Consider the following 288,358-nt stretch of genomic DNA (forward strand, 5'->3'; position numbering starts at 1 on the left):
GGCCCCACCCATTCCCAACCAGTCAGATACTCCAGTGTTGGAACAGAAACTCCATTTTGAGAATGTTCTTGAGGAGAGTCTGATGGGTAAGGCTGGTTAAAAACAGCTTGTGGGAGTTAATTTTGTGTGTCAATTAACTGAGCCACAGGGTGCCCAGACATTTAGTCAAACATTATTTTGGATATTTTCATGAGAGTGTTTTGGGATGAGATGAACATTTAAATCAGTAATCTGAGTCAAGCAGACTGCTCTCTAATGTAGGTGAGCCTCATCCGATCAGCCGAAGGCCTGCACAGAAGAAAGAAGCTGACCCTTCTCCCATGGAAGAGACAATCCCTCTTGCCTGGCTGCCTTCAAACTGGGACTTCAGTTTTTTCCCAACTTTGGACTCAAACAGAAACATTGGCTCTTCTGTGTTTCTGAACCTGGTCTTTGGACTGGAACTATACCATCAGCTGTCCTGGGACTCTGGCTTGCTCACTTGCTCTGTAGATCTTGGAGCTTGGCAGCCTCCATAATCATGGGAGTCAGTTCCTTATTTTACACACGCGTGCGTGCATGCACACACATCCACACACATGCACACATGCACCCTACTGGTTCTATTTCTTTGGGGGCCCTGACTAACACACAGCCCTTCTACTGATCTTGTGGCTCTCAACATTAGTTCATTAGACTCACCTGGAGAGATTTTTAAGATCCAGTAGCTTGTGGGCTCAGTCTAGTCTACAAATATTTGTTTGATCAAAATGGCTTTTAAATTTTTTTTTTTTTTTCAAATTTAGGGTAGACCTGTGTTCTCTAGGTGTTTACCACCGGCCCGGATTTATTCCCTGTTGTCTTACCCCTCCCTGCTTCCTACAAGCACTTACGACCCTTTTCCAAAGTAGCCTTGGCGACCAGCACTCTTTTCAGCCAACATTACTATCTCACAATGGCAAGGGCTGAAGGGAATAGAAAAGAAAACAAGGTAGATTGGAGGGGAAGCTTAGAGAGGGAGGACCAGGGCAGGGAAACAGTGCGGGCTGAGGTGTCCAGTAATGAAGTTGGTACCACAGTGGAGAGGCAGTTTGGAAGGAAAAAGCAAGGAGACCCTCAGTCAGCCTCCATAACGGTGGTACACCCCTCCCCTCCAGCCATGGAGGCTTCTTTCATTTCTCTCTTTGCCACCAGTCTCTTTGCTAAAACATAACAAGATTCACCTTTGCTCCAGTTCCCAACAAGTTCCTCATCTCCACCTGAGACCACTTCAGGCTGGACCTTATTGTCCGTATAGCTATCAGCATTTCACGCAAAGCCATTCAACAAGTGTCTAGGAAGTTCCACAATTTCCCACATTTTCCTTTCTTCTTCTGAGCCCTCCAAACTGTTTCAAACTCTGCCTGTTACCCAGTTTCAAAGTCACTTCCACATTTTCAGGTATCTTCTCAGCAGCGCCCCACTCTGCTGGTACAATTAACTGTATTAGTTTGTTTTCACACTGCTGGTAAAGACATAACCAAGACTGGGACGAAAAAGAGGTTTAATTGGACTTACAGTTCCAGAGGGCTGGGGAGGCCTCAGAATCATGGCGGGAGGGAAAACGTCCTTCTTGCATGGCAGCGGCAAGAGAAAATGTGGAAGAGGCAAAAGCGGAAACTCCTGTTAAACCCATCAGATCTCGTGAGATTTATTCACTATCAGGAGAACAGTGTGGGGAAGCCGCCCCCATGATTCAATTATCTCCCACTGGGTCCGCCCACAACACGTGGGAATTATGGGCGTTCAAATCAAATTGAGGTTTGGGTCAGGACACAGCCAAACCCTATCAGGGCTCATATTCAGAATACATAAAGTTGACAAATGCATTTTAAAAGGGCAGAAAACATAATGGAAAAATATGTGAAGGTCTTCATCAGACATGCCTTAAGAGAGGAAATCCAAGTGACCAGTAAATAAAAGAGGCATTCAAATTCACTTGTAATCAGAAAAATGCAAATTAAGACCACAACAAAAACCTGTCCCCGCCATTATGTGGCTTGGGGTGGGAGTGAGAATTGTCAGCCACGTATTATTCTAATGCAAAATCTTAAATCTAACTTGTTAATCTGTTTAGTATTAGATTTTAGATTACATTTTAAAATGAGATTTTAATTAAATCTAATACCAAATATTATAGCTAAGTATTTAAATGCTATCCATCAAGCTAAAAAAACTGATTTAAAAGTTTTATCCTCTTGCTTTAACAAATATACTTTCATAATGACAACATTGCAAACATAAAGCTACAGTTTTTATATGACAAAGTCATTAAAATATCAAAGAAGACTGAACTAAATTAATATTTGCACATCTGTGTATTCTGTTAATGGGCCTATGGTATTTGGGTGAATAGTACATAAATAATAATCCGTAAGTGATATGTACTTATTCCATAAGTTATTCGTCTTGCCTCATTTTAGCAAAATCGCTATGTTGTAATCAATACTTTCACATAATTTAAATTTAATTAATAATAATCCAAAGGATTAAGATATATCTCCAAGGTATATGCAATTTTATTAAATTTTTTATCAAAAATTTAAATGAAAACAAATGTAAAAATAAAAAATTAAAATAACTTTTTGGTATGTTTTCAAAAATTTATTTCTCTTAAAAGGTTTAAAAGTATTAAAATTAAAGGTCAAGCTAAAAATTACAAGTCTTGACTATCAAAATTCTAAATCAGAATTAAAGCCAAGAAATTTTAAAATTTTTAAATAATTAAATATTATTAAAAGTTTTTATACATTAAATATCTACTATTTCAGCATTCAATGTCCACCTAGTTGTTTCTGGAAGGATCAGTATCCCAGACCATGTTTTTTTTATGTCTAGATAGGTCAGTCTCAACCGGGGGCACGTTTGCCCCACAAGAAACATTTGGAAACGTTCGGAGACATTTTTGATTGTCACACTGAGGATGGTGGGCCTCTTGACATCTAAGTGCACAGAGGCCAGGGATTCTACTAAGCATTCTACAATATACAGGACAGACACGTGCAAGACTTATCTGGCCCAAAATGTCAATAATGTCAAGATTGGAAAGCCCTGGTCATATATGCAAATTTAAAAAGGTCATTGGTTGGCTAACATGACAAATGTTCCTCAGCTGTGATGTGCAGAATGCACTGATTCGTGCCTACCTTCAGAACTATGAATTAGAACATGAAGTAAAGCAAGTGCTTGGTTTGATTGGGAAATGGAACTCCAATATGCAAGACTCTATTGCATCCATGCCACAGGAGAGAGTGGATCTAACAAGTTAATTAATCTGTGTTTTCCCTTGCTAAGTGCTTCCTCCACGCTAACCCTTGTCAGCTCTCAGAGCAGTGCCAGCCTCTGATGTTGGCTGTGGCATAACCCACACAACCTTCATGATAACTGGCCAGAATTATATCTTGTGGAAGACAGAGGGCCAGAAATACAGAGAAGAGGTTCCCGGAGGCCTTGACAGTGTTAGGAAGGAATGTGAGACTCTCTGGAGTGTGAGGCACAAGGCAGGAGCCCCTCTCGCCCAGGTGTGCTTGGTGCGGCAATGTGACACCATGCGTCCACCAGAATGAAAATGAAATAAAAAACACTGATAATACCAAGTGCTGACAAGGGTGTGGAACAATAGCCATCCATATACCCTGCTGGTGAGAGTAAAAGTTTTGTGTTAAACTTCTAACAAAAAATATTAAGAAAAATATGCCATATTTGCTGTGTATTTCTTTGGAAACTAACAGTATCTGCTGAAGCTTAATATACACACACCCAGTAATTCCAGTTCTAGGTATACGCTCGACAACCTGGATGAGGCTCACAGATCCAATGCCTTTTCCTGTTAACAAATGCAGTATGTACTCTCTGTAGAAAATATAGAAATTTAAATGAAAAGGAAAATAAAAGTGGCAATTATTTCTAATTCCCAGAGATAAGCATTGTTAACATTTTCATACATTTTCTTTCATATTTGTTTGATTTTTAAAAACTCTACATGTATATGTATAAAATGTAAAAAAATAGTATAGTCTCTTGCTTTAAAAGCATTATAAATATTTTTGCATCTCATGCAATAATTTGCTATGATCTATTTTAACAGCTGTATAATATTCTAGTGCATGAAGTAATTAATCTCTTATTGAGAGATACTGAAGCTGTTTCCAGTTTTCTGCTACACATACACCTTTGCATATCTCTGCTTATTTCCTGGAATGCATTTTAATGTGGGATGGCTATATCAAAGAATTTGAAACATTTGCAAGGTTCTTGATACCTATTGTAAGTTGCTTTTCCAAAACACAGTGTTAACTCACATTCCCTTCAGGAGTATATTGCACTTTCCTTCCATAGCACTTGCTCTAACTCTGAGCATTTTTTTTTTAACAATTTGTTTATTTCATAGATGAAAATGGTATTTTGTTTTTACTTACCTCTCCTTGATTAGTAGTGATACTAAATATATTTTTCTGATATTTTGTTATTCTATAGAAAATTTGGAAGTCACTATTCTGAAAGAGCAGAGTTGGAAAGACTGAAGTTTACACTAAACATGCAAAAATATTAGTAACAGGAAATATGTACACTACTGCATATTCCACTGTATACAGTGCTACCAAGCACTCTACAATAATTTCTGCCACAGCAGAGAAGCATAGAATATGAATACCTGTAACTGATACTGTGAACACATTGGTATATAGGCTACAATACAAATACAACTTTATCTTATTTCTCCTCATCTCTTTAAACTGTATTCACTGTGGGAGAAGCTTTAACCCTGCTTGGGATGAAAACTCTGGTATGACTTTTCTGCTCATACTTAGGTGCTAGACAGTCTTATTTATACAAACAGGCTTAATTTGCTAGTTAGGTTGCCTAGAATTATGGAATATTCAAAACTCTAAACTTTATTTATTTTGAGACAAAGTCTCACTCTGTCACCCAGGCTGGAGTGCCGGGGTGCAATCACAGCTCACTTAATCTTGAACTCCTGGGTTCAAGTGATCCTCCCACCTCAGCCTTCACAGTAGCTAGGACTACAGGGGCATGCCACCATGCCTGACTAATTTTTAAATTTATTTTAGAGGTAAGGTCTCACTATGTTGCCCAGGTTGATTTTGAACTAGCCACAAGTGATCCACCTCAGCCTCCCAAAGTGCTGCGATTATAAGTGTGAGCCACTACATTCAGCCAAATTCCAAACTTCAGAATTTAGATTTAGAATTAAATCTCTCTCTCTCAGACCCAGGTGGAGCAGCACAGCTCCAGGTGAACTTGGGAGGGGACGTGATCACCACTCCTTCCTCATCTTCCCTCCTAACTCGCTAAGGAAGTGGCTCTGGCCTTTTCTGATAGGGATACAGGACAAGGGATACACAAAGTTCTTGACTGGGCACAGTGGCTCATGCCTGTAATTCCAGCTCTTTGGGAGGCCCAGGCAAGACGATCACTTGAGCCCAGGAGTTGGAGACCAGTCTGGGCAACATGGCAAAACCCTGTCTCTACAAAAGATACAAAAACTCACTGGGCATGGTGGCTCATGCCTGTGGTCCCAGCTACTTAGAAAAAAGCCTCTTACTGGTTTAATACTGTCATAAGATGGTTTTTCATACTTTGGTAGTCTGGCAAGCCTTTAGAGATAACTCTTTCATGAGCAAATTCGTGGATTTACAGAGCTCTTCCCGATAGTTCGGATCCGAACTATCGCTCCAGAGGGGAAGAGAAATCCTCCAAATCCCACTCCCTTTCCCACTCCTGGCTCTTCAGTGGATCCTTCGGCACAGACTTCTAGGTGGAGTCCATGTGCCGCTCCTGGCTGTCCTCTCTCTCAAGTGGCCCACTTCTAGCTCATGAAAACCATATGCCTGGTGGCAGTGCTGCTGTTTCTCAAACTCAGCCTTTGATCCTCTGCCTCTCTCTGCTCTCTGACTCAGTTTGGAAGCTGTAGTCTCTCACCTTAAATTTCCTCATCACACATAAGAAATTCAATCTAATCACCCCCATAATTGCACCATTTCAAATTCCCTGAAGACTCTTGTAAAATTGGCCACAATTTTCCTTTTTTCCTGTAGCCACACCCCTTTTCAATGTGTCTTTGATGATCTTCCCATTGAAGGTGGAGAGAAATCTTTCTTGAATCTGGGCTGATTTAGCGACTTGTTTTGGCCAATAGAATGCAGTGGAAATAATGATGTACCTTTTCCAGCTTAGACCGGAAGAGTCCTTGTATGCTTCTGCCCACTTCCTTGGACCTCTGCCACGGTGTGAACAAATCCAGGCTAGCCTGCTGGGGGATGAGAGACAACATGGAGCAAAACTGGGTCAGTGGATTCATCTCAGACACATGAGCAAGCCCAGACAAGATCAGCAGAACTGATTTGCCGGTCTCGTAATCAATTTCACATGCATAAGTGAGATCGTCTGTGACCAGCTAACCTCCAGCCAGTCTGCAGACTTGTGAGCTACATAAACTCTTGTTATGTAAAGTCTCTGGTTTTTGGAGTGATTTGATGCAGCAGTAGCTAACTGGTACATCTCTGCTCCCTTGGCTTGAGGCTTTGAATCTCACCTGCTTGGGAGGAAGTGAGCAGCAGTAGCTCTCCCCAGAAATATTTCTTCATAAATCCTCTCTCCCTTTTAACTCTTTCAATCATTTTAGATCTTTTCAGTGAGTTTTTGAGAAGTCTAATTGGTGCTGTGTCACCTAATTTGAACTTTCTCATTTTGGAAATTCAGTTATTATACATATTAAACTTTAAACTTAGCATGCTGTTACATATCTAGAAATGTGATTGCTGGTTAAACTTTATCTTTCACTTAATGCAGGTGACTAATGAATAATTTAACTTATGGCTGCTAATGCCTGGTGTTTCTTCTTATTACTGTCATTTTAATTTGTGAATCTGGTGTCACGGGTGGTCTTCAGTCACTGGGCAAAGTCATTCATCTATTGTGATGCCAAGAGTCAGCCTAAGAAGCAAGTTCTGTCCTTAAAGTAGTCACAGCTAATATCTCAGGTATGGGTCAGACACTTTCTGATGTATGTAAGGCAGTTGTGAATCCCCTCATTTAACAGAAGAGAATCAGATGAACAGATGAATGGGCTTGGCTAATGTCAAAGTGCAGGGCCAGAGCCCAGGGTTCCTGACTCCTAGCTGACATGTTTCTTGTTCCCTCTCATTTCACCCCTGTGTCCATCTCAATCATATGGATCAAGGACTTTGTGGCCTTGTAGTCTCTTAATAAAGAGAAAACAATCAAAGATATAGACAGGTGCTTGGCTTGGGGCTTTTCTTAAAAAATCTGGACTAACTCTGCATTTAAAATCCCTCGAAGGCAAGAACCAGACATTCTCTTCAATAAACAGTAAACAAGCTGACTATAAAAGGAAAATTACAGTCGCATGGGGTTATACAGCCTATGTATTTGAATTTCAGTTATTGTTAAGAGAATTTATAGTACATTTATCATCATGAAAAGCGTTTATCTTTGGGCAACTGAAGCAGTAAGAAAAGCATAGTATTTAATTTTACCCACAACATTTCCTTTAATCCAATCTGACACCACAAAAAAAGAATCAGTTAGAATTTACTGGCTCAGGATAATTCCTAATTCTCAGATGGCAGCTGCCAGAAAAGCTAATTAATTCAGATTGACTGCTGGGCTTCATTTTTATTTGGATTTTTAAAAAATGAATGAGGGTAGCAGATCAATAACATATGTGCAGTCTGGCCTCAAATTCTAAAATGCTATCTGCCAGCTGGGTTTTGCATCCTTCTTTCATCCTACAGAGAGAAGTTTCTGGGAGGACAGTGTCCTTCAAATATTAGTAAGAGTCAAGGCCGTCTTGGCTGAGTTTGAGAGCTGGGCACGTGGGAAAGTCTGAGCACTGGATTCAGACAGGTCTGATCTTGCTGTCACTTACTAACTGTGACTGTGAGCAAGCGGATTTGCCATTTGGGGCTTCAGTTTCCTCATCTGTAAAATGGGCATGATGTCCCCCACTGCACAGGCTGCTAAACAGAATCAAATTGCAGAGTAGGTGATTACTGGATGATGGCAAGAACACCACAGGGCCGGGTGCTGTACCTCACACCTGTAATCCCAGCACTTTGGGAGGCCGAGGCAGGCAGACCATCTGAGGTCAGGAGTTCGAGACCAGCCTGGCCAACATGGTGAGCCCTTGTCTCTACTAAAAATATAAAAATTAGCCAGGCATGGTGGCACATACCTGTAATCCCAGCTACTGGGAAGGCTGAGGCATGAGAATTGCTTGAACCCACGAGACAGAGGCTGCAGTGAGCCAAGATTACATCACTGCAGTCTAGCCTGGGCAACAGAATGAGACTCTGTCTCAAAAAAAAAAAAAAGAATATCACAGACGACAGACAATGTACCCTGTCACATGTCACACACACTAGGTCCTCAATGTAAGTGTTGTCTTTCAGAAAAGGTTCATCCCTTCATTCGTTTAACAAACAGTATTTACTGAGCACTTAAAAAGGGTCATAGCATGGGTGCTGTGGGTGTCTACCAGTGAACAAGATCAACTGGAGCCTGGTCAGGGTGGTGTTTACATTCTCACTAAGGAATGTAGAGACAGTCGGTATACAAGTAAACAAATAATCTTTGGAAAAAATGGGGCAGGTCCATGAGCTAGAGAGTGAGGAGTGAAAGCACGTGGCCAGGGAGACCTCAGGCCTTAGGGCTGAGACTGGATTGATGAGAAGGAGCCGGCCTTGTGAGATGAAGGAGAAAGACCGAGTGCACAGCCCTCAGGAGCCTGAGCGTGGAATGTGGCTGGAAGGGTGGGCAGGGGCCAGATTGCATGGGACCTTCTAATCAGGGATTGCAAATGTTTTCCGTAAAGGTTGTAGGCATTATGGTCCTTTATGGGTCTCAGCCACAACCACTCAATTCTGCCCTTGTAGCTGAAAGCAGCCATAGACAATATGCAAGGATTGGGCATGGCTGTGTTCCAACAAAACTTTATTGACAAAACTGATGACCAGCAGAATTTGGCCCATAGGTTGCAGTTTTCCAGCCCTTGTTTTAAGCCACGGCAGAGAATTTCAAATTGATTCCAGGTACAATGCATCGTCACTTTAAGCGGGGATATGACCTTATTAGATTGATATTTGTGACTCTGATCTGGGGCTTTGCATCAATAATAAGCTGAATGATAGCAGGGTCCCCAGGTATTCTGAACAGATTCCAGGTGTGTCCACATGCTGTGCAGGGCTGGCCAGGAAGAGAATTAAAAGAAGAGGAAAGAGAAAGAGCAGCAAGAGGAGGAACAGAAGAACAAAAGGAAGAATGAGGAGACGGAGAAGGAGAAAGAGATGGGAAGAAGAAAAAAGACAAGGAAAGGAAGGAGGAGGAGAAAAAGAGTAGGAGAAGAAGAAGAAAAAGAAGAAGGAAAAGAAGGAGGAGGAGGAGAAAGAGGAGGGAAAAGAGGAGAAGGAGAAAGGGGAGAAGAAGTAGGAGGAGGTGAAGGAGGAAGAGGAGGAGGTGGAGGAGGAAGAGGAGGAGGTGGAGGAGGAGGAGACGTATTTCTTGTATTGAATAAAAGGAGTCTCTTTGGTCGGGCTTCTTTCTCTAACATTATATCTGCAAGGTACCTCTTTTGTGAGTCATGGTATTAGGTTTGTCATCATTGTTCTAAGGTAGGCCACTGTGTGAACACATCACAACTCGTTTATGCATTCTTCTGTTAGTTACATCCCAAGGGGTACATGGGTACCTAGGAGGCCTCAAAGGCTCCATTCAGATGTTGGGATACAGACTTGGTCCCACAGCTAGGCAGGCCCGAGGTCAACATCTGCTGCTGGGATTCTGGGGGAGCTGGAGCCCCACAGTGGTTTCTGTGGGTCCTGATAGACAAGAAGGAACAGTGTGTGAGTGTGGGTCCCCGATAAGCCCTGACCCAGCCCTCTACTCTTCCCTGCTTCTGGTTTATTTCAGATAAAGAGCATCAGCAGCCCAAATCTGAACCTGGTAGGTGTACAGTGGAGGTGGGGATGGGGTGGCAGGAGGGGAACTTTCTACTCTTGGTTTGGTTCATTCATCCCCACCGGGCTGAAGATAAGCAGACACATACTGAAACAACCACACCTGTGCTGGAATGTTGAAATGTTTCCGTAAGGTTAGGAAAATACCCACTGGTGGGAACTCCCCGTTTCCCCTCTTCCTACCCTCAAGGCCCTGTCTGGGACTTCTCTGGGTATCCGCTAGCCCTGCCAGGCTACCATAGCTTCTATGCCCCAGCCTACCCTCTGGCCAAAGCAGGCCTGCACCTGCAGGGAGTGAGGGGCACCTTGTCCTAGTGCTCGTACCTCGGCTGGCAGACATGTGACACCCAGCAGCCCCCCGAGGCTAGGGCTACGTCACCTTACTGCATTGTCCATACTACAGTGTGCCAGTTGTTAGGCACTGAGAATATCACATCTGCCTCCCCTCAGACAGGCGGCATGAGAGCTGCTTTGATGGCTACCCTTGATCCTCAACAGCAGAGCTACAGAGAACGAGAGAAATAATAACCATTAGAGATATGATGGTAAGGCTCATTAGAGCTAATGTTCCTCAGCTCTTACCACAATCCAGGCACGGTTCTAATCCTCATAACCTCACTCTGAGGTGGGTACACAGGACGGGTAAAGAAAGGGTAAGTAGTCCAGGTGTGCTGGCTCATGCCTGTAAGCCCAGCACTTTGGGAGGCCAAGGTGGGCAGATCACTTGAGGTCAGGAGTTTGAAACCAGCCTGGCCAACATGGTGAAACCCTGTCTCTACTCAAAATACAAAAATTAGCCGGGTGTGGTGGTGCGTGCCTGTAATCCCAGCTACTCAGGAGGCTGAGGCAGGAGAATTGCTTGAACCTGGGAGGTAAAGGTTGCAGTGAGCTGAGATTGCGCCACTGCACTCCAGCCTGGGTGACAGAGTGAAAATCCATCTCAAAAAAAAAAAAAAAAGGACAAGTAGAAGGTGGCAGGGGGCCCGAAGGGTGGGAGACAGGCAGGGAGAGGGATGTGCCAGAAGGTGGATCAGTATCTCAGCCAGTGCTGTGGAGGGAAGGGTGTGAGAGTGTGTGGTGGGATGCCGGGTCAGGCGAGCCCTTGTGGGGTGCTGCCTGCCGAGGTGTTTGGGCCTTATTCTGGAGGAGACGCACACTGAACACTATTTTCTAGTAATGTATTGATCTACACATCTTGCCCTGCCTCATTTCCTCTCCTACAGCCATGGTGATGAGGACAGTGGCTGAAAATACAAGTGGTGCCAGCAATGACCCACTGACACGGCTCCCTCTGTTCTTTCCCAACTCCTGCCAGCCTCCATGTTGCATATGGCTCTTCACATGAATCTCGCCCACGCTGTTTAAAGGTATATGTGAAACCTTATTCACAGCAGTGTCACCCAGTACCGTAAGGAAGAACACGATGAGGCCAGTGGCGAGAACTTAGAACAAGCTGCTTGTCAGCTCTAACTGCTGTCCGGGGTTCCCTACTTCATCAACACCCTCTCCCCAGCCAGACGTTCTCATTAGCTCCCTTGGCTGTAAATCCCATGCATATGTGCTAACGGCCCCCAAATGTGTCTTGTCAGTGTTGACTGCTCCTCTAAGCTCCAAACTCATACATCCAACTGCCTACTTGACATCTCCAGGTAGATGGTTAATAGGGTGTCAACCTCAGCACGACCAAACAAGAACTCTTGATGTCCCTGCAATGTGCTCCTTCCCTAAACTTCCCTGCTTCATTTCTCAAGCCAGAATCTCAGAGGTTATCCCAGGTTCCTTCCTTTCCTTATCCTACTCATCCAGTTGCTTATAAAGTCTTTATCCTCAACATAGTGATAGCTTGTTGAGAGACGAGGGTGCATCCAACATAGCTTGATGTTGCATCAAGTAGAAGGTGACCAGGTGGCCTGAAGGGTGGGACTAAGATGCACCCTCTTGCTTGGATGCACCCTCGTCTCACCATCTCTCTCTTGCAACCTCTGTCATTGAGACCACGTGGCATCTTGCCATGGATAATTGCATCAGCACCCTGACTGGTTTACAGGGTTCCAAATTATCCATTCCGGCCCATCTCTCCAGGTTCATCTAGTGCTTCTCTTTCCTTTGCTTATCTCTTCCCAGTCTCTACCCAACTGAGCTCCTTCCCGCCTCAGAGCCTTTGCACATGCTCCTCTCTGCCTGGAATGCTATTTCCACCCTCTTCATGTAAGTGAATCTCACCTTCTTGGTGTCACGTTTTCAGAGCGGCCTCCCTTGACGTCCATATCTGGGGTAGAATCCCTCCTGCTGTCCTTTGCTGGAACTTGACTTGTTTCTGTAAAACTCATATTACCACTCATGTAATTTCATTTATAGGTCTGTTTGGTGCCTGTGCTCCCTTAATAGAGTTAGCTGGTGTTCTCCTTCCCCAGCACGTAGAACAGTGCCTGGCACATGTAAGTGCTTGATACATTAAGTGTAATGAATGCACATGGTATAATGCCTTCATTTGTTTGTTGATTAGAAAGAACAAAAACCCTGTCAAAAGCATACATATGTGAGGCATAATTTATGTATGGGACTTTTTTGCTGGTGTATATTTTCTATGTGATGTATCACATTTACGTCAAAGAAATATCAAAAGTGACAGGGCTCTAAAAAACTGCTTAGCTGACAAAGACAAAATCTCTGGGTCAGAGACCCTGGGGGAGGCAGCTGCGTGTGATGGCCTTGCCGGGTTGGATATGCCGGGTCTATCTACAAAGGTCTGTTGTGGGATTATAGTGCTCAGCCCTGCTCAATTATGCAATTCAGATAAGCAAAGTTACCTAGGGCCTGTGGCAGCAAAGAACCTTTTCTGGCAGAGCCCTGGTCTTGTTTCCAGGATACAAAACCCATTTCTTCTGGACCAAGGTACATATTCACACTTGGCGGTGAGAGGCAGGACCCACCACAAGGAGAGCATCTGTTTTTCAGAAAGAAAAGGATAATGATGAAAAGAAACCGTGGGGTACTGGCTCTAAGGAGGGAGGTGCTGTGAGGACAGTTGCACAGAGCGTTGGCAGGAATGGGGCTTAATCCTTATCTATCACTCTGGGGAAGTCACTTGACTTCTTTAGGCCTAAATTTCTGAATTTGAATGCCATGGTTCCCAAACTTCCTCTCTGTATGCTTTAGAAACTGAGGTTTTCTAGCCTGGGCAACATCGTGAGACCTTCTCTCTATAAATAATAATTGAAAAATTAGGCTGAGAGTGGTGGCTCATGCTTGTAATTTCAGCACTTTGGGAGGCTGAGGGAGGCAGATTACTTGAGGATGGGAGTTCCAGACCAGCCTGGCCAACAAGGCGTAACCCTGTCTCTACTAAAAATACAAAAATTAGCCAGCACGGCAGCACTTGCCTGTCATCCCACCTGTTCGGGAGGCTGAGGCAGGAGAATTGCTTACCTGGGAGGTGGAGGTTGTAGTGAGCCAAATGTAGTGAGCCACTGCACTCTAGCCTGGGTGGCAGAGTGAGACCCTATCTCAAAACAAATAAATAAATAAAATAAAATAAAATTAGCAGGACATGGTGGTGTGTGTCTATAGTCCCAGTTAGGAAGCTGAGGCAGGAGAATCGCTTGAGCCCAGGAAGTCGAGGCTGCAGTGAGCCATGATTGTGCCACTGTACTCCAGCCTGGGTGACAGAGTGAGACCCTGTCTCAAAAAACAAAAAAAATTCCTGAGGTTTAATTCATTTGAAGTAGCCAGTTTAAGGCTTTGACAAGTGCATACACCTGTGTAACGACGACCCTACTCAAGGTATGGCATATTTCCGTAATTCCCATAAGTTCTGTGTCCCCATCCAAGAAGTTCTCTTCTGCTCAGCACTGGCTAGATGACTCATGGTGCTGTGTGCATCAGTAGCTTGCTCTTTTTCATTGCTGAGTAGAAACCCATTGTTACACTCAGCTCAGACTGCTATAACAGTGCCATAGATCCAGTGGCTTATCAACAAGTCATTTCTCTGCCACAGTTTTGGAGGCTGGAAGTCTGAGATCAGGGTGCCAGCATGGTCAGGTTCTGGAGAGAACCCTCTTCCAGGCTGCAAACTGCTGACTTCTCAGTGTGTCCTCACATGGCAGAAAGAGGCAAGAAAGCCCTCTGGGGTGACTTTCATAAGGGCACTAATCCCATTCATGAAGCCTCCACCCTCCTGACCTAATCACTTACCAAAGGCCCCACCTCCTAATACCATCACCTTGGGGTTTAGGATCTCAACCCACAAACATTCAGTCCATAACATCCATTGTTTATGCCAACCATTTCATTTGCCTGCGCCCAAAGGAGACACATTTTAACTCCTGATATATTCCTACAGAGACTGCAAAATTCCAAGGCTCAAGTCTCATTGAGACCACCTAAATCTGTGAATGTGACTTTGATTTGCCTTTTTCACTTAATTGTCATCCATATTGACTTTCAAAATTTCAGAGATGTAGAAAATGCATGATCCAACAGCAGATGTGGGAGGAAAGGAGGAAAAAGACCTGTACTTCAACCAGGGTAATTCTTCTCCTTCTCCTATATGTCCCTGTGAATTAAATGGAGACCTGTGCTCTTTATATTGAAGGCAAATTTTTCTCTCTTTCTCCAAATCAATCTATATGATTTTCCCTCACTGGAAAAGAAAAGGTCCTTCAAATTCTACTTCTACTAAGGTCTAGTTAATAGGAGCTTTTTCCATATCTTAACTAGTTTCCACAACTGTCGAAGGTCCATCTTCTGAATTTTCCATTATGTAACCTATATTGTATATAATGCTATATATATTATAACCTATATAACATGCTACATAATTAGTAGAAAATTCAGAAAATAGACTTCTGATGTTATATTTATATATAAACCCTAAGAGAAGATGGAAGATATTGTGTTATACTCTTCCCTGAAAATGGGGTGCTTTCAGGGTTGTCCTAGAAGTCACTGTTTACCTTGACTTCAGCTTGCATGGAAATAAGGCTTCCACCGTCTCTGGATAACCCGATGCCACGCAGCTTTCCTGGGGTCAGGAAGTTTCTGGCTCTGAACCAACATGTTCTTTGTTTTCGAGGAGAACAGAGAGCAGCTTCATCATTGACACGAAGGCTGACATTACTCGGCTGCTAACCCATTAGTTACTTTCACTTGGCTAACACAGTCCAAGGAGCTGTGTCCAAAGCTCCCTCCCATCTACTTACTTGGGGTGGGCTCTTTTAGTTTCCCCTTCATGCTTTAGGTGAAAAGATCTCCGCAGTGAGCAGTGACGAACACGCACATCCACAGAAGGGCATTCTCAGTGTTTTCCTCTGTAATCACTTGGTAGAACATATTTACATTCAATATATTTATATGGTCAGATATATTTTTCCATTAATTGAAATTTTAAGGACTACCCCCTTCCCCTTTGTGAGAAAGTAAAAACACAGTACTGCAGAACAACAGTGGTGTGGTAACTCTAAGTGATACTACAGTTCACAAGTATCCCAGTGTTGGACAACTGCCACAATCATTAATGCAACAGTTCTGGAGAGAGGGGCTGCTGATCGCTTATGATGCCAAAGACACTGTGGGCTCTGAGAAACTTCTATCTGACTGGCCAGTGTGTGTGTGTGTGTGTGTGTGTGTGTGTGTGTGTGAATATATAATCTGAATGAGAATGTCTTCAGAGTGACATTTATTCTCCAGTTGGCCACAGTCCTCACCACTCCTGATTGTACTCTCATCAGTTTCACACACTTACGTCACCAGCCTGGCTCCTGGAAGCATTTCTGTGTACAACTCTTGCCGATTTCCTTTCCCAATGATGGCAATCATCGTTTATCCCACCATTACACTTGTCTTTGAATATTTATGATTGACATGTAGCCTCACTTGACTCATGACGATTGTGATGCGTTAACATCTTCCTTGGTAGGTGCTCTGCTAACCCTGGATGAATCAGGCCTGGCCTATCTTGCATTTGGACTGTTTGTCCTTCCTGTGTTCATTGCTGTAATTTATCTTTGTGGATATAAAATCTGCTGATACACATCCCTTCTACTAAAGTGTCCTTCTTAAAATATTCAAATCTGTTGTTCCAAGTTACTGACGATAACATCCTGTTTGGTTTCCGTTGCGGGGCCAATATATTTGTCTGTCTTATGAGCCATTAAAATAGGGTTACATGCAGTGAACTCTGATGAACCATGCCTGTGGAGGTAGCAGAGGGATAGACATTCCCAAAATAACTTGCATCAACCTTGGAATATAATCACTCACTTAACCATACACGTGCATTTTGGGATTAATGCATGTGGCTTTTTCATGCTTAAACTAATTCTCTCTCAGGGCAGCCCTCTTGTCAGCATTCTGGCAGCAGAGAGTAAGGTAAGTTTACATAAATTTAAGTATGAGTTACCACTGGCTGAAATGACTGTCATATAGGCCCCAGCCCAATTAATCTCCTCCAGGCTGGGTCTGAACTATGACTTGGACAGATGTGTGGGCTGAAGCAGGAAGGACATGTGAGAGCCTCTTACTATGAGCCTTCCTTCCTACACCCATGGCAGATATCACTGATGGGTCAATGCCTCGTGATGGACTTTATTGATATTTACCTGGGCATGAGTTTTCAGGGAGGGGTAACTGTTATTCATTATTCCTTCTTTAAATAGTAATAATGTGATTTCTTGGAAGAATTCATACTCCACTAAATTTAAAAGCACTCAAAATGTCAGCCTGACTGCCATTTCCTGCTTGTGCCCCTATGATGAGGCCTGAGGGTAGACACATTCCATCCACTACACCAGTTCCTCCATTCAGGAGAGAGACCCAGAGGACAACACACTTGCATGAAAACCTTCCCAGCCATGAATATCGAGCAAACAGGTCTGTGTTCATAAAAAAGAACAGAGCTCCAGGGATCTCCTGACACACCATGAAAACTATTAGTGCAAAAGACAGAAGGACCATGACAAACACACAGAACAACTGCAATAACAGAGGTAGTAACAGGGAGAAAAAAAATTAGAAGGATCTAAATAGATCTAAATGGAGTCCTAATTGCAATCACAAAACAGGAATAGTTCCCATAAGAAGATGCAATCCCCAGAAAAAAAGAGGTCTTAAAAACAGGAAATATTAAAGCCAGCATCACATGAATGGCCTAAGAACTTAACAAGAAACCATTAAGAAAATAAAATGGACAGTTAAGGGACCCTGTGGATTGATCTAGAAGGTTTAACATCCATCTACAATCATTTCCTGGTGTCTGTGGGGGATGGGTTCCAGGACCCCCTACAGACATCAAAAAATCCATGAATGCTCAAGTTCTGTATATAAAATGGTGTCGTATTTGCATACAATCTATGCACATCTTCTAGTATCCTTTAAATAAGCTCTAGATTACCTAGAATACCTAATACAATGTAAAAGCTATGTAAATAGTTGTTATACTGTATTGTTCAGGAAATAATGACAAGAAAAAGAGGTCTGTAAGCATTCAGTGCAGACACAACCATCCTTTGTTCATTTGTTTTTTACTTATTTTTATTATTTTTTTGCTGGACACCATTAATTAGAAGTACTTTTTTTACAAAAATATTTTCTATCTGCTGTTATTTGAATCTACAAATTGTGGATTCCATGAATACAAAAGGCCAGCTGTAATAGGAATTCTAGAAAGAATAGACAGAATAGAGAGATTATAATTAAATAAATAGTAGAAAAATATTTCCAGAGTTGACACACAAGATTTCATAAATAAAAGGGACTATCAGTGATCAAGAAGAACGTTAAATATCACTGAAGACTCTCAAACCTGTGTCCCCGATCTCTCGCTGCCTGGACCATCTAACATATACACTGGCTCCATCAGTCTATCTGGCACCTCAATTTAGATAGGTCCTAACTGCACTTTTAACGTTTTTCTCCAAACCTGCTTTCCCCCACGTCCTGTTGCTTTCATTGAATGGCATGCTGTTCACCTAGCTGCTCAGGTGAAAACCAAGGAACCATCCTTGATTTCATTTTTTTTCCTGCTGCATCCAATTAAGACCCCACATGTGATGACGTCTCTCATCTCTATGGCCACACTCTATTCTAAACCACTATCATTGCTTGCCTGGTTGACAGCAATAGCTTCCTAACAGATCTTCCAGCCTGGGTGACAGAGCGAGACTCTGTCTCAATACTACTACTCATAATAATAAGCTGTAATAAATTATATAATTAAGAAACAAGAAAGATTTTACTGATAAGGGAAAGGCATGAAATAATAGTAATAATAATAAAGTGTATTCCCCAACTCTGCTCCTACTTCCAATTGTTTTTCTCCTAGTTTTTACATTTTTTTATTTTTAAGATATAAAATCAGCTTGACTGAGGTATAATTTACATACCATAAAATGTAAAGATTTCAAATGTACAATTCAATGAGTTTTGACAGATGTCAAGTATATTGTAACTAGAACTAGGCTAACTAGTTGTACTATTTGTACTAGTTGGACACTAGTTGCAACTAGGTGTACTACGCCAATCAGGATATTGACTTCTTACATCTATATTACATGTAAATCACTCCAGAAACTTCCCTTTGGGGTCAATTTCCACTACATCCCACCCCACTTCAGGAAACCACTGACATGATTTCTATTACTATCTCTTAGTTTTGCCTATTCTAGAACTCTTTGTAAATGGAATCACACAGTAAGTAGTCTGTAGTGTCTTACTCAGCAAGAGGTTTTATGGAGTCACCCACATTTGTTGCAGGTACCACCTTATTCTTTTTTTTTTTTTTTTTTTTTTTTTTTTTTTTTGAGGCGAAGTTTCGCTCGTTACCCAGGCTGGAGTGCAATGGCGCGATCACGGCTCACCGCAACCTCCGCCTCCTGGGTTCAGGCAATTCTCCTGCCTCAGCCTCCTGAGTAGCTGGGATTACAGGCACGCGCCACCATGCCCAGCTAATTTTTTGTATTAGTAGAGACGGGGTTTCACCATGTTGACCAGAATGGTCTCGATCTCTTGACCTCGTGATCCACCCGTCTCAGCCTCCCAAAGTGCTGGGATTACAGGCTTGAGCCACCGCGCCCGGCCCCACCTTATTCTTATAGTTGAACATATGTCTATTTCATGAATATAGCCCAACTTGTTCTTCCATTTTTGTATTGATGGTCATTTGAGCAGTTTAAGGTTTTTGAATACTATGAATATGAATTAAGCTAGTATAAATATTCTTGTGTGAGTCTTACAGTAGATATAAGTTGGAATTAGAATTGCTAGTTCATAGGTCAGGTGGATATTTAACAATATTTAAAAATGTCCAACTATTTTCCAAAGTGGTTGTACCATTTTCTTTCCAACAATGATGTATAAGAATTATATTTTCACCAACATTTAGTATTGTCAATTGTATTAGTCCATTTTCACCCTGCTGATAAAGACATACTAGAGACTGGGCAATTTACAAAGGAAAGAGGTTTAATGGACTTACAGTTACAAGTGGCTGAGGAGGCCTCGCAGTCATGGTGAAGGCAAGGAGGAACAAGTCATGTCGTACATGGATGGCAGCAGGCAGAGAGAGCTTGTGCAGGGAAACTCCACCTTATAAAACCACCAGATCTTGTAAGACTTATTCACTACCATGAAAACAGAATTAGGAAAGACCTGCCCCCATGATTCGATTACATCCCACCGGGTGCCTCCCATAACATGTGGGAATTCAAGATGCTATTTGGGTGGGGACACAGCCAAACCATATCATCAGTCTTTAAAATTTTATCCATATTGGTGAGTGTGGAGTGATATATGTTGTGGTTTTAATTTCCAGTTCCCTAATGACTTATAAAGTTGAGCTTCTTTTCAAATGTTTTTTGGCTATTGTTATATTTTATGTCAATTGTCCTTTATCTATGACTTTTATCATATTGGTATGCTTTCTTTTTTTTCTTTTCTTTTTTTTTTTTGAGATGGAGTCTCACCCTATCACCTAGGTTAGAGTGCAATGGTGTGATCTCAGCTCACTGCAACCTCCACCTTCTGGGTTCAAATGATTCTCCTGCCTCAGCTTCCCAAGTAGCTAGGATTACAGGTGCTCGCCACCATGCCCAGCTTAGTAGAGGTGGAGTTTCACCATGTTGGCCAGGCTGGTCTTAAACTCCTGACCTCATGATCTGCCCGCCTTAGCCTCCCAAAGTGCTGGAATTATGGTTTGCTTTCTGAGTTGTAGGAGTTCTTTAAATATTCTGGAAAAAAGTCCTTTATCAAATATAGTGTTGCAAATACTTTCTCCCAGTCTGTGGCTTGAGTTTTAATTGTCTTAATAGTGTCATTTGAAGGGCAGAAGTTTATCTTAAAGTCAAATTTATGAAGTGTTTGTATTTAATAATTCCAGTTATCTATTTTTCTATTTGTCCCATGTATTCTTTGCTCCTTTTTTCCTCTTTTTTTGCTTTCCTTTAAGTAGTTTTTTATTCTATTTTACTTCCTTTGTTGGCTTATTAACTATAACTCTTTATTATGTTACTTTAGTAGTTTCCCAGGGCTTATAGTCTACATCATTAACATATAATAGCCTACTTTTAAGTGCAATTATGCCATTTAATATATAGCATAAGAACCCTGCAACAATTTACTTCCATTTCTCCCCCTCGGACTTTGTGCAATTGTTGTCATACTGTGTATGCATATAAAGCTCACATTGCATTTATTTTTGAAACAGCCACTTATCTCTTAAAGAGATTAAAGCAATAAGAAAAAAATTAAAATGTATTTATTTAATATCTATGTAGTTACCATTTCAAGTACTCTTCTTTTTTTGTGTGAGCAGATCAGTAATTCTATCTGGTTTCATTTTCTACTTCCTGGGAGCTTAAAAAAACTGTTCTTTTAATGTGAGTTTGTTGGTAAAGAATTGCTTCAGCTTTTGTACATACAGAATAATTTTTATTTTTCTAAAAGACATTTATTGCTGGTATAGAAATCTAGGAAGAATTTTTTTCTTGGAGTCAGTACATTAAAGATATTGCTTCACTACCTTCTCACATTGTTTCTGAAGACAGATTGCTACCATCCTTATTTTTGTTCTTCTGTATAAAATGTCTTTATTTTTTTTCTAGCTTCCTGTACAATTTTTTTCTCTTTATCACTGTGGGTTTGAAACAATTTAACTGTGGTATGTGCCATGGTGTACTTTTCTTCTCGCATCTTATGCCTGGGGTTTGTTGAACTTCCTGGATCTGTGGGTTTACAATGTACACCAAATGTGGAAAATGTTTGGATATTATTTTTTCAACTATTTTTTTGTCCTGCTCACTCACTCTTGTTCTTCAGATACTCCAATAGCATCTACATGAGGCTACTTGAAGTTGTCCCACAGCTCACTGATACTCTGTTCATTAAAAAAAAAAAAAAGAAATTCAAATTTTTGTGGGCACCTAGTAGGTGTGTATGTTTATGGAGTACATGATGCAATGCCTCATAGTCATATAATGAGAAATAGGGTATACATCCCCTCAAACATTTATCCTTTGTGTTACAAACAATCCAATTATACTCTTTTAGTTATTTTAAAATGTAAGATTAAATTATTAATATTGTTGTTGTCCCCCTGCTGTGCTGTATACTAGATGTTATTCCTTTCTATTTTTGGTACCCATTAACCATCCCCACCTCCTCCAACACCCATTCACTACTCTTCTCAGACTCTGGTAATTATCCTTCTACTCTGTATGTCCATAAGTTCAGTTGTTTTGATTTTTTGTATCTCACAAATAAGTGAGAATATGTGATGTTTGTCTCTCTGTGCCTGGCTTATTTCACTTAACATACATACCTCCAGTTCCACCCACGCTATTGCAGATGACAGAATTCTTTTTGTGGCTGAAGAGTACTCCATTGTGTTTAAGTACCACATTTTCTTTATCCATATATCTGCTGATGGACAGTTAGATTGCTTTCAAATCTTGGCTTTTGTGGACAGTGCTGTAATAAACATGGGAGTGCACAAAACTCTCTGATATACTGATTTCCTTTCTTTTGGGTATATACTCAACAGTAGGATTGCTGGATCATATGGTAGCTTGGTTTTTAGATTTTTGAGGAATCTCCAAACTGTTCTCCATAGTGGTTGTACTAATTTACATTTCCACAACAATGTATGAGGGTTCCCTTTTCTCCACATCCTTGTCAGCGTTTGTTATTGCCTGATAATGGATAAAGCCCTTTATCCTCACACCTTTAACTGGGGTGAGAGGATATCTAATTGTAGTTCTGAATTTCATTTCTTTGATGATTAATGATGTTGAGAAGTTTATCATATACTTGTTTGCCATTTGTATGTCTTCACTTGAGAAATGTCTATTCAAATCTTTTGCCCATTTTTAAATTGGAGAATTAGATTTTTTTCTACAGACCTATTTAAGCTCCTATATATTCTGGTTATTAGTCCCTGGTCAGGTGGATAGTTTGCAAAAATTTTCTCCCATTCTATGGGTTGTCTCTTCATTTTGTTGATTGTTTCCTTTGCTGTGCAGAAGCTTTTAACATGATGTGATCCCATTTGTCCACAGGCAACCAACAGCTCTGGTTGCCTGTGCTTGTAGGGTATTACTCAAGTAATTTTTGCCCAGACCAATGTCCTGAAGAATTTCCCCAATGTTTTCTTGTAGTAGATTCATATTTTGAGGCCTTAGATTTAGGTCTTTAATCTATTTTGATTTGATTTTTGTATATGGCAAGAGATAGGGGACTAGTTTTATTCTTCTGCATATGGATATCCAGTTTTCCCAGCACCATTTATTAAAGAGATGGTGTTTTCCCCAGTGTATGTTTTTACCACCTTTTTTGAAAATGAGTTCACTGTTAAGTGTGTGGATTTGTTTATGGGTTCTATATTATCTTCTATTGGTCCATGTGTCTGCTTTTATGCCAGTACCATGCTGTTTTGGTTACTATAACTCTGCAGTATAATTTGAAGTCAGGTAATGTAATTCCTCCAGTTATGTTCTTTTTGCTCAGAATAGTTTTGGCTATTGTGGGTCTTTTGTGGTTTCATATGTGTTAGAATTTTTTTCAATTTTTGTGAAGAATGTCAGTAGTATTCTGATAGGGATTGCATTGAATCTGTAGATTGCTTTGGGGCATATGGAAATTTTAACAATATTGATTCTTCCAATGCATGAATAAGGAATACTTTTCCATTTTTTGGTGTCCTCTTCAATTTCATTTATCAATGTTTTATCATTTTCATTATAGAGATCTTTCACTTCTTTGGTTAATTCTTAGATATTTAATTTTATTTGTGGCTGTCATAAGTGGGATTACATTTTTCCTTTTTTTTCAGATTATTCACTATTGACATATAGAAATGCTACTAATTTTTGTATGTTGATTTTATATCCTGTGACTTTACTGAATTCATCAGTTCTAATAGTTTTTTGGTAGAGTCATTATCTTTTCCAAATATGAGATCATGTCATCTTCAATGAAGGATAATTTGACTTCTTCCTTTTCCATTTGAATGTCGTTTAGTTCCTTCTCTTATCTGATTGCTCTAGCAAGGACTTCCCATAATATGTTGAATAACAGTAGTGAAAGTGGATATTCTTGTCATGTTCCAGATCTTAGAGAAAAGGCTTTCAGTTCTTCCCTATTCAGTCTAGTATTATCTGTGGGTCTGTAATATATGGCTTTTATTATGTTCAGGGATATTGGATATTCCTTCTACACTCAGTTTTTGGAGGTTTTTTTTTTTTTATCCTGAAGGAATGTTGAGCTTTATCAAATGCTTTTTCAGCATCAGTTGAAATGATCATTTGGTTTTTTTCCTTCATTCTGTCGATGTGATGTATCACATTGATTGATTTGGATATTTTGAGCTATCTCTGTACACTTGGGATAAATCCTACTTGATTATGATAAATGATTTTTCTAATGTGTTGTTGAATTTGGTTTGCTAGTATTTTGTTGAGAATTATTGCATCAATATTCATCAGAGATATTGGCCTGTGGTTTTCTTTTTTTGAACTGTCTTTGTCCGGTTTTAGTATCAGGGTAATACTAGCCTTATAGAATGTGTTTTGAAGTAGTCTCTCCTCTTCTATTTTTTGGAATAGTTTGAGTAGGATTGGTATTAATTCTTCTTTAAATGTTTGGTAGAATTCAATAGTGAAGTCATCATGTCCCAGACTTTTTTTAGTGGGACATTTTTTATAATAACTTCAACCTTGTTACATGTTATTGGTCTGTTTAGGCTTTGGATTTCTTCTTGGTTCAATCTTGGTAGGTTGCAAGTGTCTAGGAATTTATTCATTTCTTCTAGATTTTCCAATTTATTGGCATATAGTTGCTCATAGTAGCCACTAATGATCCTTTGATATTCTGCAGTATCAGTTGCAATGTCTCCTTTTTCATCTCTGATTTTATTTATTTTGGCCTGCTTTCTTTTTTTCTTAGTCTGGCTCAAGGTTGTCAATTTTGTTATCTTTTGAAAAATCAGCTTTTTGTTTCATTGATCTTTTATATTGCTTTCTTCGTTTCATTTATTTCTGCTCTGGCCTTTATTAAAACCTCTTTTTTCTCATCTAATTCTGGATTTGGTTTTCCCTGCTTTTCTAGTTCTTTAAGATGGATCATTAGGTTATTTATTTGAAGTTTTTTTCTTCTTTTTTGATGTAGACATTTACTGCTGTAAATTTCCCTCTTAGTATTGCTTTTACTGTATCCCATAGGTTTTGGTATGTTGTTTTTCCATTATCACTTGTTTCAAGAAATTTTTCAATTTCCTTTTTAATTTCTTCATTGACCCACTGGTCATTCAGGAGCATATTGGTAAATTTCCATGTGTTTGTGTGGTTTCCAAAATTCCTCTTGCTGTTGATTTGTAGGTTTAGTCCATTGCAGTCAGAGAAGAACGCTTGATATTATTTAAATGCTTTCAAATAGTTTGTGACCCAACATATGGTCTATCCCTGAGAATGATCCATGGGCTGGGGAGAAAAATATGCATTTTGCAGCTGTTTGATAAAATGTTCTGTAAATATCTATTAGGTCCATTTTTTCTGTCATGCAGAATAAGTCTGATGTTTCTTTGTTGATTTTTGTCCAGGAGATCTGGCCAATGCTAAAAGTGGGGTGTTGGAGTCTCCAGCTATTATCATATTGGAGTCTATCTCTGTCTTTAACTCTAATAATATTTGCTTTATATATCTTGCTGCTCCAGTTTTGGGTGTGTATGTGTTTGTAATTGTCATAGCCTTTTGCTGAATTGACCCTTTTATCATTGTATAATGACCTTATCTCTTTTTACAGTTTTTGTCATGAAATCTACTTTTTCTGATATAAGTATAGCTTCTCCTTTTGTTTTTGTTTTGTTTTGTTTTGTTTTGTTGGGCATGGAATATCATTTTCCTCCTCTTTATTTTCAGTCTGTGTGCATTTTTATAGGTTAAGTATGTTTCTTGAAGGCAACAGATCATTGTGTCTTATTATTTTTATCTGTTCAGCCACTCTATGTCTTTTGATTGGAGAGTTTAGTCCATTTACATTCAATGTTTTAATGATAAGTAGGAATTTATGCTTACCATTTTGTTATTTGTTTTCTGGTCTTCTCTTCCTTCTTATCTTCCTTGTAGTGAAGGTCATTCATTTTTGTTTTATATTTTCTTTTATGTCTGTGCTTTATTTTGGATACTTTGTATTATTGCTCTGTCTTCAAGTTTAATCTTTTCTTTTGCAAAATCTACTCTGTCACTAATCCCATCTATTGTATTTTTTATTTTACACAGTGAAGTTTTTAATCCCTGGAGGTTTGATTTGGGCCTTTTAAGAAATTATGTCACTACTTAGTTTTGAACAGAAGAAATACAGCTATAGTAAGTGTTTTAATACTCTTGTCTACTACTTCTGATATCTATGCCAGTTTTGGGTTGGTTTCAATTTTCTCCTCATTATAAGTCATATTTTTCTGCTTCTTTGCATGCTTGTTCATTCTCTTTCGGAAACATTTGCGAATTTTATCATTTTGGGTCCTGGTCAGGCAAGCAGGTCAGTTACTAAAACAAAGTTTGATCTTTTCAGGTCTTGCTTTTAAATGTTTTAGGTGGGACCAGAGCAGTGTATGTTTTGGGGCCAATTATTACCTACTTGAGACAAGACCCTTCTAAATCATGAGGATCTCTGATTGACACTATCCTGGCCCTATGTAAACACTGTGTACTGTTCTCTCTATTCCATACATTCTCAAAGATGGCAATATTGCTCCCAAAGGGACAAAATTTAGTTTTTAGAGAAAAATTTTTATTGTTTATGCATAAAGCAAAGGTATACATATCTGTATCATATACATATATATATAATATACATAATGTATCACATATACATTAATATCTGTGGCATAAAAATTTCATGGGGGAGAATGATTACAAAAATGTCTAAAATGACTTCTGAGAGGGTTAATTGTTAAAAGGTTGATTGTTGCTACAGTTATTTTGAGTGGTTCTGTGCTCTGCCTCACGTAATGCTGTCACAGGTGTGATGATCAGTACTCTGCTGGATGCCAGAGGGGTACTCTGCAGATGTCTGCTCTTTCTTTGCATGGCTCCCTCCTCTTGGGTGCTCTGTCCTGAAAACTCTAGCCACCTTGGTCTCCCAAGTATCTCACCTCCATTGCTTCAATTCAGGGGGTCTTCTAGGCTCTGCCAGGCTTTCTCCTTCTCGCACCATGGCCTGGAAACTCTCTCAGAGTCATAAGCTGGGGCAATCATAGCGCTCACCCCATTTGTTTCCCTTTTCTAAGTCATCATTGTCTTTGCCAAGGGTCCAAGGCTATGAGAACTATTATTTCATATATATTTTCTGCTTTGGGTTGTTTTATGTGGAAAATCTGTTCTCTACCTTGGCTGAAGATGGAAGTTAGCATATTCACTTTTGAATGGCACAAGTTTGGTGGCATAGGATCACAAATGTCTCCTTTTTTGCAGGTTTGGCCACACTATTTGTATAACAAATTAATTCTTAAGCAATTATAATATTATAAAGGCTGGTTATTACTTTCTAATGTTAGAACCAATTTAGAGAAGCATGGAGAGTTTATAGTCACAAAAGAGAATATTAATGGCATCTGGAGACTGCTGATACAGCAAGTAGTAGCAGCTGGTTGGGAGTTAAAAGTACAGAGGTTGTGGAGAGAAACAATAGAGAACATGAATTTTCTGATGTAACACCGTGGTGGATCAAAGTATGAAAGTCAATAATTGATGCATCAATAAGCAATTTTAATTATATTTTTAAAAGTTATTAAGGTAATCCAACAGAACTAAAATGAAAATGTTCTGACTAGGGATTGGGAATGGAGGGAGAGCAAAGAGAAGGGATAGTGAAATGAGCCACATTTTTCGTCTCCCTTCATGTGATGTCAGCCACATGGGGCTACTGACTTATTGAAATGCAGCAAGTGCAGCTGAGAAACTACATATTTTGTTGTATTTTTTATTAATTAAAATTTAAATTTATAGCAACATGTAACTCGTGCCTATCATATTAGACAGCACAGATTTAGATGTTTCTATCATTATAGAAAGTTCTATTGGACAGAACTGGTCCAGAGTTTGGGAGACAATTGTCAGAAGAATCCAAACCAGAGATGATTACACATGATAAGTACTTAGCACTGAGGCTTGGGGAGATGAGGGGAGGGCTTTACTCTTCAATTTATACTTCTTTTATGCTTTGAATATTTATTACCTTTATTATATTTTGTTGTATGTTCAGAATGCTCACCTTGACCTGTCAGCTTAATGGCTACAATGATCCATTTATAAAGGATTTTTATAATGGTTTTTGGTTTACAGTCTTGTTCAGACTTTAAAAATATTTTTAGAGGGGAGACACTTGTTCTTATACATTTGAATAGTTACATCTAAACATAGGTTGTTAAACTGTTAGTCACTACTTTCTACCTAACATCTGTGGCTTTGAATAAATACATAATTATTCTAGTGGATAAAACTGAATTGCTCATGCCTTTACTTAAGTACTCAATGCTTTGATTTCTCTGATCCTCAAAAAGAGCTATGCACTTCCTTGACAGTAGAAGTCAGAACTTCTCAGGGAGAGGAGGAGGGCATTTGCATGTAAGGAGGCATTGGCCATGCTGTTTCCCGTGGGGAGTGGGAGATGGGCAGTGTGAGAGGAATATGCACTTTTTAAATTTACATTTGTTAGCATTTGACTTTTTTTGGTAACAATCAGCATGTACTTCTTTTGTAATTAAGTAAAATGAACAAAAAGTGGGTTAAGTATAATAGAACTAAATGGTTGGCACTAACCTTTTAGGAAAAGAAGAACAAACTCCCTAACAAGGCCTGCCAAGCCCTTCCTGAGAGCCCCCGTGCTCTTGCCACTCACTCCACATGCTCTCCCTTTCCTTCTCTGCACCCCAGTCTCACTGTCCTTTCAGGTCCTCAAGCAAGGCTGCACTCCCTCCTATCACTGGCCTTTGCAGAATGCTGGGCTCTTGGTCTAAATAGCCTGAATTGCTTCCCACTCTTTTATCCCCTGCTGCCGACCCTTTTCTTCGGGGTGGGGCAAGTAGGGAGAGCATCTTTGCCTTCAGTTCTCAGCTCAAATACCGCTTTCTCAGGGAAGCTTCCAAGGTAGGTTGTATTTTCCAAAAATAATCTTAACATCTCCTATCCCGTATCATCTTCCACAATGTGACCTTGTCACCCCCTGGTCGAGTTCTCCACCCCCGTGGACCTGGGCAGGACCTAGCAACTTGCCTAAACAGTAGGATGTAGCAGCAGGGACATACTGAGGCTTCTGAAGATAGGTTTCCAGGAGCCTCAGGAACAAGAGCCACTTCCATGTAGGTCTTTGGAATGCTTGCCCTTGGGACAATCTCTCTCAGAACGCAGTGTCCTGCGGTGAGGAGTCCAAGCCACACGGAGAGACCCATGCGGAGGCTCTAGCCCACAGCCCCAGCTGAGCTCCCTGCAGTGGCCCTGCGAACTGGTGAGCCAGCAGGTCAGCCCATCACATGACCAAAGCCCCTGCTGACATCTGCCAGTGCCTGCACGATAGACCTCAAGCAAGAAAACTGAGGTGAGCCCAGTCAACCCACAAAGCCCCTGACATGAGAATAAGTGACCATTTCAGGTTTTAGGGGTTGTGTTACAGAGCAGTAAATAGTCGCTCCATCTTCTCAAGAGCAATGAGGTCCCGTTAAACACCCTCATGGTCCCACCTATCAATAACGAATGGCAACATTACAAGTCCGCTGCGAGCTGGGCGCTGGTCTAAGTCCTTTACAAACAACTCTTAAGACCCCTGTAAGGGAAAGCAGCACTAAACAAAATACTTCCACAATTACAGAGGTAAGGTAGGCTAAGCACACCTCCCCTTAACACTCAGCTGGGAAGTGATGGGATGGAACTCAGGTAGCATCTCAGCGGGGCCTCTTCATAGCACTTTCCATAGTTTTAATAGTACCTGTATCTTTGGAATTATCTGGATAAATGTCTCTCTCTTCCCAATTACACTCTGAGTTCCATGGGGCTGGGACTATGCCTATTTTTGTACAGAGTGAATCCCTGATGTCTAAAATGTGCTCAATAAAATCAAAGTAAGTCTCAGTGGCTTCTAGGGAGCTCATGTATAGCATTTAAAGAATAAGGCTGGGGTGGTTCACGCCTGTAATCCCAGCACTTTGGGAGGCTGAGACAGGCAGATCATGAGGTCAGGAGTTCGAGACCAGCCTGGCCAACATGGTAAAACCCCACCTCTACTAAAAATACAAAAATCAGCTGGGCATGGTGGTGCATGCCTGTAGTCCTGGCTACTTGGGAGGCCAAGGCAGGAGAACTGCTTGAACCTGAGAGGCAGAGCTTGCAGTGAGCCAAGATTGTGCCACTGCACTCTAGACAGAGTGAGACTCTGTCTCGAAAAAAAAAAAAAAGAAGAATAAAATGCCAAATGCCTCTTTACACTTTACAAGATAGTACCCAACTTGTAGTTTAGAGTTGACATATAAATATATATCTGGAATTCGAAAGAATGCTTGGGAATATAAGCTTTGGAGCAGGCAGAGCTGAGTTTAAATCCTGACTTGAGCATTCCATGGCTTTAGTTAACTAACCTGTCTAAAGTCTTCATTTCGTCATCTGTAACATCAGACAAATACTTTGCCAGTTGTTGAGAAGATGAACTGATATATGCAAAGTGTCTTAGACACAGTCCTTGGCACACAGCTGCACCAAAAAGTCCCACTGTCAAATAATACAAATAGAAAATTCTTACAACTGACAGAAAATGTTCATAGCAAATATTGGCTGAGACATGAGCAACCACTGAACCTGTAGACAGATGTATCCAGCTTGGATGTTCTTCCTCATTGGATGAGTCAATCAGAATTATGCTGTAACTGCACTAAATGTGCATTTATAACTTTTTAAAATGCTTGATTGAATATTCAACAAATTCAAAGTACCTCAACATACTAAATGAGGCCACATGGCAAAGACTGCATGTGGAAATGTCTGCAAGCTGGATGGGTTTCCCCATTCAGTGCTTCACAGCCCAACTCCACATGGGTGAGGAAGAGCAGCCTCCCCAGGGGCTGCCCACCACCCTCCCTAAGAACTCTGCTCCATGCCCTGGTTCCTGGGTCATACCCACCCAGAGATGGTAAGCATTTGGGTTTAGATGGCTTCTTTCTCATTGTTTAGAAGCCACACCTGCTAAAGGCAGAAAGTAGACTAATGCCTGCAACACTTGAAGTAGCTGAGAGGATACACCACATATGCATGTGCAAAGAGGAAGCAGAATGTACTTAGTGTGTTCCTACATGCCTCAGGATTGATTCTGTGGGGCTGACATCAACATAACTGCTGGGAACCTGACTCTGGGTTTGATGGTCAGTGTGACATTTCATTTCCTACTGAATTGACCAGCTGTTCTCCATGATTTCTGTGCATTTTTGTCCAACTCTGAATTTTCCAGTGTCCTCAGCAGAGATTTACCAGTTGTTTTCATGCTATCTGTGATCATATATATTCCTCCTAATTGGGAATAATGCTGTGTGTGTATATGTGTGTGTGTGTGCGCGCGCGCCTATAGTGTGCCCTATATATACATTAATCAAATTCACAAGGAATTATTGGTATTTACAATGAGTAACTTAAATGGGTGCCCCCCCATTTAAGGAATGCAGATAACGGGAGGGAGCAAGCATGTAACCCCTACTGTCACCACAACTTATGCAACCCAGGAGCAGGGATCTCACTTTTATTTGATCAGCAGGGATTATAAGGCCTCCACAGATTCAATCTAGAGTGGACCAGTCAGTCCTTTGTAAGAAAAATCTGTTTATAAAGGTCCATAAATCATAACCTTTGGCCTCGCCAGTTTAATAAATGTTTTCTGTTTCCATATGAATGGGGAAAAAAAGAACAGAATAGCTCAATTGGTCATGAACTTGTGCCCTGCTGATAGGAGTCATCATCCTCGACAAAGGATGGTGCATTTACTGGTGGAGGATCTAGACTAACAGGAGAAACGCTGAGGCTTTAGGAACAACTCCCAACAGGCATACCTGCTCATCCCATGGCCTGGCTTCCTCTGATGAGATGGGTCAAAAGAAGGTTGACACTTTATCATGGAAAGGTGGAACAAACCCCGGGCTGGGTTAGCACCAACACTACCCCTAATAGACTTTTTGACATCAGGCAATGATGCATTTATTTTTATCTGCAACTTCGGCATCTGAAAAAGAAAGTGTAGGACTGAATGATCTCACAGACTCCTTCAATTATAAAATCGTTGATTCTAAGCCTGTATAAACTACAATAAATTAATGTGTCTTGCTATCAGAGTTATTCAAGTCACATATTAGATCATGCCTGTTGTTACTAGAAATGTAGAAACTTTTTATTCAATTTCATTATACTTTAAAAGTCATTTTTCATGACTTCTGGATTTTTCACTTTGAATTGAATATTGCTATTTACTTACCAGCTAAGTTCAAGTACTGTTAACAATAATCTAAGTTATACATTTTTTCATTTCTCATTCCATAAATTTACTTTTAATTGTCTGCTGTTTTCTACCCGCTTTTACTCCGTGTAGAGTTCATTTCTGAGCTAAGAGCCTAATCTACTGGCTGGTGGTTAGCTGGGTGTGCAGGGAAAGGCACTATTATCCAAGTAACAGGCTTATTTTCTAAGTGGAATTACATCCGGAGAAGGGCAGTGGAGATGAGTACCTTAACTTAAGCACATTATTAGAATGAAAATGATAAGAATTGAGCAAAGAATTGTTTTTTAAGAGGATATTGAGGAGGCTGGGCAGAAATGAATGAACAACATGAGCACCTCAGCATCTCTTTAACTGTGAAGAAATCACTAATAAGATACCCAGCTGAAGATTACATATACTTATCTGGCTCACATACCTGAGTCACTGAATAGAAAAAAAAGGGGTTGTTGAAAATTTAAAGTAAATATTTACCCTTCCAAAATTTGAAAGCAGTTTTGGTTTGCGAGAAGTAGTAATTAGGCTGCAGTGTTCAGTATCTTGAAAGCACGAAGTTTCACTGATTTGGAAAATAAAAGCTTGGATTAAAAAGTCAGCTGGCACAAAATTATCTTTCAAAAGTGAAGGAGAAACAGAGACTTTCTCATACAAATATAAATGGAAGGAATCTGTTGCCAGTAGACCTGTAGGAAGGCTACACCTGCTCCTGCCCCTCTACCTGCCTTTGACTTACTATTGGCCAGATCTTGAGGTGCATGTCACTACAGACCTAATTCAGAAGCATCAAGAGGGCAGCTGTTGGTATCTCGGTTCACTTTACAGTCAGCTGCTGTTGCTTAAAGCTGTTGAAACCTTAAAAGCAAAATAAGGTCAGCCCAGACAAGCAACTTATTTTTGACAAAGCTGTTCAACAAGTAATTGGCTACTCTTACAAGTACAATATTTTGAACTAGAAATCTTAAAAAGTTAAGGCTTCATTAAACACATATACTGCTATTGGAGAAATATCATAAAACATCTTTTTAATGTGAACACTACTTCATACAATGAAAAACTATTTACAATGTGTTGTTTCCAGATTGGTTGCTTTTACATCATCTCTACCCATGTGCTGACTCGGCATGTGTCTTCAGCCAGGGAGCTTCAGTCCAATTGCACATTCTCCTTGATGGCTCTCCAAGGTCCCTGGGGGATTCAGGAAGCCTGTCCACTTACATTCTCTGTAGTAATTATGGCTCAGCAAGCATGCCACCAAAATCATCTAGAACCCAGAGACTCTGGCAACCCCACATAAGTAAAAATGCGTAGATCAGGTTTTTTTCTCCAATAAATACTAATCTGACAATCCAATCCATTTCCATCTTAAGAAATTGTTTTCACTTAGGAAAATGTTTCTCAATGGAACTAGAGTGAATAATCTGTTCTTCATACTGGAACTGAGTTAGGATGTCTTTGTATACAAATATAGCATATTTTGGCCAGCAATATAATTGCTTGTTAAAGAGTTTATTTGCCTTCACACGCAGGATTGCTACATACATTCACAGTTTTAATAGACCGTAATTAGCTATTCCAGTTGTGCTTTAAAATCCCGAATATTATTCTCATTAGTGAGTGCAAAGCAAATGTCCCATCTGACTACAATTGGTCCTAGAGTTATAAACTCCATAATGATTTATTGTAAGTTTCCTCATTCTCCAGTTTCATCATTTGCTTTTTCAGGTATGACTTCCAAGCTCCGGCGTGGCTTCTGCACATCAGCATTTTCAGTGCCTGGTTTATTCAGTCCACATGAAACAGCAGCAAAATGGATTTGTTTCAGGTTCTCCAAAGTCTCGTTCTTAGCATATTTCAAAAGATCTGCTTGTCCCTATAGCAAAACATGCAATTAAACAGTATTAGATATGACATAACTTAGTGTTATACTTCAACAATATAGATCTTTCACTGAAACAGAAGTATTTTGATTCCACAAGAGGGCATAAGTGTTTCTTATTGGCACTGCATCTGAATAGGTCAATTTTAATAAAAAGTGAGTTTGTTTTTCCAGTTTCAACACCACACTCCAAGAGTATGCTGCCTTTCTGGCCCTTTCTATTTATAGATCTGCATGGGGTTCTGTGGGCATGAACTATTCCTGTCTATCCTGATTAAAATTACATCTTTCATTAGTTGTTTGGCCAATCTTGTTTTTTTCCCTTTTAAGGTTTGCTTTTTCTTTCTTTTTTTTTTAACAAACCTTTTTATTTTGAAATAAGTATAAATTCACAGAAGGATACAAATACAGTACAGAGAGGTCTTATGTACTCTTTCCCAAATTTCCCCCAATGGTTATGTCTCACATAACTATAGCATAATAACAAAACCAAGAGCTGAGAGGTGTACAAAGTGTGCCTATGCTTCTGTGTGACTTCATCACACGTGTGGGTTCATGTAACCACCATGGCAACCAAGGCACAGCACTGTGCCATCACCACAGGGAAGTCACACTCACCCCCTCCTCTCCACCATCCCTAAACCCTGGCAACCACTAATTTGTGTTCCATCTCTGAAGACTGGCTTTTGAGCCCACACAGCCTTTGGTAAGCACTGGCAGCCGTGGGCACACAGCAGGTTCTCACTGAGCAGTTGTGAAAGAAAGAGTGAAGCAAAGGATTCTCTACTCTGGATTCACTTTCTCAGCCAAATTTTAATTTCTTTTATGAGGTCTGACCATCAACTTGATCTACATGCAGTATAACGTGATGTAGATCAGAAAACACTGGGTGAATTGAAGCACAGTCATTGGGTGTCTGGAATTGGTGCTGACAATGGGCCAATGCAGTTTGTCACCCTCTTTTCTCTTAACATTTTGGGCCAGAGAGTTCTTTGGAGGTGAGGAGCTGTCTTGTATAGTTTCTGATATCTAGCAGCACCCCTAGCACCTCCTCAATTGTGACAACCAAAAATGTTTGCAGACACTGCTAACTGTCTCTTGAGTGGGAGGGTGAGATACCACCGGTTGAGAACCACTGGGCTAATGCATCAGCCAATGATTCCAAAATTATCGAGCAGAAGAGATGATGTGGTGCTCTATTGTTGTAATTCCAACACTCTTACTTTGCTTTTTTGTTCTATTTTTCCTTTCAAATTTAACCTGCCTTCCACTAACAGTTTTTTCTACTTATGCTATTACCTTTCCTTCTTACTCTCCTTGCTTGCTCTTTTTTCCCCATCCCCTTGGGTTCTCAATGTATTCTATTCTATTATTTTCTTTATAATTCCTCTGCAGTTTGACTTTTTCTTTGTCATACTTACACCTCCTCCCCTTTTCCCCCTCTTTCTGAATTGCCTTCCAGTGTACGTCCCCTTTAAGGCATTCCTTTCCAGCAAGAGCTTGGGCCAGCTGCAGAGGGCAGTGGGTAGGGACTTACCTTGGCTGGCAAATGGACTATAGTCAAATGTCAGCCACTGGTGAGATCAAATTGCAAGGCAATTTAAACCATCATGAGGCCCAAATCCACGGAACAGTTTGCTGCTTACCACTTACCATGCATGGTTTTCCTGCTTTACAGAGTCCTTTAATTAGTAACTATAAATAGATGTTCCCTTGCTTAGATTAACTGAAGGAGCTTCATTTTTATTCATTCTTACTAGTCACTGAACTCATATGTTGAAAATTTACTAGTTATGAGTTCTTTGTATATATATTATGTCAAGAATATAATTTCTTGTTAAATAGTGTGTTTCCCTTCACAAACAGAATTGCTACATACATCCAGTTTTAACAGACGTAAGTAGTCTTTCATTTGTGTTTTAAAACTCCAAATATTATTTTTTTAATTAATAAACTTTAATTTTCAGGACAGTTTTAGGTTCACAGCAAAACAGAGCAGAAACTACAGAGAGTTCCCTTCGCTCCCTTCCCACACAAACCCTCTCCAGTAGCCACATCCCACACCACAGTGGTACACTTGTTACAATCAGCGAACCTATGCTGCGACATCACCTCAAGTCTGCTGCTTAAATTGGGGTTCATCCTTGGTTTTGTATATTCTGTCGTTTTTGAAAAATGTATAACGACTTCTATCTACCCTTACAGGATCATGCAGAATAGTTCCACCGCCTTAAATTCCTCTGGGCTTTGCTAGTCATTCCTCCCCACTCCCAACCCCTTAGCAACCACTGATCTTTATACGGTCTCCACAGTTCTGCCTTTTCTACAATGTCATATAGTTGGAATCACAGCGTGTGGTGTTTTTGGATTGGCTTCTTGCACTTAGTGATATGCATTTAAATTTCCTCCATGTCTTCTCATGGCTTGATAGCTTATATCTTTTTAGTGCAGAATAATATTCCGTTGTCTGGATATAGTACAGTTTATTTATCCCGTTCATTTACATATTCATTGCTTCCAAATTTTGACAATTAAAAATAACTGTGCTACAAGCATCTGTATGCAGATTTTCGTGTGGACATAAGTTTTCAGTTCATTTAGGTACATTCCAAGGGGTATGATTGCTGGATGATACAGTAAGAGTACGTTCAGTTCTGTAAGAGTTACAGGCAGTTTGACAGTTTCTGCCAAGGTCACCTAGATTTTCTCCTGTGTTATCTTCTAGGAATTTTATGGTTTTGTGTTTTATCTTTAGGTCTATGATGTATTTTAATTCTTGTGAAGGGTATAAGATCTGTGCCTAGACTGAATGATTTTTTCATGTGGATGTCATTTTTTTTTTCATGTGGATGTCAAATTTTTTCCAGCACCATTTGTTGAAAGGATGAAGGCTCTATTCCACTGTATTGCCTTTGCCCCTTTGTCAAAGATCAGTTAATTATTTTATATGGGTCTATTTCTGGGCTCTTCTATCCTGCTCCACTGATCTATTTGTCTATTCTTTTGCCAATACCACACTGTTTTGTTTCCTGTAGCTTTGAGGTAAGTCCTAAAGTCAGAAAAAGTCAGTTCTTGACTTTATTCTTCTCCTTTAATATTCTGTTGGCTATTCTGGGTCTTTTGCTTCTCTCTTTGAACTTTAGAACCAGTTTGTCAGTATCCACAAAATAACTTGCTAGAATTATTTTAATATTTATTTTTATTTTTATGCTTACTGGAATTTTGATTGAGATTGTGTTTAATCTATGTATCAAGTTGGAAAGAACTGATATCTTGACAACATTAAGTCTTCCTATCCATAAATGCGGAATATCTTTCCATTTACTTAATTCTTTGGTATCTTTCACCAGAGTTTTATAGTTTTCCTTGTATAAGTCATATATAAGGTGTTAGATTCACACCTAAGAATTTTATTTCTGGGGGTGCTAATGAAAATATTCATGTGTTTTTAATTTCAAATTCCACTCGTTCTTTGCTGGTATATAAGAAAACAATTGGCTGGGTGTGATGGCTCATGCCTGTAATCCCAGTACTTTGGGAGGCTAAGGCTTGAGCCTCAGGAGTTTGAGACTAGCCTGGGTGACATAGCAAAACCCCATCTCTATATAAAAATTACAAAATTAGCTGGGTGTGTTGGTATGCGCCTGTATACCAGCTACTTGGGAGGGTGAGGTGAGAGGATCACCTTAGCTCAGGGAGGTCAAGACTGCAGTGAGTCATGATCATGCCACTACACTCCAGCCTGGGTGACAGAGTGAGACCCTGTCTCAAATTTTTTTTCTTTTAAAAAATCAATTGATTTTTGTATATTAACCTTGTATCTTACAACCCTGCCATAATTGCTTATTATATTGTTCCAGGAGACTTTTTGTCAATTCTTTTGGATTTTCTACACAGATGATTATATCACCTGTGAACAAAGACAGTTTTATTTCTTCCCTCTCAAGATACATACCTTTTATTTTCTTGTCTTATTGCATTATCTAGGTCTGGAATTCCAGGTCAATGCTGAAAGCAGTAGTGTCAGAGAAATCCTTGTTTTGTCCCTAATCTTAACAGGAATACTTTGAGTTTCTCACCTTTAAATATGATGTAATCAGTATGTTTTTTTGTAGATGCTTCTTTTCAAGTTAAGTAAGTTCCTCTCCATTCCTAGTTCACTGAGAATTTTTATCATGAATGGGTGTTAAATTTTGTCAAATTTTTTTTCTGCATCTACTGATATAACCATGAGCTTTTTCTTCTTTAGCCTGCTGATGTGATGAATGACATTAGTTGATTTTCAAAAGCTAAACCAGCCTTGTATACTCAGTATAAATCCCATTTGATCATGGTGAATAATTCTTTTTATTCATTTTTGGATTTTAATTAATATTTTGTTAAGGATTTTTGCATCTGTGTTGATGAGAGATACTGGTCTATTGTTTTCTTTTCTTGTAATGTCTCTGGTTTGGTATTAGGGTAAAACTGGCCTGGTAGAATGAGTTAGGAAGTATTCACTCTGCTTCTATTTTCTGGAAGAGATTGTAGAGAATTGGATCATTTCTTCTTTAAATGTTTAGCAGAAGCCACCAGTGAACCTATCTGGGCTGGTGCTTTCTATTTTGGAGGGTTATTAATTATTGATTTGATTTTCTTAATAGATATGGAATTATTCAGATTGTCTATTTCTTCTTATGTGAGTTTTGGCAGATTGTACCTTTCAAGGAATTGGCCCATTTCATCTAGGTTTTCAAGTTTGTGGGCACAGAATTGTTCATAATATTCCTTCATTATCCTTTTGGTATACATAAAATCTATGGTGATGTCCTTTCTTTCATTTCTGACATTAGTAATTTGTATCATCTCTCTTTTTTTCTTAGTTAGCTTGGCTAGAGACTTATTGATTTTACTGAGGTCTTGCGAGGACTAGCTTTTGGTTTTATTGATTTTTTCTCTATTCTTTTGTTTTTAATTTCACTGATTTATGCTCTTATTTTTTTATTAATAAAAATCAGTACCTACCAAAAATGCCTATCTAGCATATTCTCTTGGATATCACATGTCCAGTTGAGTTTTTGATATCCTGCTACTACTCCTACTACCAGCTACTCTTCAGTCAAAGCAACTCCATTCTTGCAGTGACCCGGACCAAGAACCCAGGTGTCATTATTCACTCTTCCCTTTTTCTTCTATCCATCATCCCACCTGTCAGCAGGTCCTATTGTCACAATCTTCAAAACATATATATGAAGTTTCTCACCAGGTCTTACCATTCTCACTGCCACCACTGTGGTTTAAGCCACCATAATCTTTCTTGGAGTTTATTCTGACTGGTCTTCTTTCTCCATTTTCAATGTGACAGCTAGAGAGCTCAAATTAAAACACAGGATATCCCTTCCCCTCTGTTCAAAACCCTTCTGTGGCTCCCCAAATAATTTAGAGTGAGAGTCAAAGTCCTTGCCCACGGCTTCATCTGACCTCCTTCACCCACCCACCCTGTATTGTTCACACAGCCTCTGATATACTATGCTCCTAAATGTTCCTCAAACCCACAGGTCCTCTCTAGTCCAGGCTCAAGGTCTGTGCACTCATTGCTCCCTCTGCAGGGAATGCCTTTGCCCCAGAAATGCACCTGGCTAGCACCCTCCCCTCCCCTTGATGCCATGTTGACTCTGATGCCCTCTTCACAGTAGTGCACTCCCTGACAGCCCCATCTTGTCTAATTAGAACATCCAGTCCTGTCCATAATTTTCCTTACCCCTTTTCTGACTTGCTTTTTCCATAATACTTATTGCCATACTCTATTGCTTTGTTTATTGTCTGTCTCTCCCACTAAATGTAAACTTCATGAGGGCTGGAATTGTCTTCTGATCACTGTTGAATCCTCAGAACCTAGAACAGTGCCAGGTACAGAGTACAGGCTCCATAACCGTCTGTTGAATGCAATTAAAGTAATGTAATTAAAGTAAAATCTGAAATCTCCCCATTAATCTCATAGCTCTTCCCTAAACAATGTGTTTTGCCTTTTTCTCGGCATTACATACATACTACAAATAGGTATTTTTACTTTTAATGTAAATAAAATCAAGTAATCTATATTGTTCTTTGGTTTCCTTTTATTGTCACAAAAAGTTATATCTTAGTGATCTTTCCATGTCAGCATATATAGATCTACCACATGATGACAGGGTATTTAAAAACCAAAATCCCCAGATGGCATAAGATAATTAATGTGGTAATAACAGAGCTCTTCATCTGGTTGAAGCTTATGTTTCAAAACTTCAGAGAAGTCATCACGGCATCTTGAATAGAATAGGCCTTTGAACATTACCAAGGCGAGACACTCAGGACTCGCAAAGGCAGTAAATCTTGGCTTGAGGAGCTGCTGAACATTGTCCACATCACTTTTATTTTATTCTATGTGTCTAAAACTACATGTTTAAGATATCTTGGAGGTAAGGCATGTAGCGTGAGTAAAAACAATTGTGGCTGGGCACAGTGGCTCACTCCTGTAATCCTAGCACTTTGGGAGGCCAAGGCAGGCAGATCACCTGAGGTCAGGAATTCAAGACCAGCCTGTCCAACATGGTGAAACCCTGTTTCTACTAATAATACAAAATATTAGCTGGGTGTGGTGGCAGGAGCCTGTAATCCCAGCTACTTGGGAAGCTGAGGTATGAGAACTGCTTGAACCTGGGAGGCGGAGGTTGCAGTGAGCCGAGACCATGCCATTGCACTCCAGCCTGGGCAACAAGAATGAAATTCAGTCTCAAAAAAAAAAAAAAATTCTGAAAGAGGTGGGAGTGTTTGTTGTAGCAGTGTTCATATTTCATTGCTTCAAAAGACTTGAAAAGAGCAAAGGTTACTTAAAACACTGCCACCCACTGACACAGAGTGTCTGGTTTTGAGGACTCCTTCCACAAAGCTGACTTTGCAATGTTTTCAGTTGAACAACTCAAATGTCATTTGATTTCACACATTCCAGTTTGAATTTTTTAACTTATTCTATTTGGTTTTCATCTTGAAAGAGTTATAACAACCTTAGGTCAAAATATTTAAGGTTCTTACCTAGGCTCAGAAAGTAATCTTTAAAAGATGTAGCTAAGGGCAGTGGCTGGATCCCCGCGACTCTTGCTGTGAGTCTGCAGTGACTGCTTTTTCTGGCTGAGCCTGTGGCTTACCTGGGATTGGATCAGAGGCTGGAACAGCCAGGAAAAGAATAATGGCAGCTCCAAATGTGAGACTCACACCCCAGCTGTGCTCAACCCTTGGCTAATCACCAAACCTTCTTTATGACCACAAAAGATGTCCTAGTTTTTAATATATTAAAAATATTTCAAGACACATCTGTTAGTGCTACACAGTTTTAGGAGCCAAAATTAACAATCACAAGTCATTGCTTTTATTTAGATGAAAGGGTAAAACAAAAGGGATTCTATACTCCAGCTAATTTTTTCAAAGTCCTTTTGTCCAACTATATCTATTAGAGAAAAACAGTTGCCTGACTTCTGAGGTGAGGGATCTAGTGTGGCGGCAAAGACTTCCCTGCCCTCTGCCACCTGTGCAATGGCCACATGCGTGGGTGTTGAAGAGAGCAAAGATTAGCACCTGCCATTCCCTGGGGGCCAGCAGACACTTTTCTTCCAGATCACATGCAGTGTGAGGGAGAAGAAAGAGGGCACACATACCATTATGGGAGTCTGAAGGAGGCACAAAAATATTCTTCCTTCGTGGCTTTCTTATCTACTTGGGAACACAGAGAGGAACACAGCAGAATTTAGGTACCTTCACTGATACCACCTGTTCCACCAAAAGAGGATGCTAGGGAAGTGCTATTACCATCCCCATTTCATTAGGAGGATACTGAGTTGAGAGAGATTACAGGTAGAGTCTGAACAGCAAATCACACTGAAACACACACACCTTTCTCTCTGGTGCATTTGTTTGTTTTCCTGTTGGATAAACTAAACTGTGAGGCCAAAACCATAGAGAGTTGAACCCCACAGACTGCATGCAATATTTTAAAGCAAGCACATGGAAATGTCCACTACATTTTTCAGGTACCCAGCACATCAACATCTGTGTAGACAATTCACTCTTCCTGTGATTAAAAGCAGAAAGAGAAATACAGATTTCCAATGTGTGTTTGTTGAATGAGGACTGAGTGAACAAAAGAATGAATGGATTGTGGGAGTCTTGGTTACGGATTCTAAATTCCCTCTCATTATTATACGTTGACAGTTCCCCTTTCAAGAGTTCTTTTGAGACTGGCAGAGAAAGTGGCACATTCATCAGAATTAAGGAAGGCCTCCTAGTTTGGTCAGGCCCACTTCTCACTGAAGTCTCAATAAACCTTACGGTTGAAAAAAGACCCCCTGATCATCACAGTTACCTAAACCAAGAGCAATGGGACACATGTTTTTGTATAGGACATTAGGTTTGTTTTAAGAGTGCGTGATGTTTTCTGCCCTTTTGGCTTCCTGTGTGTCCACTCACATATTTGATGGGCATGGAACATGAGCTGTAAATCAGCTTGTCTCCCCACAGCAGGAAGACCACCTTCCCTCCACCCTGACTTCCACCCCAAAGGGTACAAAGAAGCTGCCAGAGGGGAATGAGAGGTTCTGTGCAGGAGTGGAAAGGAGTGCCCTCTAAGCACAGCTCCTGCCTTTGGTTTTTCCTGGACCCAAAGAAGTGCTTCTGTGGTTCAAGGCAGTGTCTTGATGATGCAGGGACAGTGGGCTGCATGGGTGTGACCATCCGTGTGGCTCCCTCTGCCTGCCACACTTTTTGCCTATATTTGGGCTGTCATCACATTTACAGTTAGTCACCAATCGTCCCATGGTTGTGCTCAGAGGTTTGTACAAAAGTTAATAATTTTAAATATAAGATTCAATTCATTAAATTTAGAATGAATGCCTTCCTATTTTATGTTTCCTTCATGAAAGACAGAGGGTTGGGGGTGGTAGCACCACAGAGGAGGTGGCATCTGAGGTGGAGAAACTCAGGGCAGGAAAGGATGGCAGGAGGCCCAGGGGCTGTGGAGGATGCTGCCTGCCACAGAGGAGTGATCGTGACTCCAACACAAGGCACCTCTGGAGCCCAACCATTTAGCAGCATGATTTCTATGCTACAAAAAGTTCTAGGTTCTGACTTTGACTACATCTCCCTCTGCTACAGACCTGGCCATGGGAAAGGCTAAAGTCCACCATGCAGTAGGACAGTGGCCTCATCTGGCTCAGAGCTGGCCACTCTGGTGGCAGAGGTAGGTGAGGGTTCAGGAGCAGCCTTCAGAGTCTCCAGACAGTGGAGGTGAGCCATGACCTAAGCACAAAAGGTGGGGTGTCAGGAGAGGGTTCCAAGAAGGGACCAGGGCCAGAGGGAAGGGGAGGGTGGCCCAGCTGTGAAAAGGATGCAGACAGCGAGAGGGGACGCTGAGAGGCAAGTGGGACTGGGCTATGGGCATGAGAGCCCTTGGAAACACCAGGGAAAACAGTGTGCACGTAAGCACCTCCTTCACACTATTCATCTTTCAAGCACACCATTTACACAGTCAAACATCAGCTGAGTAATCACAAACTCCACATGAGTGGGGTCCCAATGTTTGGGGTTTTACTGTGTTTCAAATGGACCAGAAAGAACAGCCTGCCTAATGACAACCGCTAATGCAGTTTGATTTTCTGAGCCATTCTGAGGAATTTTCACACATTAAATAGAGAAATGGTTTTCAGTCAATTACAGCTTTTCAGGAAAACAGACAACATAATATACTACCTATAATAAATAAAAATAACTAAAAGATATAATAAACATAAGGAGTCACACATCGAGAATCATGGTAATTTTTGAAAAGGAAACAAATACCAGTCTTTAAGTCTTCAAGATAAGCACTGTACCTCAGGTGAAAATGAAGAAAATCAAGATGAATGTCTCACCAGGTGCAAAAACCATCTGGTTTATTGATTTATTTTTTGGCAGAAGTCTTAGGTTCCTAAAGAGAATAAACCCTAATTACTTTTAGGGTTTATTGATAGTCTTGTTTCTGATGGTGGCAGGGCACAGGTCAAGAGAGCTAGCCTGGCAGCCATTCATCTGGAAAACATCTTGGGCTGTAACTAGCTTAATTCAAGTCCAAGATATGATACAGATGCTATAAAAAGGCCCAGCCATCCCAGTCACCCCAGATGAGATCCAGCTATGTGAGTGTGGCCTTCTTGATGTTCCAGGCTGAGTAAGCTCCCAGCAGAAGAAAATCTGTTGAATGATCCCAGCCGACACCACGTGGAGCAGGAAAACCACCTGGTTGAGCCTAGCCAACCCACAGAACCACAAGAAATGAGAAGTCATTATTTTAAGCCACTAGTTTTGCAGTGGTTTGTTATATAGCAATAGGTGACTGAAACAGCCACTAAAGGGAGCCATAGTTTATGCTATCTGATAATACTTTCCTGGACAAAGTAGATTAAAGCAGGGGGAAAACCTTATCCAAGGACACTTAATACAAAAGGAGGCTTATCAGGACCACTGGTCTGGAGCTAAAAGGCTAGGCTAAGCTAGGAAATACAAATCAATTGAGTACTTGAAATAAATGTTTAGAAGATATGGTAAAGAATAGACCAAGGCCAAGGCAAGTTATAAAGCAGTAGAAACTCTGAGTGAACAGAACGAGCCAGTCAGCAGAGGAAGAACAACAGAGAAGAGGCAGAAAGATAAGCAGAAAGACCCCTGGCCCCACAGAGTGGAGCAGCTACCTGGGGGCCGCCAGGTTTTCAGACAGCTTGCTATTGTCACAGGCTGGACTGCAGTTTCCGGTCTGCAAGTTCCCTGAGGTCCCTGTCCCCTTCATGATCCCTTGTGTGAGCCAGCATCTATGACCACTCCCCTGTGAGCTGGCCTGAGTGAGCTTCTACTCTTGGTAACCAAAACAGACCAATGAAAACAGGACTCTTGCAGTATGAGCTTCTACCATTTTAGGAATGGCAATGAATCGACACAGTGAAAATTACTACCAGTACAGTGAATATTTTGGCAACTGGAAAATAAAGGTAGAGGAAGTCTTGATTAAGTTGGTGGACTGAAAATGCATTACAGAATTTCCATTCCACATTCCTGATGAAATGAGCAAAAATAAAGCCAAGCAAAAAACCACAAACGGCAACCAAACTAAGAAAAGGGTATAACATCATTCTATAAACTAAAACTCACAGAAGTCATGTTGGCAAGTCATAGAAGTCCTGAAAATTCTATCTCAAATACAACAAACCAGAGAAATGCAAACTGAGTGAATGTTCTTCTCTCTGTTTCATGGAATAGCAGATGGGGGCAGAGGGTAAGAAGAAAGAAAAGACTGAAGAAAAGTTGGAAACGTGGCTGGCATACAATTAGAAAACATAACAATATGAAAATTAGGCCAAAAAAGAAATAACCTATCAAAGGCCTCCAAGTGTTCAAGTGAAAAAAAGAGTTGCTCTTGAAATCAAAAACTAGAAATAATGAAGCTTACTGAGAAAGGCCAAGTTCAAGTCAAAAGACAAGATGAACCAAAAGCTAGGCCTCTTGCGGCAAGGAACAATCTTGTCCAGCACAGTGCACTGCCTGCAGTGTCCATGTGCAGTGCAGGGAAGGAGAACCCAAACAGAGCCCAGCAGTCCCACTGGGGTGAGAAAACAGAGTATAGAGTTCAGGGAGCCCACAGTGGCTAGTATATGAGGGGCCAAAAAGTGGAGAGGAAGAAACTCGAAAACAGATATTGTGAATATATGACATATCTTCAAGATGGCAGAGGATATGATTAGCATGAACAGAAATACGAGAAATTTGAAATTAAAAATAAAACTGAATAGGATTAATGGCAGATGAGATATTACAGAATCAGAAGTATTGCTTAAAAATACAGTAATATTGCTTGATATAGCAATATAACAATAACAATTATCAAGAATTAAAAAAGAAACGGCTGAGTGCAGGGGTTCACACCTGTAATTCCAACACCTTGGGAGGCTGAAGTGGGAGGAGTGTTTGAGGGTAGGAGTTTGAAACCAGACTGAGGAATGTGGCAAAATCTGGTCTCCACAAAAAATCTAAAAATTAGCTAGGCATGGTAGTACATGCCTGTGGTCCCAGCTACTCAGGAGGCTGAGATGAGAGGATCATTTCAGCTCAGAAGGTTGAGGCTGCAACGAGTAGTGTCCATGCCACTATACTCCACCTTGGGCAAGAGTGAGATCCTGTCTCAAAAAAAAAATTTTTTTTAACCACAGAAAAGACTTAAAAACAAATGAATAAGCATCTGTGATTGTGGGATAATATCAAGCAGTATATTTATACATATAATTGGAGTTACAGAAGGAGACACTAGAAAGGGTAAGACAGCAAGAAATTTCAGGAAATAATCACCAGAAAGTTTTCAAATTTGATAAAAACTATAAATCCACATATCTAAAAATCTCAACAAACCCCAAACAGAAGAAACATAAAGAAAACCACATCAGAGCCTGTCATATATTTTTTTAAAACTCACATACACAGAGATGCTTAACCCCCATCCACCTACTGGAATGACAAAACTGACAATTCGGAGTGTTGACAAGGATGTGGAGCAACTGAAACCCTTGTAACACTACTGGGGAAATGCAAAATGGAGTATCAATTTTTTTTTTAAAGCAGTATGGCAGTTTCTTACAAAGTCTCACACACACTTGCTATGTGACCCAGCAATCCCACTCATATTTACCCAAGAAGAAGAAAAAATATACGTCCATACAAAGACTGACATGTGAATGTTCATTGCAGCTTTATTTATAATAGCTAAAAATTGGAAACAACTCAAATGTCCATAAATTGGTGCATGTATAAACAAAATGTGTTATATCCATAAAATAGAATACTATTTAGCAATAAAAAGGAATGGAGTACTGAAACCTACATTAACTTATATGACTCAAAACACTATGCTACATGAAAGAAGCCAGGCAGAAAAGACTGTATGCCATGTAATTCCATTTATATGACATTCTAGACAGGTGAAACTATAGAGATAGAAATGAGATGAGAGAGATCCAAGATGGCTGATCACCAGCAGTTCGGGCACGTAGCTCCCAGTGAAAGCGCAGAGAACGAGAGGACGCCACACTTTCAGACGAATATTTGTTGTTCACAGACCAGGAGATTCCCAGTGGAGGAGCCCCACGGGTCACCAGAGCGACTCTTGTGGCCGGCGCGGTGGTTTTGCTGGCACCTTAGCGCAGCAGTTCTAGGTGCAGAGTCTGGAGATTCCCGGGCAGAAAAGCACCATCAATCTTAACACCGCTGTTTTGGCCGGCGCAGTGGATTGCTCAGATTTTGGCGCTGGGAATCAAAAGTTGGACGTCTGCTCAGAGACCTAGTTAGAAAATCGGTAATTACAAAGACGACAGAGGGATAAATATATAACGAAGGGAAGAAACCAGCCTAAAAAGGCAGAGAATACTCAAAATCAGAATGCCTCTCCCTCTACAGGGGATCGCAATTCCTCATCAGTAACGGAACAAGGCTTAATGGAGAACGAGTGTGTTCCAATAACAGAAGCAGGCTTCAAAATGTGGGTGATAAGAAACTTCCGTGAATTAAAAGAACTTGTTCTAACCCAATGCAAAGAAACTAAGAACCTTGAAAAAAGGTTTGACGAAATGCTAACGAGAATGGACCATTTAGAGAGGAATATAAGTGAATTGATGGAGCTGAAAAACACAACACGAGAACTTCGCGAAGTATGCACAAGTTTAAACAGTCGAATTGATCAAGCAGAAGAAAGGATATCAGAAGTCGAGGACCAGCTCAGTGAAATGAAACGAGAAGACAAGATTGAAGAAAAAAGGATAAAAAGGAATGAGCAAAGTCTCCAGGAAATATGGGACTATGTGAAAAGAGCTAATTTACATTTGATAGGTGTACCTGAATGTGACGAAGAGAATGAATCCAAGTTGGAAAATACTCTTCAGGATGTCATTCAGGAAAACTTTCCCAACCTAGCAAAGCAGGGTAATATTCAACTCCAGGTAATATAGAGAACACCACAAAGATATTCTTCAAGAAGACCAACCCCAAGGCACATAATTGCCAGATTTATTAGGGTTGAAATGAAGGAGAAAATACTAAGGGCAGCCAGAGAGAAAGGTCAGGTTACCCATAAAGGGAAACCTATCAGACTTACAGCAGATCTCTCAGCAGAAACCCTGCAAGCCAGAAAAGAGTGGGGACCAATATTTAATATCCTTAAAGAAAAGAACTTTCAACCCAGAATTTCATATCCAGCCAAACTAAGCTTTATGAGTGAAGGAAAAATTAAATCTTTTGCGAACAAACAAGTACTTAAGAGATTTCACCACCACCAGACCTGCTTTACAAGAGCTTCTGAAAGAAGCACTATACATATAAAGGAACAACCAATATCAGCCTTTCCAAAAATATATCAAAAAGTAAAGAGCATTAACACAATGAAAAATGTACACCAACTAATGGGCGAAACAGCCAGCTAGCATCAAATGGTAGTATTAAACTTATATATATTCTAATTGGATAAAAAGTCAAAACCCATCAGTATGCTGCATCCAGACCCATCTCACATGCAACAATACACAAAGACTCAAAACAAAGAGAAGGAGGAAGATTTACCATCCAAACAGAGAGTAAAAATAAATAAACAAAAAGCAGGAGATGCAATTCTCGCCTCTGATAAAGTAGACTTTAAAGCAACAAAGATCAAAAGAGGCAAAGAAGGACATTACATAATGGCAAAAGGATCAATGTAACAAGAAGAGCTAACGATTCTATAGATTAACCAGACAGAAAATTAACAAGGACATCCAGGACTTGAACTCAGACCCGGAACAAGTAAACTTAATAAACATTTATAGAACGCTCCACTTCAAATACACAGAACATACTTTACCATCTCACACCTATTCCAAAAGTGACTACATAATCGGAAGTAAATCTCTCCTCAGTAATCGCATAGCATTGCATAGGTTTAAATGAAATATTGGTTAGCTGCTTGTTCGTTATTTTCTTCCCTTATTCCTTCCTGTCTACATCATTAAGTATAATTATTGGTATAAAAGTGGTTTTCAATACCCATTACTAAATTGCATTCTAGCCTGGGCAAGAAAACAATACTCTCATTCTCTCTCTTTCTCTTCTTTTTTCTTCCTCTTCTTCATTCTTTTTTTTTCTTTCTTTCAAAAAAAAAAAAGAAAAAGAAAAAAGAAATGAGATAAGTGGATGCCAACATAAAGAATGTTACTACAAAGGGGCACAATGCAATTTGGGGGAGCAGGGTGACAGCAATGCCCTATCATCATTGTGCTGGGGGTTGCATGAGTCCAGGCATACTTTATTTTATTGCACTTCACAGATACTGCATTTTTTACAAATCGAAGGTTTGTGGCAACCTTGCGTCATGCAAGTCTACAGCGTCGGTTTTCCAAAAGCATGTGCTCACTTTGTGTCCTGTGTCACATTTTGGTGATTTTTGCAATATTTCAAACTTTATTATTATTATTATATCAGTTATGGTGAGTTGTGATTGATGGTCTTTGATGTTACTATTCCAATTGTTTTGGGGCACCATAAAGTGTGCCCTTATAAGACAGCAAATTTAATTAGTAAATGTTGTGTGTGTTCTGACTGCTCCATGGGCTGCTCTCCATCTCTCTGTCTCTTCAGGCCTCTTTAACGACATAAAAATTCCCTGAGACATAACAATACGAAAATTAGGCCCCAAAAAATAACCCTACAAAGGCCTCCAAGTGTTCAAGTGAAAAGAAGAGTTGCACTTGAAATCAAAAACTAGAAATAATGAAGCTTACTGAGGAAGGCCAAGTTCAAGTCAAAAGACGAGATGAGCCAAAAGCTAGGCTTCTTGCAGCAAACATTTATCCAAGTTGTTAATGCAAAGGAAAAGTTCGTGAAGGAAATTTAAAGTGCTATTCTACTGAATTCATGAATGATGAGAAAGAAAACTGCCTATTGCTGATAATGGAGAAAGTTTGAGTGGTCTGAATAGATCAATCCAGCCACAACATTCTCTTAAGGCAAAGCCTAATCCAGAGCAAGACCCTAACTCTCTTCAATTCTATGAAGGCTGAGAGAGGTAAGAAAGTTGCAGCAGAAAAGTTGGAGGCTAGCAGTGGTTGGGTCATAAGGTTTAAGGAAATAAGCCATCTCCATCACATCAAAGTGCAATGCAAGTGCTGATGTAGAAGGTGCAGTGAGTTACCCAGAAGATTTAGCCGATTATTTATGAAGGTGGCTACACTAAATAGCAGATTTTCAGTGTAGATGAAATAGCCTTCTTATGAAAGAAGATGCCATCTAGAACTTTAATGGCTCAAAGGAGAAGACAAGGCTTGGCTTCAAGGGTTCAAAGGATAGGTTGATTTTCTTTTTCTTTTTTTTTTTTGTTATTGCATTTTAGGTTTGGGGGTACATGTGAAGAACATGCAAGACTGTTGCATAGGTACACACATGGCAGTGTGATTTTCTGCCTTCCTACCCATCACCTATATCTGGCATTTCTCCCCATGCTCTCTCTCGCCAACTCCCCACCCCGCATTGTCCCTCCCCTATTTCCCCCCCACAGACCCCAGTGTGTGATGCTCCCTTCCGTGTGTCCATGTGTTCTCATTGTTCAACACCCACCTATGAGTGAGAACATGTGGTGTTTGATTTTCTGTTCCTGTATTAGTTTGCTGAGAATGATGGTTTCCAGGTTCATCCATGTCCCTACAAAGGACACAAACTCATCGTTTTTGATGTCTGCATAATATTCCATGGTGTATATGTGCCACATTTTCCCTGTCCAGTCTATCATCGATGGGCATTTGGGTTGGTTCCAGGTCTTTGCTATTGTAAACTGTGCTGCAGTGAACATTCGTGTGCATGTGTCCTTATAGTAGAACGATTTATAATCCTTTTCTTGTTAGGGAATGATGCAGCTGGTGGTGCTAAGGAGCAGCCGATGCTCATTGACCATTCTGGAAATCCTAGGGCCCTTAAGAATTATGCTAAATTTACTCTGCCCGTGCCCTATAAATAGAACAATAAAGCCTAAAAGACAAGATATGTGTTTACAGCATGGTTTCCTGAATATTTGAAGCCCTCAGTTGGGACCTACTGCTCAGTAAAAAAGATTCTTTTCACAATATGACTACTTATCAACAATGTCCCTGGTCACCCAAGTGCTCTGATAGGGATGCACAAGAAGATTAATATTGTTTACATGCCTACTAATACAATAGCCATTCTGTAGCCCATGGATCAAAGAGTAATTTTGACTTTCAAGTCTTATTATTTAAGAAATACATTTAATAAGGCTATAGCTACCAGAGAAAGTGATTCCTTTTATGAATCTGGGTAAATTGAAGACCTCTGGAAAGGATTCACCATTCTAGATGCCATTAATAACATTCTTGATTCATGGGAGGAGGTCAGAATATCAACATTAACAGGAGTTTGGAAGAAGCTGATTTTGGGGGAAGTTGATCCCAACCCTCATGGATGACTTGGAGGGGTTCACGACCTCAGTGGGGAAAGTAACTGCAGATGGGATGAAAATAGCTAGAGAACTAGAATTAGAAACACAGCCTGAAGAGGTGACTGAATTGCTGCAATCTCATCATAAAACTGTAATGCATGAGGAGTTCGTTCTTACGAATGAGCAAAGAAAGTGGTTTCTTGAGATAGAATCTACTCCTGGTGAAGATGCTGTGAACATTGGTGTATTACAGCAAAGGAGTTAGAATATTACATACACTTATGTAATAAGTTGATAAAGGAATGGCAGGGTTTGAGAAGACTAATTTTCAAAGAAGTTCTACTGTGGGTAAAATGCTACTGAACAGCATTGCATACTACAGAGAAATCTGTGATGAAAGGAAGAGTCTATCAATGTAGCAAGCTCCATTGTCTTATTTTAAGAAATTGCCACAAGCCACCACAGCCTTCAGTAACCACCACCCTAATCAGTCATCTCCCATTAACATGGAGGTGAGACCCTCCACCAGCAAAACGATTACAACTCACTGAGGGTCTAGATGATTATTAGCATTTTTTAGATATAAAGTATTTTTAAATTAAGCTATATACATTGTTTTTTAGACATAATGCTACTATACACTTAGTAGACTATATTATAGTGTAAATATAACTTTTATATCTACTGGGAAACCAAAAAGATCATGTGACTCGCTTTATTGTGATATTTGCTTCATTGCTATGGTCTGGAACTGAACAAGCAGTCTCCAAGGTATGCCTTTATATGCATTTGTCAAAACTCATAGAATTGTGTGCTCAAAATTGGTGAATTTTATTTCACATACATTATGTCTCAAAGTTGACACAAAAAAAGGATGACGCTGACTATCTAATGGGAGTGAGTTTTGAAGGTTGGCTTCTAAATCAAAGAAGCAATTGGAGGCCTGTGGGAATGGATTATACCCTCTCCCCAGTTTGCAGCAGAAATCCTAGAACAGGACATTTTACAAACTCTGAGAAGAGAGGGCTGGGTCCAAGTATCATAAGAAGCCTGGCAATGACACCTGCTGGCTTTTTCTATTTTCCCTGCTATTCCCATGGGCTGCAGGAAAGCATGGGTGACTTCTCAGACTGGTGGTGACAGTGAACCAATTTAAATATTTAACTTCATCCAAGTGACATGGCAATTATAGTTTTGAGACCAAATATATTTTAACATGGACAATAAAAACATAACAATGTGTTCCCTCTAGCAATATTAAAGAATGCTCATATTGTCATCTTCCTTTTTTTTTTTTGAGACAGAGTCTCGCTTTGTCACCCAGGCTGGAGTGCAGTGGCATGATCTCAGCTTACTGCCACCTCTGCCTCCTGGGTTCAAGCGATTCTCCTGCCTTAGCCTCTCCAGTAGCTGGGATTACAGGTGCCCGCCACCATACCCAGATAATTTTTGTATTTTTAGGAGAGACAGGGTTTCCCCATGTTGGTCAGGCTGGTCTCAAACTCCTGACCTCAGGTGATCCACCTGCCTTGGCCTCCCAAAGTGCTGGGATTACAGGCATGAGCCACTGCACCCAGTCCATATTGTCATCTTTGATAGCAGGTCAACCAACAATACTTACAACTGAAACATGTGGCTTTCAAAACACCTGACAAAATGACCTCTATTAACATTTTTCATAATCCCTTTTCTTAACCTCAAAGAGATCTTTTAGGAAATGGAAATAAATCTCTGTTACGGTAGAAATTGCTCACCAATTCATTTAGCATCTTTATGCTTTAGTTTTCTTCTGTTAAATTAAGTAAAATGAAATTTAGTACTTAACAAAAATTTAAAGAACAATTGTATTAGAATTCTAACAGCCAGGCACGATGGCTCACGCCTGTCATCCCAGCACTTTGGGAGGCTGAGGTGGGCAGATTACATGAGGTCAGGAGTTTGAGACGAGCCTAGCCAAGATGGTGAAACCCTGTCTCTCCTAAACATACAAAAATTAGCCAGGCATGGTGGCGCACGCCTATAGTCTGAGGTATTTGGGAGGCTGAGGCCGAAGAATCACTTGAACCCAGGAGGCAGAGATTGCAGTGAACCGAGGTTGCACCACTGCACTCCAGCCTGGGTGGCAGAGCAAGACTCCATCTCAAAAAAGGAAAAAAAAGAATTCTATCTACTGAAATACCTTATTTCATAATATCTGAGACACCAGTGCTTGTGAGATGTACCAGTATTTTATGTAGCACTAAGAAAGAAGAATCATTGCCAATTTAAGCAGGATATAATGCAAAGATGCCATGGACTATAAGATATATGCTAATTTCAAAGATACGAAAGTGTGAAAAAAAAGTATGACTTACAATCAATAAAATATATACTGATCCATCCATCCAGACATATTCATATAGAAAGTTTCCTGGAATAAGGTCACCTATGTCTAATAACGGTTATTTCTCAGAGGGAGAATCTTGGGTCATCTAAAAACATTTTTCTATTTAAAAAAAGATAGATTTACAACAACAAATGAATGCCTTTTTTATTCAAGAAAAAAAATGACCAGAAGTAAGTATGCCAAGATGTTACTAGATAATTCTGGGTGTGGCACTTACAGATGACTTTATTTCTTCTTTGTTCATTTCTGAATTTTAAAAGAACCTTCAAAATTAAAAAAAAAAAAAAAACTAAACAAAGCAAGTAAATATTCATAAAAACTGGGACAGACATCCTTCAATGAAGGACTTTTTTATTGGCAGAAACTCCTCTCAGGGTGATCAATGGTCCCAGTTTGCCCGGGACTGTTCTGGTTTAGCACTGCATCTTTGCTCCTGGGAGGGCTGGCCACCCTCCTCCTTATGGTTCAAATGACTGTGGTGATGCATCAGGAAAGACACTTTTGATTCTAGGTCAAGCGTAATAAGGCTTTTTTAGTGTGCCTCAGAATCCTCCAAGAAACTTGTTAAATAAGCAGATTCCTGGGTCCCAAGCCTGGAGATTCTGTTCTGGGAAGTCTAGGGTGAAGCTTAGGAGAGGGCGTTTTTAAGCATCCCAGGTAATTCTCAAGCCTTGGCCTGTTTCAGAGCTCCTTCAGCATGTCTTCCTGGCTTCCTCCTTCACCTCCTCCTCCCTGCATTTCCGGGGTCACCTGAAACCCTCCCTAAGCATTTGTGCCACGGGGAGCCTCCTGCTGTGTGTTTACTGCCGGCCATCTGCCTGGAGGGCTGCCACCTCTCCAAGCTCACAGCACAGAAAAAGTGATGGGAGGAACTCAACAGACCCCATGCCCTCCTGCCAGGAAAACACTGGTAGCTCAACTCAGACCTAAATTCACTTGAGTTCAAGGTTTCCTATGAGCACTCATTCTTCTGAAAGAAAGTTTAAACCAGTGAAATACAGGAATGAAAACAGCCCTTCCATTCTACAAAAACGACACACAGATCTCTCCAACTCGTCCTCGTTCTTCACTTACGTTCTACCATCCTCAAACACCATCTGTAGCAAATATTATCCTGGAAATTAAAAAAAGACCTATTACCCCATCCTATACATGTACTTCCATATGAACATAAGTCTGAGGTGTTAATTCTCTCTTCTGGACACAATTCAAAAGAAAGTAGGTTTCTTCAGTGTATCTACTTGGTCCAATTACTTCTAAAATATGGCACAGTGCTTTATGTCAGCTGTTTTTCATTAATATGTGCACCAGGATCCCATTTTTGGTGGCTCTCGGCCCAGTACTTCTCAAACTTCAATGTGCCTAAGAGTCACCTGGGGATCTTGTGAAAATGCAGGTTCTGATTCAGCAGGACTGGGGTGGGACTTGAGATTCTGAGTTTCTAACAAGTTCCCACGTGAGGCCCAGGCTGCTGGTTCCTGGACCACACAAGAGTAGCAAGGGTACTTGACAGACCAAAGTTTAGTCCCTATGTCTATATTTGCCTCTAATAAAATTAAAGCAAAGTAAGCATTTGTTCCTACCACAGGGCTTAAACTGCTGTGCTATATTTTCCTGAGGTTTACAGGAAATTTGTAGTGTACCCCTCACCTCTGACCAGGAGTGAGTCAGCATATTGTAAAGCCAGATCCCTTTTTTATTGTAAATTCTTATGTCTGCTGTTTACTGAACTACAAACACAGTTAAATTCTAAGCAAAATAGGTATGTATGAAAAGTACATGTGTAAAAAGGAAATGTCTGAAGAAGTCAAGAAAATGATTTTAATTATAAAAATGAGTAGAGGTTTAACGTGAGAAAAATGCAAGAGTGACTAGCTTTGAAAGATACCTTTTATTACATCACATCTGAAAATTGTTGTCAGCTCCAGGGATGGAGCTTTTAACTTGATGGTTTAGGAGGAAATTTAAAAAGGCAGCTGCGATAATGTCTTTACGGTCTTGAATCTGTTGGGGCTCAGAAAACAATAGCTGAAAATATGCCATTTTGACATACTTAGCTAAAGAAGCAGGCTCCAGGTTCCTCTGACCACACCCACCACCTATCTCAGTCCTCTGTCTCCCAAAGATGAGGCTATTCAAGTTCCTTTATTAACTAGAAACTGGACCCACCAAGGAGGACCACAAATGCCTCTAATCTCTCTCTGAAATTTCATTAACCAGAGAAAAGTTCACTTCACAGAGGAAGAGACTGAAAATTAAACACCACATCTACAGCACAGAAGAACTTCCTCCCAAACTATTTTTAATTCTCAGACCATTCAATTCCCAAAGAGAATAATGTACTCTCCCATTGTCTAAACCCTGAGCCCATTCATTTCCCCTGAAATTCATTTACTACCCCCCACAAAATGGCCACATTTCCCCCAATGTCCCTCCACTATGAAGAAGGGTTTGTAGGCATCAGGATCGCACTGGGTTGTTAGGTAATTATCCTTCTGCCATTCCCCATGCTTCTGCACCTTAAATAAATATGATATGTAGGCCTTTTTACACCTGCTAATTTGTCAATTGTCTGTTCATTTCAGGGCAGCTTCAGAGGGCAAAGGGGAAGCCTTCCCTTCTTCCCTACAAATTCAGCTGAGCATAAAGTTTGGAAAGCAAACACCAGGGAGTCATTTTACATTTATTACTTGTCCAAGATCTGGAATGAAAGAACTTCTGTGTTATTATTATTTACACTCTGTGAATAACACTGAGAAGAACTATTGAGGTAAAGCTCAAAAGAGTTTTGAGGTACATACTCAGCATTATTTTTTAAATTATGTCATATTATATATAAAACATAAAAATAGCCTGAGAGAATGCACAGCAAAAGGCCAACAGTAATTGATGGGATTGTGTTTACCTTTATTACTCTTGACATTTTTCATAATGAAAATATTTTATAATAAAAAATTAAAAAGTTAATTTTAAAAAACTGTTATGCCAAGATAGATATGCATAGACATGGCATTTCCCTTGAAGAACTATTTCTTTCAATAGTAATTCTTTTATGTATTTCCTTTGATTATGCTCCATACAATTCTTTTCTATTTATTTCTGGGATCATATAAACATTATAGCTATAATTATGCTTTAAAGTCTTAAATAAAATTTGAGTAACTAGAATCTTTAAATTCCCAATCATTACTCTGTAATCAATATTTTCTGTTTTACATATAGCAACTGGCATTTATGAACTTTAAATGTCTCAAGGATAAAATGAAAAAGTCCTTTGTCTTCCAATCAGAACCTACAATGTGCCAATCATAGAAGTTCCCCTGATCTTCATCTGATCCACAATGCCAAGCTGTTGTACCTGGAGACTCTAGGAGGGCAGAGTTCTTGTGATTTCTGTGTCCATTCTACAATCTCGGTGGCTGATCATGTACAGTACAGAAAATGTTATACTAAGAGGAAGAAGCATGCTGAAAAAGACTGCAAAATCACCAGCATCAGAAACAACTCTGTAGATACCTTTAAGATGGTAATATTCCAGGTAAAGCTCTCCACTGCTTTTTGTAGTTTTCTTTCCTTCAAACCTTCCTTGGTGCCTATGCTGTGCAAGTGTTCATGGAATTCCATGGCTGAAAGAAATAAAAAAGACAAAGTGTATTACCCCGAGTCTGTGGTAATGAACCAATCTGTGGTAATGAACCAGAAATATTTATTTTTCTAGACAAAGCTAAAATGATTCCAACCTCCAGTGAAATTCCTAGATATGTCCATTTAAGAATGTAATAATGGGGACAAAACACTGAAAAACTACAGCATCAACAAGGCAGAAGGCAACTTTGAAGTCAGCAATTGTTTCTCGTTGTTTTGAAGGGAAGCAGGGCACCTATGATCATTGTTACTCTTATTTTAGAGAAGGGAAGCTCAGCAAGCTTCAGAGATGGGAGGTTGCAAGGCAGCAGAAAAAAGGGACCAGCACCTAGACTTGACTCTAGGAAGGTGGATCTCAGCTCCACTGAGGATACAGTGGAGACCAGGGAGAGAAAGAATGTAATGTATTCCCTGTCACAGAAAGGGTCAATCTGAGATCAGAGACCAAGCCCACAGTACAGGGAGGGGGGTGGACACAGACCCTGAACTCTAACTCTGCATTTATGTTACAACTCTACCCCAGAATTTATATCATAAATATTCCCTACTGCTATTCAAAATAATTTCTGCAAGATCTGTAGATCCTCTAATTGAAATTTAGTGTACAGGGTTTTCACATTAATTTCAAAATTTTACGCTTTTTTTCGATTAGGTAGAAAACTCTTAATTCCTAATCACACCAGTGTAACTGCTAATAGTAAGACTGCTGAATCCAATTTAAACATCCTTAACATTTTTTTGTCCTTAGAGTATATGTAATTGAAAATGTTTAGTAAAAAATATGATGTTCTAGGGTCAGATGGAATAATTCTTTTCTCTCTGTGGTTATGTTACTGACAATGTACAATTTAGCTCATGTGTTTCTTTTTTCTCAGTTTACATGTGTGTGGTGGGGGGTAGTGCTCTTTTTGGATATAACTTGTTTTATGGATTATGTCAAAATGTTACATGATTCCAAAGTTAAACTACCTATCAAGGTGAACTCAGGTAAGTCTTGCCTCCTTTATGGTCTTCTCTACCTTGATCCTTCTTCCCCTTATATGTTCTTATTAGTTTTTTATTGTATTGTTTCTCTTTGCAAATATAATCATATGTGTACATATTATTCATAATCTTCCTTTCTGACAGAAAAAAGTAGCATACTATGTACAGTGTCCTGCATGTTGGTTGTTTTCTTTTTTTTCTCACCCAATTGCATAGTGGAGATCACTACATGTCAGTGTATAGAGCTCCTCCTCAACTCTTTTCTGTAACAGCTAAAGAGACTTCATTGTGTAGATGAACCAGTGTTTATTTAACCAGTCCCTGCTGAAGGATGGTGCATTGTTTGAAAGCTTTTGCTATTATAAATAATTTGGAACTGCTGTAAATTTTACAAGACATTTTCTGCATTCTTTTGCACAATTTTACTCTTCAGCTACGCATTCCCATTTCTAATTCCCTTTCTATGCAACACCATTTCAAAGCAACTCTTTATATGGTGATTGACAACAACTTTATTCCCTAGTGTCTTTAAATATCAAGCAAAAGCTGACACACATATGATAAATACAATAAATGGCCAATTTAGTCTTTTTACTTCTATGTTTCTTTTTACTACCTAACAGGAGCGGTGGTCCTACTTCCTGTTATACTGATAAGGTATGAGAGCCTCACTGGTCTTGGGAAAGAACAGTAACTGGTAAGATTCATTCCGCTCTCTAAGGAACTAAAGCACAGACTGCTCCCCTTTTCTCCATCTTCTCTTTTTCTGATGACAGTACCTGAGAACAACTTGGTTAACTGAATAAGCCCCCTCCGCCCCAATGCCACACACATACTTTCCCCTCTTCACACCTGGGAGACTCCCTAGAGTGTGCTGCATGACTCAGATCCACTGGTTGGGGCCCTAATGATAAGACTGATGTGCTTGGCTTTTCTAAGTTTTAATACTGGACTTTGGCAAGAGTTGTGGATTTCCAAACAGGAATAATTAATATTCATTATGTTTCTGGCAGTCAGGAGGTACCATATTCTCATAAGTATCACTGAGTCTTGCAGAATGGAATCCATGACTGGAATTACAGGAAAGAGAAGAGACACAAGATGGGGAGGCAGGGTGTAGCTCTCTACAAACAAGAAATATGACTCCATGGACTGCAAGATGCATGGGAAAAGAAACTGGGAGGAAAAATGGAAGTGATGTTAACTCAGGACCACATATTACAATTGCTTCACTAGATGTGGGCTCTTCACAATGCTTTTTTATGGCATTTCAAAGCTGGCACAAGGTGTAACAACAATAATGGAGGATTTTTCTAACATCAAGGTATCTATCTGCATGGAAGCCTCATTCTGCCAGGGACAGACTGTTTACGGTGCCTTGCTGAACATTTGATCACCTATAAGGTAATGCGGCAATGACAGGAACTGCTATATCGGGCTTAATTCCAACTCACATAATGTAAGTCTGGAGAGCAGAAGAAGGGAATGCTGAACTTAGACAAACAGCTGCTCTAGGTCTTAAGAAAAAAGCTTTCAGAAACTTCAGAAGGTATGAGCCTAGGGCCAGAGACTGTTACAGATCAGGATGCCTTGAGAAGGATTGGGGACTTGAAGACGAAACGGAGTTGAGAGGATAAAAAATGGTATCAATAAGGTATAAATGGGGAAACATTTAAAGAAACAAGTGTAGCTGCTTACATGGCTGCTATCTAAAAAGCTCATATTCTACAAGTCTATTAAAAAAAATTAGACGACACCATTCCCCCCTATCTTACTCTTCTTAAAATATCTCTAGCCCAATAAGAGTTCACAGGGACATACAAAATGTTTTATTAGTGAAGCTCTTAAAAAAAAAAAAAAAAAAAAACAGGCAAAAAGGTGATACATTAAACAACGGAAATACTGTTAAAAATAAAAAACTCAGAATCCAAAAAAGTGACTGAGACAATCAATATCAATCCCATTGTTATTTATTTGATTTGCTGCATAACACATCTGTTTTTTAAAAACATGCTTTTTGCTTTTTGAGACAGAGTCTCACTCTGTCACCTAGATGAGGGTGCAGTGGTGTGATCTTGACTCACTGCAACCTCTCCCTCCTGGGTTCAAGCAATTCTCCTGCCTCAGCCTCCCAAGTAGCTGGGATTATAGGTGCGCCCCTACCACGCCCAGCTAACTTTTGTATTTTTAGTACAGAAGGGGTTTCACCATGTTGGTCAGGATGGCCTTTTAAACATTTCTGTATTATTAACTTAGAAATGACTGATCTTTGCTAATCCACCAGAGTGGATTTTGCTAATCAACTCATTTGAAGCATATATTGATTTTATTTGTTCTTACCTTGACTTTTCACTGTCTCCCTGTGACATGTAAGGTGCAGGGCAAGGACTAAGGATACACAACAAAGGGAATCACAAGGCAACCTGCAGGCACTTCACATATGCTATATAAGGAATGCAGACAGAGGCTACAGCACTTTCCTGAGGAAGTGGTGAAGATGGATTTTAATCTTGGTTTGTCTGAGCCCAATGAACCAAGGTTTTCTAACCACCATACATTATTTCTGAGCAAAAAAGTTCTAGTCCTTAATATGAGCTCATGATACAGTTATATGTGTAAAATAATTATTCTGCGGGCAGAACATTGTAAGGGCTATTGCATAGGTACCAGTTCTAAGCGGAGAGGGAGAGGGAGGGGGAGAGGGAGGTGGAGGTGGAGAGGGAGAGGGAGAGGGAGGGCGGGGGGGAGAGAGAGAGAGAGAGACAGAGAGAGAGAGAGGGAGGATGAGATTATACATTTGAACTGAGAGAATGAGACTATACATTTGAACTGAATCCATCTAGTTATATAAAACAAAAGAAGTCCAATAACATATCTAAGATGCAAATTGCATTATTCTCTTGGTACTAAATTCCTAGGAAATCTACTCCTAGCAGGTCACAGGAGGTCTTCTGGGTTCTTTATAACAACAGTAGTATATAAAGAACTTCTCTGGGTTACAGGTTAAGCAACCACCTCATTTTTTCAAATTATTTTCAGCAAAGAAACATTAGCCCAATGAAAAAGTCATTCTCTTACTAAAAAGCTGAAGAGTAGTCTGTCTTCTCCTTTTGTAAGTGATACTATTCTGTCTAACGAGTAGATAGAGTGAGTTTTAAAGTAGCTGGCGAAAATCAGGTAAGAAGTAAAAAGCTTAAGACCAAGTCATACTCCCTCTCCACTCCCACAAGAAGTTAAAACTCCTTGTACTTTAATTACAGGAAGGAGAAGAGATGTGGGACTCCCACTATGGGGATGCGAATGGGGCATGACCCAGTGTTGGGAAGAGTTGTGGGTGGGCAAGGAGCTGTGTGAATGTGGCTGCAGCTGAACAGGCAAAAGCGGATGCTGTTACAGTAATCCAGAGAATTTAAAGAGCATGTGAGGAGGGTCTGGGGGAACTTGCCAGAGAATGGTGGGGACAGGCAGCACAGAGAAGTTGCATGGAGACTAGAGAGTGGATCTCAAACCTCGATGAGCAACAGAATCACTGGAGGTGTGTGTTTAAAGTGCAGGCTCCTGCATCTCCCTGGAGGTTCTGATCCAGGAGATCTGCAGCAGGCCCAGCCACAGACATTTTCAGATTTACATGCAAGAGGACTAGGGATCATTTTGAGGAAAACACAATCAGGAAGATGGGGAGATGGGACTGAGAGATGCAAATCCACATTCAGTAGGTATCAGAGGGTCATGATTAGAGAGGGGTATTTCAGAAAATCTAAGAGCTATAAGACTATCCTAAAAAAGGAAGGAAGGAGGGAAGGAGGGAAGGCTGGAAGGGAGGAAGGGAGGGAGGAATTAGGGAGGGAACAATTAGGGAGGAAGGGAAGAATTAGGGAGGGAGGGAGGAATTAGGGAGGGAGGGAGGAATTAGGGAGGGAGGGAGGAATTAGGGAGGGAGGGAGGGAAAGAGACACAAGTATTTTTCATTGATGAATTATAGGTAAGAAAAACCTACATAATTAATAAAAATAATTGGAATTTTATTGATCCTGAGAAAATTTCTTTCGTGACAATCATCTGCATATTTAGAAGGTCATATTTAGAAGTTTTTAAACTATGGATTTAAGCCAAAAGAGTCCTAATGTTCTAACAGAGAATGGCTCTTAGCTTACGTGGCCAGAGCATTGCCTGCTGGACGTACGGAAAGACACTAGGGAGAATAAATAGGAAGGCAGATTCAGGATGGCATCGAGGTTGCTGCTTCTGCCGCTGCTTACCCCTAAGCAGGACAAGAATTCCCACTGTGAAAACAATCTTCAGGTTCAGAAATAGAAACCAGGACAATAATAATGAGGGAATAAGAAGTAGGATTTTTTTTCTTTCAAAAACAAGTTCCACTTTCCTGTATGTTTCCAGTATGTTCCAAATACTATGCCAACACATTTGCTTCCTAAATTTGTGTATTTTGGAGCCATGTATAGTTGTTCACATTATCTTAAAGTTAATTGTTTAACAAAATAATTGTATTTTTTTCTATTAGTCAATATCCCATATACCAGTCTAATTTAAACTAAATGGCATGATAAAAGTCTCAAATAAAGTATGGCCTTGTCCATGTTTTCTTTAAAGGTGAAACATAACATTTTTGGGCAGCTGTTAAAGAGGGAGGGGAAGGAACTAGGATTCCTTGATTCCACAACCATGTTGTCACCCAAGTATGACAAGAGGTAACAGTTAATTCTAGCTAAAGAAAAGGAAATATTTTCCAGTTTAAAATATAAACTTCATTTTAAAACCAACACTAACTAGGTAAACAGTCCTTTGGAAGACACAATTGCTATGTGCTATATATTTCACAGTCAGAATATACAGTGTGTTTAAAGACATCAAAGTTTGAAGGCTGTGAGCATATTCCATGAATCCAATAAAACATGCAGGAATATGTATTAATACTTGGGGGTAAATTATGTTCAGAGATCAGCAAATGATCAGTGTCTCACACACAGACCTGGCTGGCCTCTTTTTTGGTTGTTCTTTCAACAAAATGATTGTCTTTGAGCCTCAGTTGCTCTGTGCCAAAGAACCAACCATTAGGTTCCTTTGACTCCATGATCTCAAGTTTCTGTTCCTAGGGAAAAGCAATGGGTTATTTTTCTTCTGGAATGTTAACCATGAGGAAACTTGCTGCAATTTCTTTGTGATAATAAACTTGAGAACCAAGGGTACAAATAGTAGGTCATCAAACAGCAGAGAAAGGACACATGGGAAACCCTTAGGTGATGTTAAGGAGAGTTTCAGTTCTGGTCGAAAGGGAATGAAAGATTCAGACTGTGTGGACAAAGAACAGAATTAGGCCATCAGTTCATGGTGAGGACTGCACAAATCATTTAACCTTTAACATTATATAGCTATAATGTTAAATTTTAAAAATTGGTATGGTCACATAAAATTATATTACTGAATTTTTATATAAAGAAACATATTTTATAAATTTATTGCTTCTTTCAGTGTTATCTCTAAAATCTAAACAGCTCAGATTTTTTATATGTGTAGGTGCTGATTACATATACTTTCCAATTATTCCAAAATACTTTATAATTTAAATATTTTAAAGAGTTTTTTCCTGAAGGGCTTAAAAGCTTAACGACAAAAATGAATTATAATGCCACTAAAATGTCAGGTTTTATGAAAATTAATAAATGGGTACAAAATTTTCAAGACGGCATAATTAACTCAGAACATTTAGTACAACTGCAGACAACTATACTGGAATATAGTGAAGAGAAATTTCCACTTCTATCAAGTTTTCTGCTTTCCAACACAGATAACAAACTTAGATAAAAACCAAACAGCCCTAAAAATAAAAAATATGATATATACAATAAAAATATATCAAAAAGAGGCTTCTGCTTTGAAAGGAAGTGGGGGCCAAGTCAGAAACATGGCATCATCTCCTTTTTCGACGAAATGAATGCCATTTATTCTTGCCAAACATAAAGCAGACGACCTTTCAAACATTCTGGTTGGGATTTTCTCTACCAATCTAAATGATATGAATCTAAAATACAGCATGTAGCACATGGCTAAAATTTTAGAAGCAAATACAGTTTTAAAAATTCTTCATGAGGAGATATACTGATCTTAAATGGATACATTTAAAGATTAGTTTTTCAACTGAACATTTACTTTGCTGTCCCAAAAAGCTCTTTTATCACCACACAACCAGTATAAAAATTTTTGTGTGTAGGTTGAAAAACTGAAATTAAAAGCAAAAGCTAAAATCTTTTAAATGATGACAAAACATCTACTTATATTTTTATTTTATTTCAAATTCCCCAAATTAGGTGTAGTGGAATATTTCCTGAAAGATGGAATTCCATATAACACAAGAGTATTTTGGGACCTCATTCAAGAGTTGGATGCAACAACAGTATTAAAAGTATCTTAACATACATGGTCTGCACATGACTTATGGTATGGTATCATTCTAGAGAACAAAATATGAATATCTGATAGTTTTATAAGAATATGTAGAATTTATATATAGTATTTGTTCAAACATATAGCCTTTGTAAACTATATGCTCTGACTCAAAACTCCAGAGGTCTGAAGCTTGGGTGTGCGACCGACTTGTGGGTATTTACATCCTAATCCTTGTGGAGATGTGGAAATGCCTAATTGCTTTTCAGATAGTTCCAGTTGGTAGCCTCCTTTTCTTGGCCTTCTTCCGAAACAATCTGGGCATTAACAAAAGCCAAATTATTTTAACATGGATTTTGAACTGTTGAATCCCGTTCCACATGAGATGGAATAGATAAACCAGGTCTCTTAAATATATGCCTGAAACCCAGATGGATGACAAGATCCCTGTGATGCCAAATCCACAGCAGTACAATTTGTGAATGAATTATATGAGGGAGGTTTTCTTCTTCTGCCAGCACTTTCCATCTGGGTAGATCTAGGTGAGATGAAGTTGCATAACTTTCAGCCCTATGTGGAATCTAATTACCACACCACCATTCTAAACACAGGACCACGTGACTCACCTGGGTAGGGTAATATGAAGAACAATGTGCTCAGCAACACCTCCCCTCACTTATTACTGAGAAATAAAGAGGTCTTTTTCACCACAATTACGCACAGAGGAGTTCTGTTAGACTTAGAACATTTTTGTTTAGATCGCCACTTTCACGTCGATGCTTTCCTGCTCTCCCACAGTTTGGCATGATTACCATAACACACAAGGCCCTCGTGACTGCAGACTGCAGCCTGTCCATGTTTCTCCTTCTTTTTGACACCTCTTCCTATTTTAATTTTCAACAGATAATGTAGTCATATGGTTCAACAATTTTAAAAGCATAAACTGATATACAGGGAACGGTCTTTACTTTCCCCATCTCCCAGCCTCCTTGCTCCCCTTCCCCCTCTCAGGCAACCGTTGTTATTCCTTCTTAGGTATCCTTCCAGAGAGATGCACACACAGCACACACGGCATACTCTGCCTGCCTCTTTAAAGCAAATGTTAGCAAATAACACACACAGTTTCTCTTGCTTTTACAACTATATCTCTATCTATATATGTATATAAGATCTTTCTTATATATGTATATATGTCTGAGGCAAGTATATATATGTATATGTGTATATATACACACAAATATATATATACATATACATATATACACAAATATATATACACATATATACACAAATACACACACACACAAATACACATATACTTCTTTTTTTTTTTTTAAGATGGATTCTCACTCTGTCATCTAGGCTGGAGTGCAGTGGCACAATCTTGGCTCACTGCAACCTCTGTCTCTTGGGTTCGAGCGATTCTCATGCCTCAGCCTCCCAAGTAGCTGGAACTACAGGCACACACCACCATATCTGGCTAACTTTTGAAATTCTTTATTCTTTGTACAGTGGCATAATGTTCCATTATAAGGATGTATCATAATGTATGTCCCAGGGCTCTCCTGGTAAACATTTAAGTTGTCCTCAATATTACAACAAAAACCACTGCACATATGACTTTCCCTAAGTATTTGATCGTATTTATAGAATAATCTCTGAAAAAATGGAATTATTGGTTGAAAGTACACAGAATTTGAAACTCTAAAATGTACTGCCATGTGGGTTTCCCTAGATATGGACCTTCCCTAAAATCTGAGTTACTGGTTTCCCCGACATCCCTACCAATTAGGTGATGGAATTCTGGGGTCTTTAATATAAACATCTGAAAAATGGCATCTCCTTGAAATACCTCATTCACCAGACTTCCAGAGATGACAGTGTTCTCCTTCCACCTCTCTGGCTGCCACACCTTCACCTCCTGTTTGTTCTGCATCTTGCTGACATACAAACATTGGGGGCCAAGAATCCCTCTTCTATGTCTATGGTCACTTCCTTTTTTTTTTTTAGACAAAGGCTCACTCTGTCACCAGACTAGAGTGCAGTAGTGCAACCTCCACCTCTCAGGTTCAAGCGATTCTCCTGCCTCAGCCTTCTGAGTAGCTGGGACTACAGGAGTATGCCACCATGCCCAGCTAATTTTTGGATTTTTAGTAGAGATGGGGTTTCACCATGTTGGCTAGCATGGTCTCGATCTCTTAACCTCGTGATCTGCCCACCTCGGCTTCCCAAAGTGCTGGAATTATAGGTGTGAGCCACGGTGCCCAGCCTGTGGTCACTTCTTAGATGAGCTCAGTCTCGTAGCTTGAAAGATCACGTCTGTGATGATAGCTCCCAAATTTATTAACTCCAGTCTTGACCTCTTCTCTAAACTTTAGACTTAGAGGTCAACTAGGCATATCAAACTTAACTTGTCCAAAAACAAACCTCTGATCGTCCCTTTCAAGCCCAGGCCTGCTCCAGTCTTCTGCATCTTGGTAAATAGCAACTCCATCCTTCCAAGATGAAGCCAAAAATCTCTTTCTCTCCTCCTACTCCACATTCAATCTATCAATAGGTACTGTTAGCACAATCTTCAGAATGCTTGTTTTTGCCATACAAAATTCTTTTACATGCAGTCTAACACTAAGTTTGTTTGCTTAATGTTATGTTAAAGCTTGAGGGGTTGTATTAGTTCCTGGCCTGCATCTCCAGCCTCATTTGCTGCTCCTGTTTTTCCCATGTGATATTCCATGTTGCTCACTGCTGCTGCTGGCATGGGCTGTATTGCCCTGTATACGTTCTTCTGTTTGTCTGGAATGTCTGTGCCTACTTGCCTTGGCTCTTAGACAAACCACCTTCTTGACTTAACTCTTGCCCTAAAGTCTGGTTCAACTATCCCCGCAGACCTTCCCACTCCTCCTCTGTGTGGTCAGGGCTGCAGGGAAGTGCACACTCACTCCTGCACTTATACCCTAGGCGATGATGAGTGGCTTAGGTATCTGTCTCCAATAGTTGACCTGGAGTCCTCTTAGGGGAGGGTCCATATCCTGTTTTTCTGTGGAATCTCCAGCTTCTGGTCAGATGGAGAGTAAGAGCTCATGTTCGTTGAACAAATAAATATGAAGCATTCTGTGTTCAATTCAGCTCAACAGATATTTATTGAGTGCTCCTGGCATTTGGGAAATGTTATGAACAGACAAAGGTCCCTTGCCCTCAAGGAGTTTCCACTCTAGTAGGAGGAAGACAGACAAGTGATGAGCATAAGTAAATTATATGGGGTGTTACAAGAAAACAAATGTTACAGAAAACTCATCCACTCAAGTGGTCCTTCCATTTGGATGACAGCCAATTCTATCTGTAGGTATGATCTCCACCTGAAGCTTCACTATAATTGTTTTGACAACTTACTAGCTATTTCCATTTGAGCATCCTACTGTGATCTCATATGTGTCACACCTGAAACAGACCCTCACAACCAACTTCTTCCTAAACTAATACTTCAGGCATCCACATTCTGTTGCTGGGAGTAGTATATGAACATGGAGGGCACAGGAGACAGAATCAATCACTGAGTCCCCGAGTGAGTCCTGAACTATCTAGTGACCTCACTGCTTGTAACAGTTTCCTGAAGTATTCAAGACGTTGACAGAACTTGAGACAAGGGCTTTATCACCAAATAAGTTTGATACATGCGAAGTTAAAGTGGAGGATATTTAGCATGCCAGTGTGTACTGAGAATCTCCAAAGGGGAATAACTTGCATTATAAAAATTTGATGATGAAGTCCTTTGCCCGAGGAACTTGACTAGTGTTGCATGAATTAGGCTTTAGTAAATGTTGGCTTAAAAAAATCAATCCCAAATGTTTTAGATTTGAGTTAAAAGGCTTCCATTATTGGGCCCAGCCTGTATTTCCCACCCTAATTTTTACTGTTTCCTGAAGCAAATATTTCCCTGCAGTCAGGACAATATGTTTCATGAGCATTGAAAGTACACCTTGATGATAAAATCTGCTAAGCTTTGGCCCATCTAAAATGCCCTGTTCCTTCTGCTTAACTTATGCAAATCCTGCATTCCCTCAAGTCCCTAGTTCAAGCTCCACCTCCTTTCCTAAGGAGGAAAGCCTCTGAAATTGCTCCTTTCTTCAAATTTCATTTATACCTGTTATCTATATCACTAATTTGGTTGTGTTTTATTATAACTTTCCATGATGGTAGAGACATTAACATTTTTCTTTTTTGCATCTCCAATAAGTAATTAGTGTAATAACTTGTCATGAAACAAATTCCACAAATGCATGACTGTTTTTTCTTTAATATGTTACTGACGTGGCACAGACCTATAATGAAAATACAGTGACCTATAATAAAAGACATGGGTTAATTAAAATTGCTTTATATTTCTTATTCTTATAACAAAGTTTACCTCTAAATAATGTTAAAACATTCTTAGAATGCATTTGTTCACTTTTATCCAATTATTTATGTATTCCCTTTTATAATCCCTTATATGTCTGTAATATACTATAGGATTTATAGACCATAGAATTTGAGAACTTGAAAAGCCTTAGACGCGAGGGATCCAAGATGGTCGATTAGGAGGAAGTCGGGATTGCAGCTCTGAGAGAAGGCGCAGAGGGTGAGTGGACGCCACGTTTCCAGACATATTTTTACTGCCCACAGACCAGGAGATTCACAGGAGGAGGAGCCCCACGGGTCACCAGCGCTGCTGGTCTGACCGGCGTGGCCGCTCGGCCTATGCTCTGGGGCGGGGGGCAGTGGCTGGTTGAGCAGAGTGAGAAAGACTGAGTCCCCTCTGAGCCAGCAAGGGGAGCTGAAACAGGAAGTCAAGCCAGGAGATTCCTGGGCAAGGGCACACCACGAATCTCAGAGCCGCTGCTTCGACTGACACAGTGGCTCACAGGGCAGCAGATTTTTACTGCCCACGGACCAGGAGATCCACAGACGGAGGAGCTCCACGGGTTGCCAGCGCCGCTGGTTGGAACGGAGCGGCGGCTCGGCCAACACCTGGGGCAGGGGACAGCAGCTCCTTGTGCAGAGTGAACAAGACTGGGTCCCCTCTGGGCCAGCAAGGGGAGCTGAGGCAGGGAGTCAAGCCAAGAGATTCCTGGGCAAAGAGGGCGCCACAGGAAGCACGGCTGAACCCGGGACGATCCAGCTCAGTGGGGGAGGGGCGTCCCCCACCGGGAAACACCCTGCAGTTCCCAGGGCAATTTGCCGTAACCAAGGTAACCCGCCACTACAGAGACTCCATCACTACAGGGGTGGGCCAACATAGCGGAAGCAGTTCTAACTACACCCATATAAACAGGACTGCAGGGAAGTTCACACGGAAGCTGGGCAGAGCCCACAGCAGCTCAGCAAAGCCTCTGCAGGCTGAGTGTGACTAGGCTGCCACCTTGTGGGCAGGGAAAATGATAGCAAGAGAGCGGGAAATCATAAAGCCCTAACTCCCTGGGACAGAACACCTGGGGGGAAGAAAAGGGGGTTTATGAGTTCAGCTGCTGCAGACTTAAAATTACCAAAACCAGAAAGACAGCAACTACAAAGTCGATAGATGGATAAATCCACAAAGATGGGAAGAAACCAGTGCAAAAAGGATGAAAACACCCAAAACCAGAACACCTCTCCTTCTACAAGGGAGTGCAACTCCTCACCAGCAAGGGAACAAGACTGGATGGAGAATGAGTGTGATGAAATGACAGAATCAGCTTTCAGAAAATGGATAATAAGAAATTTCTGGGCCGGGTGCGGTGGCTCACGTCTGTAATCCCAGCACTTTGGGAGGCCGAGGCGGGTGGATCACGAGGTCAAGAGATCGAGACCATCCTGGTCAACATGGTGAAACCCCGTCTCTACTAAAAATACAAAAAATTAGCTGGGCACGGTGGCGCGTGCCTGTAATCCCAGCTACTCAGGAGGCTGAGGCAGGAGAATTGCCTGAACCCAGGAGGCGGAGGTTGCGGTGAGCCGAGATCGCGCCATTGCACTCCAGCCTGGGTAACGAGCGAAACTCCGCCTCAGGAAAAAAAAAAAAAAAAAAAAAAAGAAATTTCCGTGAGCTAAAAGAACATGTTCTAACCCAATGCAAAGAAATCAAGAACCTTGAAAAAAGACTTGACGAAATGCTAACGAGAATGAACAACTTAGAGAGGAATATGAGTGAATTGATGGAGCTGAAAAACACAACACGAGAACTTCGCGAAGCATGCACAAGTTTCAACAGCCAAATTGACTAAGCAGAAGAAAGGATATCAGAGGTCGAAGATCAACTCAATGAAATAAAACGAGAAGGCAAGATTAGAGAAAACGGTAAAAAGGAATGAACAAAGTCAACAAGAATTATGGGACTATGTGAAAAGACCTAATCTACGTGTGATAGGTGTACCTGAATGTGACGAAGAGAATGCATCCAAGCTGGAAAATACTCTTCAGGATATTATCCAGGAAAACTTCCCCAACCTAGCAAGGCAGGCCAATATTCAAGTCCAGGAAATACAGAGAACACCACAAAGATATTCCTCTAGAAGAGCAACCCCAAGGCACATAATCATCAGATTCGCCAGGGTTGAAATGAAGGAGAAAATACTAAGGGCAGCCAGAGAGAAAGGTCGGGTTACCCATAAAGGGAAGCCCATCAGACTCACAGCAGATCTCTCAGCAGAAACCCTACAGACTAGAAGAGAGTGGGGGCCGATATTCAACATCCTTAAAGAAAAGAACTTTCAACCCAGAATTTCATATCCAGCCAAACTAAGCTTCATAAGTGAAGGAAAAATAAAATCCTTTGAGAACAAGCAAGCACTCAGAGATTTCATCACCACCAGACCAGCTTTACAAGAGCTCCTGAAGGAGGCACTACACATAGAAAAGAACAACCAGTACCAGCCACTCCAAAAACACACGAAATGGTAAAGAACATCAACATAATGAAGAATCTGCAGCAACCAATGGGAAAAACAGCCAGCTAGCATCAAAATGACAGGATCGAATTCACACTTAACAATATTAACCCTAAATGTAAATGGACTAAATGCCCCAATCAAAAGACACAGACTGGCAAATTGGATAAAAAGCCAAAACCCATCAGTGTGCTGTATCCAGGAAACCCACCTCACATGCAAGGATATACAAAGGCTCAAAATAAAGGGATGGAGGAAGATTTACCAAGCAAATGGAGAGCAAAAAAAAGCAGGAGTTGCAATTCTCATCTCTGATAAAATAGACTTTAAAGCAACAAAGATCAAAAGAGACAAAGAAGGACATTACATAATGGTAAAAGGATCAATGCAACAAGAAGAGCTAACGATCCTAAATATATATGCACCTAATACAGGAGCACCCAGATACATAAGGCAAGTTCTTAATGACTTACAAAGAGACCTGGACTCCCACACAATAATAGTGGGAGACTTCAACACACCATTGTCAATATTAGACAGATCAACGAGACAGAAAATTAACAAGGATATCCAGGATTTCAACTCAGACCTGGACCAAGCAAGCCTAATAGACATGTACAGAACTCTCCACCCCAAATCCACAGAATATACATTCTTCTCAGCACCACATCACACCTACTCTAAAATTGACCACATAATTGGAAGTAAATCACTCCTCAGCAAATGCAAAAGAGCGGAAACCATAACTAACAGTCTCTCAGACCACAGTGCAATCAAGTTAGAACTCAGAATTCAGAAGCCAACCCAGAACCACACAGCCTCATGGAAAATGAACAACTTTCTCCTGAATGTTGACTGGATAAACAATGAAATGAAGGCAGAAATAAAGATGTTCTTCGAAACCAACGAGAACGAAGACACCACATACCAGAATCTCTGGCACACATTTAAAGCAGTCTCTAGAGGAAAATATATAGCAATAAGTGCCCACATGAGAAGAAAGGAGAGATCTAAAATTGACACCCTATCATCAAAATTGAAAGAGCTAGAGGAGCAAGATCAAAAAAACTCAAAACCTAGCAGAAGACAAGAAATAACTAAGATCAAAGCAGAATTGAAGGAGATAGAGACATGAAAAAACCCTACAAAAAATCAATAAATCCAAGAGCTGGTTTTTTGAAAAGATCAACAAAATAGACAGACCACTAGCCAGATTAATAAAAAAGAAAAGAGAGAATAACCAAATAGATGCAATAAAAAATGATAAAGGGGATATCACCACAGATTCCACAGAAATTCAAACCATCATCAGAGATTATTACAAACAACTCTATGCACATAAACTAGAAAACCTGAAAGAAATGGATAAATTCCTGGACAGTTGCCTCCTCCCAAGCCTAAACCAGGAAGAAGTCAAAACCCTGAATAGACCAATAACAAGGTCTGAAGTCGAGGCAGCAATTAAGAGCCTACCACCCATAAAAAGCCCAGGTCCAGATGGGTTCACAGCCGAATTCTACCAGACATACAAAGAGGAACTGATACCATCCCTACTGAAACTATTCCAAATAATCCAAAAAGAGGGAATCCTACCCAAATTATTTTATGAGACCAACATCATCCTAATACCAAAACTTGGCAGAGACTCAACAAGAAAAGAAAACTACAGGTCAATATCCATGATGAACATAGATGCAAAAATCTTCAATAAAATACTGGCAAGCCGATTGCAACAGCACATCAAAAAGCTTATCCACCATGATCAAGTAGGATTCATGCCGGGGATGCAAGGCTGGTTCAATATACGCAAGTCTATAAATGTAATTCACCACATAAACAGAACCAAAGACAAAAACCACATGATTATCTCAATTGATGCAGAGAAGGCCTTTGACAAAATTCAACAGCCCTTTATGCTAAAAACTCTCAATAAACTAGGTATAGACGGGACGTATCTCAAAATAATAAAAGCTATTTATGACAAACCGACAGCCAATATCATACTGAATGGGCAAAAACTGGAAGCATTCCCTTTGAAATCAGGCACTAGACAAGGATGCCCTCTCTCACCATTCCTATTCAATATAGTACTGGAAGTTCTAGCCAGAGCAATCAGGCAAGAAAAAGAAATAAAGGGTATTCAATTAGGAAAGGAGGAAGTCAAATTGTCTCTATTAGCAGACGACATGATTGTATATCTAGAAGACCCCATCATCTCAGCCCAAAATCTCCTGAAATTGATAAGCAACTTCAGCAAAGTCTCAGGATACAAAATCAATGTGCAAAAATCACAAGCATTCCTATACACCAATAACAGACTTAAAGAGAACCAAATTAAGAACGAACTGCCATTCACAATTGCTACAAAGAGAATAAAATACCTAGGAATACAACTAACAAGGAACGTAAAGGACCTCTTCAAGGAGAACTACAAACCACTGCTCAATGAAATAAGAGAGGACACAAACAGATGGAGAAACATTTCATGTTCATGGTTAGGAAGAATTAATATCGTGAAAATGGCCATACTGCCCAAAGTAATTTATAAATTCAACGCTATCCCCACCAAGCTACCCATGACCTTCTTCACAGAACTGGAAAAAACCACCTTAAACTTCATATGGAACCAAAAGAGAGCCCGCATAGCCAAGTCAATTCTAAGCAAAAAGAACAAAGCGGGAGGCATCACACTACCGGACATCAAACTCTACTACAAGGCTACAGTAATCAAAACAGCATGGTACTGGTACCAAAACAGAGATATAGACCAATGGAACAGAACAGAGGCATCGGAGGTGACACAACATATCTACCACCACCCGATCTTTGACAAACCTGACAAAAACAAGCAATGGGGAAAGGATTCCCTGTTCAATAAGTGGTTTTGGGAAAACTGGCTAGCCATATGCAGAAAGCAGAAACTCGACCCCTTCCTGACACCTTACACTAAAATTGACGCCAGATGGATTGAAGACTTAAACATAAGACCTAACACCATAAAAACACTAGAGGGAAACCTAGGGAAAACCATTCAGGACATAGGCGTAGGCAAGGACTTTATGACCAAAACACCAAAAGCATTGGCAACAAAAGCCAAAATAGACAAATGGGACCTAATCAAACTCCACAGCTTCTGCACGGCAAAAGAAACAGTCAATAGAGTGAATCGGCAACCAACAGAATGGGAAAAAATTTTTGCAGCCTACCCGTCTGACAAAGGCTGATATCCAGAATTTACAACGAGCTAAAACAGATTTACAAGAAAAAAACAAACAAGCCCATTCAAAAATGGGCGAAGGATATGAACAGATACTTTACAAAAGAAGACATACATGAGGCCAACAAACATATGAAAAAATGCTCATCATCACTGGTCATTAGAGAAATGCAAATCAAAACTACATTGAGATACCATCTCACACCTGTTAGAATGGCGATCATTAAAAAATCTGGAGACAACAGATGCTGGAGAAGATGTGGAGAAACAGGAACACTTTTACACTGTTGGTGGGAGTGTAAACTAGTTCAACCATTGTGGAAGACAGTGTGGCGATTCCTCAAGGACCTAGAAACAGAAATTCCATTTGACCCAGCAATCCCATTACTGGGCATATATCCAAAGGATTACAAATCATTCTACTATAAGGACACATGCACACGAATGTTCATTGCAGCACAGTTTACAATAGCAAAGACCTGGAACCAACCCAAATGCCCATCAATGATAGACTGGACAGGAAAAATGTGGCACATATACACCATGGAATATTATGCAGCCATCAAAAACGATGAGTTTGCGTCCTTTGTAGGGACATGGATGAATCTGGAAACCATCATTCTCAGCAAACTGACAGAAGAACACAAAATCAAACACCACATGTTCTCACTCATAGGAGGGTGTTGAACAATGAGAACACATGGACACAGGGAGGGGAGCACTATACACTGGGGTCTGTTGGGGGGAGTGGGGGGACAGCAGGGGGGTGGGGAGTCGGGGAGGGATAGCATGGGGAGAAATGCCAGATATAGGTGAAGGGGAGGAAGGCAGCAAATCACACTGCCACGTATGCACCTATGCAACAACCTTGCATGTTTTTCACATGTACCCCAAAACCTAAAACGCAATAAAAAAAAAAAAATCCTCCCTTTGCAAAAATACAGTTTCTGTCTAGTTTATGCCAATAAAACCTGTTCAACAATTTCAATTTAAAAATAAATAAATAAAAAGAAAAGCCTTAGAGATTATCTGAGCCAAACTACTTTATATTAAACCTAAGCATACCTAATACACACACACACACACACACACACACATAAAACCTTCTGGTATTTGTATGAGAAAGGTGATTCATTTTGTCTGTGGAGTTGAAGTGTAGTTCTTCTCAGCTTTAATAAGCAATTATAATGGGAATTCTCATAAACAAGTGGTTTATTTACGCAAGTGCCAGAGTTAAAAACAGACTGTCACTCCCGACCCCTCTTCAGCAGAACGCCTACTGAGATGACTCTGAGAGTTGCTATTTAAATACAAGGGGATGCTTTCTGTGACTCCAAGGGTTTACAAAGGAAGGAGGAAGGAAGATGTGACAAGAGAGCACAGGGTTGGGATTTAATCACAGAACAGGTACCCCAGGAAAGGCAAGTGTCCCCTAAACTTCCCTCCCTTTCACTTGTGGCACTGGAGAAATGTCACTGGTGAGAGCAAGGAGTATGCTGCTCTAGAAAGATAATTCGGCTATCACTCAATCACACAGCTGGTACATGTCTGAGTCTGAGCAGTCACTCACACCGTCCCTGTGAGAGACAGAGAAGAGAGGCTTAGGGAAAGAGCATGAACCAGAAGGGGGCCTGCTCTGCTCCACCCTCAAAAGAGAAGTTCTCAAAACCTGAATGTGCTCACCACAGTGCAAATTCCTGACACCCACTCCCAAATAGTCAATATTTTGGGAATGCTGTAAAGAGACTGCATTTTCAACAAGCATCCCCAGGAGATTCTGACCACACGTATGAAAAATACCATTAGTGTGAAAGTTGATGTGGGAATCTTTCTTTTCTTCACATGACTCTGTGAATATATGATATGAGAATGTTAGAGCAGAATTAGGGTGAAGGTTACAGGGACGGTTGGGGTGTGGTGAGACAGGGGTTTCTAGAGACCAGTTGCTTATTTTGAGGTTTTTGCTCTGAATGAGTTGGCCTAGTTGTTGTCTTTGTGGTCATTTCGTCTGCCATCCCTTATCAGTGATAAAGGTCCCTTATGAGGGAATTACATGAGGAAGAGGCCTCTGAGGACCTTGCTACTACTTTTCTTCCCATGGCTTCACTAATTATTAGTTAATTAATTAGTAAATGCCTAGAAGAGGATGTGGTGGTTCAATACGCAGTCTTTAAGAGAAAAGATGCTGTGGATTTCAAATGGGGCCTAGGAGTCTGATGCAGGTTTCCTGTGTCTCATCTTCAGAAAACCTGGCTTTTCACCTTCAGAGTTAAGTGTTGACTTTCCTCCTTGAAACTAATGATGATGGGCTACAATTTATGTGTTCTGTGACATTATGTGGGATGACTTGTTTAATCTTTTAATCTTTCTCAGTAACTGTAATCCAGCCATTCCCAAATTGCTGCTTATGTAACTGATCTTAGGTCACTGCAATTTAGAAGGCATAGGGCCATTGGGGAATCACATAATCCACCGCCACTTAGAAGAAGGAAAATGAGGCAGAGAGGGGTCAAATAACTAACCTGAAGTCACACAGCAAGACATGGTACAGAGAACACCAGAACATGGGTCTCTGAATTCCCAGGAAAGAACCTTTCGCTTTTGTAAAACAGAGCTGAGAAACATTCTGACATAAATGAGAACTGATGTGGTTTGGATCTGTGTCCCCATCCAAATCTCAAGTTGAAATAAAATCCCTAATGCTGGAGGTGGGTCCTGGTGGGAGGTGATTGGATCATAGGGGTAGAGTTCTCTTGCTTTAGCACCATCCCCCCTTGGTAGTGTATAGTGAGTAAGTTCTCATGAGATCTGGTTGTTTAAAAATGTGTGGCCCCTCCCCACTCTCTTTCTCCTGCTCTGGGCACGTGAAGATGCCTGCTCCTGCTTTGCCTTCCACCATGATTGTAAGTTTCCTGAAGCCTCATAAAACAAAAAACTGATACCAAGAAGCAGGGCACTGCTGGAAAGATACTTGAAGATGTGGAAGCAGCTTTGGAACTGGGTAATGGGGAAAGATTGGAACAGCCTGGAGAACTCAGAAAAAGGAAGATGAGAGAAAGTTTAGAACTTTCTAGAGACTTGTTAAATTGTTGTGACCAAAATGCCGATTGATAGTGATACAGACAATGAAGTTCAGGCTTAGGAGGTCTCAGATGGAAATGTGGAACTTACTGGGAACTGGAGTAGAGGTCATTTTTGTTATGCTTTAACAAAGAGACTGGCTGCATTGTGTCCCTGCTCTAGGGATCTGTGGAACCTTGAACTTGAGAGTGATGATTTAGGGTATCTGGCAGAAGACATTTCTAAGCAGCAAGTGTTCAAGATGTAGCCTCGTTGCTTCTAACTACCTGTGCTCATATGCATAAGCAAAGAAATGTCCTGAAAGTGGAATTTATATTTAACAGGGAAGCAGAGTATAAAATTTTGAAAAATTTGCAGCCTGGCCATGTGGTAGAAAAGAAAAGCCCATTTTCAGAGGAGGAATTCAAGCAGGCTGCAAAAATTTGATAACTAAAAGGTAAATGCTGATAGCCAAGACAATGGGGAAAAGGCCTGAAAGATATAGCAGAGACCTTCCTGGCAGTCCCTCCTATCACAGACCTGAGGCCTAGGCAAGAAAAATGGTTTCATGGACCAGGCCCAGGGCCCAGCTGCCCTGTACAGCCCCTGGACACTGCTCCCTGTAGCCCCTTTCTTTTGGCTGATTTCTCCCTTTTGAAATGGGATTATTTATTCAATGCTTATGTCCCCATTGTAACTTGGAAGTAAGTAACTTGTTTTGATTTTACTGGCTTATAGGTAGAAGGGACTTGCCTTGTTCAGATGAAACTTTGGACTTTGAACTTTTGAGTTAATGCTGGAATGAGTTAAGACTTTGGGGGACTATTGGGAAGGAATGATTGTATTTTGAAACGTGAGAAGGACATGAGATCTGGGAGGGGCCAAGGCAGAGTAATATGGTTTGGATCTGTGTCCCCACCCAAATCTAATGTTGAAATGTAATCCCCAGTGCTAGAAGTGGGGCCTGATGGGAGGTGATTGAATCATGGGGGCAGAGTTCTCATGAATGGTTCAACACCATCCCCCCTTTTGAGTTCTCATGAGATCTGGTTGTTTAAAAGAGTGCATCACCTCTTCCCACCCTCCTACTCCAGTATGTAAGATGGGGCTCCTTCCCCTTCACCTTCCACCACGATTGTAAGTTTCCTGAGACCTTCCCAGAAGCTGAGAAGATGCCAGTATCATGCTTCCTGTACAGCCTGCGGAACCATAAGCCAATTAACCATGAATCCATTTCTTTCTAAATTACGTAGTCTCAGTTATTTCTTAATAGCAGTGTAAGAACAGACTAATATAAAAACAAAAGTTATAAGGCTCTGGGGTTTCCTTTTGCAAATAGAATTGACCCTTGAACAACAGGGGTGTTAGGGGCATTGACCCTGCATGCAGTCAACAATCTGCATGTAACTTGTGACTCCCCAAAAAAGTTTACTACTAATAGTATACTTCTGACCTGATGAACGCTTTACTGGTAACATAGTTGATTAACACATATTTTGTATATTATATGTATTATATACTATATTCTTAAAATAAAGTAAGCTAAAGAAAACATTATTAAGAAAATCATGAGGAAGAGAAAAGATATTTACTATTCATCAAGTGGAAGTGGATCATCATAAAGGTCTTCATCCTCATCTTCTAGCTGAGTAGGCTGAGGAGAAGGAAGGAGAGAAGGGATTGGTCTTGTTGTGTCAGAGGTGGCAGAGGCAGAGGAGGTAGAAAGAAAGACATGAGAGGCAGGCACACTCAGTGTAACTTTATGGAATACACTGTAATTTGTCTTTTTTGCTTTTTCACTTCTTTAAAAATGCTTCCAAACAGTACCAATCCTTCTTCCACTTTTTGCTTTAGTTTCAGTGCCAGTATCATAGGAGAATCCTTGTCATAAAAGACGTCAAAAGCAGTCTTGAGTAACAGGAACCCTTCTGCAAGACTGTCTGATATCAATTTGTTTTCTGGCATTGCTCGTCTACATCTTCTTCACTGTCTGGCAGTGGTTTGGAATCACTCATCTCTATCAAGTTATCATCTGTTAATTCCTCTGGTGTGGTGTCCATGAGCTCTTGATTTTCTCCAAAATCTGTAACCTGAAACCCTTTCACCCCTCACCTTTTTTTTTGTTTTTGCCATATCCACAATCTCTTTCATGATTTATTTCAGCAACTCTGTTATAAATCCTGTGAACATCTGGACATATGCTCCAGCAGGAATTTATTCTTTTGGACTTGATGACTTTCATGGACTTTTTTTGTAGTAACAATGGTATCTTCAATGGTATCTTGAATCCTTCTGTCGGGGGTTCTCTTCCACAGCATTAACAATCTTTTCCATATAGCATCCTCTGTAATGAGACGTAAAGGTCCCTATGACCCTCTAATGTAGAAGCTGACAAGGAGACGTTGTGCTTGAGGGCAAAGAGACCACTTTATTGCTTTCAGTGTTGAACTCATGGGGTTCTGGGTGGCTAAGGGCATTGTCCAATATCAAAAGAACATTAAAAGGTATTCCCTTACTAGCAAAGTACTTCCTGACTTCAGGAACAAATAATCAATGAAACCAATACAGAAGAAGCTTTTGTTGTTCAGGTCTCCATGCTGTACAACCAAAAGACTGGCAGCTGATGTTTATCTTTTCCCTTCCAGGTTTGGGCATTAGCAGCTTTATAGATGGGGGCAGTCCTATCATAAACCTAACTGCATCTGCACAAAACAGCAGAGTTAGCCTATCCTTTCCTGCCCTAAATCCTAGTGCTTGCTTCTCTTCTTTACTAACAAATGTCTTCTGTGGCATTTTTTTTCCCCCTCAGAACAGAGTACTTTCAGCTGCATTAAACACCTGTTCAGGCAGATATCCTTTCTCCTCAATGTTTTTTTTAAATTGTATTTTTACTTTAAATTTTTATTGGTACATAGTAGGTATATATATTTATGGGGTATATGACATGTTTTGATACAGGCATGCAATGCATAATAATGGAAAATGGGGTATCTATCCACTTAATAAGAATTTATCATTTGTGTTACAAATGATAAATTTGTGTTACAATCCAGTAATACTTTTTGTTATTTTAAAATGTACAATAAAATTATTATTGACCATAGCACCCCTGTTGTGCTATCAAATACTAGGTCTTACTCATTCTTTCCAACTTTATTTTTGGTATGCATTAACCACTCCCACCTCCCCTGCCCTGACCTCCTACTGCCTTTCCCAGCCTCAGGTAACTATCTTCCCATTTGCTATCTCCATAAGTTCAATTGTTTTGATTTTCAGATTCCACAAATAATTGGGAACATGTGATGTTTGTCTTTCTGTGCTTGGCTTATTTCAGTTAACATAATGACTTTCAGTTCCATCCATGTTGCAAATGATAGGATCTCATTCTTTTTTATGGCCAAACAGCACTCCATTGTGTATATGTATCACATTTTCTTTATCCATTCAACTGTGGGTAGACGCATCTTGTCTAGTGTGAACAATGCTGCAATAAACATGGCAGTGCAGGTATCTCTTTGATATACTGATTTCCTTTCTTTTGGGTATACATGCAGCAGTGGGACTGCTCGATCATATGGTAGCTCTATTTTGAGTTTTTTGAGGAACTTTCAAACTGTTCTCCATAATGGCTGTACTAATTTACATTCCCACCAACAATGTATGAGGGTTCCCCTTTCTCTATGTTATTGACTGACTTTTGGATGGAAGCCATTTTAAATGCAGTGAGATGATATCTCATTGTAGTTTTGATATGCATTTCTCTGAGGATCAGTGATATTGAGCACCTTTTCATATGTCTATTTGTCATTTGTACGTCTTCCTTTGAGAAATTCCTATTAAACCTTTTGCCCATTTTTAAATCAGATTATTAGATTTTTTTTCCTACAGAGTTGTTTGAACTCCTTATATATTCTGGTTATTAATTCCTTGTCCCATTCAGTGGGTTGTCTCTGCATTTTGTTGTTTGTTTCCTTTACTGTATGGAAGCCTTTTAATTTAATGTGATCCCATTTGTTCATTTTTGCTTTGGTCGCCTGTGCTTGTGGGGTATTACTCAAGAAATCTTTGCCTAATCCAATAAATAGAAAGTTTCCCCAATGTTTTCCTGTAGTGTTTTCATAGTTTGATGTCTTAGATTTTAATTTTGATTTTATTTTTGTATAAGGAAAGAGATAGAGGTCTAGTTTCATTCTTCTGCATATGGATATCCATTTTTCCCTGCACCATTTACTGAAGACACTGTCTTTTCCCCAATGTATAATCTTGACGCCCTTGTCAAAAACAAGTTCATTGTAGTTGTGTGGGTTTGTTTCTGGGTTCTCTATTCTGTTCCACTGCTCTATGTGTCTGCTTTTATGCTACTACCCTGCTGTTTTGGTTAGTATAGCTCTGCGGTATTATTTGAAGTCAGATAATATGATTCCTCCAGTATTGTTCTTTTTGCTCAAGATAGCTTTGAATATTCTGGGTCTTTTGGGATTCCATATAAATGTTAGGACATTTTTTCAATTTCCATGAAGAGTGTCACTGGTATTTTGCTAGAGATTGTATTGAATCTGTATATTGCTTTGGGTATGGACATTTGAAGAAGTATTGATTCTCCCAATCCATGAATATGGAATATCTTTCCATTTTTTTGTGTATGCCTGCTTTAATTTCTTTTATTAGTGTTTTATAGTTTTCATTGTAGAGATGTTTCACTTCTTTAATTTCTAGGTATGTAATTTTATTTGGGGTTATTTTAAATGGGATTACTTTTCTGATTTCTTTGTCAAATTGTTCACTGTTGGCATATAGAAATGCTACTGATTTTTGCATGCTGATTTTGTATCCTGCAGCTTCACTGAATTTGTTCATCAGTTCTAACAGATTTTTGGTGGAGTCTTTAGGCTTTTTCAACTATAAGATCATATCATCTGCAAACAAGGATAATTTGACTTAATGAAAGGAGATGAAATTAAACTATTAATTTTCTTTCTTTCTATTTTTTATAGAAACAAGGTTTCACCATTTTGGTCAGGCTGGTCTTGAACTCCTGACCTCGTGATCTGCCTGCCTTGACCTCCCAAAGTACTGGGATTACAGGCATGAAAGGAGATGAAATTAAACTATTAATTTTCTTAATGGCATCTGGGAACTTGTCTGCTGCCTGCTGGTTGACAGAAGCTGCTTCATCTATTACCTTGACATTTTTAAAGCCAAACCTCTTTCCAAAATTATCAAACCATCCTTTGCTGGCATTAAATTCTCCAGCTTTAGATCCTTTACTTTAAATTGTCACATAATGACTTCAACTTTTCTTGAATCATATTAGTCTGTAGGTATGCCTTTTGTATAGCAATCCTGTACCCACCTAAAAGCTGCATTTTCAATGTGAGATAAAAAAAATTTTGCACAAGAAGTGTAAGGTTCTTATACCTGTTGGTATGGCTGCAACAATAGCTTCATGAATTTCCTTTTTTTTTTTTTTTTTGAACAGTCCTTATGCTGGATTCATTTAACCTGAAATGGCAGGCAACTGCAAACTCCAATCTATAGTATACACCAAGCAATTCAACTTTTTCTTGTGATGTCATGACTATTCTCTGCTTCTTGGGAGCACTTAAAGTATCACCAGTGGTGCTTCATATAGGTCCCATGGTGTTACTCAAGGTTTATGGTATTGCACTAAACATGATGAATAATATACCATAACTGTGAGAGACCACTTTTTACTGTGAAGGCAATTTACTGTAACAACAAACTTCTCAGTCAGAGATGATTAGCATCACACAGTGTTTTAAGCAGATACTCCCACCTGAGCTCACCACAACAGCAACAGGAGGTGGCTACGAAATTATTACAGCAGTAAAGTATGTTTTGAAGTTAATTTTAGCAGTTATGAGTTAATCCTGCATCTTACATTTGTTTACATTTTTCTTAACTGTGAATGATGTCATGTATGGTCTTTAAGTGTGTGCATAAGTTTTGATAAATTTTAACTTCTTATAACAGATTTGTGTATATTTTATGGCAGTAAATGATAAAATAGACTGGTACCTACATATATTTTTTGGATTTGTGGCCTTTTTCTTAAATTTTTTGATATTTCCATGCTATATGGTTCATCTATCATTTTTCAAATTATTGCAAACCTCCAAAAAATGTTTCAGTATATTTATTGAAAAAACTCACATATATGTGGACTCATGCTATTCAAACTTGTGTTTTTCAAGGGTCAACTGTATTTTCAAACAGAACACTTGTGAAGTGCTTTCAGAATGAATCTCGCAGATGATTTTCTTTACTATGTTGGGCAAGATGATGTGCACAAACTAAGTGACAGATGGTGATGGCTTACTTATCTGATAACCTCAGCTCCTAGGAGCACACTGAGATATGAGGAGTTTGAAAAAAAAAAAAAAAAAAGTCTCTGAGTGATTAAATCCAGGTCACGTAGATCTAGCCTGACATTCTGCTGGTTCTTCCCATGCAGGAGTGAGTCGGGGCCTCATCCTCTTTTATGTAAGATAAATCTATCAAACTTGGTCACCGGGGAGACATCAACTGCTCAGCAGACTGGAAGCAGCAAATAGAAGAGGGAAAAAAAAGAGCGGTATACAAATAGACAGTTGGAAACACAGTACAAAGCAGTAGGAAGAGAGAGCTTAATGAAAGGAGATGGAAGTAAACTATTAACACCACGTCCAAATCTGAACAGTCACAGCAGGTAGTCCGCTGAGTGTGCAGGTTAAGGGGCCTCCAAACTTAAAGCCTCCATTAAACTGCAGCATCTCAAGATGACCCTGGGTCTTCAAAACCAATGTTCAAATTACGTTTGGCAAATCGAATTTAAGAAAGCAAGGATGCATAGGATTTATTAAAAATTTCCTATTAAACTGATTAAAGTGAAGGGTAATTAAAGCTTTTATTATTTGGAAAGTTATCTTCTTCAATCCCACTTTACTCAGTAATGATGCAACCCTGGTCATGCATGAAAATATGTTAGAGCTTTTAGCAAAGAAGCTTCTATTTAAAGAGGTCTGGAGTGGGCTGGGTTATCTTTCATTTAGTTTGATCCTCCCTCCTAACAGTCATTCTGAAAGTGCACAGAACTGATTCTCCTGCCAGAAGAGGAACCAGGCTCTGATCCTCCCAGGCATGCAGGCATCACCTCTGCCTACATGCCCATGAACTCAGAGAAGCCAGCAGGGGTCCTTTGCAGGCTCTGCCCCTCTGCAACCTAACACTGTCCCTCCCAAGCCTTGTGGGTGTAGAGTCACGTCTTTGGGAACATCCAAAGTACCTGTGGCTGCTTTTGTCCCTTGATTCCTTCCTTCTTTTTTCTTCAAACTTAGTTTTTATTTTTATTAGAATTATGCATGTATATAAAGAACCAAATAATTGTTCACGATTCTCCCCAGAAGCAGTCACATTCAATGCCTTTGGCTGATTGTTTCCCTTCTTTAGTATTTATGTTCATATTTCTAATTAACATGCTTACATTGTTTACTAAGAATTGTTTTTCAAGCATTACCTATTAAATTCCCCAGATGAAAGATGATAATTTTGCTATTTTTTAACCTCCCCACTGTCAGGACACAGAGATCTAAGTGTTAATTAATCCAGCTTCCAGACCGCTCTTCCCTTTCATCACTAGCTTTACCCCAGTTTCCAGAGGTACCTGGTCACCAGGTTATTTCTGAGCTGGTGGTCTGCCTATGAGTCAGGCTGTGTCAGGACCCCCACCACCAGCTTCAGATTCAGGTTCCCTGCATGAGCAGCTAAGTCAATTATCACTTGTTTGGCTTCTCAGTTTCCAGAATTTTGTTGCTCCCATTTTCTTTGTTCTTATGGATTTGTGGCTTTATAAAAACCACTGTCATTTTAATGAGCTTTTAGAAGGGCGTAGAGATTAAATGCATTTGTTAATTTGCCATCTTTAACAGGATGTCATTGATTTCTTTTTTTCCTGCTCTAGAGAACAATTTATTTTCCATTTAAAATCATCTGACAGAAACACCTAGCTCACTGAGGCAATGTAGTTTGGGTTTCCTTCTTGATCATCTTCTTATCCTTTATTAAGCACACCAATTCAGTGACTAGAAAGGAAATCATAATCTAAAAATAGGCTACAGTTTTGACATTGAAAGAGACAAAGAGATAGATATTAGAAAGTAGAAGACTTTTGCCCTGAAAGAATTTGGCAAATCTTTTCCCAACTTTTATATATTTCTAACAAATAAACTTTTATGATGTTTCTTTCTCTGCAGACTCTTGTTCAGCTCCCCTGCTGGTGTTTCCTTACCAATCCCCTACTTGAGAACGTGTATCCATGTGCTTGCCTGGGCTTATGAATTTATACAGACTCATTCTTGTACTGCCACATCACTTCTCACTCCCATGGTAGCCCAGACTCACTCATCCCATATCACCCCTGCAGGATCTGATATTTAATTGTCCCTTTGGCCGGCACTGCTGATCTCTGACTCTGAGCAAAGTCTCCGGATTCTTGCCCCCATCTTGAATCCCCGCTTTCACTTCCTCACCCCCAAAGTTGGTGTTCTCCTATGATGCTACTTCCTTGTTTACCTCCACATTGGAAAACACTCCTCTCTTTTCAGACTTTTTCTAAACGTCACAGCTTTTTGTATTATCTTGGAAGAAGAGCTGTTCCCCCTTTCTAAGGTCAAGTGTTTCCCGACTGTATTTCATTCCTGACCTTACATCTTTCATCCTGAATCTCTGTCTCATCTATTAATGTCTTCCTCTTCACCAGGTTGCTTATATTCCTAGCAACATGGTTTTATTATTAAAATTTCTCTTTTACCCACAACTCTCTGTGCTACTGCATTCTCTTCTTAACAGAGTGGACTACGCAGGCAGGCTGCCTCCAACTGCACATCACCGAGTCGTTCCCACTGCTCTTTCCACTGTCCCTTTGGGCCCTCTACTATCTGGTTGCATAGGTTCCTAGCCTACCTTGGTTGGAGGTCATCACTTCTCAGCATTCCTCTCCTGCTCACTTCTTCTTCCCAGTACTAACATCAGCATATATGCATGTCCCTATGTAAAAAAACGATTACACAGCCAGGAGCCTAAATCCTTCTGAACTAGAGCCACTTTTTAACGTGTGATTAGGGGTAGATGTCTGATTCTTTGCTTCCATTCAATTATTTAAATGAGGTTTTAACTAATAAAAAAATATATATTTGTGCTTTAAAATTTGATCCCAGCACTTTGGGAGGCCGAGGAAGGTGGATCACGAGGTCAAGGGATCAAGACCATCCTGGCCAACATGGTAAAACTCTGTCTCTACTAAAAATACAAAAATTAGCTGGGCATGGTGGCGCATGCCTGTAGTCCCAGGTACTTGGGAGGTGGAGGCAGGAGAATTGCTTGAACCCGGGAGGCGGAAGTTGCAGTGAGCCGAGATTGCACCACTGCACTCCTGCCTGGCGCCTGGTGACGGAGCAAGACTCTGTCTCAAAAAAAAAAAAAAAAAAAATTGAAATACATCTAAAATAATCCTCTCTTGCAGCACTTTGGTGACCTGTATCTGTTGGCAAGCAGAATAGCAATTGCTTATCAAAAGTAAGATCTTATGCAAATGTCTTTTGAGCCCAATACAAACTAGCAAGTCTTCAAATGACTAATGACCATATGTCCTTGCCATAATTACAAACATGAGAAACAAAAGATCAAGGGACTCTAAAGTAAGTACTTAGGATAACAGAAGGGCTGTGGAGGCGTTCAGCAGTAACTGTGAAACCAAAAGATAATCTTAACATGTTTCTAAAGATCTTTAACCCCAGAGCAACTTGAACCATTACACAGTGGTTATTCTCCCCCATCCTAAGCAAAATTCCTAATAGATAAGATTTTTCAATTTTTTAAATACAAGCAAATGTATCCCTTACTGAAACCAAACATAAACAGAAAGCCACATTATTCTCAAAATTAGCAAATATTATAAATCAATGAATTGAGAATAACTCAAATTGTTGAATTAATAGTTTTTTTTTCTGATAAACAGTTCTTTTTTCAAATTCCACGAAGTCCACAATTTTCACAGCAATACATGCATTTAATGGAATCAAATAATTAAAGTCAAATCATATTTAGTAAGTTAATATTTGGGCAACTACTCTGCGCTGAATGTTAGAACAGATGTCATGCCTAAGATACAGAGAGCAACTTAGTATACAATCTTGGTGCTTTAGGAGGTTATTATCCTGTTTATAAGATGGAATGCATTAATAAAACACACAATAACTGAAGAAGCCCTACCAACGGAAGCAAATAAATGGTTTAAAGGGCTGAATAGAATGTTTTAGGTAACATAAATTCTGGAATTTTGAAAGGTCTCCAAGAACACTGTTAAGATAATTTAAAAAGAAGAAAGTATAGACTGGCAGAGAGAACAGAGAAAGAAGTCTCAGCAGATAAGTGGTGTGTGAAAATATGAGTAAGTAGAAACACAGGGAAGGGGGACAGGCAGCCTGAAGCATAGGGTAGATGGCTCACCAGCTCTTCCCTTCTTTCCTCACTCTCCAGAAGTACCTTCCTTATCTATTGCTGGCTGCCTCCCATCAGGTTCTGCCTACGGACATTCTCTGCACATAGCTATTACGGTCAGTACCTGAAAGCTCAGTCCCTCTCCTGTTCTGCACAAAAACCAATGTCTCCCCAGTGCCTCACACACCAACTTGAGATTCCTGAATAACACATAGTAAGTACTCAATATATTTACTGTGTTTACTTCCACATCTACTGTTCAATTTGAAGGTTCCAGAAGGCAACCAATAGTGATTTTTTCACGTTTTGGTATGCAAGAGCTACCAAGTACCTTATGCATATAGAAGTTCAAAACACACCTATTAAATGAATGAGCAGATGATTTAATTAATAAATTTCATATAATATTGGCAAAATGGTGGGCTGGTTGGTAGATGACCTCACTCCTCCTGGCAAGGTTAGGAGTTTAAATTTGTTACCAGAGACCCTGCTAAGCCTCTGGATGATTTTGTCTAGGACATGATAAAAATGGTGTTTGAATAACTTCTTTTAAATGTAGATTGTAGGGTGAATTAGCCAGGAAAGGACTAGAAGTAGAAAGATCACTTTGCTAACAATATTTGCTGACAAGATGAGTAAAACAAGATGAGGACTGTGGAGTTTGCTGATTCGTCACTAATAAGAATACTCTTTCAATAAATACCAGAAAAGAAAAATGTCACTCATATCCTTATCTTTGATCTATTTTAAATAAGTTCGTTTCTGAGATAAGGGATGACTTTTTTTTTTCCATGGTAGGCAATACAGTTTCCTGGTTTTAAAGAATAGCAACCAAAAAACCTTAGAAAGTCAGGACAGTTTTTTTTTTATGACTTGAAAATATTCTCCATATCAGAATCTCCCAAATCAACACTCAAAAAATTAGAAAATTAAAATCACTCCATTTTGTATATTCTTATTACAATGCAGAACACTGAATATTTTGGTTTTGCCAAAGCTAAAATTAACTGGATAATTGTTTATATAAGTAGAATTTTAGAATCTGGCATATCATTTGGATGTTAAATTAATGAATTTATCAGCACTTGAAAATGCCAGTGTATTAAAAAGTATCAGGAGGTTGTAAACTGGTACCCATCTCCTTTACAAGAAGCCATTCTCCCTCTGCTCAAGCCTTACCTATCCTACTGGGTAACTAAAGTCACAGGTGACCAGCAGGATCTTTGGCATCACAGTCAACATTGAGAAAGATATTAGTGCAGAGTTTCTCATTCCTGGCTGTACACTAGAAACACCTGGGAATTTTAGTTATTCATTCTCAGCTCCACACCTCAGACCAACGTTGATGTATTTTGAAAGGTCCCCCCAGTGAGCTTGTCACCTAAGGTTGAGAACCATTGAACTGATATTTTCTTTAGCTGTAGAAAAATAATTTTCTGATTTTCTTGATAAAGCATCCAAAAAATGAAATAGTTTTGGGACAAAGTATATGATGCTACTAATTTTATTTTAAAGAGAGGAAACAAACTTTCACTTACCTGCCTTCTGACAATGTACGATCTTTTCATACACAGCATCTGCATTTTCAATCAACGCCTTGAGGGACTGAATCATCTGCAAAGGGAACATCCAGACATGAGATTACACCTGACAACTAGATATACTCTCCTGCATTCACGCACAGACCCTTCTCCTAGAACAGGCTGATGTGATGATATCAAATGCCTTTTTTTTTTTTTTTTTTTTGAGATGGAGTTTCACTCTTGTTACCCAGGCTGGAGTGCAATAGCGCTATCTCGGCTCACCGCAACCTCCGCCTCCTGGGTTCAGGCAATTCTCCTGCCTCAGCCTCTTAAGTAGCTGGGATTACAGGCATGCGCCACCATGCCCAGCTAATTTTTTGTATTAGTAGAGACGGGGTTTCACCATGTTGACCAGGATGGTCTCGATCTCTTGACCTCGTGATCCACCCGCCTCGGACTCCCAAAGTGTCAAATGCCTTTTTATCTGACTTTCCACTACTCAACTTCAAATGTACATGCAAAAAATGATAAAAGCATGCATCTCACATAATGGTTAAAACAAGATGTGAGTAGTATAACGTTACAAGTGCAGTGAGACTAGCACAACACTGAACTTGAACCCTGCGTCAATATTGAAACTGAGTCCATTTTAGTGTGAAAAGCTACAAATATGTGTGCAAATCTGATCAGACTTTTAAATTGTATTTTTGGTTATCCATTTTAACAAAATTTTCAACTTCATCTTATAGAAAACTTCAACACCTACATACTTCACTCATTTCAGCCAAAATGTCATCATCTGAAAATCAGTTTCAAACATACAATGAGAATTTTAAAAAACAGCATTTATTTGATACCATTCATCACTAATAGCACCTCTCAAACTAGTATTTTTATGTTCCTACTAATGGTTTTTAAAATGTTCAAATTTGAATTCTTGTTCCAAATTGCATGTGCTTGTTTTAAGAACCCAAGCTTGAAGAAGAGAAAGAATCAGGGAACAGCTGATCGATCCCTTATTTTACTCACCAAAAAGCTAGAAAAGATCCCTCTGAAGTAATCTTTTTGGCTGTAAAATCATTATGAAAAGGAAATGGGATAGCCAGATACAACTCTCATGGCTCAAATGGGTACAATTATGATGCCTGCCTTAGTATAAATTCTAAATATTTGTATTTAAATGTCCAGATATTTTGCATTGTAATATTATTCATCTATTTTTCATGACCATGATATTCTAAGTAACAAACAACCATCCATTCCTTTCATTTCTGCCTCAATTTTTTTCTTTTTCTTCTTTTAAGAGATGCGGTCTGTTCTGTCACCCAGACTGGAGTGCAGTGGTTGCTCTCCAACTCCCAGGCACAAGTGATTCTCCAGCCTCCGTCTCCTAGGTAGCTGGGGCTACAGATATGTGACGCCATGCTTGGTTAATTTTTAAATTTCCTGTAGAGATGGGATTTTGCTATATTGCCCAGGCTGGTCTTAAACTCCTGGGGTGAAGTGATCTTTCTACCTTGGCCTCCCAAGTGCTGGGATTACAGGCATGACCCACTGGACCTGGCCTGCCTTATTTTTCTTTATGGCATTTATCACTAACTGTCATAATAATTATTTTATAGTAACTAAATATATGTAGGTTGAATTATTTGTATAACACAAAACCACCATATTTTGGTAAGTTACATTTATTTATTTAAAATATAACCAACACATCTCTTAAAAAGTGTACTAGCTTCTTAAGGTTAGTCAAATAGTATCTATCAACCTGCACAGTTCTAAATAAAAAACAATGGTAAACATCAAAAGTTTGAAGGCCAAGCTAGGCATTTATTTGTATCTTCATAATGTATCTTTAATCATCACTGGGGTCTACTACAGGCAGCCCCTGTGTGGAAACTGGGGATACATGATCTATAGGATACAATCCCTGTCTTCAAGAAGTCCACAGCCTATGGCAGAGTTCGCACTTTGGAATTCAGTATTTTCAAATTCATTCTTCAAGATCTGAGTCATTCCTGTAAATTAAAATATTCTATTTTACAGCTTGACATATTGAACAGGCAGCAATAAAAATGAATCGTTAAGAACTTTATTATACTGATATAAAGTCATTTGTACCATTACATAATTTGCATACTGAAAAGGTTCATACCGTCATCAAGTAACCTTTTTCAGCTTTGATGTCAAGCCAAATGAGAGATACAAAGAAGCAAGGACTTCTTCAAGCAAGGATGGTGATTGTCACAGCTTAGTATCAAAGAACTGGGCAACTGTGCCCCCGTCATTCAAACAGGAAAAGGAAAAAAACATCATCAATAAAATGAACCCAGTCATGAAACAAATGAGCAGGACAGGAGCAAAAGCGGAAGGAGTGGAAGAGAAGAAAACAGCAGCATTAAGTGGAGGCTCGCAACTGTAGACGAGAAACTCATCCTGCGAGTGGTGTAGTGGCAGAAAGAGCACAGATTTATATGGATTCTAATCCTGCTTCTATTACTCATTAGCTTTGTCATCTAGGACAAGATATTTAACCCCAAAACCCTAATTTCCTACCCATAAAATAAATTTATTAAAGACATTACACCTCATAATGTGAGAATTAAATGAAAGGACGCTTGAGGAGCAACTGGCGCAGTGAAGACCCTTGCAAGTGGCAGCTGTCACGGCTGACTCCCCATTTATCCAGGAGGCCTAGCAGAACATTTTCTGGTAGCCCCAAATCAGCTGAATGCCCTCCTTTCATGTGTTCACTGGCAATGTTTCCAATACTCATTACTAATTTTGGTTCCACTTGAAAAGCTGGGTGTGATGAAGCTCAGAGAAACAAGTTGCATTATTATTCTTAGAATCATCTTCCAGTTTAAGTAACACCAAAGGTTAAATAACTATGCACCTTCCAGCTATAAAATATATGCAAGGCTGAATAAATACACATCTATCTCAAGGGTCTCGATACAGAAGCTCATCTGCCTTCTAAACTCTGTAACACTTGGAGGATCATTTGTTTATTCTTGGGACAATCATTTACTGAGGCTCTCTGTGTGTGGAACCCTGATCTAAGGTCCAAGTATGAATTAAGAACAGTTGCTGCACTGGGACTATGGTAAGAAAATAAGACAGATGCACAAACAACTAAAAATATGGGATTACTATTGTAGCCCATGAGCTATTGGATGTGATTAAATACTCCTAAACTACAGCCCTTTGGTGAGATATTTAATGGTGAGGTACTTGCAGTGTAATGGTATCCATGTTGACACCCACAGAAAGATCTGCTTGTGGCTTAGATTTCAATACAGGAAGTTCCTTTGCTGATAATGAGTGAATATTGTCCCCCAATTCATGAGTAGTATATAAAATATGAAGATGACTAATACATCAGGGTGGAGAACACAAACGGTGAGAAGCCATTCCTCCTAGGTTTGGAAGTAAACAGCAGGAGGCATTTGCAGACTGTTATTCCAGGGGAAACCAGCCTAGGAGAAGGTAGGTCCATAGTAAACAATCAGCAAAGCTCAGACAAGGCAGGCAGAAAACACATCCAGACCTCAGCAGACATGATTCACATTGTTACACCTGTTATCAAATATTTGCACTACTTGCTTCAGAAGGAGGAACTGCCAGTTAGTATCTTTTTATAGTTTTGGGGTACATATTTATAATTAAATTAATGTATGTTAACAGTTTACAGTTCTTGTTCTTAACAGGCATATAATCTTCAACTTTTGCAGTATCGTATAAATTCTCCTTGAGTCTAAGAGCTCCTCTAGGTGCTCTTAAGGAAGCTCTTAGGACTGTGGGCTCCTACAGGAACACCAAGTGAAAAGTCCAGTACGATTAGAGGACAGATTAGGCAATGGGCCTTCTGGCCCCTACTCAGAGGGCTAATATTTCCCTTTCATTCTGCCGTCAATTATAATTGAATGTAGTGCATATGGCACTGAGGATGCAGCACAGGCAACACGGGACCATCAGCTGATCTAGCAGGAGCCACTTTCTGTCTGGGTCTGCTACTTTATAACAAGCTATGATTATAAATAGTACAAGTGTTGGCTGAATGAACCAAAATGAAAGTAATCAACATTTCTGCATCAAGTATGTACTTAGTGCTTTCTATTTTATTTACTGATCACATTATCCACGTCAAGTTAGTATTTATATGAGTATTCAGTTTTACAGATGTGAACACTGAAGACCGACCTGAAATATAAGCAATCTTTCAAGGTCATCTGGTATTATAGGCAAAATAATTGTAATTAGTAAGTCAAGAAACTGGTATTGTTTGACCTTGAAGCCTCTGCTTTTTCCACAAAACCATAATAGGTCTTGACACATGAGTGGCAATTGCACAAGTGAAGAGGAAAGGGTGTTCCAACCAGAAGAACGCCCAAAAGCAGAGGAAATTTTGTAACTCCTAAAAGGTGCTACACACAATATAGTAATATCATCTCAATTACTAACATTGACCCAAAGTTGTTTTTTAAAAAATAATATTTCTATAAAGCACTTTGAGAAAACATTTTAAAATGACAACAATAAATTACTTGTCTTCATTTTACAATTTGTTATTATAAATAAGAAATAATTTATATTTAATATGAAACTACTAGAATAAGCATCTCAGATTAAACAAAAGCAGATGTAGGGGGAGTAATGAGCCAAAGAAAAAAGCTACTTTATCTTGTTTTCTCTGTGTAAATTACATTGACATGTCACTAGAATGCAAGGCCAAGTAAAGTGGTTGATTATATAAGCATTATTTGCATTAATGCAAATGCATGAATTTCATCAAGCCCCTATAAACACACAGGTGTAAGTCTTGGCACAGCAATCAGATACCCTGCTGCCAGCCTGAGTAATTCGCCACATGGATGCTTAGATCGATTTTTCCAGGGCAAGATGCTTTTATACAGTTGTTGCTAATGGATTTTATATTAGTGACCTGTTAACCAGTACCTCCTACATTTCTGGAACTCATGTGTTAGGAAAATCTATGGATTTAACATAGCCTAGAAATCTATTTCATAAATTTGATCACCTCTAATATAAGATTTTAATAAAAAATCTGAGCAGATGAAAAGCAGGAAATTTCAACAAAAGGCAAAGTAAAAATTAAAATTGATATTTTATTATGCTGGAAAGAAACCAGAAATACCTTTCATAAGAGTGCTGTGTTTTGAAAGTAACTCCCATGTTAGTGTAAAGTAAACTTCTCTGTTTATAGATATGGTTATAAGAAGGTTATTATATTTATGTTATATTTATATATTATATTTTTATTATATAAATAATAAAAAATTATATATTTTTATATTATACATTTTATATTATATATTTTATATTAAATAATATATATTTATTACTATATATTTATATATTATATATATTTATATATAAATATATACGTTTATATTTATATATTACCAGATTTCTATAGACTGCTCCTTCATATTCTGTTTTGGACTTCTCAGCCTTCATAACTCTAAGAAAATAAGTTTCAGTTTTTATAAATTACTCAGGCTGTGGTATTCTGTTATAGCAGCATAAAATGGATTAAAACAGCCTCTTAAAGCTCAATGTCCCTAGTGGGTGATCAGCCTTGTTGTGCTGTGTGGCCCCTGCAAGTCTGGTCAGTTCACTGATGCCATGAATGGGGCAGAAAGTAAGAGCTAGATGCCCTCAGGAGTTTGTAAGCTTTGGTGATTTTTTCTGCACTCTTGAAAGAAATACCTCTCTGAGTTAACAATATAATTTCTCTTTTTAACACTTTAATTATTACTGTGTGGGTGAAGAACTTTAGTTTGGTTCTAAAACATCAGAATTTGAGACTTCTTGACTGAAACCTAGAGGTTAAGGTTTTCCTTTACTAAAGCTTCCAAGTACAGAAAAATCTCACAAAGTTGAACTAACAGAAGAGGCACCATTTATAAAGTTATTGTTGGAAAATAAAACACAGTTTTAAATACTTAAACATAATATAGAAATCACATATTTAAATTGAAATGCTAAAGGATTATTCCTGTAGGGGTCTTTGCCCAGCTGTGTGCTACAATGAAACCCAGCTCCCTTTTCCATCTCACATGGAGGGAGAATTGCGGCTGCAGTCCACTGTGGGGAGGGCAGAGAGTTGGTGACGATCCAAGTGTCGAGGTCTGCCATATCTTTAAGAGCTGTGGTCATCCTCCTTTCCAGCAAGGTCACTATGAAAACACTTTCTAAATAACAAACTGTTTCCAGAGTAACTTGTCCTGGGTGTGTCATGAAACTTCACTTTCACTACTACATCTTTCACTATGCAAATTATAGGGAAAATTAAAGCCTATATAAAAGAAAGTTATACAAAGAACCCGAGATGTGCTTGATAAAAAGTACTACTCAACTGTTAACAAACATACAGAGGAGTATATTTGGGTGCTGCCACACATACGACTCCACTGCAGACATGATGCGGAAGGGCAGGACTTGAAATCATGTAAAATACTGTTAAGCTGTCTAGGCATATCAACTCATGTTACAGAATGTGAGGAAACATGAATTGAAAAGGAGCAAGGGCCAGATCGGATAAGATCCGCACTTCTACACTGTGGAGTTTGAATTTCATCACAAACTCTTGACAATTTTAAGCACAGGTGTTGTGATCAAAATAAAATCTCAGAACCATGAACAAGGATCAGTGTGAAGAAGAAATGGGAGATGGAGGTACAAAAGTGGAAACAGGAAGCAGGTGGGGGCCACTGCTATATGAGGGATTTGGATGGCAGCAGAGGGGCTGGGAAAGAAAGGATGACATGAAGAGATGATGTAGAGGAGGACTCCAAGGTTGATTTGCTGTGGACACAGAAGGAAGAGCCAAGATAAGAGAGGAAAACTGGTCAGGATAAGAAAAATTGTAACACACTCTACAGTTACAGGGTGCTTTACAGTTTACAACTAAACATGTTACACATTGTACAGTTGTACAGTGCTTTATAGTTCTGTTAAGTATGTTAATGCATTTAGGATGTGAACTTCCACCTTAGTTGAATTGAGCTGGTGGTAACAGTAGGGAAGTCTAAGAATCTCCAGTAGCAACCAGAAATTATGTGACAGCTTGGTTCTGGCACTGGATAATTGAAAATTTTCTGCACAGAGGTAGTAGCTGAGATGAAAGAATGTCTATATCTCTGAGGGAGGAATTTTAAAGATGAATGAACACTTCATGATGCTTCAGAATCACTGGAATAAGTAGAAAGAATAATAACTGGTATGCAGGTGCAAGAGTGGTCAGAGGGCAGGAAAAAACAAGGATGCTAAACATTTACAGATGAGTGCAGAGAGAGGTGTCGGGAGGAGGGTGAGTCCACAGTACGGGAAGCTGTGGATCTGCTCATTTGGTGATCTTGAGTAATTGTGGAGAATATACATTAAGTCTTTTCTTAACATGGATAGGTTCTTAGAAACTAGGACTTTAAGTGAACAATGTACAACAAAACCAATTTTACCATAGGCTAACTGATATAAACAAGAATTACATTTCCACAGCATATTTCTGGTCACAAAAATATCATCAAACTTCTCAATACAGATCAAAACACTTCTAATTTTAAATGATGAAATAAATGTGAACTATACATACATTTAAGAAAGATTAATGAAAACAAGTAAGATCATTATTTACTCAATTTGTGGTAAATCCCTAAGTGATAGTAGTCATAGTGGCAGTGTATTAAATTAAGGAACAAATGTTTGCAAAATGAAAGTTTTCAGAGGAATCTCCTACTATCACACAGCTCAAAAACAGTTAACAAATATCATTGTGCATTTGGATGATTTTCAAATACTTGACAAATTTTTATTTTCCAGCAACTTATATTCGTTCATTCATTTCCCAAACCACTTATTCCAGTCAGGATCTAAGGTGGCCAGAGCCTATCCCAGCAGCTCAGGGTGCAAGAGGAACCCACCCTGGACAGGATGCCATCCCATTGCAGGGTATACTCACACGCACATCCATACTCACTCACACTGAGACCCTGGATGGTCCAATTCACCTGAAATTCACATCTTTGGTAAGTGGGCAGAAACCAGAGTACCTGGAGAAAACCCACACACATGTGGGAGAACACGCAAATTCCATACAAGTGGTCCCAGCTGCGAATCGACTTTTTTTCTTCTTCAATGTTATAATGAAATGATGCTGAACAACATGACATTATTAGAGGACCTGCTGTAATTGCAGTATGACAGTTTTGCAATCCTGAAACTCACCTCGCTATACAAAATTGTGCAATAAAAACCACAGGGCTTATAAGGAAAGTGGGTTGGGACACAACACTCAGAACTTTGGCAGTGACACATAAAAAGACAGACATTTCATTGTTCTGCATACGTTAAGTGGTTAAATAATGAAAAAATATTACAATAAATGTGGCAATTAACCTTGAAAAAGACCTGAAGGTTGCTGGTGGAAGTGGGTATTGGAAGAGTTGCAGCTTGTGAGTCACTGTGAAGTGGTAGAAGGAGGGTGATCTGAAATCCAACGGAAAATTGTAACACAAGATGTGGAGGGTGTAGCTCATAACACTTTTGGTGAATTGAAAGAGATGGTGGATGTTTGAGGGGTGTGTGTGTAATTTCAGTTCACCCAGGTGCAGTGTTGTGCATAAAAAATACAGTATTTGTGGTATGCTCAAATTGTTACCTAACACATAAACTGCATTCAAGCAAGTTTGAATTTTCAAAATGAATACTGTAGTAGAACTTACTACAGAAGGGAGAATACTTCAAAATATTTAGAAAAAATGTGTTTACAAAATTCTTCTATGCAATTTTATTTGAAGTCTCAGTTAAACTTTCAGTTTCTACCACATTCAAAGCTTGGTTTTGGCATCATATAAGCCTGCCTCAACACTGTATTCAACTAGTTTAACAATCATTTCTTGCAAGAGAACAGATGCCAAATGCTATATAAATCTGGAATGAATTCTGAATTACGAGTGATCCAGGGTCCACAGGTAGGAAGCTAACAATTCTCTAAGTTTTTTCAACATACTCTAACTTTTCATAAAGTCCACTTAAGAGCCAGGGTAGTGCCTAACGGATCAATGTGTCTCTCCTGTTACATAACTTTTATCTAAACCCTAATACAGTCTGAACCTCTTATGTACCACATTTCAGATAAAAATCCTATAAAATAACATCCCATCTTATCTATAGGTATCTAGTTGAATTTTCACATTACAAAAAGCCTCCTCTAATACAATTAATGTCGCTATCACTTCTCGCTCTAAATTAATATATAATCATATTCACACACTTAGAAGGCGGTCACGTTTCACAGGTTAAACTTTAAGTGCCGTTTCTAAATGTAATCCCCATACAAGCATAAGATACAGGAATAAGATTATTATACACAGTGTAATATAGGTGTCTCCTGCATTCACTCAATAACCATTTGGCTTCAACATAACATTCATGAAATAAATAGTATCATGTAGTCAAAAGAACCAGTTTATTTCCTTAAGTTCTTCAAATTACTTTCTACCAGGTGCTGTATGTCCAATGCGCACTGCATGGACCTACTGTTTACAGTTGTGGGTATTTCTGAGAGGCACTTCCCGCATTAGCCACTAGAAGTCCTTAGTAATACACATTTGTTAGGCTGAGAGGAGAGGAAAAAGGAGCAAAGATGAGGGAAAACAGTACAAAGAGGATAGCGGGCAAAAAATTACAAAGCACATCTAGAGGATTAAAAGAAAAAAAATAGACAAAATCACAGAGGCAGAGCTTAGGGCAATCAAAACAATGAACACACCAGGGTGATTTACCTCACCAAAAATTGTGCTTTTAAATCAGGTAAGAAATTTTTATTTTTATGTTGTCAACTGAATAAGCCATAAAGTCACAACCAGACTTAGATTTAAAAGGCATTCACTACTATTTCTAGATTGAGATTTAGCATTACTAGAAGTCTCCATGTGGTCCCCAATACTTTTAAACAGACCAGAGGCTGCCAAAGTTCTGCTGTGTACAATAGCTTGGGGAAATTGAAAAGGGTGCTGGAAAAATCTGGGGTTCCAGTTGTACCAAAAGATTAGTTACGAAGTCAGTGAATATATTTTAAATACTTACCCCACTCTAAATTGTTGGCAAATATTTAAAGTTTCTAAATTTCAAATTTTAGTTTTTAACCAAAACTTTAAGAAATGTAAGTTATTTAATCTTACTTCAGGAAATAAACAGAATTTCAAAAAATGGAAGGAATTTTGAATTTGATCTTGTAGTTTCTGGTCCTGAACAATATGATACTCATAGGAAAAGCAAAAAAAAAAAAAAAAAAAGTTGAAAATTGAGCAATAAAACAGAACCTCAACTACCCTGCGAAGGAACTCTGTTGCAATTATAAAACTATCAAGAAAAGCTATATAATAATTTCTACCAGTTTATGCAGTAATTTATTATGCTATGCTTTTCTATACGAAGAGCATGCACAGAGTAAGTTCACATGCATTTAAATGATAATCATCCTCTTCTCTATTTTATTATCAACCTTACATGACCAGAAGTCTCATTAGGGGAGAACTTGGTGTGCTACATATCATTTTGCACGTGACTACTGTGGGAAGCCTTATACAATAGTCCCACATTAGACAGTCTACTTTACAGCACATGATGAATTGCTTTGCACCATGGTCGCCTCAAGGATGTACAAACACACAAACCCCACCCTCTACCAGGCCTTTGGTCATGTCAAGCCTGTCTACACTATAAAACACTTCTCAGCTTTTCTAAGCTACAATAATGATGTGCTAACATGACATCTTCATCCCATCCCAGAGAGCATGAAATTTATGTGTGGCTTGTGCTCAAGTATCCTCTACGGTCATGAAAGGAGGAAAGGATATGAGTAGGTGAAGGGATTTAGCAACTCAGAAGGAACTTTTGACAGGTAATGTGGTCAGCCAGGTGCAGTCCAGCGAGGATGTAGTCCACAGCCATCTTGCTGGCTTACTTCTCTATTAAGTGCCTGGAAAGAGGGCCCAGGGCCTCACTGTCCCTGGTCTTAGAAATTTTAAAGATGAAGTTCAGAGGCTACATCCTGAATGGAGGGTAATGTCTCCAAAGAACTGATGAGAATGGCTCAAAACCTGCTCTGAATCAATCCCGTGGGAGGAAAGGGGAACTTGAGCTGGTTAAACCCAATTATTCAGTGAGCAAGTTACTTCTGAAGAGTACATTGGGAACTTCTGGATGCTACATTAACTCTTTCAAGTCACTAAGGACCCTTTAGTTCTGACATGCTCACTTAAAACTATTACTACTAAATTAATTAAATTTCAAAAGATACAATTTGAATTAAACATAGTACCACTTTTATTACTGCCTATTTATATCAAGTCTTTTCTCCAGAGGGATAAAGGTGATTTAGAAACTCCTAATTAACAGAAGGTAATTTAATCATAGTCTTACTGTAAGGTATCATTTGTTTCTCTCAAGTCTGTGATAACTAAGTATAGATGTTAGTTAAGAGAGAAAAGCAATTGAAGACTTCTCTGTAATGAAAAGCAATACTTTTTTTTAAACACAGCAGTGTCCACAGTTCTCCAAGAATAACAGAGCCTGAAGAATGCATCTGAGCAGCTACTAGAGTATTTACTGTATAAACCCAGGCATGGCGTTCTTCCTGATTTTGACCACATAACTCACATGTTAAGGTATCTTCCCCTTTCAGAGTAGAGAAACAACTCGCCTAGCAAGGTGATGAGAAAACTTACCTTTTGCTTTTCATTTTGAACTTTAAACCTGCCTTTATGAAATGGAGTAACCATGCTCTGTATAAATAACAAAGTAGGGCCTGACAAATGCTGCTCTGGAATTTGGAGTCATGTTAAAGTAAACTCACACATAGGTCTTCAAGCTTCAGGAGCTATATGCATCCAGCCTTTGAAAACTAATGACAATTGTAATGACTATGATTTATTGAATATTTACTATGTTCTAGGTTATTGACAGGTACATAGTCTTATAATCCTTTGAGGTTGTGATCTAATGCCCATTTTAGAGGTTAAAAAATGGGCCTGGGTTGGGCACAGTGGCTTACACCTGTAATCCCAGCACTTTGGGAGGTTGATACTAGAGGATCGCTTGAAGCCAGGAGTTCAAGACCAGCCTGGGTAACATAGTGAGACCCCATTTCTTTAAAAAAAAAAAAGGAGAGAGAGAAATGGCCTTGCTCCTGGTCACACAGGTGAGCACTAGTACAGGAGCTATCTCATTAACAGGGGCTCATCTACTTCCTAGGGTGCAGTATTGTGTATATGTGTTCACACCCCCTGCATACCTACCTGGGTGGTCTGTAAATACACCACTGTTCTTACTAAGATGTGCCCTATGCAAAACATGCCAGGGTACATCTTCTGTTGCCCTGGGAGCCAGCTCATGGTGGCAGGTGAGATAAAGATGAAGACAAGAATTTCCCAAGGTGGAGCTGGAGCCGGTGGATGCTATGTGTGGTGTAGAGGAAGAGGAACCCAAGGCCTTCTTCCCTGGGAGATGTGGTTTGGCTCACTCACCAGGGTCAGTAGGTGTTGGGGAGTAGGAGCCTACATCAGTTGGGGGAAAGTGACTATCTGGCTTTCAAGAATTTCTCTGCTCAGCTCAAACAGGAGCCTATCCCCATCCAAGGCTTTGCTCTTCTCCTCTGCCCCCAGCCCATGTGCTAAGATCATTGCACACTAGAGCCTCTGACTATTAGCTCATGTAACAATTGATTTATGAGCATGCTTGGGAAAAATCATAAAACACTGTACACATATGAGGGCGGTTCCCACCTCAGGTGGTTTAACTGAACCAGGTTGCTCTCTTATCGTAGCCAGGTGAAAAACTAGGGCCCCTCACCTTTTCCTCCTCCTCCTCCTCTCTTCTGCACTAAACCCTTCTATATAGTTTTGTTTTTTAAGGGTATATGAATTACTGAGGGAATTTCAGACAGGATAAAGGATCCTCTGTTAAAGGGTGCAAAGACATCTAGGGTCTGAACAAGAGATAATGGATCCAGGAGCTGGGACACTCAGATCTGCCTTCTCAGGACAGGTCTCTCCTGCCTCTGGCCCCTCTCTCCCTACAAGCATCTGGAGCTGTCCAGGCACCTCAGGCATCCTCCTCTTCTTGGAGCAGCAGAGCCAGTCCTCACTGCCTTAGAGTGTAAGCACTTCCATCCAGACCTAAGACTGGAAGAGCAGCCACTTCACCCTCTGCTTCCCCTGCCCCAAAACTTCTGGTGTGTATGGAAATCAAAATCAAGTTCGGGGAATATAGGCACAAATGGGAAATAGATGTAGGGTAAGAAGGGCATCTGATATTTGTGTCCTGGAGATCAAGGTTATTTTCGTTCATTCACCAAAAATAGATTTTGAGTACTTGCTGTGTGCCAAGTTCTGCTGTCAGTGCTGAGAACACAGTGTTGAATGGTCCGTGCTATCCTAGAGCTCAGATTTCAGAGAAAGGAAGAGAAGTACTTTTAAAAAAGGAATCCCAAGCACTTTGGGAGGCTGAGGCAAGTGGATTGTTTGAGCTCAGAAGTTCAAGACCAGCCTAAGCAACATGACAAACCCCTATCTCTACAAAAAATAAAATAAAATAAAATAAAATAAAATGAGCCAGGTGTGCTGGTGCACACCTGTGGTCCCGGCTACTCAGGAGGCTGAGGCAGGAGAATAGTTTGAGCCCAGGAAGCAGAGGCTGCAGTGAGTCAAGAGTTTGTCACTGTACTCTAGCCTGGGTGACAGGAGTGAAACCCTGTCTCAAAAAAAGGGATCAAGCTAATGAAAGTATAATTATAAGTTGTAATGAGTGTAAGAAGGAAGTGAATAGCATAAACAACAGCAAGATGTGGGAATCCACAGAGGCTTCAGAGCGTATTTTCCCTTCTTTAGGTAGGAGAGGCTTTTATGGGATTGGTCTCTGCCTGCAGCACTCTTTATAATCCCTTCCTTTAAACTGAGTGTGGTTAGCACAGTCTGGATTTTACAGTTTGAGGGAAAGTCCTCCTCCTTGCCTTAGGTAAGGGTGAGAGGAAACCAGGGGTTTTCACAGTCGATGCAGAGCTGCTCACTAACTCTACCCAATTCCCTTCTTTCCATCGAGCCCTTCAGCTCCTCAGCAAAAAATGCTTGATTCGGCTGAGAGAAGGAGTACTATTGAAACTCAATTCTTGGACTGGCCCCTTTTTAATGCCTCATTACCAAGCAGCACAACCACGGTTATACATAATCACCAAATATGTGTGAGGTTAAATTAGTTACAAATGATAATGAGTTTATAGCACACAACTCAGGTGGATTGTCACCATTTCCCCCTGACATAGCATGGTTGCCTCACGGGCACTATAAAAATCAGAACAAATATTAATTCCCACTGGCTTTTTCCTCTTAGTTTCCACCTCTTGTTTCTTTAGGTTTCTGACTCTTAATGACACATTCGGGCTTATTACTTTTTTTCAGCAGAGGAGTGCTTAGGCAACAGCAACAGTCTCCTCCTTCCTGCCAGGTTAACAATTAGAATCCCACCTTTATGGATCAAAACTCGAAATGCAGTGAGTACATTTGAAAGGGGAGGAGAGGGAAGAGGAGGGGAGGGGAGGGGAGGGCAGGGGCAGGGAGGAGAGGGGAGGGCAGGGGCGGGGAGGAGAGGGGAGGGCAGGGGCGGGGAGGAGAGGGAAGGAAGGAAAGAGAAAGTCATAATTTAGGTTGGCAAAGGTGACTTTAAAAATCACTGTATCAAAATACCCTAAGGACTTTAACTCAATCCACTTTTGGAAGTGCTGGCAAACTCTTTCTGCATAGGGCCAGACAGTACACATTGTAGGCTGTAAGGCTTAGGCTTAGTTCCTGTCACAACTACTCCACTCAACTCTGCCACTGTGGTAAGAAGGCAGTCACTGATAGTATTTAATGGAGGTGGTTGTGCTCCAAAAACACTTCATTTATGGAGGGCAAAATTTGAATTTCATATCACAAAAATTGTTTTTTCCCAATCAATTAAAAATGTAAAAACCATTCTCAACCAGTTCTGTGAAAACGGTACTCTAAAACTTGAAAACAAAACAAACAAAAAAAAACCATTCTCAGCTTTCAGACCATACAAAAACAGGTGTTTCCCAGCTCCTGCTCTAAAATGTTATGTGATGCATCAGTTGGTAAAACTGGACTACAAGTACCTGAGATAACATAGTTTGATATGCTACATGCACTTTTTAGAAAAGAACATGAAAAATCAAGTGTAGCTGGTATGCTAAAAGAATAAACACATATTATGATATATGTTGGGAAAAAATTTTGGCTATGGAGAATTCTAATGTTTAACAATAAAGACAGGGTTTAGTTTTAGGAAAACAACTTAAAATTAGTATCATTCCAGTTATATTTAGCTAAATAATGAAACAGCTGTTTCTGTTCACAAAGATAGGACATATTTTGATGTTTTTTTCTGATACAAGATAAATGATCTATTTATTTATTTATGGAGGCAGGGTCTCTGTCACCCAGGCTGGAGTACAGTGGTGTGATCTCAGCTCACTGCAACCTCTGCCTCCTGGATTCAAGCGATCCTACCACCTCAGCCTCCTGAGTAGCTGGGACTACAGGCACACACCACCATGCCTGGCTAATTGGTGTATTTTTCGTAGAGACGGAGTTTCACCATGTTAGCCAGGCTGGTCTCAAACTCCTGCATTTAAGTGATCCATCTGCCTCAGCCTCCCAAAGGGCTGAGATTATAGCATGAGCCACCACACCTGTCCCAGATAAGTGATATAAAAGCTAAAGTTATTTCATGCCACAGAATTACATAAATGATGGTATGGCTCCATCTGATGTCTCTCCAGTGTCAGAATATAATTACAAAGAAAACTAGAATGATCAACACTGATTTCAAAGAAAATACCAGAAATAAATTATTTCTGTAGGTAGATGAATAATCTTATATAAAATCTCCATATAAAAATCACTAACATTTAGCTCTAAAGATCTGACTAATACTAATGTGGTAGGGAAACAAATGTTTTAAACTACTTAACATGTTAGTTTTAAGCTAATTGGTAATTAAGCCTGTAGAGTTAAACTTAACTCTTAACACATCATATTGTCCACCCACTGTGTTTACTGTGAGAGTAATTTTCTTATAGTTCAGAATTTCAAATGCCCCAATTAAGTTAGAAAAGGCTTTAAACCATTATTAAATGCTATTTTTATTCCTGATAAATCCGTCTAGTAGTAAAATCAGCTTTCTGGTATTGAAAGTGGTTATTTTGGTGGGGTGAGTGGCATTAATTATTTCACAGCAAGCTGGAGGAATAGAAGTGAAGAGAGTGAAAAACAGGAGCTGTTAAATAACGAGTGACAGTTCCCGCAGTCCCCACTGACTGAGCAGTTACTGTGCAGAAGGGACTCACCCTCCAGATGCTTGCACTGCTCTGAGAGGTTTGGTGAGGGCGACTTTGAGTCTTCCCACTCATGAAAATGAGAGGCAATGCTGAATTGTATCTCTTATGAACATGAGGTCAAATGTAACATAACAAAATATGAGCTTCAAAGGTTAAAAAGTGTCAAATGTTATTTATAGAATACATCCCACTGTGGAGAAAAATCACTACCTCATTATTCAAAAGGTTGTGAAGAAACACCTTAGAATTTTTTTTCCAGGTCATGACCAAGGACATAACAGACAGGAAAAAGGGTCAGAAATTAACACACCTTACTGCCAGAAGGTGGTCCAAATAGGTGTCAACGATCACATTTACAAAACAATTCTGAAATACCTGATTTCTCATATAAACTGTATATTTCAATAGCTTCATTTTATAAAGTATATTCCATCCAAATTATTTCATATTTTAGAGAGTTTTCTTATACAATGTGATTGCATATCCCAAAAGTTCATGTCTACTCATGGCATTTACAAATAAAACCATGTCTCACCACTACCAATTTAATAGAAGTGTCTGATGTAATTTCTTTTTTTTTTTTTTCCCCAAGACAGAGTCTTGCTCTGTCACCCAGTCTGGAGTGCAGTGGCACGATCCTGGCTCACTGCAACCTCTGCCTCCTAGGTTCAAGTGATTCTCCTGCCTCAGTCTCCTGAGTAGTTGGGATTACAGGTGCCTGCCACTACGCCTGGCTAATTTTTGTATTTTTAGTAAAGACGGGGTTTCATCATGTTGGCCAGGCTGGTCTCAAATGCCTGACCTCAAGATCCACTCGCCTCAGCTTCCCAAAGTGCTGGGATTACAGGCATGAGCCACCGTACCCGGCCGTCTGATGTAATTTCAATCTTCCCAACTCAACTCCACTGGACATGTGACACTGACAAATATCTAAATAAAAAAGTATATACCTCTTTAAACTACACAAGAATGGGTGGCAATAGATTGAGTTAATCCCTGATGAATGGATCTTGCATTTATAGAGTCAAGGAATGACATAAAGAACATCAAGATTCTACACAATAAAATTATATTATCACTGCAACTTAGACACTTTCTAAACTCTAATCTGAATATATTCCACCTTCATTCTCAAGTGCAATGAAGAACCACAATAGGCTTCATATCATCCTACCTGGTCAGAAGTTGCCCGCATTAGGACAACGATTAAATTCAACAGTAAAGGTGCATGTCCCAAGTCCTCCAATAGGGTGTGACTCAGAGAACTTGGGGTTTTCAAATGGAGCCCACACTCAGGAAGCTCTGAGGTTTCTATCACTAGTCTCTGTAAGCTTATACTGATGAAGATGAACACATTCTGTTTTTCTTTTAAAGTAGCCAGCACAAGCTGGCACAGCCACCTCTGCACCCAGAGCACAGGTTGAAGGATCAAGGAGCAACATGGCTCTCCTCTGGGTCCCAAGTAATAGGGAGCAAGGGGCTCTCAACTCAAAGGGAGAAGCAGGCTGAATGCATTAATGAGCTGTGAATCACATGTTCTAGGTCAGATAGTCTTCATTTTTTTCAAGCTGAAAAGATTTGGAACTCACAAGTTGCATAAAGACATACAAATTACCACACACGGAAAGCCAATTAAGTTCTTTGTTTCTTTGATCATTGCTTTTCTGTTTGAATTTCCACAAAGAGGACAATCACAATCCACAAAACTGAATGAAGAGACAATACTATTCTGTGAATACTACAAAAATAATTACACAATTTAAGATATCACACAGATTCTAGATGCTGTAAAAACTTGTTTAAAAAAGGACTTTATACTATTGCCAGTAGTGTTTGATGCATGTTTCAACAGTAAATAAAAAATCTTGATGCTGGAAAGACTCAATTGTTAGAAGAAAATATGAGGTGTATGTTCTCAAAAGTTATTCCTCCCACACTCCCCCTTCCTTTTTTTCTCTCTTGGCAATTATTAGGCTTAACTCAAATTCTTCATCAATCTAAACACACCAAAGGTATGCCACTTTTCCAGGATGCTCTAAGAAAAAATGTTTTTCACCTAGCAAATATAGTCAAGGGAACAGAACAATTGGCTCCATTTTTCTTGTTGATCATAATATAATCCTTCTAGCTGGCTTAGTTCTTAAAGTTGTCACATACTTCTAACTCTACGTTTTGGACCCTCTCAGAAATACCCAGGCCTTTCTCTGGGTGATATTTCAAAAATAACGTCTTGAAGGCAAACCAGAGGATGAACTACAGCAGAGAGGGAAAGGCTGCAGGCTGGGTGGCTTCACCAGTCTCGGCAGTGTGATGGGGATAGTGTCAAGAAGTTATTTCTTTTCACAGATGCTGCCATAGTTTATGAATCATGTTTTCCCTGACACTTTCCCCCTATTCAAAGGATGTTTCAGAGCTTGAATGAAGAGCAACTATCTTATGAACACAGAGGCATTTCTCAGTTTTAAAGATTAAATTAGATTTTTTACTTGGGTTCCCACCGAAATGACAGAATTGAAAATCAGGATTTATCAAGGGGAAACTATTTTCTAAATTATTTTGACATATCAAGTGTATTAGTCTGTTTTCACACTGCTGATAAAGACATATCTGAAACTGGGAAGAAAAGGAGGATTAATTTGACTTACAGTTCCACATGGCTAGGGAGGTCTCACAATCATGGCAGAGACTGAGAGGCAAGAGAGAATGAGAAAGAAGCAAAGTGGAAACCCCTGATAAACCCAACAGATCTTGTGAGACTTATTCTCTATCACAAGTATAGCACAGGAAAGACCGGCCCCCATGATTCAACCACCTCCCTCTGGGTCCCTCCCACAACACATAGGAATTGTGGGAGATACAATTCAAGTTCAGATTTGGGTGGGGACACAGCCAAATCATATCATGGAGAAACAACCTGTAGATCACAGAGTGGTAGCCCCTAAGGTAGAGGAGACTTCCTTCCAACTACAAAGGCTGAGCCAAGTGAATTGCTGCTCTGAGGCAGGAGGAAAGGGAGCTAAAGCCCGCCTCTTGAAGTATTGAGTGACTCATGTTGGAGCTGGGAAATCCCCCCACTATGCACTCACCTCAAGGTGAACAGAAAGTGGAGGAGAGGATGGTGGCTTTAGATGTTTAGACATTCTTTGCCCTGAACACAAAAAGGCTTTGCAACCACGCCCTCTCCAGGCAACTAGTGGCCACTTTGTGAAGCAAGATCGGGAAGGGAGAAAGAGAGATTGAGCATTTTATCTAAAGAGCTGAGCATTTACAGTCCAAAATGAATAATGTAATGAATGCAATAGACAAAGTTTACCAACAGAATTAAAATCCAGGGACATCTACCTCCCTCATGAGAGAGGTAAAAAAGTTACATTTACTTTTTCACCTGGGCTGAGTATGAAGTTTGAACTCAAACTCTGCCACACAGCATAAGGTGATGAAAGCCTGAACTGGAATGAGGGCTACAGAAATGGAAAGTCAGCCAGCACTGCCTCCTCTGCTCAATTAATTTATTCAAAGTCTAGTAAAGACAAAAAGTTTAATGAATAAATGGGGGTAAGGAAGCTAAGTGCTTTCTCACAGCTTTGGAAACTGCCAGGGCACATGGTTGACAAAAAGAATTGTGTATATTATCTCCAGAACACGAACAGAATTTTAAAGAAGCATAAAATCCATTAAAAAAAAAAAAAATTTCCTGTAAGGGTCTTTGACAGAAGAACTTAGCAAAGAACTTAGGAGGCGCCTTCAGCCACTGCAGAAACATAAAGGGACTATCAAAGGAAAAGTATCAAAAACAAGCCTTGAAGGTATTATCAAGAGCATAATCCAATATTCAATGTGGAATTTGATGGGAACATAGGTAGTACCTCCTCTAATTTTGCATAGGAAGAAAAAAGACTATTGTACTTCAAAGATCTTAGTTTTATATAAAAAAATGTAGTAGTATTCTTTTGCATAAAGCATAGGTTTAGAAAGAAGTTCCCTAACTTTTCTTGAGCTTTGGGTTTCAGATATATTCATATTTTCCACCAGATTTGGGGAAATTAAGAGTCTGAAAAATAAGCACTCTGCCTTTGCCCCTTTAAAAAGCAATAAAAATGCTCCAGAAAGAGAAGTAAAACCATGGAGACCCTACCAAATACATGGCCCTAAACCACTGCCCTCTAACAGTTCTCCAGGTGGTGCTGGCTCAAATGAAATCTATCCAAGAACTGGTGCTAACAGCAGGCTCCCATTTCTCATTTACCAATAGGGCTGGATGGCACCCAGCTCTTGTTTCCCCGCTTACTAGGCAATTTTAAATCAGATTGTTAGTATGTCAGATGACACAGTGGCTTGCTTAATATACTGATCAATTCTTGTCTGAGGACCCCATCTGACAAAATGTTCAACTCTATTAAAGTCATCTTCCCAGAGAGCTTAGAGCTAGGTATGAAACTTAACTGATAATAGCTGTTCTGTGATGAGGTGTCGTTCAAGGGGACTGCCATCCCCTAAAATGCTACTCTTTCCTCAACTGTTCCTTGCTTAGTATTTGGAGTGGGTATATGTGTGTGTGTGTGTGTGCGCGCGCACACACACACACGCGTAAGAATACTTTAAAATATGTGTTCCTTAGTGGTTTCTGTGGAGACATGTTAAGCTAGAAAACTGGATTGGAAATAATGTCTTACAATTACCACCATTTACATGCTTGAAGCACAATCTCCCAAAGATTTCCCAATCTCTGGCTCGTGATTACCATGTGGGAATCTGGTACTTCTCATCTGATGATGCATGTGATGCTACCATCACACTGTATCATTTAAACATTTATTTTTACTTCCACTATCTTGCTAACTTGAACCATTACAAAATGCCTCATCAATGGTTTTGATGATTCCAAATAAACTGGTTTTGGAAACATTGGCTGGACCTCTCCCGTCATCAGATTAAACAACAGCCTTTGGGTTTCAAATCATCGCTCTGTAGGATGCATCTACCTTTCCCAAATCTCCCTCCCTCCCTTCTTTCTTTTTTTTTTTTAGCTTATTCTTATTCCAAAGCACAATATTCCATCTGGCCTTTTTTCTACATTTATAAAAGTTGGTAAAGTTGACACTTCTAATTAAACGCAGCTTTTAAATGTCAAGTTCTGAGGCAGGAGAGTGATATAAGAAGCCACAAAGGAGATGGGGATCAATAGTAACCTTATTACAAATCATCTCTGGCTTGGTCCAAACCAGCAGACTCCATTAATTATAAAGTGTGATTTGTCTCTTCACTGAATTAAGCAGTAACAAGCAAAAGTATATGAAACCATACCAACAACATAACACAGAATTTTCCTGATGCTAGATGTCAACTGCCAACATTTCTGTGTAAGGAAAAAAACCTTCATTTCACATATTTTATTTAAAGAACCTTGTTATATTTAAGAAATATTTAAAGTCATGTGTTAGAAGAGACTACTCAGCAACTTATATAAAAACACTCACAGAAAGCAAATAATGTCCTCCCAGACAAAATATCTTCCTCCTCCCTTTAAAAAATACTATTCTCTACTAGGCAAATGGATTCCTCAGAGTATGCTTTCTTAATTAAACCTGAAGAAAATTAAAATCAAGACTTTTGTGAAGTTGCAAAAAAAAAAAAAAACTGAAACAAGTTAATTGCAAATGGACAGTACAGACAAAGGAACTACAATGATAAGAATGAATTCATGTATAATCTCTGAATAGGTGGGGGCTGCCTAAGAGTCCACTGCTATGTATATGAACTAACATACTGCCTGTAAGAGAGAGATGGGCTTCATTTTCTGTTTTTCCTCTTCTCTCTTTTTTCCTCTCAATGACTTCAATTTAATTACAAAGACTAAAGCATATTCCATTACAGAAAAACTGCAGCAAAATTAACAAAAACTTTAGGTAAGAACTTTCTTTTTATGTAATACGTCACAAAATATTTAAATTTCCAATGTTTTCTCTCTACAGAGAAAGAATGCTGACTCCTTGGTCTCTATATGTTAGTACAGATCTCATAACAATTTTAAACATTCAAGTTTAAAACAGGTGGTAAATCTGCATCTAATAAAGATAGCTAGAGAGCACAATTGTCACTCTCAACATTAAAAGGATGGTAAAAGTCACTTCAGTTTAAAAAGATGATGAATTAGATCACCTATATTGATGGGGGAGGGGAGATGTACCAAAATCCCAGTTCATAGCCATTCTTAAGAAGACTATGTATTATGAAGGGTATCCAGATAGTCACTAGAATCTCTTAAACTCAGGTTACATACTCATTTTCTCTTACCAGCCCTTGATTACATGAACGAACAAGCTCAATCTTGATCTTGATTATAAATAGTGGGTGTATTCAAGTTTATTTATATATATTTTAAGTAAAATATTTAAATTTTTGTTTTCTGAAATTATAAACAATGTGTTCAGACATTTATAATCAAATTTCTTTGAGTGGAGTTTGATCTATTTATTACAGTTTCATTTTAAGCTCATGAAATCTGCCTTTTCATATATGTTTAGTAATGCAAAATGAAGAATTTTCTACCTTTATGGGGCACAAGAAGCAAAAATAAGGTGCTTGTGACTTCAAGAGCCCCACATGAATAACTGTAGATTATTATCATTGAAGTTACTTGGGCTTTATTGCTATATTGATCATTCATCTACACACTCTACACAGTTAATTTTTCTGATCTGGTTTGCAGAAAAAAATTAGACAAAGATACCACTTGAGTGCCAATCCTAGTTCTGCTATTAATTTGATGTGCCACAGGGTTTCCATTTTCTCATGTGCAAGATGAAGGTGCTCAACAGGTGGTCTCTGAATTCTGTTTCACTCCAAGCCTCCCTGAGTCCATAATGCCTAATTCTGAGCATAGCCCTTTGCTCAAAAATGTACAAGGACTCCCTACTATCTGTTACAATCCAAACCTGGCTTTCCCAGACTATGTGCTTGAGCATGTTTCACCTGTTAGCATATTTTACCCTGTGAACTCATCTTTCAATAGCCTCCTCTTTAGCAGTTGAATTCCAACTCATTCTTACAGGTCTAGTTCAAGGCTGATGTTTCACTGAAGTCTTCCCAATTACTGAATCTGAAACTAACCATTCTCTCCTTTGAAGATCCAAATAATTCGTTTATGTATTTTAAAATGTCTATCTACTATCTATTGTCTATCATTTTACTAGTTATCTATAAATATACTGCATCTCTTCAACCAAATTATAAGCTCCTCAAGGGCGAAAATTCTTTATATTACCTCATGTTACCTAGAATAGTCACTGGTACACAATAGGCACTCAATAAATACTTGCTGTTGATGAGTGAGCAGTGCCTTGCACATGGTAAGAGCTTACAAATGGGTGTCAAATTCATCACCAAAAACGCAGTAACTTATTTTTTATCTGTTTTATTGAGATAAACTAATTAAATCTCTACTATATGCCACTTAAAACAACCAAACATGACATCTTTAAACTGAATCAATTATTTGAGTATGAAAGTTCAACCCTCTTACTTTAAGGTCACGATGTATAATAATGTACACTGTCCAATACAATATGATAAATATGGGGTTGTGGGCAAAAGCCCAACCACATGGATTAATAATGGAGCCTAGCTCTCATCTGTTGAAAAGAAGTAGATAGGTATGAAAAAAGGGACTCGAGGCAGAGAGGTCAAGCTGACTGGAGGAAGATGAGCCTCACAAGTTGAGTCTGCCTCATTAAGAGAGGCAGAGAGGACAAGCTGACTGGAGGAAGATAAGCCCTCACAGGTTGAGTCCCTAAATCATGGGATGAAGCACTTAAGGACACTGAGTTTATGGGGACAAAGATGCCTCATTTAAAGGCCCAGTAAGCCTCCATTTTCATGAGGCCCCCCTTCCAGCCCCACTACAATTCCCCTACCTAGGGTTGCTACGTGCAGCTTTCATGCTCTAGATTCAGGGGGAGAGGACTCTAGGGCCCTTGCTCACCGTTGGGAGGAAGAAAGGTCATCTGTGTACCCCAGGCCTCCAAGCACAAGTTCAGCAGGTGCCTTCTACCCCACACTGATGTCTCTGACTCCAGCACTGTTGGCAAGGGTCATTCCCACTTTCCATCCCAGTCCAGTTCCTATTAAAACTCCCTTAATCTGCCTAGTCTAAGGAGGTACGTGGACTTCTCTTCTTCTCCACTTCTGAATGGCTCTGATACCTGCCTTCCTGAGCTAGGTCCCAGGCTCACACCCCACCACAGGAGCCACAAAAGCACCACAAGTCCTGTAAAAGCACAATTCTGGCAGTTTCCAAGACCTGTTTGTTGGTGGTGATCATGGGAGCCATTAGGACAACAATCTGCACTCTGTTTTCACAAAGAAACTGGCACACTTCTGAAATACTATTTTATTAAAAGAGTCTAGAAATTGAAAAGTAATCACAATCTTGATAGCATAAATACACATCTGTACATTTTAGGAGGTACCATGGCACTGTCCTCACAGGAGGACACGCTTCAGTCATGTAGACTGGCCATGACACAGGAGTTCTGGAGGAGTTCTCAGTTTGCCTTTACTTCTCATTCACCTCCATACATTATACATGGGAAGTCAACAGAATGAAATAAGATCTTATTTCTAAGGTTAATTTTGGGTCAAGCTCAACATAACATTACAAAAAGAGAGAGCTATATTTAGAGTTATGGGGTGTTCAAAACCTTTAGTATATTTCCCATCAATATTTAATCTATTCTGGCTAGCTTTAATAAATTGTCACATGGTTAAGAAACCATTTAGTCACTAAAAAGAACTGTAAAATATTACAAGAGTTATAATATTGCTGCAGCCATAATTTTAATTTAATTTTAAATATTTTATTAGTTATTTTATCAGATGAATGAACAGAACATTTCGATAAATTAGGGGGTATAAGGCTGCACAGCTATTTCAATTATACATTATAAAAGAGTAATTTTACAATTTAAAAATTTTAAGCAAGATAACATATTCTGTCTTATCAATTCTACAACAATATAACAATATAGTTAGATGCAAATAAGAGCTACACAGTTAGTGCTAGCATCTACCAGTCCAAGAGGAAGGGGCAGGGAGCCAAGGAGCAATGAGCCATTTCTGAGCCAAATATTGTTGTGAGTGCCATAAAGGTTGCTGGTGGCCATAAGGATTTTTAACATAGACCATGAGAATCCAGCTATGATCACACTCCGGATAGAGAAGCAATCAACCCCTGAACTTGGCCTGCCCTATTATGTTATTATCACCTACATGGGGGACTACCACCCACTCTCAGGAAGTCCCTGTTAAAAGCTCGCCATGAAGAAATGTCACTGTATGACTGCCACAGAAATCAAAGAAATGTCTTAGGGGGTAAATCATATTAGATTTTGGTCAACAAAATAGGTCTGAGAGTTTATTTGTGGCTTATGCTTATAAAGCATTTATATCAGCTACTTCTTTTGGCTTTGTCTCATAAAACTTAAGAAGTCAAGAACTATCTAGGCAGGCTGGGTCATAGCATGTAAAAGATCTTCAAACTTTTCCATTTTTACCCCCTTTTCCATTTCCCCACCAAAGGAATCTCAGCATAAGCTTCCTGTGTTGATATTGTTCCCCAGCCTCGCTTTCTCTCTTGGTGGACTCGATGGCTCCCGAGGATGGGGCTGTTCATATGAGTCTTTGTGGCTCCCTTTGGCAGTCAGCACAGTGGTACTCAGCAGCCAGTGCTCATCAGACACCTGACCCTGGCCTTCCTCTTCTCTGCAGGAGGATGTTACTCTATGTAGTTTGCTTGCGGTATCCTATATTCAGTTCCTGGTATCTCTTAATGTTACCATGAATGCCAAGAAGGAAACAGCACCCACTACAATGTGTGACTACTTCATAGGAACATACGAAATGTGCAAATATCACTTTTTTAAGGTAATGAACTCAGAAGCTATTAAAAACATTGCATTCTTCTGACTTGTACTTCCAGACTTACTCACCCAAAGACTAAAGAAGGATTTTCCAAAATATATTCTTCAGAACCTTTGTTTTTGCAAATAGTATTCGAATGGTCAAGTCAATTTGTGGACCTGGAAATACTATATCACCGTCTTGGAACTCATGGTGACAGCATATAAAGGTTCTGAGAAATCCTGAAGTAAAGATATCTGATTACTTTTGTTCAAACTAGTATTTCCCAAAATTATTTCATCAAGGAACCTTTCCCCCATGTGATGTTTATTAACATCCTATGAAACCTATGAAGTAGTCACAATTTGAGGAGTGCTGGCCTAATGTGTTTTTTCTTTCCCTTGAATTACATAAAACCTTCTAAATTACAGCTTTCAGACAATTTATAAAACAGTAAAAATATTTGTTTAGATTAATGATGCTGATCCAGTTTTGTCCTTGAGCACGGCAAGATGCATCAGAAGAAACCTAGAGTTTAGTGGTCTTAGCTTGTGCTTTTGGAGTGGAAGAGGTAGCAGATGAGTTACTCACCCTCAAGGACTCTAAACATTATTAGAAGACAGCCTGGCCCATCTGGGAGGGGAGTGTTCAACACCACCCTTAACCCTGATAGGTTGAAGAGCCACTAACAGCTTCAACTACATCATACACTTGAAATGGGCGTCCTTCACCCACTAAATTCTCTCTTAGAGTTATGATAGATAAAAAATTACAGTAAGAGCAGGATGTGATTAAGAAAATGAAACGAAAATCTTAAGTACAAAAATGTAATATTCTAGGTGTCCTGAGGATACCCCATTAGTGTTAAGCTGATTACAAATACAGGTGCCACAGAGCAGCTGCTGTAAGAAGGGAAACCACCGCCTAGTGCAGAGTCATGTGGTACAAGCACCTGCCCCTCATGGCATTACATTTTGTAAGTTAAATTTCTTGCCTTTACCAGTTGAAAAAATGAAAATAAAATGAAAACGAACAAATCAATGACTAGCTGCAGGAGAAGATTTTTAAAAACTCTTTCCTACACCTGTGTGGAAAATAGTGCATCCTTTAAAAATCAATTCAGATATAGTTGAGAAGCTAACTAATGTTTAATCCAACTGAGATGAGCGTCTCTGAATTCTGCTTTCTAAAACAACAAAACACTAAGCTCTTTCAAATACAGCAAGGTCAGGGAAACTATTTCTCCAGCATAGGTGAATGAGGCATGAAATAGGAAAGCCCACTTCAGCAAAAGATACAAAGTATATCTGCTATGTTGTCTTAGGATATCTCTCTCACCCAGACTATGTCAAAGAACAAAGAACAACTCACCATGTCATAAGTTGTTACGATCTTCTTCAGAACCTCCGGCACGATTCCCTGCAGCTCCATTGTGGGGTACTGCTCACTAAGATTCAGGACCACCAGTGGTGTGTTATCGGGCCCCAGAAAGCGGGGAGACACCGCTAACATGCACTGCATGAGATTGGCCACAGAGGAGAGGCCACACAGCTCCTTGAATGACACCACCGCATTCTGTTAAATGGAATGAAAGGAGCATTCGTAATTAACTGGGATTTTAATTTCTCATGGATATTATATTTGATATATCTGATTATGCTTGAACCACCTCTTACAACAGTTATTAGCAGTGTTATAACAGAATTGGCTAATTATTATTTTATCCTGGGAAAAATGGCTATTATCCAAAGTAAATACTGTTATGGACATTTGTAACACCCATTTATCAAAAGTACTGAAAATGCAAATAAGTCAAATTCTTCCGAAGGGCAAGGCCTCTTTTCAGCTCAAAGTTCATAGTAGTGCTGATGCGGATATGCAACTATGAGCAAACAGAGAGAACAGCTTCTGCATTCAAAGAGGGTAAAGATTTAGAAAAAAAAAATCAAATCTGGTTTAAAGTAAGTATCAAATATGCCAGCCATACAAAAGGGAAAAGAAATATTTGCAAGCTGGAAACCTGAATCTCTCATCTATTTATGCCTGCTGGCTCAAAATCTAAAGAACCTTTGAGGATGCTACTGTTCTCTGGTGAGTCTGCCCAGCAGGGACCTTGGCTACCTGTGTCCTTCTCCTATTGGTGTCACTGCTGATCTCAATGCCTCTCTCTCTCTCTCTCTTTTTAATCACCAGAGGTATACCATTTAAATATCCATTAAAGAAAAAACTTCAACACTGTAAAATGCCATGAGCTTTCTTTGAACACTTACTAAGTGCTAAGCCATATTAGGCATATTTATTACACATTACTTCCATTTAATCCACACAGCACGCCATGTTATGGATGAGGAGACTGAGCCTTAGCTATAATCCCTCTCTATTTGTCTAAGGTCACACAGCTAGTAAGTGAAGGAGTCAAGATTTTACCTAAAAGCTATTGATGTTAAGGCTCATGCTTTGAGTCACCATGAGTAATAACAGGTCAATTCTAATCATAATAAGAGTCAGCTGGGCTATTTCAGGTACACTTGAGTCCTGGTCTGGGCTGGGTATATGGGGAGAGGGAGTGGACCTAGGCCCTGCAGGCCTGTGCCTTCTGCTCTCAAATAACCCAGGTTCTTGGGAACAAACAATACTTTCGTTCTAAATTTAAACATTTCATTTTTATTAATATTGCTTTAAATATGGACATCAAACTATATATCATTGGCTCAAATCACTTTGATATTGACACAGTTACAGAAACCAAACACAACAGTGACATTTAAAGTTCGGTTCCCCACTCACACCACTTACTCATATCTGTAGTTGTTCTGTTTGTTTATCTGCCTGCCTCCCATCTGTTTCCCCTCCCCCCTGCTTGCTCCCAACTAGAATGCAAGCCCTTTGAGGGCAGGCAGTCAATCTCTTTGTTCACCACTGCATCTTCATGGCCTAGACTGCTTGTGCATGGGGCAGGTGCTCATTCAGCATCACTACCCACTGCTTTGTCAGGTTCAATGCAGAGGGGGCTTTGGGAAAGACAATGCTTGAGCTCTGACAAATCCTCAAAGGAATTCTGTGTCACACCCACCACAGCAGCCACTGGGCAGTGGACAATGCGGCTTGCTCAGAGCTGAGGGTTTACCATACCACTTTCACCCTCAGAAACAGGAAAAAGCCTTTCATATGTCTGTTATGTTTTTACTTTAAGAAAAAGGAAACAAATTTCCTTATTGTGGGAAGGTCTTTTTATTCATGAAGTGTACACAGAATTAGTAGATAGGAAAAATATGCTGAATTTTCTGAGTCAGATTTTATTTGCTGGCATCATTCTCATTGGTCATTTTAAAACATATTTTTTTAAAATACAAAATAAACACACATGGAGCACTTATCACACACACAACACTTCTCATACACTATGACGGGTTAGGGCTGCTGTCTCCATGAGGAAAGCCCTTGCTGTCTAGCTCTGTGTCACTCAGGGACCCTAGCGTACGGCTAGATGTGTAGGCAATCCTTAATTAAATAAGTAATTCCTAACTGATTGCTTTTAGCCATTATATGTTTCAGAGGTAATTATTATTTTAAACTTCTAATAACCACAGACACCTCTTTTACTTACAGAATTAGCTATCCTTTCAAATCAAGAGGAGGTTCACTATGCAGACACACACAGATTTACGGCTTATGTAAAGGCTTCCCATTTCAGCATTACAGCTTCATCAAAAAGGACTGGATCACACCCATTTTACTTTGATCTATATCCTTTTTATTTTGATAGATCATCAATCTGTGTTCCAGCTAAGTAATATTCAGAAATCCCAGAGATTCCCACATATACTATTAGAAAAAACAAGGAACTGTTCAGCAATCATTAACAGGGACTGGGATGAAGGTGTGTAACACAGCAATGAGACTCACTTATCCTAATATGTAATCAATATTTTCAACGCCAACTGTACCCTTAAGAATTTAAATGATAAAAAAGAAACTAGTGGCAAACATTCTAATAACTAATTGGAATTTTAAAAATACTTAAAATTAAATATACTATTATTAAAAAGACCAACATATTTATAAACTATGGACATGTCCTAAGTAGGAAAGCCATTGAGTAAATAATTAAACACAAGCACGCACCTGCATGTTTTCTCTCAGATCTGTGGCATCCCGTATAGGGGGCTGGGCATTCTTGAACACCTCATCTACAGTTTTAATCCACAGTGTTCTCAAAGATGCATATTCCCTGGATTTCTTCCCTTTTCTCACAGAAAGGCCCCTTTTATGAGGCTTCCCTCCTCCTCTTCGGTTAGTAATAGCCACATGGACAAATAAAGAAGCATGTGCAAGGACCTCTCCAGTCAAGGACTGCAGTGGGACATGGCGATAGCCCGTCTGTAAACATTCAAAGGGAATTGTGTACTGGCCTATGAATTCATCCCCAATGTAGTCATCGTCCAGCACTACAAAGCGCACCATGGCCAGCTCAGGCAGGTTGATTTGAAATTCAAAGCTTTCATCAAAAATGGGAGCATCCCCGTTCTGGTGCACTGTTTTTGTCCTTTGTTCTGCACAATCAGCAGGGATTCCATGGATTTCAACATAGACATAAGGATCCACCACGTCACCTTTGGCACCTGATCCTTTGGGCTTGGGGAAGTTCTGCCCACTGATGATTTTAATGTGAAGAAGTTGAGGTGAGACCCCTGGGACAGAGTCTTTTGTATTAGCACTGAAGAAGGAGACCTCCTCCCTCATGATGGCCGGCCGGAGGACATAGCCACAGTTTCCGTTCTGCCTAAACCAGCCGATATTCAGGTCCATCATCAGTCCTGGTGTCTGAAAGTTCATGGCTACAATTTGGCAACCACATTTCCAAAAATCTTGAGGGTTCATGTTACTGGAGTCAATTCTCATTGGACTGGGAAAAACCCTAGCAAGAAAACGTTTGTTGTAATTTACAAAGTCCCCTGGATTTTCATTGGCATACTTGCTGGCAAGCACTTCATTAAAGGAACAGACTTCCCAGTACTTCTGAACCTGAAATGACACCTGAAATTCTTTGAACTGAACTGATTTGCAGATGCTGACCAGTTCAGACAGTTCTTTACAAAGCTGAAATCGCTTCACAGGCACATTGTTGGGTTGCTCCATGTTCTCTTTTCCCACCCTCTGAGACATTTCTGCTCCTTCGTCTTCATCAGTAACATCTCCTTCTACCCCAGCGCAGTTTGAGGACAGCTTCTTTGCTTTAATTAGTATTTTCCCTTTCAGGACATCTGGGGATGGTAGATAAGATTCCTCAACATTGGGTGACGTTGTATAGAGCTTGTCTCCTAAAAGTTTCTTCATGTGCTGAACCATTACCTTCTGTTGTTTAATGGAACAGTGGTTTTCTAAACACAATATAAGAGGATACTCTGAAGCAAAGAATGCATACTTGTTAATAATATCAATGACACTGCGGAACACTATCTGAGAAGTCATGGTGTGGCCTGTGTAAATTACAGGTTCATTGTCTGGCCCATCCCATACATCTAATTCAACACTCCGACAACCCATTTTAAGAGCTCGAATATATCCTGTGATATCTGAGGGACCTCGGAACTGATCCTCTATTAAGTATGTATTATGAGAGGAGTTTATAAAGTAATGAGACAGAGGTTGCTTCATATCCTGACAGACCTTCTTATGTTCTGGATCAAATATATAACAGTCAGGTGACATAAGGTAATTAGTAAACCCGTCTATGGAGAGCCAGCCCTTTTCCTGACCCTCTTTGGATGGCTCATATTTGTGAATAATTTCAAGGCTTATTTCCTCATTTATGTGTGCCACACCCTGTTCTGCCTCAAGAAACATCATAAGGTCCTTGGTATCAAGGAATTCTTTATTGCTTGAAAACTGAACTAAAAGGAAATAAATTTCAGGTCTAGTACAAAGCTCATGAAAAACCTCAATAAATTCTTCCTTTGTGACCTCAGTACCAGCTTTGTCCTTTGATTTATGCAATTCTTTGAACTTAAGCTCAATTTTGCTCGTTTTTAAACCAGGATTGAGGTTTCTGATACATTGCACAGCATTACACAGAGTAATATGTCCAAGGTTATCTACATCGATTTCACTAAACATTTGTGAAACCCAAGAAGTCCTCATGTTATCTTGGCTGCTTTCTAGCATATCAAGTGTATGTTTTCCATAAGAAATTAGGTACCGCAGTCCCGTAACCCAGATGTTTGCAACATCTGCAGAGTTGGCAACCAAATCCAGTGACTCATAATTTTCTCCATATATGATAGAAAACGCACAATCTTCAGATATCTGGTCAGAAATGCCATTGCTGCGGAATATGTCTGTGTTTTTTCCTGTTCTCACTTCCTTGATGGATTTAATGTCGATCTTAGCTTTCTCAGAATCCTTCTTTGATGGCTCCCATCTTAGGCTCTGCATGTCGGCATCCAGTAAAAAGTACCTATGATAAATTCTAGAGTTGGAGCGAACCTTTTTGAGTTCTGAACCCTCAACCATTGAATTAATACAATCACTTGCACTGCTGATCTTCTTCTCTGTTGGCATGCTGCTGAATGAGACTGTCTTTTTTCGTTCCCGTTTCTGTTTTGTACCATCCTGGGAGAAAAAAAGACACTGTATTAGAATAACATAAATATAGGTTTCTATGTTCTTTGCTTTAATTGCTTGAAAATTATAAACAGAAATTTAATTTCCTTGGGAAAAAATCATACTATTAAGATTTCCTATTCCAGGTCCTGTGATGAATGATAATCATTAATCTCTAAAGCTCAGAAGTGGCCTTAAAGTTGATAGCTTAATCCAAGAGGTATGAAATCATTATTGAATAAGTGCAATTCATATTTATCAGGAGGAACAATTTCAGGCCAGGCACGGGGGTTCACTACTATAAACTCAGCACTTTGGGAAGCCAAGACTGGAGGATTGCTTGAGGCAAGGCGTTTGAGACCAACCTGGGCGATACAGTGAGATCCCATCTCTACAAATTTTTTTGGCCTGGCGAAGTGGCTCACGCCTGGAATCCCAGCACTTTGGGAGGACGAGGTGGGCAGATCACCTGAGGTTAGGAGTTTGAGACCAGCCTGGCCAACATGGTGAAACCCCGTCTCTACTAAAAATACAAAAATTAGCCAGGAGTGGTGGTGGGCGCTTGTAATCCTGGCTATTTGGGAGGTTGAGGCAGAAGAATCCTTAAATTTGGTAGGCAAAGGTTACAGTGAGCTGAGATCACACCACTGCACTCCAGCCTGGGTAACAGAGCAAGACTCTGTCTCAAAAAAAAAAAAAAATTAATTAGCCAGACATGGTGGTTCATGCCTGTAGTCCTAGCTATTCAGAGGGCTGAGATGGAAAAACTGCTTGAGCCCAGGAGACTGAGGCTGCAATGAGCTATGATCTTGCCAAAGCACACCAACCTGGCAACAGAATGAGATCTTGTCTCTAAAAAATAAAAGGAAAGAAAGAAAGAATTTTCAGGGCCCAGGGAAAAGTGAAAGTGCAGGATTCCTTGATTAAAAACTACTAAGAATTTCAAGAAGGTGACAGAAGAGTTAAGTGAAGCCCAGGGCTCTTCTGAGTCAGTGTGAAGCCTGTGCAACTATACAGATCATACATCATGAAACAGGCCCTATTTCCGTGTATACCTCCTACACCAATGCTTCTTGTCACCAGATCATCTGCCTCAGAATCACCTGGGTTACCTGGTTATAATGTAGATTCCTAGGCCCATGGAATCAGTTCCCTGGGGCCCCAGGAAATTTGCATTCAAGGTAGCACCCCATGTGATGGGGGGATGTACACTAAAGTTTAAAAACCATTTTCTGACTACTTGGACTAAGACACCTGGACTATTTCTGGAAACTATTTGTACCAAATGATGAGAAACAGCTAAGTACAAACCAATAAAGTATCTGTTAAATGGGAATTCCAGCAGAAATTCCTCTCTTCAAAGTCTCATACTAGATCAGTCATCATTATATATCAGATAGACACGGTTTTACTGTTTCAGTTGTAGTAAGTCTGAGATGTAGGCTTAGATTATAGCTGGAGGAGCTCCTAAAATTGCAGAGTTGGATTTATTAAAACCTGCTACTATGCACTAGACCAATGCTTAGAACAATGTCACCTAGTACCTTAATGTTAATAGATTATTAAAAGGACTAAGTTTAAAACTTCATGCAGCATTTATTTCTAAAGAAGTTAGCATCACCAATAAGGCGCTGTTCAACTTTCCTGCTTAAGGTAACATGTTCTCATCTTAAGGGGCTGATATCTACATCTGTGTGTATACTTAAGTCCTTCCTTGTATAGATACGTTTATTATTTGGGGGAAAAAAAAGCTCAAATTACCTCAAAAGATCTTTCGCAATTTTAAACCTAAAAGATGATACTACCTTTCAGGATGTGTATAAAATCTATGACAAACTTTCAGTAAGTCACTGTATTCATAAATAAGAAATAGGGATGGGAGTTGGAATTATATCACTTTCATGACAAAGAAAAGAACACTGTTAAATATTATACAAAGGCAATTCTAATTTTCCTGTTCTGGATAGAAAATCTCTGTATTTTAAAAAGCTATTATGATATAGTCTATCTCTGAAATTTAAAACCACTTTCACTTTCTGATTATATTTCCAAAAGCAATTTGCAGATGGTAATTAAACTTAAACTTTAAATCAAATGGGTATCATTTTCCTCAAAGTTTCAAAATGAACCATAGAGGCTTTTGTGGTCTCAGTGCCAAAACAAAACATAAAAGCCACAAGGTAGAGTATTTCTTTACAACTATATCCTCAGAATAATAAAGTGCAAAATACATAAAAACTGTGGTAATTGTATCTGTAAGATACATTATATTATAGCCATTCCAAATCCCTAAAGCATAGATTGTATTATATCAAGTGAGTGAGTTAGCACGAAATTAGTTTTGTAATCGGCCATGCAAAAGGACATGAAACAAATGTCTAAATTTTGTATTCTTCAAAATGAAGGATGTCTTTAGTTTTTAAAAGACACATTTACCTTTCATAAAGGCAACATACTGAGTCAGTAAGGGAATTTTATAATCTTTATATATCGTGTCTCAAAGACGACACTAGTAGAACAATTACAAAAATATATGGAGATGTTTATCCACTGATTCATGAAAATATATATAGTATTTTCTCAACATTGTAATCTTCAATTCTTTCATTCTACATGCTAATTAATATTCTGTTACACTTTCTAATTTGGTATAAATGATACATGTCAGATTCATAGGTTTCTTTTTTATTAAGAGGGAAAAGGCCTAGTAGCAAAGTAAGTTAATAACATACACACATGCTCACATACACATGTGTGTGGAATAGACAGCAGCTTAAACACCATACTGTGGCTTTAAAAACATTGCCATGCTTTTCACAAACCAGCCCAGGCTTTGACTGGTGACTTCTGGTCATCAGTTGCAGATGCATGAACATGATGACCACTCAAGTATGGGCAGATATAACCACCTCAAGGACACTCCTTAGCAGAGACTTCCTGTCTCTTCCACCCGCTCCATCTGCTGTTGCCTAGAACCGTCTGTCTTCTCCATAGCACACCAAGGCCTGAATCTGTTTCTCCTTCTTCGCTAGCAGATAAAGTGATCAGAAAACACCGATAGAGGAGTGTGCTTGTTTAGAGACCAATAAGGAAGAGAACAGGTGTGAGCTTGCACTCATAAATGGGTGGACCAGAATCTCTGGCTAGGAACAACAAGTGGATGTGACTACAGGAGAAGCTGGTGAACTGGTCCTCCACAGCCAGGAGAAAAGGAAGGGGAGGAAAGAAGCATTTGTGTGGGAGAGAAGGAGAACTGGGATTCAATGGCAGGAGACTGAGCCCCAAATTGCCTAACTCCTGGCATCTTTATCCCACTCTTACTCATTTCAACTTGGCTTTCATTGTTCAGCCTGGCAGTGATCAAATATTTGCCTAAGCTGAGTAGCTGGTCAGGAGGACAGCACTGGGATCTATTGTCTAAGCTGCCTTGTAACGCAACTTAGTTTAAACTAGATAATTAAAATTATTCAAACTACATGTGCTGTACATATAGCTTTCTAACTGGAAGAACATTAAATGCATACTATTCAGATGCATTAACAATCTAAAACCAGAGGAAAAAATGCAGGTTTCTGCTGAGATAGTCGTGCTTCAAAATACTTTTTAAAAATAGTATAGGCCAGGCATGGTGGCTCACGCCTGTAATCCCAGCACTTTGGGAGGCTGAGGTGGGTGGATCATGAGGTCAGGAGATCAAGACCATCCTGGCCAACATGGTGAAACCCTGTCTCTACTAAAAATACATTAAAAAATTGGCTGGGCGTGGTGGTGCACACCTGTAGTCCCAGCTACTCAGAAGGCTGAGGCAGGAGAATTGCTTGAACCCAGAAGCCGGAGATTACAGTGAGTCGAGATTGCGCCACTGCCCTATGGCCTGGGCAACAGTGTGAGACTCCATCTCAAAAAAAAAAAAAAAAATAGTATAAATAATTTCTCAGAGTTGGCTGTTACATTGTGAAGAAGTACTCATCACCCAAAGCTTCTGAGTGGTGAATACAACAAAAGGGAAACGTGGTGCAATTCCACTATTCTATTAGCACTTAGTTACCTCAAGAGAAAGAACACACAAAAAATGTCTGGACTGGAAGAAAACCAGCTTCCAAAAGAACCTACCTCCATATCAACCCTGAAAATTTGCATTTCTTGATAATCATAACATTTAGAACTAGAAAGAAACAAAGATTCATTTGTACATTAGCCAATACTTATTTACAGGATAACAATTTCATATCAGGAATGATTTTAGGTAAAACAATGAACTAGAAAGAGGCTAGGGAAACATTCTGCACCACAGCAAATTCTAAAAAGATAAAAATGTTTATAAAACTCATATTTAGCATTAAAAATATAAATAGCCATATTGAGTCCTATGGAAAAAGATACATCTTTCTAACATAACTGCCTACTTTATTTAATAGAAAGCTGTCACTAAAAACAGGAGGCCACTAAAATTACCATCTGGGATACTTGAGTAGTAGCAATTTCAACAAGGTGTCTGGCACTGATTCAATTGATTTAGCTCACTCTGGAGAAGAGGAATGAGAAACTAAGTTGAGGAGTTGCAGTCTTGTCCAAGGGCACACAGATAGTTAATGCCCTGCTGCAAGAAAACTACCTCCTGTTTCCTATTCCATTTGAAAGACTTGAAAGACTCCTGTCTTTCAAGACTCATTTGTTCCCATTTTCTGTTTGATTATTCCTCAATAAACATCATGAGAAAATGAAGCTTCAATATCCAGATTCAATATCCTGGCAAAACAGTGATCAAGTCTAGGCAGTGATTCTGGTGTGGGGCTGGGGAGTGGGCGTGGGGTGGCTTAGAATGGGGAAAGGATGTAGTATGAAAACAAAGCAGCCATTTATCCCTCTGGTTTCCTTGAATCAAGTTATTTAATTTGAAATATAAATAACATTAAAGAAAGGTAAGGGATCTTCATGTTTATCAAAGAGGATCTAGAATTAGAGAGTTGAGAAACTGTGGGTTAAAGAAGTTTCTCTTTTACAAAACAATACAAAACAAAACAAAAAACCCCAAGAAAGAATTTGAAGTCCATTAAGGAGCACAGCAAGGCCTGATCTTTCTTCAGCTCAATAACAGTAACTCTGAATTGAAAGAATAAGTCATGCCAGGCACATAAGGGCTACCTTGCAAGGTTTTTCACACATCTTTAAAACTTTGATGTACACTCCAAGATGAGAAAAAAAGAAGGAAAAGGGGAATTTGGAACAAAACAGTCACTCTGAAGGTCATTGTATAAAATAAAATGAATTGAATAAAGTAACAGAAAGGAAAGCTAAGTACGGTTAAATGCTGCTTCTTGCTCATGTGGAAGGGCCTTTTATTGCAAGTAACAGGAACTCCTTGGCCTGTGGATGCCTCTCCTCCATGGGCCCTCCTCTTCTGTCATGCCATCTACTGTATTCTGTATTCCAAAAGCTCACCCCTACCCCAGCTTAGCAGAGTCTATGAGGTCTCAGATCTGGAATGGCTTAGGAGCCTATCTATGACTTAAAAAGTCATGAAGTGGGGGCAGGTAAGGTTCAGATGGTGGTTTACAATACAGAAAGCCAAAACAGAATGTAACTTCTATCCTAACAAGAAAAAGCCCAACAATCTGTAAAATCATAACCATTCTTATACCCACCAGAGAGCCATGGTCACAGAGAAACCAAGGGAACTGAATTCCAAAGAGTGACAAGCCCCTCCAAGGAGAAATCAGACACGGAAACTGTTTTAGGTTTGGCAGAGCATAGGAAGATGTGGCCACCATGCAATCAGGTAAGAGGAAATCAGATAAAATTTTAAGGAATTCCTAAAAGCCAAGTGTGGCCTAGTGTATCCGTTTAGGGTAATGGGGAATGCCAGACACAGGAAGAGTTTGCACTCATTTCTAAATCTTCTCCATGGGTGTTGATGAGAAAAACTGGGGGTAGAGCATGGCCACTGGGAAAAAGGACATTTTAACAATATTAATTCTTCCAGTGGGCCACTGGGAAAAGGGTAGAAGCGGAATCCATCCACCTCGGGAACTAGGCAAAGATCCACTGCCCTAGGGGTGGCAGTAGCAGAACCTCTTGTAATCAAGAGCCTGTACCAACAAAAGCAGGGCTCTGCTATGACCAGGAGAGGGACAGAAAACTATCACTTGCCCAAATTCAAAACAGATACAGGCAGAGTTCGGCTGCCACAGGCAGGAGGGGAGGTTAGGACAGGTGAGAAGGCCCATTCTTGAGGCCCAGGTGCACAGGGCTGCCTAAAACTGAGCAACAGGACCAAAAATTCTCCCTGACCGCACCAGAAGCCTAGTACAAAGAAGCAAGCAGTCTACTATTACAGGAGGGACAAGAACATGGGAAGAGGCCCCTATCTGACACTGGCATTCATAACTGACAGCTGAAGGCAGAGCAGGAACTCTGAGTAAACCCTCTGGGACCCTACCTGCCTCCTCAACACATTAAACACAAGGTGACAGTCACCCACCAGTGGAGAAATTTGAAACCAGCGGTACAATGAAGGTAACAATGGCAACACAAATCCCAAACCTGGCCCAATTACTAACTCAATCTTCCCAACACTAATGACCTAGAAGAAGAGACATGCCCCTTTCTGAGCACATTATTTACTTCAGTCTCTATTAACCATGATTTTCATACGCAATAAAAATTGCAGGTCATACCAAAAAAGTAAGAAGCAAAACAAAACAAAACACATTGTCAAGAGATAAAGCAATCAATAGAGCCAGATTCTGGAAGTGACTCAGAAGATGCTGAAACTATGAAATGGGGAGATTAGAACAACTATGATTAATAGGTTAAAAGATCTAGTGGAAGAAGTGGACAATGTGCATGATCAGATGGTATATTTCCACAGAAAGATGGGAATTCTAAAATATAGTCCAAAGGAAATTCTGTTAAAAAAAAAAAAAACCCTACATCAGAGATGATGAATTCCTTGATAGACTAATAAGCAGACTAAATACAGTGAAGAAAAGAATCCGTAACCTTGCAGATAGGTCAACAGAAATTATCCAAATAAAAACACAAGGAAACGAAAGAGTATATACATACATATATATAGAGATAGATAGATAGATAGATAGATGCTCTGTTAAAAAATATATATATATATTTTTTTCTTTTTTAAAAAAACAGAGCATCTGAGAGCTGTTGTCTAACTTATGTGTAAACAAAGTCCCTGTAGGAAAAACAGGAGTGATAATAGGGCAGCAAAGTATCTGAAGAAATAAGGTCCGAGAATTTTCCAAATTAAGCATCTCAAAAATAAGAAGCTCAAGCAGGATCCAACACACACACACACACACACACACACACAAACACACACACACACACACACCCCTGGATATATCATTGCTGAAAACCAATTAAACAGAAAAGCTTTAAGATAGCCAAAGAAAAAAGAAAGTCACATATAGAAAAACACCAATAAAATTTCTAGTTCAGATGATGGGAAAAAATTGAAAGTCTTTCCTCTAAGATCTGGAACTAGACAAGGATGTCCATTTTTACCACTTTTATTCAACATAGTATTGGAAGTCCTACTCAGAGTAATTAGGCAACAGAAAGAGAGAAAGGGAATCCAAATTAGAAAAAAATAAGTCAAACTGTCCTTGTTTGTAGATGACATGATCCTATATTTAGAAAAATCTAAAGACTCCATCAACAAACTTTTAGAACTGATAAACAAATTCAGTAAAGTTACAAGATAATAAATCAACACACAAAAATTAGTATCATTCCTATACACCAACAGTAAACAATGAGAAAAGGAAATCAAGAAAGCAATCCAATTTATGATAGCCATAAAAATAACTAGGAATAAATGTAACCAAAGAAGTTAACTATCTCTACAATAAAAATGATAAAGCATTAATGAAACTGAAGAAGATACATCAAAACAATGGAAAGCCATACTATGTTCATGCATTAGAAGAATTAATATTGTTAAAATGTCCATACTACCCAAAATGATCTGCAGATTTAATGCAATCCTTATCAATTACATTCTTCACAGAAATAGAAAACACAATCCTAAGATTTATATGGAACCACAAAAAAAAAGAACTCAAATAGCCAAAGCAATACTGAGCACAAAGAACAAAGCTGGAATTCAAAATATACTACAAAGCTATAGTAACCAAAACAGCATGGTACTGGCATCAAAACAGACACACAGACCAATGACAAAGTAGAGAACCCAGAAATAAATCAAAACCTTTACAGCTAACTGATTTTCAACAAAGGCATCAAAAGTACACATTAAGGAAAGGACAGTCTCTTCAATAAACAGTGCTGGGAAAACCAGATATCCATATGCAATGAATGAAACTAGACACCTATCTCTCACCATATACAAAAAATCAAATCAAAATGGATTAAGGACTTAAATGTAAGACCTAAACTATGAAACTACTAGAAGAAAACACTGGGGAAACAATTCACACTTAAAGACATTCATCTGGGCAAGATTTTTTAGGATAAGATTTCAAAAGCACAAGCCACAATAACAAAAATAAATAAATTGGATTACATTTGTAAAAACATTCTACACAGCAAAAGAAACAATCAACAGAGTGAAAAGAGAAAGCCTACAGAATGGGAGAAACTCAACAGCAAAATAAAAAAAATCAACTTAAAAATGTGCAAATGATCTAAATAGACATTTTCAAAAGAAGATATATGAATGGCCAACAAGTACATGAAAAAATGCTCAGCATCACTACTCATCAGAGAAATACTAATCAAAACCACAGTGAGGATATCGTTGCATCCCAGTTAAAATGGTTATCATCAAAAAGACAAAAAAATAAAAACAGAAGCTGGTGTAGATGTGGAAAAAGTGTGTTGGTGGAAATGTAAATTAGTACAGCCATTATGGAAAAATGGTATGAAGATTTCTCAAAAAAGCTAAAAATAGAACTACTATATAATCCAGCAATCTCTCTGCTGGGTATATAACCAAAAGAAAGAAAATCAATATATTGAAGAAATACCTGCATACCTATGTTTATCACAGTGCTATTCACAATAGCCAAAATATGGAATCAACCTACGAGTTCATCAATGGATGAACAGATTTTTTAAATGTGGTAAGTATACATAATAGAATATTATTCACCTACAGAAAGAAAATAACTGTCATTTGCAGCAACATGGATGGAACTGGAGGATATCATGAAATAAATCAGGCACAGAAAGACAAATGTCACATGTACTCATATGTGAGAACTAAAAAGGTTAATCTCATGGAAGTAGAGAGTAGAATGGTATTTACCAGAGGCTTGGGAAGGGTAAGAAGGAGGGGAAATAAAGAGAAGATACGGTTAATGGGTACAAATGACAGAAGAAGTAAGTTCTAGAGTTTGACAGCACAGTAGGTTGACTATAGTTATTAATAATTTATTGTACATTTCAAAAGAGATTTGGAATATTCTCAACACAAAGAAATTATAATATTTGATGTGACTGATATCCCAATTACCCTGATTTGATCATTTTACATTGTATGCAAGTATCAAAATATCAAACATACTCCCATAAATACATACAATTATAATGTATCAACTGAAAAAAATAAAAGATAATTCTAGTTCAGATGGATTACAGGTGATCCACTTAAATCTACAAGTTGTTTACTTGACCACCAGCCTGCAAATGTACTACGTATAAGGAATAGTTTTATGGAAAAGTTATTCTCTTTTAAAGGACTGTAGTCCCCAAATTCACCTGTGCTTTCAAAGACAAAGTTGTCTCTAACTTAGATGTTAGTCTTTGAGAGATCACAGGTGAGTTTCACAGGATCTACAAGACTGTGATTGAATTCTGAATAAGATCTGCAAAGTTACCTCCCTTCCTCTAAGAAGTTTAGAATCATAGCCTTATTAACATAAACTTTAGAAGACAGAGAGGAAGATTATCACTTCCTAGGAAAGAATGTCAACCCTAAATGCCAGAGTAAAGGCAGAGGATAAATGTTTTACAGAGTTTTGAAGGAAATTTTAAAGCTATCCAAAAGAGAAATGACAAACTGGGAGATAGGGAAGAAATGAAAATTTAAATACATAATTTACAGATAAAATACATAATTTATAGACATAAGTAATAGAATTTTATTAATAAAAACAGCAAAATCAATCACAGAAAGAACTTTTATTGATAGCTGTGAAATGGTTTTCTTAATACCAGAGTAGAACAAAAAATTCAATAGTTTGTCAACTTTCTAATTTAGGAATCACCCACAGAAATACTTGGCACCACAAGAGGTGAGCTAGCACTGCATGTCCTCTGTGCCTCAGTTTCCTCACCTGTAAAACAGCCATCAAAATAATACCTATCCCCCAAATGTTATGTACGGTACTTACACCACAGGGTTGTTGCAATGATCAAATGAGTTCATATCTGAAAAGTGCTCTAAACACTGCCTGGAATGTTATACAGTTTACATTAGCCCCTGTTCAATAAATACATTTCAGGCTGAAATTATGTCTTCATGAAAGAATAACAAAAAGAAATACCATCACAAATGTGTCACTGCAATACGCTAATCACTTATGATTTGTTGAAAGATAATCCTATCACAGAAGAAACAGAATGAACGTCACTCCCTCTGAGTCTTGTTTAACTGATAACACAACTAAATGAATGTGATGCCCAAGATATACTGGGAAACTGTCAAAGATAGCCAGCTGCCCTCTCAAAATACACCTTCAGAAGGCTGCATCCCCACACCCACAGGGAAGAAAACATTTCTCAAAGTCTTGTTAATTTTAAAGCCCATCAATGTAATTAAAATGATAATTTAGGTCTTGTGTAAGTATTCACATAAGAGTACAAATTTGAAGCAGTGATCCCCATAATCTCCAGAATAAATGACCTCACTCAAAGCACTTTGTGACTGAAATTATTGAGATGATTCCTTCTGTTTCACACTCTCCTGTTATTTGCAATGTAGATAAACCTACAGCGCCCAAAACAGCTACATGTAAAGAAAACAAATTTCCATTTTCTGTAAAATGAAGCTTTCAAAGTTAGGTTAAAGGTTCCAAATAATTTAATGTAACGAGTTACATCTGCCTTTAAAGCAATGGAGTCTCTACTTGTGAAATCACAGGACCATAATAACATACAATACAGTTTTCACAACACTCTTTTTGCAAAACATTTTCACTACTACCAAAATATTTCCTCAAAGTAAATATGCAAAGCCACAATCTACATCTGTGTCCAATGCAAACTACAACAAAATTCATCAGTTTTCTCCAGTAATGAAAAACTTAATGGTAAGCACCGAGCTCCTATAAATTACACTAGCGATCCTTTATATTTCAGTGAAAATAATGATGCTAATAAATTTTAATTTATAATCTATTATAATGGTACTTAAGTGGCACAATTTGGTGTGAAAACTGTGTTTCTCAACTGTATATATGGTAGCTTCATATTAAGCACATTATAGAGCTTGCTGACTTGCTATACTACAGAGCTATTTAAAGATGTAGTTATATAACTTTAATTGTTAATAACTGTCTAGTAAATTGCATTGAATTTTAAAAGATATGCAAGTTGAATCACATAATGTGAAACATGTCAATTCTAAGAGTAACTGCTCAATCATTCTTTCCCATATACTGTGCTGGTTCTTCACTATTTCAGGATAACTTTAAAGAAAAAAAAACAATTTTCCTCATTTTTTTTATCATTAACTCTGGCACTGCTTCGGTTGAGGGAAAAAATGCAATCCAGGGTTGACCCAGGAGTTAGAAAGAAAGCTTCTTAGAGATCTATCAGCATGCTGGGGCAAAGCTATTGCCCTGGGACACATCACATCCACCAGAGCAAACAAAGAATAGTAACTCTTCTAGTCAGAAATTTTAATAATTCCATAATTATTTTAAAATTAAATTTTTAAGGAGAATTGCCCCACTGACTATTATTTTCTATCTTGTCTTGTAGGAAAATAACTTCTTCTTGGGGCCTTTTTTAACCTAGTGCTTTATCTGCATATGAAATTATGTGTGTGTGAAGGGGGACAATTAGATCGGAAAAATAAGAAAAGAAACAAAATAATAAATTACGTAAAAGAGAAACTCAGCTTTTTACAAAACACTCATAAGTTCCAAACCATTCATGAGCCACACTAGGCTAGCCCTCAGTGTTCTCTCTTCTCTAAACTCTTACAGTATTTATAGTGTCTACCTTGTAATTTAACACAATTAATTACAGTCTTACTCAGTTATCTAATTGTTTTATGTGGGTTAGTCTTATCTCCTCAAGTAGAAGGTAAACTTTTTAAGGGAACAGTCCTTATCTTCTATAGCCTCTGGCCCGACCCATTTTGACAGTCAGAATAGAAAATCTTTTCAATTAACTGGTAATCTTAATAAAGCCAACGATGGTCTTGGAACTAACAGAAAGACAAAATAAGCTAATTCTTTAGCTTAAACAAAATGACTGTTTATGTGTTTTTAAAAGAAGCAGAAGTCACTTTGTTGTTTCAACTGAGGGGTGACAGATCATATAACTTTTATATCTTATATCTTTTATCTTTTATATCTTATATAACTTTTATAAGCATCTTCAAAAGAATTTTTTTAAAAATCTCAGTACAAGAGGTCTTTTGGATGTAAAATACTATAAAGACAAAGTTGATAGCACAAAGACAGATAGGTGAATGATTAAATTTTAAGATTTTTCAACTTTGGCTGTTTTTAGTTATAATATTTATTTAAAAATAAAATAATTACAATTCTATAGCAATACCAGTCAATGTTCAAATGACTATTTCTGAAACAAAATGTTCACTGCCTACCAAAGGGCCACATGGAGATAAATCTGTTAACAAAACTTTTTTTTTCAGTAACAGCATCCTCTGTGTTCTGATTTATAAATTGGGCCTCTACCGTATCTGTTTTTCAGCTCTGTCCTCAAATTCCTATAAAATCAAATTCACCCTGGCTCCCTGATCAGCTTCCTTATGTCACTGGCCCATTTCCCTTATGGTCCCACTGTCTGAATCTTCTGGCCTAGGAATTTGGAATCATATATAGCTCAAGTTTATTAATTACACAGTTACTATGCATTCACCAATCATATAACACAAGTATTATCAAGATCTTCATTCCCAGAGAGATGAGGTGACTCGCCTACAGGTGTCCAGCTGGAGGCTGGGAGGGAAGACAGTGGTCTAGAGTCTAGGACAGGACATGGTGTCAGTTTCACCGACGGGAAAGTCTAAGTCTCCTCATGGCCTGAGTCGCAGCCCAACAACACTCGGGCACTAACCACTCCTCTCACTGTAACTATTCCTGTAACAACAGCTATTTCTGCTGTTCCTGAGTGCTCTCCATGTGCTAAGCATGGGACTCAGTGTTTTGTTTCTTTCTGTTCCTCACAACAACTGAGAAGTAGGTGTGCTCACCTTAATATTCTGGGTTAGATCGCTGCTTCCCAGAGTAGGAAATCTACATTCCTCAGCCATTTCTGGGGCCAGTGCTGATTTCCCTGCCTATATTATTCTCTGTCCTATCCTTCCATCTCCAAATGTGGCCCCATTCTAGAGTTAGTTCTTGCTGAAAGCCTAGGCCTTCAGTGAAAGGATTTACTTTACTTGAGTGTGGGCTAACCTCTCTTAAATCCTTTTGTGCTTAAAGTCAGTATCGTAGAGACAGCATGTGTTTGTAAAATCTGTGAACTTTCCCAACCAGAGTATATACTTCTAAGAAGCAGAAATCATGTTTAAAAAATTTACGGCTGGGCGCAGTGGCTCACGCCTGTAATCCCAGCACTTTGGGAGGCTGAGGCGGGTGGATCACGAGGTCAAGAGATCGAGACCATCCTGGTCAACACGGTGAAACTCCGCCTGGGTAACAAGAGCGAAACTCCCAAAAAAAAAAAAAAAAAAAAATTTACTTTTGGCTTACTGAATCCTCCACTGACCCTAAGGTTACACTATACATGGAGTTGTCTAATATATCATAAAAAACAGCAGAATTATACTTGTCAATGGAAAAAAATAAGTCCAATTTTAGTAATGGGATCCAAAGTCTACAGCTAAAATGCTAAAATCAAAACAGTTAAAAATACAAAACTTCAAATATTAGATTTTAATATATTATGTGGAGAATGGAAAGCCAATCAGAGAGAACAACAATTACATGGATATGAGGTAGTAAAGAGACTGCAATGTTGGAAGAAGCTCATCAGCCTGAGGGAAGGATCAGGAAAAAGGAGGCCAGATATGAATTCTGGGTAACACTGAGAAGCACAGCTAACCTGCCTCTGTGCGAGGGGAGTCAGCATCTCCTTAGAGAAGGTCTCTGCTGCTTGAGAGTGCATGTTCCTGGGACACAGACAGAACAAACACAAATATGTACAAAACTGATAATCATCTGCATTTCCCCTTTGTGTGCAAATACAACTCATCACCTGTTTTAAAAGGTCAACAAATGGAAGAAGTCTCTTTTTTTTTTACCACTCTAAGAATCACCAGCTTATACATGTAGGCATTTATTTTGTTTCTGCCTTAACAGCCTAAATAAACTATACTAAAGAACATATGATATTTAAATGTTAGTTGCTTGATCCCCTGAATGAATGAATGAATGAATGAACTCAAAGAGTACCACCTGTAGGATAACCATTTCAAACACCAGGTAGAAATCTGTATATTTTAAAAACAGTTTTAAAATAATTACAATTATCTCAAAATGTTATAATACACATTGCTGTAAATCCACTTTGTAAAATTAATGAGTAATTTAAAAATCGCAGCAAATCTCAAACCCACTGCTTTTCTGCTTAGAGGTGTTATATGCAAATGAAAGATTTATTAACACAAGCTTCTGCTGAAGTGGCAAAGACATGCCTCATAGTCTTTGTATTTTCTTGGCCAATAGCAACAATATACATCCACTTTATGTCATACCCATAGTAAGCTCCATTTTTTTTTTTTAAAAGCCACACTTGGGTTAAGAAATCAATAAAAATGTCAATATCTGCATGGCAGGAATCCAAAAGACTCAAGTGATTAATCTAGAGCATTTGCAAAATAGAGTAATGCCAATTTGGACTGCAGAAGGTCCAGTTCTGCCATTTTCCTGAATCACTGTATACCTTTCTAAAACCACAAGTCCCTTCCAAATTAATTAGCTCATCAAACGAAAATGAAAAGCAGTTTTAAAACCCAGCAAAATCTCATCATTAATGTATTTTAAATGGCATGTGTTGCCAGTGACTAAAGCAATTTAACTGCTTCAATGGATCTTGTGTCACCATTTCCAGGCCTCACTGCTGTTAAGTCCCAACTACTAAGAGAAAACTACCAGTGTTAAATGTACAATTAATTTCACACAGGCACCAAATTCATTCTAAATACAGCTTCTTGAACCTAGCTCATGTTTTAAATAATATGGCACAGAACATATGATTAAGAGGGTCTCTATACCATTATGTATACACTATAAAACCAAGAAGCTCAAACAATCTTACACATAGTAGTTTTGAGAGTTGGAAGTGGAAGGGCCTTGCATTAATATGCTTTAAAATGCTAGTGTGAGAATGAAATTAATAAGACATGCTTAGATTTTACATAAAAGTATTATAATGCAAGCTCAAAATGCCACATCTAATTACACTGTATTTTATTTCATTAAAGTTATCCAGAAGTAAAAACATGGACAAATTCTACCTGCAAACTAATTACCAAATTCCCTTATTAATAAGCAGGATGCTATCCTTATTCCAAGAGTCAGGCTGCCATACCAATTACCAATTCTAACAAGGCTTTAATTCCAGACTTTTGAAGCTGACCCTTTAGTCCATTATGGAATTCCACACTGACTCACTAAAGTTTAAGCTACTTAGAGAGGAGACCTTTAGAGACAGAGCACTGGGAATGAAATGGTGTCCCAACAGAAGGTTCTGACAGGAGGGAACATATGAGGTCCCCAGCACCTGCAAACCACAGGAATGGCTGGAACCACCAGCAACTGGTGAACTATACCCCCCAAGGTAGAATGACATCTAAACTGGGACAGTTTAAAGAGTGAAAATGGGTATCAATAAACATGCCACAACAGGGACTGTCCTGGGCAAGCTGAAACATATAATCGTCCTACCTGAAAATGACCTTATTAATAATGTGTTAAGTTCTAAGTCCCAGGCACTGAAAACGAAGGTACAACGAAAGTATAATCTCAACTACAGGGGTATTCTCATCCTGACTGGCAGTCAGGCAGGTTCCCAGTTTTAGTGTGCCTGGACACTTTCAACCTGTAGGCTTCACCTTGTCCAGTCTGGGAATCTATGCTACCCAGGCTAGGAACCCACCTCTACCTGCTTGTGAGGTCTGGCTTAGTCTTGCTGCCTTGAACCCAGGAGATGGATAGCCATGTGTCTCATTGGGCATGGTGGCTGAATCCTTATGACTGCTTCTTGTTTGTTTCCTGAGGCTGGCTACAGTTCTCTCTACCCTCTGCCCCTTCATGGGCATGGATCCTTAATCCAATCCCTAGCCTGCCTGGCTAGAACTGAGTCCTTGCCCAGCCCTTGGCTGGAATTTCCTTTTGATGGGCACGGATCTTGTGGGGAGGACAATATGGCCACCTGCTTAGCTTTGCAGGATCCTGCTCTTTCTTGGCTCCCAGGAGGGGGAACCCTGCAGACACTGGCCTGTGCTCATCACACGCCTCTGGACACTCTAATTAAGATTCTCCATTCTCAGCTCTTGCCACTTCCAATTACTCTGACCTTCTTACATATCTCACCACAGTGCCTGTTTAGCCCACAAATGGGGAAGAGATGCAAATGGGGGTTATTTGCCGGATGTGATAACAAAGGTGTAGTGAGTATTGTGGAGGGCAGGCAGTGGTAAAGAAGCCCTTCACTAAGGGGACACAGTAATAGAAGAGAGATGTCAGCAGCTAAATGTGAGTTCTTGGAGCTGAAGCAAGGAGGTGAGGTGCCAGGAAGGGTGAAGGTACTGATGGTTGGGCTGTTCTGGATGACCTTCTAAAGAGATGACTGATCGGTTTTCCTGGTGACTGAATCAGGGCCATCACCACCCCACCCCCATCACCACCCAACAATCCCTCTGCCCTGTTCATATGCATATGTACTATAGCTCTCATTGTAAGTCAAAATATTAATGTATTACATGCATATGACATCACTACTATCACATGTGTCACCACTGACAATCTTGGGCTTGCTAATATCCCTCAGTCATCTGAAAATTCAACTCTTCAAGTTCAGAAATTCTTTGCAGGGCTGCTGAGAAGAGTCTGTGGCTCATGGCACTTAAGAAATGCATCTAAAAATTAGATTATCTTTTAATCTAATTTGAAACATCTCCCCTCCTCCCTCAATCTAAATATGATGGTAAAATTCACTTGGGCTTACTGAAAATTATAATGGCAACACAGAAATCACATTTTGTTCTCTGGAAAGAGATGGAGTTTTGGCTAAACCATGTTTTATTCCAATTATAAATTTATTTTTTAAGTAATGTAGTTGTGCTTTTGGAAACATTACTGTAGAACAGTTTTTAATTTAATAAGACTAAAACTTGAAAACACAAGCTTTAAAAAATAAGATACAACTAGGAATATGGGGAAACCAGCCCTCTCCATGGCCTGTATCCATTCTCCAGGGGGCAGCCTCATCTTGTGGCCCACTACCCCATACTTCCAGATAAAATTGGCAGGTTCCTTGAGTTAGAAGATGTAATGGATTTTCTTTATGAATTAATTGTTATTTATGAATTAAAAAGAACATTTCAAAAAGAATGAAGAGAATGAAGTATGGAGAATAAAACCCATGATACAGAAAAATCCGTAATAGCTCACAGCACTCAAGAGAGGTGACCAGAATCCTAATAATTCTCACCACTGCATACCTCAGCTTTTCAAGCCACATGGTAACTACTGTCTGCCATAAATGCAGTTGTGCCCATGGAAAGGGGAGATGGGCTAACCTTTACTGAGCTACTATTATGAATCCTCAACTCTGTGAAGCAGGACCCATCATCCCATTTCAGAGGTTAAATAATACCCAGGCAGGTCAGTTCCTCCTCCTCCTCCCCTGCTCTGGTCTGTAGCCACAGGGCTAGCCTTCATGGCAGATTTCTTCAGATCCCAACTCAGCTGGATGCCCACGGGGTTATGCACATGAGGCTTTGGCAGGAGACTGAAGGCTGGGAAGGGAAAAGGGCAAAACTGGGGACAGGGGGAATGGGTGGGTTCCCTCCGCCTCTACCTGTGGGGCAAGGTGAGTGTCTAGTAAAGGCTGCATCCCCTCTGAGGTTCCCAAAGCTCCACCACCTGCTCCCTGTCTCTCTATCCTGTGAGTGGGGATAGTTATCTGCTGTTGACAACCTCTGGGTGGCTTCACCAATCTCAATCTTGTTTGGTCTCCTGGTTCTTCCACTACCTGTAATAATTCCTCAGATTAAATCACTTATGTTTTAAATATTGTTTTTCTAGTTGGACCCCAAGTGACTCAATGCTCAAACTGTGCAGCATTGGGAAGTCAGTAAACCTCTAGAAACCTCAGCTGCTATTTTATAAAATAAGGAAAACAACTACTTGTTCTTAATTACGTTAAAGGGTTTGGTAAGGCACAAAAGAGATAATAAATGTGAAAGCTCAGTAGAGGCTGACCTAAGACTTTTACATTACAAGTCCTCGAGTCTTATTTACTGGAATTACTGGACAGGCAAAAAGGAGTTCACTGAAATTAACTCTCAAGTTAATCTCTTGGATCTAAATGGTAAAAAGTACACAAAACTGCCTTTTAAGAGCTCATTCATTGCAAGCTTACAAACACTTTGCTCTCTCGTAACAAAAGGAAAGTCGGTTGGCTGAGACCCTTAATGCTTTCAGAGGGCATCTGACCACCAATGCAGAAGGGAGTTAAAACCACACAAACTCAAACAGCCCTTTAGAGAGCACCTAAGTGAAAAAGATTGGGTATTGGGCTCTGGTCTGTCTTCTGCACCAGCCCTTCCTGTGTAGCTAACCCTGAAACAAGGACTACAATAATAGTACTGTTTGCTAGGGTTGTTGTTATTATCAAGATAACATAGAAATGTCCACTAAAGATCTTAATGCTCCCAATAAATGTCAAGTGTAATTAATGTGGTTTGACATTATTACTACTATCATCATCATCATCGTCGTCATCCTCTCCCATAATGCATTTTGTGAGGATTTGATCAGAGCTATCTCCTCTGCCTATATCATTCCCAGTCGAGTGACAATCTCAGATATGCTTCCTTGACATCTTCACATGCTTCAGGCAATCATTATTACATGAGAATGGGCCTCCTTTCCCCGACTCTTTCCTTTCTTATTATTCCTATCCCGTGTGAGCACCCATGAACCTTGGTTTCAGCATTACTATTTTTTATCATACAGTGAAAAAAAACCGTATGCTATCTAGCTACATATTTACATAATAATGGGCCAATTAAAGGACTAATAAGAAATCATTATGCTTCTATTGCTATTGTTCGTTGTGGTTATGAACATTTGCATTTATGGGGTAGACACTGAATTATCCTGAGGTAGTTGAATACTTTCCCTTAGTGACAGTAATGAGAGGAAGAAGAGCCAACGTCTACATCAGTGGTATCCAAAAATGTATGAGAGCCACATAAGTAACTGAAAATTTTCTACTAGTCACATTAAAAAATCTAAAAAGAAACAGGTAAAATAAACTTTAAGAGTTTATTTTTTTAACTCAAAATATCCAAAATACTATCATTTCCACATGTAACCAATATAAAAGTTATTAAAATACTTGCATTCTTTTCAAGTCTTTGAAATCCAGCATAGTTTACATTTACAGCACATCTCAATTTGGACTAAGCACATTTTTTTAGTGCTCTGTAATCAGAGGCGAGCTAGTGGCTAGTGTATCTGACAGTGCAGGTCTAGATGATAAGCTTTTTAAGGGCAGGGACTTGTCATATTTTAATTCCAAATTCACTCCGACTTTTCTAGTGTGGTGCTTTGCCCAAAGAAAGCACTCACCAAATATTCACTGAACTCAGAAATAAATATCTGGAAAGAAGGACTATTATTCATATATGCAAGTGAGGCCAATATAAATTTTTTTTTGGAAGAATAACATTTTGCGAGTCTTACACCTTTAAAAATTACAAATGAACATAACTGCTAAAAATCTCAGTGTTCACTCACCTCAAATCACCCCAAATGCCATAAAGAGAAAGGAAGGTTACAACCGTCCTCAAATCAAAAACAGCCCCAATTAGATCTCCATAATAATCGACCAAATAAATCACCAAATACTGTTTAAATGACCTCATATATGTGATATTATATAAGAAGCTATAATGTATGCTAGGACACAGACATAACTTGAAAAGGAACTAAAAACTAGTATTACAACCAGGTTAATTTACGAAAACGATGAATATCTTTTTTTTCCCTCCGTGTTATGAAAAGCATATTTTGCTTGAAAGTTTAAAGGCTTAATAGATGCAAATTACATTTTGCTTTCAGCTACCTAGTTGATACAAATCAACTTGCTCAGTCAGGATAACCACTTAAAATAATTTGTAGTTCCTGAAGTCCACAAAATTATACCATTTATAGAACTGCCGTACAGATACAGCCAAAGAAAAGATGGTAGCTTCTTTCAACCTGTGATACAGAAATCATAAATGTCATGTTCCTTCTGACAACTGATGGCACTGTCTGCTGAAAGACTACCCAGACCACAACCACCATCAGCAATGGCTTCGTAAAATTCAAGAGGCATTCCATTTCCCTCAAGAAAAGGAAATGGTCAATCTCAACAAAAGTTGTATGAAACTTCAAAATATTTGGTATATCTTCACTAAGACTGTGAAATGAATTTCTAAGAAAAAGTCAACTAGCACTAAAGGCACTTACTTGGAAGGGTACTTTCTTGGGGAGGTGGGCAGGGAAGAAAAGCTTTTTCCTTCACTACAACAGAACTGGTTTCTGTTGGTTCTAAATATACCCTGACCAAATTAAAAGAAAAATATGGTTTTTTTTTTTCTTTTAAATGTATCTGGCTCTTGTGTTGAAGCCCCTGTCTACTGGGGAAGGAGGAACTGAGTTATTCAACCAATTCCAATACGGTTGTGCTGAGCGGAGTCACTGACCTTTTTACTTTTAGCAAAAAATCCTCATTTGACTAAAACTTGATTTCTTTAACCTAGCAGAATTTCCATCAGATCCCATACTTGACAAATCCATGCTTCTATGGTTACTAATGAAACACCAATGTTCAGCTTGCTTGTCCATTTATATTTTTATCATCAAAATCCTTATAAAGCACACAGCTAATAGCTTCATTTATTTGGCCAAGAACTGGAATAATATATTTACTTTTTAAATTACTACATTTACTTTAATTTTCCATCTATGGAAAGCCGTTTGTGCTGTCCTTTACATTTATTAAAAGATAAACAGTGCTTTTTAGAATCTCCATAATGGTAATTTTCGAACATTTAAATTTTGAGAGAAAAGAAGTAGAGTGTACATGAATCAAAATTTATATCACATTACTTTTTAAAATATACTTTTGGCTTCTTATCAGTTTACTTTTCTCTAAAGGCAGCATTTGTCTCTTTAGTCATTAGAAAAATTACTGGTATATTTTGAATGTTATTTAGTGTCAGTTTTTCATGTATTGTCCAATTCTAAACACAGATCTTTGAATTGCTGGAAAGCCACTTGAGTAGAGCCTGCATGATAAATGTCACATATTTTTCAGTAATTCAATAATGTTGTAAAGATGATAAGTTTCATACTGCTGACAATCTGTCACTTTCTGAAATAATTAGTTTTCTACCTTAACTTGTGACTTTCATTCTCTCAGCAAATATTGGCTGAAAAGACTGCCATGTGCCAGATGTTCCTGGGCTCTGGGGTTGACAGCCCTGGCCTTCCAAGCACTCCCAGTGCAGAAGGGCTGCTGTGTCTGCTCTTGAAACCTCTCCCGTCAGGCAGCCTTTCTGAATTTCAGCAAATGTGGGCAAATAAAGAGCACTGGCATTAACACCTGACAGACCTGGGTCCACGTCTGGCTCTGCCTGCTCAGTACCTTAGGCTACTAGTACATTTGTCCTCTCTTGGCCTCGATTTCCTCTTCTATTATACAAGGATAATAACTTATGCCACGGGGTTGCTATGAAAGTCAAATGAAATAATGAAGGTACAGGAAAAAGTTCTGGCACCCAGACCCCATAAATGTCAGACTTCTTCCTCTAGCTCCTCTTAAAAATACATAGCCTTCTATATCAAATGGCTTCTTTATTTCTAAAGCAAAGAGATATATGAACTGTAAATCTTAAACATGTATTAGGTACACCAAATATTCAGGAGCTGTATGTAACAAAGGCTCTTGGTACACCTGACAGGCTATCATCAGCTTGATAACCAGCCCACATTTCTCTGATAGGTCACTCTTTTTGGTCAATTGTTGGGTTATCATTTGTTTTTCCCCCATTAGCGTTTTAAAAGCAGTTCTACCATCCCTAAAGCAGGAGCTAAAGAACTCCTAGGGGGCCGGGCAAGGTGGCTCACGCCTGTAATCCCAGCACTTTGGGAAGCTGAGGTGGGTGGATCACTTGAGGTCAGGAGTTCGAGACCAGCCTGGCCAACATGGTGAAACCTTGTGCCTACTAAAAATACAAAAAATTAGCTGGGCGTGGTGACGTGCACCTGTAATCCCAGCTACTCAGGAGGCTGAGGCAGGAGAATTGCTTGAACCCAGAAGGTGGAGGTTGCAGTGACCTGAGATTGCGCCACTGCACTCCAGCCTGGATGACAGAGTGAGACCCTGTCTCTCAAGAAAGAAAAAAAGAACCCATAGGGATGTGGCCCTTTCATCTGTGGAGTGGTTCACACTAGAACTGTAGAGTTTGGAAGGAACTAACATAGTGAACAATTACCGTGTGGCAGGCTCAGCACTAGGGGAACCATATTCATTACTCTGTGTGAACCCAACTCTTCTGAGATGTCGATACTATCTTCTACCTTCTACAAAAAAACCCAATACTTGGGAGGCTAGGAAAGTTGTCCACAATGACAATGCTATAAATAGTCCAACATCGTTTCTCATCACTTCTCTTTTTCCTCAGCTGGGTTGATGGCTGGCTGCTATCCCCCCTACAGCTCCTTGTGCCTGTTCTTGTTGGTTGGACAAGGTGTCGTCCATCCAGACTAGAGCCCCCTATGTCTTGGCTCCACTAGCTGCTTCCAATAACATGCCCAAAGACTTACGGGCTCCTTATGTCACAGTTCCATGAACTAGTTTGTTATTTTGTTCTCTTCCTCCTGGTATCTCCAAGGGGCTGCCAGGAATATTGAGGAGTGCCCCATTTCCCTCAATGTTGATGACCAGGTCTGTTCTTTTGCTTAGCCCTCAGCAGCTGCCACTGTAAATAAGCGTACACTATCCCATGCTTAATTCCCATGTACTCTTACTAAAGGTGAATATAACACACCTATGCCTTCTTACTAAGTTAATATAAAGTGAAAGTTGGTCTTCTGGGCACTGCACAGTAGTTTTCAATTCTTTTGGCAGTGCTTGATCACAGGTAATATAGAGGCAATAACCCTATGTCCTCCTCATAGAGTCTCTTTTTGGAGACAAAAGCATATGGAGTATATAAATTAAGCATAGACATAGACACATGACTCTCAGCTCCCTAAGGAAATAAAGTAAAAATGATACCAGATAAAAATAATAAGCTAAAAATTTCTTTCTCTTTTACCCTTTGATGTTTCAATGTGTGCAGTATTGGAATATCACACTGATCAAGTACATTGTTAACTTCAGAGATAAGAGAGCCTATTTTATATTCTCTATTTTGGCCTTTAGTTTACTTCAATTCAACAAAAAATTATTATGCATTGTGGAACAGGTACTATGGAAATGCTAGAAAAGCATATAGTGGAGATGATAGAAATAAATGATTTCAAAACTATGTAATTAGAAGCTAATTTAGATGTATGCCCAGGGAGCTATAGGCACCCAGAGTGGAGCCACCATTCCCAGTCTTAAAATTCAGAGAATGCTTCCCAGGGCCTCCTGAGCCTTAAAATAACTAAAACACACAGGTCAAATTGCTACATACTCAAACAAAGAGAAGTAATCAAAGAATTCCACCAACAGTTCTCTTAGAAAATGATAACAATCCTATGCCCAGAAATCAGGGAATGAAACTTCTTGAGCTTATACTTCATGAAAACAGTTATCTTAGCTTCTTTCAAGTAATCTACTTATTCATGAAACTGTTAGGGATAGGTCTGATTCTTAAATAATAACCCTTAAGTCATAATCCTTTTTTTCAATTGGTGACCTCCTCTTCTTTCCGACATTCCAAGTCAACTGTGATTTATCATCAGCTCGTTCTCTAATATATAGAGATTAGAAACCATGCAGAGTAACACAAAGAGATAAATCCTGAAAAGATCCCTATAAAAACAACAAACTCTACCACTCTGCCCACATTGAAAGTCTTTTAATCAAAGAAACACAGAAATGATTTATTACTTAATAAAATCTTATTTCTCTGAAATTCCAGAAGTTAACAACCAATTACAAGTCTGCTAAGCAGAATCAATAAGTGAAGTGGAAAGGAAGAACCAGTGAAAATAGCTAGTGGCAAGTTATTCTTATTCTTAGAATTGTTGGAACCTTATTTCTTCTCTAAAAATATCAGAATTTTAAACACCAAATTAGCTCTGTTTAGACTATTCCTCATTTCTGCTAAAAACAAGTAACAACACCTGTCATTGGGGCTGTATTATTTAAGCTTTGCATATTAGTAAAGAAATACCCTCCAAGCATTCATGAACCAAAAGACATAATAGCATAGCTTGTGGCAGAACCATAGAATTATCCCATTTCCTGTCTTGAGTGTAAAGAACAATTTATCTGAATGGTTGAAAATAAATACCTTTCATATTTTGATTAATTGTCTTCATAATATATAGAAAAATACAATTTGCTGCTGACCCACTTTGATGTACAAAATCATTACATTTGAAAATGTGACTGCAAAACGCAATGAAAGCCTTAGGTGTATTACACATTAATTAAGGAATCAGAATGTGCTCAAATGATAACTTATAAATATTTCAGAATACTTTTCTAGATAAAGTAGAAAGGGTCTTTACAATGAGAATTTCTCTGTCCCTATTAAAGTCTTCTGAGTTAAAACTGGTCATTATCAGCATTATAAAATGACTTAGTAGTAGACAATTCTTGCCAACTCATTTGCTTAGAGTTTGAACAGAGTTCTTTTTGCGGCGGGGTGGTGGTGGTGTTAGGGATGGAGTGTAGCTCTCAGTTCACTGCAATCTCCACCTCTTGGGTTCAAGCAATCATCCTGCCTCAGCCTCCCGAGCAGCTGGGATTACAGGCACCTGCCACCACGCCCAGCTATTTTTTTTGTATTTTTAGTAGAGACAGGGTTTCGCCATGTTGGCCAGGCTGGTCTTGAACTCCTGACCTCAGGTGATCTGCCCACCTTGGCCTCCCAAAGTGCTGGGATTACAGGTGTGAGCCACCATGCCTGGTTCAAGTTCAAGCAGAGTTCTAAAGACACCAAAGCTCATATCCCATATGGGTGACTTTATTCCCACAAGAGTCACTTAGCTCTGCTTTGAACCATGCCCACAAATTATAGATGTTTAAACTTGGTTAGGCATTGCAAATCCAAGGGAGAATGGATTAGAGACTGCTGAATCATGACAAGTCAAATCCTAAAGAAAACAAAACACATCCTTTAGTAACAACTACGCTCTACATGTGTACAAGGTAATATGCACTAATGAAAATAGCAGTGTGAGGAATTAGACCTAGTGGGATTTTTTTCTTTGAAATGTTATTTAGTGTATACTTTAAATCATCTTTAAATTAATACAAAAAATTTAAAGACATAAAAATATACTACCACCATGGAAAAACAATTCAAAACAAAAGCCCGCTAATGGCAGATAACAGATTAGTATTTACATAAAATACAGAAATGTAGATAGTGATGAGGCCACAGTTATATAGAAATAAAAATATACTCATGAATTAAAGTAAGTTTATTTTTGCCATTAAAGAAGAAAGAAGGATTTAATTTTTAGAAACAACCAAGAATATAGCTTTTTTTTCCTTTTTTTTTTTTAATTAAGAAAATACGCAGCTGTAGAACAGCTTCTCTCTTTTCGGTAAAGGAAAAAGAAGAAAATTTGGCTGTGACACAGGAGTGGCCAATGCTGTTAAGAAAGGAAGTCCTACTATGTTAAGGGGCTCCTCAGTAAGAGGAAAAAGAGAGAACATAATTGCTAGATGCACGTAGTATATCAACTCAGGCAGGTCTAGGCAACACCCCAATCCCAGGCTCTATTTACTTCTGACACTTGCTTCTCAATATTCTCAATTCAAAAAGCTTGGAGAATCTTTTATGCAGAAGTATGCATTTCTGTCTTGGCTTTGGGCTGCGTTAATGGGATTTGATAAATGTGCGGCACTGATGATGATGGATACCATCCCCTCCACCTGAAAACACACACACCCCCAAACAGGGAAAGAAAAAAATGGCAAGTCACTTGAACACTGTGGCTCAGAAGCTTTCACAGAATTCTCTGGGGCATAAACAACAGTTCCTAAAAACCTGCTTTAAAATTGGTGAAATAAAAAAGAGGGCAGAGGCTATATGAAGCAATGAGTCACTAATACAGAACAGGTCCTAATTTTACAATTTGAAGAAAGATCTATGTGGTATATTAGTTCAACTGGACAGATATTCACAGTGTCTCCCAGGTACCATACATTTTCTAATGGACTCTAGGTTTTTGGACATAAAGCAAATGTATTCTCTAATTCACATACTTCTCATTTGCAGCACTTCCATAGAAATCAAACTATTAACCAAAAAACGTATTTTTAGAAATATGTACCCAGCCTACTTACAAAGAATCTGAAGAGGCCTATGGTCACTGAATAATATAAAAGAGGATAATTTAAGATGAAGGAAATAGAACATCTAAAAGGAGCTTTGGGATAAGATGTCACCATACTCCAGAGGGGAATAAACAGCAATAGCCAGATACTAAATTTTTGTGACAGAAAAGTCACAAATGGCAATACACAGGTTACACATCTTTTACTGCTCAGCAAAATTAAACAAGCAAAAAGTCCTTGCAGAGACTTTCAGGAACTAAATTCAAGATGCAATTCATCACATGGTTCTTGTATAAACGGCACTGTGAAATAAAGTCAACCACAACTACTTTTGTACTCAGGAAAGGGAAACCCAAAGACGTGAAAATGGGTAATTAAATTAACCTTCAAATACAGTTTTTGTCCATGCTACAAATGAAATAGGATTTTTTCAGAAGATGTCCCTATAGACATGTACACAAAGATAGAACAATTACAATTGAACCAAATAACCAAACTCACGGAAAATTTGATTACTATTTTAAACTCCATACAACGCCCCATTAACACTGATGTTACACATTTCTCCTAGTCAGTGAAAATGAAGATGGATTTGCAATTTTAGTCATGAGATTACTGTTGACTCTTTTTCTAGACCATCAATATAAACCTTTAATGCATGTTGTGATTTTAAAACGGAATCAAAAAAAAAAAAACTGATATAAAATTCACTTAAAATGGAAAGTAATGTGGGGGAAAATGTACTTGTTTCCATTTTTGCTACTTGATCAATATATTATTGATTAATGAACATATTTCCAGTAAATATAAATTATGAGAATCATGGTTGAAAGTGATTTGATAAATTTTATTTTTTAAAGTGGTAGTTCAAATTAAACCACATTTTAAATAGGGTTCATATATGCAAAATGCTGTGGGGGACAAGGGGAACATAGCCATGAGAATTAAAAGAAATTGAGAATTCATGTTGTAGATTTAATTGAGGCTTTTAATGACAAAATACATGTGGGTCTATAATGCGTAAGTCACATCATGAGGTGATTTTGAAATACTAATTAAATTTAGAGATCCCTATCTGGGCTTAGAATGGTTTAGTGGCTTGCCATCCACAAGTCAGTAAGGCAACAACAATAACAAAAACAAATTGCTGGTGCTGTGAATGAGTAAACATTCCAAAAACAAGGCATCATTCCTTAGAATTACCTTTTCTTGACCAATTATGCTTTTTGGGCAAGTATCTCCATATTCACTGAAGATTCTAAAACAACAACAAGGGCTGACTAAAAGAAAATTACATACAAGTTTTCCTATGCTTTGGCAAAGGGCAAAGTCTGCTTCATTCTCTGCCAACAAAACTTCCTAATGTGAAAAGAGTCATTTTCAATAAGGTTCCAACATTTAAAATTGTTGCCAGGATTCTGGGCTTGTTGCATTGACACAATGTCCTCTGGCATCTGAGCATGCCAATGCCTCTATGGTAAGAAAACTAATGAGCTTGTAAGAATGTCCTTACATCATTACATCCCCAAGAATATTGTGGATGCCAGAACTTCTCCACAGTTAGAACAGTTTTCTCTCTTTCAGTGGTGATATCTAGTCTAGACCCAAACCCACTGAACTTCCCATTATATGCCTTTGTCTTTCTCTCCTCTCATCTCACCAGACAAGGCATGTTCCTAAGTGGCAGCTAACTGAAACAGAACTGTGAGTTATAAGGAAAAGTTTCGGATTGCTGTTACCAGCCTCCAGAGCAAAGCATCTTACTCAACTTGTGAGTGTTGATGAAATTGAAGACCACAGATAAATAAGTCACAATATCTTTGAATCTGTCTTGCTGCCATTTGTTTTAAACCTTTGTTTGATTTATTTTAAGCTGTCCACTTCTCAAAAATAAAAAGGATAGGGTCCTCATTTCTTCTCGTATCCTCTTACTACATTCTAAATACACAAAGAAAACCAAACTTTGAGATAGCCCAGAAACTGGGTAATCAGCCCAAAATTATATGTATTGGCTGAACATACTCCTAACATACGTATTGCTATGGTCTGAATGTCTATGTTTCACCAAAATTCAGATGTTGTAACCTAATCCCCAATGTGATAATATTAAGGGGTGGGGCCTATAGGCGGTGATTAGGTCATTAGGTCAGAGCCCTAATAAATAGGATTAGTGCCCCTATAAAAGAGGCATGAGGTAGCTTGTTTGCCCCTTCCACCATGTGAGGATGCAGCAAGATTAGGTGCCATCTATGAGGCAGAGAGCAGCCCTGACAAGACATGAAATCTGTTAGCACCTAGATCTTGGACTTCCCAGCCTCTAGAACTGTGATAAATAAATTTTCATTGTTTATAAATTACCCAGTGAAGGATATTTTGTAATGGTGCCCTGAGCAGACTAAGCATGTAGCAAACATAATACAAAGACTACTGGAGGCTCCAGTGAGTTTTACTTCATCAGCACCTGCCAAGTGCAAAGTACTGAGCAGGGCTACAATCTGGAATGAGACACAGACTTTGTCTTCTAGAAGCTTATAGAGGCAATAGCAAATACCTAAGTGGTCTACCATAGGTATGAAAGGGCTGTGATATTCAGAATTCAGAGAGAGTAGGGTACCTGAGCTCCTCTATGGAAAAATAGATCTGAATGGATTAAAAAAGGAAGGAACTGGCAAGAAAAGGCATTTCAGGTAAAAGGAATATCATGAGAGCAAAAATGCTCCCAGAGTGATTATGAAGGGCAGCTAGTGTGGTGTGGTCTGAGTTCAGGCTGTGGGAGGGGAACAATGAGGGCTGAAAAGTAACCTGAAGCAAATCACAGGAACTATGAATGCCAGCCAGGGTGTAAGTACTTACAGGACTATGCTCTACAATACACTAGTTTGAGATCATTCCCCACTACTCAGGAGAAAAAGAAAATACAAATCATAACATAAAGTGGTATGAAATGATTCACTCAAATAAATAAATGAATAAATAAGTATGTACATATATATGTGTGTATATGGGTATATATATGTATACATATTGTGTGTATATATGTGTATTCAATGGCTACTCCAACACCTGTCACCACAGTGCCTTGTGTGAACTTGGAAGACTTTGATTTTTTTTTAATGAATAAGGTCCATTATATATGAGACTCAGTACTAAGATACTAGACACCATGGGCTACCAAGATGAACAGATGTGAATTCTATCCTTAAGGTGTTTTCATGTATATAGATGGGCCCCAACCAAGGACCAGGAGTTTGGGACTCTGGCTGGTACCAATGATGGCAGCCTTTAAGAAGGGAATGACCTATGATATGCCAGCCACCCAAATGCCATCCTGGTGTGGGCCAGGGGACGACTCAAAGTTCAAGAAGTAGCTAAAGATTGAAATAAATAAGTCCCACAAATAAGGACAATACTCTCTCTCCATCCTTCTCCCTACTCTCTCAAGGAGAAAATGCTTACCTAATGACCCTCCTTCCTTTAAGAGATGACACTGTCCCATGGGCATTGTTGTGATGGTTAATTTTACGTGTCACCTTGGTTAGGCTATGGTGTGCAGTTGTTTGATCAAACATTAATCTAGATGTTGCTGTGAAGGTATTTTTCAGATGGGATTAACGTTTACAGTAAATTGACTTTAAGTAAAGCAGATTAGCCTCCATAATGTGGGTGGAACCTCATCCAATTAGTTGAAGGCCTTAAGGGCAAAAACAGGTTTCTCCTAAAAAGAAAGAATTCTGCCTCCAGACAAACACAGAAAATCTGCCTGAGTTTCCAGCCTTTGGATTTAAGACTGAAACATCAACTCTTACCTGAATCTCTAGCCTGTTGCCAACTTTCCCTACAGATTTTGGAGATGCCAGCCCCTACAATTGAATGAGCCAATTCCTTAAAAATTTCTCCATGTCTCCAACCCCTCTCCACATACACATACACAGACATACACACATATATACACATGCAAATATCATATTGGTTCTGTTTTCTGTAGGACCCTAACAAATACAATTGTGATCTGGACTCTGGCTTCTTTTAGAGCCATCCCCCCACCTTTATGCAATAGCTGTTTGACATGTCCATTTTGTTTCCTTGCCCACTTCTTTCTCAGAAGCAATTACCTGGATGGGCAAGGTTGAACTCTTACCTCCCTGTCCTACCAGTTCTTTCTAAAATGGGACTTGAGGCACTGCAGGCACTGTCTGCTTCAGCCAACCTAAAAGAGAGTAGCACCAGCAGCCCTACCATACCAGGCCTGAGCCAAGGAGAGACAGGCCTCCACAGAGATTGGCAGCACCCTTCCAACTGGTAAATGGGGCCTAGAAGAGTCCTGGTGTCTCAAGGCAGGGCATGATGGCACTCAGGATGAACTCTGCCCCATGTACTCAGAGGAGTTCACTCCAGCAATTTCCTTTTCCCAATGTAGTCATCTTGGACTTCTGTCCAACCAGTCTTCCAACCTTTCAGTTAAGGGCACACCTCCTCACACACATACCCCTTCTGCCCGACCCCCCAACCACTTGGAAGAATCTCCATGGTATAATTCCAGTATGGGCCTGTGTCTGAGCATCACCATGACCTAGAAGCCCTACCAGCAAGTCTTATCCCACCTGGGCCTCTCAGACTCTTCTCCAGTTTGAAACAGTCAAGAAAGCTACATCCTCTGGATTCTGTAATTAGGAATTCTGATCCCTCACAAGGGCCCCAAACTATAATAAAAACTCCTAATAAGCTGCTATTATGCTCTACACTAGATGTTTCAAAGCGGCTGAACCTACATTGCTCCAGGAACCAACGGTCACTTGCTGGAGCAATGGACTGAAATCTGAGTGATTCTGGGCTTCACTGAGCTATGCCATGAGTAAGTGAATAAGGAACCAAATCATAGACTCAATCTCCCTTATTACTTAGGAAAGGTCACCAAGACTTCCCTGAGGAGCTGGCCCCAAACAAACCCTATGACAAGTCTGTACGTTTCTCAAAGGCCCATTTTTCTATCTCCGTCTTAGTGTAATCCGAGGCTCAAGGGAAGAACATTTTTTTGTTCTTTGAGACATTTTAGAGCAAAGCAATAGTCTTGGAGCCCAGATTGGAATTTTCCATGCCTCACTGCCCTTTCTAGAAAGGCCAGACCTGAAGTAAGCACCCTTTCCTCTACTTGAGCTCACCTTAGAATCCTGTAATCGGGAAAAAGGGCAAGTACCAGAACTGAAACTAAATGGAAGCAGGAGACTCCGGAGAAATTCAAAGTGTCTGGGACATGGATTCAAGCCCTTCTCCTCTACATACACTCAATCTTGTAAGGTCAATTTCAAGACAACCCAATACTCATCTATTATGTAAAGTGAGACATAACTATTTTCAAATGTTCTAAATCTTATTGCTACTAGGAAAACACTTTTGGACTTAGACTTGGTAAATGACAGATAGCACAGAAAGATAACCATGATCCAAAACAGAAACAGTTAATGGTGGTAGCAAGAGACATGCAAAGTACCGTGAAGACCCAGGCAGGAAGGATCATGTCCTTTTAGGAAACATCAGTCTGGAGCTTTCAAGAGTATCTGACTTGTATGTTAAGGTGCCTCCTGGACATTTCTTCTTGGTAGTCTCAAAGGCACCTCAATTCCAGGATGTAGCAAACTAGACACAGCTGGTCTCTGGTGGAGTTCCCCTTCTCAGCATGAGTTCTACTATCCATTTTTCGAAACTTAGGGGCATTTTTCACTAACCCACTCTTCCTTCTGTCCCTTCCATTGACATTACCTCCTAATTCCTCCTCAAACCCATCCACTTCTTTTCTTTCCACCACCACGTTAAGTCTCTGAGTTCCTACAATGGTCTCCCAGCCTGCTACTGTCACCCAGTCCTGCCCTCTAATCCACTTTCCACTGAAGCTGTGAGACCTGATCTTTAATGTTTTCCCTCCTCTCTCATGATAGAGATAAACCTCATTAAGATGACCCACAAGGCCCTGCAAGGATTGGCCCTTACCTCCCAAGTCCTGGCTCATGCCCTGCCTCACTCTCCCCACCACTCTCTCTGATACTTCCCAAGCCCCATCATCTATGAGCCATTGTCTATGCTGTTCTATTTGCCTAGAATTTCTTCCCTTTTTCTCCCCTCTTTTCTTAGTTCAACTCCTACTCAGTCTTCAGATTTCAGAACAACGGTCACTTCCTGGATCTCTAATAATAAGGTCTAACTCTCCTATTGTATGTTCTCACCATACCATATTCTCTTCTGTGTAAAACTTATCATCATTGCAATTCTGTTTCTATTTATCTCATTATATAATGAATGTCTGTCTCTCCCACTAGACTATAAGTTCCTTGAGAGCACAATTATGACTATTTCTATTTGCCAGTATAGACCTAAATAAAAACTGGCAGAGCTAAATACAAATTTGCTGAATGAATGAGTATATGAAAGTAAATGGTCCAAGGCCACAACAGAATACTGACAGCAGCAGCAGAGGTATTTAAGTTGGCACTCTTCTCACTCCCCTGTTGATTCTTCCTGATCACACTGTAGGGTTTTCAGTGTTTTCATAAGCAATACTCTTTAAAAATCATTTTTTTCCACTTCACTATCTTAAGCATAATTTTAAAGTATTTAAGGAATACAGAGATTTCTAGCTATTTATGTAGTTTAAACAGATCATTCACTGGAGAGGCTGACATTCAAATTTAGGAAATGGAGAACCCCTATGAGATATTATACAAGATGACCATCCCCAAGACACAGAGTCATCAGATTCTCCAAGGCAGAAATAGTAGAAATGGGGGAAAAAAAAAAAAGGCAAAACACCTAGAGAGAAGGTACAGGTCAGCAGAAACCCTACAAGCCAGAAGAGACTGGGGGCCTATATTCAGCATTCTTAAATAAAATTCCAACCAAGAATTTCACATCAGAGCCAAACTAACTTCATAAGCAAAGGAGAAATAAGATCATTTTCAGACAGGCAAATATTAAGGAAATCTGTTATCAACTGACCTGCCTTACAAGAGGTCCTTAAGTGAGTGCTTAAGATGGAGAGGAAAAACGCACTGGTTACCACAAAAACACACTTAAATACATAGACCACTGACACTTTAAAGCAACCATACAATCAAGTCTGCATAATAATCAGCTAACAACATGATGACAGGATAAAATCTGCACATATCAATATTAATCTTGAATGTAAATTGGCTAAGTGCCCCAATTAAAAGGTACAGAGTAGCAAGTTGGAAAGAGACAATAACCAACTGTATGCTGTGTTTAAGAGACCAATTTCACATGCAATGACATCATAAGCTCAAAGTAAACAGATGGAGAAAAATCTACCAAGCAAATGGAAAACAGAAAAAAGCCAAGAGTTGCTATTATAATTTCAGACAAAACAGATTTTAAACCAATAATAATCAAAAAAGACAAAGAAGGGCAATACATAATGGTAAAGGATTCAATTCAACAAAAAGACTTAAATATACATGCACCCAACACAGGGGCACCCAGATTCATAAAATAATTTCTTAGAGACCTATGAAGAGACTTAGATAATCGCATAATAATAGTGGGAGACTTCAACACACCCCTGACAGAGAACTAACAAAGATATTTGGAACTTGAACTTGACACTTATCAAACAGACCTAACAGACATCTACAGAACTCTCCACCCCAAAACAACAGAATATACATTCTTCTTATTTGCACATGGCACATACTCTAAAACTGACCACACAACAAAAATTGGCCATACAACAAACCTCAGCAAAGCCAAAATCATACCAACCACCCTCTCAGACCACAGCACAATCAAAATATAAATCAATGTCAAGACAATCACTCAAAACCATATTCCATGGAAATTAAACAACTGTTCCTGAATGACTTTTGGGTCAACAATGAAATTAAGGCAGTAATCAAGAAATTCTTGGCAACTAATGAGAACAAAGATAGAACATACCAGAATCTCTGGGACACAGATAAACACCCCAATGAAAAGTTAAAAGGCTCTCAAATGAACAACACATGTTAATCACACCTTGAAGATCTAGAAAAACAAGAGCACATCAAATAACCAAAATCAGAGCTGAGCTAAATGAAACTGAGACATGAAAAACCACACAAAACATCAATGAATCCAGGAGTTGGTTATTTGAAGGAAGAAATAAGATTGATAGACTGCTAACTAGTCTAATAAAGAAAAAAAGAGACAGAAGACCCAAATAAATACAATCAGAAATGACAAAGGGGATATTATCCACAGAAATACAAAAAAAAAAAAAAAAAAACCCTCAGAGACTACTCTAAAAACCTCGTTGTACAGAAACTAGAAAACTCAGAAGAAATGGATAAATTCCTGGAAACATACAACCTCCCAAGATTGAACCAGAAAGAAACTGAATCCCTGAACAAACCAGTAAGAAGTTCCAAAACTGAATTAGTAATAAAAAGCTTATGAACTAGAAAAAGCCCAGGACCAGATAGATTTACAGCTAAATTCTACCATATGCATAAAGAGCTGGTATCATTTTTACTGAAACTATTCCAAAAACATGAGGAGGAGCAACTCCTCCCTAACTCATTCTTTGAGATCAGCATCATCCTGCTACCTAAAACTGGAAGAGACACAACAAAAAAAGAAAATTTCAGGCCAATATCCTTGATGAACATAGATGCAAAAATTCTCAACAAAAACTAGCAAACTCAATCCAGCAACATATCAAATAGCTAATCCATCATGATCAAGTAGGCTTTATCCCTGAGATGCAAGGTTGGTTCAATATACACAGATCAGTAAATGCAATTCATTATTTAAACAGAACTTAAATCAAAAACCACATGAACATCTCATTAGATGTAGAAAAGGCTTTCAATAAAATCCAACATCCCTTCATGCTAAAAACCCTCAATAAACTAGGCATTGAAAGAAGATACCTCAAAGTAAGAGCCATCTATGACAAACCCACAGCCAACATCACATTGAATGAGCAAAACTTAGAAGCATTCCCTCCTTGAGAACTGGAATAAGATAAGTATATTCATTCCCACCACTCCTATTTAACATAGTACTGTAAGCCGTAGCCAGAGCAACCAGGCAAGATAAAGAATTAAAAGGCAACCAAATTGGAAGGGAGAAAGTCAAACTATCTCTGTTTGCAGACATATGACTCTATGCCTGGAAAACCCCACAGCTTCTGCCCAAATCTCCTTGATCTGATAAACAACTTCAGCAAAATTTCAGGATACAAAATCAACGTACAAAAATCAGTAGCGTTTCTATACACCAACAACAAGCTGAAAGCCAAATTAAGAAAGCAATCCTATTCACAATAGCCACAAAAAGAATAAAATACCTACAAATACAGCTAACCAGGGAGGTGAAAGATCTCTACAGTGAGAATTCCAAAACACTGCTCAAAGAAACCAGAGATGATGCAAACAAATGGAAAAACATTCCATGCTCATGGATAGGAAGAATCAACATCATTAAAATGGCAATACCGCCCAATGCTATTCCCATCAAACTACCAATGACATTCTTCTCAGAATTAGAAAAAAAGATTTAAAATTCATATGGAACCAAAAAAGGTCCTGAATAGCCAAGGCGATTGTTGAACGTCAGCAAATAGAATATAAAGCTGGAGACATCAAATTACCCAACTTCAAACTATACTGCAAGGCTACAGTAACCAAAAACAGCATGGTACTGGCACAAAAACAGACAAATGGACCAATGGAACAGAATGGAGCCCCAAAATAATGCTGCACACCTAAAACCATCTGATCTTCAACAAAGTAGACAAAAACAAGCAATAGGGAAAGGACTCCCTATTCAATAAGTGATTCTGGGATAACTGGCTATGCAGAAGATTGAAATTGGATCCCTTCCTTACACCATATGCAAAAATCAACTCAAGATGGATTAAAGACTTAAATGTAAAACCTAAAACTATAAAAATTCTGGAAGATAACCTAAGAAATGCTATTTGAGACATAGGTCTTGGCAAAAATTTCATGATGAAGACACCAAAAGCAATTGCAACAAAAATCAAAATTGACAAATGGGACTTAATTAAACTGAAGTTCTTTTGCACAGCAAAAGAAACTATCAACAGAGTAAACACACAATTTACAGCATGAGAGAAAATATTTGCACACTATGCATCCAACATAGGTCTAGTATCAAGAATCTATAAGGAACTTAAATAAATTAACAAACAAAAAACCCCATTACAAAGTAGGCAAAGGACACAAACAGATACTTTTCAAGGGAAGACATACATAGGTGGCCAGCAAGCATATGAAAAATGCTCAACAATAATCATTAGAGAAATGCAAATCAAAACTGCAATGAGATACCATCTCATACCCGTCAAAATGACTACTATTAAAAAGCCAAAACATAACAGATGTTATTGAGGTTACAGAGAAAAGGGAATGCTTATACATTGCTAGTGGAAATGTAAATTAGTTCAACCATTGTGGAAAGCAGTTTGGCATTTTCTCAAAGAACTTAAACAGAATTCCATTCAACCCAGCAATCCCATTATTAGATATATTCCCAAAGGAATACAAATCGTTCTACCATAAAGACACATGCAAGTGCTTGTTCACTGCAGCACTATTCACAATAGCAAAAACATGGAATCAACCTACATACCCATCAACAGTAGAATGTATAAAGAAAATGTGGTACATAGACACCATGGAATACTACACAGCCACAAAAAAATATAACAAGATCATGTCCTTTGCAGCAACATGGATAAAGCCAGATGCCATTATCCTAAGCAAACTAATGCAGGAAAACCAAATACTGCATGTTCTCACTTACAAGTGGGAGCTAAACATTGAGTTCACGGGGACACACAGAAGAGAACAAGAGACACTGGGCATAGTTTAGGGTGGAGGGTGGGAGGAGGGTGAGGATCAAAATACTACCTAACAGGTATTATGCTTATTACCTGAGTAATGAAATAATTTGCACATCAAACCCCCATGACACTCAATTCACCTATATAACAAACCTACATAGGTACCTCTGACCTTAAAGTAAAAGTTAAAAAAAATCATTTGCTAATCTTGGATAACTTTAGTTATTACAACTTTTACATTATTTATTTCAAACATTCTCACCGACTGACTACAATGTCTGAGCACAGTGCCAGGTATTAACGAAATAAGCCGACACATTTCCTGCCTGTCTCAGTAGTTTACAGTGTGGGCTTTGGAGTTCCAGCACTTAGGTTCCAATTTCTGACCAGCCACTTAGGAGCAGTGTGACTCGAAAAAAAAAAGTTGCTTAAACTTCTCAAGCCTCAATTAACTCACTTGTAGAATGGCGATAATAGTTAAAGTATGGTCATAGGTTATTCTAAGACTTGATATTCTAAGTGTAAGCATTATAATCACTTTTGAGTACTTTTATGAGTATATGCTGGAGGTTAAATAAGATTGCTCTCTATTCTACTTTCAAATAATTCAGTCACAAGGATGAGAAAATGATTAGTAAACATAATTTTAACTTAGAGTCATAAATACTAAACTCAGGTATGTATATTTGCTGGCATAGGATCAGAATACGCAATTTTATTTTCTGATTTTACAGTATCTATTCATGAATTGCTAACATAATTCATAAATTACTAATATATGTTTTCTCTCAAGATAAGCTATTAAATATCTCAATGGCTTCTCAAGCTATTTTTTCATCTTCATGATTATAATGGCTTGCTACATTTTTCAAAGTTTAAAATATATTGCTTAAAATACTAACATGTGTGTATGTATATATGTATGTACATGTGTGATCCATTTTAAATTCATGTAATTAATCCAAAGACAAATAGAAATCTTTTAGCATTACCTGCGTATTAGGTCACAATACCCTTTCATTTGCACTAAATAATTAATAATAATTAAATTAATAGTAATTAAAATTTGTGATAATGAAAATCTTTACATAAATATGTAAAACAATCTAAACCAATTATTTTCTAAACTAGTCCTTGCTGCTTTTCATGGTTGAAAAAATATCTTAGCTACATCTACCTGATATACTACTAATTCAAGAGAAGCTATTTTTATTTAATCTTGATTGTAATTTCCTGCTACATTTTTAAAATTGTATTTAATCTTGGTTGTAATTTCCAGCTACTTTTTTAACTTTGAAAAGATACACTGGTGCAAATACTTGCAAGTGTGTTTATGTATACATATGTGTGTATATACATATGTACGTATGTGTACGTATAAACACACACATATATTCTTTGCTCTTCATTACTAGCTCCAATTAACTTTAGGAATAAGAAGGAAATTTTAATACTTTGAGGGATTTTTTCCAAATCCTTTATTCATTAATTTTTCTTTTTGGTTTAGAAAGACTCTAGTAATTCTTTTTTGTGCTCTTCATTTTATTTTTCAAAGCAGTTGTCATTGCTTTTCCTCCCCTCTCATTTGAATTTCATCATATAAAATTTTTACAATATCAAGTTTTATCAGTAACAGACAATGCCACAGGGCAGGGTAAGGATTATGAAATATCAATGAGTATATCCATTCCTTTAATTCTCTTCACTAATTATTTATAGTCAGGTTATTAAAAACAATTGACTCTGAATTATTAATACTGATAACTATAATAGCATATGAATCAAACATGAAAGGTCCTTGGGGAAAAAAAAGAAAGCTCCTAGATGGGGCTCCTGATTGCAGTGAGAATCCAGATAACCTAACAGGTGGGTCATGGGGCAGGCTGAGCAGCAAGGTTGGTCATCACTCAAGGAGAGAGACATCCTGAACTGACCAGAACTTATCAGATATCTCTGCTAGCTTAGCTCTCCATTTCAAAACTAAATCAACCGATTATCCCCTTTCAAAATAAATCTCTTAATAAATCTCTTTTTAAAATAATCTGTTCTCTAATATCCCTTTCTCTTCACTTCTTCAACCAATTGTCTATTCCTTACACATCTACGGCCACAAGAGGAAAATGTCTACTTATCCCTGTAGCTGGTGCTATCTTGACCTACTCCTGGGCTTCCAAGCTCCCTGAGCTTCCCCATAACCCCTATGGATACTGGATTTTTCAACTGCCATTCAGCTTGCTCATCAGTCCCAGATTCCTCCTGGAAGGAGCTGAGATGCTGGACACCCTGCAGTGCTCTGAACATGAGAGGGTTCACCTCTTACCAGGTAAACCCCTTATTCACCTGGTGTTGCTCCTCTGCCGAGTATCCACTAGAGCTGTCTCAGGCCCTTTCCCCTCACTACCTTTGCCTCTCTTGGGTGATAGATGACTTTGCTGCCTATATTCCTGAGAAGGTCAAGACTCTTCTAATTCCTACAAGCGAGTTTCACATACTCTACCTTCCTCTCCATCCCATCACTCTCATTCTCATTTAATAAGCCTGTCTCTTACTTCACCTAGAATAGAAGGCATCAAATGAGAATGTTTCCCCCACTTCCGGTGCTGCTTTCTGAGTTCCATTCTGGTTGGAAATGCTATTCCTCTCTGGTGGGAAGCTAATGTCCCTATCTGTGCTCTGGGCCCCATTCCCTTCACACAGCCTTCAAAGGGACACCACTCTGCTAGTTACCCTTCACCTGAATCTTTATCCTCTCCCTTATTAGCACTTTCCCTCAGCATTAAACTTCCTCAAGCCCTTGTCTGAAAACAAAACATTAAGATAAAGTTTTCCTCCACTTCATGTCCCACTGCATTTCAACTTTATATTTGCCTTGTCAGTCTCCATCGGTAGACTAAGCTCTTTGAAGGCTCTATCTCATTGCCTAGCATGGCCTGACACATAGTAGGTGCTCATTAAGTGTGTGCTTAATAAATAAATGAGTGAACTGAATATACAGAAATGTGCAGTGGAAAGGTCGTTGGATTAGACATAAGACCTTCAACTTTTAGCTTCAGTCTCAACATTTGTTAATGGTATAAACTAAATATCATGAGTATACAACAAAGTAGTGTTACGTTTTAAATATTAGAAGGTATTCCTAAGGAAAGTGTGGGCTCTCCGTTTCCTCTGAAACATGAGGACATATACCTCAACAGCATATATTTCATTTAGAAAACACTGTTTTAATTCCATGAACACTATGCCCCGTCATATCTAACAGAAACTTTTGGTGTTTTGCTGAATATAGATGATTGGATTGTTTGAAATCTTATTTTCCTTATATTTTCTCAACTTGGTAAGTATTTAAACTGTGATATTCAACAATTAATAACTATGAAGTAGTCACTGAAATTATTCTTTGTATATTATCGGTCACCAGATGAGACAGAGAAAGGGATGAAATATATTCTCACCCTTAAACTTAGAGTACAGTTAGGAAAATGGAGACTGTAATATTTTTTAGGAAGTGGTAGTATATGGAAAGACTTCTGAGGGAAGGTGAGGGGACCATTTATTTATCCCCATATAAGACATAAATGAAAAATACTCAATTACAGTACTGACTTGAGGTGTTGTTGACTCAGAGATATTTTAGTGGTCCTTGAAAGGTGAGTAGGACTAAGAATGGAGTGAAGCAGGCAATTCAAACAAAAAGGACTCTGTAACTAAAATAACCAAAAGAGAGAAAAGGCAGCTGATCAAATGTCAAGTGATGCTGAGTAGGTGGGAGACAGAGGGAGGGATAAACTCCCGAGGGCCCTGAGAGTCAGATCCAGGAGCTAAACAAATGTCAAAGCAAATAAGGAACAGCTGGATGATTAGTGCTTGCCTATAGTGCTTAGAAAGTGTCACCAGGCAGCGATGACCCTGAAGGACTGGAAGAGTTTAACAGGCAGAAGGCTAGCAAAGTAAGATGGACCAGTGTGGTGGCACTGTGCTGGGAGAGCTGACATAAATCTGCATGTGACTCCATAGAGGACAATGGAGTGGGTTGATTTATGTGAGGATTCTAGGTTTGCAGCTAAATCACTACTAAAGGTTGTCTTCTTTACAGAGATCTGAATGATGGTGGTGATATGCTGAAGCAAAGAATTTTGATGAATGAACCAGTTTAATGGAGATGACCTTCTTTACACCTAAAGAATTACACGTTCTCAAGCAAGAAGAGACATTGTAGTGGGACATCTGGTTGAAAAAGTTCTGAACACAGATGGGATGTGGTACTGATGGCCAGGTAAGTGTTCGAGGATAGGACTATGATGAGGAAGCCATCAGTGTAGAGGTGATATTTGCTGCTTGTGAGAACTCTCCAAGGGGGAAAATATAGATAGAAAAGAGCATGAACAGGAGGGGAGGCCTGTGATGCATGCACAGTCAGAGAGAAGGAAAAGTAACCAGCAAAGAAGGCTAGGAAGACCATGAAAGGTGGAAGAGAATTAAGACAGATAATGAGACACAAGCCACAAGGACAAAAAATTCTCAAAGGGCAAAGTCAGCAACATTAGTGCTATGGAAAGGCCAACACAAGAAATAAGGAACAAAAGATCTTTGAATTTCGTAAAATAAAGATCAATGGTAACACTGAAGAAAGTTGTTCAGTAGATTGGTGAAAATGAAAATCGGTTTGGAGAGACACAAAGATGGGGCATGGACCACTTGTTCAATATGTTTTGTAGTAAAAAGGAGCAAAAGAGACTAAGAGGCAAGAGGCACATGATATTACAACAGGGAAGCCTGGGTGTATGGTAGAATTCAGAGGGAACAGGCCAGAGATCTTGGAGAGTGAGGATAAATGTGGAAGCTGCAGTGGAAAAGGGTGATGTTGTCAAGCACAGATGAAGGGGTTCCCACTGGAGCAGAGTTGGGGGACCCTTTGCTCTGTCCACTATTGGTTGGGAAGCTGGAAGGATAATAAAAAGCCAAAGATGGTCTAAGGTGTTGATGGCAGAGTGTAGAAATGTAGCTTTGGTAGTGGAAAACAGAGTGCAAAGATATCTAATCCCAAAAGAGGGACACGAGTTAGGGGGAAAGGTCTACAACAGTCATAGGATCCAGCTCCATGGAGGACAAAGCCAAAGGGAACCAGCAGCCTGATCTGACAGTTCTGCAAACCCAACCTTCATTATTGTTCCTGACACAGATGAGCAGGTGTGCATTCTCAACAGTTCATTAAACAAATACTTATAGAAAACAATGTAGAGCTTCCAAGTGTAGCAGAGAGTCAGACAAAATCTAATGCATAAATTGAAAAGGGAGTAAAGTGGAAGGTTTGTAATTACCCACAGTAACTTTATTTTTCATATATAAGAGTTTGACAGTAGTTTGGTCCATTAGTTTTATTTTTTTCTTCTAATATTTGTATCATCATTCAAAATGTCACTCATTTCAATTATATGCCAATGATCCTAAACAATGGTTTTAACCTACCTACTAAGTTAAATAGCAGATAATTTTTTTTGCTTGCACTTTTAGTTTATTACAGTCTTATTTTGAGTGTTGTACCCACCCACATTTACTGTATACAAAATACATTTTCAGACACCAGAAATAAAATGAGGAAACATGCAAATGCTGGGTATATAAGCTGAATTAATATGACGTTTTAACAAACATTGTTTTAAAAATCTAGCTTCATAATTATCTACAATTAATGGTTCATTGTTCATCCTTTCCTAAGCTTGGCTTTCACTCAAAGTTTTACGGTAGCTAAACATTAAATAAAGGATAACAGTACTGCTCAAAAAATGTAAATGTCACTGAATAAAAACTGTATCTTAATATTGTGTGAAATGGCAAGTATTTTAAAGTTCATCAGTTACATCAAATCAACTCAAAATTGAAATATTTACACTGTATCTTTTTAACTTTATATGTTACTTATGACCCATCATAAATAACAAATTCTCCTAAAACTTATTTATATATCTACTATAAAAGATACAATGATGCAAACAAGTTCTATTATGTTTGATTAAAAAAAAACTATGGGCTTTTAAAAAGTCTGGACTAATGGTACTAATTTTAATCCATCTAATTCCTGAGACCAGTAATACCCACTTGGAGATTATCCAACTTGTACATGATAAATTTCAGTTAAATTAGCGTTAGTTCACTGAAGTCAGAAATGACTAAATTCTAATCATTTGACCTCTAGCAAACTATCATGTTACCATCACAAAAATAATAACATTAATGTTGTATATCCATGAAAAACAGAATTTTAGAGAACAAGCTCTTAAAGGGCAGTGAACCCATCTATTTTACATACTTATTACACAGGTAGGCCAAACACGGAAAGGAAATACATAAATAGTATTACAATGATATAATTTTCTACTTTTTAAATTTTATTTTCATTAAAATTTGTTTAAAGTAATTCATATTTTCTGTAAAAATTCAAAATGATAGAAATACATGAAGTGAAATCATATCTATTTAGCCCTTTGCTCACAGATAGGTACTGCTATTTCCTATATATTACACAGAAAATTGTAATGCATTACATGTAATGTATGCATACACAACCACTCCATTTTTACAAAAATGGAATTATACTATGCATAGTGTTTTGCAACTTGCTTCATTCACATAATATGTCTTGGTCAGTTTTTTATGTCATTACCCATAAAGCTCCAATTTATTTTTAAGACTTGTTTAATATTCCCTTTTTATATGTGTAATGCAATTTATTTAACTGGGTTTATACTGAGTATTAGAATTATTTTTTGAATTTTTCACTATTATAAACAAGATATTAAAATTATTCTGTACTTTTAAAGGAACTTCTGGTTAATTCATAGCAGTGAACTTTTTGGGTGAAAGAATATGAATACTCAAAATTTTAACATATCCTGTTAAACTGCCCTCTGTAAGTTGCAGTTCTGCATTATATACAAGCTAAACAAAAGAAATTATTTGGCAAAAGATGCTTCCAACTACATACATTTTGTTATAAGGTAAATAATCATTGTAAAAATTCAGAAACACAAATGTAAAGAATAAAATAAAATTTTTATATAACTCAAGAAATAACTCAAAAATAATCTTTTATTGTATGCAAATACTTAAATGTTCATGTATTGTTTCGCTCAACATGTGATCATACAATATGCAAATTTGTATCCTGCTTTATTAAATAAAGATGCCAGGAATAATTTCACCCATAATCTTAAATATTCTTTTTAAAATATGATTTTTTAAAGCCCACATATTTATTCACATATTTAACCAACAGTCATTTATTTCTGATTTTTCACTATTACAAATAATGCATAAAAGCATCTTTAATTGTATTTGTATTTCCTTGAGTTAAACAGGTTCCTAAAAGTGATTAGAACAGGGTTTTTGTTTCTTTTTTTTTAACTTTAAGTTTTGGGATACATATGCAGAACGTGCAGGTTTGTTACATAGGTATTCATGTGCCATGGTGGACTGCTGTACCTATTAACTAGTCATCTAGGTTTTAAGCCCCACATGCATAAGTATTTGTCCTAATGCTCTCCCCTCTCCTTGCCTCCCACCCCTGACAGGCCCCAGTGTGTGATGTTCCTCTCCCTGTGTCCATGTGTTCTCATTGTTCAATTCTCACTTATGAGTGAGAACACGCAGTGTTTGGTTGTTTACTTTAAATGAATGGATGATACATTTGTAACTACAAGTCCTCAGGTTTCTATCATCTGTTACATAGAACCCCATCTATATAGATGGCTTCTTGTTTGGCCATGACAGGCACCAGGATCTCATCAGATGATAACATCTGAATACTAATTTACCAAGCTGTAATTTTTTGTACATTCACAACAAATGACATTGTATTAGGCCACAGAGTAGCACTCAAAAACATTCCCAAACAGAAAACATACAGGCCAAATTACCTGACAGAGCTAAACAACTCAAAGAAATCTATACATACAGAAATTTAAAAACACTTCCAAAAAATTTTTAGGCCAAAGTAAAAAAGCGAAAATGAAAATCACCAGCAGTTTAAAAATGAATGATGTGTGTGCACTATACACTAACTCCTATGTGTTACTAGAAAAGGAGCACTCAGGAAAATTTACAGCCTTAAATGCCTGTTTACAAAATGAGAACAATAAAAAGTGGTCAAAATTTTCAATTCAGAAAACTAAAAACAAGAGAAAGAAAATAAACATATAGAAAAGAGAAATTAATATAGCTATAAAAAGATGAATGAGAAATCAAGGAACAGAAAATAGTAGAGTTGATGAATAAAACCAAAACCTGGTAATTTCAAAGACACATAGGCCAATCAAATCTTTGTCAAAATGTATTTCAAAGAGAAAGAAGATAGAATTATTACTCTCAAAATTCAGCCAATACATTAAAATTTAATATAAATGAATTAAAAAAATAAACAAGATGACCAATTTTCCAGGAAAATATAATTACCAAAATTAACTCAAGAAGAAAACCATTGAGATGAATATCCAAGAATAAATAGAAAAGGTACTCCAAGATCTACCTCTTAAAAGGCACCAGGTTCAGGTCATTTTAGGTGAATTATACCATATTCTCAAAGAATAGATAAATTCTATGTTACATAAACTACTCAGAAAAAAAAAAACAGAAAGCCACTCAGTTTATTTTGAGTCTAGCACAGAGTTTCTCAAACTTAGCAGTGTTAATATTTTAGACAGAGTCATTATTTGGGGTGGAAGAGAGGCTGTTATTGTATTGTTTGGTTTATCATAACCCTCATATCCAAATCAGACGATGACAAAACAAAAAAAGAAAACCATAGATCATTCAAACTTATGAACACAGTTTCAGAAAGCTTAAATAAAATCCTGGCTAATCAATATGTCAATAACAAGCAGAAATACAATGTGGTTTTAGAAGAGAAAAACTCTATGAAGGTCATTACTGCATTAACAAACTAAAGGATAAAAACTATATGATTGTGTTAATTATTACAGAGAAAAGGATTTGATAAAATGCAAAACATTCATGGTAAGACTCTAACATGCTAGAAACAGAGTTTTCTTTAATCTGAAAAAGAGAATCTAGGAGAAACCAATAATAAACTTTTTATTAAATGATGAAATGCTAGAGGCTCCCCAATTGAAGAATAAGACTTATTTTAGCCAAAGCAGTAACAAAAAAAAAAAAGCAAAATAAAACAAATATTAGCAATAAAGACACAACATTATTTGTATTTTTAAATCTCTATATGAAGAGCTAAGAGAATCAATAGGCAAACCATTAGATCTACAAGGATGTCAACAAGCAGGTCAAATACACAACCAAAACCAGAAATTATTAGCTCTTAAATACATCAACAACCGCCAATTTAAAAAACTTAGAAATAAATCCCATTCAAAATAACAATTTAAAATGCTTGCTATGCAAGCCCATTAAGAAAAAAAAATAGATAAAACTTTACTGAAGGACTTAAGGTAATTAAAGAAGAGATATATCTTGTCCTTGTATGGGAAGACTCAATATTACACAGATGTCATTTTCCCCAAAATTAATTTATAAATTTCATGTAATCCCTAACAATATCCCAAATGGAAGCTGAAAGGAATTGAGAGGCTGATACCAAAAAGGAAAGCAAATAAATATAAGATAGTTGAAGTACTCTTAGAAAGGAATAACAAAAGTCTTGTCCTACCAGATATCAGAAAACATTGTGAAGACACAGAAATTAAAACATCATGATACTGGTACAGGAACAGATGACCAGATTAACAGAACAAAATGCATACTCCAGAGGCAGTCCAGTGAATACAAGGGAATTCAAAATAGAAGAAAGGTGGCATTCCAAATCATGGAAAAGGGATTAGCTACTAAATAAATGGTACTGAAATAACTGGCAGTCCATTTGCAAAAAATACAAAATAATTAAATCTCTTTTTCACACAAGTCACACACACCCAAAATATTCCACAGTAATTAAAGACCTAAGCCTAGAAAACATATAAGCAGGAATGACTACATTACTTGTGTGCTCCAGTGAAAAATGAAAATGCAAGACTTTCAAGACGGCAACAGCAGAGAATTAAACAAAGTGGGAGGAGGATGGAGGGGCTTCTGAGCACAAGGAAAGATAAATTTGACTACATCTAAATTTAAAACTTCTGCCTGACAAAAGATACTATAAACAAAGTTAACAGGCAAGCCACAGAGGAAGAAAACATTTACAATTCCTATGAGACAGAAGATTAATATTCAAAATAAAAAGAATGCCCACTAATCAATAAGAAAAAGATAACCCAATATTTTAAAAAGGATATAGTATCAAGGATAATTTGTATAAGAGGAAATTAAAGTGCCATTAAACAACCTCATGAATACACACGCAAAGGCAATTGCAAATCAAAACAAGGAGTTTTTTTATACCACAGATAAAGTTTGACAATATCAAGCATTGGCAAGTGTGTAGGAAAACTGCTGGAGGGAGAGGGCATTGGCACCTGTGAGAGGATAACCTGGCAGTATCGAAGTGAAAAATGGACATACCTTCTACCCAGCAATTCTATCTTTCATTTTCTATTCTAGAGAAGAGCTTTCCACATGCCTGTTCATAAGGAGTCGTGTACTAAGATTCTATGATGAACCACTCATAATAGCCAAAATTAGGGAAAAAATCCTAAATGATCATCAATAGGAGAATGGTTAAAAAATGATGATATATACGTATTATCTGTCATACATACATATAATAAATGCTATGTAGCAGTCCAAAATGCACCCAATAGTTGTGTTATCTGAACTGCCTTTTATGGCTAATGGCAAACTATGAGATTACAGTTGGCCTGGAGACAATGCATAGCAAGGTCATCTCTAAATCAAAGGCAGAAATATTTTATGTACTTTTATCAAACGTATTGGATTTTTTCAAATGGTCATTCAGGTTTTACATAAAAATTCTCAGCACATTTGAACTCTGAGATTTTCTCTCCGGTAGATAAGTACAATGATATTTTCAGATTGATGGAACAGGGAATTTGTTTTGTATTCATTCTCACCTAGAGTTTCAAAGAGATGTTGAGCATTTTCCTCAGATTAGTAAATCATGTACTCATTGTATGTTATATCTCTCTCACTGACCATTCTATGTACCTCTAAAGTCTCTTCCATTTCATTAGCTGAGAGTAGTGAGTGAATACTAGCAAAATGCTTTTTAAAAACAATAGCTTTATTGAAATATAATTCACACACCACACAATTCATCTATTTAAAGTGTACAATTCAATGACTTTTAGTATATTCTCAGAGTTCTGCAATCATCACCATAATCAATTTTAGAACATTTTTATAATCCTAAAAATAAATTAGCAGTCACTTCCCTTGTCCCCTCAACCCCCAACCCCAGCCCTAGACAATCACTAATCTACCTTCTGTTCCCACAGATTTGTCCTATTCTAGACATTTCACATAAATGGATTTATAAATATCCAGCCTTTTGTGTTTGGCTTCTTTTACTCAGCGTATTTTCAAGGTTTAACCATTGTGTAGCATCATCAGTACTTCACTTCTTCTTATTGCCAAATAGTCCATAGTAGGAATGTACCACCTCTTATTTATCCATTAATAAGTTGATGAATATTTGGGCTGCTTTTACTTTTGAGATATTAACAACACGCTGCTATGAACATTCCTGCACGATTCAAATGCATTTTAAGAAAAATAACTCATCGTAAATGTCTGCTGGATGATAAGAAAGCGGGACAATTAAAATACATGTTTTTCTTTATTCATCCCTAACAAATAATCCTTAATGAATCGAACGAGCTATTTTATAAAAATCATGAAAATAAAATAATTATTGATATCATATTAATGATAATTAACTTCCAAATTAAGCTACTCTTAAATGCTAAATTTTCAGAAATGAGTTTTTGCAACTGAAGAAATATTCTCAACCAGCAATTAATTTTTTTTTATCAGAATATCTCAAGAAAAAGAATGAAAGGGCTTTCTGGAAAGTAGGGTGGGAAGAGGATTAAAATATTGCCAGTCACTGAGGTAATTACAAACATTTTGGTGGCAAAGATAGTTTCCACTCTGACTTGGGGTAAATCTTATAATTATTTGGAATACTAAAATACATGGAAACAAAACTACTGAAAAGCAGAGGATATTCTGTTTCAAAAACACTTCCACCCCATGGATGTGATGAAATGCTCTCCAAAAGTGCAAAACACCAAACAGATAGGAAGCGTCAACCGAAATGCTTTGCAGACAGGCCTTTCTGACAGTCACAGTAGGAACTGTTACTCTTCCAGCCTCATTTTCTGAGTGTGGTTCTAGGAACCATCACTTCTCCTGAGGAGCTCAAATCTCCTGTTGTCCAATCTCACAACTGTCAGAGTTTAAGAAAATCTTTATTTACTGATCTTTTAGCAGTTTAGGTTGAGCTCCCACAAAAATAATGATGACTCATAAGAATAAAACCTTAGCTAGGTGCAGTGGCTCACACCTACAATCCAAGCATTTTGGGAGGCTGAGGTAGGAGGATCACTTGAAGCCAGGAGTTTGAGGCCAGCCTGAGTGAGATCCTGTCTCTAAAAAATAAAATAAAATTAGCCAGGTGTGGTAGCATGTGCCTGTGGTCCCAGCTACTTGGGAGGCTGAGGTACAAGGATCATCTGAACCCAGGAGGTTGAGGCTGCAGTGAGCCATGACTGTGCCACTGCACTCCAGCCTGGGCAACAGAGCAAGACCCTGTCTCAAAAAAAAAACTTTAATTTTATATTCATTCATTTACTCTTATGTGGGGAAAACTAATATAAAAGAAAAGCTCTCCCTGATTATTATCGATTAAAAGGCAGAGAGAAAATAACTATTAATTATTTTAAAATATTATAATAAGAAATTTGAGGTAAAATGATTTATGACAGGACTTATAATGTCTATAAACTTTCTGATTAGCTGCACAGAGTAACAGTGGAATCAAAGGAAAGAAGACACACCATATTCCACTTAGAGACTAGAAAAGCAAAATGCAAAAAAAAAACCAAAACTTAAAACAGTTATAAGAAAACAGTCCACCATTAAGTTGTATTCCAAAAGTTTCTACATAGGTCACTTCTTTGCAACCCTGAATTCATTCTCCCATAAAAACTGTAATATAAATAGTCCTTATAATCTCAGACCAACCCAGAAAAGCCTATTTAATCCACCATGTAGCTAAAAATAATGTAGGCAGACAACTTAAAAGGGAAAATTACTGTTGAAATAATAATAGTGAAACCAAACAGAAAACAATTTAAATTCATTTAAAAATAATGTTTAAAGCTTTCATTTTGATCCTCCTATTCCATCTAGTATATGAAGAAAAACAATAGTAACTGAAGGAGAATAAAGACTGGAAACCTTCTCCTGTGGAATTCCGAAGGGTCCGCTGGGCCCACTGAAGTGCTGGGAAAGCTGGTGAACGAGGTGCGCTCTCCACTGCCTCCTTTTTGCTTCTCATTTCCCACTATTTAAACCACCTTTCCCCATCTTCTCTTCTATTCAAATCCTTCCCATTTCCAATATTCAATTTAAGTCTTTCTGTTTCCACAAAGACTACCTCAGTCTGGAAGATTCTTGACTTAGACTCAAAGCCTGCTGCTCTCACAAGTGTACACTGTTTGGTGATTAACACTTTTGGACCAGCACTGTTCTTGTTCTTTTTAGTAATAGGCGTCTGTTAGCTAACAAAGGGATCCGACATGAGGGTGGAAAAAAGAAAAGGAGTAAAATGTATGAGGTAACTAGAGAAGAGCTCTAAGAGGAAGAGAAAGGAGGGAAAGGTAGAGGACGTGAATAAACCTGTAGAAGATGAAGAGAAGTAATGGGTAAATGGTGCTGGGTCAGAAAGGTCTCTACTTCATTCATAAAGTAGAACCATGGGCCCAAGGTCTACAAAGTTGCTGTGTGTGGGGAAAAAAAGGGAAACAGAGTGGCTATATGACTGCTGACTGCTGACGTTAACATATTCATTAACTGTTTATTGAGTACCTCCTATACAGAGTGTCCCATTGGACAGTAGAAGGAATATAAAGAATTGTTTCTGATCAAGCACTTTGCAATCTGGGGGCAGACAACACACTATAATAAATCCAGAATACATGAAAAGCCACAAGAGAGGTGCTGTTATAGGAGCACGAAGCGAGAGGAGGAGATTGGAAGGGAGCCAAGAAGCATGTCTTTTAATTCCAGACATGTTTATGGAGTGCTGAACGTGTGCTAGGCAATGTTCTAGGTGCTGTGGATATACAAGGAACAAAGCAGGCAAAAACCTCACCCTTTAGGGCACTTATAATAAAAAAACCAACACAAAGTAAAACACATGGCATGTAAGATATATAATACTATGGAGAAAACCCAGGAAAGAGAAGACAAGTGCTGTGTGTGTGTGTGTGTGTGTGTGTGTGTGTGTGTGTGTGTTTGTAATTTTAAACAGGGTGATAGAGTAAAGCATTGCTGAAAAGATGATTTTTGACTAAAGCCCTGAAACAGGTGAGGCTAAGCACCGCAGCTATCCACAGGAAGAGTGTTCCAGGCAGAGGGAATTGGGAAGCACACAGCAATGTGTGTTTTAAAAAAATCCAGAATAGGCTGGGCATGGTGGCTCATGCCTGTAATCCCAGCACCTTGGGAGGCCGAGGCGGGCGGATCACCTGAGGTCAGGAGTTTGAGACCAGACTGGCCAACATGCTGAAACTCATCTCTACTAAAAATACAAAAATTAGCCAGGCATGATGGCGGGCAACTGTAATCCCAACTACTCAGGAGGCTGAGGCAGGAGAATCGCTTGAACCTGGGAGGCAGAGGTTGCAGTGAGCCGAGATTGAGCCACTGCACTTCAGCCTGGGTGACAGAGCAAGACTCTGTCTCCAAAAAAAAAAAAAAAAAAACTCCAGAACACAATACACTATTATTAACTAAAGTTCTCCAAAAATAAAAAAACAAATTTATTTTCTTATGATTCTGGCAGCTGTAGTCCAAGATTAAGGTTTCTTCTCAGGCCTCTCTCTTCAGCTTGCCAATGGCCATCTCCTCTCTGTGTCTGCACATGGTCTGTTTATCTCTGTGTGTCTGTGCTAATCTCCTTTATGAGGACACATATTGGATTAGAGCTCACCCCAATGACCTCATTTAACCTCAATTACCTCTTTAAAGGCCCTATCTCCAAGTACAGTTACAGTCTGAGGCACTAAGGGTTAAGACTTCAACAGATGAATTTTGAGGGGGCACAGTTCAGCCCATTAACAGGGGTCAACGATGACTCCAATGTTCTCAGCCTGACCACCTAGAACGATGGAGAGTCATCTGATTCCCCATTGAAAAATGGGTAGGCTTCTGATGTGTGGAGGACATTGGAAGTGGAAATCCTAATAATAAAAAGATTGACTAACCTGTAGTGAGTGTTTAGTATGCATGTAAGGCACCATGCTAAGCACTTTATGTGCATTATACTTCATTGAATCCTTACGACATCATTATAATGTTAGTACTATCATCACCATATACAGATCAGGAGGCTGAGGCTCAACAAGGTTATACAACTTTCCCAAGGTCACATAGCTAGTACGTGCAATAAAAGAAATTTGGATCCAAGCACTGTGATTACAATAGTCATGCCCTTAACCACTGTCTATTCCACTTCTGCCAGGGGAAAACATGAGTTGAAGGCATAAAACCATATGTAATAAAAAGTGACCTTAAATATAATACCCAAGAGATCATCAAGCTCAACTCCACCTTTCACAGAAGTAAGCAAGGATCCAAATGGTGATTATTTGTACAACTCAAGCTACCCAGGACAAACCTTAATTAGAAAATTATTTTATAATGCCAAAAAAATAGAAACAACCTAAATGTAGTTTAAAAATTATGGAATAACCTTTCAATAAAACACCATGCAACCATTGAAACAATGAGAGAGAACTACACTGATTACATGTATGGCTATCTGTGTTATGTTGTTTTTGTTAAGCAGATAACATTTTACAACAATCTTTTAAAAATATTAACATATATTAGGTATATAAGCAAAAACACAGATGACTATACACTAAAAAGGACAGACAGTAAGAAAGTGGGTAATTTTCACTTTCTTTTTTAAGCCTTTCTGCAGTCTGATTTTTACAGTAAATATGTGTTGTTTGTAAAATATGAAAAATAATAATGCTATTGCTAATCAAGAAAGTGCTTTGAAAACTGTTTCCTTTATAATTTGCTGCTCAAACTCCTCCCAGCTTGGGGCTGTCAGAATAGGCTAGCACGCAAGTCTTCTTGTGGTAATTCCTGTTAAGTGGCTTTGACTGTACCTAAAGCAACACTCTGGGGGCCATTTGTCAATGGAAGGGTTTTAGAGCTAGTACAGAGGATAATTGTTCTCACAGTTAATAACTCATTTAGACTCAGAGAATCAACTTTCCACAAATGAAGTGTCTGACTTGAAGAAGCACAAGCATATTATTCAGTAGTGTTTTTAATAATATCAAATCTGTCAAGACTGTCATTTATGTCAATGTGTCAGGAGTATAAAATAAAGCACTCATAATAATGTTTAAAAGAAGGAGGCAGATAAGGACATGAAAGAGAGAGCAAGGAAACTGCTTCAGGGCAAGTTAAACAGAATGTAGCTGTAGCATCACACTTAATCTTTATTAATTCAATTTAGCTGGACAGCAAACAATTACTGAACTCATTTTTCTATGAATGGCACCATGCTATGCCCTACAAGGATAAAGATAAGTTAGGTATGTCCCCTTAAGGAACATTATCATTTTAAAATACGTGGTCTATGACACTAAAACTCCTTTCACTGTATTAAATGGAGGTCCCCAAATTAAGTGGAAGTCATTTGATAACTAATTTCTCTTTTACAAGTGTTGTTTACAGTTGTTTCTTTTATTCTTTGCTTTTAGGGAGGTGGAAGGGAGGAATGGGATGAAATGAGGAAGAAAAAGGCACAGCAGCAGAAAGGCTGTGAAAACATAAGAGAAAGCAATAAAAGTATTAAGTACAAATAAAAAATTGAAAAAGAGAACAGAACAATGAGAAGAATGGAAAAGTGGCAAGCATGATAGAGTCATGTGTGGCTCCCTGCTAGGACAGCAAAAATGTGGTGACCCCTTCGAGGAGCATCCTGCATCTCCTGCCATTTGCTTCAGTGCTGAGAATGCATCAATGAGCCCCTGGGATGGAAGAAGGCACTCCTCCTCCTTCAGGGCTTGTTTTCTGGTCTGCCAGCAGGAAAAAGTAAGAGGAAGTTGATATGAAACCTTCCACCTGCCACCCTTTCCTTCCTCCACCATCCTGGTTGCAGGAAAAGCCATTCACACTGTCTGATGTGGTAGGAGCTCAGTCTCCCTAAACAAATAAAAGTGAGTTGATTTTCCCTATGTGATTGCAGAATCTGCACATACACATTTGACAAAAGAGAATAAAGTACTCTCCTCAGCAGATTCTCACTCCAGATTTCCTATATAGGGTTCTACTGGTCCACCGGACAAGGAGGCTCACTCTGAGGGCTCACAGTTATTAATTCATTTAGACTCAGAGAAGTAACTTTTCACAAATAATTTATTTAATACTAGGAATTCACATACTCCATGATTTCTCCTCACCTTTGCTTCTTCAAGAATTAGCAGATTCCATTTAACAAGCTTTTTATTGACTATATGCTTTGCTAAACACTAGGGCAAAAATGATAAAAATGGTCCTGGTTCTTAAGGAGTTTACAATTCACGGAACAACGTGAACAAATAATTTCAGTATAACATCACAAAACTGTGTTTTCCAAGCTTTTTGTTTTCTATGGCCTTGAAAAATCTTATACGACAATCTTATATACAAGTACAGACAAATATACAAAACATCATTTTCTCTTCTAGCCTATTCTGTTCAGTTTTATTTAACTTAAAAAAAATGGGTCACAATAACAGGCTGAGAGATAGCTGCGGTGCTATGGGAGAACAGAGGAGGGGCCCTCAGCCCAGCCAAGATTGGAAAGGGCCTTATGAAGATGAAGTTTGTGCTGAGAAGGATCAAAGTGAGCTAAACAGAGAGAGGAGGAAAGCTATTCCAGGGAGAGCCAACATCTTGAGGCTTCAAGGCAAAAAGCATGCAGTGTGCTCAGTTGTCCTACTGGCATGATGTTTCCACAGCACATACTGTGACAGGTGATGCACGGGTTGCTGAGCAGACAGGGGCATCGTGGCTGTCACAGAGAGGCTCTAGCTGGTGCTGCTGAGGCTGAGGCTGGAGTGAGGTGCTTAGTTGAAGGGTTTTTAAAAACGAATCATCTGATTGGCCTTTTCCAGAAATCACTTTGGCTACGGGGCAACTTAATTTAAATAGGGCCAAAAACGGAAGAAAAAAGAAGAGCTAAGAGGCTAATGCAACAGTGGATTTGAGAGGTGATTGGAGTTTTTATGTGATGAGTGAAGGAGACATGAGATAACCCAGTGATGATATCAGCAGGCTATAGAGATAAATGTGAGAGTCATGAGCATACAGCAGGGAGTTAAAGCTGGGAGTATGGATGGCAAAGTGTTGAGAACAGGAGGCTAAGGACTGAATCCATGGCAGCCCCCTTCCCTCAGTAGCAGGAAAAGGCCAAGGAGGTCAGAAGGACAGGACAGCTGCAGGCAGGGTTAGAAGCAAGCCTACAGAGTACAGATGTGGAAGCCAAGGGCTCGCAGCATGAGGAGGACTGCAGGCCTTCAAAATTAAAAGCAGCAGCAGGTCCAGTAGTAGTAACTGCAACAGCACTGTTTAGTAGAAGTAGGAGCAGCAGCCATCCCTCATGAAGCACTTCCTGTGGGCTGGCACCATGTTAAGTACATTGGACACTTTATAATATATATCACATATTCATCACATTTGATCTTTATAATAAAAAAGCTATTATCATATCTTATAATGTGAGGTTTAGACAGGTTAAATAACTTGCCTGATATCAATCAGTTTGTAGCAGAGCCAAGATTCAAGCCTCTATCCTATCTGATGCCAAGACCTATTTTATTTTTCATTTTTTTCTTTTTCCAACTTTTATTTTAGGTTTAGGGAGCACATTTTGTGACACAGGTAAATTGCATGTTGCTGAGGTTTGGTGCATGACTGATCCTGTCACCCAGGTAGTGAGCACAGTATCCGATAGGCAGTTTTTCAACCCACACCCCCTCTTCCACCTCTCTCCCTGTAGTAGTCCCCAGTGCCTACTGTTGCAAGGCCTACTTCAAAATAACTCAGTTTACAACATGGAACTTAGTTGTGGCCTTTGCAAAAGCAAATGCAAGATCGCATAGTTGTGGGAACACAGGAAAAGAGACAGTAAGGAGAGAAACAGAGTTGACTTTACTTTGATTAAAAAGGACAAGAGGGAAACTAAACAGAGGAAGAAAAGACTGGTTTCAGATGTGAGAAATGAACAGATTCAGAGACTGCAAGGAAAGTCATTCTAGTGAAAGTTTTTTAAAGAAGAGGCAGGAAGGCAGCAAATCACACTGCCATGTGTGTAACTATGCAACGATCTTGCATGTTCTTCACATGTACCCCAAAACCTAAAATGCGATTTAAAAAATCCAAAAAAAAAAAAAAAAAAAAAAAAGAAGAAGAGGCAAGAAGTTACAATGGGGAAACGCAGGAGCCAGAACTCGATGGAGGTGCTGGGCCGCCTGGAAGAACATCTGGACGAGGGAGGGTGCTGCCTAGGAACTTGACACAAGATAGTAATCCAGACATCCCAGGGCTTCCTGTCATTTCATGTGTCCTTTTCTTACTTTCCATGTTCTCCTCCAAACCACACTTGTTTAGGGCTTTGAATGCCACTGTCTCACATATGGAATTTTTTGTTTTTATAGTATGACTCTTCTTTAGACCCAAAGCCCTCAGGTACCACCCACCACTCATGTGCCTGGGTCTTCCCTCTGTTCCCCCACTGCCCTGCAAGGAGAGTAGACCATTTCTTCCCCTTCTATATTGTCCTAGAAACAAATTTTTTTTCCGAGGTTTTCTAAAATATATTAGTAGGAAAACAGGGCGTGGAAATAATTTAAAGGATCTCCCCAATAAAAGCTGTCCTCAATATTTTCTGCAATGTAATCAGAATGAGACCTGGATTTTTTTTTACATTCAGAGGCTCTATAACACTATCCTCATTTTTGTTCCACTGAGGCTTAATCCATCTTTATAAATTTTATTCTAAAAATAACTACGTTTTTATTGTTTCCCTCAATTTCAATACTCTGCATGCACAGATCTTATCATTTTCACATTTATTTATGTGTTTGTGATCTGCTTTGTCTACAGGTATCTGCCTAGCACAACAGACACCCAGCACAACATTCACAAATAACAGTAGAATGAAAGAGTCTCTCTTTAAACCTGCTCCCCTGAAGACCACCTCTTTCAAGGCAGTCTATGTAATCATAGATCTGGCAAAGCTTAGTGCTAGTAGCAGAGCTCATACCCATGACTTTGGCCTCATTAGTTTTAGGTCCTAATAAACTCAACCAACAGATTTTTCTAAAACAAGCATTTAAAGATAATAAATAAGCATTTACTAAATAAAGATAAAGTATTTAAAGATAATAATCTACAGGCTAAGGATTTATATTTGTTTCCATATCGACAGACCTTTCAAACTCTAGAAGACTAAACACTAGTAGTTTGGATCTATCCAAATTCCAACAGCTACTAGACTCTCACCCTAAAAGAAAACAAGACAAAAGAGTGTGTGACTACCCACTTACCCTTAGCTAGCTACAGGGGCAATGGTACTTTCAACATTTACACATGTATGGGCCTTAGCTGATTTTCAGGAAGCCAAAACATACAGTATAGATTCACAATATTTCTAGGAATGTCTATATTTGATGGAGACAAGGTCAGATGACTCAAGGAAACTATATAGCTAGCTGTTAAGTTTTTAAAGTTCAATAAAAGTTAGAGACAAAACCAATATCCTCCCTCAAACACTTAAATACATTTTCTTCATATTTCTGAATTTTTTTGCTCTACTTTGGGAGTAACAGTGTCAGCTATCTCTGTTTCAGGTACAAACATGAAATAAACAGAATGGAAATCCTTGATTTAAAGAACTCATGCCTGGGTGGAACACAAACAAAAGGAGAAAAGGTAACAGGGAAAAGAAGCTCACACATTTTGTGCTCCCTGCATTTCCAAGAAGCTTCCAGCTATAACATCTTGGTGTCCATCCTATCATACTGCTTCTCAAGCTATCTTTGCACTATACATGCAACAAAAAAATAGATTACTATTTCCTGGTTTCACATAGAAATGTATTCAAATAAGGGACAATTGAAATCTGTTAGGGAAAGAAAATGGTTAATACACAATCTTCCGTAAGTGTACAGTCTTCCCTTAGCCTATGGCTTTCCCCTTCTACCATCCAGTCAACTCCCACTGCAGATACAACATGGTATGGCTGAACAGAAAGAAAATGAGGATGGCTGAGGCTTCTTGTATTTCTTTCCAAATGCTTTCTTGCTTTTCTATAATACCTCTTCTTCCCTCTGTCAGCAATGACCATTGAAATGATCATTGGAAGCTGATTGTAATTCTAAGTTCTAATTATTATTTTATAGGCCTTTAAAACTGCATTACAAGGTATTTTATACAGTGTATAAATAGTTCACCTTAATTATCCAAAAGCATTATAAAATCATCAACAATTTTAAAGAACAGATCGAAATATGATTAATTGCTTGTCCAGTATAAGGGAGGCAATGTTTTTGGCAGAGATTTATAATTCACTCCAGTTTAGTAATTAGTAAAAGCACATGTAACAATGAATTAACAGAATTGCATTATATAGGTAGTTATGCTTGAAAGCAGTACTAAAAATTATGTAAGACATGTACCTTTTAATATGGAACATCAAATTATACATAAATTGCCACCTTTCAAACGAACTTCTCATAAAGTAATTTCTGTTGCATTATTTAAAAAATCCAATTTAAAACTGTAACCTGTTATCCAAAATTAATGCAAGTACATTTGCTGCTAGAGACTGAGTCTGTAACGTGGCTCTTTTGGCTTTTGTTTGATTTGTACTCTCAGTATTCATAAAACAGAAGCATCTTTTAAAATCGGCAACAGGGAGGGGGAAATTGAACCCTATGCAAGGAAAACACACGCCACTAATTTCTAGTCAAGTGTATAACTTGGAGTCATTAAAACATGTAGTCAAGTAAGGTTTTTGTAACAAGTTCTGGCTGATTTTCCAGATTTTCCACAGCAGGTAGGTGTTTCATCTGAATTAGTCAACCATCCATAGAAAGCCACAACAGCAAATCTTAGGCGGCCAGCACAACCGAGAAGGGCAGGCAGACATTTTAGAAAGGAAGTTTCCTGTTCTTTGATTTATGCTATTAGCAGAGCAAACAACTAAATTTAACAACCATAACTGATTCACCATAGAAATACCATATGATTCTTGCCTTTTACCTGAAATCAACCAAGATCAGTCTTTCTAGAAAATAACCTCCCATATTCTCAACCTGTCCTCAGGACTCAGTTCACTGATTTCATTTCAATATAACAAATTTTGTTAGTGCCTTGGAATGCTTTGTAATTTAATTATATTTTCATGAAGTTTAGTTATAGTTCCTCCTAGTAGCCTATTCTTGCTCTGAAGACAAATTAGTTGAAAACAAACCATATAAAAGCCAAACACAAACTCTAATCTGACTAATCCTGCCTCCTCTGCATTGCTTATGCCAGTGGTTCTCAACCTGCTTGAGGGGACATTTGGAAATGCCTGGGGACACTTTTTTATTGTCATTGCTGATGGGGATGTCACTGGCATTTATAGAGATCAGCTAGTGGGTAGAAACCACGAATGTTGCTAAACATCCTATAATACAAAGGACAGACCCCCACAAAAATTATCCAGCTCAAAATGTTCCTAGTACTGAGGCTAAAAAATCCTGGACTATAAAGATAAGATTAAGGGGTTAATATGTACACGTGGACAACATCAGAAAACCTGTGCTGTTATAAAGAAAAAAAAGAATGGCTTCCAATATCCATTTTTTCATGATCTCTTATGTCAAGAGTAGTCGATTCCAGCCTTGTTTTTTGGAAAAATATGGCTTAGCCTGCTGAAAAACAGTATTGACAAAGTCATATATTCATTTTCATAGTTAATGTCTACAGCCTTAAAAAAGGACTATGCACCCCAAAATTATCTCCCCAGGGAAACAACTTTTTGTTCTTTCAGGAAAAAAATTACACATAGATTTTCCAAAAATTCATGTGAAAAGATAAACCTGCCTGCTTGTTTGCTTTTTCTTTCTTTTTTTTCTTTTTTCTTTCTTCTTCTTTTTTTTTTTTTTTTAACAAGCTGGCAAAAACACAGAGAACAGACAAACTACAGAGTTTATCAAACAGATGCACATGGCACTCTGGGTAGACTGAAAGCCACCAAACTCCACCTCACTCTTGCAAACAGCACTTACTGGGAACCAGGGCTTCAATAAAGAGCCGATGGTCAGGCTAATGTGGACAACACAGCCACTTTGAGTCAAGCACATACAAACAGTCCCATCACCAGATTCCACCTACATTTATCCTGAGAGAATTGAGCAGTGCTTTCTCTTAGGAAAAAACAATTGAACTCCAGAATTTGAAAATAAAAAATTTCCATTAGGCACCTAAATTACTTCTAAAAGTTTTAGGAAATGTTTATCTTGCTGCCAAATGATAAATGTCCAGGACTGTGGCATTTTATTTCCTAAGATTCCTTAAGTCACTCTGAGGCTTTGCTTTAGTACTGTGGTCAAGACCCCACAACCTTTGGTCTTGTTCTGATGGCCTCAAGAGAATGGGTTGTCTTTAGATGTTCTTCATAGAAAGGAACCTAAAAACATACAAAGATTAGAGCCACCATGGACCTGAAAAGTCACTTTGATGTTAACTACTATTTCAAATAGCGGTTATCAATGAAACGCAGGTTGCACTATATAAACCATTGGCAATATTTTACAAGCTGGATCCTGGACTTACTCATGCACTGGATTTCTCATCTCTGGATTTCAAACATTCTATTCTGAATGGGTCTTGGGAGCCATTTTTTTTTTTTTTTTTTTTTTTTAAATAATGGCACAAGTTTCCTGATGTTGTACAGGTATAAGTTATTAGTCCTTAAATCTTATCTCTCTATAATCTATCAACATACATAACATCAAATGTCCCAGAAATTCCAATATTATTACATCTATTCTCTAAGACGGCTTCTGCCACACAAATGCATTAAAATTCTTTGTTACATAGACCAGGTTATCCCAATTTTTGGTTCAGAAGAAAAATTTATTATGAGGAACAAAAAAAGACAGATTCCTATAACACATCTTATATCTGAAAATTCCTGATGAATTAAAGACCAGAAGGTAAAAAATAAAAACAAATGTGAATATTTATATAAATCCCAATATTTATACCTCAACTGGAGTTGAGGAAGAATTTTCTTGACACTGAACTACAGGCATAAAGCATGAACAAAACATTTGATTACATTAAAAAATCTTTCTGATCAACAAAACAAACAAAAGCATAAATAAATGAGAGAAATTCTGCAACAAATAGAAAAGACAAAGAGTCAAGCAACTAAATATTAATAGAGCTCTTAGAAATAAAAAAGACAAAGATAAACAGCTCAGGGGGAAAATAGCAAAAATATGAACATGTAATTTGTGGAAATATAATTAGTTAATAAGCCTGAAAAAACTTCAACCTTGCCAGTACTCACAGAAATGCAAATTAAAACAAAGAAATGTATTTTCTGCCTATCGGATTGGTGTCAATTCAAAGCAATAATACTAAGTGAGGCTGAAGCTAGTGTCCTAATTGATAGTGGACATGTAAATTGGTATATCTGCCTTTTCGGAGGCAATGTGATTGACTACATTATTAAAAGATTTCTAAATCTTTCCTTTGACTCAGCAAGTCCACTTCCAAGGCTCGTCCAAAAAAATGAGGATGGCCTCCCATAGCCTTACGTCCAACCTCCTTGACACTTGTGGAGAGCTATGGTGATTCCAGTGCCTGATTACCTTGCCAGTCTCCTCTCCACTCCCCGACAGACACACTACTGAAGCTCAAATGGGCCGTAATGATCTCTGGGAATGCTGCTGATCCCTCTCCTAGAACACAGTTCCTCACACTATCCTACCCTTTCCTAACCTATGCTCCTAACATTCTCCAGGGCTCAGCTTAGCAGGCACTTCCTCAGGGTCAACCTCTCCTGCTTCTCCAGCATTTGAGTGAAATGTAGCTCTTAGGCACCCACTGTCCACAGCATCCTGCATTTACCCAAAACCACAGCACTGGCCACACTATGGATTTTACTGTGAGTCATTAGTTTACAGATGTCTCAGGTCACTTCTATCATTGCGTGACCTTTTCAGAGGACACAAAAGTCTTTGCATGCCAGTCTAGGGCTCCTTTCCTTATTCATACACCAGCCTTTTTTCTTTTCTTTATTTTGAGACAGAGTTTTTCTCTGTCGCTCAGGGCTGGAATGCAGTGGCGTGATCTCAGCTCACTGTAAACTCTACCTCCTGGGTTCAAGCAGATTCTCCTGCCTCAGCCTACTGAGAAGCTGGGATTACAGGGACCCACCATCATGCCTGACTAATTTTTGTATTTTTGGTAGAGATGGGTTTCACCATGTTAGCCAGACTGGTAGAATTCCTGGCCTCAGGTGATCCACTCACCTCGGCATCCCTAAGTTCTGAGATTACAGGCGTGAGCCACTGCGCCCAGCCACACCAAGCCTTTTGAGGTCCACAACACCAAGAAGGTTTCTTTTACACATGTTCAACTATTCTGTAAGACATACCCTTGGGGTCTGTTGTCTGAGAGAACAAGACACCAGGCAGCAGATGTACTGAAGCTGCACATTTTATAGACAATTTATGTGGTTCTTGTGTCCTTGTTCTGTCTCCTTTAAGCCTCATCAGAGGTGATTTTTACTTGTTTTGGAAACGGAACTCCTGCATAGTTCTCTTTATTCTTTTATCTAGGACAAATTATTAATCCTATCAACAGAGCACATTATAGGTCAGCTTTCACTAAGACAAGAATTTTATAACACCTCCTTCATTCCAGGAACTTTGGTAATAATCAAAGATGAAAACCAACCTAAATATTTCTCAAGAAACTGGCTAAATAAATTACACATCTATACAATGGATTACTGCACAACCATAAGAAAAGAATAAAATACTGACTTGGAAAACATCAGGAAGTAGTGTAAGGTAAAAAAAAAAAAAAAAAAAAAAAAGGAAAATGCTGAACAATATTCCAATACACTGCGACAGGGTATGAAAAAGCAGGCACATGCATACCTGTGCTGGTTCATGAGTCAAATACCCCTGGAAGGACACACTTGTGGGAAGGGAAACTGAGTGGCTGGAGCCAAAATGGGGAGAAAGGCCTTTCCCTGTATAATCTTTTACTGTTTGGCTTTGTTGGTATATTTCATATTTCAGTAATAGCTTCCTTTGGATTTTTGGTTAACTAAGTAGGTATGAGTGTTTGACAAAACTCTTAGAGGAGAAGCCCAAAGGCTAATCCACCACTCCCCAAATGAATCAAAACAAGCACCTTACAATTACCAGCACTCTTAAACGAGGCTGGGGAGAGGCGGCAGTGTGTCTTCCCTGCCCAGTGATGGAGCATGTTGCAGCGGAGCATTGCTGCCTTCTCGCTTGGGTCTGCTTTGCTCCTCTTTTGCAGTCCTTCACTCAAATTTCCTGAGCAGCAACCACTGTAAAATACTTCTGCTGTCCAATAATACTTAGGTACGTTCCATTTTCTTAGAGGCAATGTGAAACTATGAAAGTTTCTTCTCATTAAGTGGTGTTGAAATCAGCCTTAAAGGAAACGCAAAACTGTGACTTTCTATAGCCAAAAGAATTAACTACAAATTCTGCTTTTGTGTCCCAGGATATTAGAAAAAAAATGAATGGATGAACTAAAGAAAACAAGAAGAAGGAAAAAAAGAAAGAAAGAAAATCTTCTCCAACAGACTTCTCCTTTTCCTTTGACTTGGAACAGCCATTAGGGCAGGACAGAGAGTGGGGCTGTTTCCTCTTCATCAGTACTGGGCTACTGGTTCCATTTACATCTAATAAGTTGTAAGTCATGCCTTAGATTTGTTTTCCCTGCAGCTGAAAGGTATGTTCAAGGGAGTAATATGCTCTGGATCTCCTGCATTTTCTAGCACCCATCAGCTACCATGCGTTTTCTTCTCCCCATATAAACTAGCATATGGCTGTAGAGAGAAGGCCCTCTCCCAAAAGAGAACTGCAATGAAGAGAGAGAAAATTCAGCAGAAATCCCAAACTAAATATGATAATTATGGAACACCTTCTTGTCTTATTACCAAGATGAAAATAAATGCCTCCAAACAAAACTACTAAATTTAATTACCAAGTGTTTAAAAAGTATGCCTTTAATTCAGTATTATCTGAAACATGGATGAGGACTAATAGTACTCAAAAAATGTTTAAGTGAGAAGAAAAATTTCAATCTAATTGTCTTAGGAAAACATCAGGTGAAATAATATTCATGTTATTACCAAACAAAGGATGTTACTAACCTGAAATAAAGATAGATATTGAAAAGTCAGTCCTTGAGACAATGCATATGCTAACAGCTGATACTACCTAAACCACATAGCAGAATGGTTTTCAAATCCAGGCCTAAGAAATACATATAAATTCATATCCAACTAAAAATTAATTAAGAGCTATCCTAATTCTGGCAGCCATAACAAATTACCATAGACTGGTAGCTTAAAACAACATAAATTTGTTTCTCACAGTTCTGGAGGCTGGAAGTGCAAGATCAGAGTGCCAGCATGATCAGGTTCTGGTGAGGGCATTCTCCAGGCTGCAGATGGCCACCTTTCCCTTATATTGTCATATGGCAGGAAGACAGTGAGATAGCTCTCTGGCCTCTTCTTATAAGGGTACTAATCCCATTCATGAGGGCTCCTCTCTCATGACCTAATTATCTCAAATCATCACATTGGGGATTATATTTCAATGTATGAATTTGGGGGGGACATGAACATGCAATCATGAGTTTATTCTATGTCAGAAGTTACTCAGTGTCTTACATATACAAGATGTTTTCATATCCAATATCTCATCAAGTCCTTAAAATAACATTGTCGGGGAGGTATCACCCTCATTTGCAAGGGAGAAAACTGAATCTTAAACACGGAGAATTGCTTGGGGTCATTCAGGTAATAAGTGGGAGCAACTGAACTGGAACCTTGACACTCAAACTCCAAGACCAATGCCTGTTCTCTGTAAATAATATTTGTAAGGTTTTCTTTCTATGTCTTAAAGGCAACAGTTGCTAGTTAAAATGCATTTAGACAGAACATTGACAATGCAACCAGGTTATTCTGTCTGCTAATAAACTCTCTATTTAAATTGTTTTTATAGGAACAGAACATTTACTTGCTTTTTTCTAAGAGAGAGGAGAGAATGAAGTGGGAAGAGAAAAAGAATAAAATGAGACCAAATAAAAATAAGCATTTATTTAATTGTTCCTCTTCTATTTCATACATCTTTTTCTAATTCAAATCAATTAAATATAGTCAATAGCTTTTGCGCTTACCTATGTGCCAGACACGGATCTCAATACAATCTTGGTTCCTACTCTCAAAGATCTCAGAATCTAGCAGAAGAGCCAGACCTTCAAATAAAATTTACCAGAAAGTTTCATGAGCATTAGAGTAAAAAAAAAAAAAAAAGAAATGGCAATCCAGAAGAAGAAATGAATGCAGCATCCTGGGAAGGAGGCTCAGAGAAGAATGTCTTGCCAAGGATGTAGTATTTGGGCTGAGGAATGGGAACAGGCCAGCAGGAAGCATTATCTTCCAAGCAGAAAGCACTGGAGGTGAAGATGGATCCTACTCTACTCCCTGCCTTTACAGAGGAAATAGCAGAGACTGACATACCTAGAATACCATGTTGGAAAACAGAGTAGTCATATGTACATTGGAGTAAGCAAAAAAAAAAAAAAAAAAAAGGGAGATAAAGATGGTGCCAAGATTTCTTGCTCATATCATAAAGAATGTCATTAACGGACACAGGAATTCATGCAGGAGAAGCAGACTTAAGGAGAAAATCATGAATAACATTTGAGACATTCTGGAGTTCAGGTACTTGTAGGAGACCTCCACAAAGCATAAGAAAATAAGTGACTTGAGATTAGAAGGGATGATGGAGTTCACAGATCTGAGAAGTCATCCCTTAGGGAGTTTACAGAATTATCACTTGTTTACTACTCTAGATTCAATTTCTTAGAAACGATCAAAGGCTGAAGAAGGCTTTATCACAAGAAACAACTCTGATTTGTAGTAAAAACCCTAGGAGTTTAAGAAAACAGTACACTGCAACTCTTTCATTTATAGCAGTTCTGATCAAAACAGACATATGATCAGCAAAGGTCCTATTCATACATTGGTTGGACTATACATCTACAGATAGAATAAATAACAATTAGGAGACTTTCAAACACAGCTGTTGCCAATATTGGTTCTTCCCTGGAGTATTTGAGGGAGGGCCATCGTTTTCTCTCAGCCACAAGTATTTATGTACTTGGAGTGCTCCCTCAAATTTGGGTGTTCTTTCATCTATTCATGAAATCTTGCCTGTCTTTAAAACGAGGGAAACAAAAATAGGAACCCATGAGGTTGTTTTCTCAAGTTAAATGGAGAAATAATAAAAAACATACCACACTAAATTTTTTATACTAAAATAAAAGGAATAAACCAGGAATCTTCACTGCACAAGAGCACTGTTCTAGGTTCTGAGACAGAAGCCACACTAGGCGAATTCTGGCTGCACAATACTGCTCTAATTTGAAAGTCACAGGAGTCTTGTGTGTCCTTCGGCAAGTCACCTCCCATGATAATTCTCCATCTCTGAAAGAGAGGCCTCTGTTTTCCTAAGACTCTCTCAGAGCCTGTGAGAAGTAATCTGTGGGACTTATTAGAAGGTCTTGGGAGAAATCTGTAAACAAAACCCAAAGACCTCAGGGCTACGAATTAGTATAGTATCAAAATGCATAGCAGCTATTCACTAGTTCCTTTGAATGTAGGCATGAAGCACCTTCTTTATACTCAAATAGTTCAAATAGTAGAGAGCATTCTCCTTTCTTCAAGTTTCAGAAGGACTCAACTTCCCCAGTCCTCCAAGATTTGGAGATGGTGGGAATTCCTTCTGCCCGGTACAGGAGACTGGGGAGGAGGAAAGTTTGCTATTCCTGGTCAGAAAAACACCACATCAATGGTCAGCAGAAAAGGAGGAGATGCTGGAAGATGTATCTGTGCCCAGAGAAATCAGGAGAAGAGCCAATGGCTGCTGTTCAATAAAGTTAGATTTAGGAGGCTTTCTCTAAAAGTTAATGATTGCCAAGTGACTCGAGTATGCATTCCAAGCCGACTCCCAGAGTGTCTGATAACTTCACAAGAAGGCTCAGATTCTTGCCTGTCTTCTCAAAAGTCTTTTTGGGAGACTTCTCTTTTCTTGCCTTTCAGGATTTAAAAATATGTTATCATTATACAGAGAAGGTCAAAATGGTCCACTAAACCCTCATTTTCGGGAACCTACAAATCTGAACTCTGGTAGCCTCTACAGGCTCTGAAGCAAATCCTAGTGCAGGGCAGCTTCTCTTCTGGTCCCTGAGCCCCAATCCCTTTTCTCTCCCTCCCAAGCTCCTTGCTTTCCTAGTTGTCTCTCACTCCTTGCTTAGCATCACTATCTTCATCTCTCCTGGCCTCTCACCCTCAGCATTTAAACTTCTCAAGCCTCTCCTGTGGTTTTCTTTTAAGCCAGCACTCAAATTCCAAGTTTCCCCAGCAGCAATTACCACTGTCCCCCCCGCCCTCCCACCGCCACCCAATCCCATTCACAACTAACCTTGAGAAAATTTCTAAACTCACAGCCTCTACTGTTTGACCTCCCACTCACTCTCAAACCATCTGTCCCTCCATTGAAATGGATTGTTGCCAAGGTCACCCACAACCTCCATGATAGCATATTTAATGAATGTTTCTGAGTCCTCATGCCATTTGATAATAACAAGGATAGCATCACCCAATATTTACTAAGCATTTCTTGTATGCCAAGCATGGTACTCCATACTTCTCGTACTACTCCATACTTCTCGTTGTGAAGCTAGGCTTCATAACCAGTAGACGAAGTAGGCTTTACAAGTATATCTCTTTTATAAATTGAGCCTTTGCAAAATAATGTAACACGTCAGGCACCAAATAGCACACAACCTGTGAGCTAGACAGTTAGGATTCGAACACCAGTTCAGCTCCAGAGCCCAGGCCCTCAACTCTGCAGGTTGCGGCTTCCTCTCTGTAGCATCAGACTGCACCCTTTGCCTGGCTCTGTATTTTCTCCTACATCCTTCTTCGTCTCTATCTGGAGCTGCTCTTCCTTGGTGCACCCTTAAACATGGATGTCTCCAAGGTTCTATACTTGGCTGGAGGACCTCATCCCTGGAGGACTCTCATACAGTCCCTTGCTTCAATTATCATAAACATAAATGCAAAATCGTCCTCTGTAGGCAGTCAACTGCCTGGTCTCCCAAACTGGTCTACCTCCACAGATGCCCCAGCTTCAACGTGTCCAACATGGACTCAGCTCATCTACTGAATTCGAGTGAAGTGTCCCTCTGAGGTGCTCTCTCAGCATCCTGGAGGGCCTTCCTGCTAGCACTAACCACACTATGTTGTAGTTACTGGATCTGTCTGCCTATCCTGTGTATCACCACTGTCTCCCCAGTGTCTAACACAGAACTAGCATGCAGTACATGCTCACACAGCAATTATGAAATTAACTAATGCAGAGCCTTTGGCTGGTCACGTAACCTCCCTAGACCTCCATTTCCTCACCTGGAAAATAAAAGAGTTGTAGCACAGGGATGGGAGTATGTTCTATCCTGCAAGTTGCCTTTGAAAGATGAGCTGCTGTCAAATAAGCTGAGACATGCTCCATGTTCGCCTCTTGGCAATTCATTTTAGATACCACATTGAAAGCTCTGACAATCCTTTGTTGTTGTCTAAATAAGGATTTCTCAAATTTACTTGATAACAGAATCTTTTCCTGGAGTATCCCAGCCCCTCCAACATGAGTGTTGCTCCATGGAGTGTACACTTTGGCAAACCCCAGATCGGTGGTTCTCATTGAGTGTAGTGAGGGCAGAAGGAAGGAGCAGGTAGGGGGAGCCCTGCACTACTGACATCTAGTGGGTACAGCCTACATCCTATAATGCACAGAAAGAGCCCCCATAATAAATAATTATCAACGCAAAATGTTAATGGTGCCCAGGTTCAGAAACCCTGTGCTAGACCAACCTTTATGACCCTTCCAGCTCTTAAATTTCTGATGCCACCAAGCCGTAAAAACTTGTTGATGCTCCAGATACAGATAATGGGACATCTCATTTAGAACAAAGACTAAGCAACGATGCATTCCTTTTAAACTAACAAAAAAGGTTTGATTCGAATGTTTTGTAACCATCCTTGACTATTTTCATATTTGTCTTCCATTGTTTATTTCATGTGTTTTTGCATTTTATTATCAATCTTTTATCTGCAATGCATTTGTAGCATGATATTATGGAGCAATCACTGGAATACATTCACTTTATTTGGTCACTATTAAAAAATTAAAGAGAAATGTGACAGTTTACACTATATTGTGCAATCAGATGTTTTACAAACATTCTGTAAAGGGTTTACCCAATTCTTCCTTAAAGAATAACTTAAAAGTAGTGGGATGACAATTTTGTTTAACATTTCACTTTAGCTATAAAAAAAATTAGTCTGTGTTCAAATTACATTTGCTTCAGGGAAGAAAGAAAAGAAAAATAAATTACTTTAAATTAAATACGTATCATGGATAAAATGAATAACTAGCAAAGAAAGATTTTAAATTGATTTTTTTCAGCCACCCACTTCCCATTCTTCCTTCACCTTAAAAAAAGGTTTTGTTTATAAATGATTTTGTTTGCTAGGTTAAAAATTTGATAACTATATTAAAATGGCTTTGTCTCTAAGTAGTTTCAGAGAATATTTGAAGATATTATTCATCTTTCAAAAAATGCATTTAAATAATGATATAACAGTAATAATAATCACAACAGTTAACATTTATTGGGCACTTAGGAAATGCTAGGCAACTGCTTTGCATACATGACCTCATTCTAATAAAGGAACACCTAGATACTATCAATCCCATTTTACAGAGGAGGAAAATGAAGTTTTTCTTCAAGAAAAGACATTATTCCTCAAAGTGATACTGCTAGGAAGTAGCAAAGCCAGCCCTTGCATCTGTCTGATTCTGGAGCATTTGATTATGAATAATGGGCTTTTTTGTTTGTTTGTTTGTTTGAGAGCAATTTAAAGCTGATTAAACAGAAATGTCAGTTATCATGAAGAATCAGCAAAAGGCTTAATTCTGATGATCATGGCAATAATACTCAGAAGCCCTGGGGAGGCTGATCAAAGAAAAATAATTTTAACTGTTTTCATGCAAACATTCTCCTTGCAAATTGTCAGCATTTGAACCATTTCATTTATAGAAGTATAAGTCAATATGGCCCACTTCTTTTCTCCATGAACTTGAACTTGTCACCTCAAAAGCAGATTGGGCTGCTTTAGAAAACAATCTCACAGTTTTTGAAAAAATTAAATACAGAGTTACCATAGAACCCACCAATTCCACTTCTAGATATATACCCAAAGAGAAATTAAAATATACATCCACACCAAAATGTGTATACTAATGATCAGAGCAGCATTGTCCATAATAGCCCAAAGGCAGAAATAATGTACATGTCCTTTAAGTGATGAGTAGATACATTGTGGTATATCCATACAATGGAATATTACTCAGCCATAAAAAGGAATGAAGTACTGATACATGCTACAACATGGATGGACCTTGAAAATAGTATGCTAAGTGAAAGAAGCCAGTCAGAAAAGGCCATATATTGTATGATTCCATTTATGTAAAATGTTCAGGATAGGAAAATTCAGAGAGACAGTAATTTAGTGGTTGCCAGGGGATGGGAGTGACTGTTACTGGGCAAGGTATGAATAGATACATGTAAATGTTCTGCAATTAGATAGTGGTAATGGTTGCATAACTATAAATACAATAAAACTATAAATACAATAAACCTAAATGCTTTAAAAGAATAAATTGTATGGTATGAGAATTGCATCTCAAAAAATTGAAAGTATCACATTAGATAGCAGCAATAAAGAAAATCAGCAATAGAGCTCATGTTTATAACTTAAACTGGCTAAGATAAATATATGTGTCAACAGAATTTTACAATTCTAAGTGAATATGCTGGTTAACCATACTGGCTTAAATCATTTTACATTTAAAAAATAAAAATAAAAAAAACCCTCTATTCTGTAGATTTAAATTCCATATATGTTAAATAAAGCTGATTAAAATCTAAAGTCTGACCTAGAGGTATATTCTAATGCCTAGTAAAAATCATTGCTTTAAGAATATTACAGTTATTAACAATCATTGACTTATATTGAACAATGCTGCTTCTGAAAACGGGGCAGTGGCCCTTATAGAGTGAAAGGGGAAATCTATCATTCTGTATCTTCTGTGCCAATGCCCTTTAACTGACATAGTCCAACAGAGGGTGACTGGAGATTGTAGAAAAGGTTAACTAGCTAGGGCCAAGTGCATGCTCAGGAAAGACCTGAGATACCTCTAAACTCTCACCTCTGGCTGACCTCCAGGCTCTGTGCAAATAGGAAGTGATGGCTAAGGCAGAGCTGTAAACTGCCTGGTTCAGTTCGACATATACACAGAACCCAACTACAAAGACCAGGAGTTGTGTGTGCTATTTTGTCCCAGGTGTTTAAGGAAATTTCTGTCAATCACTGACTGACTACTAAGCTAATGGAACAGAAACATCAATGGATATATATGACAAGGAATATAGACTTTCTAAAATTAATACAGAAACATCACTAACCAATCAAAAACAACAACTACAATACGCATCAACAAACCCTGGGGAGTGGGGGAAATCTCATTTCCAGAGTTGTCACATTATAATATTGAAAATTACAGTTTTCAACAAAAAACTACATGGTATGCAAAGGAACAAAGTATGGCCCACACACAGGGAAAAAAGCAACAAGCAAAAACTGGCTGAGAAAACACACATATTGGACGTTCTAATCAAAGATTTTAAATCAACTATGCTAAATACACTCAAAGAGCTAAAGGGAACCATGCACAAAGAACTAAAGGAAATCATGAGAATGATGTCTCACCAAATACAGAAGATCAATAAGTAGATCAAAATAGTTTTTAAAAGGAGCCAAACAGAAATTCTGGAGTTGAGAAGTATAAAACTTAAAAGAAAATTTCACTAGAAGGGTTCAACAGCGGAAAGAATCAGCAAACTTGAAGCTAGGTCAATTGAGATTACCCAATCTGAGAAGCAGAAAGAAAAAAGGAATGAAGGAAAATGAGCAGTCTAAGAGACTCGTAGGACACCTAATTATACCAATATATGTATAATAGGAGTTCCATAATGAGAGGAGAGAAAGCCACGAAAAAATATTTGAAGAAATAATGGCTGAAAATTCCCCAAATCTGATGACAATTGAAAAATGATGTTTAATTAAGGGCAGTACTAACAGAAGTGGTTATGTGAGTGTATGAAGGGCAAATTAACCAAGCCCCATGCTACCAGGTGTTTCTGACACAAGAGTGAAAGTCTGAAAGAACAGAATTCCTTGTTAACAGAAAGTCCATTGAGAAGTGGGTGGTGTGGTGAGTTTAACAGCACTATATGCTAAAGACCCTGAAGATGGCAAGAGGAAATGGCAGGCAGAAATCCAAGCCTCTACCTATGCAACCCTGGCCGCTTTCACTGGCCTTCAGGCTTCTGCCGTCATTGCTCTCTTGCTCCTTTCGCAGCTGAGCTGCTACCTCCCTGGTCTTCACCTCTCCTCACTGCTAGATCACCTGATGTGATACTTGCCCTCCTGCTGACCAGCTATGTAATCCCACCTCCACTCTCAAATCACCAGGGTGGTGAACAGCCACTGTTATGGACTGAGCTCTCCCTTATCCCTCCGATGGGAGTCAAAAGACTAAGACACCTATCCTAGATGTTGCAGAGTCTGAGTCATCCTGACTGGTCAGGGTTTCCAACACTAATCACATTTTAATGCCTGGTTGGTTTAATGCTACAGGGGAGCCAAGCTTATTTTGACACTTAAAAATATTTTATTACACTTAGTGATCTTCTAAACTCATTCTTAGAGGTTGCTATATTTTAAATATGTATTATAGATGGGTTACTGTTTTCTCAAATGAATCCTTTTTTTCACCTTTACAGTAAGTATTGATAGGGAAATCAAGGTTTGATACACAATATTTTGCCTCCAGAAGTTCTTCTGTTTGTCCAAGGTATTAGTGGATGCCTTGATGGAGTTGGGGTGAGGGAAGGGTTGTCTTTCATTAAACCCTGTACTTTGATTACCCTCTTTTGAGGTAGTATATTTAGCTGTCTCTAACAGATTATTTTTTAAAAAAACATAATATTTCGGCCGGGCGCGGTGGCTCAAGCCTGTAATCCCAGCACTTTGGGAGGCCGAGGCGGGTGGATCACGAGGTCAAGAGATCGAGACCATCCTGGTCAACATTGTGAAACCCCGTCTCTACTAATACAAAAAAATTAGCTGGGCATGGTGGCGCGTGCCTGTAATCCCAGCTACTCAGGAAGCTGAGGCAGGAGAATCGCCTGAACCCAGGAGGCGGAGGTTGCGGTGAGCCGAGATCGTGCCATTGCACTCCAGCCTGGGTAACGAGAGTGAAACTCCGTCCCAAAAAAAAAAAAAAAAAAAAAAAAAAACATAATATTTCTATTTTAATTACTATGGGCTAGGAAAGGATTCTATGCTCATTCACAGATAGAGTGTTTCATTTGCCCATTCCCAGTATTTGGCATAATACTGACAGAAATATCCCGTACAGGTTATCTTCAACAGCACCTGATATCATTGTTTCTAAGCCCTCTGCTAAACAATATTAGAGTATAAACACATACATGCATAGGAAGACATATTTCCCTAATTTGGCCTCCTCCACAGTTGTATTTGGTGGAATTCTGAGATTTTAGGAATGATTTCTTTTGAGAAAGGAAGTAATCTTTCATAAGAGTTGAGACACAATGCATCAGAGAAAGTTCCATCCAGTTAGAAAAGCATAAAGTGATTTTAAATCTTTACAGTTACCAATTTTAGACCTTCATAAAATTTCAGAATTGTTTTAAAGCTTTGAGGGAGGTTATATGTTTAAAATAGGTTTGACTTAGCATTCCTATTACAAACTCTAAATCAGAGTGCTGAATTCTGAATACTGAAATTCTTCCTGAATAAGTTTTAACATAACAAAAACTGCAGAGCCAAATTCTTCTAGCAGTAAGGATTCTGCTTCATAGGAATTTTAAAAGTTCATAACTATTAAAAAGTATAAATTTTCCTCCTACCCTAACATAGATTAAAAATAGCTTTTGTTGTATCACATTCTTTTTAAATAGTTGCATGTGACTTTTTTCTCTCCTTTTTTTTTCGCTCTTCTAAAAATATGTGAAACTCAACCAACCTACTAAAATCAAAGAAACTTTAACTTTCTTTTTCCCATACCTTCCAGTTTCTTAGATGAGATTTTTCCATACAGTTATTTTAATATTTCCTATGTTCTTACTTAAAGAAAAGCTCAGTTTAGACCCTTCATAATCAGATTCTTTCTCAATGATTGCCTGATTAATAGAAAGGCGGTGATTGTAAAGATAATGCTAAAATGATTTACACCTGTCTTTAGAAAAACATTTTTGCACCTGTATATGAAAATAAATTAGTGATATTCTGGGAATTTAGAATCTTGTTCCCTCAAAGTCTGCCATACTTGTATTTCACATTGTTGTAATATACAGGGAGCAGTACATCTCCTGCTTTTCTCATCCACATCCTCACCCAGCCTTTGAAGAATCCTCAAAGTATGGTGAAGTAAGATCCCCTCTTAGGAAAATCTAGATACTGTTTTCCTCAAAAGATTATTCTCAGCTCATGTGTTCAATAATCTTACCCTTTCCTAGATACTCTATATCAGCTTGCCAGGAATAGATGTGAAATTCACCAATTCACAGTTCTCAAAGTGTCTGGAGCAAGTAAGTAACATTTCCAATACATCAGACCACCCCAATCCCTCAGTCACAATATCAAAAGCTTTCTTACATGATGGAACAAATGATTAAATTAAAACTAAAATAATCTACTTGAAATTAATTTTCATTTGAAAGACTGTTTTCAAAGGCAACTTTATTCTGGAATAGTCCATTTTAAGATATATGACTAAAATATCTGACTAGCATCTCTCTCTCCCTACCATGTGGCATGTATTTGTTGCTATAAACACACTTAAGAAGCTGAGAGCTTTGCTCCCCCTTTAGAAAAACTTACCACATGAGCTAGGTCCACAAATAAAACAAAACATGTATTGTTTAAAGATGGCTTTAAGTCAAAATGTTAAGCACCTTTTTAAAAAATGGCTTTAATCTTATCTTGTTTATCTGCATAAAATTCCTAATTCAAACTTTCATTGAAATGGGAAATAATTTTAATGGCAGTTACCATACCAAACTTCCTTTAAAGGACAAAAATAAAGGAAAGCTATAAATGTGGAATTACCAAAACATATTTATAGATAAGGATTTGGTGCTGAGAAATTAGTATTCAAACTGTTTTATTGTATTCTCATGTAGTAGTGGTTGTAATACAGTGGCTACCAATCCAATAAAACCCTATTTATTCATAGTATTTGAGGAACTGAGTGGCCTATGGTTAAATGAGAAGAATATATAGTTCTAAAGTGAATTTAAACACCATACAAGCATTTTCACTCCTGCGTTCTTTCAGCATGCCCCAGACCCTCTCCACCCTCATCAATAGCCATGCTAGTGTGTAATTAGCCACTCTCAGGGCTCAAAGCACTTGCTCTCCTTATCTCTTGCCCTAATTTACATATCTGCTTTTAAATTTTTGGTTGACCTTTCCAGTTCAGATTCTTAATAAGTAAGAAATCATCATATAATCATAGTAAGCAATAAAATTAACCACTATAAATTAACTTTTAATATTTATGTGGAATACCCTTGAGAATTATATAATACTAATATTGCCTTATTATTATATCATCTATAAAAGAAAAACATAAAGATTAACATCACATCTAATAAATATAATTTTAAAAAGTTAAATGATATTCTAAAGCCACTCAAATCAATAAATAATATCCTCACTTGCCTTCTAAAGAGGCCATTCCAGAATGTGGAATCCATGATCAAGTGACTCAAGTACCTACTGTTCCATTCACATGCTACAGTGTGGAAGATGCTTTGCAGGTGAAAAAGTAACTAAACTACAAACACAAACAGTACCATTAACAAAACATTATGAAAAAATGATTTCAATTTGTGTAAAAACACACAGAATATTTGCCTCACTGATTTCTACTCTCAGAGGCAGTCAGGAAAATAAAATTGGGGTTGACAAGATTATACTCTGATAATTAAGTTTTAGACAGGTGGTACATATACGGAAATTCATTATTTCATAATTTGCCTGAGTGAATTTTCAATTGCTTTGTTCATTCTTACCCCACAGCTTACAGAAAATATCAATTGAGAAGTCCATATTCACAGAATCTTTGCAATGAGGATTCCCAAGAAAGAACATTTATTCATGTGCCAATACCTGAGGTGACTCTTCCTCACTCAGAGGGAAGCACTTCCAAGAAAATAGGTGTCCCCTCAACCAGACTATAAAAAATGCCAGTCCTAAAGAGTATACTTTTTCTGTAAGCCAACTATATGGGCTGCAGAATTAATAACCTAGTAGAAGGCTAAATATTAAAGAACTAAGCATAAACCTTAAAAAGTCAGAAAAAATAGCAAAATGAATAAACCCAAAGAAAGAAAAGTGAAGAAATAAGGATAATGGAAATAATATAATGAAACAGAAAAGGGATACAATAGAACAATACATGAAATCAGCAAAGCCACAAATTGGTGCTTTAAAAAGATGATGAAACTGATAAATCTCTGGCATACCTGATCAGTAAAAAAAGGACAAACAATTCTAGTAAGGAAAAGAGAACAAAGCTACATATGCAGTAAGTTGTAAAAAGATGGGCGAATCTGATGAACCTTATGTTAATAAATTTGAAAATGTAGGCGAAATGGACAAATTCTAACATCTATAACCAAATAATATAAAAATAATGCGGTGCACCTAGACTTCAAACTAGCTAGTATATAAAGGCACTGTTAAACTCAGAAGAACAAGTTTTAGAGCCTAACTGTACTATTTCCTATTAAATTATTCAGTAATTTAAACTTTGGCTCCAAGTGAGTGAATCCAGTTTTTTGGTTCAAACAAATAAAACTAAAAATTTTAATTACAGTATTTCACAGCTAAGTATTATGGTTAACAACTGCTCTAAGTTTGAGAATGATGTCCATATATTTTTAAATAATGTATTTAATCCAGAATTTTCCTGAAGTACTTCTGCTTAACTTTTGGGATTAGTGGACACAAGTTTATATACACTGTCAAGTGTAAAGTGATTAGGATTTATTAACATTCTGAAACTTAGCTGAATGACCTTTGTACTCCTATATTTAACATTAACTTTCACTGCTTTATTCCAGTGCTATGTGAGTACAAACAGCAACAAAGTCAAAGAATTATATAACTAGATGAGGTTTTAGCCTTTTACTTTATAGATGAAGAAACTGAGATCCAGCAAAGTGAAGTCCTTGCCCAGGTTATTATACTGGCTTATACTTTTTCATTCAGCATAAAGTTATGATAATTCTACATCCTGTGGAACATAATTCTGACCCATTACCTTAACTATTATGGTAATATGAAGCTATCATTCAAACCCCAACATGCATCTCTCTGCAGCATACTGTTTAGCGTTAGTACAGCCATTAATGTTAAAAGGACTTTCCATACATTATACAAAGAGACTATTTCCCTATTTAGTTCCCAGACTCACCTATTATTCTTTGAAATTAATTGCATTTTCATACATAAAAATCTATCATAAATAGGAGAAAAGGAGGAAATTGTTTTATCACTGAGACACAAATTGAATTTTGTGATTAATAGTTAAAAGTCTTCTCTGTCATAAATGTATAATTTTTCAATAACCAGCTACTTAAAAGATGAGATTTTCATATAAAGCACAAAAACCTTTCTATTATTTTAGCATCTCTCTCCTTTTATCTTCCTGGTTTAAATGCCCTCCTAACTGTAAAGTTCACAGTGATAATCTGTTCTTCCTTATAATAACCTGGCACAATCTTATAGTCTGACTTTACTTTCTCAGATTAAGAGTATGAACCAAGACTGTGTTGAACAGTGCTCCTTTGATTCATGCAGTTATACAAAAGTTATCTGTCAGATGGTAACACATATAGGTAAAAAGGGGAATATTCAGGTACTCAACCAAATTTTTTCTACATAATACTAAATTTTCAAATAATGAGACATTTGAATGATTCACATAAGAAAATAGAAGTCTGGCATCATGGAATCAAAACATCAAGATGACTGAGTTTCCCTTTTTCATAAATTACCAAGATGACCACCACAATGTTGCATCCTACATGATCTTCTTCATTGTGAACGTGCTACTCCTCCATCAAGGAGTGGGGTCTCATTTCCCTTTCTCAGAATCAGAGCTGGTCTATGATTCACTAGTAACTAAAAGAACGCAGTGGAAGTGATTCAGTGTAACTTCTAAGCTTAGGTCAGAAGAGCCCATGCAGCTTTTATGTAGTTCTCCTGGGAGGCTTACTCTGGGGGACATCCAGCTACCTGGAACCATCAAGTGGAGAGGCTACACATAGATACTGTGGCTGACACTCTCAGCTGAGCTCAACATTTCTGCTATCCCTGCAAAGGTACCCAACATGTGAGTATGGAAGCTATCCTGGAAGTGTACCCACTAGCTTCTAGTCATCAGAATCCCCCCAGCTAGTTGAAGCCCCACACATCAGAGAGCAGAGACAAGGCATCATTGATGTGTCCTGTCCAAACTGTCAACCCACAGAATCCATGATCATAACAAAATGGTCACTGTTCTATACCACTAAGTTTGAGGTGGTTTGTTACATAGTTTGTAGATAACCAAATGAGCATGTTTTGACCTAAAACAAAAACTATTAAGACTCTACATTACCACTGAGCCTAGTAATAGGACTAATTCTTCTAATTTATTGGTTAGGTAACTAGGTAGTCCAGAAAGCTAAAAAGATCCCTCAGACGTGACTTTAACTGAAGGGAAGATGAATCCACTGGGACACAGAGGATGTGTGTCCTTAACAAAATGGGACCATGTCCTATATACATCCGGATATGAAGGACAGAAGGGGTCTAAGTACCAGGAAAAGGCTGGGCCAGGGAAGGAAGAGCCTTTTATAGCATAGCTATCTCATTCTCCAGTTACTGCCAGGCAACCTATTGAGGAAACTATGAGTCTCCCAGGGGCTGGTAAGACAAAGAACACAGGCAAGGGGTGGGGGGAGATAAAGAACACACAAGCTGTTCCTCCACCCTTTGAGGTACAGGATGACACATGGATAATATACAACCACAAAAGAGAGAAGGAAGCCTAAGATATAATTCACCATACAGCTTTGAATACCAAAGAGGAAAAATCAAGGATTATAACTACCTTTATCTTTTATCCTTCAAAATTCTGTGGATAATATATTTATGGTTTACGTCTCTTCAAGTAATTGATATCAAAATAATTGCAAACATTCATCATCAATTATTTTAACTTTTCCTCTAAGTTAAAAAGACAATAATGTTATATGAAACACATTCATTTGACACCACAACACCAATTCTTTATATGGATGGTATTAATTTACTCCTTTTAGGCTATTTTCTTTAACATTCTGGGTGCTCTTGGCAGTAAGTTATTCCTGGAGTTTTGGCAATAATAAACTCAAATGCCAAGCTCCAGAATATATTTTTCCATCAGAAATAATTTAAGGAGAAGCTACTTCCCACATGACCATTCCTCCATGCTACGGGCCATTTTCTTATTTCCCTTCTTTAATGCCAGAGGGAAGATACTTTCAGTAGATGTAGGGACTAATTCACTACCATCTGCCTCGGTGAAATCTATAGCCCAACAAAGGATGTTATATTTATTTAACCAAAATAAGTGAGAAACTACTAGCTTAAAAGCAAAATATTTGGATAGTCATTGTTTTAAGGGGCAAAATAATCTTATATTTCACATTCCACATTCTTCCCCAAACCTCTTTTCCCTAGTGTGGCAGGTTTACTGAGTCAATTGTACTGTGCTGGTGCTATAATATTAAAGTAGGCTGTCATTGGCAACAAGCAAAAAAAAAAAAAAAAAAAAAAAAAACTTTCAGTCATATAAAAACACAGAATGCTTTTTAAGATTATGGGCCCTTACTAAGCATGCTTTGATTTAACTAATTATGAATAATGGAAACCTTAGCAGACTGTGTGACATGCTCATGAATCATCTCCTGAGGTGTGAGCGAGTTGAGCCTGGATTTTCTTCACGTTATTTATTGCATTCCCTGCTTCTGAAATGTAAGCTTAATGCGGCACCCCTCCTTTTCTCTCTGTCCTTTCCTTCTACTTCTCCCTCCTTTCACAAAGCTGTTAGTGGTAGATGGGAAGGCACAGGAGAAGAGTGCTTCGCCTTTTCCCTACATCGACCCTGGCCCAACCCAAATAATGTCAAAATAACCTTTTAAGAAATAATGTTTTCCATAGTTCAGTTGATAAATTTGGAAGGAAAAACTGCATAAACAGAATAAATCAAGGAGAAGTAGTTTACTAATGACAAAGATGAAACACTATTTGAATAAGAAGAGGAAAAAAATCATAAAATTGAAAGGAAAAATATTAGCACAGCAAAGAAACCTACCTATACAACAAAAGAATATATCCAAGCCACAGGGAAGTAACTATTTCCAGTGCCAAGAAAACCTATGAATTATGAAGCATGAATGACTATAACGGGAAATACAAAGTGAAAAGTTTCAAACAGAAAATATATGCCAGCTTTTTCTACGTAATGTTTTGGCTAAATATCAGTATACAGTGAATGTATCAGAATCTGTCACCTTAAAAATAAAAAAGCCTGCAAGGTAAAATAAACAAATAAATAAATAAATAGGCGAGGTGAGAGTAAATATGAAAATTTCAATGACATCTAAAGCAACTTCTAGACCATGAATCAAAAGCATGAACCTCATAGTGAGAAGACTGTTCACTAATGCTATACATTGTTCAGCTTATTTTAATTTTTTTTACCACATTATAAAAGGTATGTTTTAATTCATTTGTTTCAACATCCATCCACTAAGACAGCTTTATAAGCAGATCAAATCTTCACTTCCTTAAACTCAAAGTACTGTCTTACAATTTATACAAATATTTTAGGTCGGAAGCAATGGTTCATGCCTATAATCCCGGCACTTTGGGAAGCTGAGGTGGGAGGACCACTTGAGGATAGGTGTTCAAGACCAGCCTGGGCAACACTGCAAGATCTCATTTCTACAGAAAAATTTAAAAATTAGCTAGATGTGGTGGCATTTGGCTGTAGTCTCAGCAACTCAGGATGTTGAGGAGGGAGGGTCACTTGAGCCCAGGAGATTGAGGTTGCAGTGAGCTATGCTTGTGCCACTGCACTCAGCCTGGGTGACAGAGTAAGACCCTGTCTCTAAAAACTATTAAAAAAATGCATAAAATAAATGAAGGGATATTTTATGAATTAATCTTTAAGTCACACATACCCCCTAAATCCTGTAACAAGAAGACTTACAAACTCCACATAAATTTTTAATCATTCATTTTAACTTCACGAAAACCAAAGTTTACCAAATCTATTCAAAAAGATAGATACCCACATATTTTAACACAATGGAATATGACCACCAAGAGAAAAAAAAAAAAACTTGAAATTTAAATTCAATTTATCATGGTAGTACACTTATATTTTAATTCATAAGCTGAGAATCCAATTCAACATACTAATATTAATGATAGATGAATTTAAGAAATACATCTTTTGAAAACTCATCTTTCTCCTAGATCATTTTAGTGTTTAAGACAATTGAATACGTTGCTCCCTAATTCCTCAACTCACTGTTCTATTTCTCCACATATAAAAGTCATTTTATTATCCGCATGAAAACTTTACAGACTGTATTAATATCTATGTTAGAGTTACCTTAATTTTCTCTCCAACTACTTTCTCTCTCCACAACTCATAACTAAAGCATTTCTTATAAGTAATGGCATACACTGAAAGTCCCAAGTTAAATCAGAAGAAAGAAAATGATCAACACTGGCTAAAGACAATTGAATTACATTTTAGAACTATGAATTTAAAACATTATGACAACACATAGCATGCTTACTAAGGGTCCCCAGGAATATGGCAAGTCATATATCACAGGGTATTGAAGAATACATTTTTAAAAGAAATATATTATAGTGGGTGTTACATTAATGCTAAAGTCCCTGTATTTTGACAATCTGAAATAAGGGTCTCCTTTTTTTATAACAGGAGCAAAAGTTACAGGCAGATCTTTCTTCCATAAAATCATTAATCTCTAAATCTAGCACCCCACATGTTCTATTCAAAATTATTACGAAGATATTTTAGCAACACACTGTCACAAAAATAATGACTATATGATAGCTATTTTTTACATATATACACACATACAAATATATTTATATATTCATATTCTATTCCATAATTGGACTTCATTTCTCTTTCTCAAAACAAGGTCACTACATTTCACAAAATCTTTGACTACATTTAAATATTTTTCTTCCAATTTAAACCTGTAATTTAAAATGATATAATCTGAGGTAAACATATCAGAAGGCAGTCAATCATTAAAATATTAATTTGTTTGCTTACTAATCATAACAGAATCCCAGCAATAATATGAAATATAATTGAGAAAAAATTTTACACCACATCTTACATCATTAGGCAGTGATCCTACTTTCTAAATGAAAATATTAGTAAACTCACAGAAGAGTCTTACCAGATAAAAGATACAGGGCACACCTACAACCAAAATTCCAGCAAATGTGTAAGAAAAGTCCCTAGAGGAGAGCTGGGCTTGCTAACCAAAAAGAGAGGAAGAGTATTTCTGTAATAGGGTACAGATTACAAGACTACAAGGGAGGTGAAGTAATGTCAGCCTGTGAGGCCCAGTCTGGCCAAGACAGAGGTTGGTGGGAAGCAGGAGAGGATGCTAGAGGAGCACTGATGATACATGGGAGGTCCTGGAAACCAAGGGGAAGGTCAGGGCTTCAGCCTCAGAGCAAAGGGCATCATAGAACCGTTGAGAGAATTTCACAAAGTAGTGTTGTAGGAGAGCTAATCTGGAAACTGTGGAAAAGGATTTGGGGGAAAGGAAGAAGAAGAAAAGGAAGGGAGGTTAATTCTTGTAATGATCTAAGCATGTGTTGTAGACAGAGCCTGGTACAAGCACCCAGAAACAATGGGACAGATGTGGAGGATGATGAGAATACAGTCAGCTGGTGGGAGAAGGCCATCTTCCAACACCAATATCTCAAGAAGGGTTTTGTTCCATTGGCTGGTTTAGTTGCAAAGTGCATTATTTACAGCTCTAACATGGATTTATCTCATACTCAACAGTAATTCAGAATTGTGCATTAATATTTTTTAAAGTGAAGAAAACAGTCAAAGAAAGCACAATAACTCAGTGGAGAGAGCACCTGGTCTCACAGTCAGGAGCCCACAAATCTATTTCTGGCTTTTTGAGCAATGTTGCTCATCACCTTGTACAACTGAATCAGTCTCAGTTCCCTTCAAAGAAAAATGGTAAAGCAAACTGATATGACTGTTGAAGTGTTATGAGGAGAGAAACAAACTCAAATCTTTGAAAGTGCTTGAAGTAAAACCACTATACAAATGTTAAACCACTGGCAAGTAATATTTTCTAAATATACCACATGAACCTTCAATTTTATCCAACTATATACATTTTTTCTTTTGATAAGGACAGAGATGTCCAAACACATCAATACCAAAATTCACCATTTTACCTACTTATTTCATCCTTCCACGTCAGTTTTTGCTTCTAAGGTTAAAGACCAATCACAATCTTGATACAATTTTCAAACACTGTTTGGTTATTAGAAAAAAATACCTAACATGAAGTATTTCCATAAATTCAAATCCAGGTCAAATATTTTAAAACAAAAATAATTTAATGGTTGCATTAAACCACTGGGCAGCCTGACTATGAGGCAAGGTATCTATATACTACTACATATAAAGTATCCCTTATCTGGAATGCTTGGAACCAAAAGTGTTTCAGATTTTTTCGGATTTTGGAATATTTGCATATACCTAATGAGACATCTCGAGGATAGAATTCAAGTCTATACAAGAAATGCATTTATGTTTCATATATATCTTATACATATAGCCTGAAGGTAATTTTATATAATATTGTTAATAATTTTGTGTATGAAACCAAGTTTATGTACACTGGAAGCAAAGGTGCTGTAAGGTATGGAATTCTCCACTTGTGGTATCATGTTGGTGCTCAAAAAGTTTCAGATCTTAAAACATTTTGAATATTTGGATTACAGATGCTCAACTTGTATTCATGAAAACAAAGGACAAACAAATGATAATTTGCATTTTGCATGAAAATTGATCATCAGGAACATCTAAAAGTAACTAGAGACAGTTCAGGTTTCCTCTTGGCCATTCGAATTGTGACTGCATGAACTCTGGGAGCCCAGCACCTTTGTATGACAAAAGTAAACCTTATAGATTATTAGCTAATTGGGAAAGGAGGTTCTGAACGCCTCTTTCTTAAAGAGCTGGGTTGGTTCCAAAGAAAGTATAATCTAATATATGAGTTAGGTTTAGATTTCCTAGAACTAGGAAGACAAACTAAGTATATTCTAAAGATACTCTGGAGCATTCTTTTTCTGCTCCTTAGTTTTAAATAGTGTCCCTAGTCTCCCATTAAGCTATGATATTAAAATAAAAATAACTATGCAAACATAAAATTCAAAATATATTAATGCAAAACCATGGAGAAAACTTTGGAGCCTGACAGACCTATATTCAAATCAGAGCTGTTCCCATTACCAATTCTTTTTTTTTTTTTTTTTTTGGAGACTGAGTCTCGCTCTGTTGCCCAGGCTGGAGTACAGTGGCATGATCTCAGCTCACTGCAACCTCCACCTCCAAGGTTCAAGCAATTCTCCTGCCTCAGCATCTAGAGAAGCTGGGATTACAGGCACATGCCACCACACTCAGCTAATTTTTGTATTTTGGGTAGAGATGGGGTTTCGTCATGTTGGCCAAGCTGGTCTCAAACTCCTGGCTTCAAGTGATCCACCCACATTGGCCTCCTAAAGTGCTGGGATTACAGGTGTGAGCCACTGTGCTCAGCCCCATTACTAATTCTATATTGGGAATAATACCTCCAGCATGCTATCACTAGGTATATCTTGAAGATAAAACCAAAAGGATTTGTTGATAGACTTGATGTAGTACATGAGATAAGAAAGGACTCAAGGATGACTCCAAGTCCTGAGTAACTGAAAGGATATCATCAAACTAAGAAGGAAAGCTACAGATGGAGCAGGCTGGGTGGTGAAAAAGGAGGTTGTGCTTCAGACATGATAAGTGGAAAGATCTAGTAGGATATAATAGAAAAACCTACTGAGACATATGTGCTTGAATGATAGAAGAGAGTCAGGGTAGAGATGTATATTTGGGAGTGGTTGGCATAGAGATGGCACTTAAAGTCATGAGACAGGATGAGATTATCAGGGTAGTGTGAACAGATAGAAAAGAACAGATAGAAAGAAGGCTGGGATCACTCCAATGCTCCCAGTAAAGTAAAAAGAAGAGAAGTAGTCAACAAAGGGAACTGAAAAGAATGATGAGTGAGACAGGAGGAAAACTGGGAGAGTAGGGAGCCCTGGAGGCCAAGCAAAGTAAGTGTACCAAGATGGGAAACAATCAACCATGCCAAACACTACTGATGGGTGAAGTAAGGGGAGGACTGCAAACTGACTTGAGGGATTTAGGAAGTCGGAGGTTATTGATGACCTTGACAAGAGCAGCTTTGGAGAATGGTGAGAGTGAGAACTTGAATGGAGTGGCTTTAAGAAAAACAGGGGCAAGAAATTGAAGACAGTGAGCATTGACAACTCTTCAAATTGTTTTTGCTGCAAAGGGGTCAAAGAAATTTGGCAGTAGCCAGCAGAAGTGACATCAAGAAAATATGAAAGAAATGTCAGAATGTTTGATGCTGATGGGAAGAATCCAGTAGAGAGTGAAAACTGGTGCTACAGGAGAGCTGCTTATGAATTTGCTGAGTAGGCAAGAAGGATGGAGATCTTCTGCATACCAGCGTTGGGCAGGACCCAGGTTAGTTCATCTTGGTAAGTGACAGAAAGCAGAACTGTGGGTGTGACGTGATCATAGTGGGTCATGGCCAAATAACAATAATGGTAATCAGTCAGACCAATTATATTGTTTCCCAGGGATGGGAAGGGAAGAGCCTTTAAAGAAGGAAGAAACCATCCTGATCTTTAAATTTCCAAATTATCCAAAAAAGATGGCATTTAAGCTAATGGAGGTTGTTTTAAACCAAAAAAAAGACAGAATTATTTTTGACATCTCCCTGGCTTTTGCTGAACAGAAATGGGAACTCCAGAGAAATATTAAATCACTGATAGAGTAGAAAGGAAGTTACAGAATATATTAATAAAAGAATATCTGGGTTATGGTGTGCAAATTTCAATCCCAGGACACATACAAGTTAATATTTTTGTTCCTAATCCTCTTGATATCTTAGTCATTATCTGCTTAGTGTACTTTAAATCAATGATCCTGAAATACATTTAATAAGAAAACACTAACAGTAAAAATAGTGATATCCAAAACTACTGGGTGCTTTGGTGTGCCAAATCCTGGGCTAAATGTAGTAGATCCTCTCTCATTTAATCAGTGCAGCAGTCCTCTGCAGGAACACTATTATTATTCCCTTTTCCTAGATGAGGAAGCTACAAGAAGTTATGTAATTTGCTCAACAAACAGCAAGTGGCAGAGCTAAAATTTGAACACAGGTGCCTGCTATTAAGAAACAGCAAAAACCTATATATTGAGAGTGTTCATTTTAAGTTACCACACCAAGAACTAAACCCCAAAACAAGGATTAACAATTTCAAATATTTTAAATGTACTAGGAAAAAAACATTAAAATACTACTTTCTTGAATAAGCAAAATATTTCTTTTACCTAAGTGCAGCAGGCAGATAACATAAGTTCTTCTATGTTACTCCTGAGACACACTGATAACAATGGTCTGCCCTCTGGGATGTCATCATATACTAACACTACTTTTATAATAAGGGAAAAAATAGAAAGAAGGTCGAAGCATACTTTGTTCCAAATATCTAGTTAAGATGTCACGATGCTTCAAACATACTCCCATAATTTTCCAAATCACACATCATCAGAAAATAAATGTTGATACATTATATATTTCCAATAGTTTCTACTCATATCACAATTTTATTAATTTCATCTTCATCTGAATAAACAAGTTATTTTTCAGTCCAGCATCAAAAATGTATGATAAACCACCTGGAACACAGCCTCGATCCCCAACACCCCAACCTGAGCTGCCCACCTTCCAGACTGCCAATCTTTGTCACTCCACCAAACATGCTGTGCTGTGCATTCACAGATCTTTGCTTATGTTGTTCCCTGTGCCACAAAATTATCCGCCACCTCCCCAAACAGTGGATACAGTGGGTGTGCTGTCCAAATCCCCACAACTGCCCTGAGTGCTGGCTACTAGCAGCTCTCAGCTCATCCAGGGATGTTCTATCTTCCTGTCCACAGGCAATGAGGAACTGACTGGGGTACATTAAAAGAAACAAGAGACACATCAACAAATTGAAATGTATGGGATCTAAACTGGCCCCTGAATTAAAAAAACAATTTTTTAAAGCTATGCTCTTAAAAATAATTGGAACACTATTGAGAGTTGATGATATTGAGGAATTGTTATTTTACAGGTATAATAATAATATGTGGATTATAAAAAATATATTTATGGAAAATGTGGTGTCTGAGATTTGCTTTAAAATAACAGGATAAGTATATAGGAATGCAGAGGAAATGATATTAGCCATGAGCTGATAACTGCTGAAGGTGGGAGATGGGTACATAAGAGTTTACCACGCTATTCTCTCTATTTGTGTCCATTTCCCACAATAAAAAGTTTAAACAGAGAGACAGAAAACCCATGAAAGGAGCTGGGAGTCAAACATATAATAGGAATGACAAACAGTGTCAAATCAGCCCACAGTATTAAGCTTTCACTTATATTTGCTTAAACATCATCTGGAATAAAATATTTAAATGAACAGATATCATTGGAATAAAAAATACTGAAGATTCATTTAACTTGTTTTGAAATAAAACAAATCAAAATACAATGAAATGAATTGATACTTATTTCTTTCATGCAGTCATTATGAAGGCAGGTAAAACAAATAACCAAATTCTAACTCAAAGGCACAACTCCTGAAGTAAATCCAGACTTTTGCTATGCTGTAAGTTAATACCAAAAAAATGCTAATAATTATTGAAAGCTTTGCTTTACTTGTATGACTTCAATTAATTCTCTCAAAAACCCAGTGAGGCCAATCTCATCATTATATACATGTTAGAGACAAGAAAACTAAGGCCAGTAGGTGACTCCCAGTCTGATTCACATCAGCCAGCTCACTCCAAAGCCTAAGCCCCTAATGCAGCGCTCTGGGGAACTGGGCATCACAGTGCCCTAACACCCTGCCAGAGAGTTAACAAAGCAACAGCATTTGGGCAAGGAGTCCCGAATAGTGGTAGGTGCTCCAAGCATCTGACTAATAAAATGTGTGGCTGACCCAACACTGGTATCACTAGGCTGCCCTTCTGGTGGTTATGGTTTCTGTTATCTGCACACACAAATCACAGGCTTGTCTGGTTAACATTCAGTCCTATAAAGTTATGTTGTTCCTAAATGATAAGCCTACCCAAGAACTAAATTCAAAATCTAGCCCCTTTTGTAACAAAATGAACAAATAAATGGCTATCTTTTTAGACTATCATGAAAAACACAGGAAAGTTTAAATATAAACTGACAAATTTTTAGAGTATAAGTTATTAGTAAAACCTGCAATCTCAAAATTTCCTTTCATGAAACAAGGCTTAGATTAAATAAATGAGTAGAAAGGAGGATGATAAGGAACTGAAAACTAAAGTAACATGGTCAAACTCATTTTCAGGTAACAGCTTGCAAAAATAATTTAACTGATCTGCTAAAGAAAGGGAACAGGATTCAGAAGTTATAAGAATGATCTCTTAAACTCTGCAACCCGGCGCGGGGGTGGGAGGGAGGAGAACACCTTCCAGGTCACCGTGGGGCCTCCCCCAAGTCTGCAACCACATGGCTGTTTTTTAGACTTGGTGGAGCAGAGAGTAAATAAACACAGTTTCTATTTTTAGCATGCTTTTCCTGGCCGCTCTGAAATTTCCTAGTCACAAATTATTGCCTGTTGTCTTTTAAAATAGATTTTTACTCAAGGAATTCATAGAAAACTTCTCAGAATCAAGAAAAGACATGTAAGTTATTACGTAAAGCTAATTTATGAAGCTTTATTTTAGAAAATAATTTATTATGTAAAATGTATTACATATATTCACAAAACAAATAAACTGGAAAGAATGCTTAAAATATTTTTCATTGCAAATATAGAAGAGTAAATCTTTTCAAACTCTGTAGAGTATTCATTACTGATGTTAATACAGTAAAATTTTACTTTTAAAAACTTGAATTTGATTAAAATTTTAAAATGATTATCTTTGCAAAAATTAATACAATAAATCTATATCAAAGATATAAGTTCCATATTAACTAATTCAAAATTCTTTCTTTAAAATCTAAATTAATATGATTAATGACTTATCTCAACTGTATTCAAAAATAATAGATTGAAAGTAAAAAGAACATATTCATTTGTATATTCCACATCTTCCTTATACAGTTTAGAAAAAAAAAATCAAGGAATGATCTGCACACCTCAGGGCCAACTTAGTCACTGGGTATAATAGGCACAATGCTGTACACGACTAAGATTGGGGTACACAACTAAGAAGCTCCCTCTATGCTGCTGCTATTCTGAGGAGGTCTAAAGAGTGAGCCAGAGCTGCTGCAACAATAGAAGCTTGCTTTGAATCAGTTGTTTGGCTGCTTGTTTAATTTCAGATCCCTTTGAAAATCTGATGAAAACCTCGCAGAAAATATGCACATACCTACAAAATTTTTCAATTAATTTTTTGTACAGAATTTCATCATTGGAAATTTATTTCCTTAAAATAGAAAATTTTAAATTTTTATAAATAATTATACTTCTTATTCTCATTTAAATGCAAAATCAACTGGTTGCTTTCCAAAAAATTAAAATGAACCTAAACTGTGCATGTAAAAAAGAAAGTACATTATATACTAACAGAAAATTTCCATTAGAAGGCTGCTGTTTTAGTTTGATACAGAGGTTAAAACTGGAGCCTGGTGTTTGACAACCAGTTAGCTTCAACTTCTAGCTTTTGTTTTAATGATAAAAGAAAGAGATGTAGTGCTGACTGGGGAATCACAGACCACTTTGCCAGGCTGGGATAGTATGTGTAAAGAAGTGTGAACATCCCCCAAAACCTCTTCTGGTTACATCACTTGCATCACTCACTGTGCCCACACACCCTGGGGCTTTCTGTGGCAAGGACAGCACCACTGACGCTGTCTGTGTCATGAAGGAGAGGATTCAGTCCACAATTCAATGGAAGTCTGTCAGAACCAAAATAACCCTCAAAAGCATTCTCTAGTTTCTTCTGGAGTCTGCAGGCTTCTGCTTGCAAAAAGACTGCCAGAGCTGCACCATTCCTGTATTAGTCTGTTCTCATACTGCTATGAAGAATACCTGAGACTGGGTAATTTATAAAAGAAAGAGGTTTAATTGACTCACAGTTCTGCAGTGCTGGGGAGGCCTCAGGATACTTACAATTATGGCCACAGGGGAAGCAAACACATCCTTCTTTACATGGCAGCAACAAGGAGAAATGCAGAGCAAAGGTGGGGGAAATCCCCTTTATGAAACCATTAGCTCTTGTGAGAACTCACTATCGTGAGAACAGCATGGAGGTAACCGCCCCCATGATTCAATTACCTCCCACAGGTCCCTCCCACGACATGTGGGGATTATATGGGAAGCACAACTTAAGATGAGATTTGGGTGGGGACACAGCTGAACCATATCAATTACTGACTGGCCAGCAGATGCACTTGGTTGTCTGCTTCCAGGCTGTGCTTCCAGGATGGCACCTGGGCAAAAACATTCTTACTTTTTCAGCAGCATACATCATGTTGATGGCAAAGCCTCAAACCAAAAGACAGTCCTCATTCAAATAAGCCAACCCACCAGTAAACTCACCCCTGTGAAAACAGTTTTCCCTTTTTTAAAACACACATTCTCTCTCCACCCCTGCCACACACATATATCCGAAATCGGTTCTCTAGAAAACCAGTAAACCTAAGTGTTAACAAAATGAACTCCAAAGTTTGTTTTTTTTGTTTTTGTTTCTGTTTTTTTGTCAAGATTCTTAAAAAGATGAAGGAGCGAAATTCATGTTTCTGGTTCTGGCCAAATTAACAACTGTGCGGGCAGTCAACATATCAAATGTTTTTCAGGATTACCGGTCAGCAGGCTTGACAAAACAGAAGAGGTATGTAGAAAGCTCAGAGTTCCCACTACACATGGGACTTTTTTCACCAAAACACCAAAGCCAGATTAGCTACCCAATAACTAGGTGCTCCTCCTTCATAAGACCAAAATTTTCTTACCATCACAATGTTAGAGTTCAAAGATAACCATTGCCACTATACTTTCCAAAAAAAGATCACAAAAGCTGATTTTTTTACAGTCTCCATACGCACATAATGAATAAAAACCACTATGTGGTTGTAATGAAGAATGCCAGTGGGCTCACCCAGGTGCAGGCTGAAGGCACTTACCCTGCCAAAACTTGCTTAAGAATATTAGAAGAAATGCCAGCAACCTTGTGTATGATACCATGTTCCAGAAACTGCTTCAAATCTTTCCTTCTACACTCAGCCACAAAACCAACCTGACCATTCCCCAAAAATAAAGCTTCACGGGGTTTCTCCCACTAGGTGTGGCTTCTCCCACTTGAACATATAACACACGACTTTGCAGAACCTTTGAGGCTCTGTCCTCTCACACATCTAAGCACCCACTGCTGGGCACATCAGAACTCCTACCGATTCCACACTTACATTGGCAAGAACCCTGCTGTAAAACTAGCACAGGGGCTTTTGTGCCTCATCATATTCAGCAATGAAAGTAAAATTAAAGGGCAGGAGCTCCAGTGTACTTTGCTTTCTTAGCATTTTTCCAATATAAGAGGCAGATGTCTGTGATCATATGTCAGGACAGGCCTGCTTCAGTGCCTATCAAAGAGGAACTAAACTAGTTCTATAACATGAAAGCCACCCCATAGCAACTTCCAGACCATGCATAGTGTCATTGCATCCTACCCAATACTCACCTGTAGCAAAATATCTTAGTAACATCTTTGGCATAAAAAATAATTTTTTTCAAATAAATTTCAAAATAACAAGAAAGAAATCAATGGGAAAAAATTGTTACTCATGGATACCAGAATAAGAACTGATATCCCAGTCTAAAGGTGATTACACTTGAAATTGAAACCTTAAAAGAAAATAATTGCTTGACTTGAATACTCCTTTTCAAAATACTTAAAAATCATCCCTCTCTGGCATGCAAATGAGCCCATTCCTAACTTACAACACCTTTCCTACAAAAAACAAATGCTTCTGAGCCAAATCCCAGTTAAATTTTGCTTTGTATTTCAAGTGAACCAGTACATGGCAAATGATGGTAAGAAACTCAAAGATTAATGAAGGTTGAGGGTAGAGGCAGACTAACACCTACATACTTGTATAATTCCTTCCAAAGCATGAATACACACACACACACACACACACGCAGTGCATTATATATATACACACACACACACACACACACACACACACATATATATATATACACACACATATACATATATTTTTTCTTTTCTTTTGAGATGGAGTCTAGCTCTGTCTCCCAGGCTGGACTGCAGCAGGATGATCTCAGCCCACTATAACCTCTGCCTCCAGCGTTCAAGTGATTCTCCTGCCTCAGCCTCCAGAGTAGCTGGGATTACAGGCGTGCACCACCATGCCCAGCTCATTTTTGTATTTTTAATAAAGACAGGGTTTCACCATGTTGGCAAGGCTGGTCTCAAACTCCTGATCTTCAGTGATCCACCTGCCTTGGCATTCCAAAGTGCTGGGATTACAGGTGTGAGCCACCACGCCTGGCCCCAAAGCATTTGAGAGAGAAAGATACACTTAAGAGTTTAATCATTTTAATTCAGTTCAGCCCATGTTCTTGCTATAGAAACCATGCACTTGCTTAATTTTAATAGCAGCATGTATCAGAAGCGATCATTTCTCTTAGAAAAAGGTAAAGGCATGGAAATCATGCACTTGTTTAATTTTAATAGCAACCCGTATCAGAACTGATCATTTCTCTTCAAAAAGGTAAATACATTTCTTTTATGAAAGAAGAGTTTGCTATAATTTCTTAACCTTGCCAACTCCTTAAAAAAAAAAATACTCTCTGTCATCCAGACTGATTCAATGGCTATAAAGAACGGAGAATTGATGGTGGTGCCATTTGCCAAACTAAATAACTTCAGAAAAGGACAAGATAGGAGGAAGGGGCAGGATAGGCAGGGAAGGTGGATGTGAAGGTTGCACTGAGATGGCTGGGGGGCATGCTAGAGGGGATGCTGAGCAGACAGCAGTGTCTGGGCTCAGAAGGCAAATCTGAGCTAGAACTATCAATGTGAGAGTCACCAGTGAATCCATGGGTAATTGCAGCTATGGCTGTGGAACAGTTGTCCAGAACAAAGCGTGGGATGAGAGAAGGAGGCCTATTCACTGTGTAGCAGGGAGAGCCCTAATGACCTTCACAAGTGGGGCAGAGTGGAGGGGTGAATGGAAGGAAAGCAAATGGAGAAGGGGATCACAGAAATTCCTTAGATATAGCTGAGAATAGGGAGAAGAGAGTTTAGGAGGTAGCTGAAGAGAGAGCTGAGGAGGGTGGAGGGAGGCTACTGCTATCTTTCTTGTTTTTTAGAACCTGAAAATGCTTACAGACTGATGAGGGAAACACAGCACAGACAGAGCATACTACAGACACAGGAGGGAGAGGATGGGATCAGTGCAGGGACAACTGGGAGGAGGGGCAGCTCCTTGCCTTAACAGAGGAGGACCAGTGTACAGGTCTTAAGACAAAGGCTAAAGGGTTTCTCTGAGACACAAGAGGTAAGACTACATGCTAACGACGGTGAGGAGGTGGTGACAGAATGGACATACACAGATGTCCTTGCCAACAGTTGCCCATTTATGTGGGCATTGCCCAAGTCAAGGATGCAGACTTGGACTATGGAGTGGAGTCTTGCTCTCTGCAAAGCTCCCTGCATGGAGGACAGCTTGTGACCTTGGCCTCATCAGCATCAGCTCCCCACTGGGTCACATGACCCCAGTACATGGCCCCCACATTCTAAAGAGTCTTTGGTCTCCCAGGAGCAGCCCTTTCCATGTAACTCCTATAAGCAACAGGTGGCTTCCAGAATGTCCAGGGGAGATACTATTGCTTTATTGAAACAAACAGGTCTGACTTGCCAAATAAATTTAGTGCATAAATATAATTTTTTTAAACTTCAAGGACAAACAGATGCTCTCCCTTATCAAAATAAGCAGTGGAGCAGTTATTTTTTCTAAGTAATAGTGGGCCAACAAGACATGATCAAGGCATTAAACTTCAGTTCCTTTCACAGCAGAAAAACAACTCTTTGGTTTCTCAACTAGCAAACAATTCACCACCTCAAACAGTCCTGCCCCAAGATTATCTTTTGATGATAATGAGTTTCTATTTTTGAAGTGAGAAAGAAATGAATTGCTACCTTCCCAATTTACACATATAAAATGTGAGAAGGTACCCGAGTACCTTCTTGGTGCTCAGAGTGGAGAGTAACCAGCAGAAGATCTCAGTCCAAAGCTCAACCTTGCCAACGTCTAGTGTGACCACATGTGTTTTACATGGGCCTCAACTTTTTCACCTGTAAACTGGGGGCCACTGATGATGTCCACCGAACAGGAGCATTGTGAGAGCACAGTGAGTTGATGTGAAAAGTGGCTTGTAGGGATAAAAGAGCTATGCAAATATGAGGTGTTATTAGCATACAAATGAACTTTCCCAGACTTTTTTGGTTATGAAGTTTTTTGCATTTTTATAACATCTTGCTTCAGGAGCTTTAAAAAACTTTTAAAACATTAGGATAATAATCCTAATGAATTGAGCAAATCAACATATAGCTTTATTTCAATGTACTGCAGAGAGAATACGGTGAGGTATAATGAGCTTAACTGACTTTCTTAAAAGTCAAAATGCATCTAGATGTAAAGTTCATATCTTCTTTCTTCTGAATTTGATACGCTCTATGAGGAAAACAAGGATAATTTATAATTTTATCGAATAAAATTTGTATTGTCTTTTTAAGTCCAGTGACAATACTAAACATAAAGAAATAACTGTGTTTAAATTCATCTTATTGCCCTAACTGACTTCTTGAATTCTTCTCTGATTTTTTTATCTATGTCAAAAAGAAAAAAATGAAGGTTATTTTCTTCAGTATCACAGTTGCTGCTACCTCAATAACAGAATCCTTCAAGACTCTGAGAGTAAGACCTCAACAGTCTTATCCTGGTGCAACTAAAACAACTGTGCCTAACCCAACTGGCCCTGCAGTTCCATGTTTCCATTTAAAAGGGTAACTAAACCAAAGATAGAGTGAACCAAAATAAAAATAAAAAACTAAAACATGATATTCAAAAAAGCAAAGCAGGAAATATTGAAAACAACATTTCAAATAAGAGACGGGAAAAAGTAAATGTGCCCTCTAAAATAGGACAGAGTTTCTTATTAGGGTGTTTTGACAAGGGGATATTTTAATGGATTTATTAGCAAATTTTCAGAAACAGCACAAATTTTTCTCACCTAAAGTATCAAATGAACAGTAAAATAGCAAAAACTGAATCATTCAGACCAAGAGCTCTTCCCAAGATCCATACAGGTTTTACTTACCATGTCAGTCACGTAAAAAGTACCTGCCCTGGTCCCAAAAAGTCGTAACAAATCAGGCAGACAAGATTTCATGCACTTTTTACAGCAACAAGATGAGAAATCAGAGTCTTATTGACACATTTAACACCTCAACAAAGCAGAGGTATAGACTGGAATCAGAACTCATGACTCTCAACTTGCAGCTCTTGGTCTCCACGAGCCAGCTCCCCAACTAGTGTCCAGTTCTCTGGTGTGAGTTTCTGCATAGAAATTTGGGGAATTCAGCCTCTGTACCTACTTGATACTCTGTTGTTGATGTTTTCAAACATTACCCCAATGGTCTGCTCTGTTTAGATACAGCAGAAAAGCCTAAGGCTGGACTAACAGTGCTCTCTATGTAGGAAAGCAGCCCTCTTGTGAAGGTAGGTGCTCAACTGTTCCTCTCCCTGCTGAGACCCGCTATCCACATATAGGCTAACCTGTCTGCTGCTATTGTTTCTACAGTGGCCACAGCTCCATGACAGGTCTTGTGGCCAAGCTTCAACTCACCACTAAAGTGAGTTAGCCACTGGTATTGTGGTACAAAGGGCATCCCCTCAACAGCAACAGACACAAAGCACTCTGCAGCTTATTGCACCTTTACTTGTTCCTCTGTTCTTCTCTCCGCCATGTTTAAAGCACAGCCTCCTGACAAGCACGCTCCAGCACAGCACTAGTGGTTACTGCCAAGAATTACTGCCAAGTGGCCTGCCAAGGTATGGGCCCCCCTCCCTCTCCATTCCCCAACCCCTGCTACAACTAGTTGGGGCCTCTGCCCTCAAGCAATTTCCTTATGTTAGCTAGACAATTGTATCATTTTCTGTGTGTGACCTGGTGTGGAAAGGCTGAAAGCGCCATTTTGGAACATAACCAGTGGCCCCTGTTCCCAGGAATGGTGGCCCTGAGAGTTGCCAAACCGTATCTGGGGACAGGAGCTTTATCAAGCCCTGTTACCTTGGTGATGTCTTCTAAGTCATCCTCTGCTTTGTCTTACATTACTGTCTGGCAACCCATAATGATGAGGACTGGTCAGGGCCACTGCCACAGAGGCAGCATGTCTCACCAACTTCTCAGTAAGGAGCCCAGCAGAACCCTCGCTATGTGGCTGTGTGCCAGTTTCTCTCACTCTGTTTCACTCTCTTGCTTCCCCCTCAGGGTAGCATTCATACACGGCATAGGACAAAAGGGCTATTTAACTATTTTAAAATCTTTTTCAACAATACTTTTTTTCTAACAATGAAGATGGGTAAGAAGATCTGGCTAATTATGCTGTAGGAAAAGAAGCCTCTCTGATTCTTCACTTGGTAAATATTACTGAGTACTAAATTTTCCAAAGAAAGGGTTGTAGATTTTCTCTCCCCAAAAAATGGTAAAGTTCATTTCTACCATGCCTCCCATTTAGAATACGTAAATAAAACTGCCTGTCAACGGTATATGTATTAACAATTGGGTCACAAACAAGATCAGGACAGCTTGAGAAAACTTTGCTGCTGCCAAAATTGTTGGTGCCTCTCCAGCCTCTAAAGCCGTTTAGTACTTTAGCACTCTAAAGTACTGAAGTTGAGTTAGTACTTTCCTGCCAGGACTTAGCTTTTCCCCCAGGTGACTACTCTTCCTTGGTGCCTACTTGAGACAGGTGAGGGACACAAGCTTCTTGGCAAGAAGATTCATCCGTGTCAATGTGGAAGAGAAAAAAACTGACCTAAAAAAATAAATGGGAATGACAATCTCTAATAAATTGTGCAGTCCGGTTGAGGATAAAACGAGTACACACTGTATAACTAAGGCTACAAACAAGTAACAACTAAAATCTTCATGTTACTGCTTTGCAGCCAATAAAATATGTTTTATAGATGCTTCAGGAGTTCAATGTTCATTCCTCCTGACCACAAAGGTCGGCATGGCAAGAGGAAAATGCTCTAGCATTCAGAAAGTACACGTTCACCCAAAGGTCATGATGTGCCAACCCAGGCTGTCAGCCCACCCTCAAGAGGAACACTGGAGCATCACCGAATTGGTTCACATCCTCCCTGCATAAATTTCCCACACAAACAGATAATCTGTCTGGCAAGCGCCCACTTATAATCCTCTGCGAGTAAACAGCTGTTTTACTATACCCATTTAGCAAAGTGAAACATCCAATCACCTCTCTCTAGAAATACTGCTCATGCCTCTGTTAAACTAGTTCTTTTTAAAGACAGTTTCTCTTGGGGAGGCTCCTCCTCCATGCTGCAGAATGCCATGGGAACATCGATGTATTTTCTCTTGTGAGGGATGGACAAGAGCCCAGAGACTCACCAGAAACTACAGGAACTAGGAGCTGCACAGTGATGATTAATCCAGAGGGATGAAGGCTCCAAATAACCAACCCGGGGCCTTTTTTGTAATTGACATAATTTTTACCTTTACCTAGATCAAAAATACATTCATATGACACACAAGGCAGCCTGTCATTTTCACAAGTAAAATCTATTTCTCCAAATTTGACTAAGGAATTGTTCCCCTTCATTGACATTTTGTCTCCCCTCAGAAAAAGGGCAGCTCGACTCCTTTAAGAAAAACTCCACTGAGCCAAGTTAAGGTTTAATCCTGCCCCGCTACACCCCACCAGCCAAGGGTCAACAACTGTCATCTGCAGGATTCCAGGAGCTGTTTGTTCTCTCATATCTAACAAAGCTACACAGGGAAGTTGAGAACCCAATATATATGAAAGGTTTCACGGCTGTTGTTAACCCTACCTATACTTTAAAATCTCCCAAGGCATTTTAGGAAACCCCCAGAGGCTCTGATTCAATTGCAGCTGTTTGGGGTCTGCACATTAGTATGTTTTAGAATCCAGGTAATTCCAGTGTGTCTTAAAATCACCCATCAGAAGACTTAGTATTTTCCCTCCCTCCTTTCCTACCCAAAATAATATTTAGATTGGGCACCATAAATGTTCAGTAGAGCTAAAACTCTCTGCTGACCACCTGAGATCCTAGGTATGCTATTACTCAGTGGTGATCAAACAACCCTCCATTTTGTCCATATATCTGGATAACTGGTTTTGGTCTGTTAACTGCTTTTGAGATCAAAAAGCTCTATCTAGAAAACTGTTATGTGAAGAGCAGGTGCTCCACAAATGAGTGATTCTCAAAGTTTTGTTATGAGCAGCACATTTTCAAATATTAAATCTTTTGAGTGCACCTGATGCTCAAAACTATACTAAACAAATCATAAAAATTCCAAGCAATCATGACTGCAGTGTAAGACAACTGCAGTGACCAACACGCTCTTCACTGCTGTGTCAACTTTACACCCAGGCCCAGCTCCTTTTATGCTTTTATATATTCCAAGGAAGAGCCAGTCCTCAGGCTCTTCCAGGAAGCTGTCCCTCTCTCCACCCACCCCCTCTCCAGGCCATCAATCAGCACAGGGCTCTAACAGGCCTCACCACGTACAAGTGTCCACAGCAGCAGAAACACGTCATACGCTGATCCACAGACAACAGAAAACTGTAAAATGCATGGCCCTAAATAGTGCAGGAGGAAGTAACCAATTGGTAACTGAGTTTGATTAATGTTCACAATTTAATTGTTTAAATAAACTTAGTTTGTTGAAGTATGATAGACTTCCAGAAAAAAATCCTAAGTGTAAAACTCAACGGATTTTTACAAAGTAAATCCACATTTGCAATCACCAAACAGATGCAGAAACAAACATCACCGGAACCCAGTAGGTCCCTTGCTTCCCCCTCAATCATTATCGCCAAGTGTAACCACTATTATAACTTCTACCACTCCAAATAGTTTACCTACTTTTGAACTTTATATAAGTATAATCAAAAATATGCATTCTTTCGTGGCTGGTTTCTTTCCCTTAACATTATCCTTGAGAGACTCAAGCAATACATGGGGCAGTATCTGCTGGTTTTCTTTCTTTCTTTCTTTCTTTCTTTCTTTCTTTTCCTCATAGGATTCCACTGTATGCTATGCTATATATAAGACAGGCATTTGAGTTGTTGCTTCCAATTTGGGACTGCTAGAATTAATGCTGCTATAAGGACTATTGGAAATGTCTTTCAGTATACATATGGAGTAACTTCTATTAGGTAAATACTTAGAAAGAAAGACAGCGTGGTAAGTACATATGGACTTTATGTGTATATAACAAAATAGACTCCAAAAACAGACCCACACATAAGTAGTCTCTTGATCTAGGACCAAGGCCCAATGCAATGCAGTGGGAAAAAGATTGTATTTTCAAATAAATGGTGCTGAATTAATTAATTGGATATTTATATGGAAAGAAAATCTTCAACCCTACCTCACACCACACACACAAAATAAAACCCAGATCTAAATATGAAAAATAGAACAAGAAAACTCTAGTGGTTAAATAAATGACTATCTTCATAGTCTTAGGCTAAGTAAACATTTCTGAAACAGGACACAAAAATAATAACCATAAAGAAAAATGTTGATAAACTGAACTCTAAACTTAGGAACTGTTATTCATTAAAATATACCCTTTAAGATAGTGAAAAGGCAAGTCGCATAGTAGAAGAAGACATTGTCAACATATATCTATATCTATATAAAGACTTGAATAGGCATTTTCACAAAAGAGAATATCCAAATGGCCAAGAAACATATGAAAAGATGCTCAATATCATTAGTCATCAGAGAAATTCAACCAAAAAGCCACAGTAAAGTATCATTACATAACTCTCACAATAGTTTTAAGCAAAAAACAAAAAAACACTGATAGTACCAAATGTGTGCATTTAGAGCACCTAGCACTCATATAACTTGGTAGGTGTGTAAATTGGCTAGACCAGTTAGGAAAACCACTTAATAGTATCTACTAAAGCTGAATATACACATATCCCATGATATAGTAATTCTACTTCTAATATTATTTTTAATGTATAGAAAATCATTTATGGAAATACATATAAACCAGGGAAAGCTTTCAAAGAGCATACAGATCTCTTTCAACAAATCATCAAATACTCCACAGATGAAGACATTCTCGAAATCGCTATTTCAACAGGAATTCTATTAGCTCCAATATGAAAATATCTGAATAATTATATTGGCATATATATATGCTATTAGCATGGGTTGATAGAAATAAAAATCTAAGCAATATCCTCTATTTTCTTCAATAATAAACATTAAACCACATAAACAACTTGAAAAATTACATCTACTATGCCTACAGAACATCAGAGTTTAGAGTGAAAAATAAAAGGTAGCAGGAAACCATATGGAGAGAGTTGTATGGCTTGTAATTCTGATGGTGGCTGCAAATGAGGTCACTTATCCCTCTGTGACCACACTAATTGGTCAAAAGCAACAGAGGCTTCATCAGCAACGCTCACAGAGAACAGCCTATCCCTTCTTGGGCATTTTCAATTTAAAGAGCATACACCTGCTACCCATCAGTCCATCAGTCTCTGATAGAGAGACAGGATTTGTGTTAACCTACCACTACATTATTTGGTTTGCTCTTAATCTTTACTATTTATAAACAGTCTTCAGGGTATATGCATACACATGTACAGCATGTGTACGCATGCAGCTATCTATAGCAAAAAACAAATTCACAAAAAAATAGCTGTCTAGAAGACCACATCTTGTTCTATTAATATCCACATACTGCAGTATTACATAACAATTTTTTCCAATTCTGTTATGCTAATATGCAAATAAATGAATTCAACCATAGCTAGGAGCTAAATGTACTAATCAGTATGGCCTTGTGTATCTCTAACTACAAAAGAATTTTACATGATCTCTTTCCGTTGTGAAAATCCCATGAATCTCCATTATTAATCACTTTTAAACCCAGCTACTTGGTTTCTGGGATGCTAATATCTGCAATAATTAAATCAGTACATTTAGCACACTCCAAAAATATACTGAATATTGGCTACACAGTAGCATGTTGTATTATTGTATTATAAAATTCTATAATTAGAATTGACAATTCCAAAACAATAATAGAAATTGGTACTCTAAGAAGCTCACCTAAAAAACAAACCGTTACTAATTGTTACCTGCTTTACCTTCCAGGACCCTAAAATGTATAAAACTATAAATCAACTTTTTGTTAAAAAGTAAACAAAAATGGAAACTAAGCCTCCTAAAAGAATTTCTAATCCGTCAAAGGAGATCAGAGAGGAAAAGGACAAGGTCCTGGTTTGTGGATCAGACAGAAACTTGAGGCATGATGGGCAGGACTATGGCTATTGCTTCATGTTGGTTAGGTGTACACTGGTTTCATTGCAAGATTCAGCCACAAAAAGCCAACCTTTTCTCATTAAAAATTAGTTGTCTATTTTAGTACGAGAAGAAACTGCTAAGCTTAAGAAGTCAGAATGGCTTGGGCAAGTAGAAGAAGAAAGGAAAAATCAAAATCACCCAGAGGATGGAGTGGGAGAGGGTGACGGAGCAGTTCAAACGTGGAGCATTCAAACCTGGTCTGAATGCTGGCTTTGTCTCTTACAAGTCTCTAACCTTGCTTGGAAATTCCCAAACCTTGTAGAATGGGTTTCCTTGTCTGTAAGGAGAATGATGATATCTCCTTGCAGGTTCTGGTGAGACTTGCATGAGATGATGCAGACAAAGCATTTCTTATCTCTTTTTCACCCAGTTCTTGCACCGCAACGAAGGGCAGAATTTCTACCATTACCTGACAAAACATGCTGAAGGATTAGCAATCTCATTCCTACAACTCTATCAGTACTTCAGATTCCTTATGTATTTTCTTTTTAATTATTAATTCTATAGCACTTCCAATGAATACCATGTGACTAGCCAATATTAACGACAATAGAAGTTTAAGTAATTTAGTTTCTCAAAAATAAACAAAAACTGAGCAAAAATTACAGATATCACTTAAAGAAACTAAATACCAAAAAAGAGATTAAATGCCTTAGCAAACAATAATGCTTTCTTGCCATCCTTTTTAAACTTTGACAGCAGAATGTAAATCAAAAGATTTCAGAGGCTTATTCTTATTTCAGGGCACAAAAGAGACAGATCATTTATATGAACATCTTACAGAACAGTTATAGAATCAACCAAACTCCTGGATCCAACTTTAAATGAAGATATTTCCTTTCCTTTGCTTTCAAAATTATGTCCACGAATAAATTTCTTCTTTGAAACACATATCCCAATCAAAACCAGTTGGAATTAAGTCCAAATAACATCTTCGTCAAACTCCTAAGACTCATTCTTGTCCCCTTATTTATCTATTCACACATTTATTCAACAAATATATACTTAAACACATACTTTTTGCAAGACATTAAACCAGGTGTTATCATAAATTCAGGATGAATAAGATGTAGTTGCCTAAGAACCAGAAGGACTGTATGGAGATACAGGTAGAGTGGTGGCTGGAAGGCAGAGAAATCATTCATTCTAACTGGGAGGTGGTTAACTGAAGAAAACCTTAAAGATGACAAAGAGAGAAGGAAACCTGAGTAAAGAGAGGCGTCACCATAAAGGCGACGTTTAGGCATAGAGGGCAATCTCATGGGGCTCCAGCATAGTTGTAAGGCAGTTTGTGAAAAGAAGATTACAAGTAAGATGATCATATTATTTGTCATCCAAGCTGAGATGCCTTTGAGAGTTAAAGGAGGCACTATTAATAATCTTGTCACAGCAAAAGATGTAAATCTGGATTGTCCTGGGCAAAGCAAGACATGTGGGTGCTTGGCACAATGAAATTTTATGTTCAATACCCTCTGATCCTATAGCTGGGGCTATTTACATATGTGTGCAGTTGTACTGAGGTATCAGATTTAGAAAGACACCAAAACAAATAATTCTTGAGAGCATCTGTGGAACATGTCTGAGAAATTTCCCTAGGCACATTCTGCATATTTCAAAAGACAAAACTTCTAAAACCAGTATGGCCATGTTTGTCTGCTCATCTCTCTAAAGAAGTCTGCTCACCTCAGGATAATTCTAAATAAAATCAAAAAAACAAACTAAAGCTTATTAAGTGCCACACACTGCTCACACATCATCTCCTTTAATCTTCACAACAATGGTATAAGAGGAGATTTTCTTCTACCTGTTTTAGAGATGGAGTAACTAGATATACAGCTTTCAGTATCTTGCCCAAGGCCATAGACAAAGGAACCAGGGAAGCCAGGATCCAATCCAAACACCAAACTCCAGATTTTCTGGTTTTCCCACCACTATTCTGCCTCCCGAATAATCCAGACACACAACACGTGGCCTGGGGATAGCCCTCGACCCCAGGATGCAGCCCAGCTGAGATTACTAGCTAAAACACCTGTTTACCTAATTACCCCTGCCATGGGACCAACTGCTAGTGGTAAGAGGGCCTAACAACCTGCACTGGTTTGCCATTCTGGAATGGGCGGGTGCCAGATATCCTGCCAGAAGGCTGGACCATGCACATAATTGTTGCTGAAGCTCAATGCAATGAGTTATATACTTTGGGCACCCTAAAGCTATGGAATTATTCTGATACAAAGAATAGTGGCTGGCTCTAGTGGCTCTGACTTCGGTTTGAGTCACAAATGACACTCATGCTAAGCACAACCCTCTGGATTCACCATTCTTATCAGTAGAAAAAAGCTGGGCAGGCAGCTTACAAACATAACAGTCAAGATCCTGTGGCCCACTGGTAAAAATATTCAAATCCCACCAATATAGAACAAAAAAAAAGTTAAACTAATCCAAAAGTCTGGTAGGTAAGTAAATAACTGGCATCCAAAACTTAGTATTAAGAAGGAATAAAGCATCTAGTCTTGAACACAGAAGTATAAAGTTTGAAGAAAAACTACAAATGTTCGTACATCATTTATATCTGCATTTAGGCTGTAAACAACATTGCCCTATTTTGTTGAATACTGAGGCCTGGGTAACTTAAGCATAAAAAAAGAAAGTAAACAGCATTCTAGTTTAGGCCCCCTGCAGAGCACAAAGAACTATAAAAGGAAGTGAACAGATTCTGGGATAGAGCATTCTAAGAAAGTAACTTAAGTGGCCGATATCAGCAATTAATAAACAATTTTCTGTCAGTTGCCTATTTGGATTTGGTAAAAAAAAAAAAAAAAATGCAAATCAAATACAACCATTTGGGGGAGGCTGGAAAATGGAGAAGGAAGAAAGCAAAAGGGAGCAAATAGATTTTAGGGTGTGAAAATTAATATGCTCTGCTTTTGAAAACTTAAACTGAATTGTGACAAAAGCGCTCTGAGCAGGCTAAAACAAACAACTGCGTTCTGGTCTTTCAACAGGTATCTCGTGTGGTCTAAAATGTATTAGCTAGCACGAAGTAAAGTGGGGAGTTGCTGATTGGCCATTAGATTTTTCTGACCTAAATGATCCAGGCTCCCTATCTATCCAGACAAATTCACTTTGTTATCCAGCTACTGTCCGTTTATTTATGATGTGCCCACAGGTTTGCTGGGCATGCAGTATCTTTATTTCCTCCCATTCAAAAAAAAATGTCTAAAGCCAAATGCAGGTATTATTTTTAAAGTCCAATTAAAAAATGGTTATTGAGTGTTCGTTATCTGTGCAGAACTGGTAAATACAGCCCAACTTTTGCCTGAAAGGAGCCTAGTTTATTTAAACCATGGGCCAAGACACATATAAAAGTTTTATTTCATTTAAATGTGTATAATAGATGTGAAAAGGCTGCTTGTTGTCCATGTTGGAGAGCTCAGTGTCAAGACATAGGTAAACATAATTAGTATAAAGATGGTAAAAGTATTTCTCCTACACAACCTGATACTATGATAAGAGCAATAATTATATTAAGAAAAATTAGGGCTGCCACCTTGGGCAAGGTCAGACCATTGGTCACTGTGAAGCTGCAAGCCCTGGTCAAGTCACAACAGGTGACTAATCAGCTGCCTGGCTATATTATCTGCCAACTTCTTCCACCAGCAGAGAGATTCCTTTCCTTCTTCCAATATCTCTTCCATCTAAACAAGACAATCAAATCCAGTGTCTCACTGATGCTACCTTAACTACAGAGAAAATTCAAACTGCCATTGTAATGTGGGAAAGCAATGGAGTGCAGCCATACCCAAGTGGGATACAACAAGCCACTCCAGCACCTGGGGCACGCAGTTAACCTCTCTGAACTCTGATTTCCTTCTGTCTCTGTGGTTAGCACAGGACCAAGTCAGAGAATTACAATAAGCACTTTTCACATGTTTTGCATGCAGTGAGTGTTTAATAAATGTTGGCTACTGTTATTGCTTCTAAATACCAAAATAATGCAATGGCTGAATTTCCTACTGATTAAAAAAGAACCAAAGATCAATGGTTGCCATTGTCTGGGGATGAGGATAGGGGAAGACCACAAAGAGACCTGAGGGAGTTTTTGAAGGTGATGGAAGTGCCCTGTATCTTCATGATGGTGGTGATTATATGACTGAATGTATTGGTCAGAGTTCACAGAACTGGACACAAACCAGTGTGAATTTTACTGTCTGCAAATCATACCTCATTTTTTAAAGTATCAACCAAAGTATTTAACTAGATCTGATTAAAATAAATCATCCACAGCAACAGACATTTTAACTTCATTTATTTCTAAACTTAAACAGAAATCTAAGGCCTAAAATGCTACTTCATATTTTTAGACCAAGCTCTTGAATTCAAGGATTGAGCTATTTGCAAATAATGGATGCCATCTGAACAATTAACCAAATTAACTGTTTCAAAATAAAGCATAGATTATATTGAATAGAGTGATGAAATGAATTATGGAAAGAGAAAATGAAAGTGATGTTTTCGTTTACTAGATTACTTAAGATGACAAACATAATGGCTTCTTCTCTAAAACCCATAATGGGTTTTTGTAAATAATCTCAAAAGTCTATCGTTATTTTCAGTAAGCTAAGGAAAAGTAGAAATGTCTGGTGATGGTTTCCACGATTTGATTAACATCTCAAGGTATTTGTGAAAGGTTCTCGACAAGGCTGCTCACTCTGAATTTTCAACAACACTGTTACCATAACCAAGGAGCTCTTTTAGTATAGATCTGTGCATCTATTTTGGCAGAAAATATTGTTTTACAACAATTTCTTACTCAACACCACATTTACAAAACAAATGGAGTACCAAATAAATTATTTTAAATGAGGAATAAGATTCAGGTCAGCCTACAGTGTATTTCTGCATATGCCCTGCACTTTAGCAATAGTCCCCTTTCTTTGCCCCACTTATATCACATTTAGGCCATTATTTCTCCCTCTGATTTAAGGATCTCCATCAAAGAGGGCTGTCAAGACTGTAATGAAGATGGAAGCTAGGAGAGAAGCACAGTTCAGAAGCCCAACATTTCAACGCAATGAATACAAACCCATAAATACTGGCCTCAGTTCCCTAGGTAGCATTTACTCCCTGCTATTCCTTCAAGTTCCCAATTATCACCTTGCTTACTAATCTACTCCTGCCTCTACTCAGAGACCACCTGACTGCATTCATCCCTTATGTTAAAAAATAATAATAAGGAAACCAAAGGAAGATGTCACTATTGCTTTTTCACATGGGCTTCTGCTTTAGCTTTTTATTCTCTTTTTTTTTAAAAAACAAAAGTGAAATATAATTTCTGCCATTCATACGACAAAACTATCTGTGCTTTCTTTATTCATTGTTTTATGAAATTTGATGTTAAAGACCTTGTTTTCTATTAGGATATTGTCCCGATGCTGGAAGTTATCTTTAAAAAATACCACAATACATACCCAAAATCTTGATGCTTCAAGGCACCAGTTCAAGGGGAAATACACCAAGCATATTTAAATATAGCATCCTCTTTTTCCTATAACCCAGTCCTGATCAACTTTCAACACTACTTCCATAATTTTCAAAAGTTTAAGAAAATGCAAAGTGAAAATAGAGGCAAGAAAAAGGAGTGTGTCAAGCCTTCCTTGGAGGTACAATACAACGAACAAAATATGAGACTGGTAAATCCAAAACCATCTGTTTTATAAATTAACAGAACTCAGAGAAAACATGTGCTTTCTCCATTCATTCAATAAGCAATTTATTGAGCTGCTACTATGTTCTTGGCACTTTGTATCTAGGGGTACATTGGAGAACAAAAAGCCAAATGCCTTTACAAAGAAGAAAAATGAAAAAAAAGTCCTTGAAAGTTTCAGAATCCAACATAAGTGTCAATATCATTTCTAAAACCAGTGATTTTTGAACAACTAATCATTTTTCCTATGTGCTAGATTCTAGAGCCTTCAATGAAGAAATGGTATCTACTGACAAGTTCTCAATTCCATGTATCAAAAATACTAACAAACCATCCTTCTTCCTTATCACCCATTAATGTAAAATTAAAACAAATGTTTTTGTAATTCAGTAAGTTACACTATGAATTCCACTATGCAGACTAAAGTCTTATTTTTTTTAATGCAAAAACAAGTTCTCGAAACAACTAAAAGAAAGGGGTTAAAATTATATAGGCTAGTATCTTCTCTGGAATTTTCACCTCAAATTTCATTAACACTACAATGCAAAACCACCACAAATATTTAATGACAAATAAAAACAGAAATGTCACATAACTCTGTCAATAGGATTGACATGCACAGTTGAAAGCAACTTCCATGGAAACATAAGCTACAGAGTAAAAGAAAACATAAGTCACTAAAAGCTATGTGTGCAGCAAAAAGACACTTTCCTTTCCTTAGTTTATCTCTAAGTGTGTGCTGCAGGTAGTTAATACACTTGATCTCTAAGCCCTTCAAATTGTGTCCTTGCCCAGACATAAACTGTGCAAACAGATGACAAAGCGAAATGTAGTTTCACAATTGCCTCTTACATACAGTAGCAAGATGGTATATTTCACTAGATTACTGCAGAAGTTGATAACACCATCAGACATTTTTACAGTACTTGGAAGATTTCTGTAGGTCCAATAAAATTTCAGACACTACCACTCCCAACTCTCTTCACTGTGGCACGTTCTGCCCTCTCTCCCACCAGTTGTCAGCCACAGGAAGGGTGGGTGCAGTCTGTCAATATGTTTTGCTGCTCCCTGTCCTAATAACTCCTTGATTTTCAGAAAGCAATGTTTTCATTTGCTCCAAACTTGAGCAAGCCAAATGAGGCGGTCTTGCCTAAGGCTCTGCGCTTCTTAGTTCATCCATTTTTTTTTTTCACTTCATGTCAAGAGAAATATTTTTACATTGCGGACCAAAATGTAACATTAGAATGAAACCAACACAAACTCGGGAGTTCCTAATACTACTTCTTGAGTTTAAAATGCTCAAAACAATCGCTGGCTTTCTTCCGCTAACACTGTACAAAACCAAGCAAACTGCCCCAAAGAACTTTCACAGAACTCGAGGCCTGCCTACTGCAGTAAGGAAAAAGATTAAATCGTGTGGAACTGTAATGTAATCTCTCAGAGCTTTTGAGCCTAAGAAAACGGAAATCTGCATTTATGTTCAGAAATCTACTCTATTTCTCTTTGTGACTGAGTGGCTGGAGATTGGGAGATTTTGCACCCTTGAAGCGTAACCATTTGCAAGAGGCAAGTAACTATACACACAGATCAGAAGAAACCTATTAAATAATCTCTGTTCACCCTCTGTTCGCCGCCTGGGATTTTTAAGATAATGTTCTTACATTTCACATAATCCCTATCTGCATTTAAAATACAATAGAAATCTTACATGGAGTGTTAACCAAACTAGGCTACACATGCGAGCATGCCCTACCCACGCAGGTACGAGGCCCTAATGCCAGACCCATCCTGAAGAGGTGACAGCCCCAAGTTTAACTGGGGATGTCTGAGCACAGCTCCTCCTGCACATTAGGGATCACCTCTCCATTCTTTCCACATGCCATTTGCATCCAATCCCCGCTCAACCACCCCAAGCACCCATGCTCCAGTGGTTCCTGTTAGCAGTGGGCTTCCTCCTTCCACCACCACTCCCCCAGGGGGAAAAGAGACCCCAAGGACGGCTGAGGGTGGGCGATGAGCGCCCTTCTTCCACCTACCTTGATGATGCTGCTCCGGCGGGGCAGGCCGCCCGGCTTGCTCTCCCGGGGAAGGGGACAGACGGCCGGGCTGGGGGTCGGGGCGAGCGCAACGCCGCGGGGTCCCCTGGCGGGGCTGGCCCGGGCTTCGTCCCCGGACACGCCGAGGCTGCAGTCTCCGTTGGAAACCCCGCCGCTGTCATAGCGCGCTCGCCCGTGGCCGAGGCGACCTCCCCCGCCACCGCCTTCCCCCACTCCGGCTTTCAGGGCGCCCTTGGCGCCGAGGGTCGGGCCCGGGGAGGTGGGCAGGGCCCCGCCGGCGGCGCCCCCCCGGCCGCACTCCGCCATGGGCGCCCCGCGACCCGCCTGCACAAAGCCGCGTCCCCGCGTCCCCGCGTCCCCGCCGCCGCCTAGGGCCGCCGCGCGCGGCCCCTCCTCCTCTCCTCCTCCCGCCGCCGCCGCCGCCTCGGCCGCTTCTTCCGCTTTTTTTTTTTTTTTTTTTTTTTTTAATTTAGATGTGATGTTTGTTTCGAGCTCTCGCCTTGCGCACGGTTAAAGTCGCGGCGGCAGAATTATCGGAAGATTCCTGCAGGAGAGAGAAGAGAGAGACGAGTCAGCTTGGGCGCCGGCGGAGCCCCGACTCGCGGCACCTGGGGAAGGAAAACACGCCCCGACACACGCGCCTCTGCGGGCGCCAAAAATAACCCGCGCGGGCCGAGCGCCCACCCCGGGGCAACCCGCGCCCACCTCAGGGGCCTCAGGCACCCACCCCGAGGTAACGGGGCGCCCACGTCAGGGGCTCGGGGCGCGCTCCCCCGGGGCTCAGAGCAACCACCCCGGGGGTCTGAGCACCCGCCACGCAGGAAAGGGCGCCCACCTCCGGCGCAGGACTAGGGGAAGTGGCGGCCGCCCCGCCGCTCTCCGGACTCTCGGAGGCGGCTCCCGAGGGTCTCTCGGCCCCGGGCGGGAGACGACGCGCGGGTCTCTCCGGACCCTAACTCCCCAGAGGCCGCCGCGTGCCGAGCCCTGTCACGTACCCTCAGGGCCCCGGCTGAGGCCCGCGGCGCTGAGAGGAAGCGTATGGCGGGCAGGGGCGGCCGGGTATGACAGTCGCCGTGCGGCCCCGGGGCAGCTCCCGGAGGGGGCAGCCCAGACCCACCCCGCCCGCCGGCGGTTGTCTCCTCCCGAGCTCGGCGCTGCCCCCTACAGGCCGCATGGTCCCTCCTCGGTCGCCCCTGACCCACCGCGAGCGGTCCGGCTCCCGCTCGAGGTTGCCGCCGTCGCGGCGGTTGTCACCGAGGCCGGGTCATCGGGCCGCAGGGACCTCATAGCCCAGCGGACGGGAGCCCCAAGTCCTGCCTATCCCTCGCCTCCCCCGAGCTGCTGCAACTGTCAGTCATCCGCCCGGAACCCCGAGGGGCAACTACCGAGCAGGCCGCGGGGCCCGGAACAAGGGTCCCGGGACTCAGGATCTCGGCCGCTGCGCCTCACCCCTGCCCCCGCCCCGCGCGCGGAACTCGTTTCCCTCCCACCCAGCTCGGGAAAAGGCCAGGCAGACGCTCCTCTCTTGACTTCCCCAGTGGGTCAGACCCATTTCACACAGAGAACAATTCCGTTCCCTTGGGCTCCTGATTGATTCAACTGGTTGCAAGGATGCTGAGGCAGGGGTGAGGGGTGGGGTGGCTGGCAGGCTGTGAGAGGCAGAGGACATCAGCAGGACCTATTTCGTCCCCTCTGAGTCTCCACACAGAGATTTATCACTGTGACCTTCCCGATTCCCCCGCCAGGGATGCCGGCTGACCCTGCTGCCTGCGGGGCCCAGCCTGTGTCAGGCTCATCTTTCGGGACAGGATCCCACTTGCAGCGCTACAGCCAGCTCCTTCTCTGGGCCTCCCGCACCCACTTAAGGCGGAGTGACTGACCTAAAAGTCCACGCTGATCGTGTGGCTTCCGCTCGCAAATATCTCCCCTGGATCTCCCTCCCTGGAGCCAGACAAGACCCAAATCTCCGAGGCGTGAGACTCCAACCCTTCCACCACCAGCCCCGCGCCAACCCACGCCCCACGCCTGGGCCCACCCACCTCTCCATCCCAGGCTCCGTGGGCTCCAGCCTCTTGCCCTCTCTGGCACCCCAGCCCTTCCCTAACTCATGTGTTTTCTTTTCCAGGAATGCAGTCCCCCGCAGGGCGCGAAGGAGAAACTGATAGTCCGCAGGGGGGTGAACTTAAAGACCTTGCTTTCATTAGCACAGTGTTGTAACAGACTGCCAAGGAGCCTCTGAGGAAATGGGCTTTACGTACATATACATACTCGCCCTTGCCCCTGAAGCAACATCAAATACTTTCATGTTATTCTTGGGGGCGTTTTAATTCTTCAGATCTTCTGGATTCGTGTTTTTGTAACCCATCAGACAAGCTTTTGTACATCTCTTTCCAGCCTAGGCCTACACACTAACAGAAATGGTTTTACATCGAAGGACAATGCTTTAGTATTTTATTGTCTCATCTCTTTTCTTTCTTTTTTCTAGTTGTGTTTCAAAATGTTTTTTCTATCTTGTGATAGTTTTGCAGAAAAAAAATTGAAATAATTCAAATCAGGTTCTTAATCTGCTTTATTAAATTTATAGTCATAGTAGCCTGTGAGTATGCTTTGGAGGAGGAAAAAAGGATGCTGGGATCTTTATTCTTCAAGTTCTCTAATTTTGATATTTTGAATAAACACGCAGAGGTGTCTCTGACTTTTCTGTTAGTATCTAATCTTCCCTGCAATTACCCGTCACTAGTAAAATGCTATGACAGCCATAGATCCTGTGGCTCTCACTGTGAGTTTCCTGGGTTGAGTAGGGACGTTCTGAGGTTTAACCCCTAGGATGCTTTTTATAGAAGCACCAGCTGATTCACCAATGCCCTTCAAAATGAGCACCTATCCATCACACTCTAGACTCTCCCAACAGGTCAAACCAGGGAGCTTCGTTGAAATAGACTTGGCATTAAATTAAAATGTTTCCCAAAGCATCTTGGCAGACCTGTAACTAATGATGCCAGAGGCCCAAGGCCTGTGCCAGGTTCCTTTTTATCCCCATAAGTGCTTGTCTCCCACAAGCCGCTGGTCACACGCCTGCTGATGTTGTAGCAGCACTTCTTCATCCCACAAACAGCCCAACTGTAGGTACCATATCTCAGACATGGTAAAGGGAAGCAGCATGTTCCTCCGACATGTGCAATGCTTGGCTCCCAACAGGCTTTTTAATAAGCTAAACTCAGATTTGTTTTTCATCACAAATAGCGCAGTAAGTAATTGTTTTTCCTCATTCCTGCTTGTCTCTCTGCAGTTACTAAGTGGTTGCTTTCCATTCCTCATATTCCATGAGCAATATTATTGAAGAAATTGTAAATATTTTCCCAAAATTCTTGCTGAAGTGTTTTCATGGCATTGTGAAATTCGTAGAAGTTGGAGATATAAAAAGAGCCAAAATATAGTCATTCCTCAGCAAATATTGTCTAATGGTTCCCTCAGACTACATTTCAGAGCAGGACAATAAGATAGGCAAGACATTAATAAAATGCCCATTCTAAATAGCTCCATGATGCTCATGCCAATTTATTTTACTTACATGCTAATGGTTGGATTCTGGTGAGTAATCTGTTCATAATGTCTAAAGTCAGTAGGTACCTTTAAAATCTCATTCTATCATGCCAGCAATACATGGCTTCATCGCTTTTAAATTTTCTTCATATTTCAGTCCATCTCAGATTTTAATCATTGTCACTTCACCAAACTGTCTTCTATTTGCATCATCAATGTAATGCCCAGAACTTGAACTATTCAGACTCCCTGTTCCATAAGAACCTTCCTTTCATCTCTCAAAATAACACTGTCTCAATTTACTGACTTCTTGCCATCATTTATGGCCTCGTAGGTTATGAATTCATATCTAGTTTCCAGTTCACAGGCTCCAATATTAGGACTTTCCAACTTTTTTTCTGAATCACTGAGTACCTGGCCTTCAGATTATTTTCTTCCTTAATATATTATGACAATTTTCATTTCCCAAACCTCAATCTCATTTTATTTTCTCTGTTTCTCCAAAGATGCAGTTCAGCCTCTGAGCCTTCATATTCAACTGCTGTTCATATGCTTAACATAAATGCTAACTAGAGCAGAAAGTAGATGACCAAAATGCTTTAAGGAAATTGCAGATTATATCAATGTACTGGTCCACACTGGCTACTCATTTGCTTCCTGGGTCAATCCAGGGGGTTGATTTTAACCTATTATGCTCCTACAGCTTAGATTATATTTATTTTATCATGATCCTCAACAACAAGAAATATGTAGCAATTGATTGCCTTTTTTCCTGAGCACTAATGTGGCAAGTTAGACCTGCCAAAAGCTTTCATTTCCATATTTTTTTTTCCTCTGACACTAAAGATCCTACACCCATTTTCCTTAGATCCATCTTCCACAAGTGTATATGGCTGCCAAGAAGTTAGGCACTCAGGGAATTACATCTATGCTTTCCAGCCACTGAGGAACTACTCTTTGAGTTCATTAAGTTTTTTCAGTGGCTATTGGTAGCATTTTGAGGGAATCTATTAATTATTGGGAATTTGATAAGATCATTCTATCAGCAAAAGGATACAATATGCTAGACTAATATGAGTCCCTCAAAAATAACTTATTACACTGGTTATATAAATTCTCTCTCATGGATTTGATTGTACATCTACCATTATTTTATTACAGGAGTCATTGCAAACTCAAATGCGTATGGGGCCAGGTAGGTAATGTAATGCATGAAGTGGGAGGATTTGCTTCATAACAGCATCACAATGTATGATTTTCAACAATGATATACTTTGCATATCAAATACAGACTAATACTCTTCCTAATTCATTTCTGGTTTTCTAATTTTGATAGGGTCTTGTCACAAGAAACATTTGACTTTCCTTTTAACTCTAAAAAAGATGTGTGAACATACTGATAAATAGCAACTGATACCTGGCCAGATGTAATGTGGCAACACGGGGTGGTAGACTCAGGTAATCTGGTGAGGAATCTTATTGCTACCATGAGGGAATCTTGGCTCAGTACCACCAAGACCATCTTATTTTTCTAGAGAAGCCGGAAATCTGGAACATAAAACTTGCTATTTAGTTAGTTCATGCTCTTAAGGGAAAGACATCCACAAATTGAGGTCTTCATGTATTGTTCTTTATGAAGTCTAAAGAGAGGTCTGTTTTTTTCCTATCCCACCTCCAAATGGCATAATAAGTAAACCTTAGCAAATGCCTTCCAAATTCTGCATTTCTTTGGGTCTTGTCAATATGTTTTTCATGGACAGATTATTTTCATGAGTTTCAAGAAGTCAGATATCTGAGGACCACATCATTTTACACATCCCAATATGTGATGTGTTGCTCCCAACCTACTTCCCTTCATCTACCCACTCCCACATCCCGACCCCAGGAATATTTCAGAAACTCATTGTCTACTCAGAAATTCTGCCCTTTCACTGGTCCCATTATCTTACTTCCCCTAAACCCACCCGCCAGTCTTAGCAAGACCTGTACTTTCTCCACCCCTTCCCAATCCCTTAGTCTATAAGCACCCCTTTTTATACCTTCTTCCCCTACCTAGCTTGGGCCTCATGACCAAGACCTTCAATTCAACCACATTCTCACTAGCATCCTAGACCCCTCACATTCTTGTCCTTCTGCTGTGCCCACCTTGCCAATCTACAGCTTTGCATAAAAGTAACCATGGCTTTCTCTGTGTATGCCCCCCGACTGCCACTCTACTGTGGAAAAAAAAATCATATAGCCAGGCTGTATTATAAGTATGATTTCCATCTTCAGCAGAGCCTCTGGTATATTGGGCAATGTTTTACCCTTTGCTAAATGGCATAAATCTTTATTCTCCAAACTGTTACTATCCAAATCCCTACTAACCCACTGGCCCTCAATCTCAGCAGTTGTCCAAGGATTCTACTTCACAAAATGCACCAAGAAATAAACTGCTTTAACTTTTCTTCCACTTCACTTACCCTTACTTCACCCACCACCCCTGCAGTCTAAGGCTAACCCTGAATCAGAAACCATCTATGTATGTTTTCTACGATTATTGGACTCTTCTGCTCCAATGTGATTGATCTTCTGGGACCAAGGGGTTTTGTTACCCTCTGGATGGCAGAAGCTGGAATGGGATCTTCCCTAAAGGAATGGCTAACCCCAGCTTTAATCATCCAAGGACAGGAAGGAGTCAGGGATTTGGAAGACAGCCTTAGACCACCTTTTCTCAGGTATGGTGTCTTGAGTCTTCATGGGTGCTCCAAGGCAGTGAGGAGGAAAAGAATAGGGCCCCCAGGAGCAAGGAGGAGAATAAATTACTTTCAACAGAAATCCCATAAGGCTGAGCCTGTGGGTTCTGAGGATAGGGACATTGTGTTTAAATGTGCTTTTTATGGTGTGGTTTCCCCAAGTTGTTAATAAAGAGGGGTTAGGTATTAATAGCTTCTCTCAGTTGTACCATTATGGATAAAGTGATGGTCTCTGAAAGAAAGAGGAAGGGGAAAGTAAGACCCTGAGTTAAAGAGGCAAGTGGTGAGGGGAGTAGACCAACCCCTCAGGGAGCTTCTCTTTCCTTCGTAAACCTCTAAGCGCTGAGGCAGTTCTTCCACCTCTTCTGCCTTGCTTTGTCACATCTCTTGGTCCATTCTCTATGCATTCTTCCACACAAAAATACATTCTAGACATCCCTTCCTAAAAATTTTTCCTCGACTCTCTTTCCTTCTCAAGCTACACCTTCTCACTCTCCTTGCTCCTTACACTGAAATTTCTGTGAAAAAAAATATTTTCTGTTTGATGTTCACCGTTCTTTTTGTTGCCAGACTATTTGGCTTCCATCCCTTTCTACAGAAACTGTCCTCCCAAAGATCATGGTTGAAATTCTAATCAACAAACTCAATGGCTGCTTTTTTTAAAAAAAAAATACTTTAAGTTCTGGGGTACATGTGCAGAAGCTGCAGGTTTGTTACGTAGGAATACACATGTGATGGTGGCTGGCTGCATCCGTCACCCCGCCATCTACATTAGGTATTTCTTTTTTTTTTTTTGAAATGGAGTTTCGCTCTTGTTACCCAGGCTGGAGTGCAATGGCGTGATCTCGGCTCACCGCAACCTCCGCCTCCTGGGTTCAGGCAATTCTCCTGCCTCAGCCTCCTAAGTAGCTGGGATTACAGGCACGCGCCACCATGCCCAGCTAATTTTTTTGTACTTTTAGTAGAGACGGGGTTTCACCATGTTGACCAGGATGGTCTCGATCTCTTGACCTCGTGATCCACCCGCCTCGGCCTCCCAAAGTGCTGGGATTACAGGCATGAGCCACCGCGCCCGGCCCACATTAGGTATTTCTCCTAATGCTGTTCTCCCCTAGACTCCCACCCCCTGATAGGCCCCAGTGTGTAATGTTCCCCTCCCTGTGTCCATGTGTTCTCATTGTTCAACTCCCACTTATGAGGGTGAACATGCAGTGTTTGGTTTTCTGTTCTTGTGTTAGTTTGCTGAGAATGATGGTTTCCAGCTTATTTTATGTCCCTGCAAAGGACATGAACTCATCCTTTTTTATGGCTACGTAGTATTCCATGGTGTATATGTGCCACATTTTCTTTATCCAGTCTGTCATTGATGGGATAAATCATTCTATTATGGCAACTTTTTAGTCTTTATCTTTCTTGGCGTATGTGGAACATTTAGTATTGCTAACTCTCCTTTTATTGTTGAAACTCTGTCTTTCCTTGCTGAGATTCTTATCCTGACTGTGCCCCAGGAATCTTAAACTCAACATACCTTTATTTTAATTCCTCGAATCTGTCCTTTATATGTCTGTTTTCCTGGTATTCTAGCCATGCTGTAGACTAACTGAATGAAGAACTCAGCATCAGCTTCCACTCCCAGGGCCTCCTGTTCCAGTTAACCGTCGAGGCATTGTAAATCAACTGAGAAGTATCTCTCAAACCCATTCCCACCAGAATGGCCTGTAATGTCTCATTGCACTATTCTTGGACTTCTGCAACAGCCTCCCAACTCTGCCTGCCTCTACTCCCTCCCAGCTTCAATCTATTTCTCAAACCACCATCAGAATTGTCCTGGGGGATCACTGCTCAAACCCAAAGTCTCCAACACTTCACTTTAAAACAAACCTTATTCCCTTCAGGAGACCACAAGCGCCGTCACAACCTGGCCCAATCTTTCTTTCTACCACGGTCTTCTACGTAGATAAGCTCCATACATGCTAGTCACGTCAATCTACTTCCCTGAAATGGCCATGTAGTCTCACCCTCAGTGTATTTGCTTATGGTGTTTGCTAGGTTTAGAATTCCTGTTTCCCTCTCTCCATTGGAAGAACTAAGAGGCATCCTTCAAGAAAACACAAATGCTTCCTCCTTTGATAAGACGTTTCTGACTCCAGAAAATTAATTGCTTCTCTAGGCTCTTAAAGCACTTAGTACATACCTCAACAATGGCTCTCATTATAATATATTGCAATTATTTATTTATAAATCTTTTTCCCCACATGAGCTTGAGATCAACAGAGTATAACTTACAAATCTTTTTTCCATACACTACATAGGATTCATCCTCAAACTCTCTGCACCCGCCCCGAAACTGACATATAATATATCCTCCATACATTTGTTGATTTTAATTAATAAGCCTGTTTTAAAATCCATCTTTGCCCTTCATATATCCCTAGAAAACCCTTTATTATTTCACAAGGCCTCTTTCCTTGGTTAGACTGAATATGTTTATTCTGTGCCTTCTAGCTTTTCTTCCTATTTTTCCTTATTAACTAATACAAATAAGTTCATCATGTTGCTAACATATGAATTATATATGTATTGTGTGAAAAGGATTGTATTTGATGATGTGGGGAGAAGGTGAGTGGGAGTTTGAGGTAGGAGAAGGGAGGCTTATTTTTCATTACGCATGCATTACAGTTCCAATTTTTTAAGTAGTTAAAAAAAATAAAGGGAGCAGTCCCAGCCCTGCTGTGAGTTAGTAAAAATTGTGACCTATCTCTGAGAGGTAAGATTAGCAAAGCCTTACCAGGCCAAAAACGTCACCCCTCCACCTTGGCATACTGCCCAACTCCTTTCTTAATTAGTTAGAGATTCTAACCATCAACAATACACAACACAAGAGAAGACACACTCTCCAGAAGGTTGCTGTTAAAATGTACAAATTACCTGGCAAAAGGAAGCTTCCCTAGACAACTCCTACTTACACTCATTAGCAAGAAATGAGCTAAATGTCACCCTTTCTTTTCGGCAGAAATATAAGGAGCTCACATGAGAGAGAAAAGTCAGGTTAATCTTGTTACCCAGAAGGGGGCAGGACAAAGCTCAGGGGGGGCTCCCTCACAACCTCACCCCAAAAAACTTTAGGGGACTTGGGCAAATGAGGAGACATTGCGAGCCACATTGTGATTTTATAATCTGGCTCAATGTCTGCCCTGAGACAGAGAAACACCTAAGAGAAGGGTTAGGAGGGCAATGAGACTTGAGAGAACCTAGGCCTGGGAGGAAGTGACGGAGCCGGCTTGGTGGACGGGGGTCAGAAGGTCATTCCAGGGAAGCTGTGCAGCCCAAGCCAAGACACATCCAAGTTCCTCTCCTACTCACTAGTCCCTATGCAAATGTTTCTTGCACTATTAAACTTTAGTTAAGACCCGATGTGAAAGAAGCCTTAAATGATTTTTTTTTAATTATGTGACCATGTAAATAGAGGATCTTGAACTCAACTGGAACAAGCACAAGAACTAGAGGAAGTGGATAAGCTGTAGCCACAGGGATTTTGGGTGCCACAGAAGGGAAATTGTCCCTGCTCTGACATCAGGCACTGATTCGCATTACCAAGAAGGCCTTGGAATTTCCTTTTCACAAGAACCTTAAGAAGGTAGACAATTATCTACAGGGATGGTATGAGCAGTTCCAGCCTGAAGGCAAAGGTCATAATAAATGACTCACTTTGACCTGCTGATTCCAGGTATTTAATCACAGATTTAAAAAAAACTTTTTTTTTGAAGTCAAATTAGCTGTTAGAATTTTTTTTTCCAGTTTCCTTAGTCTTCACTTTCATGGAATTACTATTTGGTGTGATGTAATTAAATGTTTCAGCCCTCTTCCAAACACGTATTTCTCACGGGAGTGTTCAATTGCCTATTGACTGTTTTGAAATAAAATACCTTTGTAATCATATATTCCTGTAGTTTGAGTTCATGTGTTTCATCTAACTGGTTCATTTTTTTCTACCTTTTAAATTAGGTTTCCTAGTTTATTTTTATCATTGAGCCAAAGATTTCAGGACATTCTCTACTTGGGGTAGATTTTCCACTTGACAAATTATAAAATGGCCCTCTTCCTAACATGGTAACTTTTTTGATGCTGTACACTTGCTGTGTTTGTAAGTTAGGGGCAATTAAAGTGTCTGGTAGAGTACAACATTAATGCGATTAGAGTACATGGAGAAATTTTAAATCACCATCAATCTCCAATTCTGAAGATAGGTCTCGGGGTTTTAACTCTATGTTGTATCCAAAATAATGTTTGTTTGTTAGTTTGCTTTTTAAATCGTCATATTCTCCAGTGTCAAACTCAGCCTTATTACTTCTACAAACACTTTGTACACTGAATCATCTCTATGTTATTTTATTCATCTGTTCCTCTAAAAAGATCTTATTAGTCTACAGTGACATTTCAGCCATAAAAATGATCTCAACCATCTCTGCTGTCTCCCTCTTTTCCTTTTAAACACTCAGCTTAAATCTTAAGTCTTTCATAAGCTCTCTTCTCTGCAGTGGTGAGTAAACATTTCATTCCAACAGTCTACTGTTCTCACTCTTACTTGTAGGGAAATTCAAACCTTCTGTCTAATTTTGGGTATTAGGAAGCAGCCCAGATGTGTGACTTAGCTCCCAGACCTGAGATGCTCTAGCTGGGAGTTTGGATCAGAACCCTTGCCAGCTGGTCATTGCTTGGCATTAGACAAATCCTTTAAACCTTAGCGATTTCATTTTCCTCCTCGGTCACACAGGGATAAAAATGGTGAACTGTCTCCTGACCTGCCTCCTGATCTGCCTGCCAGGGTGGATGCAGATCAACATTTGCAAACCTTACCGGACAGTATGAATGCTGAATGGAAAGAGAGCAACTGGAGCTCACAAATAATTTCCCCAAAGGTCAATTAGAACCACAAGCTATCTCTGACATACACAGGAAGTATTCGCCTCATCTATATTTAATGTAATTCCCTTCTCCCTGGTCCCAATAAAGGAGAGTTTTGGGTGCAATAAATATTTTATGATAAAAATGTCCAGGTACCCACTTTCCAGAGCCCCAGCCAGTGGCCCCCTTATTTCCATTTTGAATATAATAAAATGTCTGTTCAATCGCAGAATATGCATATTTGCTGGAACATACAAACTACATTCCCTTCGCAGCGCTGTTGGCAGCTGATTCCTATGTATTATGTTGGCTTGGGGATTGTTTGTACACCCACTCACCCCTCAGCACACAGCAGGTTACAACAACGTCTTAGTTTTAAATACAAGCTGATAATTCTGAAGAGAATGAAACATGAAACATCGAGAAGACAAAACCTAAATCGTAGTCTCATCAACAAAGACTGGAGGTAGCTCAGCAACCAGAGACTGTAATGGGGAAAACCATTTCTGAATCCAGAAAGGTGGGAAATAAATGGGCTCATGGGTTGGGAGTAAGATTATTCATAAGTATCAAAATGAAAGAAAGTGGCAGGAGAATTAGGGCTTTCTTTGCATGGCTGGCTTGGGAGCTCTACTTATTTCTGGCATGTGTGGAACAGGGGGCAGAGAGACCAAATAACAAAAACTTGTTTACCTGCGTGAGTCATTTACAGTCATCCCAGCCCTCAGGACGGGACATGTGGGCATCATGGGCTAAGCAGGGTATGAGGGGTAGCCTCGCATCCCCGAACACAGAGGGGAGTACATAGGGACTCTGGGGTGGGCCTGCTTTGAGACTTAGGTTTCACAGACTCATTTCATCAAAATTCTGTTTCCAGGATTTGGAGGTGGGATTCCTGTGAGTGTAATTTAAGGCTTCAGCAGTAGCTACTAAAAAAGAGAAGGTCGGTTTGAGGTTGGGAAAGTGAAGCAAAGGGTATCAGGTCTATCAGTGATAACAAAGCACGCTCCTCTTCTTCTGAGCCAGATGTCTCCCTCAGTGAGTGAGAGGGAAGGAGGAATACAGTGGTGAGACAAAAAAGAGGAGCAGGTTGAACATATTTATTCCCGTTGTACAGATGAGGCACTGAGGCAGAATCAAAGTTATATCACTTGCCCGGGGCCAAATATGGCTCCAAAGCCCATTAACTTTACCACTGTGCAATATGAGGGGAAAAAAATGCCAGGACACCCTCCTGGAAAGACCAGCCCAAAGGGAATCGTAGCCAGGGGGACATGTCTACATCGCTACTATGTTCAGCAGATTGGGACCCAGTTCTGTCATCCTGGTTAGATATTCCTTTGCCGGTGGCACCTGGTCTTGGAGAATTCCAGTCCACGAATGGCTTACTTTCTACTTCCCGTCCTGAGTTCACGGTACAAAAAGACAAAAAACACCTCAGAGTGTTTAAATAGTACTGCCATCTTGGGGTAGCCTTGAGGGTTAACCATGAACAGCAGTGAACATCCAATATGCACCAGGTACTATTTCACGGGCTTCTCATGCTTCACCTCCCTTAGCCCTGACAGAAACTCTGATACACAGCTACTTTTATTTTCTCCATTTTACAGGTGGGCAGGCTAAGGAGGCATAGAAAGGTGAAGTGACTTGCCCAAGATCAAACCACAGTAAAGGCAAGCTAAGGCAGAGAGATATATGGGAGAAGAGGTCATAAGCCTTAAATACCAAGTGCGCAGGAGCAAGCCCAGTCTTCTGTGCTATGAGACTGGGGAGAATAGGATTCTTGGCTGTGTGAGAGAGGTTGGGGCAGAGCTGACTTTTGCTCCTGCTGCTGCTCCAGGCAAAGCCATAGAGGAACCTGAGGTGAGTCTCATCAGTTGGACACCTGACCTCAAGCTTCCCTGCAGGAACAGTAGTGCCTCCTTATTTTCAGGGGATATGTTCCAGGTCCCCAGTGGATGCCTGAGCTGCAGATAGTACTGAGACCGATATATACCACATTTTTTCAATCTTGTAACTGAGAAGGCTACTAAGTGACTAATGGGAAGGCTGCATATACAGTGTGAATATGCCTAACAAAGGGATGATTCATGTCTCCAGTGGGATGGATGAAGGGGGATGTTGAGAGATCTAATCAAATTACTCAGAATGGTGTGCAATTTAAAACATATGAATTGTTCATTTCTGAAATTTTTAGCTTGATATTTTTGGAATGCAGTTGACCATGGATAACTGAAGCTGAAGAAAGTGAAACTTCAGGTAAGGGAGGACTACTGGAATGAAGGAACACTTGACATGAAGTGAAGGAGACACAAGAAGAGAAATTTTAGCAGCAATTTCACCCTGGGCACGGGGAATGGTAAGAGGTAACCAGGGGACTTTCTCAAAGCTGCCTGGCTAGAAGAGGATTGCATTTTAAATAATAGAATGGCTTATCTAGAAAACCCAAGAAATCCTCCCCAATCAGCCTGTGATAAAAATGAGTTCAGCATAGTCACAGAACATAAGGAGTGAGCAGGACCAGCTACGTAGTTTGCAGGAGCCCTTTGCAAAATGAAAATTCAGGGCCTCTTGTTCAGGAATTATTAAGAATTTCAAGAAGGTAACAATATAGCATTAAACCGCGTTCTGAGAGCAAGACCCTGTGTGACCACATGGGTCACCCTTGAAGCCAGTCCTTGTTCAAGGCATGTCTAGGAGAAGCTGGACAAGTATAAAAAGAAACTAATAGACTTTGCAGCTCTGAGTACTAAAGCTAGAATGGCAGAATCTGTGCTCAAATAAAAGAGAAATTATAGCAGACAAATAGTAGGAAGAAAGTAGAAAAATGGACATATGGAAACTGTGGAATCATAGGGCAAGGGATTGTAAAGATTCTTTCTACTTACACAAATTAATCATATACTGGGAGAGAAAAATGCACTTGAGTTAATGCAAGCAACAGTAGCATGAAACCTATGAAACCATATTCTCATATGACAACATAACAATATAGTTATACTTACATAGGAAAAATAGAATTCCACAGAAACAAATCACACAGAGATAAAAATTCAAAATTCTGTATTAATTTATGCAAAGCTATAGTAACAACAAACTTAAATATCCTGAGATGCTAGCAGAAATGTACTAAAAAGGAAATTTATCTGTTAGATATACATTAATAAGAAAGTGAGACTAAAAACATCATGATTTAATTATGTATTAAAGAATTCTAATGGAATAATGTAATGAACCAAAAGAAAGTAGGAATATAAAAATACAACAGACATTTTAAATATAAAGGAGGAACAATAGGAATAAATCAACAGAACAGTAGTTTGTATTTTGACAAAATGGACAAAATTGATAAACTATTGACCCAATGAAAAAGAAATTACAAGTTAGTGTAATCAGGGAAAAGACAATTAAAATAGCATAGATGTTATTAGGTGTTAAAGAGCATTGTTCTTAGCTATAAACATATAGCTAATTGATTGAATAATCATGTTCATATGATTTCCCACAAACATGTAACAAAAAAACATGCAATTAAAAAACATTATCAGTTCCTGATACATAAATAGGAAAAGTTAGATATTATGACCCTGATGCAGTAAGTGGGGAATTTTTTTAAGCTTTTAAAGAATAAACGATGCTTGATGCTGGTTAAATTGTTCTCCAAAAATAATTTTTAAAGTGTTATGTTTCCTTAGGGAACAATATTTCTTTTTTTTTTTTAATTTAAATTATTTTTTCTTCATTTTTTTTGTTTGTTTTTGTTTTTGTTTTTTTATTGCATTTTAGGTTTTGGGGTACATGTGAAGAACATGCAAGATTGTTGCATAGGTGCATACGTGGCAGTGTGATTTGCTGCCTTCCTCCCCTTCACCTATATCTGGCATTTCTCCCCATGCTATCTCTCCCCACCTCCCCACCCCCCACTGTCCCTCCCCTATTTCCCCCCAACAGAACCCAGTGTATAGTGCTCCCCTCCCTGTGTCCATGTGTTCGTTCTCATTGTTCAACACCCACCTATGAGTGAGAACATGCAGCGTTTGATTTTGTGTTCTTGTGTCAGTTTGCTGAGAATGATGGTTTCCAGGTTCATCCATGTCCCTACAAAGGAAGTGAACTCATCGTTTTTGATGGCTGCATAATATTCCATGGTGTATATGTGCCACATTTTCCCTGTCCAGTCTATCATCGATGGGCATTTGGGTTGGTTCCAGGTCTTTGCTATTGTAAACTGTGCTGCAATGAACATTCATGTGCATGTGTCCTTATAGTAGAACAATTTATAATCCTTTGGATATATACCCAGTAATGGGATTGCTGGGTCAAATGGAATTTCTATTTCTTGGTCCTTGAGGAATCGCCACACTGTCTTCTACAGTGGTTGAACTAATTTACACTCCCACCAACAGTGTAAAAGTGGGGAACAATATTTCTAAAGCAAATTTGTTGAGCTGCAAGCTTGTCAGGGCTAGGCAATCTCATTAATGAAACAAAGGTGCAAAACTTTAAGCAAAATTTTAGCAAATGAAATGTAATAGGTTAAAAAGTTGTCCAATATGGAAAAAGCAGGATTTACTCCAAGAATGTAACGTTAGTATATTAGAGTAAAATATTTAATAAAATTAATCACAAAAAATAAGCAAAATAGACACAGTGAATTACTGTCTTAATAGAGCATAAATGCTTTAACAGTAAAAGTCAAATATAAATACTAGCATAATATATTTGAAAAGAAAACAATGATATGAAATGATATGAAAACAATGAATAAAATTTTATTATAAATTCTATTTTAGCAATTTAATGCGGCTATATCTAAAATCTAGAAATAAGCCACAAATGTGTTAAGGAATTCAGAAAAAATCAGAGGGTTTAGCAGAGTCACAAAATTCAATGTCATTTTTTTTGTTGTTGTTGTTAGAGACAGGATCTCACTCTGTCACCCCAGCTGGAGTGCAGTGGTGCCATGATAGTTCACTGCAGTTTCAAACACCTGGGCTCAAGCAATACTCCCACCTCAGCCTCCCAAGTAGCTGGGAGTGCAGGTGTACACCACCATGCCTGGCTAATTAAAAAAAAAAATGTTTGTAGAAATGGAGTCTTGCTATGCTGCCCAGGCTAGTCTTGAACTCTAGTCTCAGTGATCAATCTGCCTTAGCCTCTCAAAATGCTGGGATTACACCACACTCAGTCCCAATGGTACTTCTGTATACTAATGATACACCAGTAGAAAATACAGAGTTTTCGTTACAACTATGAAAAAAGTTAACACAATCAATTTAGAATAGATTGACTTAAAAAGATGTAAAACCCAGACGGAAACATAAATGACTATATAATAAATAAGCAGAAATCAGGCATTTGGAAAGCCTAAAATTAGAAAAGATGACAAAGAAAATATCTGAATTTTAAAGAATGCAATACTGATATTACCATACTGGTATAGTGTGGGATACTGTTACATGGTATATTAAGTGATAGTATACTGTACCATTACAGTATGTACATACTAACAGTAATGTACTATTACACCAAATGCTATTACATTAATTAAATGCTTCAAAGTAGTTTGACATTAGCCATATTTGAATGGATTTAAAGTCTGACTTTTTATAAAGATACTTCTGTTTATGAAGAAAGAAAAGGAAATGCTATGCTATATTGCAACATGACCACAATAGTTACCAAATTTTGGTTATACAGTGCAATTGCACCACAGGTTTGACTTAGGAAAATTCAGCTGTACTTACTCTCATCTCTATTTGATGTAATTTTAAATGCTGCCAAATTGTGTTTTGTCTTTCTCACCTGGGATTCCAGGAGAAATTAAGTCCAATCACTAAGACATCCATTCATAGTATGTAATGTATTAATATCAACTTATTTCCTTGGCATCTAGGATTGTATTAGTTATCACAATTTTTTTCTCTCAATTTTGGGAAAATTGAGAAAACAGTCACTACAATCATTTTCTGTGTTCTGTGGTTCAGAAGATTCCTAGTAAATTTACTAAAAACCATTGACTCATACATAAGAATGGGTGAATTTTAGGTTGTATAAATTATACCTAAATTAAGTTGCTTTTAAAAAAATTATTTAGCTATTAATAGAGCAAGTGGTTTCCTCTGAAAGAAAACCAGACACCAAGACCGTAGAACAATGTTGTCCGACAGAGCTTTCTGCAGTGATGGAAATGTTCTGTATCTGCATTGTTCAATATTGTAGACACTAGCTGGTGTCGCTTATTCACCATATGAAATTTTCCTAGCTAGTGTAACTGAGGAGCTAAATTTTTTATTTTATTTTATTTCAATTAAATTTAACTAGCCACATGTGGGTAGTGCCTAGCATATAAGATAGTGTGGCCACAGAGAATTTTAGGGATGCACCTAAGGAGACTCAACCACAGGTGTGAGTTGACTTCCTAGAAACTTTTTCAGGAAAACACTGGCTATGCTAGAATCCTGGAGACACTGACTTCACCAAAGTCAAATTCTCTACCCTTACGTTTCCTCAGAAGCCATGATGCCACTCAACTCATTCCCACCTCCACTGACCCCTCCTCAAGAGCCCACGATAGAGAGTCTAAGACCAACAGCTGCTTTATATCCTCATAACAACTCCTTTCACAGATGAGGAAACTACGATCCAGAAACCATAATAACTGAAGTGTTTTATTCCTTAGACACCATAGGTGCAATGCCCAAACCCTCAGGGCTTCTCAAAGGCCATAGAAAATGTTTCAGACCATGAATAAATAAAATATTGGTTCAAAAATATAAAAAGGGAAAAACAAAATCAATGAAAATTTTTATTGCAAATTTTTTAGAAACTCACTTAATTTTCAATAGAAGTGAAGTTATAAGCACTGACCAGGAGTGTAGTTAACATAGTAAATATGATGATGGGTGAGGCCCGCACCATTAGTGTCTAAGGCATTTGAAGTTTTCAAAGGACTTGACATAAGAGGCCTCCTGGCTTGTTATTATTCTTTTTAGAACACTTTCCACATCTGATTTACATTTTAATACTAACTTTAATCTTAAAGTCATATGTTCATCTATTTCTTTTGTATTAGTTTTAAACTTGAATGCATAAAAAAACAGAGTGCAAATAATTAACGTATCTGCAACTTATAACACAGAAGTGCTGCTTTTATCAGAAACCCAACTCCCTTCTACTGTTTGTTTCATAAAGATAGATGTCAAAACAATTCTGTATGTATTTTTAATTCTACCAGTGGCCAGCACCTGCATCTCTCCAAAGATTAACACAATCAGTAGCAATATTCATCACACCTGCTATTTTTAAAATAATTTAAGCTGCAGCTCTTTCACCATGCAAGGGAAGATAAAAACAAGAAGTCCATTCTTCTTGGGATTAGTTTTTAGAAATGAATATTATCTAATACTTTTCATCATACTTATATTTTGTAAGCCTGAACATCCTAGGTTTATGCTTAAATGATGCCTTGCTAAGAAGAAAAATTTGTGCTTCATTTTCCTCCCTTTATCTAAAAACATAATGGGTGTATGTATACTAAACAAATTCTTACAACTGTCCAGCTCATCGTTACCAGCTGGGATTCGTTTACTTCATGGGTAAGTGGTTTACATCATGATATTTAATCATACCATTAATAAGAGTAGAAGATATGTTGATTTAAGCAAGTTTGAGATACATGAGAATTAATCATTCTATATTTGTGTTTCTGGTGGCTATGAAAAACCATATTTTCTTTGGATGTCATTATATTTCTTAGCTCTTAAAGTCCAACTTTAATACTGCATAAATTTGTCCATTTTGCCAACATTAGAATGCTCCATGCAGCCACCATTCCCCTAGAATTATTTTTCTGATTTATTATTTTGTTACAAAGGAAACTACTAGAGGAGCTTCAGAGTACTATGGTCCACATTCTACTTTACGTCTGTATTTTCTGTTCAGAACTTATCAGTGGAGACTTCTGGGCTTGCTGATAGAGCCACTTCTATGATTCTATTTCCATGTCAGATGTTCCTCTTGCTGCATTATTTTATCACTTATGCAGATTTTCATTTACATTTCAAAAAGCACATTCAGTGCTGAATAAGAACTAGATATATATCAACTTATATAATTCTCATAACAACCTTGTAAATTAGACACTATAATCTTCATTTTGCAGATGAGAAAATTGAGGCACAGAGCAGTTACATAACTTGTCTAAGATCACACAGCTAGGAGGAGAGCCAAGATCGGAACAAGGTTCTAGTGTATGAGCACTTAACCATTGTGCTATGCTGTTCCCCTCAACTCAGTGTATAGGGTCTTACTAATCTGGTTAGTAAGGAATATTATAGGGAATCTTCCCAGTGTGACTCTAGATCTGAGGTCATGTCGAGGTATAAGAGTGTCCACAGGGGAGAAACCTGGAGAGGGCAGACGCACCTATAAGGTTCTAGAGTGGGTATACCAGCAGACTGGTGGGTCTACAGGCTGTGAGGGATTCACTGGATGATGAGCAATTCCATTGCCCTGTGAAGTGACTTTCTCCAGCCTTGGGTCATCAGCTGCCAGTGAGCCAGAGCTCAGCGCCCTTTGTCATCTCACCATCAAACCAGTGGTAGCCCCAGTTACATCCTTGTGGTAAATCTCAATAATTATCCCTTTGCCCTCCAGTGTTATTTTTCTTCTTCTAAATATTGCCACATTTGGAGACAGGATAAAGATTGTCAGAAGAGGGGAAGATACATGGACATCTGAAGAATTCTGCTTACATCAATGAATGGCCAGGGCGCCATCAACCCCTGGAGGCGTTTCCAGGAAGATTAATTGATCCTCCAAAATCAAACGGAAACAGACCAAGGCCAAAGAGCAGTACATCAAGCCCCAAATCATCACATACTCTGAAAGTTTAGCCTTGAGTCTTACATCAAACAGTATTCAGCATTTTGGAAAACATAAGAAAACTGGTGGGGAGGTAGAGGAGGTTGTCAGTATCACATCATGAAAAGAGTTTTATTTACATCAAACTTGAATAAAGTGGAAATGTCCACTGTGAATAAGTTGAATGAAGAAATATGTATTGACACTGTTGATAGCCAAGGATTCTTCATTTTGTGTTTTACAAAATTCTGTCAAAAATTTAATGAATTCTCATTCACACCGTTACTCTCTGAATGATTCCCCAGGAAACTGACTCTGAGATGGAGATTAATGTGTAGGAGGTTTATTAGGAGTGTTCTTGGGGGATCAACAACTGTAAAAAGGAAGGAAAAATAGCAGGATTGGGCAGAAGGAGAGGTTGGGCTCCCTTTGGGGAGTTCAGGGGCTGGATGGCCCTTCAGAGTTGTCCCAAGTTGGAGCAAGCAATGGTGCCAGCTTTTATACCCCTCTATTGGCCAGTTATTAGATAAGGTTTGCCCTAGAAATATAGACTGACCCGGGTGAGGTGACTCTTTCCAACCAAGGTCAACTCTAAATAGGGCGGAGGGCCATCTGCTGATAGTGCTCTCAACAGCAGAAGGAATAGGTCCTTCAGTCCTATGACAGCCCTGTCCCGCTTCAGCTTTCACGAGCTATGTATATGGAGGGAAAACATCTTGCTTTTAAGATAACTCTAAAAGGATAGGTCTTTGTGTTATTTAGCTCCTCCCAATGACAAAATGGCATGATAAAGTTATAGATTAAAATCTAGTCCCCACTGTGGAATTTAGGGTATGCCTCTTACTCTAACATGAAAACTCTTGTTCTTTTTCAGCACCTTAAAAGTAAGGTTTCCCTGAAAAGATTGTGTTCATTCTTGCCATTGCTATTTGCATGCCAGGATGCCTGTATTAAAGCCTGGGTGTGTCAAATGGGAAAATGAGGTCCATTTATGAGCTCTAAGAGTGAAAAGGGAAAAAAATAGATGATTTGTTTTCTTTTCCTTTTCCAATGCTGGAACCACAGTTGATGCTCGGTAATAAGTGGTTAACTAGGAATTAAAATAGCATGGCCCTACTGACTTAAAATATGGAATCTCAAAGTGGGTCTTTGAAAAAATTCCTTGACTCATTTGTAACAAGAGCCAAAAATGCTATACTCTATAGGGGAAATAGGAGAATAGGGACAAATAACATACAAAGGAATGAGATTTAGAGACTTTTAAATCCCATTAGAATGTACAAATTAGAAGACATAAAATTCATTCCCACTACGGGCCTCATGAATAGTTTTCATTGACCTTTTCATCATAATAGGTCTTTTAAAATCCACCAAAAAAGTTGAAATGTCAACAAACTAATAAATTTTTATGCATATTCTGACTTTGAGTCAACCTAACCTTGTTTTCTACTTGCTAAAGAATATTGTTGACCTATTATATTCTAAGGTTATTGTAACCCTCAGCCCCTAGTAGTCATTTCCACCCAGGAAAAAAATAGATTAAATAATTGTTCGCTTAATTAGAGCATGTCAAGAAAACTCAGCGCTGAATTCAGAGGATACCAGTAACTCAGTTGTTCAAATTATTTTCAAGTTTTTTCAAAGAATCCAGAGGAATCTGGGATGAAGCAGTAACTCAACACTTTACTGAAAAAAACTGGATGATGTCTCTTCAGCAGTAAAACATTAATAAAGTCCAAAGCACAGAATTACTCATTCCCCACTTCTGACTCATGCACACTTTTGGAAATAATTCTTGTTTAAATGTTGCTGCAATGGGAAATGTGAAGAGCAAAGTTGTTTTGGCACAGCCTCACTTTTGTTTTGTTGAGTTATGAACCATGTTTAGTTTCACACTTATGATATTGTGCATTCCAGATGATATATTTGCACACATAACATTACTGTATACATTAGAAAGAGACCTGTTATGACAGCTCCTATGATTTAAAAAGTCTCTATACAGCTATTCAAAGAAAGTGTTTGATAGTAATCTACACTTTTCCCCAGGAAAATAATTAATGCCATCAAAGTAACATGAATTTCATATAATATGTATTATAATACCTGTTGATTTGAGAGCATGTAATTGCAGTTATACATAAGAAAAAGCTGGTGAGAAGTGAATGTTTACATACAGTTAATTTTCCTTCTGGAAATGAAAAGGGGAAATGGAGATCTAAATGTCAGTGATTTTAGGACATAAGTTCCTAATAACATAAAAGAGAGAAAACCATCTCTGTCAATTCAGCTCCAGGTATCCATTTCTGGAAAACATTTCTAAACCACTGTGGAATCTGAGGATGAAGCAGTAACAATGCTTTACCGAGGTCTGCCATGATTGCTCCCTGCTCTGAAGTTCAATGGAAACTTAACGTCAATTCACTCATTGGGGCCATAACTATATCCTGCCTTGGTTTTTTAAGCATGGACTTTGGAGGCAGTCAGGGATCAGCTTGATTCTCATCTTGGTCTTCATCAATAAAATGGACTTCAATCAGATCTTCCTCAAAGGACTGTCATAAGGATTAATTAGCTAACATATGCAAGGTATTTATTACAGGGTCAGGCACATGTTAAGAAGTCTAAAACCAATAGCTATTATTACTATTTGACAGTTATATGTGTTAGATATATGAGAAAAGATTTAGGGGTGAAATGCCATGATGTCTGTAACCTACTTTCAAATGCTTTTGGGAAAAATGTATATTGACAGACATAGAGGGCACAAAGTATTATCAACAACTGGTGCAATTAGATGAAGAGTATATAGATGTTCACTGTACCTTTTTCAAATTCCCCATAAATTTAAAATATTTTAAAATACACAGGTGAGAGAAAAAGGTAAATCAGATTGTACCTTTCCTTGTTTAAACACTCGAAATAGATTACTTTGTGCACATTCCTGTTTTCAGTCTATTCTGACCATTTAAGCACAGGGGCACACCACACTTCATGATGCACATAAAAGCTCATTGTTATAGTTTTGTCACAGATGGATGGTTCCCCAGTCAGCCTTTCTATTTTATTCATAATTTTCTGCTCTTGCCCTACCAGCTCTCCACTCTTTGATTCCATCCCCCAGCTCTTAAAATCTGCTTTTGACCTGTCTTCAGTTTTTATGATCCGCTTACTTTCTCTTTCTGGCTTATCATTTCATGACTATGTTAATTCCTAGAATTTTTTAACTCAAAAATGCAATCAATTAATACATGTTTGTGCTAGAACATAAAATTCACACTTCACTGAAGTGGAGAGAGAGAACAAGTAAAAGTCAACTTCCTCTTCACTTCACAGCCTTGCTTCTTAAAACAACCACTTTTAATCACCTAGTGTATTCTCTCAGATAGGTTTCTATCCATATTCAAAGATATGGGTTCATTTCTATTTTGTTTTTTAATTGTGTTATATAATATTTTTTCTTACCTTATTACACTGGTTTGGACCTCCATCACAATGTAAATTAGCAAAAATAGCAAGTATCTTTATTCTTGATTCTCCCTTTCAAAATTATATTCTAAGACTTAAATTATACTTCTTTTGATAGTCTTTGCCAAAATAAACTCTCATTAATGGGGCTACCCTAGCTTCTCAATAGGCAAGGGAAATCGACCAATTAGAATTAAATTCCGGAAAGGCAGGAACTGTTTCTCATAATTTGTATCTCCTTTTAGACTTAGCCATGCATGTGTGTCATTTGTACTTGAGTGAAAGGACCAAATAAAATAAGTACATTAATTTTACTACAGATTAGTTTTGGTATGCTAGAAACGCATCATGATTATTCTACCAACATTACTGTTGGAGGGTGACAATAGAAATTGAACAGCTTTTAGACAAACATCTCGAGCAGGTTTTGTAATTTTAGGCCTGCTGTGACTAACAATTAGGCAACTACATATAATAATTTGCCTAAATAAGGGTGCCAAATGGAAAGCTGGAAAGCTTGCTCTCTAAGTGTTCAACATCTCTTGTAAAATCTAATAAAACCTACTGTGAACTGCCCATTTCTGGGGCTTAAATTGAGGAGAGAGGATATTGGCAAACTGATGAAAGTAGGATATCTTAAGAATAAACCAGAATGCATTCATAGTAATGTCTACCCCCTGCAAAATTAGGAAAAAAGTGGGTTGACCAAATAAGCATAATATTAAGCATAATATTCAGTATGTCAAACAATGGACATGTGATCTTCATCAAGAGAAAACTGAACACACAGTCATTAAATCCTCTCTATTTTGCAATAGGAGGATGACTGGATGAGGCTATTGAACATTTTTCCCTTCAATCAGTCAACTCTCAAATATGTCTACAGATGAGTTCTCATCACCTTGTAACAGGTCTCTAGTTTTCATCAGATTGAATTTTAATCTGGCCTCTGAGTTAAGAGTGCATACAGTTTTATAGTTGAAGGCTAGAGTTTATATCAACCTATCACCTTATTAAAAACTAATTATTAGGGTCAATGCTAGATCAGAATAAATAGTCCTCAGCCAATGACTCCAATCAATCAATTCATTCATTCATTGGTTCATAAAAATGTTTAATGCCTGTTATGTACCAGTTACTATGCTACTGGTGGCAATAAAAAAATAGGTAAAAATAGGTAAACTAGAGTTCCTTCCATCAAGAACTTTATAATCTCCACCTTCTCTCATGAGAAATTAAAAATTATATTTCAACATAATTTTGTCATTCAGTTCATATTATTTGTAGCAATTGTCACAATGAAAAGGTATCAAGCAGCAATAACGAATCTCTATACAGCTAACCATAGGAAAGTTTTGATACTAATGTATTACTTTTCAGTAATCTATTACTTTAACAGATTTGTCTGTTAAAATCCATTTTATCTAACCATGACAACACAAGTCAGCCTTTCTAAAGGGTTTCTATCATAAGCAGTTTGTTTTTCTGTCCTCCCAAAAGATTAATACTGAAAATTATTAAGAATGCACTTATGACATAGCCTAACTAGCCAGTAACCTTTTACCTAATGATAGTACACACCACTCAGTGATTTATATGATGTTTAATATCAAAAGTAAAATTTTCTAGAAATGTAAAGATCCTAGATTTCTATGAATGATACCTGTTAACATATAATCCCAGCAAATTAATGAATGCTTTCTTCAAATTTTAGAATCAGTTGAAGATCTATATACACATCATTACCATAGTCTTCCCTGACAAATACCCTCATACTGAGAACCAAGCATGACACAATAATATGTAAGACATCGAAAAGGCTGAAAGTCACTAGACTCAAGAAAACTCAGATTTCATGCTTATGTAATATCTTCATGGAGTTCTTCTGGAACAAAACTCCATGACTATACTCAAAGCAGTTTCATTGATTTATTAACTACGTTTTTTTTTTAGTAGCCCAGTAAACCTGAGGTTCATCAACAAAGCTGAAGTTTTTCAAAGCCAAGATTGCCCTAGGATGCAATCAATAGAGTGTAATAGGACTTAAATTATAGCTAGACAGTATTTAATCAAATTATGTCAACATATGCCAGCTTGTTTGTAGACTATTATATCCAGCCCTGCACGAAAGTAAGCCAAGTCCTTTCTTTTTTCCTTTACATCATGCACTTCAGAATGTAAATTTATGCTGTAATGTGTAATCAGAAGACTGTATCATCTTGTGGACTTAGATAAGAAAGTAAAATTCTTACTTCTCTGGCATTATCAGTACTTCTTTACATTTTATAAAGAACATATTTCCTGACTTTATCCAATTAACTTCTAATTATGATGTTCCATGATTATGATTCCATGATAGCCATGATTCCATGGCTAGTACACAAGTTACAATTTCTAGTTTTTGTTTTTATGATTTTCCCCCTGATGTTCTTTTTTGACTTTTTAAATGATGTCTGCCAACATGTAAAAAGGGAGAATTTATAAGGAAGATGTCATGGAGCCTGATTGATTATTTATTGCTATTAAGCATGCAATCCAAGTAGTTGGCACGCAGTGAAAGAGAGAACCTTTTACTGGGAGTCCAGATACTAAAATTATACCATGAGATCATAAACTACTCAATGCATATTTACAAAAAGAAGAGAGAGAAATTTAAAAAAACAGTTAGATCTATTTAGGTTTTTTTTTTTTTTTTTTTTAAAGCACTTTATTAAATATAACCAAACGGTTCTATAGTGGAGTGTCTAAATACAATATTTTGTTTGTTAGATTCAACTAGTTGAAAACCCTTTTCTCTTCCAAATACCCAAAATGGTTGGCTGCCCGCTGGTCTCCCCTTTATTTTCCTAGCAAATTTTCTCTCTCTCTCTTTCTCTCTCTCTCTCTCTCTCTCTCTCTCTCTCTCTCTATATATATATATATAAATTTTCTCTCTATATATATATATAAATTTTCTCTTTATATATATATTTATCTCTATATAGAGATATCTCTCTATAGATATATATATAGAGAGAGAGAGAGATATCTCTCTATAGATATCTATAGAGAGATATCTCTCTCTATATATATATATATATCTCTATATCATACATAAGGGACTTGTGTACAGAATATATAAAGAACTCTTACAACTCAACAACAAAAAGATAAATTACTTAATTTAAAAATGGGAACAGGATTTGAATACACATTTTCCCTAAGAAGACATATGAAATACCAATAAGCACATGAGAAGATGCTCAATATTATTGCTCATTGGAGAAATGCAAATTAAAACCACTTCAGCCCTACAAAGATAATTAAAATTAAAAAGACAATAACAAATATTGATAAAGATGTGGAGAAATTAGAACCCTCACACGTTGCTTATGGGATTGTAAAATGTTACAGCTGCTTCGGAAAACAGTTTCATAATTTCTCAAAATAAACATAGTTACCATATGATCCAGAAATTCACTTCTAGGTATATATCTAGAAAGTTGAAAATATATATCCACACAAAACTTAATATATAAATGTCCATGTCAGCATTACGTATAAGAGCGAAAAAGTGGAAACAGCCCAAATGTCCAGCTAAGCAATGGATAAACCAAATGTAGTATAATCATACAGTGGAATATTATTCAGAGCATAAAAAAGAATGAAGTACTGATGCATGCTACAACATGTATGAACTTTGAAAACATTATGCTAAGTGAAAGAAGCCAGTCACAAAGGGTCATATATTGTATGATTCCAAATATATGAATGGTCCAGAATAGGAAAACTGATAGAGACAGGAGGTAGATTAGTGGTTTCAAAGGCTGTGGGGAAGGGAAATGGGGAGTGACTGCTGATAGGTATGGGCTTTCTTTTTGGGTGATAAAAAGCTTCTAAAATAGACAGCACTGATGATTATACAACTATGTAAATATACTAAAAACCACTGAATAGTTCATCCTAAAAGGGGGAATTTTATAGATGTGACTATGTCACAATAAAGCTGTTGTTAAAAGACAACCGAAGTCAATGCATTTTGCTACCATTTTTGTTCTTGTGGTGATCGTGTCTTTTCAATTATTAGATTTGCATAGGAAACTAAAATTGATATTCTTGGAAAACCACTGAAGTTTGTCAAATTAAAATACAAATAAAATAACCACAATATTTATTTTAAGAGGTAAATGACTGATTCTGAGTTTTTCAGTTAAGAACATGAGATTTCCATTTGACAATGAATAGTGTCAGAATGTAGTGCTATTATTTAAGTGGAATTATAACATACGAAATTTCAACCTTAATTTAACTTAAATATATTCTTTTATCTGCATCCTGTACTCAAAAAGAAATGATACCAGATAGAACATCAGAAGATTCTGTATGTTAGAGAGGAAACTTATTTCCTTGAAATGAACATAAGTTTAAAGCAATTGCATTGTCCTGTAGGATTTCAATTCTACCCAGATCATCTCAGTGTTTTTCAATCTATCTTTCATTATTACCTCCTAAGAAATCTTTTTAGACTTTTTTTTCCTAATCATCTCTCTCCTCCAAGAAATTTTAATACTACTGATATACTATATAACTGTTTATATACTCTATGTATAGTATATCTATGCTTTATTCATGAAAAAAGGAAGATCTTTTTCCTCAAAAGCAATTTTTTTACTTTCTTTTAGTTGATATTGTCCCTGCTGAGAATGCATGATGTACCTTTAAAATTAGTGTGTGTCCATGGAATACTATGCAGCCATAAAAAAGAATGAGTTCATGTCCTTTGCAGGGACACGAATGAAGCTGGAAACCATCATTCTCAGCAAACTAACACAAGAACAGAAAACCAAACACCTCATGTTCTCACTCATTAGTGGGAGTTGAACAGTGGGAGGAGAACATTACTCACTGGGGCCTGTAGGAAGGTAGAAGGGTAGGGGAAAACTTTAGGAGAAATACCTAATGTAGATTACAGGTTGGTGGGTGCAGCAAACCACCATGCACATGTATACCTATGTAACAAACCTGCACATTCTGCACTTGTACCCCAGAACTTAAAAAAAAATTAATGATGGCTCACGCCTGTAAGCCCAGCACTTTGGGAGGCCGAGGCGGGTGGATCACGAGGTCAAGAGATCAAGACCATCCTGGTCAACATGGTGAAACCCCGTCTCTACTAAAAATACAAAAAATTAGCTGGGCATGGTGGCGCGTGCCTGTAATCCCAGCTACTCAGGAGGCTGAGGCAGGAGAATTGCCTGAACCCAGGAGGCGGAGGTTGCGGTGAGCTGAGATCGCGCCATTGCACTCCAGCCTGGGTAACAAGAGCGAAACTCCGTCTCAAAAAAAAAAAAAAAAAAAAAAAAAAATTAATGTGTGTATTTGAGTGGACATATTTTATTTTTCTTACTTTAAACAGAATTCTTTCAGCAACTGAAATTCAACAGTTACAAATTTAAGTAGATAAAATTTAATTTTGATAAATTTAACTTAATAATCAGAAAAAATATTTAAATGATTTTTAAAAATTGTAAGTATAGAAAAATATTGGGCAGCTTTCAAAATTATTTTTCTGACTATAGTCATTGACATTGAAATCTGCTTATAATGAGAAAAAAGCAATGTGCAAAACTATATCAAAAATACTTTATGAATTTTCTAAAAATGCATATATATGTGAGTACAAATGGCTACAAAAATGCTCATTAAAATGTTAATAATGGTCACATTTCAGTGTGAATATGCTAGGCAATTTTCAATTTCAACTTAATACATATCTATAGTTTCCTAGTTTTCTGTAATGTATTAATCCTTAAAAAATGACAAGTTGACCATGACCTAGGCTTGCAGCAATTATCCTCTGTAGAATCAGTTCTCACATATTTCAAAGTTACAGGGGAATCACTCAGGAAGCAAATGTTTGCTGATGAGTTTTTAAAGAGAGTGGATACACTCAAAGTCATTATGCACTTTATTTCAACAAAGCCTATTTAAGTAATGACTCAGATTTGAATGTAGCAACTTTTGGGGCTACTGAAGTAAAGATGCTTAAAATATCATTTGAATGCACAGTTTGCAGAGTGCTCTTATTTGATGCTCACAACAATCCTGTGTGTCACTAACAGCACTCCTATTATTTATGACAAGTGCACACCAGGCAAGTAAAAGAACTGGAACTCCAGTCCAAGTCTTGGAATCTAACTCCAAGTTTCAGGTTCTTTCTTTAGATCATTCTTCCTTGCTGAGTGAAATCAGTGAGTATTTTAAACACAAGCAAAACAAGCAATGAACCATGATTTACAACCTCATCAAGCAGGGCTTACTATAGAGCATTATTTAAATGCACCCCAACTGTCTCCTACACCCAGTGATCTCCTTAGGCCCAACATAAAGGGCCAGTTGGTGGTTCAGAGAGCAGCCTTCAGTTCCATGAGGAAGGCTCCATCCAGACCATTACCACTGGTGTAATGGGTTCTGCCGCAAGGCATGAGAGGTGCTCTCTTCTAGTATTCTCAGGACTTGAAGGAGGGGTAGGATGAGGTGATGGGTGAGGGAATGGGACCATAGGATTTCAAGAGGCCACTCTCAGACTGGGCTCAGGGAGCATGTGCCTGTTATAGAATCTCCATGTGGAAGCATTGAGGAGCATCAGGTAATGAAGATCTTGGTAGGAAGTGTCCTGCAATGCACACTGCTTGACTGTTCTCTTCTAGGTCAGTTTCAGTCATCACCTCAGGCTTGAATACATTCAAGATTTTAAGATTGAAAAAAATATAAAAATACACTAGTGCTTAAATAGGTCAGTGCTTAACTATACCTATCATGCCACACATATATAATCAATTGATTTTTGACAAAAGTACCAAGATAATTCAATGGAAAAGAATAAGTATAGTCTTTTAAACAAATGATGCTGGAACAATTAGATATCCATATGGAAGGAACTAAATCTCAACCCTTATCTCACACCAACCACTAAAATTAACTCAAAATGGATCATAGTCCTAAATGTAAAAGCTAAAACTATAAAACATCTAGAAGAACTCCAGGAAAATATCTTTCCAATTTGGGATAGGCAAATATTTCTTAATAGGAAGTTTTAGCCATAAAAGAAAAAAGAGATAATTATATTCCATCAAAATGATGAAGCTTCTGCTTCTCAAAGTCACCTTTAAGAGAATGCAATGATAAACCAGTAACTGAGAGAAAGCATTAGCAATACACATACCTTACACTGGCCTTGTATCCAGAATATAAAAAGAACTCTTACAACCCATTAATGAGAAACAAACCAGTGAGCAAAAGACTGGAATAGCCATTTCAAAAAGAAGTTATACAAATGCTAAAGAGCTCAAAAATAAGACACTCAACATGACCGGTCATCAAGGGAGTGCAAATTGCAACCACAATGAGAAACCATTTCCCATTTCACACTTACTAGATTGATAAAGTTAAAATGACTGACACCACCAAATGTTGGCGAGGATGTGGAGAAACGAAGGCTGGTACATTACCAATGGGTATGTAAACTGGCACAAGCACTTTGGAAAGTAATTTGGTAACTTCTTCTAAAGAAAGATGTTTATCTACTCCATGACTCAGCTCCTTCTAGATACTTAAGAGATATGAAGACACGTATCTACAAAAAGTTACGTACATGAATGTATATAGCAGTTTTATCCAGAATAGCCTCACACTGGAAGCAACCCAAATGTTCATCGCAATTGAGTAACAAACAAATTGTGGTACCTTCATATAACGAAATCTACTCAATAATAAAAAGGAGCAAAGTACCAACACCACGACAGCACGATGACTCTCAAAACCATTATGCCGAATGACAAAAAGAGTATACACTGTAATCTAATTCCATGTATGAAAAGTTCTAAAACCTGCAAAACTTAACTATAATGATAGAAATCAGGACAGCGGTTGCCTAGGGTGGGGAGGGGGAGTAGAAGCGGAAGTTGTGCTTGAGTGCAAAGAGGCAGAATGGAACTGTACTGGGTGACAGAAATATTCAAATCAGGATAGTGCAGAAGATACACAGGGGTATACATTTGTTAAAGCTCATCATGTGATATACCTTTAATCTGTGTATTTTACTGTAAGTAAATTATGCCTCAATAAGTTAATAACAAATTTTAAAAATGCTTAGGTGCTTTCTAAAAATAAAACCTGCATTACTCTGTAAAAGCAACAAGAATATTCCTTCCATAAAAGCAACTGATTAAAGTGAGTGAACTTTTTTTTTTTTTTTTTTTTTTTTTGCCTGGGCACATATCAGGATGTAGTTCACCCAGTTAAGATCACTTGGGTTTAAATCATATCCATTCTTGTAAGACTACAGGATTTTATTTTACGGATGTGTCAGTTTCTGAAACAGAGGATAGTCAGTTATGGGTCTAAGACCGTTTGTGGGTAGTTTTACTGATATGGAGATAGGCTACAAATTTTGAGCTCTCAATTTGTGACTGTAAATAATTTGACTTCGAGGTCTGCGTTTTGTCTAGATGATCATAGTAGATTCTCAATGACTGTTGAATAAATGAATAATTGAATAAATGATAAGCAGATAATCCTTCTCTCACTATAAATATTTCATCAGACATGCACCAAAAATTATGCCTGATCTCAATATTTTTTATTAAATATTGTATGTAAGTATATAATAAAAATAAAATTTAAAGATCATTTTGGGGACATTAGAAGGTAATATATATGATTAAAGCAGAAAACAAAAGCAGAGGCAGCCTGTAAAAGAATACTTTCTCTCTTTTTTTAAGTAACTGAAATTTAAATTTAAATAGCCATATGTGGTGATTAGCTACTGTATAGGACAGTGCAACAGTCTAGCCCCTCATTACTCAAAGCGTGATCCCTGGACCAGTAGCATCAGCATCACCTGACAGCTTGTTAGAAATGTAGGGTCTCAGGGCCCACCCCAGACCTGCCAAGTTAGAACCTGTGTTTAACGAGACCCCAGGTGACTTGTGTGCACATTAAAATGTTAATAGTATTTGTCTATATCTAGAGGGATACAGGTCAAAAGGTTATTGAAGTAAGGCATGAAAACAGGGGACTATGTATGTGTGCGGGTGGGAGGAGTGGTGATGTAGTGAGAAGAGGATTTTTTGAATTTTTCCTTTACACATCTGTATTGTTTTACTTTGATTCAACAAATATATATAACTTATATAATTTATAAAACAGAAAAAATTTAAAGTGATGGTGAAATTTAAAGTGATGGTGGAATAACAGGTGCATGTTATTCCAATATTTAGTGAAAAGGAACCTATCAAGTAAACCAGAAGTAAAACAGAGACTTGTGGTCAAGGAGGAAAGTTTCTTGAAGGTAGGGTTGGTTCCTCCCCACCTATCTCTCCTAGTTCCACGCCATGCCTGCCATATTTTACAAAAAATTAACTGATTACGTCTCAACTTTCTGTTGCCTGCTATAACTGCATCTAAGAGTGTTAATAAAACTCACCTTCTCTGAGCCAACAACCTACCCATTGCAGTTCATTTGTATCCAGCAAATGGAGACTGCCTACAAGTTTAACTGAAGTCTGTATTCTATATTGAGTGTTAGGATGTTTTTCAGCTAGAGAACATATTTTCTTTCCAGGGATGCTAATCCACAAGAAAAAAAAATCCAGGAAAAAGTACTTTAAATATTCAAGATTGGCCGGGCACAGTGGCTCACGCCTGTAATCCCAGCACTTTGGGAGGCCAAGGGGGTGGATCACGAGATAGGGAGTTCAAGAGCAGTCTGACCACATGCTGAAACCCTGTCTCTACTAAAAATACAAAAATTAGCCATCCATGGTGGCACACACCTATAATCCCAGCTACTCAGAAGGCTTGAGGCAGGAGAATGGCTTGAACCCAGGAGGCAGACATTGCAGTGAGCCAAGATTGCTCCACTGTGCTCCAGCCTGGGCAACAAAGTGAGACTTTGTCTCAAAAAAAAAAAAAAACAAACAAAAAAAAAAACATTTTTTTGTTTGGGGCAGAAGTTGAGAGAAAGAAATATTAAAACTTATCAATAGGATCCTCTTAAAAGTTCTCATCCAAAAACATTACAAATTATACTAAATGATAAAGAAATTTCCTCAGTTGTAAATTATATCCTAGTTGCCTTCAAACTTTTCTTGACTGAGATAATTTTATACTCATATAACTGAAACAAGTTTACCCTGACCCTAAGTTGCATGCAAATATTTTGTATTTTATTGTCTTTTATTCTCTATATTCTATTCTATATTATTCCATTTCTTTCTTTCTTTTTTTTTTTTTGCCTAGAGATGGAGTCTCAGTCTGTCATCCAGGCTGGAGTGCAGTGGCGTCATCTTGACTCACTGCAACCTCTGCCTCCTGGGTTCAAGTGATTCTCCTGCCTCAGCCTCCCGAGTAGCTGGGACTACAGACGTGCACCACCACCATACCCGGCTAATTTTGTATTTTAATAGAGATGGGGTTTCACCATGTTGGCCAGGCTGGTCTTGAACTACTGACCTCAGGTGATCCAGCCATCTCAGCCCCCCAAAGTGCTGGGATTACAGGTGTGAGCCGCCATGTTGGCCAGACTGATCTTGAACTCCTGACCTCAGGTGATCTGGCCACCTCAGCCTACCAAAGTGCTGGGATTACAGGCATGAGCCACCGTACCCAGCCTATTATTCTATCCTATTTCAATGTTTTGAAAATGCTTGTTTTTAACCCACAACGCTGATTTCATCATCTGTTAACAGGTCAAGACCTACAGTTTACAAAAACACTTTTAAGGCACGAGAGAAGGAAGGATTAATTAATGGATTGTCTCAGGAAAGACAAAAGAAACGTTAAGATACCCCAAAGAGAATAAAAAAGAATGGAAAAGGTCAGAAGTGGGAGAAAAGACAAGAGGAAGAGAGACCCCAGTTCCTGTGATCTGCCTAGCCCTGGTCAATGCCTGCTAATTCTAATACACGTTCCCCTCTCCCCAAAAGACCTATTCAAATCCCTCTGCTCTGGGCCTTCACCTCTTCTCAGCATTCCTGATTCTCTTATTCTGCCATCTATTTCTCTTTAATCATCTGAAAGCATGGTTTTTGCTCCAAGATCACTAAGTTCTCATGGTAGCCCTAATTGGCTTCTTCCATCTTGGTTCCTCTTTATTCTTCTGCTGATGGTTCCATTTGTTCTCTTTCTTGCATGCCTAACTTCTAAAAATCTAACTCCGATTTCTTCTTCACTCTTCCTCCTGGTTGTGCCTCTTCCCTTAACTGCCTATTATAAGATCAGTGTAAACCACAAGATTGAGTTCGAAAATTGAACCACACAGGTGCTGTAGAGGGTGAGCTGCTCAAGTGAAAAACACAAGGGCACAGTGACCCAAACTTTGAGAGAGCTCCCAGCCCCTGGAGAAAATCTCTGAAGACCACCAAGGTGGCTTTGCTTCCATTTTAAGGCACATTGACCTGGGAGTTCTGCTGTCTGTGGTTTTGAAAAGAGCTGATACGATCCTATGAGACAAGAGTGGATGCGTGTATTATCAAGAGAAAAGACAAACAATTGGAGAAGATCCTGTGAATAACCTCATTTGGGAGGAAGAAGGTGTGAGGACACACTGGACAGACTGGAAGAGGAGTCTTCCAGCAGGAAGCCTCGTTAGCAGGCTGGATTGAGCCAGCCCTAAGACAGTAAGGATCTAAATTACCTACAGCAACAGAAAGGAAGAAAGAAGAGACACGTTTCCAAAGAACCTCAAGATAGTTTCTTGGTATCCCTAGCCTGGACCAGGTTTTAGGAATCTTGCAAAGGCATGGGGATCCTGTTAAATCTGTTCTGAAGGTAACCCTGACCCATTCTCAATAGCTCTTGCAAACTCACAGCAGGCAGATGAAAGTTAATTTACTCAAAAAGGGGAAAGCATAGGAGGGTTTCTGGTGCTGCAGAACTGGAGCCTGGTTCACATTCAGCCAGGAACAGCTTGCCAGCCTTGGCTCTTAGTCCATTTTTTTTTCATCCCTGAGACAGGAAATTACATAAGGCCTAAAACATGCTCCCCAACAACGCTATGACTGACTGCAGCTGTTCTGATAGCATTTCCTGTATCCAGGCTCATTAGATTAGGATTTGCGTGTTGCCAGCACGTTTGTTGAGCACCTACTCTGCGCAAGCTTTTATGTTCTGCTTTATGTGTGTACAGGGGTCAAATAGAGGATATGCTGGACCTGAGCTGACATAGAAATGTGGTCTTCTTTTACTTCTGGCCGAGTTCCCCAAGCACTGCCTATGCCTAGGTCAATTCTCTTATCTCCTTCTGAGATACTAGGAGGGCTCCTTATATCCAACCCTACCTACACCCGGGAAATAAAGGGCTGTCCTGATCTCTTTCCTGAGCTCTGCTACCTCTTGCCTTGATCTTGCACTAACAGGCTGTTAACATGATGTGTGTGTGTTTTTAAAACAAAAAGAGAGAAAAAAAAGAGAAAAAGAAAAGAAACAAATAAGATAAAACATGAAGAAAGACACAGAACTTTCATATTTCCTAAAATGGGAAACTTTTTTTAATGCCTGGCAGAGGAAGTATGGTTGCAAATGAATGTTACCCAGCACTAAACCAGATTAATTTTCCATTCAAGAAGAAAAGTAAGCAACTTGGGCTAACGGAGGCAAATTGCAGCGCTCTATTATTTAGCACGTCTGAAATGAAAGCCAATACTGCTATTGAATTGCTGGCGGAGGAGCTTTCTCTTCCTCTTACTAACGCCCGCCCACAGGTTGCCTAGCAACCAAATTACATTGCGGAGGGAGAACACTCCCCAGCAATAACTGACCCTGAATTTTAATTTTTGTGCTGATCCGTAAGTGGGATAAATAAATAAATAAATGCAATCGCTTTGAAAGAGTGTTCATTTTGTCATCGGCAGCACGTGTTGATTATAGTATGGCATATAGAGCAATGCAAAAAATTGGTAAAACCTCTATTTTGAAAGGTTTTCTTTAAAAAATATTAAAACATCTAGGTAGTCTTGCGGGAAAAAATTAATAAGATGGTTGTATGAAGGTAAGAAGGGAAAGTAAACTTAATCCAAAAAATCCTAAATTCTATAATAATATGAAGAATAAAGTGTTAATTTTTATCATCCCTTAATTGAAATAGACTTTCAAAAATGACACTAATTGTGATGTGCATAAATGGCTCTGGGACAGCCACATAGAACCTTAGCATTACCCTTCCTGCTCACGTTTAGTTGAAATAATAATTTACATGCAAAATAGAAAAAAAGAAAAGGCAGGTTGAGCTTGAGGTTTCACGTCGACATGCAGTTGCTGCTTTGTGTTTTGAATAAATCGGTTTGAATCAAAGGTGTTATAAGTAAACCCTCACAGTTCCTACTGTCATTTACTCACAACTTTTGAAAGTGTGCCCTCATATAGTTATTTAAGTTTCCTAATTCACCTTGGACTAGCAATGATCATTTTCTGAAAATCATCTTTCTAGTCCGTTCTGAAGATTAAAGGAATTGCAGTACTGTATCCCTCTTTTCATTTAAGATGCAGTAATGTTTTTGGATAGAAACTGAAATTCTTACCTAGAAATATTCTTTTAGGTACTTACTAAAACAAATAAAGCTAGGGCTTAGAGTTCAAGGCCTGGCTTCCCCACTTACCTGCTGTGGAACTCACTTAGTGTCTGGTCTTATTTCCACATCAGTACAAGGGGTATCATTAACAATCATCTCACTGGGCAGTTCTGGAGTCTAAGTGAGATCACCCAGCACAACGCTGCCATATAATAAGTCCTCAGTTTCAGCCATTATTGAAAGCACAGTGAACTACACTATGCACTATAGTGCAGAGTGTTATCAGTCGTAGTGTTAGGAGTGTGGTGGAGGCTGTGACATGCTGCTCTAATCCGCCTTCAGGAATGAAGGGACTATTCTCCCAGATGATGTGACTGCCGTCCCAAGATGGACTTCAGCTGTGAACTCTCTTTGGGGACTGCCTTACCCAACAGCATGTATTCTGGGGCAGCCTGAAACCAGTGAGGAGTCCATCTGGAAATAGAAAGGTCCTGCCCCTTTGCCCCAACCTCGGACAGCTGGGAGAGCCATCCCAACTCCAGAGCTCCCCCATGGGGTTGGCTAAGGCCTACATCACAGCTCAGTCTCTCCCTCCGTCTAATCCTGCTTCCTCTCTTCCTTTTGGCAGATGTTGATTTCAAGGGTGGTCTCTCACAAACATCCTCCATGCCAGTCTGCCTCTCAGAGTCTCCTGGGGAACCAATCTGCACAGTGAGCCATCACAAATGTATTTAAGAGGAATTTTAGTGATTATGGTATAATTGTATGTGAAAAGAGGACACCAAATTCAATATGTGGGATGATCTCAACTGGGACAAATTATATTTATGTGAATGTGTGTGACTGAAAAACTGAAAAGTGCACCAAGATTAAGCGTTCCTTTTTGTGTAGGAGGATTTGAGATTATTTTTATTTTCTTTATACTTTTCTGTGCTTTCCAAGTTTACTACAGCAACAAATTACTTTTTCTATGTGTGGGGCTACATCTCCCAAGGGCTGAGCCCCATTTGCCAGTTTACTTCCCCAAAGTAATTCAGCTTTTAGATACACATAAAGCAGAATGGGTCAATCTAGAATACTCTTCACCACCATAACTAGTCAGCTCACTCTGAAGTTTCCAATGGCTTGGATCTGTAGTTCTCAAGCTTTAGCTAAGGAAGCCTTTCTTCAGACAAAAGTTTACTCAACGTGTAAAGCATCTAAAATCAGGACTTGAGAGAAGCCAACATTAGGGGGAAGGAGAGAAAAGATAGAAACCTCTGCCCTGTGGTCAAGTCTCTGAGAGGTCACTTTGAAAACACTGAAAGAGAATTAAGATGTTTAAATGCCACAGAGCCCTCACCTTCAATTTTGATAATGTGATTTGAAGGGCAAGACATAAACCCTGACTTCAGTCTAGTTGGAAAAAACAGCAGTAAGAAATAAAAGACAATTAGAGGGTGGTAAATTCTTGTCACTGTAAATACGTGCAGTAGGAATCCAGAAAAAGTGGCATGCTTACCGGCTGGAATAATTTAGAAAGGCATCATGAGAGAACTGGGCCTTGGCTCTGTGGAAGGATGAGTGAAGTGCAGCAGAAGAGATGGCAAAAGAGAAGTCATCTGGGGTGAGGGCTGTGGCCAAAGCACAGAAGGGAAGTGGGTATTGGATCTTTCGGCACATGAAATAGTGCACTTCTTCCTTGTCGAAGATAAGGACGCACTTGAAAAATAAGAAAATAAGGTTGAGTCTACATGGTGGATGAGGTTTTTGGAGAGAAACAAAGCAATGGAGTTCAGACCTTCTGTTCAGGTAAAAGGGGGTCCCTGAGAGTTCTCAACAAGCTGAAGATAGTCCATTAAATAGCTTTGTCTGACCTCAGTATACAAGGTAAGGGAGAACTAGGTGGAAGGCACCCAGGGAAGACGCCATGGCCCTTCTCACAGTGCCATGGCCCAACCTGGTGTAGATTCTGGCAGAAGTTGACACTGAACTTGAGTGCAATGACACTGTTTTTCTGATGCTTATGAAAACCACTCACATTACATACAAAGACTGCATCCTTTCCTCCTGTGATGTTTCTTATCCTGTGATGCTCCACTGACAACTGTCCCACTCCAGAAGAATAAAAAAAACAGAAACAAGTGAGGGGAAGGCCAGATACCTGAGTGAGCAATTATCTCTGGGGCCTCCTCCCTGGCTTCCACAATACCAATCAAGCAAGATGTTTAACAATTCTGCCTGGAGTGATCTGGAGGAACCCCAGAACGTCCCTCTTTTTTTTTTTTGAGACAATCTCACTCTGTCTCCCAGGCTGGAGTGCAGTGGTGCAATCTTAGCTTACTGCAACCTCCGCCTCTCGGGTTTAAGTGATTCTCCTGCCTCAGCCTCCCAATTAGCTGGGATTATGGGTGTGCACCACCATGCCTGGCTAATTTTTTGTATTTTTAGTAGTGATGGGGTTTCACCATGTTAGCCAGCATGGTCTCTATCTCCTGACCTCATGATCCTCTCGCCTTGGCCTCCCAAAATGCTGGGATTACAGGTGTGAGCCACTGCGCCTGGCCGAACGTCTTTCCTTTTATGGCACCCAACAAATGAGTGAGCAGGGGAGATAATAGGTATAAAATTATATGTGGGTCTTTCGATCCCATGCAGAATTCAGTTCATTAGATTAGAATCAACTAACATTTACTGATGGCTCACCACATGCTGCATAGTTTACATGCATCTCATTTAATCCTCAGCACTCTATGAGGTAGGTATTTGTACCCCTGTTTTTCTGAAAACTGGCATTTCGTAGACATTCATCTCTACTTACCAAAATAATGGAACATTTTATCAGGATTTTTATTTTAAAATGAGTAATTCCTTCTCTTTACCTCAGTAAATTTAAAGGATAGGTTTAGACAATAAGGCTTGACTATAGTTAATTGTAGAACAGCTGTTCAATAACTAGGCACTTTTTCCATGCATGGCACTAAACTAGGGGCTCTGGGGCAGAAAGCAAAGCCTGGCAAACATAACCACTGGCCCCAGATTGCTTACTCTGGAGTTAGGTAGATATCAAATGCACACAACAACATCAGATAGCAGTCCAAGAAAGTGTAATAGGACTCAGTGAAATTACATGAGGAGCCACCTCTCAAGTTCCAAACCAACAGGTATTTCTTGAACCCCAAACATCCAAAGTAGGTAAGCCATTTTGGCTAATTTCTGCCAGTTCTCTTTCCAATCAGTCAAAACCTTTTGACTTTTCCTTTGTATTGCTTCCCTTTTCATTTCCCCTTCCACTGATCTTGGTCAGGTCTTTCTCACCTCTTGCTTGGATTTTTTTCTACAACCTCTGGGCTGGTATCCCAGCAAAGACGGCTGGTTCTTCCAATCCAGTTTTTCAGCCCTGCCGGACTCACCTTGGTGAAATACTACCTGCATGATGGCACTCCTGTGCTCCCAATCCTTCTATGGCTCTCACCGTGTATAGGATAAAGTCTAATCATCTTAGATTGATATTCAAGTCCTATTAATATTTTCAATTCATCTAGAGTTACCTATTCTCTGTCTCCTCAGCATGCTGTACACATTTCTGTCTCCTTGACTCAGTCCCACTTGTGCCTTCTATCATGTCAAAGTCAAGCATCACCTCCTGTATTGAACTCATTCCAATCTCAATATTTCATCAGCTTTTCCTCCTATACCTCCTTGGACTATGTTCTATGCACTTAGTATCTATCCAACGCATCAGCAAGCAGTTAGGACCTGTTATTGCCTCTAACAGACTTTGCTTTCTTCCCCAGAGATCTTTGTTTAGTGTTTTACATAGAGTAAGTGACTGGTTATTTAATAGCTATTGAACAAAACTCTGTAGAGTCAAACTTTATTGTCTAAAGGAAACACAAACTTGTCCTTTACATTTTCTAATTTTTGTATTTGATTCTGCTACATCCTTATTGTATGAGTTCTGGGATTTTGCCATCTCTGGGTAACTCAATTACAAGCTGCAACTCTTAAAGTGTACAACTCACACTCTATCAGTAATGTCCAGTGGAATGTCCTATATCTCTATCTGTGCTGTCTAATTTAGTGACACCTAGCCACATGTGGTCACTTGGCACTTGAATTATGTCTAGTGCAACTGAATTTTTAGTTTTATTTAATTTTCATTAATTTAAATAGCCTCTTGTGGCTAATGGCAATTGTATCTGACAGTGCAGGTCTAAGTACTTATGAATAAAAAAAGAAAAGAAGATAGACAGTATCAGCCCCAGAGCTTTTCAACAGCCACTCTAAACTGTAAATAATCCATGAAAGTATTGAGCTGTGATGTCACAAGTTTCCATGGCTTTCTCACCTACACAACATACAATTTCAGCTAGGTGTATATCTACTGGCTGCCTGTTGACCAAACATTCCTGTTTTTATTGCCTCACCTACAATTCAAAAGCCCAGCTCAGTTGATTACACAGGGAGACAGAATAAAATCCTCCCACACAGCATCCCCCCAATAACTAGAGGTGGCCTCATGAAACCAGCTCATACTTGAGGGTCCCACTTGAAGAATCCTGCCAAGACCTCTACTTTTGTCTTTATGTATGCAATTTCCTATTTTACCTTCAAACAAGTATTTTATGAAAAATAATACTATTACCTGCCATAATGTGTGCTAATGAAGGGCAGGCACGGCAAAGATTCATAAGTTCACCCATAATCCCTACCTTAGACAAATATTCCCATCCTTACCAAGCTATCCCAGTCAATATGTGGACAGGTTGACTAATGGCAACTTCAGCCCTTAACAAAAATAACAGATGACAATTACTGAATGTTTACAATTATTGGAAGCAATCAATATGTATTATGCTATTTATTGCATATAACAATCCATTGAGGCAGGTATTACTATCAACTCCATTTTACAGATGAGGAAATTGAGACACAAAGAGTATATAGGATGTACCCAGGTTAATGAAGCTAGCACTCACAGAGCCAGGATTTGCACCCAGGCATCTAACTGCAGTGCTTGTACTCTTCAATATTCTGCTATTATTTTACTGAACCCCACTTGAGGTATTAAATTAATTCATTCCTTCATTTCAAACTCAGTTTGTTATGAGCACTAGCTTCTCATGTGTAGCAGGCACTGTGCTGGCTATGGTGTGAACAGGCAATGAGTTCCCTTGTGCAGCTATAGCCCATCACCCTAAGAACTCAATGATATTGATTGCTCATCACCACTGGATTTGCTCTGAGGATCTTGTCATCTACATGATAGGAAAAGATCACTAAGGAAACAAGACCATTAGGCACCATTAAGGACACATGTCTGGTGAGTGTTAGGGATATATTTCTCAGAATATCAGGTTTGGAGCTGAGCCTTAAAGACTCAAATGAATGAATGATTCAAACTTTAAATGAATTAAACCCCTAAAAGAATAAAGAGGAAAACCCAGGGCAATTTCAAGCCTACCCAGCAAAACCCCAACTTCCCTCAGGGGGCAACCCATCCCGTCCTCTAAGTGGAATACCTGGGATGTGCTGTCTCTTAGGAATATCCTTTCCCACTTCTCCACCTGGCTAGCTCCTTCTTAGACAACACTTAGGACTTTGCTACTTGAAGTGTGGACCTTGGACCAGCAGCATTGGCATTACTTGGGAGCTTGTTAAAAATGCAGAACCTCAGGCTTCACCCCAGCACTGCTGAATCAGAACCTGCATTTTAACAAGATCACCAAGTGCTTCTTGCATCCATTACAGTCTGAGAAGCACCAAAGTAAGACACAGTTCACATATTATCACTTCCTTGAACCCCTGGCTTCGGTGAGGTTCTTCTCCAGGGCGTGCCCACAGTCCCTTGGTCTTGGGCCCACCACAGCACTCACCACACTGAAATGTGTTTGTTGGTTCTCTGTCTCCTCCCTGGACGGGGAGTAAAGGTATCTTATTTCTCTTGGTTTCTCCAGTGCCTATAACAATACTGAGTAAACATCAGTTGAAGGAATGAACGAGTGGGTAAAGGTGAAAGCACTCTGGAAAGTTAGCATTATGTTGCCAGGAGCCCATCTGGAACCTAATACTTGGCATTTCTCTCTCCCAGCTGCTCCAGCTGCCCCCTGCATACATGAACCATTTCTCTAAATGCACCTAACTTCAGCCTTCAGGCCTGAGCCAGGGCTTAGGGTTCTCTGAGGCTTCTGCTTTTAAGCCACCTCATCACTGAATGCAGTAGGAAAGCCCCAACAAACAAGGGTGGGACCTCTGCTGCTTGGCACAGCCACCTAACAGAAGCTGGGCACTTCCTGTAAGGCCGAACCCTGGGTCATGCCATCCTGCAAGGGGATCGCCCCTCTCCCTGCTTCTGCCCACCACCTCCAGCACTTTCCCATGATTGCTTGGGTTTTTGCAGGAGTTGGGAGCACACCCTGCACCAGAGGCAGCTTCAAAACCTCAGATTTAACAAATACTGGGCAGGCCTCAAAGTTAACATCAGTTTAGTTTTCAAAGATCCTGCAAACAGCAGAAGGAGATGCAGCCTGCTTCTCGTTTCTTGTAAAACAGCTCTGTCCCCTAATTAGCCTTTCATACTGACTTGGGGGAGGATCTCTATTCTTAGAGAACACAGAAAACAGGTTTTACTCCTTAATAGTGTCTTTCTTTCGTAAATAGTTTTTTAATAAACATTTTGGTAGCTACAGGAGGTTTGGTAATGCCCAAGGCTTTACCAGCCTCATTGTGATGTTTTTTCACTTATAACGTATGTGACCACAGATGCTGCCACAGGCGTCATGTGCCCCCTCACTGTAGCTGGGAGGGGACACGCAGGCCTCCTATTTCCCTCTGACCACTGGGGTTTGCCTTTTCCCTCTCTTGTCTAAATTACTGAGCTGTCAGATCTAAACGGACTATAAAGAATAGAGAGGCCACTGCTCCCTTATTTATAAAATTAGTAAAACAAATTGCTTTAAGTTCTGTAAACTTTTTGAAGCATTTTTAATGCAATACTTCCACATGCTAATTTTAGAAAATTTGGAAATGCCAGAAAAGCATAAATTACCCGTAATGCCACAATACAGAGAAAAATCACTCAACATCTCAGTAAATTTCTCACTAAACTTCATGTATCCACAGCTGTAGAATAATGCGTTTGGATGAAACATGACTAGGGATGGGGCTGTCCTCCAGCCCCCACTGATACTGCAGGAACTTTGTAATAATACATACCCACACTTTATGCAGTTCGGAGTTTTATCCCTACTTATAAGATTATGAGTGGGTTTATCGTTCTTCTGTAGTTGAGCTGAAACTACGGTAGTCCCCTCTCACCTGCACTTTCACTTTCCAAGGTTTCAGTTATTTGCAGTCAACTGCAGTCTGAAAATAGTACATGGAAAATTCTAGAAATAAACAATTCATAAGTTTAAAATTGTGCAATATTTTAAGGAGCTTGATGAACTGCCACGCTGTCCCATTAGGTCCTCCTGAGACGCGAAACATCCCTTTGTCCAGAGTATCCACGATGTGTATCACTTAGTAGTTGCTTTGGTTATCACTTTGGAAAAACAGAGAATATATAGGACTCAGTACTATTTGAGGTTTCAGGCATCCAGTGGGGGGCTTGGAAGGCATCCCCTGCAGATAAGAGGGAACTACTGTGCATGCAACTTTGTATACTTTTTTTTTCTTAAAGGAATATAAGGAGAATTCGCTCATGTTAACACTTTTTTCCCCATTTTCTAATTTGTCAAATGAGTTTAAATGAGATGATAAATAAAATTCTTGGAAGTTGGGAGCTTACTAATCTGTTGTAATAAGAATTAAATAAAATAATATATATTCAAAGTGCTTAGCTTCAGGCCTGGCATATAGTAAACTCTTCATAAATTGTAGCTATGACCATAGATAATTCCTAAAATCTCATTTTAATGCCATTATAATATTTCATTCTAAGTATATTTAACCACCCACCCTTTTATTGTTCTGAGCTTGTTCCAATTCTTCTCATTAAAAATTGTAGCACTGCTATGGATACCTTTGAGGATAACTTTTTGTTCCCTTTATAAAATTATTTCTCTAAAATAGTTGACTCCATTGAAGGATATGAACATTTTAAAGGCTTTTTGTTATATATTGATAAATAACTTCCCCGTGTTAATAACACCTAGTATTAATAAACGGCAGAAAATTTGGTACTATTTTTCTTATACATTGACAAATAACTTCCTAGTTATATATCAATATGTAATAAAAATTGTATCAAATTTTCTGGCCAGCCATGAGTGAGATTGCCCATCCTTCTGCATCCTCACCAGTGGTCAATTTTCTTTTTAAATCTACAAACGTAACAGGTAAAAATTAGATGTTGTTCTTCAAATTTGTATTTGAATTTGTATTTCTTGAAATTATCAATGAAGTAAAATATCTTCATTAACCATCTGTGTTGAATTATCTCTTCATGATCCTTACAGTAAAAGATATTTTATCAGTCAAATACCCTAATGGTTTGGATTTTCTTTTGTGTGTGATATTTCTCATATCAAAACCCATCAGAAACACAATCACTTCCTACACGCAGCTGGAAAGGCTATCAGTAAGACTATTTGGAATTTTGTCAGAGAAGCCTTTAAATTTAATCATACAACAACTAAATATCATATTTGACAAAGATTCACTCTGTGTATCCATACAGTGGTTCTTAACCACAGATTCTGTCCAGGATGGGTGAGAAAGAAAGGCATGGGAACAGCCAGAGCCTGGGTTGTAGATGTAACCCACAGCCTTTCCGACCTGTGCTCTGTCCTAAGTGAGCATCTGAGCTCAGGCCATGTAAACAGAAACTCAGGACTCAAGGGAGACCCAGCTCTCCCAGCTGGCATCCATTCACAAAGTAAGTAGCAGAGCTAGGATTCAACCTTGGGCCTCATGGGCCCCAAAGTAGATTATCTTGGCAACCAAACCACACAGGGTCCCTTAAAAACAGCGTCTCTGAGCATGAGAATATCCAAAGTTTGTATCCTGAGAGCCTTAATAAGATTTTTATGAGGAAGGCACCTTACTAATTTTTATCCTCAAAATAAAATCGCTGTCTCCAAGAAGGAAATGCACTTCCTTATGAACATCTGCCTGGGTCCTTCACTTCGAAGAGAGAAACTGAGGGCCGGTGTCATCCTGGCTCCCAGAGAGGCATTTATTCTTACTATGACTCAATTTCCTCTCCTAAAAAAGGGGAAACATGCCAACCCCTCTCAGAAAGACGGTGAAGATGCTGAGCTTTGTTGGTGCTTGTACGGGGAAAATGACTATGGAATATCAGATCCTGACTGTTTTGTAGAGATTATATAGCATCTGTCATTCACACAATGCCTGCTGATTAATGATGATTGAAATTATTGTGAAAGTAATTTGCAAGTACAAAGCAGGATCTGCATAAATCTTGCCAAGAGTTCTGAATACCAATCCCAGGAAAGTTTTAACCAAGAGAGCAGGCATTTTTCCCATCAGTTTCTCAACCCTCACAAGTACCAGGTCATTCACTAACAGAACCTACCATCCACCATTTAACAGTGGCTTGAGATACATTTTCCCTGAAACTTATATTTTACTAATTTGTGGCTTGATTTCTCTTAGGGGCTGATCTAATTTCTGGAGGATACTACTCCACAATGCCATGTTAATGCATATGATTGATTTAATGCATCTCTCCCTTCCAGTATGGAAAGCCATAAAAATATTCATCTTTTTGAGCTGCAGAAGTTGGTTTTCTAGTTTCCGTTCTGCAAAAGTACTCAATGCTCTTTGTCTGAAAGGGACTGAGATACACATGTTTCTGTCTCTGCATTCTAATGAGGGGGGATGCAAAATGTGTCATGATAGACCCTGATGACTCAGATGGTGCTGTTTTAAATTTTCAGGGGTTGGATTTAAACTCAAGAACCAATTTGACTGGTTGAGATGTCCAAAACAGTTAACTAGGTTTTCTTCAGCAGAGCAAGCCAAAGCTAGTTGCTTTGCCTGAATTAAATAAACGCTGGCAATGCTATCAGGATGCTGGCATGGCCAGATGGCAGTTGCCACACCTTGCCAGTTACCAATCAGCATTCAACAGCTGGGCTTGACCAAACAGCAACTGTCCTTGACCCTTGCTTCTGATCACCTGTTGGCTATAAATAGAAGTGGGGTGTCATGAAAAGAGAGCAAAGTACTTGATGCTAGCAATTCAGGAAATCCGTCTGAAAACAACATATCTAGCTCAATGTATTGAGCTAGTTTCAGGATGACTTAAGAATGGAAAAACATAAAGTCTAAGAATAAGAGATTATTCCAACATTGAGATGCCTGTAGCAAAAAACAAAACAAAACAAAACAAAAAAACAATGTGTACTTTTATGAAATGAAGGCTAGAATGTTTCCAGATTATGTATGTAATCATATTGAAGACATGAAGTATCAGCATTTAAAGTACCCTGGGTTTGACAGATAACAACTGTTAGAGTTTACTTAAGAAAATAGGAAAGCATATCCAAAATCTAGTGTCTTACTTTTCCTGTACCAAAAAAAAATATGCAGGCAAAAAAAAAAAAAAAAAAAAAAAATTGCAGTAGCCTGCAATTCTGCTTCATGTAATGTCACTCAACCTATTTACTAGATATCATATTAGAGCTAAAAACTGATAGATGAGTGTTTTGTTGACTACATCTGATCTGGGTAATCTTAAAATAAAGCATTGGGAAGAGAATCTCCATGTGTTATGTGGCTAAATATTCACATTGTCCAAAGACAAAAGACAGAGGGTGGGAAAGAAGCAGACAATGACATTTTTAGAAACAAAACTGAAATTACCTTAGATCTGCTGGATGAGATGGAAACCACACATTCAGGGGGAAATGCAAACACAACCCAGCAACAAGGTGGAATCAAAAAAAGAAAAGAGCTGAGTTTAAGCTCCAGAGAGATGTAAATTAAACTGTTCTCGTGCCTATGCAGGGCCCTGCTTTTAAAGGTTAAGGCACAAGCACAGGCAGGCCTTGTAGCCTCCTCTCTGTGTCCCCTCTCACCCTAGACAGCTGGGATGTCTTTCATGGCTGACAACTGGGGTGGGAGAGTGCGTGGACAGAACCAGCAACTGTGGGCTTGGCGGGACTCCACGAAGCCGAGGCCGGGCCAGCAGAGCAAGCCCGATAGTGTATAGCGTCTTCTTCTTCATCTATAATACAACGGATCCAACCTTTTTTTAATTGCTCAATGGTTCACCTTGCCTGGATAGAGCTGATTTATCAAATGGGGAACTGCAGTGGAGAAAGCCTAATTCACGCAGGGCCAGCTGTGCGGGAGACCAGAGTTTTATTGTTACTCAAATTAGTCTCCCGGAACATTCGGGATCGGAGTTTTTAAGGATAATTTGGGGGGCAGGGGCTCCAGAAGTGAGGAGTGCTGACTGGTCAGGTTGGAGATGGAATCATAGAGGGTTGAAGTGAGTATTTCTTGCTGTCTTCTGTTCCTGCATGGGATCAAATTACTGATTGAGCCAAATTATGGGTCTGGGTGGTATCAGCTGCTGCATGGAGTGCAGAGTCTGCAAAATATCTCAGGCACTAATCTTAACTTTTACAATAGTGATGCTATTCCCAGGAGCAATTTGGGGAAGTTCAGACTCTTGCAGCTAGAGGTTGCGTGGTCCCTACATCGAAATTTCTAATCTTGTAGCTAATTTGTTAGTCCTACAATGGCAGATTGGTTCCAGGCAAACGGCTATTACCAAGTTTGTTTCAGAGTTAAACTATGAAGTAAATTTCTTTCTAAGGGTAGTTTGCCCTCTGCCCAGGAATGAACAAGGACAGCTTAAAGGTTAGAAACAAGATGGAGTTGTTTAGGTCTGAGCTCTTTCACTATCGTGATTTCCTCAGTTATAATTTTTGCAAAGGCAGTTTCACTTTGTGCTCAGAGGACCTTCTTTGAAAGTCAAAAACAGTTCTTGGTGTATAATCAGTGACCTAAGTGGTTAAAAGACTGAAAACTGCTAGGGATTAGTAGGACTATTAAATATAATTTATATTTGGTTCCTTATCACACCATCTATATAGATTTGTGAACAAGTCGTATGAAGTTTGTGAAATTTTTGAAATAACTGAAACAAGTTTTTTTTTACAGCCTACAGATGGATTGGAGGTCATGTGATCTGGCTTCCGTGCTGACCGCCGGCGGATGTTTGTGGTGATGGAAATTTGAAATTCCTGTGGTGGATCTTTGCCTGATTTCAGGAGCATTGATGTCGTTTTTCGACATGTGCCTCTGTGGTGGGATTTGACAAAAAATTCGTTTATCTGTTTTTGGTTGTTACTCAAATCAAACTAATCTCAATCCAAATTTAGAGGACCCCTTTTTCCTTTCCCTCACACAATCTTTCTTTTCTAGAAAGTCCAGTACATATTGACTCCAGGTCTTGGGTCACTGTTCACTCACTGAGAATCTAAGGAAACAAATATTGTCTTAGCAATGAAGGTAATTCTCTCACAATCTGGTACTTGAAAAGCAAACGGAGAAACTGTGATAAACAGCAATTGGCAGAGTTTTCTGTTTCAGAATTCTTGTAATAGTGCAAATGTCTCTCAGAAGGTAGCTTGTCACTTTCTAGGGGACTGCAGCTCACCCACTCTGAGATAGGCCTCCTGATAAGGCTGATTTTGCACAACTCAGGTTCTCTGAGGAGTGGCCACCCTAATCTATTGCCAAACATTTCTTTACTTTGTAGACTATCCTAATTGGCAATAGAAACTGACGAGAAACATAAGAATGCTGGCACTGGAAAGAAACTTGGGAAGTCCACTCCTCAAATTTTATACACCAGCAAACAGAAATCAGAGTTTTTAAAGCCCAGGCAGATTTTTGACAATACCATTCCTCGGTTGTTTTCCTCAAAGACATTAACAATGTATCAGCCAGGCACCTACTAAAGTCTTAAGCAGAGGCACGTTTGTTACTTAAAAGCAACTAAGATGGGCCTTCTAGAGAGTAATCCACACTTTGTGCCACATACTTCTGCTTTGTCCATGGGAGTGGACTTTCCCAGAACAGCTGTGCGAGGTCCAGTGGCCTCTTGGTGACTAATCAAACCAGGGCCGGCAATGGCATGGCATCCAATTTTCCCATTCTGAGCTCCCTTCTCATTTCCACCCTATCCCAGAAACTTTGGAGTCACCTAAAATGGTGACCTACCTCAGATTTTACAGAGGTGAGATCACCATTGAAGGCAACCAAGTCACTTCGCCAACCCCTAACATGTCTCTTGCCTTTCTCTGCGAGCCGAAGTATGATTGAAATGGATAAATACACAGGTGTCAAGCAGGGTGTATCAGTGGAGATTACCCAGAGAAACGGAACCAACAGGAAACATATATTAAGACATTTATAGCAAAGAACTGCTTTATGTGATTCTGGGGGCTAGGTAGGCAAGTCTAAAATCCACAGGTTCAGGACTGGCAAGTGGAACTCTTGGGCAGGAGCTGGAGCTGCAGTTTTAGGAAGAATTTTTTTTCTTCAAAGAAACCTCAGCTTTGCTCTTAAGGCTTTTCAACTGATTGGATCAGACCACTCAGGTTATTGAGGAAAATCTTCTTACTTAAAGTCAACTGACTTTGGACTTTAACTACCATCCATAAAATACCTTTGTTGGGGCACCTAGATTAGAATTTGATTGAATAACTGGGGACTGGGCCTAAGTTAACACATAAAACTAACCACCACAGAGCCAGATGAGGTGGTATGCATCTGTAGATCCAGATTCTTGGGAGGCTGATGTGGGAGGATTGCTTGAGCCCAGGAGTCTGGAGCTGTAGTGTGAATTCTGTGAATTGCACGTGTGAATAGCCTCTGCACTCCAGTCTGGCAACCTAGAGACATCCTGTCTCTGAAACAAACAAGCAAACACGCGCACACGAGCCTGACGATCACAGAGGGGAGTGGAATATTTCCACACTAAAGAAGTGTCACGGAGTTCCCAGCTATTCTTATTATAGTGTCAGGCACAAAGTTGACAACCAGTAAATATTTTTGAATAAATGAATGAATGCGTGAATAAGATCATGACAGGGATGGAGGGTACAGGGCCTAAACCTGTTCCTGGGTGAGGGGATGGGGGGCATTGGGCCCCAAATCACATTGTCTGAAGGACCCAGCAGAGCCCAGGAGTGTGGTTGATTGTTGGGTTTGCAGTTGGGGCATGTCACCCTCACCAATTTTATAGGAGCAAAGGAAGTAAACTTTTCACAAAGGACCTCATCTGAAGGAGAAAATTCATAAAGCACAAACAAATAAGCATGTGGAGAAGTCAGGGCAGGAGGAAGACTGTGAGGAGGAACTTCCAAGGTTCTCTATCACCTCCCTTGTCAAAGCTTCTCCTCTGCTCTCCTACATCCTCTCCTGGCCAGAAGGAGCAACAATGGAACTAGTGGCTGCAGACCTCAGTGTGTGCAAAGGGCAAGGCTGGTGGGAATCTCGGCACTCCTACCCGCTGTCTGGCTGTAGGACTTGGGAGAAGGTACCTCTCTCCATGATCTTTAGTTTCCTGATCTGTAAATGATGGTAATGATACAAACTGTCTGGGCCATGGAAGGATTATAGGAACGAATATTTTGTTCCTGTGGGTCAAAGTCTTCAGTTGAACAATTTGTCCCTGCCTTATAGGATCAACAGATTCTTATGTGTTGAGAGCAGTGGTGAATTTACCTGGAAACTAATGAAGCTTAAGCTTAAGTTTCAGGGCATGCTTCACTTGCATAGGCTCCTTCCACGGTTCAGAGTATCCTACAGGGATGTGAAGAAGCCAGCGGCCAGCGGAGTGCAGCAGCATGGAGGGCCACCGCCGCCTGGGTTACCCTCTCTGTGCCTTGGGGTAGTCCTGGGGCTACCAGCACTACTTCCACTTTCAGCCAACTCCAGCAACCACTTGTCCCTTAGGAACGATTTGAGTGAACTGCTCTGTGCAGAGGAAGAGGTTTGCAAGTTTAAAAAATATATATTAACTACTATTACTATTAAAAAGCCGTATACAGTACTTGGGTCAGTACAGGGTAAATAGTAGATAAAAAAAAAATAAAGTAGAACCGTGTAAAGACTCTCAGGGCATGAATTCTATCCTGTCTGGGTTTTCCTTCTCCTACTAAAATAAACTATTTTTATTGAACTTCTAATTGTGTTCTTTTATTCCAGATATAATAGGTAAAAATAGTGGATGTGCTGGTTTAGTGATAAAACATAAAACATAAGTTATCCTAATCACTAGATCCCACAGACTACTTTCTGGGTAGCAAGAAACTGAGAATGGAGTTGAGTGGGCAGAATAAAGAGATGAAGTGAACAAATCAAGCCAAGGGCATTTACAACGGAGCTCAGCCAATGCTCATCTCTTCCAAACATCCGCCAATCCCATTTCCCAGCTGAACGAAGACTTCATTCACACTTTCACCTCTAATTACTGGAAAAATTATAAGAGGATGTCCAGCCCTATTATGTTAGAGCTTGACTAGGTTGCCTCCGTTATTATCACCACGGCCTTGGTTACAACTACACTGAATGCCTTCCAGAAATTATGAAATTTGCCACTCTGCTACTATCGTGATTCCAACTGTGATGAGAATATTTGAAAAGCATTAACATCTTGCCCTGTCAGAAGGAGAAAGTGGCAAGGAAAATTAAACTTGAGGGGCAGCAGGCAATTTCCAACTGTCATTAACCAAAATAATCCAGCGGTTTGGTGTATACTACAAAGGCTTGTACTCAGAAAATGGGGGAAAAATAATATGTTAAAGCAATAATATTTACTGCCACAAAAGAAAAATCTCACTGGCCTAACTGAAAAAAGGTTTGTTTCTAACTCTTGTTAAATCTTACATAGGTCAGGCTGTCCTAATGCATCTTGTGGCTCTGCCATCTAGAATCTACAGCCTGTAAGACCATCTCACGAGAGAATAGAACGATGCAGAGAACACTCCGGCTGCTATCTTAGTACTTGTTTCTGCTCACTTTTTGCTGGCCAGCAACAGTCACATGGCCACAACTAATTGCAAGGAAGGCTGGGAAGTGTAGATAAGGACACAGATGCTTGGTGGTTACCTACTGCCTTTAGCACCCAGTGAAACAACTGGGGACAAGATGATTGACAACAACTGCTCATTTATTGATTCATTCAATGAGCTGTTGTTGTTGTTGAGGATGTATTTTGTGTCAGACCCTGTTCTAGACACCAGGGACTTAGCACAATGTCCCAGAACACAATGGACATAGTTCTGACCATTGTGAAGCTTTAAGCCTAACAGGGGAGAAAGACATCAAACACATACTTATGTCATTAATTAACATCTTGGAAGCAAACATCTTTAGGCACCGTGGATGATGGCCATTTGCCACACTTTTCCAGGAAATTTTGCTTTTAAGTGGTGTGTGCTATTTTCAGACTGTAGGTTCTGTTCCTGCTTAATTTCTGTTTCTACTGTTTCCTTAATTATAAGAGAGGAACTAAAGCACTGCATAGAGACACAAAGCCATCTCACCTGAACTGTGCCAATGGCACTTTTCCTGGCTTTGCCACTTCCTTCACACTCCATCTCTTATAGCCTATTCGCCACATGACAGTGAAAATGATCTTTGTAAACTGGAAATCGGGACATGTTATCTGCTCAAACCCCTGCAATTACCCTCCATTTTACTCAGTAAAAATCCAAAGTCCTCCCAATGGAGCTCGGCAAGGCCCCACATTATCTGGCCCCCGCCTGCTCCTTAGACCTCATCATGCTTCCCGCCTCTCTCACTCATTCTGCCTCTGCCACCTACATCTCCATGCTGCTCTTCAAATGCACCACTCACATATATACCGAGGGGGCTTTGTGCTTACTAATTGCTCTGCCCAGAACTCTTTTTCTCCAGATATCCATATGGCTCATTCCTTCCCTTCCTGAA

General features: G+C 38.9%; 1 protein-coding gene across 1 annotated transcript; it reads right to left on the reverse strand.

Moving 5' to 3' along the window:
* Positions 1-33,018: 33,018 nt before the first annotated feature.
* PLCL2 (phospholipase C like 2) lies at positions 33,019-234,760 on the reverse strand. The gene is made up of 6 exons (XM_012466740.3): positions 234,349-234,760; positions 120,456-122,942; positions 117,702-117,905; positions 90,026-90,101; positions 57,297-57,406; positions 33,019-33,894 (listed from the first exon to the last, which is right to left on the reverse strand). The coding sequence occupies exons 1-6, from the start codon at positions 234,673-234,675 to the stop codon at positions 33,715-33,717; spliced, it is 3,384 nt and encodes a 1,127-aa protein (XP_012322163.3). The 5' UTR covers positions 234,676-234,760; the 3' UTR covers positions 33,019-33,714.
* Between the last annotated feature and the right edge of the window lie 53,598 nt (positions 234,761-288,358).

Source organism: Aotus nancymaae, unplaced genomic scaffold, assembly GCF_030222135.1.
Source record: "Aotus nancymaae isolate 86718 unplaced genomic scaffold, 86718_ANA_hifiasm-v0.15.2.pri h1tg000019l, whole genome shotgun sequence".
In the NCBI taxonomy this organism is placed as follows: domain Eukaryota; kingdom Metazoa; phylum Chordata; class Mammalia; order Primates; family Aotidae; genus Aotus; species Aotus nancymaae.

Coding starts and splice junctions, on each gene's coding strand:
- PLCL2 (XM_012466740.3), bottom strand. CDS start 234,675: ATGGCGGAGTGCGGCCGGGGGGGCGCCGCCGGCGGGGCCCTGCCCACC. Junction 57,407..90,025: donor CGTACATTGTCAGAAGGCAG/GTAAGTGAAAGT, acceptor TATTTCTTTCAG/CCATGGAATTCCATGAACAC. Junction 33,895..57,296: donor GGAATATTACCATCTTAAAG/GTATCTACAGAG, acceptor GTTTTGCTATAG/GGACAAGCAGATCTTTTGAA.